Below are 279,546 nucleotides of genomic sequence, written 5' to 3' on the forward strand. Positions count from 1 at the left end.
ACCCTCCGGGCTTGACAGCTGACAATATCACGGTGATACCTCGCGCAGTTTCGCTAAACAGCATTAGAGTGATAGGTACTTGGGGTAATTTCAATGTTTCCTGGGATCCAGTGACTAATATCAACCATGGAACTGTTTTCTATGAAGTTAAGTTCGCGAATTACATAAACGCTAACGCTAATCCCGAAATAACGACGGATACTACGATGTTGTATAACAATTCCGAGCAAATCTTGCCGTATTCGTTGTTAGAGGTTACTATCAAGGCTTTTACTTACTGGGGAGCTGCGATGCACACCCGAAAAGTTCTGAGATCGCCTCAGAGCGAACCCACACAGCCTACAAACGTTCGTGGGTTTGTTGAGTTCAACAGAGCACCAATCAATACTGATGCGAATGAACATCATCATGATAATGTTGATATTACAATAACATTCCGTTGGGATCCACCGGAATATCCAAACGGAATCATAAAAGGTTACAATTTACACTGCTGGTTTTTGAACAATAGCAAAAATGTCGACGTGTTCAATGGCCTGGAAGTACAGCACGATAAATGGGAGTACGTTGTGAATAACCTCAGGGCAAATACAACATACTACTTTGAAGTACAAGCTTTCACGGAAGTCGGAGCAGGCTCGTTTGCTGACATGATTAATATTTCGACAGAGAACGAAGATCCGGTGCCTCAATTGATCGTTGCATCGGTTGACGCTCTTAAATTGGTGGATCTTGATTTGAAGAGTGAAGTTATTTTGACGAGACACGTCGCCATTGAAATGCGTTACGTCACGCTCGATGATAAGCTTTATTGGATCAACGAAATGCAGGAAATAGTGATGGCCAATTTTAACGGTACCAATACGACGAAAATATTGTCGCTCAACAACACTGCTACTTCAATGTGCGTCGACTGGATATCAAGAAACCTGTATTGGTCTGAATATCAACGCAAGTCTGGGGTCAGCAGTATCTTGAAACTGGACTTGACCGCTTGGGAGTCCTCTGGAACGTTGATTTACGAAAAAATAGTAACAAACAGCAGAAATATCATCAATTTGGAAGTATCACCTTTGACTGGTGACTTGTTCTGGATTGAATTAACTGCAGGAAAGCATGGAAGTATTGTGCAATCAGACCTGTACGGTTCTCACATCAGGCCTTTCTTCAACCACGATGACACTGATTGCTCGTGTCCATACCGACCGTTGATAAAGCCTTCAATGACCATAGACAGCACGGATCCTCACAACCCGGTGATGTACTGGACGTCGATGGAGGAGCATTTGAACATTGCGGGTATCAATGGCTGTGTTTGCAGCAACGTGATAAGCTCAGGATTCAATCGTGGACTACCTCCAATTTCTTTAACAGCGGACAAGATCAATGTTTATTGGCTGGACGCTGCTGGGAGTGGAATTCACTACGTTAACAAAAATTACCCCTACGAGCAGGACATCAAGCGAATTTACTTCGACAATATCAGAACCATCAAAGCAATTGGAAAATCACTGCAGTCCTATCCAAATTCCGACTGCTTGATTCCGTACCAAATGTCTTACACCGTCGAAGAATTGGTTAAGAAGTCTAACAGCATCACGGTAAAGTTACCAAACCCAGAAACCCATCTAGGCTGCGAGAAATACAATCTACCGGGAACTCTGTTCACAATTCAGGTTTCAAGATGCCACGATTCAACAACCTGCGATACAAACGACATCTTGGAGTTCAAGACCTACAAAAAAGAGTTTGAGATTGTAAACTTACAGCCGTTTACAATGTACCAGTTTAAATTGGCGCTGAGTAATTACTACAGCGATATTATCAAAGTAAAACGCGAGTTTGGGAATCCTATTGTCTTGAGAACTGCTGCTGGCGCTCCCTCAGCGCCTCAGAACGTCACGGTGAAGTCTTGTACGCCAACTTTAGCCGCAGTTTACTGGCTAGCTCCGCGGATTTTGAACGCAGCCGCAGTAAGATACGAAATTCATTGGCGAACTCTTAGATTGGTTAACGGAGAGCGTCCAAAAGGGGAAAAGTTGATTAAAAATCTCGGCAAAGCTGCTGATGGGAGGTTCATGGAGCTTTTGAAGCCGCTGCTTCCTGGGCAGGATTATTTGGTCTACATCCGAGCTTACCCGGCGGATTCTAACGATACTTATGGGGAAAGCGAGGGTCATATTGTCAGCATGTATCCAGAACCTAATAATCTGACTAATATCGCGAGTAGCGTCAACACCCTGAATGTAACTTGGGTACCGATGGTCAATGTAACCGTTAATCACACCCTAGAGTTCACTACCGTCGGCTTGGAGAAATGGCAAGTTGCTGATAGTTTTGTCGTCGGTAAAGACAACAAAACTGAATACCGCATCCGCGGATTAATGCCAAGAACGCTCTACAAATTCAGGTTGATTCTCCGGTATCCAAACTACCATGACGATTTCTTGTGGCCTTCAGATGCGAGATTCACCTTCCAAACCTCTGGAGATGTCCCTAGTCCTCCTGGAAGACCTAGCGTCACTAAACTCAGGAATTCCGTGTATCAGTTGAACTGGGAACCGGCTCGGGCTCACGGCTCTCAGGTCAAGATGTACCGATTGGAGGGTAAAATCATCGAAAACGATCTCGAAGGCTTAAAAGCTACTCAAGATAATGAAGGATGGAAGCTTTATTACACCGGTACGGACAATTACTGGATAATCGTTGGGGAAATGAATCAAAAGTACAAGTTTCGTGTTCAAGCTACTAATGCTTACGGGTCTGGCGGGTGGAGCGAGACAAGCGGAATTATCGACCTTACTGATACTATCGGGACTACTTTGGCGAGCCAACAGCATTTAGGATTAATTTTGGGATTGAGTGTGCCTTTTGTTATTATTGTATTAATTTGTTTCTGCTACTTCCTTTGCTGTAAGTATTTTATTAAAAATTTTTTGTGGTTTAAAGATTGTAAAAAATGATTTATAATTTATAATTTTTGGTTTTAGTGTACAATAGACGGCGCAAAGAAGTCAAAAAGTCAATTTTACCGCCGGTGATGTCAGATGTCGAATTGGCGACACTCAGGGAAATACCGAGGGGTAATTTTGTCCAGGCAAACGCGCTTTATGTATCATCTTTGCAGAATGACAACGAAGAACTGATGCTTATGAAAATAAGCAAGCATCAGGTGGAAAAAGACAAGTTTCTTGGAAGAGGCGCTTTTGGAGAAGTCTTCCAAGGAAACGCTAAAGATTTGGACGGTCCGGGAGTTATAACGCCCGTAGCAATAAAAACTTTGCGCAAAGGCGCTACAGCCCATGAAAAGACTGAATTTTTACAAGAAGCTCAACTGATGAGTCAATTTAAACACAAAAACGTTCTAAGATTGCTGGGAGTTTGTCTTGAACAGGATTCGCCGTGGCTGATCCTGGAATTGATGGAGGCGGGAGATTTATTGAGTTATTTAAGATCTAGTCGTCCGTTACCTCCGACAGATCATCGCGCGTTGAGATTACAGGACTTGCTGGCAATGTGTGAAGATGTTGCTCGTGGTTGTCATTATTTAGAGAGCTTGCACTTTGTTCATCGAGACTTGGCTTGTCGAAATTGTCTTGTTTCCGCGAAAAATCGCGAAAATCGGGTGGTTAAAATTGGAGACTTTGGTCTTGCAAGGGATATTTATAAAAATGATTACTACCGTAAGGTAAATTTTAATTTACTTCTTCAAGCGTATTCTACACAAAAAAAATTAACTTGAATCAAGTGAAGAATTTTATGTTCTTGTTTAAAATAAATTTTACTTGATTCAAAAATTTTTCGTCTTGATCCAAGACAATAAAACTCTTCAAAATTATTTTCTCAGTTCAAGAATTTTTCTCTTGATTCAAGTTAATTTTTTTTCTGCGTATTCAGCATTTTTCTGAATAAATTTTCAATTTTTTTATTATTCTTCTAATCAGGAAGGCGAAGGACTGCTCCCAGTCCGTTGGATGCCGCCAGAAGCTCTATTAGACGGCGTTTTCTCGACGCGAAGCGACGTCTGGGCTTTCGGAGTCCTGATGTGGGAAATAACCTCCCTCGGACAACAGCCATACCCCGCCAGGACGAACGGTGAAGTATTGCAGTACGTGACCCAAGCCGGGGGAAGACTGCCAAAACCAATAAATTGCCCCCCAGCGCTCTATCAATTAATGTCTCGCTGTTGGAGTCATCTGGACAGCAGACCATGCTTCAAAACTTGCCTCGAGGAAATAACGCTCTTGAAAAACAACACCGATGACGCGACGTTAATCCCCGTGCATGCGGGTCACTATTTAGCGCGGCGAGGTTGGTTATTTTTTTTACTTGACTTTATTTAATTAATCTTTAATTAAATTAATGCATGCCTTTATTATTTTAATTCTGGTTACAACCGCGGAGTACTTTTTAATACATTTATGTTTCAAAGTTCATTTTTTAATCATGCAATCATTTATATTATTATGATTTTATTTTATCGATGTACTTATCTATGTGTACTTTTTAAATCATTTTAATTAACAAACTATATTATTTAATTGTGCTTTGATTCAAATTGGCCATTGCATGGCTCGTGCTTGCTTGCAGGCGTCTCTAACATGGCTTACTTTGCTGACGAGAATCAAATTCATTATTCAGGTAGGTTTTTTTTTATTAATATTTATTATTTTTTTTTTTTTTTGGGTTCTAATAAATCATTGGTTTTATTAATAATAATTATAAATACATTTCTAATTATTTTTCAATTAAAAAAAAAATTTTTTCAATAAATAATGACTTTTGTTAAATTGCACTGTACTTTCTTAAATATTGACGTTTTTAAAGATATAAGCTCATCCCGATGTTACACTCATCAAGAGCTTTCATTTGAGTACCCACAAGCATTTTTGATATATTTTTCATATATACATATATATAATATACATAAATATATGAAATATATGAAAAATTGATGTGGGTACTCAAATGAAAGGTCTCGATGAGTGTAACATCGGGATGAGCTTATATCTTAAAAAATGTCAATAGTTCACAAGATACAAGGTAATTTCTTAAATATTGACATTTTTAAAGATATAAGCTCATCCCGATGTTACACTCATCAAGAGCTTTCATTTGAGTACCCACAAGCATTTTTGATATATTTTTCATATATACATATATATAATATACATAAATATATGAAATATATGAAAAATTGATGTGGGTACTCAAATGAAAGGTCTCGATGAGTGTAACATCGGGATGAGCTTATATCTTAAAAAATGTCAATAGTTCACAAGATACAAGGTAATTTCTTAAATATTGACATTTTTAAAGATATAAACTCATCCCGATGTTACACTCATCAAGAGCTTTCATTTGAGTACCCACAAGCATTTTTGATATATTTTTCATATATACATATATATAATATACATAAATATATGAAATATATAAAAAATTGATGTGGGTACTCAAATGAAAGGTCTCGATGATTGTAACATCGGGATGAGCTTATATCTTTAAAAATGTCAATAGTTCATAAGATACAAGGTAATTTCTAAATTATGTATCTAGAATAATAATAAAATAAATAAACTAATGTTATTTTTATTTCATTGGGCAAAATTCATTTGTAATTAATAAACTAAACCACAAAAAAAATTTCATCTTCAGGCAATTCATGGAAATCAAGTAGTTCAGAAGGAAGCCGTGATATGCAGCCGTTCCTGCAAGACACGAGCAGCACAACAGTAACAACAATCCGTCTTTCGGACGTAGAGTTACCTAAATACCTCGAATTGCTGGCGGAGAGTTCCGGCGTGATAATAAAGCCCCAGACCGACGAGTACGAGGTCCCGCGGTCGATACAAATCGTACCAAGTCTCGCTGATAAGAAAATCGGACAACCGGACTTGGCTACAAAGCCCAGCGAGCTTCCTCGGCGCGAGATAACCCCGGAGGACCGCGAGCACTTGGATAATATACTGTCACAAATTGGGACACTGAACGCCACCGAGAGGAGCAAAACGCTGGACAACTTGAGATTGAAAAATAACGCAAAAGTTATAAATGCATTTAAAAATGGTCTTAGAGCCTCTTTGAACGAGCGATCTTCAAGACAATTGTCTAGTAATATTAATAATAAAAATAATGATGGAAGCTCAAAGATTAGTTTAGATGATAGAAATTGTAGCTCACTCGGTTCATCTATAAGTTCACTGCGCGGATCATTGCCATCAACCCGGCCGAGCTCTTCGGTCCTTGGCTCTCAACACAATCTTCCATTGAAAAATATCAATCATAGTAATAATTATAATTACAGTAATAACAACAATAATAATATTAATAATAATAATAATAATAATAATAATAATAATAATAACTCATTAGATAGCAATCATAGTTCGACATCGTCTTCCACGTCAATAACAACGACGTCGATCGCCCCGAAGGATAATAATAATATTATAATTAATGAAACTAATATTATTGGCAATGGCACTTTAAGGGTGCACAAAAATCACGCGAATTTAGAAGGTAGTAGAGCAAATATACCTCTTGTTATGAACAATGTCTTGTTAAATTTATTGCGACAACCGCCTCAAGTTATTGACGAAAGTACTAATAATATTGTTACGTATACAAATGTAAATACTGATTCAACTAGGGTTAGTTAAGCTTTTTATTTAATAATTAATATATCAGGGATCTGATACCAGTGCCTTTTTATAAATTATTTATATTTAATAATTATGACAAATTTTATATAAATTTATTATATATTGATGCACAGATTAAAATCACTTCCAAGCGTGCCAGTTTATTTTTTTTTTTTAATAAAACTGGAGGCTATTAATTATTTCATATCACTAGATATTTATTTTATTAAATTAAATAATAGTTATCAGCAATTACATTTTCATTAAAGTATTTATTTAATTGTATAAATTTGTTAAGTTTTATATGTAAAAATGAATAAGTTGTATAGTTTTACGATTGTAATTTTAAAAATTCATGACTATAAATTAATTAATAAGTTTAAGCTATTGATTGATTTTATAATATTTTTTTATATCAAGTATTTTATATCATTTAAATTTTATTATTATTAATAATACAATAGTCTTCCTTTTGCAACAATTGTGACAATTACATATCGTTCATAAATCATTTACTAATTGTAATTAATAATTATATTAATAATAATAATGTAAATAGTATTCAATAATTATGTCGACCAAAGAAATAAAATTTTTCACTAATCAATTTTAAATATATTGAAAAAAACAATTATAATTATCAAAGACGTAATAAAGTGATTAAATAAAACAAACAACTCTTTTTACAATTATTATCACTAATTGTAATTATCATTAATTATTTAAGCCATTAAATAAATCTTAAATTTACAATTATTACTTACTAGTATCAATGCAAAAAATTACTACCTAAAAAAAATATAACTTAAACACTCTTAATTGTAGAAATTTGATTTACAATTATCTGATCCCACTAATTAATTTTAACTCTGAAAATTACGAAGTAATATTAATAATTATTAACAACAATAATTGGTAATATTAAATTAGATCGTTACCAGGTACTTTAACATTCGATTTACGTAATCTAAATAAAATCGAAAGCGTATAACGATCACTTGTCCATCAAAATCTGAAAAAAAAAAAATTTATCAATTATTAACTTATAAAAAATAAAATTATCAATTATTCTTCTTTCAATTAATTATTAATTACAAGCTAACAATATATGACTGCCGTGACATGTGAACTATAAGTAAATAAAATTTTGCTTCATTGAACAATGATTTTTGTTAAATTGCACTGTACTTTTTTAACTAATGACGTTTTTAAAGGTATAATAAGCTCATCCCGATGTTACATTTATCAAGAGCTTTCATTTGAGTACCCACATGCATTTTTGATATATTTTTCATATATACATATATATATATATAATATTCATAAATATATGAAATATATGTAAAATTGATGTAGGCACTCAAATGAAAGGTCTTGACGAGAGTAACATCGGGATGAGCTTATATTTTTAAAAATATCAATACTTCACAAGTTATTTGATAAATTGCAATGTACTTTCTTAACTATTTACTATTTACGTTTTTAAATATATAAGCGCATCCTGATGTTACACTCATCAAGAGCTTTCATTTGAGTACCGACATGCATTTTTGACATATTTTTCATATATACATATATATAATATATATAAATATATGAAAAATTGATGTGGGTACTCAAATGAAAGGTCTCGATGAGTGTAATGTCGAAGTGAGCTTATATCTTTAAAAATGTCAATAATTAAGAACTGACATTGCTATCTTGTTAACTATTGACATTTTTAAAGATATAAGCTCACCTCGACATTACACTCATCGAGACCTTTTATTTGAACACCCACATGGCATTTTTTATATATTTTATATATATGGTATTTGTGAAATATATAAATATATAAAATATATGAAAAATTGATGTGGGTACTTAAATGAAAGGGCTCGATGAATGTAACATCAGAATGAGCTTATATCTTTAAAAATGTCAATAGTTCTCAAGATACAAAGTAATTTCTTAATTATGTATCTAGAGATAAAGAATTTTCGAATGCAGTCGAAATACTTATAATAAATTGACTATCGATGAGAATCATAAATTTTTTCTTATCCTCTTAATAATATAGACAATAAAAATCAAATAATACCTAAGTGTCATTAGGAAGATCGACATCATCATCGTCCTCGTCATCCTTGCTGTGCTCGTGCAACAAAACATACTCCCTGGAGCTGAATCCAAACTTGATGACGTCCCTCTCGAGAAGCTCATGAAACCTCTTGGCCTCGAGCTTGACATTATTGACAGTGGTGCCATTAGCAGACTCGAGGTCGATCAGGTAAGGCCTGACCCGCTTGCCAAACTTGCCATCCTCTCTTTCATAGGAAACTAGACGATATTGGAGCGCAGCGTGCTGCTTGGAGCAGGACGGATGGTCTAACGGAATGTCCGCGACTTTTCTGTCCCTTCCAAGCAGGTAAGCTGACTGCCGATGGACAGGGATGAAAGGTAGCGCCTTTTCGCCTTTGAAAGGGTATAACCTCCAGCGCCGTTTAGGCTTCTTGGCGTCATCAGGCTCAGCGTATTTGATGACGACGCCGTTGATGGTGTTTGCGTCCTCAGTCAGCTTCCCGGACAATTCAAAGTTTGGCTTTTCCTTCTCGACTGGCTTGGGCTTCTCCTCGTCTTTAGGTCGAGATCGGCCCCAGTCTGGAGAAGACTCTCTCTTGACTCTCGGATTACCAGCATCTTCCTCGTGGTTGGAGAATCTGTCGTGGTTTCGTTCACGCCTATCATTCCTCCGGTTTTCGAACCTGGAGCCTCTCCTCTCGTCGCGTTGTCGAGAACGACTACGCTCTCTAGGTTGCTGACGTTTTCTAGGAGGTGATCTGTCGTCGTTGCTCCTGTTATTGTCATGTCTATCATTCTTTTCGTGATACCTGTCCTTATTGCTGCGCTCGCGACGATTATTTTGCTCGTAGTCGTTCCGTGAATCTTTTCTGCGAGACCTATCGCGGTGCTGACTGTGTCCTGACATTTTTATTAATAAGTTTGGTTATTTTTTTAATTATTATCACTACTTACTGTGCACTATACACTTTTATTATTTTTTTTGGAGCTATTTATTTATCACTGTATGTATTACTCACTGGTGAGGTTAACTCACTAAATTTATTTACACTTTATATATTTTTAGGTGCGTTTTGTTATGCCGATTGATGATTTAGAAAGAAACCATGTACCATGTGATCGCTCTCGGGTATAGATAGTTTATGACAATTTTGTTCGCAGTATATAACAGGAAACAGCTGGTAAGATCGAGAGGTGGGAAAATACTGACAGCGTCAAAATGGCGGCTGCTATTTTTTATTTTATTTTATTTTATTGAATAATAAACCCAACAGTTTAAACCATTAACAGGGTTACATGAATATAGACTTATAATTAATTTACAATAATGATTAAAGTATGACAATATAACCAAATTTAAATTTAAATTATATTTAAATTATATACTAATATAAAGTAAAAGTAATGGGAAAGTAAAGTAATACAGGTGTAATTATATGATATGATAACTTGGAGAATCAATGTTTCCGGAGCAGCAAAAAATACCAAAAAGGAAAATAAAACAAGTTAAGTAAGGTAAGTTAAGTTAAATTGAGTTGAGTTGCGCGAAGTCATCTCCACTTCGTCGCCAGGTTACCGAGTGAAGCGGTTACATACCCATTGGGGCAGCTCAATTTTAGCGCCAAATAATAATAAAATAGTAATAAAAAAATTATTTTTGCAAAATAAATTAATTTCTGATGATTTTTAGGTGTAAAAAAATATTATAAATAATAAAATTGTAAAATTAGGCACTTTATAACTCACCAAGCTGGAAAAATAATCAACTGGAATGCATAAGATAGTTACCTGCAAGCACTTAGAAAAAAAAAATTTTTCAAGTAGTTTTTTGACACTTTTTATTGAAATTTTTAATTAAAAACACTTAATTTATTTTAAAATTAATTGATTTTTTAATTAATTAATCACTATTTCACATTTTACGCACTAAAAATCGGAGCACTTTGCACTGTAACTTGTTGTAATTTAAAGCGAAGCTTCTAATTCCAACCGCAACTGATTTTAGAATGCGCATGCGCAGAAGTTGGAACTTGCAATTTAAATTTATTGAATTAAGTAAATAAAAAAAAACAAATTACTACTCGTGGGAAAATTCAAATTAAGAACGAATAATTTTTGTTATGATCTATAGTATTTTTCTTACCTAGGGCAGGAAAGTAAGAAATGTCTCAGATTACATGTAATTGTTGACCGAGGCGAAGCCGAGGTCGACAAACATGTGATCTGAGGCTTTCTTATTTTCTGCCCGTGGTAAGAAAACTATTTTTTTGCCCTCCGGGCGGAAAGTGGCAACTTTCGTCCCGCTGCGCTAAACTAAGTTGCCGCTTTCCGCCTTCGTCGGACAAAAAAATAGTATACACTCCACGGGAAGTAAATAAGAAAGCCTCAGATCACATGTTTGTTGACCTCGGCTTCGCCTCGGCCAACAATTACATGTGATCTGAGACATTTCTTACTTTACTTCCCTAGGTGTGTAATATACTATTTCTCCTCGACGGAGGCGGAAAGCGGCATTTTCATTTAGCGCAGCGGGCGGAAAATTGACGCTTTCCGCCCGGAGGGGAGAAAAATAATTTAAGTATGACATGAGCGCTTAAGGCATGCTCATTTGGATTTTCCAAACTTTTTATATATTGTATTACCCATCGCGAGAGGCCACCAGTTGGATCGGTCATTTCGTGTTTATATACACGCATAAACATGCGTTAGCTTATAAACTAAAAATTATTTATGAAAATACAAACTAAATTACAAAAATTAATAATTACAGACAGTATAATAATGAATAGTACAAATTTATCTTCGATCATACTTTTTATGTAATAATACAATTATGTACATCTTTTGTCTTAATATAATGGCATCATTATTTATTTATTTATTACAGTACTGACTATCTATTAAAAAAATCTTTTTATTTTTTAATAATGTATTGATTATTAACTAACATACACTGAAATTAAATTTTATATAACAAAAAAAAATAAGATAATTAAAATATACTTTTATTGAAATTGATATACAGTACTGTATATTTAATAGTTCTTAAAATACTGGCCTAAATTGTTAAATATATATAAAATAAGAATCACAGTATAATATCCGACGTTTTTAGTACAAGGACTATTTATAAGCTCGATATTGATTTATTTGCGTGCAAAAACTATTTTATTCATTGTTTATATTAAAAAGAGTGTATATGACTTAAAAAATTTTATAAAAACACTCGATTTGAATATCAAATTTTAAGTATCAATAATTATTATAATCATTATTTTATAAGTGGGCATATATTTCAAAAGTACAAATGTTTATAATATTTTAAGTTTATTAATCTATTTCAATTTTGCTAATTTTTCGAATAGACTCTGAATTGCAGCGAATCGATCAATATTCATTTTTTTCTAAACACATTTCATGAGGTTGTTCATTTATTTTCTTTCGTCTCTTAATTATATTAAGCATTTTCCAAATATAAATCCTTCAAGTTTCAAGTTTGTACTTTTGATTAATTAACCCATATAAAATTTAACACTACGAATTAGCACCTCATTTATATATCAATTTCTGAATAAACTGACATGTTTATTACTTCAAATTTACGGATTTTGAATCCTGATATTTAAAAATTAAGTCAATTTAATTATACTTATAATTACAATAAAATACTGTTGAAAAATTTTATAAAAGGTGATTTTAAATTCCAGGCCACTGTTTAATTTTTAAAATATTCTTAGGTCCCGAAAATTATGACTATTAATAATTTCAGGTACAAATAGTTTTGAGCCTGAATTATACAATAAAAACTCGACGTATGTTTTTTCCATGTTATATAATAAAATTATAAAATATTTTAATTGAAGTATTAAGGCAAAAAAATAAGTGAAGTTACTTGTCGATTAATCTCCGACATCTGAATCTTTGTCACCGATTTCGTAAAGAATATAGAAAGCAATACCTAACAATGTTGTTCCCAATAAATCACCAGCAGCCGTAAGATACGGAATCGCTGAGCTATCAGGATCCATGCCGCGTGACCACATCCAAACAACCATCAATTGAGCAAGGTATAAAAGTAAAATTACCTTGAAAAAAATATTTTCATGTTAACAAATTTATAATTATTAATTAATCAACCTTATTGACAGTCAATGTAACTTACTTGTAAAAGTGCCGCTAATAGATAGACGACAATAAATGTCGCCGTAAAGGAAGTATGTCCTGCTCGGAGATAACTTATAGTATAACTAAATATTAAGTGACCAGGTATTACCATCATTAGTAAAATTCTGGCAATTCTTGAATGCCCACCTGAAATAATTTTTTTAGTCAATTAATTTGAACTAACAACCTTGCAGTCACTATGTGACTGCCGTGACTTGTAAACTATAAATAAATAAAGTTTTGCTTTATTAAACTATGACTTTTGTTAAACTGCACTGTACTTTTGTTACGTCTTGGTCTTAAATAACATTTTTTTTCTTTGTTGTAAACTAATACGAAAATTATTATCTCAAAGTATTTTTTTTTTCTCTTTGAAAACAAATTTACAACAGACCATAGTAATGAGGAAATGTATTAAGTGTCTCGTCCGGTCTCTCAGAAAAATTTCCCGTCATTAAACAAACCGAAGTTCTTGAAAAGATTACAAAATCCTAAATACACAAGTAAATGGGAGTTTTATTGCCCTCTGCATAGACTAGCATTACCGACAAGGACTTTGGAATTGTTTAATGTTGAATAAGATAAAATTTTTGAGAGACAAATAACGTACAACTTTTAAATAAAATAAATTGACGTTTTTAAATATATAAGCTCATCCCCATGTTAAACTCATCACGAGCTTTCATTTGAGTACCTACATGCATTTTGATATATTTTTCATATATACATATATATATATAAATATATGAAAAATTGATGTGGGTACTTAAATGAAAGGTCTTGATGAGTGTAACATCGGTATGAGCTTATACCTTTAAAAATGTCAATAGTTCACAAGATCACATAAATACAATGGCCGCAAAATTTTGCTTATTCTGTTAATAATATGGATTATAAATTAAGGATAGAATAAAAAATAAAAACTTTAATTACCAGGAGATAAAAATGCATCAATAGGGCTAATACAAATTTTTAAAGGTTTTTCCACTTTTCCGTTATGTTGTTCTAGATGAAGAGATGTCGATATTCTTGATGCTTGCACAGCAACTAAATTTCCTCCAACCCCATTAATTACCAATTGAAAAACAGCTATGCCTTTATAATTAGATATTGTAAAGTCTAATATCAATCCACCGATGCTAAAATTACAAAAAAAAAAAAAATTAATTTTGATAAAATAATTAATAAAACTGAAATATATATGGTAAATGATTACCTGCTGATTAACATAGCTGAAATAACAGGACTCCAACCATAGTTAAGAACTTCTTTGGTAAAAGGATTCTTAGCAGCAATATATCCCCAAACAGGTGTCGCTAATAGACAGCAGACAATCATAGTGGGTGCAATCCATGGTTGATTGTCGATAGATCGATACAAAAGGGAGGCTACCCATGACAGTAACGCGAGTGTTGTCAAATCACCGAGCGATGCAGCAATTGGCGTGGCAACATTGTCAGGGTTAATGCTCATCCGTTTAGAGAGCAATATAACCGCGACCATTACAAGACCAAGCAGGAAACTGGCAACAGAGGCTGTGACAAGTGCACTGGCACACAATAATAGTCCATGGTGAATATTAAAGTGAGCCTCTGGTATCCATCCGAAGATCACTGCTGCCAAGGACGCCAATAAGCCAACCACCATCGACTGGCATTGGATCAACGCTAGATTACCAATTATTAACGTCCACTGCTGCTTCTGTGTGTCCATGTGACCTAGATTCGCGTGGGTAGACAGCCGAGAAGCCAGAGTCATTTCGAGGTTTCCTTTCAACCCCAATAATGCCGGTACCAGAATATATACCTCTGATACTACTTGATATACTGGCCAGTGCTAAAATTAATATTTATTTTAATTCTTAAATCGGTGCTTGAGATAAGTGCTTTGGAGTTCATCAAAACAAACACTGGCATTTTATTGTTTGATAATGATAATATTATCATATATGTAACCAAAAGTTAACAAAAGAGTAAATTAAACATTTTTTAAGTTTCATAGTTAATGTACTTGAGTATCTAAAAATGATTTTTGAGTTGTAATTTTTTTTTTTTTTTTAATCATTTAATAATAAATATTGATATTTTTTTAAATTATTTATTTTAAGATTATTACTGGATATCCGTAATTCTCTTAATTGGATTTGAAATTAATAATAAAAATTTATTTATTACTTATAAAAGCATAATATTTATTTTTAAACTCAAATAATTGATATTAACAAATTTATGACGTGTTGCAAGTCAAAATAATAAATATTTAAAAACTAAGTAAACTTGTAGTTACTAAAAGAAAATAAATTACACTGAACATTTTGAAATTATTAACAAATTAGTTTTGTCTCCTTTGAAGTGTAATAAATAAGCGTTTAATTATACATACTTGGACGACATCAAGTAAAAGACTCGCTGCGACCATCCCGAATCCAGCAAGTAAAAAAGGAATAAACATCTGAACAGAAATAGTCCAAACATTTTCACTTTCTCTTTCAATCTCCGTACGCTTGGATTTTATTCCATTTTTTTTGGATTCCTCAAAGCTAACACGTGGCTGCAAATTCAACGGCGAAGAAGAAATAAGACGACTGGTATCTTGATCATCATCATCCGAATCTTCTGAATAAACGGTGAGCTCTGTCGTCACATCAGCAAGTGCTTTGCTGAGTGACTCTCCATGTCCAAAACCCACCATTTCTGCTCTAGGATTATTCTTGTCTTTAGTTTTTTTTCTGTATCGTAATGGAATTTTCTCTGGATCACAAGTTCCAAGCTTTGCATCGCTCATTCTCTTTGACAAGATACTTGTAAATCACCACAAAACACTGAAATTTAAAAGATTTTTAATTAGTATTATAGTTTGAAGCACTTAACTTAAGCCAATTCACTAATTATACTGATAAGGTGATTTTGATGTCTATAAAATTATGATTATACTTAAAGATTATAAATATTAGTCAAGCAGGGGCTCAAAAACTAACTAAAGTTAAGATAATATTGATGCACATAGTCTACTCTTAGAATGAGTGATGCCACTTGACCCCAAGTGCTAATCTCAGTTGAATTCATTTATAGAACAAGACGTTTGCTCACTTTAACTGTCTAACTATGCCAATTTTATTTTTCTCTTCAATTTTATTACCTATAAAAATTTTTTTATTCACTGAACTAAAGATATACTTCAATAATTGTTATTAGTAAATGATTATAGATCAAAATTAATCTTTAAAAAATAAAAAAACTTTTTTGTTCAGTGCAGATCAGTAAAAAGTGTGATAAAGTAGAAGACAAATTATTTGTATTGAAATAAATAAATATATGATCAAAAAAATAAAATTTTAAAAAATTGTAAATAAATAATGAAAATTAATTTAGCAGATACTCAATAATTTCAAGAATTTTTGTAACAAATAAATTGTGGCAAAAAAAATTAGAAAAAAATTGATAAGTAGAAATTTAAAAAATTTTAAAATACAATTTTTTAAAAATAACTTTTTGGAACAAATTTGTTTGTTAAAAAAAATTAAAAAATGGTCAAGTGACAGCTAACTTTAATGTCAAAAATAAATATATTTTGATAATCTTCATGTTTATACTTTAAAAATCTTTTTTCTGATTACGTATGTTGTTTAGTAAATTTAATTATTGTTTGTAAATTGTAGAAGCACAAAAAATGCAGGATGTCTCGATTTTTCTGTATAATTCAACAATATTACAAACAAATAAATGACGTGCCCAAATGAATCCTAAAAAAAAAAAAAATAGAAAATTGTTTTTTTTTTTTTTTTTTTTTTGTAAAACTGTAGATTAAAAAAAAATTGCTAGGTAATAAATATGATAGGATGAATTTAATAAAACAATTTTTTTAGAACCACTTACCATTTTCATGCTGTTCCCACATTATTTATCTAAACAATTAACAATAACAATAAATATAGTTAGTGTTGATTGTACAAATTACGGGGTTATAATTATTGTACTGTTTTATTTAAAAAAAATAATATTTAAGTAATCTATGCTTTGTAGCATATTGTCAATTATGAAACGTAGTCTAGAGATAAGATAACATAACAGTTGATTATTTTAAAATATATGTGCTGATATAATATAACCTTAAAATGAAATTTACCTTTATTTAAAATTATAGTATTCGGCAGATATTCATTTAAAAATGACCAATTACTTTTTTCAGGTGAGAAGATGACAATGTAATTCAAGTATTGTCGGTGATTGAGTAAATGGTGGATAATATCAGGCTGAAAAATTAAATTGAATGTCAAAGTGATTAACCACTGATATAAATATATTTATAAATATGATGAATGCGCTCGCTGAGCGTTTGCGCTTTTACTGAACGGAAAATAAACAAAATAATATAATACATAAGTTTCTTTCTTGCAGACGCGAGTGATTATTTTATTCTTTAATTGATAAAATTATTAAAAAATAATTAATGAAATGGAAAGCAGGAATATTAGAAAACTTGTCAGAGGCTAAAAAGTTTTAAAAACTTGATAATTAATGACACTAAAATCATCTGACAACTTACAATTTTTTTAATAGTTAAATTATTATAAAAAAAAAAATTAATAACATAATATTGTAAGTGCGAATTGATTTTTATACAAATTTCAAAAAATTGTCAGATTTCTGCTGATTTTAGTTTCATGATATTAATAAAAATTAATTTAGCCGACATCTAAAAATTTTTGTGATTTATTTTATTGATAAATAATTCAAAAATAATTAAAAGAAAACATTTCACAGGTATAAAATTTTAAAAGCTATAAGGTAAAAGCCCCAATATATGATCATGTACCAGTATATGATCACTCCATGTATTTGTATATCTATATTCACAAATATAGGTATACAAATACATGGAGTGATCATATACTGGTACATGATCATATATTGGGGCTTTTACCTTACGTGTAATTTTTTTTTTTAATATATATTTAATTCTAATTTAATTAATAAAAAAAAGTCAAAAATTGTTGAACGTCGGCTAATTTTAGTATCATTGATATTATCACATTGCAAATTCAAAGAAATATTTTTTTCATCATAATTAATTTGTTATAAAAAATTGTCAAATTTCATATCATGGTGAATTTATAAAATAAAAAAAAAATAATGCAAACCAAAGTAGAGATTACTGAAATATGCAATAGTTTTCTAAATATTTACATTTTGATGATACTGAAATCCATTTGAAAAACTTTTTTATTTTTTCTATAAAATAAAAAATAAAAAAGTAAACCTTGTAATTTTTTTTAATCTCTACACGTGGATTTTTTTTAAAATTTTTTCATAGCAATTTAATTGTTATAAAAATAAAAAAAATTGAGAAATGTTTGTTAACTTTAGGATCATCCATTTCGTCCTATAACACAATTCTCATTTAAATAAATAATAAATTTTATAAGATTTCTTAAAAAATTATCAATTGTATACCAAGAGTTAAAATTATTACTCTAAATTCAGTTTAATAAAATAATCTAAGTATTAAATTTTGAATAAAAAAAGAAGTATAATTAATTAAAAAATGATTCATAATTATAAGAAGCTAAAAGAAAATAAAATGAAGAATACATACTTTATAATACAAAATCATTAATGCTGTTGATATATAAATATCTTTTGAAACTCAAAAAGAAAAACATTAAATATAATAAATAAGTCGCTTTTTTAAAGTCATTAATCTATTTTAAGCCTATATTTACTATTAACAGATCTATAAATAATGTAAGTTTGTATTTAACTGAAATTAATGTACACCAATTCAAAGTTTTACCGGCTCTTGTACTTCCTAGCTTTTAAAACCAAAAAAAAAATTTTACCGTCTGAGAAGTATATGATTGACATTTACACATGTATGTATTCTCAAAATATACCAGTCGTCTCCCGTCCGAAATAACCTTTGTTCCCGTTTGGATCTCTTCAGAGGTTGCTACAGACACGAGAATAATCCAATCTTTTCACAAAACTATTAGTACGCTGTGATCACTCGGAGTAGGCTTCCAAGACGAGAGGTAACCGCTCTTCAAGTTATCTGAAACACCAAGTTAGATAAATAAATAATATAGTCTTCACAATATATACCATAATCAAGGTAATAAAAATCTACTTACCAAATTAATAATCAATTAAAATTAAACCCTGTGAAATATTAAAATAATTTTTTGTTACATAACAGAGAAACAGAATGGGCCGCAATAAGAAGAAAAACAAGAAAATAAATTCCACTGAAGAAAATACAATTGCCGACAAAATAAAAAATGAATTAAATTTAAACAATGACAATAATAACAAATTATCATTATCACTATCATCAGCCTCGGGTTCGCCGTCAGGAATTTCTATATTGGACATTTACGAACGATTAAATCTTCCGTTGAAGCCATCGGGAGTTGATTTGTCAGTTGACAGTGATGATGAAGAAACGCTTGAGTTTCACATCAGACCTCGTGTTTTTTACGTGTGCAATTTATGTTTGGTTTGTATGAACATCTGTACGACAGGTGTTAAGTGCAATAACTGTGGAATGGTTTTTTATTGCACGGAAAATCACCGCGAAGAAGATAAATCCAAGCACAGTGAACTTTGTTGCGCGTTATCGCGAGTCTGCAAAGGAATGGAAGGATTTTCATTGGCAAAAAGTCTGCCTCCTGATTTGTACCGGTCTTTTCGTATGAAAACAATCGACGTTGTTGAAAGATTAATCCGCAGACGTCTAGATTTGTGGGAACGTGAAATATTGTTGTATCCAAAAATCTGCAGGTCGTGCAAAAAAATAGAAACTGATTTAACTTGCTGCTGTAACTGTGGGATAGATTTTTACTGCAACAACCACAAAGACACGCATGACAAGTGGTGCAAAGATTTCCAGGTGTTTAGAAAAATTTTGTGGATGCAACATCAGCATGGTTACGTCGATCCTGATGTTCCGGTTGTCTTCTACAAGCAACCTCATATTCTTCCGGATAATTTTGATCTCCTGATGTACCAGATGCATGACAACAGTCCGGTTTATAGGCGCATTGATTGCTACACTTATGCAAGCTTGTCTTACATTTCAACTGCACCTTTGACTGCTTTGTTTGCGATGCAGAAATCCATCGATGGCTGGCAGTCGAAAGAAGAAATGGTTATCCATATAATCGGTGCTGAATTTCAGTTCGAGTGCGCGGCTTTAAGAGTCTGGGAAAAATTATTCCTCCACTTTTTACCCAAGTTGAAGAAATTGCACCTCGAGTTCACGGGACCTGAGCTATATTTACCACCCCAATTGCCTTGTGAATTGTTGGGTAAAATAAAAATGTGCAGACGTTGCAAACTGGCCAAGCGAAAAATTTATATTTCGTTTAATGATCAAAAATTGTATCACAATACAGAAGACAAAAAACCTGCGGATCTAATTTGTCTGTTCAATCCGGGACTTTATCGAGAGACTGGCTACGATGGCACCGACACTTGGCCATTGACTATTAAAAAATTCTGTCAAGCTAAAGTCTCAGTTGTTATCACTTCTTATACAGAGTTTGAAATCCCACATGATATTCAGAGGATTAAATCGATTTGTGGAGTTAAAATTCTACTGGAGCCACAGAGAAATCCCTTTGCTGCAGTCAAACCTGATCGGAATTTTGTTAGTGATGATGTTGTGCCTTTGATGTATAAAAATTATTGTATAAGTATTGTTAAAGGATTATAATTAAGTGTTATTGATTTTATACTTACAAATATATTAAATTAATAATCTGTTTTATATTGTTAGAATTGAGTGAAACTTGTGAATGTAAAAAAAAGTTTTTTTTTCTTGTATTTTTTCTGAAAAAGAAAAAAAAAAAAAAAAAAAATTTAATAAATAATTTTTATAGTTGAAGAGTTAATTATAATGTTAATTATTTTATTGTAAAAATTACAAAAATTTACACAACTGATTATTTAAAATATGTTACTTGTGACCGCAACTATTTTACAGTACAATTAGCACACCCTGTTTAAAACAAAGAATGCAAAAGAGGTCACCAAATGCAATTTTATACCTAAAAATTATAAGTAATATATTTTATAAATCTAATATTATATCTGAATATTTTTTTTTATAACCAGGACAATAATATAAGTTCTGAAAAATAAACTCATAAAAAAAAAAATTGAACTAAATCGTAATTTTACATAAATCATTCCTTAATTAAATTTCAAGCGTATTAAATATCTGCCTAATTATAACAAAAAGCTAAGATTATTTACATTGTTTCCACAATTTTAATCTATTGCTACAACTATTAATTATCTATCGGTATAATTTCTTCTTTAACGAAGAATTCAACAACTTCTTCTTCGACATTCTTAGTATCCGACTCAAGACTGTCAGTATCAACATAACAACGGAGATCCATACGACGTTTCTTCTGGCCCTTCCATTCCTCAATACGCTTCTCACGGTATTCATTGAATGCCTCCATAAGAGCACGGCGTTTATCAATAACTTCCTTAGAAGCTTTAGTCATACGCATCTTATCCTTGCTCTCGAATTGAGACGAATACTTCTTGAGATTTTTCTTAATTTCCTTTATCTGGTCAGCAGTCAACAAAGTAGGCGGGCGAGGTCTCCAGAGTAGTTGATTGAACGCGTTAAGATTCACGCGCTTGAGAATACGGCCTTGGAATGTCCAAATCCAGTAAGCGTTATCAACACTTGTTTTCCAGCTTGATACAGCTGTGACAACATATCTGCCAGTGGGGTCCCACTCGATATCAGAAACCTGATAATGATCAGTTGTGTTCATAATACTGAAGTCCTTAGTATCAACAAATTCCAGAGCACCAGCCATTGAAGTCATTCCAGCTAAAACGATGAATTGTCCCGCTGGTGACCAGAACAAATGGTTGCAAGCTCTCTTTTCTAGCTTCTTGAGTAGAGCCGGCTGGTGTCCGCAACGTACTTCGTAGAAACTAACGCTGACATTCGGAACTTCACCATGGATGATTGCAAACTTGGATCCAATCGGTTCCCAAGCGAATGCGTGAATTGGCTCTTTCATTTCAACACTGTCGACAGGAATTTGTTTTTCACGCATGTGGAAAATTTCAAAATTGTACGACATTCCAGTGTACTTTTGCTCAGTTTTCTCCTTCTTTTTGGAGAATCGATCAACTTTAACGCAAAGATAATCTCCAGATTTTTGCCAGAAAATTTTGCAATCAGCGACGTTGAATAAGTTCTTGTTTCTTAATTCAGAACGGCTAGGTATCTCTAGAAGAGTTACACGCGCAGGAACATCTTTGTCCTCTGGTACCCAGTAAGCGATTACATTGTCAGTCGGTGACCAGCTGAAGTCACGGATTGCGGGAGTCTTGATACTCTTCTTCTCCAAGAGACCAAATGACGGTGTTTCGTAGACACTGAGAATGTCTTCACCCATGCAAGCCAAGTACTTGTCATCGTGAGACCAACGGAAGATTGGCCAAGTAGACATACCGTCGGTGACGAATGAACGCTTCTCTTGTCCAGTGAGGATATCCCAGATGACAAGACGTTTAGCATCAGCTCCACCGTCCATTCGTGGTGAGAAAGTTACGATGTAACGTTCGCATGGTGAGAAATCAATGCATTCCACGCCTATCTGACTAAAACGAGCTAGTCGATCGAATTTAGCGCCTCCCCAGAGAGCGACTCCTTGAGAGTGGAATGTTGCCATGTAAGTTCCCAATGGTGACCACTTGAAGTAAGTTTCGGTCCATTGGGCACGTTCTTGAATAAGAATCGGCTCTGGTGCTGAGTTTAGCCATACTTGGATTAACACTGCCAATCCGTTGCCTGAAAGAACAGCAAACTGATCGTACGCGTCTGGTTCGAGTAAATTGTAATGCAAATCTTGAACAGCGTTGTACGGTTGGGGCGCTGGTGGCTCCCAATCTTCAGGGATTTTCTCGTATTTTTTGAAATCTGTGAAATGGTTCACTTTAAAAGTGTGGAACTTGTCAATTTTGTAGTTGTTTCGAGCTTTAATAGCTGCTGCTGCACTCATTTTGTTGTTGTACTCCAAGAAGATGTACCTAGACAAATAATTAATAACTCAGTTTTAGGTTTCAAGTTTTTTAATAAATAAGATGTTTTTATACTTAAATTATTTGCACAGTTAGAATTTTAAAACATAATCTCTGATTATTAAAATTTTAGTATGTTAGTAACTAAATAACGAGTATGAAATTAGCAGAAAAATTATTTTAGAAAGTTTTCAAATAATTTTAAATTCAATGATTAAAAAAAAAAATAACAAAAATTGCACAGAATTTTATGAAAATTTTCAAGTGCGTATTTTTATATTATTATTTTAGTAATAAGTAAATATGTGAGTTAAAAAAAAAAATTTTCGGGTAGCTGGTACGATCAAAACTATTTATAAACTTTTTGAATTAAAAATAATTACCCTTTAGTAATTCCTTGTTCATTTTTGGGGTAATGTTTGTTGACAATAGTTCCAAATTTAGAGAAAAGTTTGTTGATCAAGTTGTTGAATTTTTCAAAACGTTCTGGCTCAACTTGTGGTGTTCCATCAACAATAATAACTGACTCAATGCCATCGGTCTCCTGGGGTTTTTGCGCTAGTATGTCCGGTAATAAATCTGTTTGAAAATAAGAAACAAATTTTAGAACATAAATTACAGAAATAAAAATCGAGTAATAAAATGAAAATTCATTTAGCAGATATTTAATAATTTTAAGAATTTTTGTTACAAATAAATTATGGCAAAAAAAAAATTAGAAAAAAAAAATTGACATGTAGAAATTGTGAAAAATTAAAAATGCAATTTTTTGGGATAAACTTGTTTGTTGAAAAAAATTAAAAACTAGTGAAATGACTCCTAAATTTGATATCATCTAATAAGTTGTTTTGGAGTAATAATCAAAAATGCAAAAATTTAATAATAATAATAAAAAATTGAACTTTCAAGTTTGTTAAAATATCATTGAAAATAATAATTTACAAAAAGTTAATTAAACAAATAAAATACTATGCAGATGCTGACAAACATGACTTTTTAACATCATATGATAAGTCAGTAAACGGTCAGTAGTTACTTTATCCCCGACAAGCATACAGTGACAATAAATAAAACGTGGCTAAGTATAGGTTATACCGCATGTACATACAATGTACTATGATATTTTCAATTATAGTAATTACTTTCATAACTATCTATTAAAAATATAAAAAAATTAATTAATTTCATTGATAAGTAATAAACTATACCTTCATCATCAATATCATCAACAAAATCCTCAGGATCGCTGAAGTCGGGCTGGGCATCATTGAAGTCCTTGTCGTTTGCTGAATCCTCCGGATTTAGTTTCATTTTTGTTTCAACTGCCATTTTTAATCCACTCGCAATTTATTTTATATAATTTAGTTCATATATTTATCATAATAAAACTGGATGATCTTTTTAAACAAGTAATTAAATAGACACGTAGAGCAAGTAAGCCGAAAGTACTCACACACAACCAAGCACGTCCAGGTTCGAGGTTCGAGAGCTCGACTTGGCGTCGATTCTCCCACTCCTATTTATAATTTTCAAGCATCTGCGCATTCTACTGTTCAAGACGGAACTACTGATTTACTGATTAGTGGCGCCCCCTTTTAAGCTTTGCAATGTGTAATAATTATAAATAATATCAAGAACATCTAGGGTCAGTTTTTCAATCCGAGATAAAATTTTATCCAAGATAAAATTATTATTGCCAGTATATTTATAACCGAACAAAAACAGTTTCACTGTAAAAAATCACGCCAAGTCCACGTTCATAAGACTATTAAGAAAAAAAATTTTTATTTCTTTACAAAAAGATATAAAATAAAAAATTAAAAAATCCAAGTAACCGATATGGTTGTATATGATTTTCGGCAATTAAAAAAAATTTTGTTGTAAATTTAAAAATTAAAGAAACAATTTTGGAACGTATTTAGTGTGCGTGGTTACGAAATATTTCACTTTTTATGAAATTCCTAAAATCTATCTACTAGGACTTTTAAAAAAAATTGAAGTACACAATGACGCACACCAAGTACGTTCCAAAATTGTTTCTTTTAATTTTTAAATTTACAACAAAATTTTTTTTAATTTCCGAAAATTATATACAACCATATCGGTTACTTGGATTTTTTAATTTTTTATTTTATAATTTTTTTGTAAAGAAATAAAAATTTTTTTTCTTAATAGTCTTATGAACGTGGACTTGGCGTGATTTTTTTACAGTGAAACTGTTTTTGTTCGGATTTCAGTATTTTTTGTAATTATAATAAAAATTGACAATTTTAATTTAATACATTTCCGGTGGCAAACTATCCCCTTTAAGCTATAGTTCATGTAAAAGTTATTCTTGCGCCGCCTGGCGTGTGTAATTGCAAGCTGTCAAATATCTTTTTTTCACTGTAGTTTCCCACTTATTATAAGATTAGCATGCACCCTTATATTATTTAGCCTCTGGCCGTCCGCTTTTTACATAAGAAAAAAGTTAAAATCTAAAAATCTGGGTCGCTATAGTTTGTGCTGATTATTTTTAATAATTTTAAATAGAAATTATAAAGATAATTGATAATAATCAAGTAATCCACTCTTATAATTTAGATGAAAAATATGAAAATATATCATGTAAGCAAACTATTCGTAACGTGATTGGTCGAATGTATCATAAGCATGAAAATATATGCAAACTCTATAGTCAGGCGCGCGCTTGCGCGCGCAAATTTAAATTCTAGTCCATTCTTATAATTTAGATGAAAAATATGAAAATATATCATGTAAGCAAACTATTCGTAACGTGATTGGTCAAATATATCATAAGCATGAAAATATAGATAATTCCATACCAACATTCACACGACCGCTTGCGCGCGCAACGTATACTAGTACGCGTAATAAAAAGCATGAACTACTATTATAAAATATCATATAAAAAAAAAATCAAAGTAAATTTGAAAAAAAATTTGTAACCTCAAAAAACCGTTTTGCTTACGGTATATACACACTCGGTAGTCTGGCTTGAGAACGGAACTTGGCGCCAGACTCTATCGAGTCTGTTGATATATATGAAATATATAGATATATTTTATCATTGGATAAAATTTTATCCTGGATTGAAAAACTGGCCCCAAGAGTTTGACAAGAAATTTTAAAAATTATTACATTTTATGACAACGGAATTAGCAGACACTTGAAGATTTTTTTTTTCTTGAAAAATATCAACTAGATTTAGAAAATTATTTTTAAAAAATTATAATTTTTTAGAGCTTCTGATGGAATTTTTTAATAAATTATTTTTGTTATAATTTATTTGTTAAAAAAATTCAAAAATTATCAGATGTCTTTCAATTTCAATAATTACCATTATATTTTGTTTTAAAATACTCATAGGTCATTTTTGAAATTAAAAAAAAAAAAAAAAAACATTTAATTTTATGACTATGAATTTAACAGACATCCACCAATTTTTTAGATTTTTATAACAATTAAATTACAATGAAAAAAATTTAGCAAAAAAAATCCACATGTAGAAATTTCAAAAACTTATTAGTGCGAATTTTTTAAAATATGTTTTTTATACTAATTGATTAGTTATAAAAATTCCAAGAATTGTTAAATGTCTGCTAAATTCAGTATCATTAAATTTTACCTTCATCTATTATTCATAAACGGGTTAAGAAATTTGTTGAAGGAATAATGATTTTTTTTTTCAAATCGCACTCATGGTTAAAATAAGAAATTTTTCGGCAAAATTATTTTTTTATTATTATTTAATTTTTTATGAGTAATTATAATTTACGATAAGACTAAACTATGCCAATAAACGGAAATGTCATTTTACAATTTAATATATTATTTATAAAGATCCGTTAATTGTCAATCTAAAAAATATCGTTAAAAACAGAAATTTTTATGCTTACAAATAGAAAGTAATTTCGAGCACTTCTTAAATTTAAAATTATTAGATAATTTTTAATAAATATCACCGTTACTTTTCTTTTAAAAAATTATAAATTTTTATTTTTCCTCTAAAATTCTCTTCAACTTATTTCAGTTTTCCTATTATAATAATACCATGTTACAATTTTAACATCAATTAGTAAATGACCTACTCCAGGAATTTCCAGTTTTTAATTTTAATCCATATCACCACTGGATAACTTCCGATTATAAAGCGTCTACGATAACTAGCGCATCTAGTAGCTGGAAAAATTTTCACAAACATTTAGAAAGTATTATGAAGTACGAAAATTTTGTCTAAGTATTTTTTTATTTCTCTCAAAAAAATTTTAATTCTTCACATTTTCCCACTTTAAAGTAATTTGAATATGAGTTTAGAGCACCTTGTAAATTTTCATTGAAAAGAAGAAATCAATTTTTCTTGCTTTAGACAGTAAAAAATTTTACAAAATTAAAGAGAATAATTTTTTTCTGTTTCAAAAATTTATCCAAAAGTTCATAAAAAAATTATAACAAAAATTAAGTTTTATTTGTAAATAAAAATAAAATGTTTCTCGAATATAAAATTCATATGTTTCTTGAAAATAGTTGATTCTTAATCATAATAAAAAAAAAAAATATAGATTGTTGTAAGTATAATTATACACACATTTATAAGTGGCTATGACACAAGACCCAAGACTATCTCTTACTTTCTCGGTATCTTTTTCCTCTGTCAGACACTCAGAGAGGGTTTTAAAATCACCCGGCCGACATCGCACCGTAGAGGTTTTACCCTTCGGAAAGACGAGCACATAATCCCTTTGACACATTTCATGCAACAATGACTTACGTCAAGATATTTCTCGTTGTTTAAAAGCTGCTTTATCGTTAAAGCCATCAGATTATTATGTAATACCAAAATACACCTCTATAAAATCGGGTTATATATTCATTCGCGTTTCCATTTAATCATATTCATTCTTATCATGTCTTATGTAAGTTCCTTACACATAAATATGGAATATTACATAGACGAAAAGCATCAGAATTATTGCAAATAAAAATAAAATTTCTTGTTTAAATAAAATCTAAGTATTTATTTTTTATTAATATTTCTTCTCGCTTTAAAATTTTCTTCTTAACCCTGTTTAGGAATAATTAAATTAAAATTGAACGTCTAATAGCAACGATAAACTCGTCAGAGCGTTGCTTATTGATTTTTCGAGTGCAAGCGAATGGCGAGAGGAAAATAATCCGTGAGGGCACAGTAGTACAAAGTAGTAGTACATATCGATATTGAAGGAGCCGAAAACCGATTACAGTAACTTTATGATGTCCTCTACTGCAATAGATCACAGTGCGTTTCATTAAATTGGATTATTGCTGACGAACGTGAATGAACCCCACAAAAAATACATAATATGAATAAATTTATGTTGTAGTATAGCTTTCACATTCGCATTTGGATTCTAAACTTTAAATAGAGATCATTATTTACCCTTTGTGGATGTCTGCGAATAGACTGCAGACCTTTTTTCATCATTTTATGTATTAAACCCGAACGGTCTCTTGCCGGAGTAATCTTCAAGAGTACGTGACGCGAAAATATTATTCTTCTGCTGTCTACAAGCATCTATAATGTGTATAAAATATTTTCCTCTGGGAATTCAAATATTTGTTTTCATAAGCTTGTCAACTTCTTGGGTTATTTTGAAGTAAATTTAAATTTCGATTCAATTTTTATCTTTCCGTTGCTGACAAATTCGAAATTTGGAATTTCTTTAACTTTTATTAAACAAGTTTTTGTTTATATTTAATCGGCAACTCGCATCCTTAAAAATTCAGGTACACAGAAAAAAAATGTTCTTGAATCAAGTATATAATTTTGAAGAACTTAATATTCTTGATTTGAGTAAAAAAATTTTTAATTTAAGAAAATTTTTTTTGATTTAAGGAACTTTTATTTGATTTAAGAATTTTTCGTCTTGATTCAAGACAATTACCCTCTTCAAAATTATATTCTTGGTTCAAGAATTTTTCCCTTGAATCAAGTTAATTTTTTTTCCCCGATTCTCCGAGTAAAAAGAAAATTTTTTATTTTTTCGAATTTTTTTTTCTATCAAAAAATGGACCTTTAAAATTTTTTTTTTTTATTGATATTTCCATACTTGATGAAAAAGTGTAAAAAATTCTTAATATTAAGTTCTCGTTAAATCAGCGAAACTTTGCATAATTCCTATCATTTAACATCTTTATTTATTGTCCAAATTCCCAAGATTCAATCATTTAAATATCTAAATATTATTTTTATGGATTGAAGAATTGTAAACCATAAAATTAAACAAATCTTGAAACTTTATCTCTCCCAAGCAGCTCAAAAATATTTTTGATAATTTTTCATTTAATTTAAATTGATAACTATTCATTTTTGACTTCTTGTTGAATAAAGTCTTCCAAAAAGTCAAAAATTTTTTTTTGTAACGCTTGAGTTGTCGCTGAAAATTTTAAACTCGAGAATTTCTTCGATCTAAACTAATTATAAAAATTGCCAATTTTTATTACGGTTGTTACACCAACAACCGCTAATTTTCCAAGCTCAGTAAAAAAAAAAAAAAAAAAAAAACAGAGTAATTAATTAAAACGAAAAAAAAAGTATACAAATGTAACTAAATGCATTCTCTTTCACGTTAAAAAGAGCAAAATTCGATTCTATTGAACGCGTTGGTATGATAATGTAATAAAATAAATGGAGGCACTGGTTGACAGTGATAATACAGCCCTCGCTTTTCATCTGCGCACATTTACCTCTTCGTATTCTACATCTACTTCGATCAGTGATGTGTGCTAGTATTTGCGTATTTGTGTAGATCCATATAAATGAACCCCTACTGGTAGGTACTATAACTATCCTTATTTATCACGATTTAACGATTCGCATTTGCTCGTTATTCTGTACGCGGATATACCCAGGTATTATCCATGGAGGGCTGGGTGTGTGTTGGTTTGACTGGGAGCTCTGGGTTAAAACGGGAGTCGGGAAACCAGCGGCTAGGAAGGGATTTATGGAGTAAGAGAGCGAGAGAGCTTACTTCGAAAAGCGAAATACAACAAACCCCGACTCGACGCCATTGCTGAATCGTTGCTCCTACAGCTTCTGCCTCTTCCTCTTCCTCTTTCTCCTGCTACTGTATTATAGGGTGGCTGTGGTGACCCTTTCCGCGAAATCCCTTCATCGGGAATTTTGTTCTGTGACCAGAGTGAGAGCGAAAAAAGCACCAGATAAAGTTAACAATAAAAAAGGTAAAAATAAAAGTTGACACAGAAGCATCACTGGGAGATACGCTTTTCAATTTTTATTTTATTTTTTATCTTTTATACTTCTATCGCGGTACCTTTTACTCTTATATATCCGGAATATGTACTTTCAGGGGGTTTAGAAGCTTCGTGGGAGGTCGAAAACTCCGCCTCCGTACCGCAAAATCGAGTCAATACTACTCGACCATCCCACTTGCTTTTATGCTCACTTCCATCGACCACCACCTACACATTTTCCTTCCATGCTCGCATTATCCATTTATCTATCCAAATTCTGTCTTCATTACACCACTTATTGCTTATTATAACAAGAGAAAAGTAATAAAAATAAAATAATAAAATTTTATTTTTTTTATCGAAGTTTTAAAATTTATCAAACGATTTTTGTTCCTTGATTTGAAGTTTTCAAGTACAATTACGCGTTGATAATGTTTAAAATTTAACACTTTGCTGGCGGAAACTAGACTACAGTTTACGGAAAAATTAGTAATTTTGTTAAGCGCGCTCGACGATAAGTTGAGAGTTAAAACACTTTTGTACATTAACTTAGAAGTTGCGACGGTACACAGAAAAAAAATTAATTTGAATCAAGAGAAAAATTCTTGAACCAAGAAAATAATTTTTAAAAGTTTCATTGTCTTGAATCAAGACGAAAAATTCTTGAATCAAGTAAAATTTACTTAAACCAAAAAAAATTTTCTTAGTTTAAGAATTTTTCTACTCAAATCAAGAAGATGAAGTTCTTCAAAATTATTTACTTGATTCAAGTAAATTTTTTTTCTGTGTATTGATGAATGTATTTTATTACAAAATTATTAAAACATTGGAAAAAGTATCATTAGCAAACACAAAAATTAATTTTGTTTTTAATGTAATTTTTTAATATAAAAGCAAAAAAGATCAGACTATAGTTAAAAAATATTTTGTCAAATAACTATTAAAAATTAATTTAATAAAAAATGACCGAAATAAAACTCTTGAAAAAGTTTGACAAATTAAGCAGCCTTCCTAAAATCTCATCGATAAACTGGGTATAATGTATTAGACATTAAATACGCGTGCATCATATCACCGGGGATTGATAGGACAAGATGCCATATGTGACAGCCCCGTAGGGCAAAGTCAAGGATTATGTTTGATAAATACAAATATTTATTCTAAGTAAATTACCATAAGTCAAACAAACATAAAACTATTTTAGTGTAAATATGTGGTATTTAAATAAATAAATAAATTTGGAATTTACTTGTTATATTTTATTACAATTACGTAATTATAACATTGTCGTGTAGTAACGATCCAATTTTATTGAATGTATATATGTGTATATTATATACAACGACAATTATATCACAACATAAATTTCAAAAGACTTAGATTAATTTTCCTTTAAATACTATGATTCTTATATAATAGTATTTAATTATATCATATTCGTTTATAAATGAGAATATTACGATTCAAGATGAATCAATTTTACTCTAATCTCTAATAGCACAATAAATAAATATGTTCTATATTAATATTACACTAAATATAGTATTGCATTTATGTACAGCATCGTGATCTAGTAATTTTATATCATTGTAATTGAATGTATTTATAGTTATATTATATCACTAATTATACTTTATTTATAATTATAATTATAATAATAATTAAAAAAAAGCCTCGTTAACTTAAATTATCTATCGTTAATCATAATTTTTTTTTATTATACATTTATACGAGTATGAGGCCAGATTTTCATAGAAAATGAATTAGGCTATTTAATGATTATGAGATTAGATACTTTACGTAAAAACATTAGCTTCAATTAATTAATCAGTTTTGTGGCAACCATAATCATTAATTTTTATACATGTCACACAAAACTTTTTCCATTCGTGTGTTTCCAATAGTTCGATGGAAGTAAATAAGCTCAACTCGCGATGCTGGTATGCTTCTCAGCAGTGATAGCATCAACAAAAGTCTTCCGAATCTTTCAGGCCTACCGGGTTGCTGAGCACGCGCATGTTGTCCTAACATTACTTGTGCTTGGTCTTGAAGATTTTCTATTTGACTTGAATCTTTCAATCCTCGGGTTTCTATTTTATCAAAATATTCAATTATTAACATTTATTATTTTTTAAAACTAATTATTAAAAATAACAAAAATTTTTAAATAAAATTTCGGTAATTATTTACAAGTGGGGTCCACTATTTTAATTTTCATTTTTTTGAACGAAATTTTTTTTGCAAATTTTTTATATATTTTTTTTTTTTTTTGAAAAATACATAAAAAAATAAACAAAAAAAAATTTCATTATCACAATTTTAAGAAATTTTATAAATTTTTTAGAAAACTGCGATATTCAATTTTTTTTTCAAATTGTTCGTTTTTTTTACGTACTTTTCAAAAAAAAATTTATCAAAAACATCAAAAAAATATAAAATATAAATTTTATCCAAAAACATGAGAGCCAAAATTTTTTCCAACTTTTGAAGGCAAAAAAGCTAGCAAAATCTTTATTTTTTTCTTTCACGATATTTTTTATCATAAATGAGCCGTAAAAACAAGCAAAATAAAAAATTAAAAAATGTTAATTTGTCACCTAGATATGGCCAAAAATAGGGTGGACCCCACTTGTAAATAATTACCAAAATTTTTTAATTTATTAACAATTCAAAATTAAAAATTAATATTAATAATTAAACAGTTACCTGGTCTAAAAAGAACAATAGCTTTCATACAAGCAAACTCGGCAGGATCAACCATTATATTTTTGTATCTCTGCAAAGTATCGTGAAGATGTCGAATATCAGCGGCTACTTGACTAGGCTTGTCTTCGTTGGGCAAGTGCATTCCTGAGTGCGAATGATTGTGTGGCGATAGAGTAAGTGCGGTTAATTCCGCGGCATTGAAGAGTGAAGATGATTCGAGAGGTAGACACCATTGCACGGCATTGAGAAGAAACAACTCAGACCAGGCTTCTTCGAGGAGTATCACTTGGTCGCGGAACGGCAAGCTGGCGAACGAAGGGAGGTTTTTGGCCCATTTTACAGCCATGAATAATAATCTTGCACTAGTTTCGTAAACTGTTTCTGCGCTTGCTGGCGAGTAAAGCGATGTCATTACAGGAGGCAATTGGGAACAAAGATTCCTTTGGGCAGTAAGTGGTTCTTCGTTGGTCACATCTATACTGTCTTCTGATGCGTTTCCTATTTTTATTGGTTAGATTTAATTTTACTGGTAATTTTTTTTACATCGAAAGTGTAATATAAAAAATTGATTCAAGTTAATTGGATATAAAACGGAATATTATGCAATTTTTTTTTATGGCTTCTTGAATTTTTATTTAGTCTTCATTAGGTTCATAAAAAACCATGACAGTATATCAAGAATATTATGTTTAAATCCGAAAAATTACAATGATAAAGAAATTAATTTGGTTTAAGAAAAAAAGTTTTAAACTAAAAATACCTTTGTGAAGAAATTAATTATCTTGAATCAAGAAAAAAAATTCAAGCTAAGAAAATTTATTTGAATTAAGAATAATTTTTTGGGTCAAGAATTTTTTCTTAATTTTTTTAATTAATCAATATACTGTCTCAACTTTGAGTAAAAAAAAAACAAGTTAATCAAATTAATAAATAAGCAAATTCACAATAACAACACGCAAAAAAGGAAATGTAAAAATTACATTATAAATAGTAATAAGCGTTGCTTCGTATAAAAAACTAGAAAAATTGCAGTTTGAAATAAATTTTTTGTAAATTCAAATTTTGAATGTTAATTTTCAGAGCTTTCAATGTAATATTTACATTTTACAATGTAATTCTTAAAAAATCTGTAATAATTACAATCTGAAACTGTAATTTTTCCAGTTTTTTATATGAAGCGCCACGTTACATTACATAATGTAATTTTTCTCTTTTTCTTTTTGTCCGTGAACATATATGACATAATGGCATTAAAAAAAAAATTTGACATACATTATTTTCCTCTTCTTGACTTACAGTCATAGTTTTTATGAACCTGATAAAGGCTAACTAAATAATCGAAGCATCGTCAATTAAAGATCAATATAATAGTCCATTTTATTAATTACTTTGTATCAATTTTTTTATATAATTGATTATACTTGGAAAAAATTGTTATTGATATTGTTTAATTACCATCGGGGTCGTCGCGTTGCGGTAGGGGTGTTGGTACAGGTGGTGGATTCGCAGTCGACGTTGGGGCTATTGCTGATAATGGCATCGGTGCTCCATATCTGGCCATCGCTAATGATACTGGTGGTCTGTAAAATAGAAGAATAAATATTTAGATTAAATCAATGTCAATATAAATTCTTTTCTTTAAAAGTTATTATTTTTTTCTCTGATTTTTTCCCTTATGATCTTTATCGCTAATAGGTTATACCACTTGAATAAAATAATTCGATAGTATTTTGTTTTAATGACTTAATTGCCGCATAAAATCGCGTGACGTATTACACATGTCATTATTTGATTAACAATAATTTTTTTTATAATTATTTTACATATGTATTGTGTTTTTTCTTGGCTGTACAAGTGGTTCCACCAAACAATAATATTTAACAACCGCAAATGACGTCTCCCAGCCACTCACCCAGAAGAATAATAAACAAGGTTATAAATATAACTTCAAAAAAATCAAAATATCATCGGCACTAGCGGATTAAGTTATCAAAAGATGACGGCACCACCAAAAGGACAAAATTTTTCGGCTTGTTATCTCGAGTTATGTAAGCAGCACCGAGTGCGCCCCTTGCCAGTTATCTGTCTTTCGTTGCCTCATAGATTAGACTTCACGACCGACCGCGTAAAAATGGACGACTGGATACCGATTTTAAATTCTCTCTCTCTTGACCGTTCCCTCAAGTCCGTCAGCGTCCGGAACAAGTACCACCTGCGTAAGCCACTAGAAGAACTAAATTCCGAAGGTAAAGTTCGTGCGGCAAATTCAACCGGGATCAGAAAAACCCCAGCAGTTCTCACGCGATATTTGCTCGAGTGTCTCAGCCACAGTGTAGCGCAGTGCATAAGAAATTCCACGGCCTTAACCTGCCTCGAACTCGAAGGAGTTCCCCTGCCCACTGATTGTCTAGCCGCATTGTGTGTGGGACTTGCAAGCACGGTAACTCTTGAATATTTGTCTCTAGAACGCTGCTACATTGGCGACAACAGTTGCGCAATGATTTGCCGAACAATCGCTGATGTCCAAAGTATCCGATCGCTCAATTTGAGCCACTGTGATCTGAGTTCCGGCGCCGGGCCAGCACTGGCTTCTGCTTTGAGTCGTCAAAAATTGGTTCTGTATCACGAAACTTGGAAGAACTCGCTGAGATATCGGCAACCTAACCTCGACGTGATGCCAGGATTAAGACGCTTAACGCTGAATGGAAACCCTTCTCTAGGCGATTTGGCAGTTGCCCAAGTTATCGACGCTATCACAGACAGTTTGTGGCTGAAAGCCCTGGATTTACAGAGCTGCGGATTGACTGACGCTATTGGTAATAAAATGCTTGATTTGCTTGATCATAATAAAACATTGCAAGTTATTGATGTTAGATCTAATTGTCTTTTGAGCCAAGACATTGTAAGGGACATTGAAAATCGGCTGGATCGCAACAACAAGGGCTGCAATCTCGAGTACAGGTTCTTGGCTATCAAGGAGAGCCACCACAAAAAAGTAACTGGGGACAAAAAGGAAAAGAATGATGAGAATAATGTTAAAATAAGGCCGAAGACCCTGATTAGAAACAAACGCGCTGTTAAGGCGAGGTTCAATCGGGTGGTTAGTAAGCCTGTTACAAGGTCGCTGCCGATTATCAAGAAAAATTCTGCGCAGGAGAAGAATATGGAGATCAAGCAGGAGAAAGTAAAGCAAAGGTTACACCTAGATCTGGACTCACACATCAGGTCGACCACGTGCCAGGTTGATGAGGTTGATGACGAGTATCAAAGTGTCTTGATACAGCTTTCAGAGGCGAAGGCTAAAATTAACAAACTGGAGATGCAGCTGGAGAAGGAACGGACTCGCAGGCACGTTATTCAGCGCTTGTGGTCTCTGAGCAAGGTTGTTCAGAAGGAAAAGTCTGAGGAACAAGTCAGGGAGGCTGAAGTTGAGCCCCAAGTAGATCTGCTGATCAGGAAGATAAAATCCGAGAAGATTTATCGGGAACAGAAGTCGCCGAGTAAGATGACCAAGTCGGAAAATGACATCAATATTTATATGCCGATCCAGGAGCCGATTCCGGTGGAGAAGAATATTGGGGATCATATTAAAAACTCGCTGATGATAAGCTTGCCTTGCTCGTCGTCTTCTTCTTCTGGTTCTTCTGGTTCTTCGGCGTCTTCGACGGCTTCTTCCTCGTATGAAAAAAATTATCGGAAGAAAGGGTTGAAAACTCCGTCGTCGGCCTGCGAGCGCGCAAGAGCAATTTTCGCAGAGATTATAAAGAGCGACGTGGCTTTAAACTTGGACACCAACACAAGCTAACACTTTGGCGGCTTATCCACCAATCAATCAATGTGTATTTTTATCAAGAGTAAAACATCGTGCAAAAGAGTATAATAATAGCCAATGATGTGAGTAAGAACGGTCAAAGACAAAGAGTTTTAAATTATAACCCAGTGTGGAAGTTTAAGACTCGGTGCTGGATTTTAGTACTGCTATAAATATATCATGCTTGTAGATTTTATATGTAAGAGAAAAAAATTAATTGGTAAAATGTTAAATGATTTATTATTTTGATACTCAACTCTGTATTACGTGATTCAATATATACCGCTGATGCTTTATATGTCATCATACATCCACAACCATGTCATTATTATGTTATATTTATGTTTATAAATGTAGATATAGATGTGTTGTATATAATTGTCGGCTGGACATTGATTTTGAGTTACTAACGGTTCAAAAGGCATTACCTGAAGTATTTGAACGGTCAAGTAGTCAAAGGTAATTTTTCATGATAGATCACGCTCGACGTGGCAAGCAACTCGTGTTGTTCGCGATGTTGAAGATAACGCTGCCAAGATCAAACGTGCTAACGGCATCCTCTCTGCTGTGTCTATATTATATTACTTGTTGTTTATGCTTTTCCTGTTACTCTACACTCTAGTCTGTATCATCACCGGGTTGCCATTACTATTTTTATGTTAAAAGATTTTTTCAACCACTTTTTGCTACTTACGTCCGATCAAATAAAATGTTGTGGTACTTATTTATGTTGTGATGTATGTAAGTTAATTTTATGCAAATAGTAGTAGTTTTTATACAGAAAAAAAAATTTACTTCAATCAAGTAAATAATGTTGAAGAACTTTATATTCTTGATTTGAGAAGAAAAATTCTTAAACTACAAAATTTTTATTAGTTTAAGTGAATTTTACTTGATTCAAAAATTCTTCGTCTTGATTCAAGACAATGAAAATCTTCAAAATTATTTTCTTGGTTTAATAATTTTTCTTTTAATTCAAATTATTTTTTTTTTCAGTGTAGTTTATAATTAATAATTTAATATGTTTGTCTATTGTGTTTAATTAAAATATCAATATTGTTTGTAATTGATGCTTACCCAAAAACTCCAACAGCAACGGCAGCTTCCCTCAGCGCTCGTTCCTGATCCATCTCGACTAAAGCTTCAGGTCTTATGGTTGCCGTGTTCCTGGGCTGCCTTTCATTTTGCACGGCTGCAACAATCCAACGAGTTTCCTCTTGATTATTCATCATCAGGCAATCCTTCCATGCAGCGCGAGTTAGTTGTATCGCTGCAGGACGACATGTCCAAATAATAATTCATGAGGGAGAATAATGGATTCACGCGATGATTTTAAGGTACAAGGTTTTTAATTGGGGTATGTTTGAAACTTTTTCCCGGGTAAAGTAACCGACGGTAAAATAACCGGGGAATTTTTTATAAGGGAAATATTTTAGCGGTAAAATTTCTCGTGTAAATTAAGTTTAATAAATTCCACGGTTTGCATCAACAAAAGACAAATATATTAGATGGTAGACATTTTGATCCAAAAGTTTGAATTCATAAATGAAACGCTTATGAATAAATGTCAGAAACAAAATGTAAAAAATATAATCTTGCTCTAGGGAGTAATATTTACTTCTGATGAGAACGAAATATTTAAAAACTCTGAAAAATCCTAAAAATTTCAAGAAACATCAGATGTTTTTGTCATGTTGAAAGATATAAAAAATAACTTGATTCAAAAGACAAATTCTTAAATGAAGAATGTTATTTTCAAGAGTTTAATCATCTTGAATCGAGTAAAAAAATTTACTTAAACAAAGAATAATTTCTCAGTTCTAGAATTTTTCTTTTGAATCAAATTATTTTTTATATCAGTGTGAAAACAATAATTATCTTGAGCGAAAATAAATTCTATTGCTTTAAATATTTCACTTGGGTTAAGATTCTTTTGATTTCTATAATTTATTTTCGTGACTTAAATAACCTTTTTTTGTGTAAATATTAAAAAGCTATTGAATCGTTATCACATATTATATGGCTCGTAGTTTTACTTAATTATCACGAAATTCAAAGTATTTTGATGGTAAATTTTACGAGAATATCTAAAAGGTTATTGCAACCAGGATTGCTTCAAGAATAATTCTAAAATTATTTCTTCAAGTATTTGATTTCTATTTTTTTTTTAATCTTATGTACTGAATTCATAATGTATATCAAAATATAAGCAAGTCCCTGTTTCAGATTATTAAACAATGCAAATATTAAAAGAAACTTCAATTTTCTATTGAAAGAAATAGTACAGCGCTAAATCAAAGTTTCATCTTCTAATTGTGTAATAAAATAGATGATCATTTTTATCCGGTAATAAATTAAATAGAGCACTAACAATAACCAATAAGAATTATCCAATTCTTTAGTAAATATACAATATAAATATAAATAAATATATATAAATATATATAACTTTCTGGTAAATCAAATTTTGGCTTGAAAGTGGCATGTCCATGATCGAAGGATTTAATTTATGAAATTTATTACCCATCATACTGCAATCTCTAACTGACTGTGTTTTCTCAGAGTCTGTCTGAGCCTTATTGTCTTTCGCCGTCGGACCCTTGCCATGTCAATTTTACGTAACGCAATTATATCAGACAGTATCTGGATTTGACAGCATCAATATGACGAGCGTACCAGCTTCATAACTGTTAGAGTTATCTAACTTTCATATTAACTTGTTAAATTCAAAACCAGGAATTATTAAAGTTTCCATAAAAAAATAACTAAATAAAACGTTATCTGATGTCATTAAAACACACAAAGTAAAGGAAAATAAAAAAAAAAGGGTAGAGACCAGATTTAAAAATGCTCGCGGTTTAACGTTAAGTAATTCTGCATAATAACGAAAACGTGGCAATTTTTCCTGTGGGTAGTTGTCGTGGCCTGCTGAGCGGCTTAATGGGGTCCTCCTACTATTCCACGGCCCTTTGGAACTTTATTCTCTCAGTTATTTAACTTTTTTTTTTCCATTATTTTTATTATTTTTATCTCTCTTTAGCTCTTAGTTTACTTTTTAAAGCAACCCTCACACCCGATTTCAGTGAATCCGTGCATGTGTGTAGTCTCTCACTCATGGTAGCCGTCCTGGAGGTGGACGGTGCGACCAAAGAGATAAACGTCCCGTCAGTAGGCTCTCATTTGCATGAACCCGGCGGGTGGTAGCACCGAAATGCACGCGGGTTTCTCTTGTCGCACTTGCTACCACACATGAGCATGTATAGAGATACAGAGATGTAGAGAAGATGTGGTGTCCTGCGTCAGCAACCACCAATACAACAACGAACCCTGTTGGCTGTCGTACTCTGCTTTGCTCGTCGTTTGGTTGTCCTGCATACGTTTATTTCCTCCAATTAACCCTTCAGGCATCGGGCCACGTGACCGTTACGTTACTAACGACCGTACCAGTGTTTATGGAGCGAATAGCGCGTCATGGTGAACCAACTAACGCTGCTACTAAGTCACACTACGTACTACATCATATGCATTATAACCATAGTAATAATAATTATAATAATGATACAAGTACTTTACTCTCTGTATACTGTGTCATTATTTTGTCTATGTATTTTAGATGAGATACGAGAGATCCCAGTGCAGTTATGTACATTGATCAGCGCTATGATGTGCATGTTGTATTAAATGCACACTGTATACTGTTATGTTCAGCACATGAGTCATATTACACGGTAAATGATTACTGTAAGCACTCAACTGGATATACTCCTGGTATGTGTAATTTTCATCATGTTATGGTTCAATTAAATTATCTACGAGTATCAGAGGAAATTATTTTTTCGATAAGCCTTTTTTCATTATTATTATTTTGTTAGATTGAAAATTATAAGTAATTACTTTGTGGGAGATAATTATACTTTTGACTAATTTTTTTTATATTTATTGGGGTTGATTTTATTTTATTTTTGGGTATTTAGATGAAATAAATAATAGACTGACTGATTATCTTGCTGTTAAAAGTATACCAGTTTTGTCTCTGATGTGGTTATTAAAATATGGAAAATTGAGTTTTTGACAATTATTTTTTTTTTACAATTTTCTATATTTACATTTTAGTTCGCAGTTTAGTGTTTACGTATTGAAAAATAAAATTTTAAAAAAATGAGTTAATTTTAAGGTTTTTTATGAGAAAATCAGAGAAGCTTCTCTTTTAAACAATTACCGTCTCTGAAAATAAGTAGTAGTCTTCAAACTTTAGACAAATCGTACAATTTATATTTCTATTTTTACCTAAATTTTCATAACTAAAAATAAAAAAATCATGAATGTTTTATTTATGTAATAAATAAATAATCATAGTTAAGAAAAAAATTACTTCATGATAATTTCAATTTTTACAAATAATTTCTTGAATCAAAAATATTTATATAGCTAAAAAATTTATTTTCTAGAAAAAAAAACTTTCTTCTCAATATCATTTCTATACTTATAAAATTATAAAACTAATTGCAATATTCAATTTTTTTTTTACCATAAAAATTTAATATTACAAATATTATTTTGATTACAACTCTACTTAAATTTTAGGACGGTCAAAAATAATTTTTTAAAAGTTATGTTATGAAGAAGAATAAAAAATTTTTTTAGATTGTTGAACTAAAAATAAACTAACAATCATTCTATATTATTTATTATTTTTTATTATTATCGTTATAATATATGCGGATGATATACGTGGGTCGTCTAAATGGGGGTTTAATGGAAGAAATTTGATTCAAAAGTGATAGATTGGTACTGTGAGAGATTGTCGCCGAGAATAAAGGCAATAAAAAAGTTTCCAGATATTTAGGGGCTGGATAAGAAAGGAAATGGGAAATTTAGCGATTGTATGTTATTGGTTTTGGTAGATGAATAAAGGGATATCAGGTGTTACGGAGAACAAAAAGTATTAAGAGTTGGATCGAAAACTTACGCCAAACTTCTACATTCTGTTCTGCCTTTGAGTTAATTTACGTCGTACAGACTTTTAAATTATTTTTTTATCATTCAAGAATAAAATTTTTAAAAGTATTAATGTACATATTTGTTCTTGTTAAATTAAAAAATTTGTTATTATTAATTTAAATGACTTACCATCTTTGTTCATCCCCATGGCCATGCACTTTTTGAGACGGCAAGCTTGACATTGGTTACGATGAGCCTTGTCGACGATGCATCTGCCGGTTCCCGCTTGACACCTGGAATTAAACGGAACAATTTCAAATTATTAAAAAAGAATTGCTTATATTGATTTAAAGGAGAATAAATGGGGATAGAAGAATATTTTCTGGTGGTCATTTGGTTCTCTCGAGACAGTCTGAAGAGCACTTACTCCTAAATCGGGTGTACGAGGAAAATGGCGTTAAATTTGATTTACTTTCATTGTTAGGACTAATTCCGTTATCCCCGATCGCGAGTAGATGGCATCAACAAAGTTGCTACGCCGAGGGGTTCTGCACGTAGTCTTCTTATCCCTTAGTAATCCCAGTGAATTCTGAGGCTCGAAAAGAGCCTCACGACTCTCGAGTAATGACAATAAACCTTTTTTACTTTTTTTAAGTCTCTTGTATAAATACCCTCACGTTAAAGTGAGGATATCAATAAAAATATATGTCGAGTAAAATTTATAATAGAACTCTGAAAATACAGGAAGAGTTGAAAAATAAAATATCAGGTAATAATTATCTTTTGAAAGAATCGGTCAATTTAAAAATTTTAAATTATCGACACAGTAACCCAGCAGCAAAAATCTGTTTATTTTTTGGTTAATTTGATTTAACAACCAGTCAAACGATTAATTATAAATGATTATTAACTTTAATTTATCAAAAAGTTAACAAATCTTTTTTGCGTCACTTGAGGAAATCTTACTTCTGAATGATATGTCAATAACAGTTTGACATTACAAATTAATGTAAATTACTTTTAGGTTTATTTTTTTGGACTTAAAATCAGTCAATCAATTAAAATTAATTTATTTAACTGTGATGAATTTGTAAAAAGAAATTTATTTTATTATAAGAGCTAATTGTGATGGAAAAAAAAGTTAGATTCGTAAATTTTTATGTTAATTGTTATTTGAGGACTTTTCTATGAAGTATAAGTAAAAAATGGTCAGTTTTACTGTAAACAACAACAAAATTAAATATTTAAACAATTATAGAGTAATAAGGCCTATGGATTTAGCATACTTACTCAAGTAATAATAATTTACTGGTTATATTTGCAATTTAATTATCTTAAATTAATGATTATTTTATTCAATCAACAGAATTTTATTTTCTGTTCAAGAATTGATTTTTTTCTGTGTACACTGATAAAAATAATTTTTTATCTTGAATCAAATAAAATTACCTTTATCTCAGAAAACAAAACTTAGTTCAATAATTTTTCTGCCTGATACAAGAAGAATAAATTACTCAATAGTATATTTCTTACCTAGGGCAGGAAAATAAGAAATGTCTCAGATTACATGTAATTGTTGACCGAGGCTTTCTTATTTCCTGCCCGTGGTGAGGATGCTATTTTTCTCCTCGACGGAGGCGGAAAGCGGCATTTTCATTTAGCGCAGCGGCGGAAAATTGACGCTTTCCGCCCGGAGGGGAGAAAAATTATTTTCTGCCCTCCAGGCGGAAAGTGGCAACTTTCGGCCCGCTGCGCTAAACGAAATTGCCGCTTTCCGCCTCTGTCGGACAGAAAAATAGTATACAAACCTATGGCAGGAAAATAATAAATATCTCAGATCACATATATGTCGACCTCGGCTTCGCCTCGGGCAACATATATGTGTTCTGAGACATTTCTCATTTTCTTGCCACAGGTGTGTAATATACTATTTTTTGCCCTCTGGACGGAAAGTGGCAACTTTGGTCTCACTGCGCTAAACAAAGTTGCCGCTTTCCTCCTTCCTCGGACAAAAAAATATTATACAGCCCTTGGGAAGTAAAAAAGAAAACCTCAGATCACATGTTTGTTGACCTCGGCTTCGCCTCGGCCAACAATTACATGTGATCTGAGGCTTTTCTTATTTTCCTTCCCAAGGGGTGTAATATACTATTCTTTGTTCAAGATTTTTCCTCGCCGATAAAATTAGTTTTTCTGATCAGTTTAGTAGAATAAGGCCTAATTGTTACAATTTTTCAAACCATTGCCATTTTTTGTTCATATTTTAAAGAAAATGAACATAAATCATGACTAATAATTAACATTTGAACTTATTAATTAAATTTGATATTTTTCATTTAAACCTAACTATCCCTTAGCTCGGTCTTATTATCCACCTGTACCTTTTCAAATCACATGACCATTTTTAACATCTAATAAAATAAAAAATAAATTTTAAATGAACAACTAAATGAATAATTTTACCCATTAAAATTTAATTAACTAAATATAAGCTTCTTTTTTTTTGTCCTCTATACATCCAGATAACTTGACTATAAATTACAAGCACACAGAAAAAAAAATGTTCTTGAATCAAGTATATAATTTTAAAGAACTTAATATTCTTGGTTTGAGTAGAAACATTCTTGATTTAAGCAAATTTTTCTTGATTCAAGGAAATTTTACTTGATTCAATAATTTTTCGCCTTGATTCAAGACAATTACCCTCTTCAAAATTATATTCTTGGTTCAAAAATTTTTCTTTGAGTTAATTTTTTTTTCAGTGCACATCTATTAATAGTAGATAGTAGAATAATCATAAAAAGCAATGAATAAGAAGAGCTATTAGCGAGATTTGAATACCCGTCAGTCACGTAAAAAGACAGAATATGTGTAAACGACAGGAGGCTTGTTGCATATCAGTCAGTCAGTAGTCACGCAATGAGTTAGTATCTTGTCCTGAGGGCTACGAGCGACCGCTGCAGTGAATACACACACGCGTAACAGGAACGTGTGGCAGCGGCAGGGGTCACACACAAATTGATTTGCGTTCACACCCCACTGGAGAAGACTGCTCGTCCTCGTGCCCTTTTTGGATTCACCCTTCAGAACCACATCATACATTTATTTACGTATTCTTCACTTTCCAATTCAATATACACTTTCCATATCTCTGCGCTCGATTTATCCATGGTTTATTATACAAATTTACATTGTTTGTTGTTTTGTCGCGTCGCACCTCGTAATCGAACGCACAAAGCCTCGATAAAATTACTACCGTTATTATTGTTTTGTATTATCATTATCAATTACTGCTTTTATTAATTTATTAATAGAATTGCAATGGATCATGTCCGATGGATATTTAATTGCATCTGGCTCTGGTAGATGCCGGGATCTTCAGACTTTTATTTACGCGGTAATCCCGCAATTGTGGGCGCACTGTGGGACGCATCTGTCACAAAGTATAAGGCGTTAGTGGTATAATTCCGTATATATAGGTATATAGATGGATGAGAGGATAATTCGAGTATAGAGAGAAAAAGAGATAGAAAGTCGAATGAGTTCTATACTTTAGTTCTAGAACTAAAGCCCTCGCGGAATAATTGGTTATCTGTGCGAAGGCTCTTCAGCTTTGATCGCATTACAATCGTTTCAACTATCTCACGGCCATCTGATGATACACAAAAAACTCAAGTTAAGATATATATAGTTTAAAAAATTTTATCATCACAGATTTTTGTTTGATTTTAATTTATTGAAATTTTTTTTCATTTTAAAAATTAATATTATGCTTAAACATTACGAGTAATTAATTACAATTTTTTGACTTTAGTTAACATAATTTGTATCTAGTTTGAAAAAAAAAAATTGACTTGTTTCAAAAGAAAAATTCTTGAACCAATAATATCATTTTGAGGAATTTCATTGTCTTGAATCAAGATGAAAAATTCTTGAATTAAGTGAAATTCAAATTAAAAATTTCTTAGTTAAAGAATTTTTCTAAAATCAAAACAATAAAATTATTCAAAATTATTTTCTGAATTCAAGAATTTTTTTTTTGAATCAAGATAATTTTTTTTTTTTTTTCAGTGTATTAAAAAATATTTATAAAAATTAAATTTATAATTTTTGTAAATTTCTATCCATTAAATTTTTTTTTATGATTCATTGGTTTGAAAAATACTAAAAATTATCAGATGGCTGGTAATATCAGTATCGCAATAATAATAATTTAATTTACGAATTCAGTTAAATCAGTTTCAGCTCAAACAGTTTCATTAAAAATTCATAATGCAATATATAATATATAATCTAAAGCTTTGAGTCATATTGACACTGATAAGTAATCATTATTTGAATCAAAATAATTATTTATCCATGTAATGATCTCATTAATTTTATTTCTATATTATATACCTTTTTATGCATAAAAAAATTTAAAATATATTCACTACATTACATTACACCAAAAAGGATTATATTCTTTTAAATTCCTATGAAGTCTATTTGAAATTTGCAAATAAGTTAAAATTTACAATACTCTAAAATATTTCTACCACATTGGAAATAAATTATTTTTTCAGTATATCTTTGCAAAAAATGATGAATTTACTATTTTAAAATAGAGTTATGACAAACTCTGAAATAATACATTTCAAAAAAATTTTACATTCTTTTTTAAAAATATTTTTTATGATTTATAAGTTATAAATTTTGTCAAAATTATATTTTGAAACTGTAATTTTTTGCTCAGAGCGCTAAGCAATAAAAATTCAACTGTGCTTTTTCCGTGTTATCAGAACTCCAAAAAATGAACAAATCATGACTCAAAAAATTAAAAAATGAACAGTAAAATTATATAAAAATAAATGATAAATCTTTTGCAAAAAAAAACATTTGAATCCAAGTCACGATCAAGTGACAGCTATTTTTCAATCGGTTTATCTGACAGGTCAATATTGCGTGTGTGTATTTTTCAACAACGGGATGATGGAAAAAAATAGTAGTCAAGAGAAAATAAAATATAAAATGTTAAAAAAAATTTATTCGGTACCGAGCATAGAATAAAAGCAACAACAAGTGATTTTGGCCCTGACAAGAATTGGATGGAGATGGATGGCAGGTCTCTGGGGGCACTGTAATAGTTTCACCCGTACTGGCAGTCTACAGCTAGATATATACAGAGCTTTACTTACACATATATTACAATACACATGTGTAGTATGTAGTTGAGCCTGGAGTAAAGGAACAGAATGTTATGTGGGGATGGCTGGTATTGTCATGCCTACTGATATTATGTGTATAATAGGTTCCTAGATCCAAGATGAGCCTACTCGACCTGGACACATTTAATGCACACATGGCACGCTACGCATATTATTATAATATATCAATTGCTGGTATAACTTTCAACGCGTCGACGAGCCGTGTACACTTGTCCTTTGCTCCTGGGTCTAGGGGAAAGGATCACCTAGCAAATGTTTACTACACTCGGGTTAGGTTAAAAAATACATTTTGTGGGTATTAGCGACGATGGGGATCGCCGACGGGGCCCTGCTCTTGTACATGATACGGTTTACTTGATAGTCTACGACCAAGGGATGGATTTATAATAGAATCATTTATAATATTTCACGGCTGTTGAGTTTTATATTGTAATCTCAGTAATATTAACTATCTTGGGAATAATTAATCTGATATTCGTTCTAATTTATCGAATTTGTTATTTTTTAATACACACATTTTAAATTTTTAATAATTATAAAAAAAATTTTAATGAAAATTTTTATTCTAAATCTTAATCAATTTTTAAGTAAAAAAATATGATAATTCCTTAGATGCAGGGGCTCCATTTTTTTTACTATAAAAAATTTAAAAACAAAATTATACATTGTATAAGTTTTTTTTTTTTTTTTTTTTCAATTTTATTCGTTGCGACAGATTCGTAAGTATAACTTGGAAAAAAAGTTTTTCGATTACATTATTCAATTTGAAAGTCAAAAAAATGAATACTTATATTATTTTTCATTGAAATTTTTTTGACATTAATGTGTACAGTGCAATATTATTTTTTTTCTTAAAGAGTAAGAACGTAAAAAAATGTAAATTTTTTTTAAATTCATAAAAAAAAAATTTTAGTACTAGGACATATTTTTTTCTTAATATTTATTTTTTTTCTTTTTCATGCTTTTTATGAAAGAAAAAAAAATAGTGTGGTAATCTATGAATTGATATTTGAAAAATATAAGTGAAAAACAAGAGATTAAGTATTTCTTTGATTATTAAACTGCAAAAAGAATATAAAGATAGAATTTTTTAGGCTTTTAAAAGAAAATTGAAAAAATAAATGACAATAACTCAATTTTTCTATTTTTTATAGTCGAAAAATGAAGAAAAATATTCGTTCAACTTCAAACTAATCAGACTGTAAATTGCACATTTCTTTAAGGGAACAAAGGCTTGCATGAAAAAAAAATGTTGTTTTGATATAAGAAGAAAATTTTTAGGTCATATCACAATTTAAAATCCTCAGAATAATGTTATTCAGTTTAAAATTTAGCAATATTGACACAGTAAAAATTCATACTTTGCATAATGTATCATCATTTTCAATGAGAAAAATAAAATCTTTCATCATTATTTCTAAATTTATAAAAATTTCACAATCTCCAGATAATAAAAAAGTTTATTATGAATTAATTAACTTTATATTATAATTTGTTTGGTGCCAATTCATTTCGCCACCAAAAATCTAAAGAGCTTCTCAACTTTCCATCTACTTCTAAAAATATATTTTTGTAAATTCTTTTAATAAATATTTTTCGATTCTTAATAAATTTAATCCGACTTATTCTCTCTTTATTTGTATTTGTATTCAGTTTTATTTTTTCAGTTACTCCGATTTCTTATATTTGTATTTTTCAACAAACACACTTTTTTTATACTCGATCCATCATTTTAATATATTATTTACCAATTAATCAAACTACTCCAAAATATTCGATATCAAAACACAAATAAAAAATTATAAAACTTGTGTAATTTGGATTATTTTGCAATATTTTATTTTTACTTAATTCAGTATTTATATCCAGCCTTGAAAGCACACGTGCTTTGATTTTCAAAAATATTTGAACATAAAATTAAGAACCCGCAGGAGAGTAAGAATCAAAAATTTACTCATATTAAATATTACATCAATCCTCAAATAAAAAAAATCACAAGCTCTAAATTTAATCCAAACCAAAGATTAATTAATGACTAAAAATAAATTATTAATGCTTAATGAATAAAACAAAATAAAGATTTACAAACCGGTAGATTAATTTTCTCCGCACACTCCGCTTGAAAAATCCACTGCAGCCATTACACGCAAGAATTCCGTAGTGTTTCCCGGAGCTAGTGTCTCCGCAAACAACACAGATAAGTCCTAAGCTTCTTGAGGGCTTGTTATTATGCTGGGACTGCTGGAGTTGATGCGGTGACTGCTGTAGTTGCTGAGACTGCTGATGCTGGGAATGCTGGTGCTGATGTTGCTGGACCTGGAGCAAGTGCGGATGCCCATTTGACAACGCGGACATGTACGGCGATCGAGCCAGCGGGAATTCCGACGGCAACGGACGGCACAGCGGAACAGGACAATCTTGGACCGAGCGCGAAGCGTAAGGATCATGGCTTGATGTTGATTCAGTAGCTCCCAGCGGGCTATAACGCTCTGGAAGTCCTGGAGAAATTATACTGGACTCTCCAGAATCTGAAATCAAAAAATTAATTAGTATAATTGTTAATTTTTTTATTATTCTTTATACAAAAAATTCTTCTTTGAAAAAAATAAAATATTTCTGGCTCAAGAAAAAATTTTTAAAAATTTTAATTATTTTTTTCTAAAAAAAACAAATTTTTAGCTTCAAAAAAATTTCAAAAAAAATTCATGTCCTCAAAATTTTTTATGATTATAAAAAACTTTTTTTCTACTGAATTGTAAAATGATTAAGTCAAAAAATATTTTACTTAGAAATAACTAATGTCAATTAATCATTGACAATTATTCAATTATTTATAAAACAATAAAAATTTTTATTATGAATTATTATGATTAATAATTGTTATTTTATTTTTTAATATTATTTTTTAAAATTACTTATTTAGTTGTTACAGACAGACGAAATAAATAATAATGGAATTCAATAAATGTTTAGCATACAAGTATCATATGTATATAGGTATATAATTCGAATGAAGTTTATTATGATTATTGATATATCATACGCCAGACTTTACACAAATGTCGTGCTGATACGCGAAAGAGCAGTGACCGAGTAAAGGTATTAGTACATAAAATTAATGTAACGCATCTTAATATGTGTAATGCGTAATGTGTATTGAACACAATACAACAAAGTACCACAATAATAAAATACAATATATAGGTATAATATAATAAAGCATCGTCTACACATTGCCAGAGTATATACGTACACGACTGCTAAAATAATTTAAAATTATTAAAAGTATTTGTACAATTGTCATCCTGACGACAGCTAAATAAATTTTGTTTTTATCTTTAATATTATTGTTTGATGTTTAAATTAATAACATCAAACAAATGTTACTGACCACGGTTCAACTGGAATATTCTATTTATTCGTCATTTTATTGTAATTAATGTGTATTATATATTTTTTTATTCTTGTTTTTTAGAGTGCTTAAATTTACCAGAAAAGTTTTAAAGCCCGGGATTTATATTTTCAGTCGATTGAACAAACAGTATTTTCTTTTACGGAATTTGAATCTCTTTAAAGACAGCATTTTATTTTATTTACTTTTTTTTTTTGGTCCGGGTCTTGTTCTTGCTCTTGTTATTTATTTTTTTCATTCAAGAAGCTTAGAGGGATACTGAGATTCTTTGGTCCTTGGTAAACAGAATTTACATCGAGAAATGAGTTTTGAAAAAGCTCGGAAAGTGTCGAAATTGCAGAAATGTTATTCCGATTCTTTTTCGGCCCGCCGTGATTACATATTTATGAACTACAAGGGGCTAAAAATAATATAATCTTTTTGCTATGCGAGTCAAAATGTTTAACTTAAGTTAAAATCAATTGATTGATTTAGAATGAAAATACATTATAGTTAATTTAAACTTGTATGGGATAAAAATTATCTTAAAATTAATTTATTAATTAAATATTTTAATTTTTTGTAAATTTTAGTGAAAAAAATTGATTTAATTATTTTAAATTTGCGTTAAAAATTAAACATTTTAAATTATTTAATTTTTAATCGAATAAAATTAAATTTTATAACTTATAACTCTTGAATAAAAAATTTTTAAATAACCAAATAATAATATTACTTAGAAATAAGTAATTGCATATAAATTATGTAATTGAAATGATTGTTTTTAAATAGATACAAGAGATGTTGTAGTAATTTTCAAATAAAAGGGACATAAATAACAAGAATGAATAATAAAATAAAATAGGGGTGATGCCGTTATATAAAGCGATACTCGTCGCATTATTTAACTACTCTATATACATATAAAGCATCTGATGGTAGTCAACGAATACGAAAATGTGATTTTGTCGTACTACATTACTGGTTCGCAAGGGTCGTGCAATTTAATTTGAATTACTTTTACTCTTACTCTCTCAGTATTACTACCAGAACAACCCGAAAGCCCACTTAGATTATTAGTCACGCTTTTCATCAGATCGTGATTTTATGGGATTATATTTATCGCTTCAAGTGTTGCGACACCATGCAATCACTCAATCAATATTAACAAATCTCGAGTTAATTTTTCCCAATAATTGATCATCCAGATCTGGAGTTATAAAAATAAATGAAAACTCCAAATCAGTGAACAATAAAACAGGAATAAAAATAAAAGGATATTTGGTCTTGAAAAATAACTGGGGATTTGAGGGCTGTAGACCGTTTAGCAATTTCTCATCAAAATTTACTCTCGCCACACCCCTGGGGAGCACGCTGTATAGTAATACAGAAGCGTTACCCGAGTAGTTGGCGAGGCAACGCGCAATGATCCCATAATACCGGGCGCAGGTGGCGCCCGACGAGTCCGTGCCATCCACCAGCATTGATATGCTAATGAAATTTGACGCCCTCGCTGCAGAGCCAAATACAACTGAACCAAGAGGGTCACAGAATAAGAAGGAACTGTTACAAATCCGTCACCTTCAATCTCTCTCTTGTACCCTTGTATTTTCCATCCCTCTCGCTTCTTCTTGCTCAATTCATTTATTCATTTTGCGATGCTCTTTCGCAACTTTCTTTGTCGCAAAACTAAACCCTGGACTGGCATTGTGGCATTCCTACGTCGTTTCACCCGACGGAACTGAGATTTGATTACTCTAATGGCATACAGCACTCACATACACGGATTTATACTTTATTGCGCCCACTTGTTATGTCAATGGGGTAAAAATTATTATTCCGATTGCGGGGTATTATTTACTGCTGTAATAAATATTTAATATATAGGATTAAAGTTTTTTTTTTTTTTTATTATCTTCCAGTATAATTATGTCTTGTATGTTTGCTTATTAATTTATTAACTTAATACAGAAAAATAAATATTTGCAACGCGATTTAATTTTAATTAAAATGGAAGTTAATTGAGTATTATTAACAGGCTAAGCAAATAATTGTATTTTAAATATTTACTTTACTGTATTAAGCTTAAAAATTATAAATTAATTTTTTTAATTTTAAATATTTGATTATTTTATTATTTACCATGGCGAATACTTAGAGGACTTCCAGGACTACGAGGATGTTCAGAGCTGGTGTCGTTTTGCGAAGACTGTCTTTGAAGTTGATTATCAGGAGTTCCAATTGCTGTTCCATTCATGATTAATAAATTTTTCTTAATTAATTATGAGTATTTTTTCTATAAATTTTTTTTTAAAATAAATCACAGAGTTTTTTCACTTGATAAAATTCACTGCAAACTTAAAAAACAAATTTTTAGTGGAATATAATAAAATAATTATTATATTAATTTTCGAATTGAATAATTAGAATCTATAATGAGTCGAAAGAACCGAAACTGATCTGTTGACAATCGTCGACTGGTATCTGCCGTTTCTCGTGGTTGTGGTGGATCTCTACGTGCTGATATAATGTCGAGTATCCCGATCTCAGACTGACGTCACTTGGTTTTCATACACGACGCGATTGGTCCGCTGGTACTTTTGAAGGCGGGATCAGGAGGCAACGCGAGAAGAACAACAAAAACGTATACGAGGATTTAACCTATAGCCGCTACGTTTGACTCGGCGTCAAGGCGCAAGCGCCGATCATGGAACCCGATACTGCCGTCCACCCTTCTGTAGGAGAATCATCCCTCCTGATATCCTTGCTACCTTGCGTTTGCTATTTTTTCTCCCTCTCCTAGCTATTTTTATTTTTAAATCCACCTTGCTCACTGGATTTTGCTTCACCATATAGATCACGCTCTATATATACATACGTGTTATTGTGTATTTTTATAAGTTTGTGTAATACGTGGATCATGAACCACACGTCGGAAATTGTTCGTCATTGCCGGCATCAATCTTGTCTTATAATATACACAACAAGATATTTATAAACAGATGTGTTCATTATCATGGATAATTTATGAAATTATTTCTACATCATAAGCATAATCTTATAATTTTTTTTTTATAATTCCAAGTACTTTAACTCATGATCCTTTAAAATGAAAAATTATCGTCATTTGTAAATAAATAAATAAATAAATAAATAAAAAGTTATTGATTAATTTTTTAACATGAATAAATTGATTTCTTCAGGGTTGCAAAAATATATTTATTTTATCTATAACTGATAAATTAACTTCAAATAATTATTATTGTTACTCTTTATTGATACTAATAGTTAAAAAAGAAATAAATTAAAATTTTCAATACAGATACAAAATATGTAAAAACTTTGTAAGAGACGAAAGTCGTGCAAATAAAACTATTTATTATTATTAATTAAAATTTTCAAAAAATAAATACTTGGAATAATTTTAATTTTTTATTTCGGAAAGAAGAACTTAAAAGTTGAAAATAAAAAAAATAGTAAATAAAAATTTACTAGTGGGGTCAAAAATTTTCATTTTCATTTTTTTAAACGAAATTTCGTTTTTTTTTTTTTTTTTAAAAATTAAAAAATTATCAATTTAAAAAAAAAAAGTTGATTATTATAATTTTAACAAATTTTCAACAAAATTTATAAATTTTTTAGAAAATTGTGATATTCAACTTTTTTTTTTTAATTGTTCGTTTTTTTATGTAAGGTAAAAGCCCCGATAGATGATCACGTACCAGTATATGATCACTCCATGTATTTGTATATCTATATTCATAAATATAGGTATACAAATACATGGAGTGATCATATACTGGTACATGATCATCTATTGGGGCTTTTACCTTACTTTTAAAAAAAAAAATATATCAAAAAAGATAAAATAGAAATTTTATTCAAAAATATGAGCCAAAATTTTTCCTAACTTTCAAAGATGATTTTTTAATTGAAATATTAATTTTTTGATATTTTTGATATCACCACCACCGATCCGCTGTAAAAACAAAGAAGTTAAAAAAAAATTTGTGATGATTCTCATTAATTCATCTATTTTTTATGGCCAAAAATAGTTTTGACCCCACTTGTAAATAATTATCAAAAAAATAAACGGCATGATGGCCGAGCGGACTAAGTCATTATCCCGTTAATTCGTGTTCGTGCATCATGTCGTGAGGCGAGGGTTCGAGCCCCGACGGTTGTTCGAATAGTTCCAACACCAACCGTCGGGGTTCGCTCCGGTAGCCAAACTGTACTGGCATGGGTTTTCTCTGGTTTCCCCATCGCCACTATTCCAACACCGATAGAAAGGGGTGAGGAATAGGGTGAATACAGTACAGAAAGCACAAGTCGGTCCACAGCCGCATTGAGAATAAAGTTATGTGCGAAATTATATGTTGATTATAAAAAGTGGAGAACATGTTGTTGATTATAGAAAGAGTGGAGAATATGTTGATAATAAAAGAGTTGAAAGATTGTGTTGATAATATAGAGCGGAGCATATATATTGATAATAAAGAGTTGAAAAAGAGACTACATGCGGAGATGCTGAGACAATTAGCCTTGTAAAAACCATAAATCGGTATACAAGTAAAACTCATAATAATAATAATTATCAAAAAAATAAAATTTACGTCTGACTATAATATTTCAATCTACTGATAAGAGTAGATAAACCCGATATAGTAGTAGATGGATAGTAAAATTAAGAGCGGTTGATAGTTGATTTTCAAACGAGTTTTGCTCATGAATAAGATAAAATTTTGAAAAAAAAAAACGCTTCGCTCTTCGATAGATAATTTAATTATCTATCGAAGAGCGAAGCGCTTTTTTAGAAAATTTTCATTTATTTATGCATAAAATGGGTTTTAAGATTCCATAAGTTGTACAAGTATGACAGAGATACTTTCGTTTGTCCAATAGAGGGCGAGAGAGAGAAAAAATGTAAAGCCTTCTTAAGTAGAATATCCATTGCAAGGGCAGACACATTAAACTCTTGACAGTTAGCTTTTTACGACTAATATTAGTAGCGAGGAATTAATTTGTTTGTGTACATAGGTATGTAACGCTGGCTACATATAACCATTTCGAAGGTGATGGAAGAAAGCTGGAGGGTTGAAACTCCTCCACGATCTCCAAGACTTGTTATCATGTTGGAGCAATTAATTACTTGGTTCAACTGGCGACTCTTCAGGTCGAGTAGCGCTGACCGGAAGCCACAAGGATCTAATCCATTTTAGTACGGCAGGATGTCGAGGGCGAAAACTTGAAAGTAAGGGAGCAAGTGGGGACAATAGCAAGTAACTTGGGTATGTCTCCGCCATGCTGAATTTCCGGATGTATAAATGTATAAAACCAGAGAATGACATTGACAACGACAACAACTACATCCGTGGAAAGTAACAGAGTCCTGGTAAAATGTCATACAAGGGATGGAGATGCTCTTTTCCTCTCTACTCCACTCTGGTCCCCACTTTCAAATGCCATACGACCACGCCCCGGCGTTTAAATACAAGCCAATGGCATCCCGACATTGTAACACTGACGTCCACCAATAGGATTACCCTCTGACACGGTCTTTCGCTTTCCTGAGTTATCACCGATTGCACAACGGAAAAGCAACCCCGTCGCCCCGCTGTGACCCATACCCAGTACCTACCATCCAGCAGTGGAGACTCCAAACCCATCCAAATCCGTGGCCTCTTTTGCTTTGTAGCTTTATATTTCTATTCCTCTCACTCTCTGCTACTCAACTCCACTCAGCTCAATCTCCCTCGGCATTAATTCTCTACGCGCGTGTCATCAGTCTCTCTTCCATACTCTTTCAATTCCGCTGATGTTGCACACTTACAATCAGGACCTAAGACATCAAATTGCACTTCTAATTTCTGAACATCTACTCTCTTTTAATTTACATTTATATTTATTTATTAATATATTTTTATTTAATACATTATTATTAAAATTCAGAATTCTGTAAATGAATGTGTAAAAATAATTTAATGCAAGATACTATTAAATTTACCTTATTGTCTTAAGTTGTAGACTAATTTTCTATTTCTTTGTTCATGTTTTAAAAATATTTTTTGTTTTTTTACTTGATAATGTCTTTGTTTATTTTTATTTAATATTATTTAATTATATCTAAATAATTTGCACGCATGTCGCTCATTCATACATTTTAAGCTCATGGTTTTAAAGTTATATTTCGCAGCATACACAGATCACGAGCTGTTGCTTTTCTACCAGGAGTTGTCTGGATGTCGTACAGACGAAGTAGCAAGTCTGTTGTAAATAATTCGGGAAGTGCTTTCAGCAAACAAGGCACCTGTAATAAAACAACAAAAAAAGTTTTACAATAATTCCTTCCAAAATTTCATTTTAAAACTGAAAAATAATTTACAATCATAAATAAAAATAAAACTTACGAGAGTTTGTGGCATTCCTTGAAGAACAACACGCGTCCTATCTTTCCCGCATTGCACCATAATTTTAAGGAACTGCAGAATAAAGTGCGTCTGCTGCGACACTTGGCCGTCGCGAGCCGCGAGGTAGTTTAAAGTTTTAAAAAGTCCATTGAGTGTGCTCAGAAGAGGATCTCGGAGTACCAAAGACTTTTGAGTGCCATTGGTAGGCCCCGAAGCTTGCGGTGAGTTAGATCCAAAAATAGTGTTTGAATCACCGGTCTCATTTAGCCGCAACAATTTATTAGCAGGCCCGCAAATCGCTTCCATGTCTTCCGATTCGAGATCACGCCTCGTTCTCTTTCTGTTGTTGCCCTTCTGTGGATTAGAATTGTTAAACTCCAGCGTAGAGAGTATGCAGTAGACACACAATTTCGCTAGCTCAGACGACTGAGGTTCCACCAACTGTTCACTCTGCTGCGAGTTGTACAGATACTGCGGGAGAACATGGTTCAGAAGATCCAATGTGCAATTTTCAATGTCCAAATGAAATATCGCAAATATCAAATCAATAGCTTGATCCAATTGCTCCTGATAGCGATATTTGAGCGCTTCTTTAATGAGATTTGAAACAAACCACAAAGACCCGCCGGTATTGAGCAAAGATTCGAGAGTGTGCGTAGCATTAATATTAACCCAGCCTTTCTGGTGAATTTCCTGCCATACAGACTCCAGTTGCTCGAGTATCGGCTGCTTAGAGATTACATTGTGATACATCGACACCACCTTGGTCTTGGACTGCGTCGGTGGATGAATATTATACTGCATTTTCCTGATAATTTGGAACATAAGAGCACTGGTGTCGTGCTTGAAATTATTATCCTGGACCTCATCCGGTGGGAGAGGAGTCACAAACTGCTGGACCATGTTCATCGGCTTCAGCAATGCATCTTGGTGCGTGATACTCATGTGAGCGCACAGCCAGGCCGCTGCACAAACGGGAAGACAGTAAGCGGTTGATCTCAACCCATCCAATGCACGTTTTACGTCAGTTGCACCAAGAACACCAGACTCCCAAGCACACAACAATTCTTTTACCGCTCCCATAGCGCTTTGACACTGCACGTGCCATTTAACATTGCTGCTCTTTAAGTCTGGCTCCGGAGAATTTATCTGAGCAAGCAGCGCGTCTACTCTAGCGCTATCAATATTCTGGAGCATTTTGTGAGGAGATTTAGGCTTGTCGCGCTCAGGCATGCACTCACGCACCCACTGCTCAAAGAAAGAGTCTCCACCTTCTTCGAGGACAATATCCGAGCCGTATGTCTGGACAATGAAGCAGAGAATCAAGAATGATATGTCAAAAAGCATTGCTCGTGTAGCTGCTGTCTTACCAGGCACTGGATCGTTCATCTGTTTACTACACTCGTTGAATTTTATCAATTTAGTGACGAAATTTTTCAATTGTCCTTCAACAGTAGCGACTGCTAGCATCAAATCAAGACTCTTGCCGTTTAAGACTTGGCAAAGCATGCTCAGCAGCGCTTCTTGAATTTTTGTGTAATCAGCAGACAAAGTTTTTAGAATACCCGCTAAGGTGGGTTCAGCTCGGACGATAACTTTCATTATTGGTGAAGTTGGCGAGCTAGAAGACTCTAACTTCTGCAACGCAGCGGCTACACCTTCACGTCTACTGCTCAATTGCTTAACTTGTTTTTCCGTCACCAGATTGACCTTCTGGAGCTCGTTTAAAAGACACTCGACACTGTTGCACGAGCACGTCGCGTCCATGATGTCCAGCAACGGAGCGAACTGCAGCAGCAATTCAAAAGCGTCAATTATATCCTGAGAGTACTCGAGCTTTTCTTCAGGACTGCCTGGAGTTACCGTTGTTGCGTGGAGTTCTTTGAGGATAAATGGTACCTTGAGAAAAGTAACTGCGCCCCACTGAGACTCTTTCACAGTTCCTGTGACGTTGTGCAAGCACAAGAGACACGCTCTCATTATTTCGCAATAGAGACGTGGGTTGGAGTAACCTTTCAGGCGCTTTATCATCAATAATTGATTGACGAAGACCGTAGTCTCGGTACTGGGGTTCAGAAGCACCTGGACAGCAAAGAGCGGCTGCAAGCAGTAAGTTATTGATTCTACAGTGGAATTAGTAGAGTTTGGAGTGACTGTTTCTATTTCTAAATAACATAATTTTTTTAACGAGTCGTCGATAGGCGAGGGTGACTTTTGGCCACTTGCTTTGTACAGTGCCTCGATTTCTTGGCACTTTTTAACAACTTCGAGGTAGAGATCTTTATCGTCGTACTTTGCTAAGTACATCATCGCACACAGAAAGTCTGAGCTCAGCATCTGCTTCAAAATACTTGCCGGCTTCTCGATAAGGTCCGCCATTTGTGGATTAGCCAGGGCGTTGTTTTGAGGCATCTTCAGTGTATTTAAATAACACTGAAGCAGCCAGTCGACTATGGATAGCACAGCAGCCGCTAGCAAATCTTCTTCGGGCTTTCCGCGACAAGTGATCCCCACCTGGATCGACTCGAGGAACTCCAGCAGACAGACGATGCAGTGTGGTTTTTGGAAAGCGTCATACTTACTTATTCTTTGGAGCACCGCCGCATATGAGACCAATTGAGAGCTCAGCGAGTGCTTCAAGTATGATAATACTAACTGGTTTGGTCCTGGGCCCACCAGAGCTTGCTGTAGAATACAATCAGCAAGATTGTAGACATCTCCACTTACTCCTCGAGGTAGAATTGTTTTTATATTTATTCCCCACTGCAGATCGCTCCAACGTTCACGCCAAGCGCGCAGGATCAATGCTTTCAAACTACTTGTTTTACTTGTCACTTTGGTCTCCATTGTTGAGTTTAGTACTAATGAACACATTGTTCACATTCAATTACTTTCCTGTAAATTAAAAAAAATGTTTTTAGTTATAAAAAATAAATATTTTTTATGACACTGAAGTTGACAGACAATGAAAATTAAGTTAGCCGGCATCTAAAAATTTTTAGAATTTTTTTTTCATTGAAAAAATTATTATAAAAAAATTTCATTTGTAAAAAACTTAAATAACTCTGTGCAATTTTTTAAAAATATTTTTTTGTTCTAATTTAATTAATGAAAAAAAAAATCAAAAAATTAAAAACGTCGGCTAACTTAATTTTCATTAACAGACATTGAAAATTTTTTTAAATTAAATTATTATAAAAAAAAATTTTATTAAAAAATTCCACAAGTGAAAATTAATAAAAATTATAAGTGAAAATATTTAGAACCTTTTTTTTATTGTAATTGATTTGTTTAAAAAATTTTTAAAATTTACAGCTGACGGCTAACTTCAGTATCATTATCTTTTAAAAATAAAAATAAAAACGACTATAACTATAGATGCAATAATAATAATTATTATCATTAATATATAACCTAATAATTATAAGCTGTATGCTTTTAGAGTTGAATTAAAAAAATTTTCACAATAATGAAAACAATAAACATTCGGCATTTATTAAATATTTAAATTAACAAGTAAATTTTTCATTTAAAAGTGTGTGAAAATTGCATTTCAAAATAATTAAGATATTATTGAAAAAAATTTTAATATAATAAAATAAAATGGAGTTTTTTTTTATTAAACACAAAGAATTATCAGATATTTATAATTTTGATTATCAATAGTTTTATTAAAATTTCCAAATAATTTCTGATAAAATTTTATGTTATTTTTATGACAAAAATTTTCTAACCCATAGAATTATCATCATGAATAGTATAACCTATTTCTCAGTACCTATTTTTAAAAACGTAAAATAAATCTAGTTCTAAAATAAATCATAAAATATGAATTAAACATACCTGATATTGTTGACATTATTAAAATTTTTTTATTTAAGTTACTGATCTTCGTAATAAAGATGCAAAAAACCAAAACATTTCAACGTTCGTTTATTTATACAACTCTTAGCATTTTGCATGCCTTTAAGTGGTTCGATTGTTGTTAGAAACTGTGATGATGAGGCGACGTTACCAACTGTAGAATCAGAAAAAAATTTACGAAATTCGCAAAATGATAATATCAGTAATGAAAAAATTAAACTTATCAATGACAGTTAATCAAAAGTTTTGAAAATGAAAATATAAGTTCATCGCAAACTCGAAAGATGTCAAAAAACTTTATCTATATTTATCTTTTAAAGTGCTCTGTAATGAATTTGTGGGTTAAAAAAATTTATCATGCTTAAAAGTTGTAAGTTAAAATAATTAAACAATCATATGAATTATTTACCAATTAAAAACATCAAATTATTGGATAGTACAATTTCAAATCCATGACAGTTTCAAAAATATTAAAATCTAATTCATTAATATTAAAAAAACAATAATTTAGTTGACTTCAACTAGTATAATAACTTGCTGTAAAATAAAACTCAAAGATCTCAAAATCATGCCTTCGTTGTGTTATATTCTGTTTCCAATAATTGTAATAATGGGATTGCTGAGAAAATGCCGTGAGCGTACTTGGGGAAGATGCAAAGACACAAGTAGCTTACAGGGAAAAGTTTTCCTGGTGACCGGTGCTAATTCTGGCATTGGTAAGGAAACTGTTCGCGAACTCGCCAGAAGGCAAGCTCGTGTTATTTTGGCATGTAGAGACATGGACAATGCACGTAATGCTATTTCGCAAATACGTAAGGATGTATCCACTGGTGAAATGGTAATTTTATTTAAATATGTCTTATACAAAAAAAAAAAATGTTCTTGAATCAAGTATATAATTTTGAAGAGCTTCATTTTCTTGATTTGAGTAAAAAATTCTTAAACTAAGAAATTTTTACTTGGTTTAAGTAAATTTTACTTGATTCAAGAATTTTTTGTCTTGATTCAAGACAATTACCCTCTTAAAAATTATTTTTTTGGTTCAAAAATTTTCCTCTCAAATCAAGTTAATTTTTTTTTTCAGTGTATATGACTAGAAATTGAGAGAAAGTAATAAATATTTTGACAATTTTTTAGATTCCCATGGAATTAGATCTGGCTTCTTTGGTTTCAATACGCAAATTTGCTCAACAAGTACTTGATGACTTTCCAGAAATTCATTGCTTAATAAATAATGCCGGGGTTTATGTACCATTAAAAAACAGCTCGATGACAAGAGATGGTTTTGAAATTCATTTTGGTGTCAATCATTTAGGACACTTTTTATTAACTAATTTACTCTTGGACAGGCTTAAAGTTTCAGCACCCAGCAGGTATTTTGAGCAATTGTCAAAGTTAAAAATTATTTTATTAAACATGAAAAATTGATTTATAATTCTAAAGTTAGCCGACGTTTCTATTTTTTTTCATTTATTAAATAGGAACAAAAAAACATTTTTTTAAACTTGCAATTAAAGTTTTTCAATTTTTTTACAAATGAAAATTTTTTTTCAATAAAAAAAAATTATAAAAATTTTTACATGTCGACTAACTTAATTTTCATAATTTATTTTAGGGTTGTAATTGTTACATCGAAATTATCATCCGGAGTAATTGACTTTTCGAATTTAAATGGTGAAAAAGGGCTACCTGCAAAAGGCCGTATGAATCCTGGGTACGTTAATTCGAAATTAGCCAATGTATACTTTGGTAAAGAACTAGCTAAGCGCTTAAAAGATTCAGGCGTCAATGTTTATATGGTTTGTCCTGGATTTGCTTACACTGGACTATTTCGAAATGTAAAACGCAGTTGGTTTCATTACATATTATTTTCACCAGTCGCTCTCCTATTTTTACGTACTGCTCATCAGGTAATTGCTTATTAATGCCAATAATTTACCAAATTAAAAATAATTACTCTTTATCATTATATTAATTATGAGTATTTAATTTAATTAGGGCGCACAAACAGTTTTACACTGCACAACAGATGCTTCCTTGTCTGAAGAATCAGGACTTATTTACCGTGACTGCAAAATTTATGACTCAAAGGTAGAATTGAAGGATGATGTTGCCGAAAACTTGTGGGCCGTGAGTGCCAGTCTTGTAGGAGTTGATACTATTAAATAAATATAATTTTAATTATTGATACTCAATAAGATAGTTCTTGATACGGTTTGAAGTGAGAAGTTTGAAATAAATTAGAATAAGATTTTTTTTAAAGATATAAATAAGTAGATGTTATTGTTTTAGAATCAACTTTTTACAATCCTAAATCAACTCGATAGAATTTTCGTGATGACATTTTAAGGACGTTCCTAGACAAAAAAAATATATCAATAGGTTTTGGTTATTGGTTTTTTTTTCACCCACTAGTTCTGCCTCTCTTTACAGACTATTGCTCACTTACTTCCACATGTAAAATATCGAAAGTCACTAACTTCAAACATTTTTTATAAAAAAATAAATACCGCTCGTTTATGTTATTTTTGATAAAAAATACTTGTTATAAAGTAAAAAACCTAATTATTGACATTGGCTTAGTTAATTGACACTTGCATTTTTATTCTAATTAAAAAAATTAAATGTTCTCAAAAATCCAACTATCTTAAAATTTATAATTCAAAAATTATATTTATTAATTTATTAGAGTCGATTTGTTTTATTTAAATAAAATAAAACCGCAAGTGTCAATAACTAGTTCAGTGTCAATAACTGGGTCTTTTACCTTATCTTCAATTAATGATTCTCAGTTTTTTAAAACAATCTGAAGAAAAATGAAGAACAATGAAGAAAAGTATGATTGATATTTATTAAAACGTTCTCTTGAACGTCAGTCAGCATAGAGTTTGTACGTAAAATATACAAATTTTAAATGCTAATATTTCAAAATTTAGTGCCGTAAGGATTATTTAAAAAAATTCCTGCATATATAGGATACTTATGAGTACACGTACTCAAAATTTCAAAAAAAATTGATGAAAACATTTTTTTCTCGGAACGTCCTTAATTGTATCTATTGATAAGCTTTTTGAAGAAATGAAATTAATGATAAAGTAAAAATTTATTGTTGGCGATAAAAAAGTATTTAATTGATTAGTAATACACTAATTGAAGAGATTTTAAATGAATATTTTTTACAGCCAATCAATGAACGAGCACAGTTAATTAAGTTATTTTTAGAACACTTTGTAGTTGATAAAAAAAATGACTCAATGAAAAATCGGAGTAAAATGTCAGAAAATAGTTTTAGTAATTATAAACTACAGATTAGGAAAATAACGTTTGATTAAATTAATAATAGCTTACAAATAATAATTATAAATTAATGATCTAATTGTATCAATAATTATTATTTATAAATAATTATACAACAGGATAAATTAAAGACACGTTATTAATTTTTTAACGTGTCTGTACAACACAAAATAATTTATATTTACACAAACTCAAATAATAATTTTCTTACATGTTGCTATTAAAAAAATTTTAAATCGTTGACAATTAAATCACTCATAACTGCGTGCTTTTAATATTTTTTGAAATTAATAAATATATATAGATTTGTAACATAGTGACCTGCATAATACAAAATAATAAATTTTTAATTCAAAATAAGAATAAAAATAAAACAATTAAATATAGGCTTTTATTGTTGTTATTATTATTATCATTATTATTATTGTTTTAGTAACTAAATATCGCTAGAGTGAATGCATTTGAAAATGTATCTATGAACGTGGTTTCCTAACTTTGAAACTTGTTTTTTTACTTGCTAACGCTTCTGTTCTTGCGAAAACATTTTCCGAGCTTCGCCGTATCGAGTCTATAAATTCTGAAGACGTACGATAATCGTTTATCACTTCTTGCACTTTATTTGGCTGAGATTGAGATGTAACTGATATAGTTTCTCTTTTTTTTACCTAAATACCATCAATAATTTTCATCAAGTTTTAATAAAATATGATTGACATATCTATACTGCCATTCTAATACGTTATATCCTACAAAATTTGACATATTGACTTTTTTTGAAAAATAGAATCACAACAATATTAGGGTAAAAGATCCTATTAGTGGCGGGGACCCCATTATTGACACTTTCTTTGATTTTGGTACTTATTCAATTAATGAAATCATTAATTTCAATAATGAATATATTATTTTTAATCTTTAAGACCGTTAGATCAAAAAAATTTTTAATTTTTATTCCAAGTAGAAAATTTTTTCATTGAAAGAAAAAGTGCCACTAATAGGGGTTAAAGGTGCCACTAATGGGGTCTTTTACCTTATACAAGTCATATTAAAAATTTAAAGGTCAAATAATTTAATAACTATTTTTAAATAAATATTTTTATCCGTTGAATCTCATTTAATCAATGTTAAAAATGAACTGTTTTCATCGTCTGCTGTAAAATTTTCTAAATGTGGGATACGACGTATTAGAATGGCAGTATGGATATATAAAAGAAAAATGAGGCGAAAAAAATTTTTCGATCGTAAAGCTCTCTCTGATGCTTCGCATCATGAGTCGTGCAAAATAAAAAAATAAACTTACTTGTTCGTATCCTGTTAATGTTTCTATGCTAGGATTTGACTCAGTTCTCCAATTTTTCTGAGTCACAACATGGCTGAAATTTATAAAAAAATGAATAAATTTATTCATCAAACATTTCGGCTACCCAATTTTAAAACACAGTAACTGGAAAATTTTTATACCTGATTTTTTTTAGTATTACTGCATTTCTTATAACTTTTAGACCTTAATTTCAAGTATTTTTTCTTAAAAATATTTTCTATTCATAAATAAAATTTTTTATCAATTAGGCGCACAAACTTTTTTTTAACAAGAAAAATTAAAAAAATTCTAAAATTGTCAGTTACTGTGTTTTGAAATTGGGCAGCCGATTTATATATAATAATTAATTAAATCAATAGTTTACCTGTCGTCGTAAAAAGATTTAGCACTTTCAGGACAACTAGAAGCAATGTCAGACCTAGTTTGAGCTCGCTGACACGAGTTCCCAGTGTCAACCAGCGACACAACGGAACTAGACAGTGTCTCACTACTATTAATATCACCCACAGAACCATTGACACTCTTTTTATCATTCAAGTACGTCAAAGTCTCTTGACTCCTCTCATTTTCAGTCTTCTCTAACGCCGAGCTTGAACTCTCACTCGACATTGCACTATTTGAATGTTCGTCGTCAGCACGCCGATACTGCTGATAATTATGCTGATGACTCAGACTATTATTAACAGATCGCATTAAAGTAGCCTCGAGCACCTCGACCAGCGAGGGATACTCTCCGCCATTGACTTTATCACCAGGATTATTGCTACGTCTATCAACGTCTGTCGTCGAGCTGCTCAAAGCCATTTCACAACTGCTGATAGAATTCGAGCTTCTCTGCCTTGAATTTGAGTCATCGTACTTTGGATTGCAACAAATAGACGTGGGTATCGTTATCTCGATATCAGTTTCAATAGTCCCAGGCGTTGATAAAGATTCTTTATTAAACCTTCTACCTTTCTCACCCATGTAAACATTCTCCTCACTGCTGTTACTCAGCCTGTCGCGAAACAGCGATATCGTTTTGTCATCAATAGCACTTTCTTCTGATTTACAAATCCGCTTGGTTTCCGTACCCAGCACCAGAGCAGCCGACGGTTTATCTAATCCTTGGTCCAAAGACGAACCCAGAGTTGTTTTAGAATTTTTCAACTGGCTCATGGTCCTCATTGGTCGATGCTGCTTCAATTCTTTATCAATAATTATTTTTTGAAACGGCGGAGTCAGTGATATATTATGTTGCTTACCATTACTATTGTCAGTGTCCAATGATGAGCCTGAGAAAGTTCTCTTGGAATTATCCAACGACTGACTCGGCTTCAAATTCATCAGAGAAGCTAAATTAGACAGTGTAGTGCGTAGATCAGCGGTAGGAAGACCGCAGTACCATCTTAGTTGAGCAATATTTTTGTTCAACAAATAAACTCCATAATTGAATTGAACTTTGTCTTTACTCCTCGCAAACAAAGGCGACCGCCGATCTTTTGATGGATAATTCTCGGTAATATGATCTAGTATTCTGCTGCGCGAGCCGCTGTGGATAATTGGATACCTTGTGGGAACATTGAGTATGTTGGCGATGATCTGAGTAGCATGACAGACGTAACCAAGCGCCACAGCCGTCTGAGTATCGTTTACAGTATCCAATTCTTCACTATCTGGTAAATGTACATTGCTAATCGTAAATTTACGCTCCGACTCTTGTCTTATTGGATAAATGAAATTTAAATCAGACATAAGTTGACGTTTACGGTATGCTAGCTGGGCTGATGTCTGAACAAAACATTCGCGCATCTGTATGTGATTTTGCTTCCATTCACGCAGCCGTTCCATGTCTTTATGGAGCTCACGATAACGCTCCATCAGCAGTGAGCCCAGATCTTGATTCTCTTCCATAATACTCAGATGTCGCTGGTTGAGCGCTCTCAGCTCCCCAGCCTTTCTAATTCTCTCTTGTTCTAATAATTTTGTTCTAAATTTGGCAATCTCTAACTCTTTACGGATCTTAAGAATTTCGGCCTTCTTCTCCTTGCTCATCCGCTTCGGTTGGAGCAGCCGGCTCAACGTCGTCTGCTTGAACTTGGGCTCCAGGCTTTCTCCAGAAGCTATTCTGTCACGCAAAGTTTGAGCACTTTCAGTCCGCTGCTTCAGCGACTGCATCAAACTTCGTAGATTACTCAGCTTGCCTACAGTGTAGCTGTCACAAATCTCCGAGTTATTGACACTCATGTACAAATATCTACGAAATTCCGGTGGGTGAAGAAGGCAGTAAGATGGTACAAAAAATCCACCATACAGTTGGAAGATTAGTGAATTGTGTCTTAACATTGATTCTAAATTGTTAGAGAGCTTAGGTCCCATATAAACTAAACCTGTGAATGATATTCCCCAGGTGAATACTGTAACGTCGGTTGTTGGATCATTGGCTACTGTTCTTCTCCACAGTCGTAAGACTATTTCTATTTTTTAAAAAATAAATTATAATCATTATATTACTATAAATGTATAAAAAATTTTTTGAATAATAGGTATTTAAATAGTACAAACTTTTTTTTATATTGAAGAGTTAAATTTAAATTTAATAATTTATGACATTTATAGATGATTAATTTTTAAATTAAAATAGAAGTTAATTTTATTTATTAAATCATTTTTATAAGATCTAGTATATTCATCTTGCTTTTATAATCCAACTAAATTTCATTTCATAATAAATTTTAATTAACAACCTTGACATATGTTAATATACTAGCATATGGTTTCGTCCGAAATACTTTATACAGTAAATATGATTATGCAGTAAATTATTTAAATAAAATTTTTACGATAAAGAGACGTTAAGTACATGGCAATTTTTTTAAATTTAATTTGAATGACAAGTAAAAATTAACGTCAATCCTGTTCTTAAGGGGGAACACCACTGTGACAATCGAAAAAAAGAGGTGATTTTCGGGAATTTTTTTGACAGGGAAAATAAAGGAATTTAGGGATCGGATTTTTTTTATTTCATTAAGGGTACATTAAAGATTATTACCCTAAACTTTTATTAAAAAAGTTTTAATTATTACAAAGTTATTAACAATCTCGTAGAGCACTAGAAAAAATTTCCTCCTCTATGGTCGGTTCGATAATTAAAAAACGGATCATCTGAAAATAAAAACCCAAATTGCTTTTTAATCAGTAAGGATGTAGTTATCGTCGCACGTACAGAATTTAAAAAATTTTTATTTTAAAGATTTTTTTAGCCGGGTTAAAACAAAAAAAAAACAGTAAGAATAGTGAGAAAATTTTCAATCAGTCGCCATTTTTAAAAAAATTAAAATTTTCAATATTCTGTACGTGCAACGATAACTACATCCTTACTGATTAAAAAGCAATTCGGGTTTTTATTTTCAGATGATCCGTTTTTGAGTTATCGAACCGACCATGAAGGGGGAAATTTTTTCTAGTGCTCTACGAGATTGTTAATAACTTTGTAATAATTAAATGTTCTTTAATAAAAATTTAAGGTAATAATCTTTAATGTACCTTTAATAAAATAAAAAAAATCCGATCCCCAAATTCCTTTATTTTCTCTGTCAAAAAAATTCCCGAAAATCACCTTTTTTTTTTTATCGTCACAGTGGTGTTCCCCCTTAAATCATTTTTATAAAATCTAGTATATTCATCTTTCTTTTATGATCCAACTAAATTTTATTTCATAATAGATTTTAATTAACAACCTTGACATATGTTAATATACTAGCGTATGAATTCGTCCCAAATACTTTATACATTAAATATGATTATGCAGTACATGACAATTTTTTTAAAAAATTTAATTTGAATGACAAGAATGATTCTTGTAAAAATTAACGTCAATCATATTCTTAATTTTCAAGTAAAGCCAAGCTTAAGTTACCGTATGGACTCTCCAAAATATCTATTATTAAAAATAATTAACCTCATACTTAATAAAAAATTATTAATAAATACCATTGGCAGTAGAGAGACCAGTAGCATGTAAAGTAGGCACTTCTAAAGATGACCATTTCGGACTAACATGGTCAATAGGTTCACTAGTATACAAAGGCGAAGACATACTCGAACGATGTAATGTAAAATAGAACCAGCATGTTTCAAAACTTTTATCTGTCTCTAAATTGTAGCCAATTATTTGATAAAGGCTTCTCAGCCGTAGCTGCAATCATACACACATTAGTCACCAACGTTGTTAATGAATAAACAAATAAGAAAAAATGAAATGTGACGCATTAAATTACCTGTTGAGTAGCCAGAGGCAGCCAAACTTTGTAACGTGGTGCCGGGCGAGGTTGAAGAGTTAAATCCAAGTCTCTTACGAGACCTTGTTTCGCTTTCATCTCCATCGTCCTCTTCACTCATGGCATCACGTAATTACTGAGACTATCGTCCGAGGTGACAAATCCTCGTACTCTCTGTCGCAGTCGCTCTTGAATTTGAACTGCACCAACAATGGTTGCTCATACAATTGAAACTATAATTACAACAACAATAACAATAGATACTAGTTTTTAAGTTCAAACAAATGTGACAAATAATGGGTAATTCCTTATTGTAAAGGTTATCCAGATTACAAGTGTTTGTCATTGATCACCAATTGACATTCAATATCACGGTTACAAATTCAATCGTGTGTTTTTGTTCACGCCCCTGTTCTGTTAATTATGATTTATGCTGCATAATATTATTATTATTATTATTATTATTACTATTACTACACAATGAGTACTGTTATCAATATTTATGACTGTCAGCACCAGTACACCAACTGATCCTCTGACAAGTAAATTTAATATCAAGAATTGACAGCTCCTTTTTCCACGGGCTGAATGTATTTATTAAGACATGTACTTTACTTGACATTTACACATATTTTCTGATTCTCTGTTAATTCGCTAATAAAATAGAAAGTCATTTTATTTGTCAGTAAGTTATTTTTCTTGAAGACAGATGGCGCTAGTCTTATCTTCGAATTTTTAAATCTGTCATACCATCGGGTATTGATTTTAAAAAATTAATTATTGGCGCCACGTAACGATGAATTATTTCAACTTTCTCGTCAGCTGACGACTGAAAACAGAATAGTGAATTTATTGTTTCTGTTTTAATTTAACAGTTTACTCATCACCTTCATTTAATAAACTTTTGTATATTTACGTATATACAAACAACATATAAAAGCACACACACATACATTTTACGGAGATAAAATGTCTCATTAAGTGTTTTTTAATAAAAAAAAATGCTTTGTAGTATTGATAAATAATTGACTGACTTAACTTTAAATAATTACTCTTTGTTACTTGTACATTTTTAAAATAAAATATTTATAATGGCTATGAAAATATTGCTGCGGCTGGAAATTAAAAAATTATCTGGAGCTCAAGTAAGTTTAATTCTAATTTAATTATTTTCTTTTTATCTTAATTGTAATTAAAATTTTTATTAATTCTATTTTACAAAAAAGTCATTAATACACGTGGTAATTTTTCTTAAGTAAAAAATTTAACAATTATTTTCTATGAAAAAATTATTAATTAATTTTCAAGACAAAAATTAAATTTTTTTATGTCAGAACTGTTGTTTTATTTATTTATCTTAACTCATGTCAAAAATATTTATTTTTACTGTCTTGGTAGAAAGCGGGTCAAGGTTAATACAAAAATACTTTCGCCTTGTCTAATAGTTGCCACGTGCGATTAGTTAATGATTGATACAAATAAAAAAAGTAAATAAATTTCAAGCCAACATCAATGAAATATAATTAATCAATAATTAATTTTATCAATTTTTATGTTTTGTTTATTCAGCATTTTAGTACAAAGCCGAAGCCGAAGTTCGGTTTGATATTCGACATAGACGGTGTCATAGTCCGTGGTAAAAGTGTGCTGCCACCAGTACCAGAGGCTTTCAAGCGCTTGAAAGATAGCAATGGAAAATTCCGAATCCCTACGATATTTGTTACAAACAGCGGGAACGCATTGCGGTCTGAAAAAGCTGCGGATCTGTCGAAATGGATCGGCTACGAAATAACCGAAGACCAAGTGGTGCTAGCTCACTCACCTCTTACTTTATTTAAGCAGTTTCACGATAAACGAGTTCTCATTTCCGGACAGGGTTCTATAAAAGAAATTGCCAAGGAGTTAGGATTCCATAAAACAGTTACAATTGACGAGTTAGTTAAGAATTTTCCGAGTTTAGATTACGTTAATAAGGACCGTAGAAATCCTACGTGCGGGCCAGTAGATCGTAACTTTAAGCCGATCGAAGGAATTGTTTTGCTGAGCGAGCCCACAACTTGGGAAACTCCCTTGCAATTGATGGTCGATTTATTGATGACTCAAGGAATGCCCTCTGCACTGCCATCGGTAATTCCTCATCCTCATATTCCCGTACTCGCTTGCAATATGGACTTACTTTGGGTCTCAGAGGCTCCGATTCCTCGTTATGGACATGGAGCTTTTTTGGTTTGTCTTGAGTCTTTGTATAAAAAAGTTACTGGCAAAGATTTAATTTACACCGCACTTATTGGCAAACCTAGCGAAATTACTTATTATCACGCTAATCATATGATTATGAATCATGCTAAAAAAATAGGAATCAATCATAATATTGACACTATTTATGCTGTTGGGTAAGTTGTTTAATTTTTATAAGCATAATTTATAATTAGAACTAAAGTTATAAAAAGCTTTTGATTTAAAAATATAAATTCATTTTAAACTGTTGAATGTAATTTTAAAACAAGTTTAAATATTTATCATCTATATTATTAAGAGAATAAGCAAAATTTTCTGGTCAGTGTATTTATATGATAAAATGGGTTTTTATGGTTAAATTTGGTATTGTTGGAGAAGTCTTGACCTGGAGTTGTGCCTTTTCATGGTTTCATATTATTGTCACCAATAGTCAATTTATGATGATAGGTATTTAGGCTGCATTCGAAAATTCTCTATCTCTAGATAAATAATTAAGAAATTACCTTTTATTTTGTGAACTATTGACATTTTTAAAGATATAAGCTCATCCCGATGTTACACTCATCAAGACCTTTCATTTGAGTACCCACATCAATTTTTCATATATTTTATATATTTATATATATTATATATATGTATATATGAAAAATATATCAAAATGCATGTGGGTACTCAAATGAAAACTCTTGGTGAGTGTGATATCAGGATGAGCTTATATCTTTAAAAATATCAATAATTAAGAAATGACCTTGTATCTTGTGAACTATTGACATTTTTAAAGATATAAGCTCATCCTGATGTTACACTTATCAAGACCTTTCATTTAAGTACTCACATCATTTTTTCATATATTTATATATATATATATATAAATGAAAAATATATCAAAATGCATGTGGGTACTCAAATGAAAGCTCTTGATGAGTGTAACATCGGAATGAGCTTATATTTTTAAAAACGTCAATAGTTAAGAAAGTACAGTGCAATTTAACAAAGTTATTATTTGATAAAGCAAAATTTTATTTATTTATAGTTCACAAGTCGCGGCAGTCACATAGTGACTGCAAGGTTGCTAGTATTTTATTATCTTGTTATGCAAAGAAGTATATTAAAAGTTGAGACTAGTTTATCGAGTTATTTATACCATAAAATAATTTATTGTTTCAGTGACAATATAAATACTGACGTATTTGGTGCTAATTTGTATGACAAATACTTGGCAAGATATTCAAAAGGAAAAGCAACAAAGTCGCGTGGCCTAGAATCGTTGCTTGGAACAAATTTAGTGTCACCAAATGTAAAAGCATGCATCAGTATTCTAGTTGAGACTGGAGTCCATAGAAGGGATTCTGAATTCATCGCTGAGCATTGTCCGCGGGACTTTTTGCCACTTGAGAGTGGACTAGCTCGTCCAGCTTTCGTTGTCAAAGACGTCGGCGAGGCCATCGATCTCGTGTTGAAAGAAGAAAAAATGGATCAAGATTAATTTTAAAAACAGCAATTTGTATAATATTTTAACAAAGAATTTTTTAGAATCAAATGTTTACAATGATATTCTATTTTTTTTTTAATAGTCTTTTTTAATCGAATTCGAGTGTTCAAAAAGTACAAACTTTTGTACACTGTTATCAGACATCGAATCGACAGGTGCAAATATACATGTTAACTAGGGATTATTGAAATTTATGAAAATTGTAAATACAATTGTTTGTAAACAATAATTAATGAATGTTTAGTAAAAATAATCGTTGATTATAATTGAGTAGTCATTTATAAGAAAATAATCAACGTCCAATTAGTCACATAAAGTAGAATTGTGTGTAAGCAATTAAAAAAAAAAATATCGAAGTAACTACGCTTTAGTAGTATGTCTTTCAATTAGATTTTTTTTTTTTCGCAATTAAAATGCGAGTTTATTTAAATTACATACGGACAACTATACATTATATACAGAATACATATATTTTTTATAAAAAAAAAAAAAAAAAAAAAGTAATAAATAATAATAATCATTAAAGTTGTAAAATATTTTTAGTAGACTGTACATAATTGACGGGATGTAGAGCATCCCTTGTCTTGCCGTAAACAATTAGGATACCTCATTGTTATATTAACGAAGAAAGTGCTTTAATTAATTCATTAGAGAATCAGCAAAAGCAAATGTAAATGAAAACGAAAAAAAATTAAACAAATTAAAAACAATATCGAACTCGCTAAATATATTTTTTTGTATTTCTTAAGTCCCTTGTCAATGTTATCTAAAAATAGATGAAAAAAAAAAAAATACAATTCAAAGCCGCGTAGTTAATTGTAGCTAGAATAGAGGTAATGTCTGGATCTCATGACCCATAGGTTAGGCTTTAAATTGTCTAATTAAAATAATTTTATAATAATTGGTTCGTGAACAGTCTGCAATTTAAATGGCGCCGAATTGACCACAAGGTTTACGACCCTGAACCTCTGTCTTTAATCAGTACTCAGATGCGTTATTTAAACTTAGTCATTCATTCACTCAATAGCTTTATCTACCATCCAATCCACAGACTATAAAAATAAAATACATCCACAAATAATAAAATAATAAAATTTCACTTTCGCGTTAGTAGAACACAATAGTTTGCAAAATCATAACAAAAAAAAAAAAACTGTCTGAAGTATGATCTTGATCTGTAATTCTGTAATCACAATTAATGATAATCACTTTATTGCAACTATGTAAACTGTAGCATGGATATTTTGTATGAGGTACTTGCTAGTAGCGAAATCCATTGAATGTGATCCGATTGATAGAGTTAATGTTATGAGAGAAGAAATTCAAAGATACTAATATAAATTGCACTTAAAAGTCACAATAAATAAATAATAAATTAGTTAATTAATAAATATGAAAAAAACTACCAACAATTACTTTTGTCACTTAATTTATTACTCTCGTAGCACTTGACAGCTTGACGTACTCTCTCCGCAAGCTCATTTATCTTTTCTTCAGTTAAATAATCCCCGTAATTATTCGAGGATCTACCAAAAGAGCGCTTAGGCACTATCGCTGACAGCATAAGCGTAATTGCGGGTATAGAGAGCCCAAGAAGAAACATTGGATTCATCATATTTTTCATTCCATGTTTCATAAAACTTTGGAATAATTCACCCCAAAAACTTGTTTCTTCCGGTTGGCGACCTAGCTTACCGTAAAGCCAGGGTTTTATTTTTCCCGTTTTAGCAATGTAATTGTAATAATGCGGGTCATAGGACTGCGCATACAGCTGAGAGTAATAAACATTTTCTTTGGGTGGAGGTGGATGACTTAGAGCTGAGAAATGAGCACTTGCATCTTCATAAGGAAGATTATTTACTGGTCCTGGTGGATACCCGAGACTAGCTCCGGGTGGTTTTGTATAAATTATTTCTGGTTTAGAAGCATAAGGCACTGGATCTGGTCCTACCGGTCCAGAGTTTAATCTTACTGGACCAGGACCTAGACCCATAGGACCTGGACCTAATCCAATTGGTCCCGGTGGAGGACCTAGTCCTGGTCCTTTTCCTACATAACCATGGCTAAGACGTGGCTGTATACGCTGCCGATATCTACCCATTCCTCCGCGGTAGTAAGGCCGACGTCTTTGAATATAATCATGCCGATTTTGCAGCGCTGGTTGATGCCACAACGGATATGTTTGGTAGACTTGGTGGTCTGGTTGTACATCGGTAATTGCAGCCATTGTCACTGGCTGGAAATTAGATACAGCATTATCCACTTGTCCGGTGTTTAATTGTTGATCAACGGCGACTAAGGACGATGATGATGCCGCTGAAGCTGATGGCAAAACTTCGTAAAATTTAATGTTGTTGTTGGTGTTGGTGTTGGTGTTCATGTTATCGACATTAACATTAACGGGACGGACTTCTTGTGCATCAACTTGTGACGAAGTTGATTGCAAGTAATTATCCAAAGCAAACTGAGATTCCGCGGGGGTTCGTGAATTCAAAAAAGTATTAAGCGCTTCATTGGAGATGACTGATGAGGATGACCCGATCTGTCTGGCCGTGACTTGGACTTTATTGAAATTTCTACTTTGATCGGGCGGATATTGCCGCGCTTTCATTTGCATACTGGCCGTAAAATCGTGTACTTTGCTTGACGGGTTTACAGGCGACACTTGAAGCTTCAATGTACCTGCGGGGCTTGGATTTAAATTACTAGCCACTTTTAGTAATTGATCGTCATTTTTGTCACTAGATCCCGGTTTAATTAAAATACTTGATGTGTTTTTTGTGTTATTATAAGCATGAATGCCTGTCGTGACATTTATGTCTGCTGTATTGTTATTTAATTGTTTTATTAATTTTCTCCTGTCATAATTTGTATGGTAATGTGTCTCTTCAGCGGTGAACTCCGTGTTTTCAGTTAATGGATTCCCTTCGTAATTTAATTGTCCTTGACAAACGCCGATCCAAAAAATCAAGTAAATTATCCCTTGCATTGTACCTGAAATATAAAATACATACAGTAATTTTATAATTAATTTAATAATATTATTAATAATAATTAATAATCTCTGTTGAGAATTAGATCGAGACCAAAAATATTATTTTAATGAACGAAAAAAACTTTCTTTTAATAAGTAAGAAGAAAAATTAATGTTTATTTTTTGCTTTTCAATTCCACTAAACTTGCAGTATTTTCTACTCAACCCATTTACGCTTAGATTTTAAGATTTGCCTGAAAAAATTTATACAATATTATAACCGAACCGTAACGGCAGTGTTAGCGCTAAACTTATTCGTTATAATCATTACCGCAGTTAGACTTTGAGCATTGAGTTCATTACGGTAAATTATTTATGTTTGTAAACCAAAAATACTTATTTGCAAATTACAAACAAACTTATCTTCAATCTATCTCACGACTTTAAAACATAACAATTTATTTGATTAGCTTTTATTTTCTTTACTGTAACTCTAACAAAAGTTTAGTTATTTTACCGCTAAATCTTTGTGAGTGACAAAACAATAATCATAACATATAATGATATACAAAAAGGACGTAATTAAATAAATAAATAAATAAAAACAAAAGAAACAATGAAATCCCGTTATCGCGTGACTAAAGCGCGCACATTTGGCATTACAAGTATACGTAACATTTAATCTACCTATTATAAGTACCTATATGTCCTCATACTTTTTTAGAGGCCTAGAAATGTTAAACCAATGACCCAGAGCTATAACAAACTTGAGCGATCTGTAAGAAGACGTCGCCCAGTCAATGACTTTCTAAAACCGTTATATTTAATCATCAGGTATGTACACAAAAAACCTAATACAATTATTATTCGGAAAATCTATTCTTTATTAATTTATAACTTATTTTATAGATTCTCATCCATATTTTACGAGATATTAGACAACATTCTATTATAATCTAATTCTAATATAATATTATTCTGCAGAGAAAAAAAAATTAACTTGATTCAAGAGAAAAATTCTTGAACCAAGAATATAATTTTCAAGAGGGTAATTGTCTTGAATCAAGACGAAAAATTCTTGAATTAAGTAAAACTTCCTTAAATCAAGAAAAATTTTCTTAAATCAAGAGTTTTTCTACTCAAACCAAGAATATTGAGCTCTTCAAAAATATATACTTGATTCAAGAACATTTTTTTTTCTGTGTGTATAAATAATTTTTTGTCAAGTATGTCTTATGTAATTGTTTATAATTGTATTCTTACAGTATGCCTGAAGAAGTTGGAAATAAAGCCAAAGAAACGTTGGATTTTTTAAAAATGTAACATCTTATTGTTATTGTCCACGTTCCCAAGATTTGTTGTCTAATATTTTATAACTTATTTTCACAAAATAAAATAAATTTCGCAGGTTGAAGTAAATATTATGCCATTAGGTCATTACTTTACATAGTTGAAGCAGTTTCTCAAATGTCTACCCGTATCAGAGTGTCGAGAAGAGCACGTGAATCATATATTGAGTATCAATCAATAACAGCGACTAAACGTGGATTGTTTAATGTAATCGCGTAATAAATCAGTAATCAAGTGAGCATGAGCGTGTATGAACTAGATGTCCGCTCGTAATTCGTCCTATCAGGGCATCACGGACGAGCGAATGATCACCATCACCATTACCATCACCATCACACTTACCGTACTGTTAAATTATCGCAAACGTCAGCTCTTCAATAAACTAAATCTAATCAATCACGCACGTTTGATGAGACACTTGGATGCTCCGTTTACTTAACTTCCATACAATCAATCCCAGTTGTTTCTACTTCAGTAGAAATACTTTATTATTCCTGATTATTGATATTGATGAGATTTGTCCTGTAAGTATAAGTATGACGTATTAGTTGTTATTTAATGAATCAATCAATCAATCAATTTGTTTGCAGATAATATTACGCGAATTAATCTTTGAGTAAAACGAACGAGTTTGCGAGAACACGTCCATCGGGGAGAGAGATGTCTGAAACACTGATGGGATGGATCATGTTCCGGAATGATGAGAAAGGCGTACACGTTTTATTACGTTATTCTTGATATATACTTATATACACTACCTTATGAACTCCCTACTTTTATTCAACTTGTTATTTTTTGATACAACATTCAACTCTGTATTAGCGCTTTATCTTCTGCTTGACACACGCGGTACAAACCACCGGCAATGCCAGTTCTCCTTGATCACCTCAAACTCTTCTCCTACTATTCCCATCATAACGTCGGTCACCGTGTCTTTCTTATTAGTTCAGCTTACATGATGCTTACCTACATAAAAAAAAAAAAAAAAAAACATACACACATTAATAATACCGGACTTTATTTATACTCTTGGTCACTTTCGAATTACCCGAATAATTTTGTTGAAGAAAGTTTTTTCTTTAGGTCAAGTGTATCAACACCGCGTTTTCTTTTATTTAATTGGGTTTTTAATTCTTCTGAATTTTTTTATTACACAGAGTAATTATAAGAAAACTAGACGGTTTAATTTAAGAATAAGAATAGGAAGTACAGATTACAGATTTAAAGGATTAAAAATGAGATGTACACAGACGCGTGCCGTTCGCAGTTTTTACCGTTAGTCTTCCTCTTTAGCTCAACTTGTTTTTTAAATATTTCTTTTAGAACGCGTGTGTCTACGACACACAAACTGGGTAATTGCAGTATGACCGCAATTATCGAGGCGTTAAAATGCTCATAAAAAAAAGTTAAAAGCTTTTTGAATAATGAAATTCATAATTGTTTACTTAAGTGGATTTCATTAAATCTTTTATGATTTTTTAATAGTAATAATAAAAGATTTATCCAAATTCATTTAGAGGCAATTTAAGCTTTAATCCATAGTATTAAATAATAATTGATGATATTAAAATAAAACGAGTTCCGATCTAAATTTCATAACAAAAAAAAATTTTTTTTATCAAGAGTTTTTTTCTAGTTTAAAGAAATTTTACATTAGAACAATAATTTACAAATAAATTACAAATAAAATTTGGTAATTATTTACAAATGGGGTCCACCCTATTTTTGGGCATATCTAGGTGAAAAATTAACATTTTTTAATGTTTTTTTGATTCTGCTTGTTTTTACAGCGTACTTATGATAAAAAATGTCGTGAAAGAAAAAAATAAAGATTTCGATGGCTTTTTTGCCTTCAAAAGTTAAAAAAAAATTTTGGCTCTCATGTTTTTGGATAAAATTTCTATTTAATCTTTTTTTGATGTTTTGGATATATTTTTTTTTGGAAAAGTACATAAAAAACGAACAATTTAAAAAAAAAAAGTTGAATATCACAATTTTCAAAAAAATTTATAAATTTTTTTCAAAATTTGTCAAAATTGTGATCAACTTTTTTTTTTTAATTGTTCATTTTTTTATTTATTTTTCAAAAAAAAAAATATATCAATAAAATCAAATAGAAATTTCGTTCAAAAAAATGAAAATTAAATTGATGGACTCCACTTGTAAATAATTACCTAAAATTTTATTTTAAATTTAAATTCTATTTATTAAAATCGTTTTTAAAAATAATTTTCAAAAAAAAAATGATGAACGTGTAAATAAATAAATTAATAAATAAAAATTAGAACGAACAAAGCTTATTGATGGTTGAGAAGAAACGCCTACGGTTTTTAGTCGGCTTTAAATCGTAACGTGTGATCACCGTGACAATGAATGTTATATAATTACTTTAGATTACGTTTAATAAATGATCTTGGAACAGGGTCTAAAATGCTCTGATACTCTTGTACATTCAGTCTACATTTGGTTATCGAGCCCTGTGCTATAACGATGGAGAGCGAATCGCCGACTTCCACGTGGAGAACTTGTCGCGATTCGGTAGTTAATTTTAAATTCAACTATGACCAAATATTTTACCGGTAATTTAATCTGAAAATAATATAATAAACAGTTAATTTTTATTACCACGACAGTTAGCTAATTATTGTTTAATTTGATGTTTATGAAAAGACAGTTAAGGAAATAAGTTTTTTTTTTTTTTTTATTTTCAGAATAGGCTTGAGCATAGGAAATAAACCTTGGGTTTGGTTAATAACTTCCTTGTGTATAAGTGGAGTTTGCGGTCCCGGATTGTCGTTCTGGCGTGAAGAAATCGATGAAGTTAAATCCTTCATTCCTGAGGACTCCATAGTACGGAAAGATGCTGCCTGGGTCAAGGAACACTTCAACGAGGACCTTAGATACGAAAGTATTATTATTACTGCTCCAAATGTTTTAGACCCTCAAGTACTTCAAGCGGTAATTTTTTTTTTTTTAATAGCGAAGCTAACTTTTCGCTGAAAAAAAAAAAAAAAAAAAAAAATAAACAACTAATTTATTACTGCAGATCGATGAAATTGAAACGAGTGTAAAGAGTATTGTTGTCCAAAATCAAACGTGGCATGATGTATGTGCAGAGTAAGAATCTAATGTATTTATTTTTATAAATTTTATAGCAGAATAATTAAATTTTAATTAATTAGATATCTTACCTGGTTTGAAAACGGAGATACAAAATCAGAAAATGAGACAGATGAACTTTTAATTGAAGCATTCCAACCTTTTAAAGCTGTTCTGTTAGGCGATAGTTGTATTTACCAATCGATATTAAAAGTTTGGAAAAAAAATGAAAGTGATGTCTTGGGTCAGTTGACAAAAGATAGAATTTTTGAAGATGTTACTGCTGCTTTACGTGAAACGTAATTATAATTATTATAAATTATAAGTAATATAATTATACACTGAGGGAAAAAAATATTTTAACATGAGAATATTTCTCGTTCGAGAACTTGTTTTTAGATGAAAGAAGAAAAATATTAATTATTAATTCTCTCTTTATTTTATTTTTATTTACTTAAGCCCGTAAATTTAATTAAAGAGTTCATTTTAATACAGAAGATATATTTTTTTTCTCAGTGTAATGGATAAAAAAAAATAATTTAATAATATTGATTAAAAAAATGTAATATTTCAGAGATAAAGGTAATATCCTAACGGATATATCACCATTGCTATCAAAAGTAGAGTACGACGAGAACGGGCGAGTAATTGGAGCAAAAGCAACAATTTTAAATTGGATTTTAAAAAAGTCAAACATACATTCTCCGGAATGGGAGCTGGAGTTCATTTCAAGAACTTTATATTCAAATCGCACGTTGCCGGCAGGCATGAAAATTTATGCTGTTGCAAAAAGAAGTTTTATCGATTGTTTAAACGATGTTATGAGAAATAACATAAGTATACTGTGCTGCGGTTTGTTTATTATTGTTGGGTACGTTGTAATAATGATAGGAAAATGTAATCCCATAGAGCAGCGAATTTATCTGTCATTGCTGGGAGTATCGGTAGTGGGTCAAGCCATTTTATCGGGTTTCGGTGTTTGTTTTTACTTAGGATATATGTACGGACCAATACACTCAGTTCTGCCATTTGTGTTGCTGGGTATAGGTGTCGATGACATGTTTGTCATTATTCAAAGTCTCGACAGCTTAACTGAGAGCGAAAAAAATTTAACAATACCCGAACGTATTGCTCGAGCACTCCAGCAATCCGGTATGTCGATAACCACAACGTCATTGACAAATATAATAGCATTTGCCATTGGAATGACCACAGTTATGCCGTTTTTATCATCATTTTGTATGTTTGCCACAATGGGAATTTTATTCCTTTTTATATTTGAGATAATGTTTTTTGTCAGTTGCCTTGTGTTGGATGAAAGACGTTTAGCTATGACCAGAGACGGATGTTTCTGTCAATCTAAAACCGATTGGAAGCCCAATGAATGTAGCCAGAAAAATTTACAGAAAATAATATTTGAAAAATTTATCGGACCCTTCGTTATGAGACCTAAAATAAAAATATTTATTATTTTAATAACTATTGTTATGATTATTATAAATACCTGGGGTATTCACAATCTAGGACAACACTATGATCCATTATTGTACTTAAATCAAGAGTCTTATCCGCTTAAATTTAATAATAAACTTATTGAGTATTTTCCTAAGTACGGCAAGAGGGCTAGTATTTATTTAGCTGGAGTTGATTACTACGAGGACCGTGAAGCGCTTGGTAAATTAATTAACGTACTTGCTAAAAATCGATTTATCAATAATAAAACCCTGGATCCATGGTTCATTGCTTACGGCGAGTGGCTAAATAATAAAACATATGGTTAATTTTTTTAATTAAATTATATTTTAATACTATTTATTTATATAGTTTAATTAAATAATTTATTAATTATTACTTTGATGCAGAAATTGACAGAGATGAATTTTACGGGTCATTATCGGAGTATTTATTAACGAAAGAAGGACAGTCTTATGTTAAAGATATGAAATTTAGCAGATTGCCAACAGTTGATTATAATATTACGGTAAAAATTTCATTTATGAATTATTTATTAAGAAATTTGGTTATTCATAATAATAGTAAATAGGTTAATGATTTTTTAATATTATTGCTTTTTTTAAAGACTTCGAAATTCCAAATTCAACATATTCATATTAATACAACGGTTGAACAGTTACAAGCAATGCGGTCTATACGTGAGACCATTAAATCTGTTGATTTCACGCGAGGCATCGAACACGCTGCAATATTTTCACAGGAATATGTTTCTTGGACTGCAAACAAGGTAAAAAAATCTGACAATTAATTGAACCTACTAGTCTTATAGCCTATTTTCACTTAAATTTATCTTAAAGCCTGAAATTTACGTCCTTAAATCATTAATTTTAATACTTATAAAAATATAAATTTTTTTTTACAGATAATTGGAGATGAGTTGATCAGAAATTTGTGTTTGGAACTTTTAGCAGTGAGTTTAGTAACTCTAGTACTGTTGCGTGACATAAAAGTATCCTTTTGGGTAATTTGTTGTGTTGCATTTACTCTAATTGACCTATTGGGATCATTGTATTATTTAGGATTGACTGTCGAAATTTCATCGAGTATTATAATACTAATGTGCGCTGGATTAGCTGTTGACTATGCGGCTCATGTTGGACTAGAATTTACCCGTGTTACTGGCACTAGAAATGGTAATTAAAATGATAATTTCAATGTTATACATTAAGCAATTATAAAATAAATTATTGCCATTATATACATAGTTTTTTTTTTTTCATTTTATTTTTTTTTTTTTTTAAAGAGAGATCTATAGCTACTCTTGGGGCAATAGGTCCTGCAGTGTTTAATGGCGGTTTAAGTACCTTCTTGGCCTTTGTTTTACTTGGAGCGAGTAGAGCTTATTTATTCAGCACATTTTTCAAAGTAGGTTTTACTTATAAATCCCAAGTATTTAAAATAATCGCATTACTCAAGTTTACACTGAAAACTTTTTTAAAATTAAATTTTTAATATTTTTGTATAAAGGTTAAGTTCAAGTACTAATGTTGAATAATTATTGTTTTAGCTTTTTACATCAGTAGTAGTGTTTGGATTATTTCATGGATTATTATTTTTACCAGTCGTATTGAGCATTTGTGGATCAAACGAAAAACAAAAAGAATCAGATGTTAAAGTAGAGACAGTATGGGAGCCAAATAAATTTTGTACCATTCCTCTTTCATCTATTATTACTAATAATATTAATAATAATAAATAAATTAAAACTATGTATTGAAAAATAAAAAAAAATCGAGTGTTCAATTAGTACATTTAAAACTTTTTATTAAATAAATTTTTTCATAATAAAAAATAGTTATTTACTTTTTCCGCCTCGAAACTGTAGTCCATTCATCGTCACTGCCTGCAGCAACACTAGCTTCATCGGTTTCCATTTTTTGTTCAACTGTGCTACTATTGTGCGATAGGTTTCTTTGAATTAGGACTTCTTCTCGTGACAAAATCCACGGCTTTAAATCTGGCAATTTATCTACAGTTGACTGGGCTAGTTCAATATTTTGGCAGCAACACTGATAAAGCTCCAACAACTTGCTGGCAATTTGTTTTTCACTATCATCTTCCAGTGAGAGGTTAAATTCATCAGACATGTAATCAGCTAGTTCATCAGCCACTTCATCGGTCGATAGGTCCTCTAAATATAAATAATAATTTTCATAAGTATTTTTTAGTCTAATTAATTTGAAGTAATATTACATTGATAGAAGATTTTTTAACCATTGTCGTAAATGAAATTGGTGATGTAAGTTATTAATTCACTGGCATTGTCTTGAGATCCATGTCCATGTTCAACAGCCATCTAAAAAAATAAATAAATACTGCTGATGAATGACAATGTTATTGTTTAGTTTTCAGACTTGCAATCAAATAGTCACATTTATAATAAGTGATATCGACTCAACTTTAATTTTGTTCGGTAATAAATGAAGTTACTTTAATTACTTCACGTCTCTTTAGCTATTTTCTACATAATTAAAACGTAAGGACGCTTTTACACTTGATTCAAACGTGGCTTCAAGATTATCTGCGTGACGAATAAAGTGAGGCATTTTATAGAGACTTTATTGATTAGTTTTAAAGATGAGTAAAATAATTATTGAGCTGAGTTTAAATCCAATAAAGATGTAACTATTTCGAGTAGACTTCCTCATTTTAAATAGATAATTAAATGATTGTTTTAATTAAAAAATTGGCAATGTTAAAATTCTATTTCTGACGTCAAATAAGCAATTCTTATTTTACTATATTTTTACTGAGCTTTTTTGCTCAATAAAATTTTATTATTGTAAGTATAACTAAGAATTGACTGTATTTATTTTTTTAATTTATTATTGAGGAAGTTTTATTTTTTATTGATCTAAAAAATAAGAAACATAGAGTTTTAAAATTGAATATTATTGTACCAATTTTAAATTTTAAATGTTATAAAAATTTTGATAATTTGCAGAAAAAATGACACTTAAATTTTACCAGTATTCCTAAAATATCCCTATCAGGAATCTTTAGAAATAAAAAAAAAACTCAAAAAGCTCCAATAATATATGTCAGTCTTATAAATTATAATAAAAAAAATTTAGCAAAAACGTTCCACATATACAAATTTTAAAAAATTCTAACTGCGAATTTTTAGAACTATTTTCTTTGTAATGATTGATTTGTTATAAAAATTTCAAATGAAAATTAATTTAGCAAATATTTTATAATTTTAAGAATTTTTTCGACCAATAAATTATGTCAAAGAAAATGAGAAAAAAATTGACATTTAGAAAATAAAACAAATAAAAAATACAATTTTTTAGAAATAATTTTTCGGAGCAAATTTAGTTAAAAAAAAAAAAAAATTAAAAAATTATTAAGTGACTGATAACTTTAATGTCATAAATTTCAAGAATCGTTAGATGTCTGCTAATATCAGTATCATTCAGTATCGCTTATAAATTTTCTTAATAATTATTGGAAAATATTAATCATAATTTTTTTTTAATAATAATATGCAGTTTATAAAAGAAAAATAACTCTTTTGTGTATGAAATATATCAAAATTTAACTGAGAAAAATCACTTGTTTATAAATCGGATGTTTTGATAAACCAACTGTTAAAAAATAAAAAAATGAATTAATTAAACATTAAAACCACAAAAAAAATAAACGAAATAAAACTTCTTACCCGCAGTGCTGTCCAGTTACTAAATAATCGTTGCGTAGCATTAGAAAAAAACTGTTTTGTTTCAGCCATGCTTACACTTGTTATTTTTTAAGTTTTAAGGTTAATGCTATTGGAACATTGATAAACAGAAATAATAAGAATAAAATAACAAAACAGTGATTACCTCAGTAGGTGCTGCTCTCTATCAGACGTCACCTAACTGAACTTGTTTGCGCCAATAATTTTAAAGAAACCGCGCATAATAGCCAATGAAATTTAAATTTTGCGCCCAATCAGGAGCTCGCGCTGTCATCTTGAGACAACTACGCATCAGTTTACGCATTGCCGTTAGTCTCACACCGGTCTCTAATGTGCATGCATGCCACTGTTGTTTCAATTGTTTTCAGTACTTAGTTAAGAGTAATAATAGATTTTAATTATTCCGATATCCCGCTCAATTACTGAGTAATAAACGAGGTTTGAGAGTATTATGCAGTCGCTTAATGTCAAGTGGTTGTAAATTTTTTATTTCAGCTCTTCCCGTTTATACTGCTCAGATGCAACCCGGTAAGGTTAATAAAAGAAAATTATACTAATTAAAATTAAATGACTTTTCAATACGGTAGTTTTCAAGTAATTTGCATGCTTAAATAAATTTTAATTAATTATTTTTTAGATGCGGGATTTTAACTTTATCTGGCAGTGAAGAAATAATTTTGATGCAAAATAAAAATTTTGATCAACATGGAAGGTAAATTTTTTCTAAAAGTCACGGGAGGCAATTTTTTTTTATGATGTTAAGATAAATAAATAAAATTTTGATTAATTAAAAAATAGCAAAAAATATTAAGTGATTTTGAAGATCAATTTTTTTTATTTATGATTGTCTCATAAGTTTAGAATCTGAAAATTGTAATTAAAAATTTTTGATCCATTGATGAATATAGTATATTTATCAGAAATATTAAAAAATACATTCGTATGATGAAAATAAGTAACCTCGACATCAATAAAATTAAAGAATGATTTGTGAAGCCATAAAACTTGACGCATTAAAATAAGCTAGATGGATAGAAAATAAATACAACAAATGTTAAACGTTGGACATTCGATTTATTAGATAAGAGTACACTGTTTTTTATTTCTTTTTATGTTCATTTGACTTGAATAGGGAAAATACATATCACTATTATAAATTTATTATTATAATTTTCTATACTTATATTTTTTTGTATATATTCATATTTATACATAATATAGACATCATGGCACTCTTATCGATTCGCGGGATATAAAAAGGCCTAGATTATTTTTTCAACTACTAGAAATTAAACTTATAATTAATTATTTACTATGAGTGAGAAGTATCGAATCAAAAGAGAACATTTACGATTTTTTGTTTGATATTTCTGAATTTTAAATGAAATTGTTGGTATATTAACTTGTAAAACAGATGACTGAAACGTTGAAATTCATTAAAACTTTTTTTTTTACAGGAAAGTGGACAAGGTCACGTGTAATAATTTATTCCATAATTATAATTTCAGCACAATGTTTCGATTTTTTTAGTCACACTTTACTCATATTACAAAATTAACGGAGTTCAAGCTCATTAATTCGTTAATTTAAATAAATTATTTTTCGAGATCAAATAACATATGTTTGCATAAACACCTATTAATTTAGTATGTGCAAATAAATAATAATTGTGGAATAAATTATAAAACATGATCTTGTCCACTTTCCTGCAAAAAAAAAATTTTAATATTATAATAGTATGGAGGCGAATAATAATATTGTTGACATTTATTCTTTGTGAGTTTGAAAGAAAATCAATTGCATACATTGTATATTATATTTATAAATTATATATAAATTTTTTTTATAATAAGAGAAAAAAACAAAGATTAAAATTTTTTTTTAATAAAATGAGAACTGACAAGCTCAATGTATTTTAAATATTTTCTTAAATATACATATATAATATATACATACATATATATTATATATTTATAAATATATAAAAATATATATATGTGATGAATATCTGAAGATAAATCCAGCTTGTCAGAAATCATTTTTAAGCATTTAATTCTTTGTCTCTTATCTCATAATCGTTCTAAAAATCAATAAACTGAATATTGGAAAAAAATAATCCCGAATATTAATGTATCTTTGTATTTACAGGATTCAACAAAACGAGAAGTTGTCTGATAAATGTAATCTCTTGATTATAAGCTTCCCAAATTATACAGACACAAACTCAGTGAGTAAAAAATGGATTCTAGGCATGTAAATTTAAGTTAAAAGTTAAATTAATATCACCTATATTGACATATACGTTAAACTCTGAATGCTTTTGAATGAATTATAAAATCAACAGTCGCAGTCATTAATCATTAATTATTTATAAATCACGATTAACGACATTATTTATTCTCTCTGTAACATCTCTTTATTTATTCAATTGATTTTATTATTTTCTCTTAATTAGTAAAAACCAATAAGATCATTCATCATTCAACATTCATAAATATCCAAATATTTAATACTGAAACACTCGTTAAATTATTGTTATATTTTTTTAATTGTTTATAATAATATTTATCATTATTCTTAATATAAATAATTTCTACAAATAATTTTGTGCCATCAAAGGCAGACTTGCATACAACACACAAAATTTATTATTTATATATTTATTTACGTACAGACTAATATAGAATTTGTTATAATCACGACGTTATTGTTATTTATACACAAAATTAATTATTTTTATATTTATATATATATATTCATATATTTATAATTAATAACTCTTTATTATTATCATGTGTGAACATTGATAATTATTACAATTTTTTAATTTAATTATTAATCTATTACAATTGTATACAACAATATAAAATTAAAAGATTTTCGATGTTGAATACAATCAGAAATCACCATATTATCAGCACACATTATCGTTAATGATTCGATAAAATAGCTCATGTACAACATTCAACTATTAATTATTTTATTAATAAAAATTTAAGAAATCACTGTAATATTAAAAAAGTAATTAATTAATATTAATTTATTATTAGTAATTGTAATTATAATTAATATTACAGGTATAAAATAAAAAAAAAGCTACATTAGGCCGAGAATAAACCGTAAAATTTTAACAATTAAAAATTTTTAAAATACACATGGTCTCAGATAAAAAAATTTGTCAATTAAAAAATTAAAGTCTGCGGTAGAATTTATTTTACATTAATTAAAGTAACCTGTTGGAATGCTTTTATTACATTTATCTATTTTTTTTATACATATAAATATTTTTTTTGTGGATTGTTAAAAAATAATTGGTACAGAATAGGAACGTCCAAAAAAAAAAATAAATTTTTTAAAAGACAAATTTTTTTAATGAGAAATATATTGATTTATATTTTTTTTTTTTTTATATTATTAAGATTGTTTATATTATAATATAGAATATAATTTATTTTTTAATTAATTAATAATATATTTTAATGCAGTGCAATATAAAAAACTTATAGAAGTCTACAAAACGATTAACGGACGAGAACGCCTAGAGCTATTAGCCGTTCCAGTGAAATTACAGTCTTTTTTTTTTTATTATTATTATTTATTAAAATAATAGTTACGTACCCGGGTAATTTGGTTATCCGGGTTCGTGCTCTGGGATGGTAGAAACATCGGAGTGACCCGATGGGGCCGAATGCTAGACCCAGTACTGATTTCTCCTGAGCAAGGGAGCCGTTCTGCGGGTAGTCGTAGGCAAAGGAGGCAACTCTGAGGTATCGAAGCTGCTCCATTCATCAGCATCCGCGACTCCGTAAGGATACCGCGCGGAAATATCAGCATCTGAACCGGCGATGCTGTCCAGCGGATTCAAAGGAATAACTTTGCACTGGGGCAGGGATGAGGTGATGGATGAATGCAAAGAAGGAAGAGGCGTACTCGACGTGATGTCCATGTGATCATGATCATATCGCTTTAAATGCGGAGTAACAGGCATCAGATGATCAGGGGGTCGAGGTAAAGGTATAACCCCGACAGTGGGAGTTGGTTCATTTGTTTTATTCTCTTGATTACCTTTGTACCTTTTATGTCGACAACGTATCAAAATAATGGTCAGTATTCCGAGGACAAATACACCTAATAGCATTCCGAGAATGAGAATATAGTCGTGATTAATATTGGGAGCAAGTGCCATTTCACCTTCGTGTCCCACCGGGTCCATCGGTCCTCCAAGTGTGTTATTAGACACCTCAGGATCCGATTTAATCTTCAACTCCAGCACACCATCTGCTGGCTGATATGTCGAGGCAGTGAGAGTAAAATTGAAGCTATCACGAAATCCTCCAGAGGCATTACCACTTCCAGTGTCTGTAGTGTGTTTTCTGCGGCATACAACATAAATTACACCGAGTATGATATCACGATGAGAAAATCTTGATATTTCACGTTCTCTGGTGGTGCGTTTGTCACCAGAATTTCTTATAATACGCTTTAGTTTGCAATTTTGTGATTTACCAGTTATGCGGTAAATTGGATTTCCATTAGTCGCCTCAGCTAATGGGGTTGCGTCCATTGATTTCAACGTTATCTGATTTTTATCACCGGCAAACGCCAGCATAGGTCGTATTATCATCAACGGTACAACTTTTATGGTTACTTGAATACCCCATACCTCGTAATCACTTAATCGAGCTGAAAGTATAAAACTGTCGTTAGATGCGGTCATATCTGTTTGCACAAATACTACGCTCTTTGATAATAAATCCGGATGTTTAAATTTTATCGCAGCAATATCTCTGACATATAGAGTGCCGTGTCGAGGTGGGCTCGTTATTTCATATGTTACGTGTTCATGACGGGCATTTGTGTCCAGTCTGATATTTTCTTCGGTAACGATCCCCATGTTGAACCCCTGCTGCAGCGTCACGGGATTGGGCGTTGTGATATTTAATTTTATTGGTAGGACATGAACATTGAATAATGTGTAAACGGGCGTAAATCGGCCATCAGATACCCGAAAATAAAATACTACTGGTTGGGAAGAGCCATTGTGCTCGTAAACTAGTCTGTTTGAGTCAACGTCCTGTTGAGTGAATTTGTTAACTTGCCGTACTTCTGATGAATTTTGCTCAAAGGTAAACAGCAAAAGACGTCCCGCAGTTGGCGCTGATATTACATCGTATACCAGTTCTTCCGGCGGTGTATCTGCATCTGTAGTCAGCAGACTTTCACGGTCTATTGTCTGGGTTTGATTCTGCACAACTGTGATAAATGGGTTCTTTGTTACCAGCTTGAATGGTTGGTCATTTACCGGTGAGATAATCACGGGAATAGTTGCGTTGCACAGCATTACGTGTCCTGGTGTAAGATACACCGAGAAGTTTATGTTGTCTTCGGTACTGTCTGAATGATCGTGATAGTAGGCCACTCTTCCATCCTCTATCTGAGGCTGAGTAAATGTTGTAATATTTAAATCTGGTAGCAACATTACGTGTCCATATGTCGGCTGATTTGTTAAGTGCGACAATACCACTGGATTTTCTATCCCGGTTTTCGTCCGTAGGTATTTAATAATCCCGGTTATATTCATCGATACTGATGCTGTACCTCCCTCCTCAACGTGAACCGGATTTATAGTAATATAGCGACCTAAACCTCCACTTGATACGGAAACATCTATTTGAAATATCTGAAATACATATTATAAATTATAGATATAATTATAATAAATAATGAAGAATGAATGATAATAATAATAATAATAATAATTATTATTATTTAATTCAATTAATGACATTTTCATTGGCTAATTGGAATCCAATGTGCAATAATTGAAAAATTTTTAATTAAAAATTAAATGCCCGTGACTTCAAATTCATGTATTTGTTAATTACGCCAAATTAATTAAAAATAAATAACCAGCTCGAAAGTTAATTATTTAGATTGAAGTTTTTTTTTTGTTTATTCTTAATTATTTAACAGCAAAATGAACCTTTGTTTGAAAGTAATTAAAAACAAATTAATTACGTTCGCTCTAAAAAGTTTTTATCAATAAAATAAAAAAAATTAACCGCATTGTAATTTAATATAACAATAAATAATTTACCTGATTCTTGATAATTTCAGCGAAAGGTGTTTCCACATCAAAAATAAATGAATCATTGGTCGATAAATCCATAAATTGTTTAGTGTGCTCATAGGTTACTTTGCTATTATTTAAATCTTGCTGTGTAAATCTGTCAACTTCTTGCCAGGTCCCCTCATTTGTCTCCATTATTATTTTTCCCAGATGCGGACCACGGCGTACAATGTATTTTATTTCACGTTGTTTATCAGTACACATTACCAGCAGTAGTTTATCCGTGATTGGTTTTCTCGTTAGGGGAAAAATATTGAGCCCATCATTTCTATAAATACTCAATTTAACTGGCATTGTCTCTACAGTAATATTGTACTGTTGTGTTGTGTGTAAACCGTCAAACAATGTAAAACTAAAGTATCCATCTGTGCCGTTAGTATGGGTTATTAATACCTCCGATTGATTAATTTGCTTCTGCGTGAAATTGTAAATATCAACGTTCGATAAATTAACCAATGATAAATAAACATTTTTCGTTCTCGTAACATTATAAACGATATCAGATGGCTGGGTATCATTATCAAAGGCTGAAAGATTATTGCTGGTAATAATACTGCTCCCGCCTTGCCATAATTTTATTACAGATTGATTTAATAAAACCGGAATTTGATCATTGACGGGTTGTATATTAACCCAAACATCAACAGGTTGACTTGTTTTGTCACCAGCAGTTATTGTAACTTGAAAATAATCTGTATAACTTTCGTCTCCATTGTGCTTGTAATAAATAATTCCCGCATCCAAATGTTTTTGGGAAAATTTTTTAACCTGATTTTGCTTAACCGAGTCCATTATCAAGCCATGCTTTGGTTTATCAACAATACGGTAGTCCGTGAGCTTACCAGAGTAGTATGTCGTAATAACATGAAAATTAGAGGGTTCAATTATTGAATTTTTACCCTCAACAACACTTAAATTCCCGGCTTTAATGTAAAGTTTGTCAGGAATAATTATAAAATCAATAACGAGACCCCGCATCCAGGTAATTCCATTGGTAACATCCACAACGAAACTATCCTCAGTTTGATTGGCAACCGACTGAACGTAGTAAACACGACCCTCGTTAATTACACTCTGATCAAAGTGCCTCACGAGATTTGCCTCGTAGTCATCTTTAGCCTCTTCACTACTACCACTGCTGCTGGTATGCCCTTCGCTCGGTGTTTGGATTTCTAAATACCCATTTCTCGGCCACTCACGTATCAAATAAGTTATTTCCGCCGAGGGAATTTTCGGGTGGCCTATTTCCAAATTTTTACGGCCAATCAAAACACTGGTGGCCTCTTCCACCAAAATAACACGATTATTATGGACAATAAGCGGCTCCCAGTACCCTTTTGGATAAACTTTTATTATAACTCTAGTTTCAGCTGAGACACTTCCTTCCCCGTTTAGGGTAACATTAACCCGGAATTCGTCTTTGGTCATCGAGCCACCCAAATGACGGTAGGACACCATTTTTTGCGCAAGTTCTTCCCGAGTGAATGAACTTGTTTCGAGATTATTTTTCAGTATAACGCCGTGCTTTGATCGGCTTGATATAGTAAACATTACGTCTTTATCACTGATGTCGACATTAGTGGCAATATCAAAGTCCTTTGTCGTTAACACCAGAGAGCTGTTATACTGAACGATCGATGCATTAGTTTCAACGAACCTTACGTAAGGCGCACTTGCTTGAATTCTTAAGCTTCCTAGCGTACGTAAATTACCATCGCTAACGTAATAATCTAAATATCCTTTATCATCGCCGTGGTGTTTGAATAAAACACGCCGGTAATTTATATCCTGCTGAGTAAACTCTTGCAGACGTTGAGCGGTGTTTGAAGAATGATCACCTGGTGAATAAATTTCTCCGTTGGTGACATTACGAATTATATAAATCAAGTCTTCGGGACGTGTTCCCTCGTCCCGATCGATGTACATCAGATCCTTACTTGTTATCACACGTTCTCCGTTAATGACAACGTCAAAGACTCTAGTTGCTGACAATTCTGGTGGATTGTCATTTATCAGAGTAATATCGATGTTAAATGTACCGACGTACATGAAATCTGTGTCGTCGGTAGACACTGCGAAATATTGAAATGAATCTTTTGTAGTTTCACTATCGTCGTGAACATAAAAAACTGATTGACTTGCCAGTTCTTCTGAAGTAAAGGATATTATGTTTGATCTGGCTGTTTGATTTGAAATACATTGTATCGACAATGATCCGTGCTGTGGTAGTTGGGATATATTGTAAAGCAGTCCATTCACTTTATAATCTTTCAGATTTATTCGAGTGATACTCAAAGCTACTTGTGATCCTTCTTTTACATTTAACCTCTCCTTAGTTGCTGTCGTTGTGAGCGGGTGAAATGGTAACGCTGACGATGAAGAGAAGGACAAGGATGGCTTTGAGCTTGCGCCAATCGAATATTTAATTGAGAGACTTGAACTCAAGGGTTGACATTGTGGTGCACTCACTTGGAATAAAATTTCATCGTCAATAGACGAATATCCTCTCTTGAATAATCGATACGTTAATTTACCCATATCAATGTCTTCTTGAGTAAATTTATCGCCTTTAACCAAATAACGATCATCATTATCGTTATTATTATCATCACTGACAATAATATTACCGAAGTTTGTTGGCTTAAGTATTGTAAACTCTATATTCGACGTTGGAGTCATCAACGGATTTGTTTGATACTTTAAATTCTCATTACTTATTCTTATTTCTTTGGCATTGGCATTGGCTGTGAATTCAACGGGAGTTTGCTTAATTTCTTTCAACTCCATATCAATAAACGTTATTTTAAAGTCGAAAGTTTGGTGTGTTTTAACGTCACGAACACTCGCTTGAAATTTAAATACGTCTTGAGCCGGACTTGCCGCGTTGTGCAGATATCTTATGATATGAGCTTCAATGTCTTTGTTGGTGAAATTTTCAACGTTTGTCCAATAATTGGCTTGTGGTATTAATTTTTGTACCACTCCGTACTGCGGTGATACTATTATGCTGTATAAAATTTCAACGGTCTTGTCGTCTGAGTTAGTAGCGAAAGATAAGTTCCCTGGTGTTAAATATGAAAATGACTGATGGACTACTACCAGTCCGGTGTTGTGTGTTAATTTTATCTGTAGTGGGTACGCAGATATTCTTAGAAAAGACTGTTTACTCATCTTTTGCCCGTCTGTTACTCGTAGACCCAGCATGGCGTTTGATTTGGCTATAAAACAATTTAATTTTAATTATAAATATTAGAGTGCCGCAAAAAAACTTTTGAAAAGCTTATCATGGTTTAAGAGCCTTCTCTAATAATCAGCTAAAAAAATTTTTTTAGGGGTCGCTCAAGATTTTAAAAATTTTTTAGTAAATCTAAAATAAGTGAATATAAATATTAACAAACTTTTAATTTTTTGTGTTTAAAATTGACATACTAAAAAAAAAAAAATTAAGCATAAGATACAAATAAAAGTCAAAAATATAATTGTAACAAATATATGTTCGGAATTAATAAACAAATAAATTAATTTCATAATCTTTTGTGGTTTTAATTTTATATCAAAAATTGGATAAAATTTGAAGAATTATTTTCAATATTTTTTTAATTACAAAAATTAAAAAAATAATACAATGATAAGAAAAAAATAAAAAAGTTTAATTTGTGATGATTTTCAGAATATTTAAAAATCTTGAACGACCTTTAAAAATTTTTTTAAGCTGATCTTTGAAGAGAGCTTTTTAAATATAATAAACTAACATAGTTTCATAGACGACTTGACGTATAAAAAAAAAAGTCGGTTTTTTACGTCACCCTAATAAACATACATATAACTTAATAATTAAATACGTCAATCAAATTCATTGATTAATTTATTATTCAGTAAATATCCAGATATTAATATAAATTAAATTATAAAATCGATTATTGACTAATAAAAGTAAATTTATTTATAAACAAAATTGATAATAATAAATAATGTTTGGCATAAATCAGTTAGAAAAATAACACTGTTAACGTTATAATAAAACTCACTGTTTCCATGATGAACATAGGAGATGAGCCCGTGAGCTAACTCACTCTGAGTGAAAGTCTCGATGGGACCGACCGATGATTGATTGACTTTTTCAACGTGACCAGCATCAATGTCAGTACGTAACACTGTGTAAACCAACATATTTGCCGGCGTATCCGGATCAACTGTCCATACCAACTCTTTGTTCAGCGTTTTTCGCGTTCCCTAGACAGATTAATAACCACATAAACGTTATTACATGAATATTGAATAAATACAAGCATATACCCTTAATCACTGCTAAAAATATCCGTTTTTATTTTACTTTTGCGGTCGTAATTCAATTAACAAATTAATTTCACACTCACAAAGTGTCACCGAGTGCCTTTGTGTTTATTAAATGCGAGTTTCGGTTCGGGTAAGCCAATGGATAGGTCAGCAAAGCCGACTTGACTTGTTCAGACCAAGACTACCTTCTCTATTAGTACGAGCAGCGTTCTATTAAGCTTCAGCCCTGTGGTAAATGTAGATAGTTTGTACTTTGGTTGTGCGATTCTATATGGTTTCGAGTTGTAAATAAATTTTCAACTGATAGAATTACTAAAGAATGTTAATTTTATTTCATTTAAAGTTTACAGATAGAAAAACTTTAAATGGACTTTTTGAATATTGTGTATTTTATGACTTCAAATGAATTATTTTCTAGACATGAAATGTATAATAAATGAAATATTTTTAAATTAACATTAAAGCTTCTATTTGAAAGAAAATTTTGTAACAATTCACTATAAAATTAATTGAAAAAATTATAGTCCACAGAAATTAAAAATTTTTATTAAAAAGTTTGTTTAACGGGAAACACATAGTTTAGGTTTAATAAAAGCTCGGAAGGTGGATTTAGAATGTGGAATCGGATAATAATATTAAATTCTGGAAAGTCGTAGAAGCCGCTTTCAAATATTGTTTATAAATTATAAGTGATTAAATAAATGCAAATTAAAGAATTTTACCGCCAGAAACTATTGATTTGACGTTTTTAGTGAAAACAGATTAAATATAGAGCCTACAAAAAACCACAATTCTGTTTTTTAATCTCCGTCAAAAATTCGTTTAAGGTGTCAAATGTTTTTTATTTTTTTATTTTTTTTTATGTAATAAACAATCAAAACTTCAAATCGATTCGATCATTTTTCAGTTAACAATACCATTTGTTTATAATATTGTTAATAACTTATTGTAAGCTCTACATTTTATCTGCTGACTCTGAAAAAGTTCCACCAATAGTTTCTAAGAAAAAAATTTTTTAATCAGCTTTCATTTACAAAAAACTTAAGCGCAGCTTTTAATATTTTTTATAAAATTTAATATTATCCCATTCCGTATCCGAAAATCACCTTTCAAGCTTTTTATGATTTTTCAGTTGTACGAGTAGAATTAATTCCAATTGGACTTTTTCTGTGGATTATTATCAGATTGTAATTTTTAATAAAAACATTTGGTTCTTTTGTAGTTTTTTTCTTTTTATTAAAATAGTAATAAAAATTAATCTAATTGAGCTTTTTCCATATTTTTTACATTGAATTAATAAATAATTGACGAAAAGATAGTAAATAAATTATTGTGATTGATACAATAATTTACCGATAAAAATTTTTTCTATTTAACATTTCGGGACAATTTTCCCCATAAAATTCAAATTTATCGGTCTGTTAATACTTCTAGTTTTCCCTTGACACTGTAATAATCTCATTACCGTCCGAAATATCTCAACTTAAACAATAAATGTATACAGATATGTTCATCTATAGATTGTCATATTGATTAATTAGAAACATACAATTTACGTGACCGCCGTGTGGTTCAAGTAATTTAGTTAATTTGTCAAACGGGAATGGTTACTACAGAATACGTTTAAACGCTTGGTTAAAGTGGTTTTAACGTTCTTTAGCTCCCGTTATTCCAATTATAAACACGATATGTGCTGGGTTTTAATTCATGGCTAAAGTATAATTCACCATTTTATGGGTTTACTTAGTACTTAACCCTAGTGAATTTACGCTAAATAAACATTTATACACTTATTACACGCCACATTATAAAGAGTTTATTTTAATAATTCTTTTTTTTCCCTTTTTATTAGTCTAATTGAAATTTTTTCTAACACTAACTCCTTTGAGGAGAACTCATGCGGAAAAAATGTGAATGACGGAGAGTTAATCGCAAGCCACGTGGAAAATAACTAAAAGCTTTTTTGTTTTCGTATATATGTAGACATACATATAAATGAATGTACATATATATTCATATTAGTTTTATTTAAACTTCTAAAAGTAATATTTTTGTGAGTCGTTTACTTACTTGAGCAAGTCTGAGGACCTTGGTGGTCGGTATTTCAAGAACCGGCGGGTCGTTCACCGGTGTTACATTGACATTAAGGGGGAACCTCAGACGGCTCTGTAGATATCCAGGAACCGTAAAGCCAATTCCCGCCGTCAGCTTCAACTCCAATATCATGGAATCCTCCGGGCTTTCGTTACCGTCATGTACGTACTGGATCTGTGATTCAATTTGTAATCTCTTTCAGCGTTACTCCAAAAAATAAATCAATAAAGTTAAAAAATAAAATTGATAAAATTAAATAAAAAGTGGTGAATGCTCTGAAACTAATGAAGACATTAAAAAAAATAAAAAATAATAACGTTTTATTTTATAACAATAATTATAATAATAAACATTCAAGTTTTATCAACTTCTCTAATCATGAGCCACTTAAAACAAAGTCGTGGTTCATTAAAAATGCGACAATTAGCATATATACCACCACCTCCGACTTTTCTGCTGCCGGGAGGGTTGTCAGACTCAATTATATTGTAAAAAGTAGTCCACTAGGAAAAATAAAGCTGAGAGAAATTAATTCAAAAGTCGACGGTACCAAGTTGCCAGACAAGATAAGACCTGCGAGTGTGTAAGTAACATACGGTACTCACTTTAATTTATTTTATAAAGAAATGTTTGAATTTATTTTATTTTAGTTTTATTCAATTAGTTGGGAGAAAAATAGATATGATTAGTTTTCTGCTAAAATCATCAAGTATTTGAAATATTACTTTAGTAAAGGACGGAAAATAATTTTCTCGGGAAATTTAAGCTCTTGATATTAATAGTTAGAGGTCCCGAGCCGAAATATCAAACTTATGTGAGCTTAATTGACGTAAATTGAAATTATTACGAATTCAAGAACTCATATTTGGCTTAAATCTAATGTAATTAATAATTTATTTCAAACTAAATTTAATAACACATCAACGGAAATAAAGTATATTTAACTTTAATCTGAAAATAAATTCATTAAATATCAATAATAAATAAAATTACAAATCAAAGTTATCACCGCGAGGATCTCATTTACATTAACTTCCTGAAATTTAAACCGCTAAATATTATGACGGATGTAATACGATACTTGCCTTGTAGAGCTCAAGAATTTTTTTTTTTTAATATTTATTTCGACTTCTTAAATCCTATTTATAGTCTAATGAGTTAACATATTTTCTACTTAATTTAAACACGTACACCGAGATAAAACTTTAACCCGAATTATTTAAAGCTTCATTAAAAAAAAAAAAATATTTTTAACAGCAAGTTAATTGACCAGAGTTATCTCTATTAAAAAAATTAACTTTACAATTAAAGTTATTAGAGTAATAATTTTTAATGATTTTTTCTTGAAAAAATTCCGCCGTAAAATTTTTTATTTTCTCCTCTAAAGCGACGTCGAGAAACTTTTGCTGGCTTCGATTAAACTTTATCTCGGCAACATTTTAGTGTACAAGAATGAACAAGACACATTCTTGTAAGGATTGAAATTTGCTATAAAAAAAGGTCTTCAATTGTCGTTATAATTCCACCAGAAGTTAGACAAGGTCGAGTAGAATTTATCGATAAACAGTGAAAATATTTTTTAAACAAACAATTTCCGTATTTAGATAAATTTTGTTTTCGTAGAAGAGTCTGAAATAATATTTCTATTTCTAAATGTCTTTTTTCTTGAGACAGAAAAAAAAGTTTCTTGCTTCGACTAGTATATATAGTTATTTGATATTGATAATAGCAGTGACAATATAATAAATGGTAAAGAAAGAAGAGATTAAATGTGTTTTTTCATATATATATATATATATATATATATATATATATATATATATATATATATATATATAAGGTTACCCATGTAAAGAATATATGTGAGATATATATAGAAACGCTTAGTCGTCGGGAAAGTCGGTTCGAGTATATAAAACCGTCGACAAACGCGGGTGTGCTCCTCAGCTCCTCAGCTCGGCAGCCACCCATTTTCTCTCTCCCCAATGGTTCTAAAGTTAGTCCTCCTCACGTCCTATCTATAGACTATCCTCAGAGACTATTAGAAGACGAACACGTGATTGCTCAGCCGACGCTTACAAACCCATCGCTTCACTTTCTTCCACTGATCCACAAGATTAGCCGAGAGACTGTCAAACTCCAGTCTGGATATACCACTTTAATTTTTTTTATCTTCCTCTACTTGAGGAACTTATTTTTTTACTAACTTTTATTCCTACTTTTTTATTCGCTTCGCATTGCTGTGCGACACTTTTATTGCTGCATTTTGACTTTGTCGATTTTTTACAAATACGGATGGGATACTAAACAAAAAAGGAGCAAGTATCCACAAAAAATAAGATAAAAAAAAAGTACAAAGGATGTATAGGTACAAATATTAGTTAACTTTGGCCAATGTAAAAGTGTCGAGTCAATCGATGACTCGAGAAAGTTCTTGCGGACAGTCGAACGATATCCGATATCGGCAATGCTATTCAAAGTTTCTCCATGCCGGGTCTGTGACAATACTCGAGGTGATGCTACTATTGCATTCATGTATAAGTATATATGTATATACTTATCTACGGGTGGAAAGTATTGAGAGCAGTGAAGAGGTGGAAATATATACTCTCGCGGAATGCAACTTTAGTTTTCACGTAAAGTTTAAAGAGCCAACCGCGAAACCAGTGACCGGGTAAAATTGGAAACTTTGCATATCTGTATGTGTATATATGTGTATTACACATACATGAATTTATATATCAGTATTAATACCATGATAGATAGATACATATGGGAAATAGAGTAAGTTATATGATTTTTTAAAAAGATTACTTCATAAAACATTCAGAGACATATTTACATTGGTGACATATAAATTATTTACCTACAAATAATATTTGATGTTGGAAAACATATCAGCAAACAGATATCTGAGGGAAAAGTATCAACTCAAATAAACGTTCTTTTTGGAATTGTGGTAATAAGAGGAAAAAATTTTTAATTAAAATTATCTTTGCAATTACTGTAAAGTAAATATGAAGTTATCACAGAAAAGATTTTTTATTTTTTTTGGAAAAAACAGAGGAAATATTAATTAGTATTGCAAAGTAAACATTACAATTGGATCATATTTGTAGAACTGGAAATGTTTATTGAAACCTAGGTCTGATTTGGTTTCAGAGTGGATCTTTGAAATTATTTAGCTCATCAATTTTAAACTTTAATCAAATATATTCCTGAGAAAACTGTAAAGTCATCAGAAATCGATTGATTTATCTGATGTAGGACGAAATTGGAATGATCTTTTTTAGATTTTCACAAAAGAACGAATTTTTATCCTTACGAATTGAAAAATTCTGTTATTCATAAAATTAATGATACTGAATTCTATGTTTAGAACTTTTTTTTTTTTTATTAATTGTTATTTAGAGTCGGTTTTAACTACTGTGGTCATATCACCGACTTTAACTGTTGGGAGTGGTACGTTGGGGTCTTTTTGGGTTGTGAAAATCTTAATCTACGCGACAAAGGTCGAATCTCAACCAAGCTGGTTTCTAAGACCAGCTTGGGATTCGAACCTATGCCTGGTCGGTGAGTCAGTCCGAGTGTTCTATAGGCCATGTGCCTTTGATCACCATGTTTAGAATTTGTTTAACAAATAAACTATATTGAAAATTAAAAAAGAAACTATAAATGCAGTTTTTTTATACACGGAAAGAAGTTCTAGGAAAAATTACAATGGTAAAATTTACGATTTTATATCGTAAAAATGCCTATAAAAGTAGTAAATATTTGAATTTTTACGATGTCGTAAATTTTAAAATGTAAAATTATCGAAATGACCGCATTGAAAGTCTGTTCTTGGATTATGTTACCATTGCAATTTTTTTCCTGTGTACTTTCTTAGAACTAATTTACTTTTTAAATAATACCAAATAATGATCAATGATTTTAATATCCAGAAAATCAACATAGTGCAATTGAATTTTCCGATAATTTTCATTAAAATTTTGCAGTCACTTGTATCAGTAACAATGTTTAATTTTCTCCTGAAATTAAAGTAACTTTTCACTTTTAATACAATAACAAGGAAATGAGGTTTAAGGACAACTTACAAGGATCATTTATTGTCAATTAAACGTGTAGATGCATACCTTGTTTCGGTAAACGTCGTGTAATGTGAAGGAACGTACGGACACTGCGGTTGAATCTTGGGTCAGCCTACCGTGTTCTGGTGGTATGGCTAGACTGAAAATTATCCCGTCCTCATTTACGCCGTACTTGGCAATGTCCAGTACCATTGCAATAGTGTCTCTGGTAACAAATGCATGTTCACCTTCTGCTACCACAATGCTCTTCACCGCTAGGATCTCCAGATCTAGAGCTAAACTCCCATTTTCCTGGAATGAACAACATTGTTATTGTACTAATTACCTAGGATGATAATACAATGAATGCATCCGAGATAGATATTTGTTGTCGTTATTTATTTTATTTTACTTTATCTTCTACTTGTACGCTAATCATGTACTTGTTGTCACGTCTTGTTGTTCTTTTGTGTTGTGGTTTGATGTTGGTTGTTTGTTTGTTGCTGTTGTTCTTGTTGATTCGCCATTGTTGTTGTTATTATATTGCATATTATCCGTAAGCTAGTTGTGGGTATATATGTATATATAGAAGCTTTGAGAGTAGTTGCTGGCAAGTTGAATTATTTTGTACAAGAAAAGATCAAAGTTGTTAAACTAACCCGCTTGAAAGAACCCCGTGCGTTGTTGATACTCCGGGGAATCGTATGAAATAGCTTGATTTCCTGCGAGACGAGCATCGTACATCGCGGGATAGCAGCTTACAAAGAAACGATTTCTGTCTCCGACGGGAGTTATTCCAATCTACCCAATAGACTTTTCAATACTCGATACCTTTATTTATATATCTATATAAGTTTATATATCTAACTTGATGTTGATATTCTTGTACGATGAACAATATAATATACTAGTACACTCAATAAATTTTCCCATTGTCGTAATGTTCTTTACTATTTTATCGATTTATAGATATCTGTATTATATATAATAAACTCAAAAGCTCAAATGATGTTTTTATGATACGTTTTCATCATACAGTTATACGATAAATATCATATAATAATACAAATGTCCGTTCATTCAAGATTTATATGTTTTATTTTTTCTATTTTAAGCTAGTTCACTCATAATACTAAATTCTAAGAACTTTTAGAGATTTAAAATATACTGAAGGACATTCTAGTATAGAAATTAGAAAAAAATCGAAAATGTTTTTTACATATTTTCAAAATTTACACATTAAAGAATATATTTCTTCATAAGAATTTTTTAAACCTTCAATTATTAACGAAATTATAGGAATTTTAGTGACTTGGCAAGTAGACTGGCCCAACCGAAACCTTAATCTTTATGTTTAAGAGAGTTTTTCTTTAAACTATTTTTTTCAACATTTTTTTATTGTATCTTATGTTTTAATTAATTAATTTACTTGAAATTTGGATTTAATTTTCTTAATATATCTTTGAGTAGCTCTTACTAGAATGGAATCCAAATTTTTATTTTTACAATTTAAAAAAAATTCCGAAAAGTTAAAAAAATTGATTTCTTTTTTCAAACATTCGCCATTTGCAAAAAAAAAAATTTTTTTTCTTCTCTTAAGGGGGAAAGCCACTGTGAAATTTCAAAAAAAAATTTTTTTTTTTTTTATTAAATCCAAGTTTATAGATTCAAAAATATGTATCTAAAGTTTGGTATCAAAATTCCGAATATTTTGCGAGTTATAGTCATTTTTGTGACAGCGCGTCAAATGACTTTACACGCGCGGCACTCCGACAAAAACGCGTTTTTCTCGAAACTACTTTTTTTGAACTGATGAGAACTGTAATTTGCATAAATATGAACCGATTTTTAACTTTTTTTTCCCCGTATTCGTCTATTCAGTAGCTATAGTGGCACGTAGGGGATTTTGAAAATTTTAATTTTTAAGATTTTTTAGGGCTGTTTGAATCCAAAAAAATGAGGAAAAAAGACGAAAAAATTTTTAATATGTCGCCATTTTTTTTTAAATCCAAATTTTCAAAATCCCTTACGTGCAACGATAACCACATGCGTGCAGATTACAACGCTCTTTCGTTTTTTTGTTTTAGATAATCCGTTTTTGAGTTAGAGATCGCATCAGGGAGGGGGAAATTTGTATGGTGCTCCACAAAAATGCTAATAACTTTGTAACAACATGATATTTTTTGATAAAAATTTAGAAGAATAATATTTAATGTATACTTTATAAAACAAAACGAAACCCGATCCCCAAATTCCTTTATTATCCCAGTCAAAAAAATTCCCGAAAATCACCTATTTTTTCAATCCTCACAGTGGCTTTCCCCCTTAAGACTACTACGACGTCCCTAATGATTAAGAATTTTTGTTCTTTGTCCACGATAACTATAGAAGGACCCGATTGTGTCAACTGGGGCGTGTTATTTTTTTAACCGTACACTTTACCTATAAGTAATTTTTTAATTTTTATTTTTTGAAAATTTTTTCGTATATTTTTAAAATATGAATAAATAAAAATAAATTGTAAAGTAATGGATGGAAAAAATACTTAATTTTTTTTTATCGAGCCATGGGACTAGAGTATACCCTTTTGAAGAATATATAATAGACAAGCTTTCAAAATTTATAATCAATGGACCGTACCAAACATGAGATAATTCTAATTAAAAATAACATTTTTGTACTTCCAGCATGAGAGAAGAGAGAGAAAAAAAAATTTTTAAAGAGTTTAAAGGTCGTTTGAAAAAACTGATTTCCGTTAGAATAATATGCTTAGAATAATCTTAAAAAATTTATAAACTTCTGACGATATAGTTTGACAAATATTATCAATAAATTAGCTAAATTAACAGAAATAACCATTAATTAAAGAGAATAACAGATAGACCGTGAAAAAGGTAACGCTAACAAGTGAAAAAGAAAACAATAGCACAATATATTATGAGATAACTATCTTAAATTTAAATTAAAATAAAAATTGTTAGCACAAAAAAATTTATTGCAAACAACGCGGTATTATTCATCACGGTGATATGTGACGAATAAATTTTTTTTTAGTTTAGGACCATGATACGTATGGTTATGGCAAACGGGTGACGAGTAGATCGCTATAAGCTATAATTAGCCGTATGAATTGCTGCTAAAACTATTCATCAGATCGCTATTTTGTACCGTGTAAAAAATGGAGACAATTTAATAGTGATTTAAAAGTTAAAATAGATTTGAATGAAAAGAAATTGAGCTGGGGTGCGATGAAAACTTGACAGCTAAGCGTTAATTGCTGTTAAAAGTGAATTGGATAGTTTAAGCATTATAACTCGGGAAAATTGTAATTTATGGTTCACTGTTACTTTGATCGATACTTTTCATTCAGAAACTTTAAAGAGATTGGAATAAACTAAAAAATTGAAATGGAAAAAAAATTTAGAAAAATATTAATTTTCATTTCTGTTTCATTTTGCCCGGATATTCCCTTTTAGCCTGGACTCTATAAAGTCGGTCAGGCGACATGGTTTCTATTTCAATAATGTGTAATATCTTTTAATATACTTCATAGAGTACCACCAAAGGTACAGATATGAAACTAATTTTCCGAAACCCAGCGGACAGTTTTTTTTTTTTTTTTTTTTTTTTTTAATTTAATAAATTATGAATATTTTATAGTGGCCGCTTATTCCGAGTAAAAGAATTTTTTTAATTAAATCATAAGAGGATTACATAGAAGCTTGTGAATCATAGATTAGTGATGTACTAAAAAAATATATATATATATATTTTAGTGAAGATGCTTCAAAGTATTTTTGCTTTGGTTGATCTTTGTAGATATGTTTTCCGAAAATCTCGGAAAATGTTATTGTAACAAATCATTTATCCTCGTTTCCTTTAAATGTAGAATTTAATCGTTTGGAAAAGAAATGAAGAAATTTTTGACATTTAGATTTATGAAAAATGCTGCGCAAATATCGATTCACATTTAATTTACAGTTGTTGAATTTTTGAATAAACGAATAAAATTAATATTCATTCATGTTTGAAGAGTGATTTAATTTTATTTTCAAAGCTCAGATAAGCTTTTATTAATTAAAAATAATTAAATGAAATGAATTAATAATAAAAAAAAGTTTTTAATATTTAAATAATAATATAGAATTTATAAAATATAACAAAGAAGATTATGTGAATTTTTGATTGAGGTTAACAAATATATTCATGTAAAATTTTTAGTATAGAAGCGGGCAAATATGTTTATATATTGACTGAGAGCTAATAAAAATGCATGAACCAGTACAAAATAAATATAAAAAATGGGGTTATTGAATGACGTGAATGATAAAATGATCAGTTAAATAATAATAATAAAAAAAGTTATATTGAAAGGTAAAATATTCAAAAAGTTTTGAAATTCATAAACGGAAGATTAAAAACAATCATAACTCTCTAAAGCAGATGAATTATTGTTATTTGAAATGTTTTACTGAAAAGGTCGGAAAAAGCCGGGGTTTTTTATTCATTCAGTTGAAAAGTAATCAGTTTGAATACGTCAAAAGGTCACGTCATAGGTAGTTGATTATAAAACGGACTGTCAAACTTATCAGACAGTGGCCAAAAAACGTGAACTTTAAATTTTGGAAATGATTGATGAAGTTAGTGGGAGTCAAAAGTCAGTTAATTAATTTTTCTAAACAGGCTATGGGATTACACAAATCGGTCAATAAACAGGAGTTACGAACTCGTTAGCTCTTGCATACCGGGTTCCGCAAATCAGCACTCTCGTTCAATGACAACCGCAAACCGCGTGCCGAGTAAACAGGATGCCTATTGTGAAATACACCCATTTCAAACACTATCCACGAGAAAATTATCCCTAAGCCCGAGTATCATCACTAATTAGTATCACATCCAATTTCGATCATCGTGTATCTCACCATCTACCCGTATACACCAAAGCAATATGTACTTTCCTAATATACCTACACGTCCTCTATACCTGTCTATTAACTAACGTATCTGATAACTAACCATCACCATTCCTCCTTTATTTCAGATTTGCATTATCTCATTAAAATCACCATTATTGCTCGATCTGTTATTATCATCGTCATCATCGTCTATTGTAATAGAAATAATAAGAAAATTTATTCAACCAACATTTAACCTCATTTATACTATGGAATGTAATTTTGAGTTTATATGACCCCATATCCGTGAAAAAATTTTTGACATGACCTTATTTGGTCATAACAGGTTACACGGAAAAAAGAGAACAGGAATAATTACAGTACAAAATGTAAAATCGGTCCCGTCGTAATCAAAACCAGAAAAATTACAGTTTAAGATAACATTTTTCTAAATTAAATTTTTGAATTTAATTTTCAGAGCTTTCAATGTAAATATTACATTCTACAATGTAATTTTTTATTTATAAAATCTGTAATAATTACAATCTGAAACTGTAGTTTTTCCAGTTTTCATCACGAAGCGCCACGTTGCATTATGTACTGTAATTGTTCGAGTTTTTTTTCCATGTATATACATGAATAAAAAAGTTAATTTGACTCGAGAGAAAAAATCTTGAACCAAGAAAATCAAATTAAAGAATTTGATGATCTTAAGTTAAGCTGAAAAATTTTTCAACCAAGACATTCTTCGTGATTTAAATATATTTTACTTAGCTCAATAATTTTTCTACATTCAAAATCATCAATTACTTTAAATTAATTTTCTTAGTTCAATATTTTTTCTCTTGACTCAACTTTATTTTATTATCAGTGTATGAGTATAAAAATATAATTTTTCAATTTTTTATTTTTTTTTTTTTAGAAATGAGCACGTCAATTAACAAGTTTAATTAAACAAAAATTGATTTGACAATTGATTGAACTATAATTCAACGATAGATAAGCTCCTTAGAGGAGTAAATAAAAATTAATTTTATTTTAGGACTTAACTCTTTGAAATTCAACTCTCTTGTAAGGAGAATATTCAGCGATCATGCGCCCACCATCGGAGATTTTCAATATTACCTTTGGTCGAAAAATTATATATGGGCATATCAAATCATATCAGGACATATCAAGTCAGAAATGCCCGTACATGCTCAATTTTCATGTAAGGCCATAAATGGGTACATTAAAAATTATATATGGACATATAAAGTCACATCAAAAAATTTTTTCGTGGATAGTTTTCACAATTAGAACATATTATCCGTTTTTAAGCATCGATTACGTTTTGCTTTATTGCATCAATATAAATAACATCAAAAGAGCTCTTCTAAGATTTTAAATACAATTTCTGTCAGTTGATTGAAAAACTCGCCGTTATAAAATAAAAATAATTTCTCTTTTAATAGATATCAAGAAGAAATATAAAAAATTTATTGACAAAAGAGTCACACAATATTAAAAATCTATAGATAAATGGAAGAAGGATCGAATATTTAATATCAAATACTTTTCTTTATCCAAAAGGAATTGAATTATTAACGTTTAATGTAATCGCGTCGGATCCAATAAACATTTTTTTTTGTGACAACTCAACTTTTTCTACCATCAATTCCGAAATTTATCCTGAAATTAATTTTATAAAGAGCAAAAAATTTGTCACACAAGTATTCAAGTTTATTTAATTAATGCTGTAAATATTTGACATTTAATTAAATTAATTACAAAAAAAGCAGAGGATATATACATATCAGTCTTGTCTAAATGTCAAAACATTTTAATTACCCTACCACAGTATAATTTGCTACACGGAGAGAATTTTATGTCAACGGTAACCATCTCTATTTTGTAGCTTCTACTATCCAGGATGGTTATTAACTTTTACAAAGTTAAGATGATAAATGCAACTATCCAGCGATTGTAATTAGTACAATCAGTATATATTAATTCCCACAATTATGATGATACAGTTTATTATCTAGATGGTAACTTTTATCATCGGAGATAGTTAAAATCATCATGATTGCAATCATAAAAAAAATAAACAGGAAGTATAAAAAACTAAATTTTTTCGATTTTAGAGTCAAAATATAATAACATTCTAATGTTTGACATAAGAGTGAGTATTGAAAAAAGTATATCTATATTATTAAGAGAATAACAAAAATTTTGTCTCCAGGATAGTCATATGATAAAATCGGTTTTTTTTTGTGAAATTCAGCGTCATTGCAAAGGTCTTGACTTGAATTTCCGCCTTTTCAAGGTTTCATATCATTCTCATCGATAGTCAATTTATCATGATAAGTATTTAGGCTGCATTCGAAAATGCTCCATTTCTAGACACATAATTAAGAAATGATCTTTTATCTTGTTAACTATTGACATTTTTAAAGATATAAGCTCATCCCGACATTACACTCATCGAGACCTTTCATTTGAGTACCCAAATGAATTTTTCATATATTTTATATATATATTACCACCATTTTATATATATATTACCATCATGATTGTAGAATTTACAATCAACATGATTTTAGCGGTTAACATATATTATGATTAAGTTTACCATCTTTAAGTTAACAGCCAGATGGTAATAATTATTATCCAGATGGTAAATGTAACTATCTGGATGGTTCAGTTAACAATTTGTATAGTTCTTGCAATCATTCATACTAAGAAGCCTGTTTTTACAATACTCGGATAGTTGTATTTACCATTAACTTAAATTCTCTCCGTGTAATTAAAAAAAAACGTGAATTTTAATTCCCCATTATTTTTTTTTAACAAATAATGATAAAACTTTTATTAAAAAAAAAATTTTACTCTTTAGAGGTAGAATAAATTAAAATAAAAATTACCCGCTCAAGGTTTACTCAGTGAATATGTAACTAGTATTATTAATAATAAAATTAACGATAAGCCCATAGAGATAATCCTCTAAAACATAAATTAAACGTAATTATAACAATTAAAAATTTAGTGTCACGTCTTGTTCCAGGTAGTGTCTGAGGGTCTTAATAGTGTAACAGTTAGCAAAGTTACAGATGCATTAATAATTAAATAAATGACATGTCAACTCACCGTAGTGCTCTCGGCGTAATTAGACGTGACGCAATGAGGTTGATCACAGGTACACTCAAACGAGTTGACTCCGACTTGTGAACAGGTTGCTGATGGTATGCACGGGCGCTTTTCGAAACAGGGATAAGACCATATGCACCCAGCGACAATCCCCTGACTTATTTTGACGTCAGGCAAACCGATCTCCGAGGAATCCAGGAGCATGTTTCTGAGACAGCCCTTGTAACTCCGATCGCCGGATTTAATGCCGCGGGCAATGGCCCGTGCCCGTTTATTGAGCTCAGTCCCACCGATATACAATGTTTCGGCCAAGTCCAGGTATCGATTTCCACCGGATGGTAAATTCAGCCGCTCTGCAGGCTTCTCGTCGATACTGATACCAATAATTGTTGGACTAAAATCTATTATTACTTTATGCCATTTTCCATCTTTCACAGTCAGAGAGTGAATCAGCTCGGTCGCGCCGTTCCCTTTGTTCATTAACAGTCGCACTTTGCCTTCATGCAATTCAATCCCCAAATAATCAGCGTGAGATGCCTGGCCTGCGTTATACAGCAGTAGTCCCATCTCGGAGGTCGTTTTCAACTCGAATTCCCATCTGCAATGCGGTGACACGATGTTCACAATGGAATACTCCAATATCATATCAGTGTTGCTTACTCTATACTCCACACTCTCCATACTCCACTCCGTACCCTACACTACACTCTATATCATTGCTCGTCTAGTCATGTGACAACTAATATGATGTTAAACGTATATATCCTTTCTATCAAATCTCTGTTTATGTTTATGCTCATGAGAAAACATTATTACCAATAATAATAATACCCAAGCTTTACACGTACTTTATTTGCTATTCATTAACTAATTGCCTCGGCTAATTAATTATTTCTTTTCTGCTAATACCGACACCGGTTCTTAATTGAATCATTGCCGACTGAAATAAAAATCCTTTGTTGGATTCCCCATTGGACTTATATTTGAAATAAATTAATACTCAGATTCTAAGTGATGCTAATGATAAATGTTTGAGTAGAAAAGTTTCTTGAATTACGCCATTAAATTCTACAGATCATAGATTTAATGTTCCGTCCTCTAAACTGAAATATGGAATAAAAGTTCGACAAATTCCAATTGCGAAACGGGCTTTGACTAAATTTACAGATAAAATTTCTCGAATATCAAGACCTGAGTTCGATGATTAGTATTTCGAATATTTTAGCGAGGCTTTTAAAAATTTCTATCCTTTGTAAATATTCACTCGTTAATTGGTTTTTTTTTTTTTTTATTTCTTTGTAGCTGATTGTATACATACTTGACTCGATAAATTAAATTCCTTTGATAATTTACATCGTTTGGGATATAATACACCGTAAAAATTTATCATGTAAAAATACGTAAAGCTCATAAACACTCGACAATAGGATTACTCGACTGTGAATGATAAAATTTTTTTTAGAAAAAAGTTCTATACTGTAAAATACGAATATAAAGTGCAGCCGTTTATGTGCATGTATGATACCTTTTTTATAATCCTATATCAATTTATATTTTTCTTTTTTCTTTATCATCGGTATAATTCAACATCGTTATAAGAGATATGATCTGTCGGTCTTACTTTAACGACATAGACAGTCATATCTACTTTTATTTCTTTTCATAAATGTGAGACAAGGGCCTTATAACGAGGTTGTACTGTGCATGACAAAAGTTCTAGACGTCAAGACTATTGTAAAAATAAATTTTAAAAAATAAATAATAATAATGATAATTACAATAATAATAATAATAATAATAATAATAATAAAAATAAAAATATTTCTTGTAGTGATAATAAATAACAAGATTGCAAATACCGATAAAATTTTTTTATGTACATTCTAAAAAATTTTAGTTCTAAATACTGAAGTAAAATATTATCCGAACAAAAACAGTTTCACTGTAAAAAAATCGCGCCAAGTCCACGTTCATAAGACTATTAAGAGAAAAAAAAATTTTTTTTTTCTTCACAAAAAGATATAAAATAAAAAAATTGAAAAATCCAAGTAACCGATATGATTGTATACGATTTTCGAAAATTAAAAAAAATTTTGTTGTAAATTTAAAAATTAAAAAAAAAATTTTTGAACGTACTTGGTGTGCGTCATTGTGTATTTCAATTTTTTTGAAAGTCCTAGTAAATAAATTTTACGAATTTCATTAAAAGTAAAATATTTTGCAACCACGCACACCAAGTACGTTCCAAATTTTTTTTTTTTAATTTTTAAATTTACAACAAAATTTTTTTTAATTTTCGAAAATCGTATACAATCATATCGGTTACTTGGATTTTTCAATTTTTTTATTTTATATCTTTTGTGAAGAAAAAAATTTTTTTTCTCTTAATAGTCTTATGAACGTGGACTTGGCGCGATTTTTTTACAGTGAAACTGTTTTTGTTCGGATTTTAGTATTTTTTGTAATTATAATAAAAATTTACAATTGGTACCAACTTAAGTATCGCGTTGGCTGCATTTTTTATAGCAAACTATCCCTTTGAAGCTACAGTTTATGTAAAAATAATTCAAGCGCACCCTGGCGGATGTAGATGCAAGCCTTGAAATATATTTTTTCAACTGTAGTTTCCCATTTATTGGAGGATTACCATGTATTCTCGAATTATTTAGTCTGTGGCATGTCACTTTTTACATCGAAAAAAAGTCAGGATCTAAATTTTTGCGTTGCTATAGTTTGTGCTGATTAAATTTAATAATTTCAAGCAGATTAATTGTTATGATCGACTATTATTAATTAATGTCAGTAAAATAAAGTATGAATTACTGTTATAATATACAATTTAGAAAAAAAAAGTACCGTAGAATTAAATAAAATTTGCAACCTCAAAATATCGTCCTGCTTACAGTAAACACAGTCGGTAGTCTGGCGCTCCGTTTACAACGGATTTGAACGGAACTTGGCGCCAGATTCTACCGAATCTGTGGATTTATTTTTTTTACAATAAACTTCACATTTTTCTATATTTACACAACGATTCAATACTTTATACGGATTAAAAACATCAATAATAAAATACTTATTTTTTTATTTAATATACCAACAAAAATATTGATGAAAAAGTTTTCCGCCTAGGGAAAATTATTAATTAAAATTGCTAAAGAGATTTTTTAAGCTCTTATAATTGAAAATTTTTCAAAGTTTGCCTTTAAATTTAAATTCTGTCTAATGAATGAGTAATAGGATGAAGTTGACAAAAATTTTTTCGTTGTAGAAAATTAAATTTTTACAAAAAAGTATTAAATGATTTTCGATATTAAATTAAACATTTACTTTTCAGAAAAAAATTTATTCATTTAATCACTCAAATAATCCTTCAGAGTCGAATGTGTTTTTTAAAAAATTAATTAGTTTTTTCTCAATCCCAGTTTTTGAAGTTTTTTACCTCGAGATAAAAAATTCAATTTCAATCGCAACTATTTCTATTAAAATTTGCTCGTCTTCAATAATTAAAATACAAACAATAATAACGCACTTTAACCTCTGGAGTATGAAATCTAAATAGATCTTATGTAATAAAAATATTTACCTAGAGCCTGTGCGGGATATCGGCCGTGAAATCGATAGGAATGCACCTTCTTCGAGGAAGCTTATTTCTGTTTTTTTTGTTGCGTCAAATACCTTTGAGCAGCCCCACGTTACTGCACTAGCTTCAGATTTTCCTTGTCGTGACTTTGTATATTCTATTACGTTTGCTCCATTGTAAATAATATCCGCCATACATCCGCGCATATATTCCGTATGACCTGTATATATTTATGTACATATTTATATTTATTTACAGTTGAAATAAAAATATATATAATAATAAACATCACGTATTATAATACGAGCTTCCGAGGTATAACATAAAAAGGGGTTTATCACTAAAAGTATTACATTATTCTATGCATATAATAAAAATATGAAGATATATTAGAGTGAAAAAAGTTTGTGGCAAGTCGGAAGTAGAAAAAGGTATTCATTTATTTATAAAATCTTTCAAATAACTTTTTTCCGATATGACATTAGTGTAACATTGTGAAATGTTTATTTCACAGTTTATAAGCTTTGAGTTATTCCGGAATAAAAATAGATGAAAATATTATTTAAGCTTAAAAAAAATTGAATGTTATTCATTCCGATGTTTTTTTAACTTTATTTACCAAAAAAAATATTACTTGATTCAAGAAAAATATTTTCTGCAACCCCCATAAAAAGAATTTATATTAAAAATATATCAGATAATATATAAGAAATACATGTGTAAAAATATGTAAAGTGTAAAAAAAAATTTATTTCAAACTAGGTATATACACTAAAAAAAATACTCTTCAAAATTATTTTTTTACTTCAAAAATTTTTCTCTTTAATTAAGTTAATTTTTTTCAGTGTATAATTTTATCAATATATTTTAAATCTTAAATTCTTCATATTTTCATACATGTATTTTTTATGTATTTTAAGATATATTTCAAATCAATTTCGAATGTAGTTAGAACTAATAAAATACATACGAAAATCAGACAAAGAATAGTTGTTGAAAATAATTTTTTCATACATACTCTATATAGCTTTATGAATTATTAATTTGCTTTCAATATATATATTTTTTTTTCCAACACATATTTTTTTCATGGCGAAAAGCTTCAAGATATTAAATTCTCTCAATTCATAAAATTAACTCTCGAATCAATGAATTAAAGCTCTTGGATAGAACGTAAAAAGGTCTTAAAAGAAAACGGAATCGTTACGTTCTTTGTTGAAGAAAATTGTTCTTTGATAAAAAATTTGATTGTATAGATGGAAGATAATATACTCTTGAATCAAGTGACAATAGTTATCAATCGATTGGTCCCTTAAAAGCCAAGATGAAGCGATTCAAGACAAGAAATTCTTGAAGTAAGACAACCAGGTGTCTTAGAAATAACTTTCTTAGATCAACATAATTATTCTATCATCAATGTACTGATAAAATTACTCCAATTGTAATTTTAATTTTTTTTATAGACTTTGAATTTTGAAACAGCGAGAAATTCCAGATTTATCCCGCAGCGTTCAGTTTTTTATCAGATTTCCATTCGAATAAATAAAATGTCTCCATTATCTAATGAATTGAAGCCAGTACAAAAAATAGCGATAAAAAATTAGATAGCGATGCAATGCAAACAATTTATGTTACAACAAAGCGTGAGCAGAGTATGGAAAAATTTAAGCGGTTGATTCACGTAGACGCAGATAGTTGGTTGTATATATAGTATGCATCACGGAAAAGATAGCATGTTTCATCCAAAAGTTTCTTAAATATTTATTTATGCAAATTAGAAAGTACATGCATAGGAGGGTGGGCTTGCGCTTTAAAGTATGCAAGTCGTCTGATAAAACATCCAACAGTGGTTTATCATTACTCGAAACAAGGAAAAATTTTAAATATACAAATCGAGTTATTCATTTTTCTAAAGTTATTTACATTTCATATTTTTTAGTTAAAAATAGATAAAAAAAAAATATTTCAACCAGATTTTAATTAATGTTGTTAAATGTGATAAGGTAAAAGACCCAATACCGGAACGACGAAGGGTACATGACTGGTTTTTATTACTTAGAAAATATTCAAATGGTTCATTAGTAATAATAATTCATCCAATCATACAGAATAAACATGTAGTAACACGAAAATAATTAAATTTATCAATTTTGTCGAATTTAATATTAAAAAAAAACATGTTTTTTGAAAAAGTCTAAAAGACCCAATATCGGAACACCTTAAATGCCTAGTCCCAATACCGGAATATGGTTGACTCAATACCGGAACGATAAATAAAACAAATTTTTTTAATCTAAAGAGTCCGCTTTTCGTAAGCTGGATTAATTAAATAATTAATTAACAAATCATAATACTTTATGTGAATTTTTCTGAATTTATAAAACTAATTTATAAAATGTTATCTTCGAATTTAACTTTCGGCATCCTACTACTACCTATAAAAAATTAAGCAGTTAATTCAGAACTCAAATGACATGTATGCATAGTGAAACTAACAATAATTATTTAATATTAAAAAATCAAATAAACTTTTACTAAAAATCCAAAAAAAAAAAAATAAACGATTCGAGGTTATACTTGACGACACTTATGTAAAAAAGAAAATTTCAAAACAGAAATTTGCTTTTATTCTTCAAGTTAAAATTTACGAATATTTGAAACAATTTTTATAATAAAATTACTTTCTGTATTAAATGTTATTTCACACCCGCATAAAAAAACTATATATGGCTGAACATATATGGAAAGTTATATGGGGAATATGTGATCATATATAGCGGCAAAATTATATATATGAAATAATAAATGTTTTTTTAATATAATGAAGATATATTTAATTCAATATAAGTTCAAATATATTAGTGCCGTATATTACTTAGTATATGTTATAAAATATACTATTATTATATAAAAATTACTTATATAGAAAACTATATAATAGATAAATATATTTTTCGTAAAATATATGTTGAGATAGATTATTACTGTATACTTTCATTTATAAAATTTCAATTATATGGCAGTATATATTATTTTATTATAAAATACCATACATAATGCCAGATATTTATGATATGTCGAAATAGGTCAAAACGGAAAGATTAATAAAAAAAAAAAAAAAAAAAATTAATAGTTTGTCGTATATCTTAAGTTCCAAGAGCAACTTGATCAATCGAGTTTACGGTCGAAGCAAATCTGAATTTCAGTAAATTAGTAACGCATCACGAAATATTTTCTTTTTTTTTATAACTTTTTTTCAGAGAATTATTTGGCCTTAGCATTCTATTGTAATTTTGGTACCAATGCCAATATAAAAATTATATTGAACATATAATTTAAAGTATATTTTAAATTATACTGAAAAATACATTGTTCTTATACTATTTATAATATAGTGTTGATTATAATATGCACGATATATTTAATCATATATAGCTGAAAATATAATTGAAATATATGTTATGAGTATAACATCAATACATAATACTACATATATCATTATTGTATATATGAAACGGCAAAATTTTGCATATGGGTCCTTATATAATCACATATATTTTTATATATATAAAATATAATTTTTTGTATATGATGAAGGATATATAGCTTTTTCATGCGGGCAAAAACTTTTGTTGTTGTGCTTGATGTAAACAATCAACACAGTATATATCGTAAATGTTAATAAATAATATCAATATGGCTGATTGTTCCGATACTGGGTATTAGCTCATTTCGGGTGTACCAATAGACGAACAGTAAATTTTAAATAACGATATGGTCTATTTTGTATTATCAATTAATTGCATCGAATTCTTAGTATTTGTATTAATACATAAAAAAAAATTTTAGTGAAAAGTATTTCCATTAGGTTTCTATGAGCTTAATGAGCTTAAGATCATCGAGTGATTTCTTAGCAAAACCATTAAGAGACCTTGATAAATCAGAAATCTAAGACTATTGACATCATTAACATTTTTTTTCCATATTTCCAATATAATTTAAAGTTTCATTCATATTTTATTATGTAAAAAAAAAAGATTGAGGTTTCTAATAAAGAAAAGTTTGTTTAATTTGATTGAGTACGAGATAAAATATAAAATAATAATTGTCAAATCGTTCCGGTATTGGGTCTCGTTCCGGTATTGGGTTTTTTACCTTACGAGTTTTATACTTAATACTTATCTATCACATGAAATTTAAATGAGTTATTTTTTAAATAAACGTCAATTAATTTAAAATAAAATCCGCAAAAAATGTTCCCGTCATTAAAATTGAAGGTTGAAATACAATAAGAAATAAAATGACGTTTCTCGCATGGAATAAAATAAAGTAATTTATTTCTTACGTACATGAAAATTAATGCGGAGATGAAATATACTTTGAAAAGAGTAAAAAAAAATTTGATTAAAAAAATGTATGGAAAAATGGGTAAAGAAGCGTAGAGTTTTTTAATCTGGTCCTATGTACTATACAGAGCTTGCATTATTGACTCTAGTGTGTTTTTTGTTGTAAGGTAAATTTTTGGAAAAGAAACTCGGATATAATCTTGTATAGTTTCTCGGATGAATTTTATCTATATAACTATAGCTCGAGAGGAACAAATGAATTGTCATGAATATGTAAATTGAATTTCGCTGGTTAGCCCCGGGAATATTGTTCCAGGAAAGTCGCTGTTTGCGCTGATCGTATTCAATTTGGTGACCTGGGTTGTTTGAACGAGAATTAGACGACGAAAGCGAGAAACACCTTATTCTTTATATATCGTTTTATTTTTATCATTACTTTGTCGTTTTTCTCTTTCTTTTTATTATTTTTCCTTTGGTCTTATCTACGAAGATTACTTCTTCCATTGTTGGTTAAAGCTTAAACTATGTGGCCTTCATTCCCATATACATTCATAAATTAAAACGAAAACGAAAACTAACACGAAAAAGTAAAGTATTAAAATAAAAAAAGACCGAAGGACTGTATACATATATATAGTAAATATATACCGGTAGTATAAGCGGGAATTTAAAAAACCCTCGGCATACATATTATAAAATATATATGAATATACTTGAATAGATGTGCTTTAGAGAATACTAAAGTAGTATTTACGCGATTAAAAACCGTGAAAGAAATTTTGTAAGAATAAAATAAAGGATAGACTACAATTCATAAGATTAATCTTGGTGACTCTCAAGTGTTTATTACAAAAAGTATAAAATATAAAGTAAGAGTTATAAAGTTATACGCTTACCGAGAAACAGCTCGTGAAATTCTCCTTGTCCTCCAATAAAAACACCGTAGACTATATTTAAAACAAAAAATTTTCCAGGCAATAATGTTCTCGTGATATGAATACCATCTATTTGTAAGGTCATATTGGCCTCCTGGCGCACTAAATGGATTTCGTGCCAACTGAGGTCGTTCAGTGTTAATCCACGCGGACTGGCAATTTCGCTCTCACCAGCCCCCAAATTAATATGTACCTAAGGACAAAACATAATAAAAGTAAATGTAACTGTGAGTAAAGATAAAGCTTAATAAATTGTTGGCACTTTTAAAGAGCATAAAATCTGCATTTATAATGTCGAGTTTCCTGGGGATAGGTGCTCCCTTCTGGTAGCTCCATGGCTTCGGATACAGAACTATTACGGCTGGTGGTCTCGCGCGTATATCAAAATGTTTCGAGACCTTGAGGGGCGTCTACTTTGGGGCCTGGGAAGCTGAAAAGTGCGGTGTCTTGAGAGACGACCTTATTTTCCGAGCTTAAATCCCGACCTCTACTCGGAAACTCGCTCGAATAGTTATGCAGATTTAACATAAACGGTGGAGAAACTTCAGCAGGAGGCAACCGGGCTCCCGAGCATCCGAGCACTCAGGCTCCTTCTACGCTTTACACAAACGCCAACGTTAACGTTGCCAAATCCTTTTCCCACCAGGAATAAAGGTTAATACAAATGTTACTTTAGCTCGAGGAGAAGCAACAGAATATAAGTATACGGATCCTGGATTTCTGCCCGCGCCTGTGTGAGTATCGGGGTGAGAGGTATACATAACGGAGGTAATTTCCGCTAAATATTTGCTCTCTGTGTCCATGTTGTGGTTAATTCACGTGAACAAATTCACAAATTGCGGTTTAACCATCACAAATTAATTCTCTGTTGACCCATTTAATAATCAATATCATGTATTAATTGTTATTTATTCATGGGTTTTACTTAATAATCATGATACTAAACAATGAGGAATAATGACTGGTACTATGCGACTAAATGCAACCGGAAATATTCATGACATGGAAAGCAGTCACCGACAATATTTTTCGGTTAGATTTAAAATGTTGTTTTAGTTCTTGTAATACTGAAATTGCTTGAATTTTATAAAGCTCTTAGATAGTAATCTTTATTTTTATCGAGCGAGAAAAAAAATATTATCTTAAATTACATTATACGTATTTAGAAAAAATGTCAAGGAAATTGAAAATTTTATTAGCTAACAAGAAATAGTCAAATCAAGTTTTATGTTCAATTTTTTACCAAGTTTTATATTTATGGTAAATATTTTCTAAGAATTTCATTTTAAATATTTATTTTTTATGTCATAAGTTATTTTAAGGTTTTTATATACTTCATTTTACTCATACGCAACGATTGGACCTCCTTAAAGTTGTTATTAAATAAACATAAACTAGTCACACATTTATTTGGTAGTCTATCATGTAAAATGGATTTTTCTCATTTTTTTTTTTTTTTTATGGAAGTGAATGAAAAAATTCATTTATTGAAAAACAATACTATAAATAAGTGCTTTCGATTCCTTTTCCATTCATTTTTTTTTAATAATACAATAAAAAAATTAATTTACTTTAAAATCAAAATCAAAAATATAATTAAATTAATTAATTTTTTTGTAATAGTTCCATTAAAGAAATTAAAAATTTATTTTGGATTTGAATTGAATTTTTAAATAAAATCTCGATGTTTAGCTATAATCTGCTACGTAGATAATGAGTTCTGATAGAGCCCATCAATGATTCAAAATAATTGGCTTAAAATGTTTTCAATTTCACGGTTAAATCAAAAGCAAAAAAATTCATAAATAAACTTGTAGCCATTAAAAATTCATGTAGAGTTAATAAGTCACTCTCTTCTCAGAATAATTTTTTAAACTTAAAATATTCATGACCTGTACGAATAGAAACGAAAGTTCTTTAAAGGCTCATTTGAAAAGTAAAACTCACGGCTATATTTTTTGTTTATAAATATATATGTATTAGAATTTTTAATAACTTTTTAAGAGGATCATTTTAAGAGAACTATAATTTTTGTTTACGACTTTAAAACCGTAATTCGTTGTAAATTTCAGAGTAATTGGCATAAAGGGTCGTTCAATTTTACCCGTCTCTGGTTAAGTACCGGACTAGCAATGAAATCCCGGGTCCCGATGGTGCTAGTAGGAAAGGTACTCAAGGGAGAGTACATCAACATTAGTCTTACTGATAAATCCGTTGGCGTACTCTCGACAAACTAACACATCACATCCGAAAATAAATCGAAAATTTATTCTTTCTCTTAACAACACAATAAATACTCTGTCACGTTATTTGACATACATATAGAGATTAAATTATTAATTAAATTATTCCGTGATTAACTTATGAATTACTTTTACATAATATACGTTTAATTTAGCCCTCGAGTTAGTTATTATTAAACTTCAGGGAGAAAATCGGGAAAAACTCTATTGATTATAGTCCCTTGAGCTCGAACAGCAGTTGACAATCTACGAGGCTACGCGAGGGTTTTCATTCAAAAGTTTCGGTGTATAGAAAGATTTATAAGAGGATTTGACAGGAAAAAAAATAATTTTGTAATAAATTAGCTGATAGAACATCGAACGTTTGAACTCTTTCCGGGCATCGACATCGCCACTTGGAAGTTAAGTTTACCGTAGTCGATAATGATGATCAATTTGCTCTTTGACGATTCAAGTTTAAGAAAAAAATGTAATTTTTGAATCACGGTATCTTTCGGACGAGTTAACCGAATAATTTATCAAGAAGTTTTGGTCTTCTCTAACGGAAATGAAGAGAAAAATTATTTTCAGATCTAATTAGTTTCGAGTCTTGTTAAATCGTGATAATGATAATCTTTGACAAATTTTTCCAACCTGAAAATGGTGAAATCTGCTGCAGAACAAACTTAAAGATTTTAATTAAAGACAGTTATATCTACTTCTTTTAACAGTCTTCATTTCAAAAGATAGTGAAAATATTTTTAATGAAGTTATAATTTTCTTTTTCAAAAGTTAACACCGCTATAAAAACTTTTTTAACCGGTATCTTAAGCGTACACATTTATTTATCATTTAATTACATGAGAAAAATAGATTCGCAAATATGCACAAACATAAAAACTGAAACTAAATTGCGACACAGTTTCTTTATTTATACTAGACTTATTTTTTTATTCCTTCCAAACATTTTATAGTGACAGATCGAGTTGAGCAACTGGGCAAATTTAATCGTAAAATGTAAATTAAAATAAAACAGGGTCCTAGAAGTTTTATTATTAAAAATGTTATTTGTCATTTCATAACGACAAACATGAAAAGAACCCGGGTAAAAATAAAATAGGTATTATATATCAAATTCGTAATAAATGGGATATCTGTTACTGTTACGACTCTAACGCCTCAAGCTTCCAACAAACCGGTATGAATTTCTCTCACAAACGGTAATAACAACTTTATGGTGATTATCATTATCATCATGATCATTGATAAAGTTATATAAAGTACATTTGATAAAACTTCCAGGAGGTATATATTGTCCAGTAATAGATGAACAGACTGGTTCATTGAATGCGTTTTTACGGGATACACCACCAATGTGGCGGCAAAGGAAATCGCTCGGAATCGATTTGATCTGGCATATACCATCGAAATGCGATGACCTGGCCGGCCAACTGGAAATGCCGGTTTTTTAGTACTTAGATCACTAGTTCTCTCTGAAATCGAGTAAATACACTGGAGGATAGTTATATACATAAATATATCTCTCTATCTATACACTCGAGGATCGGATTGAGTGGGTGTGTAGAAAGATATACAAACACAAGTACGCAGACATATCCTCACAGTTTTACACAATCACGAAAATTTATGGCGAAGATGTTAAAGCATACATTGTCGGTTATAAGAAAATCCAAAAGGGTAGCTTTAATGTGTACGTATATAATAGTTATATATAATATGAACGCACACACAGAGGAGGGTGGAGGTTGGAGGATAGAGGGCAAATGTTCCTTAAAGTTGGCAAAGATTCAGCAGCCGTGTCATTACGCGAGATCTCGGGTTCGAGTAGGAGCTAGCTTGATTAATTATCCGAGTAGCGGGGAAGATCTTCGTCGAGGGATTACGTCAATTTGCAACGTGATATTCGTTTTAGAACCGCGCCGGCTTGACCTCGTGCCAAGTCAGATCGTTAAGAGTTAATTATCACGTACCGAGAAATTTGCCGGTTTCATCCCCTAGCTTGCTTCTGAATATCCTTTGATATCGACTTTCCTTGGGCTTAAAGGATCTCTCTAACACCATGGTAACCCGACGTGCCCCGCTTGTGAAAAATATCAAACCACTGAATGGATGCTACAAAATAAGTAAAGAAAGCTCCAAAAAATATACTGAGCTGGTTCTAAAAAGTTACTATTCTTTTATTTATAAGATATTTTTTGGGAAGATGAGAAAAGCTTACTTTGAGGTTTGAAGAACTCAACAGATTTAAAGAAATTATGTATCAATAAAATAAGATTTTTCGGACCAAACTATCGTTATCAGACTATTGAAATAATCTTAAAATTTCAAACAAACTTCAGAAAAGACAATTTTGAGCTAAAATTCGTAATTAGTCTAATAAGTTTAAAAAAAAAAAAAAAAAAAAAAAAAAAACCTTGAAAGTTCTTGTGAATTCAACTTGAAACTTAGATAATTATTGAAGAAGTGAATTTATCGAGAAACCATATGAGACTTTTTTTGTAGAACATTCAACCCCCTACAAAAATATTGATCGACTGACCAGAATGACAATCTATTAATGAGCTAAAAAATTTAGAAAAATAGTTTTTTTATGTTAATAAAATATAAAATTAAAATTCGTGATATTAATATTGAGCTATAATATTTACAATATTTTTTTCATCATCGTGAAAGGAAGAAAAATAGCTGATTTTTTTAAAACAGTTTATATATTTATCTAGAGGCTAGTATAAATAAAGAGGATGAAAAATTCGAAACGAATGTCTATTTAGACAAACATTTTTAGTTATCGTTGATCCAATTGGATTCCATCAATTACCTACGGAGTTAGTTTATGGCCATTTATTTAGCGCCTTTGTATTCGTTCATTCTCGGTGTTTCCTATTCTACTTGTTTTTAATTCTTTTCATTTTATTCTGCCATAGTAAACCCACTGGTATTGGATTTTATGAGTGTGGGTGTACGTGGGTAGGTGTATAGATGTACGATCTGTATGCTATACGGATATACATACATATATGTATATGTAGGATGAATAGAAGAGAGAAGCTAGAGAGCTATGCACCAGTGGCGAGTTTCAACGTCGACCAAATATCGATTACTTTGGACCAACGGCTAATTCCCGACCTCTTGAATTTACGTTTTAGCTAACTTGCTTATCGTGCGATTTTCCCGGGAATCTATATATCTGTAACGATGTTTGTAATTACTAAATATTTGTCTAAAATAATTCGTAAAGTAAATAAGAGGTTACTAAATTAAAAGTAGTATATTCCAGCATGGAACTTTAATAATATATGATGTTATAAGCCCGGAGTCCGGAAATAAAATACAACTGTAATGCTAAGCAGTTGAATCATTATCAAACTCCAGCATTATCTTGACTAGAGAGCAAACCGAAACATTAAAAACTACTATCTGGATGGCACCTCGTTTTAACCGAACTCTTTGCTTTGTTTTATTTTATTTTATTTTATTTTATTTTATTTTATATATTTTTTTTTATTTTCTTTGGGTTTTTTTATCGTAATAAAAAGACCACTGATGTGGGAAGCTTCGTCTAAAATAGAGGCCGAATCCCTGCGGCACTCGAACCAGCTGTAGTAGCGGATATAGTACCTCTACTTTGACTTATACTGGTCTAGTTGAGTAGTATAGTAGACAATGGAACGTCGAAAAGATAGGAAAAAAAAGCACTATGCTACACACACAAACCTTGAGTCTTGCAGCTTCGAGCTTGATCAAACAGTAGTCCGTTTTTCCAGCTGCCAATAATAGGATTGCATCGGATAGATGTGTTCGGAAACGAAAACTTATGTTGGTACTGCCTTTGGCTTCTTGTACCGGAAAGTGGATGTAACTCGAACCATAAAATGATACTGAAATCAAATGAAAAAAACGTAATATTGAAGTAAATGTGGGAAATAGATTTTTCTTTTCTTTTTTTTTTTCAAGGATTAACAGTTAATCTGCCGTGTAGAATTCATGTATCAAAAATGCTATTATCACTCGGTTCTTTTAATCTTTTTTTTTTCTTTTTCCTGTTTTTGTAGTGTACGATTGTAAAATAATGGACTGCACGGATACATTTGTGTGTATAAAATAAAAAAAGCCCTCGTGGATTCAATTACTCGATAAAAAACAAAAATATTTATTTTACGAGTGTGCATTATTGCCGATTAATATTATGCGAGTAATTCAATACCAATTTTGTTCATTCAAGTGAACTTAATGCTGAACATCAACCATGACATATGATAAAAACTTTCCGAGTTGAAAAATAACGGCATAAAAATAAAAATAAAAAGCTCCACTCGGCATAATGAATATAATGGATGAATGTGTAATACGTCATGTTGATTTTCCGTGCGGTTTTGCATTTAAAAGTGTAAAAATAAACATGAGAGAATAATTAATTGAGATTGAAAGCTGTATCATGTATATTCTTATTGTATGTAGTAAAAAAAACCCAAGCCCAAGTGTGTATGTATAATGTGTTAGTACTGTGTGTTAAAGCTGGACTACAAACGGTTCTTGTATATGTATATGTATTCATCGATAAATAAACTACCGCGAAACTCGAATGAGACAATCTAACAGTTGAAACACGAACTCAATAAATACATGTACGTAGATATATATGTATATACATTATAGAATGAGTAAATGAAGAGACTACATGAATGAAACTTTTATGTTTTCATCGAATACAAGGTTTAAAATTGAATTTAACGTTGGTTTAAAAGGTACATTCCACAAATATCCATTTGTTTGCTCACACAGCAAACTCGCATCTGTTTGAAGCTTTAAGCTTTTGAGCTTAGTGATGGTACTTTGCTTGGTTGCATCTGTTATCCTAACAACAAGCTTCAACGCGGTGTACCAATAAGTATCCCCGGGTAGAGCTCACTCTAATATCATTATATTAAATATACACAAATTTTCATAAGGAAAATCCTTTACTGTAAAGTTAAATAAAAACAACAAAGTCTCATTAATTTCTTACATCATGTTTCCAAATAGAAATACCCAAAGTAATGCTTCAAGGCTCTTTGGCCTTCTTCTTCCCGCTTTACTTGTTTTGGCTTCCCACTAAATTTTTTTATCGATGGAATAAATTTAACTTTATATTTTCACTCTAACATTTTCAGCTTAATGATAGTTTTTTACTGTTTTCATTATCATTTTTTTTCTCATACTTTATTTTCAAAGCTAACAAAACTTGAACTACTTACGGCAGAAGCTATAAATCAATCTCCTTTTAATTTAGTTTTTTAATATTATTATTATACATTTTTATGGATTTAATTTTTTCATTCGACACACTTTATTTGAGCAATAAAAATAAAAAAAATCTGCCGCTTGGCTTATAAATATTCAAATATTTATAGCGCTAATTTATACGCTATTATAATTTTATAAATTGACCTGAGCCAACTTTTAATACTGAACACATTTTGTTCATTATACACCCCGACACATCAAATATTTAAAATTTCTTACCCTTTTTATACACCCCGGGATTAAAGTATTCTCACTATTCAAATCACTTATTTTTTTTTTGCAACGAAAAAGATAAATAAATAATTTAAATTACTCCTCATTTTATTTTATTTTTTTTTTTTCTTTCATTTTTAAACAACTTCAAACTACAATAGATTTAAAATAATATTTTATTTCTCTTCCACGCAATTAAAAAACCTGTACAAATTTTATAATTGTTATTATTATTATAAAAAAATATAAATATAGCGCAACCAACATATAAGATTAAAAGTATAAAAACACAGAACTTGAATATCTCATTCAACGATTCATTATTTCATAAGCAAAAAAATTAACAAAAGTTAAACAACGCCGCGCATAATTATAATACTTGATATATTATTATTTTTAAACCAGATCTTATTTTATTGTAAAAACTAATAAATTTTTTTTTATTTAATCTTTACAGTAAATTTTTCTCTGCTGACTCTATAATTGGGTGTTGCCCGGGGGATTTTCATAATAAATAGAATAAACAAGGAAAAAGTGAACGAACCGAAGAAAAATTGAGAAAATATTCAAGAATCGTCAGTATTATTAATGTTTGTTCTTCAATTGCATCATAAATTTATCGCGGAGTAAAAACAAGGTACGTAGATATATGTATTATATGAAATATATTTATTATTTACAATCTCTCGTCACGTTTCGTCGAATAGTGGAAGTGAACCAGTCTAGTATAAAATGTAATGTATGAGAGAGTATATTGAGGACATAAGCAAGCAAAGTCGAAAAGACAGTACAAGGTAGATATCTACAGTGGCGTCCATTCATCCATCCATACGTTACCTTTTTCATCTGTCTGGCAGTAGCCCAAGAAGATGGCTGCTGCAGCCAGCAACATCAACAGTTCCATGTCGACAAAGTTTAGGCTTTTCCCTCCGGTGTCTCGGTTCGTTTCTTTCCCGTATTTTCTTTTTCTTATTTATTCTTCATACAGATCCAGAAAGAGATACTGATATTTCTTATAATTTTTCTCTTATTTTTTTAAAAACTTTCGGTTTTTTTTTGCCATATAACCAGCAAGAAGCTCTTTTATTATCTCTTATTTCCTTTCCTTTTCTTTTCTTGCCGCGTGTATAGAGAAAAGTAGTCTGCTCCGGACTAGTCTGGCTGGTATCTTATAGTCTTGCCTGATTTGAGATGATGCCGGCCGGGCTCGGTTCGCTTTCCCTGTAATATTCTTCAGCTTTTTCGTTCTTTGGCTGTTGTTCGGATAAACGGGGCTCACCAGAGTGAACAAAAATCTAAAGCGGCATCGATCCCTGGTTGGTTATACCAGCTCAGCGGTGTTATTTATGCGAGGCCATAAGTTACGTACTTTCGTGGCGTCATGTTTTTCGCGGCTTTTCCTTCTATTCGCCCCCGTGGCGGCTTTTACTGCGCTCCTTTACTCCTGTAATGGTATATATCTCCTCCTCGGCAATTTCTTTACTCTTTCTTAGCTAGTATAAATCTATATTCGTTTTTACTTTGCTAAATTTTTTTTCTTTTATTATTATTTTTTATTTTATTTTTACTTTTCTTTCTTTGCCTCTTATCCTTCTTATATACTTTTTTGTTATTCCTCCTTACTTAGACTTCTCTGGCTTTCACAGTGTATAGCCTCAAGAATACCAATAGCGCGTTTCAAGTTAAACGGCTGAATCGCGTGAACGGTTGGCCGATTTCCTCGGGAAATCACAACAAAACTCCCTTGTACGTCATTTTATTTTTGTAAATCACATTATCGGTATTTAAATTTGTTTTGATTTTTAAATTATTTTATTATTATACTATTTACATTGTTTATAATGTCATTTTATCAATTAATCGAGTTATTTCATTCCATTTCAATTCGTTAAATAATTACACAAATCTAATAGTCGGCACGTTTGATTAATTTCCCAGTTAGTTAATTCTGTCCCTTATTACTGAATTATTTGACGTCGTCGATCTGTGCCAGTTTCTGTGAAATAAAGGAAAATTAACTGAATTTAACTTTATACAATTCTTTTTATTTTATTCTTTTTTTTTCTATTCTTTATTATTTCAGTTCCTTTTTTTCCGTGTGCTTTGTCATCGAGTTTTTTTTAAACGTAATTACCGAAAGCCAGTTTTTAGTTTGAATTTTAATTTTAGCTTCATTTTTTATAAGTTTGAGAAAAAATGTGACGTGAATTTAAATAAAAAAAAACGTTGAAAGTAAAAGAGAAAATTTTATTATTCGTATTTATAGAACCGCGAAAAAATAAATTGATTTATGAATGATATATTTTTGATAAATATATAATATGTATAAGGTGAATTATATAGGATACTATTTTTCAGTTAAATGTATGAGGGAGAAAAATATCTGATAGATCTGAATAAAATAGCTGAGGCATGATTAATGTAATCTCGTTTTATTTGATCCTATGAGCAATGTGACCTTTGGGTGGTTATATTCACGAGTGGCTGTAGTACCGGTGCTAGTCCATTGTATAGTAGTTTTACTAGTAGTTGTAGTAGTAGTAGTAGTAGTGAAGTAACAACCTCGCAAAAACCATTTTACCAACTATATACCCTCTTTCTCTCCTTTTTAAGCGTCAAAAAGCATTCCAACAGTAGCTCGATCCAATTCACCATTTTACCGAGTGGGAAAATGAAACAATGGTCGGTTTTCTCCCTTTCAATTTACATTTCGAACTATTTGTTCTACTTTTTTTTTTTTTCCATTTTTATTTTTATTTTTACTCTATTCTTTTAACTTTTTTATCCTTTAAAATCTAAAAAAAAATTTTTTTCTCCTTTTCTATCATAAAAATAAAAAGGACAAATAAAAGACCAAAGAAATACATCAAAACAAATCCCCTGGCTCTCTGGCAGTTTAAAGCGTACAATTTGCAAACGAAAAAAAGTGAACAAATTTTCTATTATTACTATATTCTTTTATGTGAATTTAACAGTCTAAAGAAAATAAAAAAAAATAAAAATAATTCGTACAATTCAGTGTCATCCGACCGTGAAGATTGTAATTTTACGGCTGTCATTTTGACTCGTTTATAAATCAGCATCTAAAATTGGTTTAAGAGAAAAAAAAAATAAATAGTCTAACATTGGAGATAAATTAGCATTAGCATTATTATCGATCTTGATGTCAGTTACGTGTTCAAAAAAATCCCAGGTGATGTAGAATATCACAAAGTAGAATATAAATCCATTAAGAGTCTATCGTATCACTAAAATCGTATATTGATAAAACGATAAAATAAAAAACTTGGCTTTATCATTTCAATTATTATTCCGCGTACAAAGCACCTGCACTAGCTTTGTTCTTCGTGACATTTGTCCGTACTTTTTAAAACTCGATCATACAAACACATGGACACTTCACGGTTTCGAAATTTCGTCCCGCAGACAAAGGATCCGTGGTTTGAGAAAAATTATTTAATAATAAAAAATTTTTTTCAATGGACAAAAAATTTTTTTTAATCACACAAAAATCGCTGGCGAGAGAAAATTTTCTAAAAGTTTTTTTAGGGTCTGTAAAAAAACTCGGATAGAAATCCACATCACAACACTAAAAAGCGGGACAGAACGCACGTTATACCGTGGATCGGTGTAAGCGACTAGCGTTCGAAGAAGCGCTTTTGCCCGTCAGTAGTACGATGAGCTTTGCGCCGTCGCTTCAGAGGGTACAGAGCTACCAGCAGCATCCACGGCCTTTACTCATCACATCTCCTCTTCTCTTCTCTGGTCTTTAGTGGTGTCTCCTCTCTCGATACCACACCGATACTGGCATACACTGTACCACTGTACCAATGTATTATATTCTATTCCATAGCGATAGCACATCGCACACACAACAACCTCGGTGTGTGTCTTGGCGAGCGATGATATGAAGCTGATGTGCCATGCGCACAGTGCGCCACGGCCGAACGACCTGGTACACCGAAAAGCACTGAGCAAGAAGGAAAAATAGTATTGAAAGCCCGGAGGCTGACGGAGATGGAAAAAGAGAATGAAAGTTGGAAGAGGAGAGAACAGAAGAGAAAGCATAGCAGAGTTAGGAGTTTAGAGTGTTAGCTAGCTACCCTGTATGTGTCTCGTTCCGTTCGTCTCTATTCGCGCCGTCGCGGCTCCACAGTGGCGGTGAGGAGAGCTTTTTTTGTCATGTTCGTACACACGACCAGTTGTACGTCCCCGAGTTGAGTGGATCTCTGCTCCTCTGTATTAGTATGGCTAAAAATGCATCGGACACTGACTAAATTCTGTTAACAAAAACAGGAAAAAAAATTATAACATTTTTTATAAATATAATAGCATAACAACTGGATAAATGAAGAAAATTTTAATGGTCAGATTTGCGATAAAAAAAAATTTATATATATATTTTTATAGAAAAATAAATGATATTTCTTTACAACAAATGTTTTATTACTTTTTCCCATTTCACTTGGGTACTTTAGTCGTAAAGCTTGAAATTTATTAAAAATTAAAAGGCACGGAAAAAGGTTTTTAATTAAAGCGGACGGTCTTAATTGATCTTTTTTCCACTTGCCGGTTGTCTCTGTATGTGTTACGGGGATGTATATTATAGATAGATACTGTCTGTGTGGATGGAGCAAAAAATTATGCGTAAATTTTTTTATAATTAGTGATGTTTGTAATTGGATTTTTGTAAACATGTTTTATGCGCTTTTAAGGTGATAATCAGTTGGATTTTGGATTTAAACTAAAATTCTGTCTGTGCGAGATGTATAGAGACTTTTTTTTAATTCTACTTTCTACGGAGATGTTTTTTGATTTTTTTTGGCAAGTACGGTAATTTTTTAGATGCACGGTTCACATTATTTCAACTCATAAAAATTATATTTAGAATTTTTTGACTAATCACATATTTTTTTCTTGTCAGTTTTTCGATGTCAAAAATTTTTTTTTGAAAAATGGTTATAGTTATAAAATAAAAACTTTTAATGAAAAAGATTTCTTTTCGTTTCAAATTTGTTTGTTTTTACACGTAAAGCAAAAATATAGAAAAAAAATAATATCAGAAATTTTTATTAACACTAGAAGCTTTAAAATTTATTTTAAAAAATTTTTGAAAAAATTAATTTTTTAATTTTTTAAGCCTACGAGATCCGGTGACCGTGAAATTGAACAATGACCTTAAATGTTAAGATTTTTTTTCTCAGAATTCAGATATGAAATTTTTTCTAATCGGTTACCTCATTAAATTTCGTGATAACTTTTCCAACTACTCCAACGATAAGAGATACAATAAAATTGATAAGAATAATTTTTATGAAAATTAAATTTCACACGAAAAAAAGTTTACCAAAAATTTACGATGGAGAAAAAAATTAAGATTTGAAACTCCAACCGCACATAATTTTATCATTAAAATTCATTCAAAATGTAACACCATTGGTGTCGGAATTTCCCCTAAAATCATAGACTTGAGATCGAAAACCAGTAATTCAGAATGTTGATATACAGCCGCGGATATGGGCTTTGAGACCTCCTGAATAGATCACATCAACTGATTGAGTACGTGAATATATAAATTTAAAGTTAATGTATGTAAACGCAGGACGATAAATGGCGAATGAAAGGCTGCCGGTAGTGGAGAGAATCGATCCCCATTCCGTTTGCCAGTAAAATCCATACCCATACTCTTACCCTTTTACGGATGAATCCGTAAGATTGCCTCCAGCTAAAGCCGTTTTAGCTGCCCCCACATGCCTATTTTATATCCTCAAGAGAACGATTAAACGGCGTGCTGGAAGAAAAACGTTTATAAATATTTTCCGGGACTCCGGCGAGCCCTCGACTGTATACCATTCAAAAAGATTCTCATCCTCTCTTAATATACATACACAGATGTAAAGGGATGATTGTGAGTGTGTACATGTATACTTAAAACCTCAACTTCTCGGCTGGGGCTACTCACCGCGGCACGGGCACTTTCCAACACAGCTGTCGCTCTTATTTTCTATCTGGCTTTCAACTCTATACGTGCTTGACACTTTGCCCCTGCCCGCTGAGTATTCACGTGTGTATATTTTATGTGTGGATGTAGATGAAGGTCTAGATGTATAAAGAGCTACATAAAAGATTCAGATGTGTCCGTGAGAGGAGGCCGTGTGGGGCAAATTTGTTCAGCATCCAGCCTACCACGGCGAAGGGAATTTTTAAATAACCGCGGACATTATACGCGAACACAACTTGTCTTATCCCCTTACTTGCTCAATGGTTATTGTGATACATCATCTTTATTTATGATGATGGGCTCCTACATCGAGAGGTTGTTGCCGTAGGATCGATTTTATACACAAGTAAACGAGCTTTATATTGGATAAATTTAAACTTTCATTCTTTAACATTCAACGCCCGGAGGTGGAATTTTTTTATTTTTTTTTCTAATAAATTCTTAAGGGCCTAGAGAACTGTATAGAAATATTTTATTCTTTCGATTGTTATTGTGGGAATATTATTGCTATTTTCTTCTCTTACGTTGGCTTTTATTGCAAGCTCTGCATATGAATAGTTTCTTATGAGGGATAGATGACATTTTAATAAGCAATGATAACATGATTGTAAAGAAAAAAGTTTATTTTAATTTTTTTTCGCAGATCCTCGAGGGGCTTGTTAAATTCATCTCCAAGGAAATATTTCTTCATCGTTTGTGAAAATATCCGCATGTCTTGCAGCAATTTCTAAAAGCTTTTATAATGATGTCTGTTGTTGGTTTTTTTGCGAATGTATGTTCGCATGTGCAGTGTCATTGTCTGGGTTTTTTTGGGGATTAAAAAATGCTTCTTTAATTTTGCGTTGATTAGAAGACGCTCTTTTAATATGTTGTTGAAAATCGAGAAAGCAACTTCGTGGATCTTTTGAAAAAGAAACATAACTTGTTTGAAAAAGAAAAGTTGCTTCAGAAATATGCGAATTTATTAATTCAAACTGAATAATTCCTCACTACTTTTCAAACTTTCTTAATTTTTTCCTGATCGATCTAAGAGCCACAACTGGATCCATCTTCAAAAATCTCCCAACTGATATTCTCGATAAATTTTTGAATCCAAATTACGGTTTGAATAAATAAATTTTTTGCGTTCTTTGTACTATTTTCCATTTGTCCGTACCGACCCATCTAGGAGCTACCACCAAACTTAATTCGAAAGTTTTTCCAACTTGCTTAGTAAATATGCTTAGTAAATTTCTGAATCACCGATGTGGCTTAAATAAATAAACATTTTCCGTTTCTTGCACTATTTTGCTTGTAATATTACTAAATTTGATCAACTTCCCTGAAAAATTTCAAATTTACATCAATTTTCTCGCACTGATCCATCTACTAGCCTCATCTCGAAAGTTCAATCAAATAATGTGCTCTGTAAATTTGTGAATAATTTTTTAAAAATTTAGTCAAAAATACTCCAGTCAATAATCCGTATTCTTTATTTTCATCAACGTAAAAAAAAATCTACTTTGCTGTATTTTTTGTACAACGGAATTTTTACGTAGCAATCATATAAAATTGATATTCTACAAGCGTAATTGTATTGAATTCGATGTCTCGATGAAAACCTTTAAGTTGGACAAGGAAACGTTCTCGAGGTTTCAATAAAATTCCTCATTTTCTCTTGAGGAAGACGACAACGAATATTGGTTCACGGCGATTGGAAGGAGCGATTGAATTGGAGCACCGCTTTCCACTTCGTTCCCATCCACTTTTACTCTACTCCATTTTATTTCGTATCGCGAATGTCGACTACTGGCTCTCGGTGTATTCACTCAAGACGGAAATCGACATCCCAAGCTTCTTGTACTTCCGTACACTTTTATATATAAAAAAATAAAATACATAAATATATGGCTAACATTTTTAATTGATTTCTCCTCTAAGAGAAAATGAAGATAAAGTTTATTGCATAAAAAAATTATGCAATAAATCAGAAAATAAAATGACAGGTACTTGACAGAAAGTTAAAGTCATTAATAGAATTTCCTTTCCAAGAGTTTAACTTCCTAGTTATATTACTAAGTATAAAAGGTATAAAATTCAAAATTTTAGCATTCCTTTATTCTCAAATTGTATGAGCTCTCTTTTTGCAATAATATTTTAACGTGCTTCCTGACCGAATTGTCCGGGAATCCGGAATATATGCAAATTAAAATCGTTCTACTTTCCACCATTACGCGCCCATCGTGGCGCCCCGACGACCTTTTCTCTCCTTTATAACGACCAACGGACACGTTATATACTAACTAAAAATTTTATCATGAAACGCTGTAAAACTAAAATAAAGACAAAAAAGATCCATTTAATATCCAGATGATTCCTTCCTGCTTCTCTTCGCCGCCTCCATTCGATTATTTCGAATACCAATTTATCCAATGGTTGCATCTCTATTTTTAGATTTAACGCATCACTTCTCATCATTTTAATTAAGTAATTACTTGCGACGCTACGATCATCCTAAAATAAATACAATTTTTTTTCTCTCTCTTTTTTCTCATTTATTTATTCTATCAAAACGTTACTCTCGCATGGTTGAAAATATTTCTATTATATCGTTAAAGTATCACTCCAGGAAATGAACATTCTCTTCCAAGATTCCCTTTGCTTATATAGAAAATTATATTTTAGTTCAATACCTTCACCAATAACTAATTTAATTTAATGATGTCGCGTAAATTTCTGTACCTATTTATAGAAATAAAAAATTCGTTCATTTCGCTTCAGAAATATTTATATTGAAAATGAAGACCAATTTCGAATTTGTAAGTCATAAAAAGTTGTTTGCTAAATAACAATCAATCTTGGTTCTGGTTGTGTTGGGTGTTGAATAATAAAAGCGATGTTTACATAGGCGCTAATTATTTATACCAATGGAGTTATCAGATACACAACTAATACTATTATATCAAATCCTCCCTCGACGGTACACATATAGTAATATCTAAAAAAATACTATCTATACAAATATTCTGTACGAGCGTCTATTGTTATTTTATATAAAAAGATAAATACTTGCCAAACAATATCGAGTTCGTATGATGTCCCAATTGTTCTACGGCAACGATGAAATAAAAATGTTTCCGTAGTAACGAACCGTCAATATTATTTGTAATATTGTAATTACTCGATACATGCATTCATTGTTAATTAGAAAGCAGATATATTCGAAAAAATATTCCTACGCATACCGCTCGTCATCATTAAAAAGAATTTACTTATTGCAAAACAATAAGCCGGTGAATTTCGTATACAATGCACGTGAATTTTTTTTTTATTACGTAAAAATAAATAAAAGTGAAAATTGCGATTTATGTACTAAAAATTTTTTTTTAATAATAAAATATTGAAAATAAATTGAATATGTTTTGGTAGAAAATTATCAACACCACACCGAGAATCGATATTTTTTTTTTAGTTTAATATTTTTTAGCAACACGGAAAAAAACGTGCGGTAAATCCAACCATACTTGGAGTTGGGTTTGATACACGTTAAAATTATCCATAAACAAACTATAGCGTATGTATACTTTAATTAAATTTAATTAAATCCGTAAATACGAAGGAAATTGTAAGTTACTGATTTTTTTCACAAACAATCAGCTAAAAATTCTTTGTTTTTTCAATTATTTAATGATAAATATAAAAGCAAATTGGACTGGGTGGTTTAAAAAAATTATTCAACTGAATAACGATGTTTATTATAGAAGAAAAAAAAATTTTTTTTCTGTATTTTAACATTAGCTCAGAGATTGATTTTTTTCAAAAGAGAAATACATTTTGTTATTTCCAAAAAAGAGAGAAGTCAACCTTTTTCAAATTAGTTCTTGACTATTTAAGATTGGGATAGATCATACCTAGAAATTTTTCATCATCAATATTTCTCGAGTAAGTAGACTTTTTTATCCGGAGACACATCGTCGGGAATATTAACACGGTCCTCCGAAATATCGTAACCATAGTTACTAAGAGCATTTGTGAAAAAAATATAACAATAAATATTTATTATCCTTTTGACATTTATTGTCAATACTGTCGGTACAATGAAAATCGATTATTCAAAAAGAATGTTATGTTGATGTTTTCACAAATTCTGTTCTAGTTGTTACTTGATAATAATTTCATTATTCCATGAAATTAATGAACAGAAATTTTACTGTAACAATATTCAATATGGATTACATCTGTCAGTGATAATATTGTTACACAAATTACTGGAAATTTTACATTTTACGTTCGTATAAATTAATCTCATAGTTTTGGTTTCATAAGCGAGTAACAAAATTTTATTCAATTCGACTTTTTATTTAAATAATGAAATTATTCGCTCGCTGATGGCGATTAAGAATCATAAATGTAAAATTAGTGTACAATAAATTTTGATCAATTCTGGTTATAAATACAAACAGCATTATTCAGTTGACAATCGTAATCTATACAACAATGAGTATCCAAAGTTGCTGCACAGAATCTCGTTAAGTGCTACATAATTATCGATGCATTGAAATTTACCAATAGCTTTTATTGCAATTGAATAGTGTGGTGATCAACAATTTCTATCAAAATTGCATTTGTCACAAACTACTTTGAATTAGTCTGATAGTAATTTGAATTATTTTCTTTATTCGATTTAGTAAGTACACCCAAATAATATAATACATATCGACGTTCTAATTAGCAAATTGTCTAACTCCATTTTAGAGAATCTTCTATTTGTACGAAAAAAAACGATTAGTTCGAAATTCATTATCACTTTAAAAAACCATTCAAAATCATTGATATCTAATAGAGATTCAATATTTAGGTTTGAATCATTCAAATAATTTATAATTGAATTATTGCTACATTAAAATGTTCAAAAATCACCCTCTAAAAAATAAGGAGTTAGACAAATTGCTAATTAGACCATCGATATTGTAATTAGAATTTAATTAAAAAAAATTATAATTGTTAAATTAAAAACTTAAAATAAGCCTTAATAGCAAATTACAATAAAGAGTAAAAAATAATTCTTATTTAAGGAGGAAAATCCCAATACAAATTTCAAAAAATAGATTTTGTTTATTTTTATTCAAAAATATTTTGAGATTATACTGATAAAATTCAAAATGTTAAATATTTACGGAGATTCCGAGTCGAAATTTAGAGGCTACATTCTAGAATTTGGAAGTTATTCCATTTTCTCCAAAATAACTCTAAATATATTGAAGTTACAGAGAATTTAATTGCTCAAAAGCCGTAAAAAGTAAAATTTTCCGCTAATTTCGCCGGAAACGATTGAACGTATATCCGTTTAGTAGTTTAGATAGTATCGTTTAAAACAATTCGTTTTTATTGAAAAATAAATTAAAAAAAAAAGTTCCCGAGTCATCTATTATAGTGGAATAAACTATTTTTGAGTATGAAAATTTCTTTAAATAAATTTTTATATGTTTTGCAACATGTTAGAAAAATTATTAAAAGGCCACCTTTAATTAAAAAAATGACGTTGAACGTTTTTGTTGCATTGACAAATACATACATGCAGGTTAAGCTAATAAAATTGTGCAAATAATTAAATATTCAGTGAATGATTCTTTTATTAATATGTAAACAAAAATGTTTCATAACTGTAATTTAGAATTGTTTACTGCAGCTAAGCTCCGATGAATCCTTATTTATTTAATATTGGAATTATTTGTGTCGCTGTATTTCGGATTTAGATTTGGTAAATTAATAATTGTAATATGTTACTTTCATGCTAATTTATACCAAAGTAGTTTGGTTGTAATATTTATTGATTGAAGCAATATGAGTTTAATTGCATCTATTAAAATATCAATTTTGTATATTAAACACATGTGGTTGTACTTTTTGATGAATATTAATAATTATTGCTTCAGAAATTATTGTTGATTGACGGAAAAACTCCGTTCAGCTTTCAAAAAAATGGTCTGCGATGTAAATTTCGATCGTTGTTTTAATGTTAAAAAATGTTTGTAAAAAAGTTCGGAATTGTTTGCTCACATTTTTCACCCGTCCCACATTCTGAATGAGTTTTTGTCCACATGGATTTTAATAATGCATCTCATACAATTATTAATGCTTACACAAATACGCGGATAATGCATTCATCAATTAAATCAACTTTCCAGGTTACTGATGTATGAAATAAAATACCTGGTAGTGACAATCATGGATTTTAAAATACAATTTGATTTACCAAAATCGAATGAAATTTCATAACTGCCTGAAAGAACAACAATAATACTTGACACTCAATAATAATGCTAAATTTAATAATAATCCCATGTTTTTTTTGTTTATGTCATAATTTTAAATAATTTTTTTTTTCCAATTAATACCTTTTAAATAAGTTGAAAATTGCGTTAGACGCTATAAAGTATAATCTAGTTTACCTTAAATAAAATTTACCGAAAATAAAAATCTTCATCATAAAATAAAATTTATAAAACTTAATATTTTAATGGTTTGCTCCTTTTTTTAGCTAGTGAAAAACTCATTTTTGCTAATAAATTGCATCATGAGTCATTAAAACGTTTTAATATGTTTATGAAACAGGTATCACTTTTTATTGAAATTTTTTACGGTCTTTACCTTAAAAAGTGGAGTAACAATTTGCTTAAAAGTAATTTCTATTTTAAATTCAATACAAATTTTTTATTAAAAATTAGGAATGTTTGACTTTGTTCACAAAAAAAAAATTTTTATGGAAAACTTAGTTTCAAGTTAAATTTCTAAGATTTTTAATATTTATTTAACAAATAGTTATTTTTAGAAATTTAAAATTAAATTTTAAACTGTCAAAATGAAATTTAGGATTTTATACAACAAAAATGATCAATAAATACTGAAATTATTCAATTTTTAAATTTAAAACATTCTACACTACTACAGTAAAAAAATTTTTAATTTCATACCTAAAAAAATTAAATGTGTTTTTACTCTCTCTTGTAAAAATATTCTAATGAAAATTGATGATTATGTTTAAATTGTATTGATTTACTGTAATAATTATTTTGAAATGATTTGACTCATGAAAATTAATAAAGATTATCTAGACATAGATCAATATAGATTCATAACTGCATTGATAAATATCTGTTATAAATAATTAAATCCAAAAATATCTGCAACTACCGATAAGTTGACAATAATTTTATCTCACACCAACTTAATTTTCTATCGATAACTTACCATTAAAATAATTTGTAATAATCTAATTAGAACCAATGAAATATCCTCTTGCAATTTTTATAATCACCATTTGAAATTATCAATTAATTTTATTCCTAATTATTATCAATAAAAAAAAAATTAGACTAAGTAGTTACAGTAGAGTTCAGTCAGCCGCAGATGATTAAAAAGCTCAGCCATTTTATCAAGAATCGCTGAAAGCTCTGTCGGTAAATTACCACTTTGCTTACATAAAATCAATAAATTTCTCGCCCGAAGTTTAAATCTTTCAGCATTCCTCATAAAATAACTTACTAAAAAATTCCTCTGAAAGCATAAATCAGTCTAAAAGCTAATAGCAAATGCCGTAATTACTTCCGGTTTCGAAAGGAGCTCAGTGACTAAAATAAAGGAGCAATCTCGGCGGAATAATGGTTATTGGAAAACTTAAAGAACAAAAAAGCTCGGCCTGTTGACAAATAGCCGACCAAATCAATAATCTTCAGATGAATCTCTCTCTCCCTCACATTTATAAGCACACACATACACCCACATAATTATCAGAGCAATTACAGCAAATCGAGTGTAGAGATATTATTATATCTCACTCGGATTGATCAGTAAGAGACTGCACTAACTGTATAGAGCATATGTGCCGATACATTGTACAGTTATGTCAACAATGACAAATATCGATTACCCATTACAATTTTCTCTCTCCTTTTTCTCAATAGTCTTTCCACATATGTAACCAATAACACAAGATCGTGATATGATTCTTCCGGCAATTGTCATTGTGTCCACCCAGACTGGAAATAACCTAACAAAAAGATCCAATAGGCATAAACTTCCATTCACACGCAATTATATTCAATCTAATATCAATAAAGCCCTTTTTTTATCTCTATCTCTATTATTATTAGTTTCAGATACCGATTCATCAAGCACAATGGTTTGCCACAAAACCACAATAATGAATACAATACTCTAGGTAATATCACGTATCATTTTATCCATCAATAGTTAAAATAATAATAATAATTTTAAATCTATAATAATAAATAAAAAAAAAGCATCATCTGTTTTGTTGAACAAGTGAAAAGTTAAGACAGATAGATTGTCAGTGATGTATGACTAGAGACCAGAGACTTTACCTCCCTGACTCGATTCTAAGCAAGCATTAATTCATAAGACGAGGACAACTCACACGTAGACAAGTAAAGAAACAAATCCAGCAGCTTACACTTCCTCTTCCTCGTTCTTTCTCTGTCTCAGCTGGTTCCTAACGCTTCGTAAAAATACAAGCAGAAAAAAGAGAAAAGACAAACTAAAAAAATATATTAAAGTTAAGTTAAGGTTCGACTGAAAAACGTGTATCGTGGACATGTGGTGGTATAAAATAACGGTGTAGTTAGTTGGAGTCGACTCTCGAATATCGAGCGGGCCCCGGTTTGTACCAGAGGGTTTGTCTTGCGTGCTTTTGGTTTGTAACGCGCTTGCGTTACAATATCGTTCAGAGACTACATCTTTTTTTACTCAACAGACCTGAGCTTTTTCTGTCCCGCTCGGGGCTCGTGGATTTACAACAGCTAGATCATGCGCACAAATCCTCGACAACCGGCTCTCACTCTCACCCCCACTTTAGTTACCCTTTTAGACAAAGACAAAGCAAAGACCAAAAACAAGGACTGAAAATTAGTAAGGACGAAGACGGAGGAGCGAGAGGAAGATGATTATGATGTGGACGAGGACGAGGAGAATGCGGTGAAGAGCGCCGATTTTGGGATCGACAGAGGGCGCTCGAGGAAGACAGGAAGGAGGACTAAAGCTCTACGGGAGTGAGAATGGTAACCGTAACGGCGCGGATAACTGAGAACTGAATATTGAGAATAGTAGAGGGTGGTATGTTCCAGTGTGCAGCGGGCGAGCATCGCGGCGGCGACGCCGTTCTGCTGCTCCTGTAGATGGTGTCAATACACCAGTCAGCGTGTCAAACGTGACATCAAGCCTTTCGTTCATTATCATATCTTAAATACACAGTCTGGCTGATCTGCAGCTTACAGACGTATGGAGTCGCTCTTTTCAATCTTTCTTCTGGAATTATATAAATATCAATAATATTCATCATCCCTTTAAATTTTATTGGAAAAAATTCGTTCTAGTTTGAATAAAATGAAATAACGGAGTCAGCGAATAAATAAATAAAAAATATCTGAAAGGTGCTCTTGAGTGTGTCGCGGTTTAATAGGGTCGCACAGAAGAACCAGTGCCGCGCCTATTACCGCAAAAGAGGAGGATGCGAGCGCGAGTCGACATGAGTCTCGGGCCACCGTGACACAGGGCAACTTAGTTGCTGGATAACTTACTCCTATATATTTATAGATATATATATATCTATATAAGTATAAGTGAGAAGTGTGTGAGTGAGTGCGGTGATAAGATAAGTGAGAGATAGTGGCTGCGTGTCCAAGTGAGGATGCTGCGGCATCAGTGTAAATAATAGTATTAATATTAATATTAATAATAATAGATAAAAAACTAATAAGAAATAAAAAACAGTGGGTGAGAGGTGATGTCGTGACTACTGAGGCAGTTAGACCAAGCAGGAGTGAAAATGAAGGGGTGCATCCTTTCACTTCTGAGGAGGACGATGGTAGCTCTGGTGGTGCTGATCGCAGCGTCGACCTCGTCCACTGGGGCCCACCGTCCTGTGCCCAATAATAGCCCAGCGCTGGTTCCAAGCTCGGCCTCGCCCGCGGCAACGCTTCTGGGGTTCGGTTCGAATATCTCCAGCGTAAACTCCTCTAATGGGCATCCCAGCGAGCTGGACATTGGGTACGATGGGTACAACGCGACTCTCCATCATCGGCACCACTTCGTTACCCCCCACGGGGCCGAGGACAACACGACGGTGGTGGAAAAGACACCCCTGTTCCCCAAGGATCTGTTCACCTTCGAGGAAAGGAGACGCGGAGCGGTGATTTTTCACGTCTTGGGGGTCGTTTATATGTTCGTCGCCCTTGCGATAGTCTGCGACGAGTTTTTCGTCCCCGCGTTGGATGTTATTATCGAGAAATTTGAAATCGCGGACGATGTGGCAGGCGCGACTTTCATGGCAGCCGGAGGGTCAGCTCCAGAACTTTTTACCTCGGTGATAGGGGTGTTTGTTTCTTTTGACGACGTGGGAATTGGCACCATCGTCGGGTCTGCGGTGTTTAACATTTTGTTTGTTATTGGAATGTGTGCGATTTTCTCTAAAACAGTTCTGTCACTTACGTGGTGGCCACTCTTCCGCGATTGCACTTTTTACAGTATCAGCTTGTTAACTTTAATCTACTTCTTTCGCGACAACTTTATACATTGGTATGAGGCACTAGTACTCTTCGGGTTCTACCTGGCCTACGTCGGGTTCATGAAATTCAATCAACCTATGGAGAAACTCGTCAAGAGGATATTGTACAGAAATAAAGTCACAAGGGTCAGGTCGACTGACCAGCTGATGCCATCGGTGAGTCCATCTTTTCGTACTAACCTACTTACTTATTTATTAATGTAGTTATATTAATTTACCAACTTATCTCTAAGTCCATGAAAGAAATTTATAATAAAAATATAAAACTAAAATCAACAGACACTTGATCATTTTTTACTTTATTTAACAAATAAATTATTTTCTAAAAATCTTACAATTTTACAAGTGGAATTTTTTCACAAACTTTCTTTTAAATAATTCATTTGATAAAAAATTATAAAAATTATTAGATGTCTCTTAATTTTGTTATCATTTAAAATAAATGAATAATATATACAACTGTATAAAATATCAATAAAAATACATTTTTAATAACCAATTTTTGTCTATATTTTAACTACAAAGAAAAAAAGGTTAATTTTAATCAAGAATATTTTTTGGAAGACCGAAATTGTTTTTGAGCAAAAAGAAATTTTTTTTCTTCAATAAAACTTTACTCCAGTGAAAGGAATCTTTTTTATATCAAATATTGTCTTGAGTTAAGAAAATTAGTTCTCCGATACAGAGAATTTTTTCTTTCTGTATATAATTAAAAAACTTTAAAAATGAAAACATACACACTTAATTTTAACTATATAATATTTTAAATAAATTATCATATAGTTTAAAATATATTTTTTATACTTCAATTATAATTAAAATATATACGAAAATTGGCCAAAAATTAGCTATTGAAATTTATTTTTTAAAATATATTCTTAATATAAATTATTTTCATGGGAAAAAAAACTAACTTTTAAAAGAAAATTCAGTTCAGTTCCTTTAAAATCAGCATAAAAACCATTAATACAGTAGAAGCAGTTCTTGTAGTTGTTACGCTACATAACCCGCTTGCTTCCATCTTTCATCGATAGCTTGTAGATGTAACTAATATTATAACAAACCATCTTACCCGTTACTTAATTATCATCATCTAAGTAGTTCATCCATCGATCGGTTCATTTATTCGCCGTCAACTTTTCTGAAAAATTGTTCAAAGATGTACCTACGTATATTTATTAATAACAAAAATAAAAATTATAATTTTCAATAAATAAAGTAGAAAAAGAAAAAAAATAAAAATGCAAGAAAAATGACCATAAGGGAGAGAAGGAAGAAAGGGATGAAAAGGAAACGCTGATACACGCGTCTGAATACTCTATTCTGAATGTTGACTGGACCGAAAGGTGGACAGGAGCTGATATCAGCATTTGTTCTTCCCACGTCTTTCCTGCTGACTACATAGCTGACTACATTGTCACAGAGAGTTTGCTTTCGAAAATCGTCAGCGAGCGGTATATTGTCTCAGGAAAATTTCTCCCTCACGGTTTTTATGCTTATTAATTTTTTCTGTATCGCCCTTCACTCAACGTCATTCTTCACTCCTCCATACACCTATACATTTATATATTAATATTTATATTTATATTTATACTTATACTTATCCGTCTCCGTTATTATTTTTTTATCTTTCCTCTCGAATATTGTTTTGAAAAATAGCTTTTGGAGGGCGTAAACCCACGGAAAGTTCGCAAATTCATATCCAGATTAATAGCTCAGTAAAACAAGCATGAGTTAATGCTATTGGGGAGCTACCAAGCGTTAAAATACGTCACAACGGAGGCCTCTGGCTTTAGTGAAGGACAAAAAGAAAATAATAATAATAATCATAATGGGAAAAAAAGTTTTTAAATTCGTACATACGTCTAGTTTCTATCCCACGAAGAATTTCAAACCCAAAAGAGAAGAGACGACACGATTTGCATTTCTATACATTATTATACTCACAAATCATCCTATAAATATATCTCGAATTTTTTTACCAAATATTTTGCCCGGTAGTCAAACATTTGACACCTTTTCGTAAAACATACATTTGCTTTACCATATGTACACATCAAGATGTATCAAAAAAACTAAAAAAAAAAATTCGTCAGAGCATACCTAAATAATAACCATGTCAAAACTCGAGCCTTCTATATTGACATTTCATGGAAAAAAAAAATATCTTCGAGCTTTAGAATTTCATATTTTGTTTTACGAACAACTTAATGACTAGCGTGACATATATTTTTAAAGGAAATTAAACGTGTTATGCAAAAAAGTATCTTAAAATTTTTCGGTACATTAACTTTTTCAAAAGTTGTGCTAGGTTAAAGATAGACACCCTAAATTGTCAAATTTTTTGTAATTTTCCGCGAAATTATTATGATTGAAAAAAATTCTTTACCTACTCTCCCATTTAAGAAAGTACAAGCACCAAGGCAACTTTTGATGAAAGGCTTGATTTTTTTTTAATATGAAGTTTAAATATGTCTAAATAAATTTTTGTATTTTTCTCGTAAAACTGTCGGTGAATATTTTTAAAAAACTTATGGATGGAAAGTAAAAATATTAGTGATAAATTTAATTCAAAAAAATTTACACTTGCCCGACTAATTAAAGTGTATTAATTAAAAGAAAAATATATGCCGCCATTAGCCAATGTTAAATATATATCTATATATTGAGAAAAATCATATGGTTACTGCTCTCCCCTTACCACGCTAGAGTCGGTACCTATCCCCCACCCCGCCTAGCGCTCGTACTTCCTTAATTTTGTAATAACCAAAAATTGAAAATAAATTTTAATATCATTGGAAAAAAAAATTTATCGATTTCTTTCATCTACTATCATATTAAAAACGGGCAGGATGAGAGAAAAAATTAAAAAACCGAAAAGTTGATGCGGATAATTTAAATTCCGCTATTATTAGTTTTACGTTGGGCGCTACTACACGATGCCACTACGACTGAGTACTACTACTACTACTACTACTACTACTACTACTACTACTAATCCATTATACAAAGCTTGTTGTTTAAGTTTATTCGTTAGACATTGAATAGATTAATCTATATTTTGAATATTCAAGTTGTTATTTGTGCTCTACTGTTAGCAGACAATACTTTAGCGCTTTGCTGATCAATACCTAAAACTTTTAGCAAAGCTCACCATCAACGTAGTTATACATACATAAACTTTCAATGCACGTAATAATCAACTGTCAAAGCTTATGCTTGCTTACTATTTTTAATCTCATACATTATTTATATTTATACTTATACTTATATATATATATACTAACCCATCTAATAACCCAATCTTTTATTCATCATTATTATTATTCTCATTTATTTATTTATTTATTTATTTATTTATTCAGTTGTTTATTATGGTCGTATTTAAATTAACAAAGTAATGAATCGACATAAATTATAACAAACTCTGTAAACAATGTCCTTAATTTACTAACAAGTCTCTTGAGTAAATATTGCGACTTTATAGTAACTGGGTATTTCTTGCTTGCAGCACCAGAGCGCTGCCCAGGCATTGGTGAGTCGCATGTGTATCTTCAATTTTCTCTTATCAGTGTATACTTTTTTTTTACTTGGTTTTTTTTTATTTTTTTTATTTATTTATTTATTCTTACAGCTATTTTTTTCACTATCATATGTCATCCGCATATTCCAATATCAATACACTCGATCGCAACAAACAAATATTACCTAGTTTTATATACGATATACGAATACATACTTATCAAATAATTGGAAATTATTTTCATGAGCCAATAAAAAATATATATTTACCATTGATAATCGATTTTGCTATAAATAATAAACTCGATTCAAATATTTATCAGAGAAAGGAAAGAGCATACTCATGAAAAAATTTACGATAAATATTTTTTTTTTATGACTATTAGATAAATATTTGGTCTCGATATAATGTTGATTGAAAAATTAAAATGTTGATAAAATGGAAGCATTGAAATAATAATAATATTAATATCATAAATTTTTTATTTAAGTATAGAAAATATTTTACTTTTAAAAATAAGTAAAAAAAATTTTTTTATTGTTGCAAAACATTTTTATACTGCTAGATACAATACCAGTCTCTAAATTTCAACATTTTTTGTCAACTTTCAAGCAATTGACTGAAAGCAATATAACAGGTTTCAGAGAATTGAAGTTGAAAATTATTTGCAATTCAAATAAAATAACTTACACAATTAAATTGAGAAGAGTTATTGTTTTTCAATGAAAGGTATTTTTGTTTTTATCTATATTTTTATTGTTCAAACTTTTTTATTTTTTTAAATTATGATATGGTTATAAAAAAAAAATTGACATAGTTAATTTAAGAGAACAAATCTTGAATCTAGAAAATCATTTTGAAAAATTAGATCGTTTTGAACAAAGACAAAAAATGTTTGAATTAAGTAAAATCTATTAAACTAAGATCAATTTTTTGTTGGAACACTTTTTCTAATTCACAACGATGAAATTTTTCAAAATGATTTTTTTTGTTTTAAAAATTTTTTTTATTAATTTAACTATGTAGGTAATTGAAATTTTTTTTAACTTTTAGACATGCTAAAGTAAATCTTGGAATAAATTTTCAAGTATTAAAATTTCAATAAAAAATAAATGTAAAAAAAAAATCCTCATAATTTTTAACTTGAGAAAAATTCTCTAAAACTACAATAAAAATTTTTTATTTATTCTAAAATTTGTATGCCATAGAAATCCAGTTGTATTGCGTCCATTTTGTCTCTTGAAATAATAAAATAATAATAATAAAAACTCAAGGCTCCTTTTTCATACAAAGAAAATGAACGTCCGACAGAAATAATGCACGTACTACTTACCAAGAACTCAAACATAAATACTAATACTTAATCTCGATTATCTGTGTATGATTTTTTGATACATTTCTTCCTGAGAAGACGTTTTTAATTAAGCTTAATTGCCATCGTTTGACAAGCTGAAAAAACGCATTTAAGAAATTAATCTCCAGAGACAATAACTGAAATGCAAGTGCAAGATCGCTTTATATTATGCTTTAAAACCAAGAATCGATAGTCAGTGTGAAGCGACAAGGTATACATATATGTGTATATCCACATGTACTTGCACACGTACATGTGTATATATTTTATATAGTGAGTCTTGAAGGCAGCTGACCGACTTCTCGGCACTCACTGCAATTAACCCTCGCAAAGTAACCACCTCGAGAAGTTTTCATTGTGTATGACCATACTCAGGTTTCTATCATCTCCTGCAGCCTGAGTATTATATTCAAAAAACATCTATTCTCTTTTTCATTTAATTCTCCCCTCTGTACACACTATTTTTCCAAAATAAACTTACGTTTTATCTCATTTAATCATTTAACCGCCCTCTTTCGCTTTCTCACTTTCTCTCACATCCTTTCAAACTCTTATCGCACTAACAGTAAACGGTAACTTTAGCCGTGCAAATTAAATTCAAGTGCTTCTCTCTTCATTTACTATTATAATTAAACAACTCGGAAAATAAAGTCGTCTCATCATCATCATCATCATCATCATGTTTATTATTAATTGTTATCACTGCTATTGCGGTCAAATTGTTTTTTTTTTAACCATCAATATAGTTAGGGTTTATAATTAATAGTCAAAGACATACACGCAGAAAAATTTTTTGTTAGAGCAACAAAAAATAAGTTGTGACAACAAATTGTTATGTTGATATAGGGATAACAAATCATATTTTGTGTTAACAAACACATAGGTTATAATAAGTAATTCATATGTTCATTCAACAAAATTATTTTGTTATTGTAACCGAATCTTTCAATTTAAAAAAAAAATAGTTTTGTTGAAGTAACAAATCGATTTGTTAAAGCAACGGAATAGCTTGTTCAAGTAACAAATTTAATTGATAAGAAAACTATTTTGTTATTGCAACAAAAAAATTTATTATAATAACAAAGCGATTTTGTTAAGACAACAAAATAAACTTCAGAGCAGTAAAAACTCATTTGTTATTGCAACTTAGTTGATCTTGTTAAATAAACTAGTTGATTTGTTATTGTAAGTAAATTCATTTTTTATCACAGCATATTTTTTTGTTATCCCTGTTTTTGTTGTCCTAACAAATAATTTTTATGCGTGTAATTAGATCCTGATTATAAATTAAGATATCACTACTATTACCTATTATTATCTATAATCTCGGTGATTAAATATCACCTATTATTTGCTAATTAATTACACCTTCACACGGAGGTTAGTTATTGGTGAATAAATTAATAAATTACAAACACACAAATTTCATTTAAATAATAAATGCATAATATGATAAATTAGTGATATTTAAAGGCGCATTCGAAAGTGTTTGATGTCTAGTTCTAGTTAAATATATGATCATTTTATTAATTAGTTTTTTTTCTGTTCACTTCGAGTTAAAAGTGTTTCTTTTTTTTATATAAAATATGAAATGCATATTTCTCTGAAGTCTATTGAAAATTTTTCAATCGAAAAATTATCCTAAAATTATTCATTTTTTAATTGTAAAATTAAAATTCTGGAATATTGATTTCTATATTGTATTTTGCCAAGATAAATAAAAAATTAATGTTAAATAATTATATGTAAAATTTAATAATTAAATTACATAAAGACCTTTTTTAATAATCAAACCTCAGTGAAATTTTTTTGCAATAAATAAAAATTATTTTTCTTACCATAGACAGCGTAAAGTTTCACAATAGAATTACTGAACAATAAATAAAAAGTTTATGTTTAATTTTAAACCACTACAGTATTCTTTGATAGTTTATAAATAATTCTTTATTTATTTTAAAAAAAAACTTATAACAATTTATTAATAGTATCTACGATAATCTGATGACGATATATTAATTAGTATTTAAAATTAGCTGACTGAGCACAGACATGACACAAGAAAGTTAACTCTGTTCTTATCAGCGACCATTATAAATTATAACTACGATTCAAATTAAATTTATGATCATCACTTTTTTAACTTCCCGCTAAGAAAATTGAAAATTTTCAAAAATCTGTGTGAGTGTGTGTGTGTGTATGTGTGTGTGTGTGTGTGTGTGTGTGTGTGTGTGTGTGTGTGTGTGTGTGTGTGTGTGTGTGTGTGTGTGTGTGTGTGTGTGTGTGTGTGTGTGTGTGTGTGTGTGTGTGTGTGTGTGTGTGTGTGTGTGTGTGTGTGTGTGTAAGTATGTAAACCTCTTATAACATTTGAACGGTTGAACCGATTTCATCGTGGTTGGTGCCATTCGAAAGAGCTTCACCAAACTTAGATTTCCTGATAATTTGAACTGATTCGGACCGATAGATTTTGAGAAATTTGGAGAAATCTCAAAAAAAATAGGAAAAAAAATTTTTTCAGAAGTGGTTTTTTTGGAATAACTTTTAAACGGCTTTACCGATCGATTCCAAAAACTAATCAGCTCTCAACCTTGAGAAACCACGTCGATCATTGCCAATCCGGTCAAAATCGGTTGATTCGTTCGAGAGATATCGTGAACGAAAGAAAACCGAAAAAAGTGTTTTTTTCGGAGTTACTCCGAAATTTCTAGTTTGACCAATTGAAACTTAGAAATTCTTTATGAGGCTTTAAAAACTGCGTGGAATACTGCCAACCGCGTAAAAATCGGTTCATTCATTTAAAAGTTATTGCGGTTTGAAAATTCAAAAAATAGTGTTCTATGAAACGTCTATCAGACTTTTGAGCTCAAAGAGCTCAAAAGCATAGAAATGGTATCTTTTTGAACTCGGAGAACTCAAAACAACACACAGATTGTATTTTTGAGCTCGAAGAGCTCAAAAAAAGCGGCCAGGTATTAACGGAATTAGCGGGAAGTTGCAGGGATGGCCTTTAGGGTGAATCGTTTTCCAAATTTTTTTTCAATAATATATTTTTATAAACAATTTATTATTTTGATCTATCAATATTAAGAAAGTTGAACTTTTTAAATTATTTTTTTAATTTTAGGAAAAACAAATTTTAAATTGACATCTCCATAAATGTTTTTTATTTAATATAATTTTATTTTGACAGCAAAATTTTTCACCGACAAAATTTATAGTAAAAAAACTAAAAAATAATTTGAGTAATTAAATGAATAAATGGTTTCTCCCGTTAAACAAGAGCTATAACACTTTCGAATGCACCGAGCGTAATTTATTCAAGGGGAAAATATATTAGGTGAAATAAATATGAATATATGAGTAAATAATAAATAGTGTTGACAAGCATATACAAAATAAAGGAGCATGAATAATAAATATTTAATAATAAATAATAAACAATAAAAAAGATTGTGAATTATTAACGATGAGTAAATGTAGGTGTATGTTGGGGTGTGTGTGTGTTTGTGTTGTTCCAGCAGCATCCAAACGCAACGAATAGCAGTGAGACGAGTGTGGGAGGAACATCAGGTGCGTGTGGCAGCAGCGGTGCCGCGATAAACGCTGATGCTGGATGCAGCAGCAGTCGTGGAGGCAGCAGCAGTGGCCAAGGCTGCGAGCAGTCATCATCTCATCCAGGTGCTCGACACTCATCAAGGGAGAGTCACGCCAAGTTTAGGCACGGCCTATTACAACTAATGATCCACACAATTGATCCGCTCCACGACGGTCAGTCTCGCGCCGGTATAACTTCAACACTCTCTCACTCTCGCCTGCCTGCTTGCTAGCACGCTGCCCATTATTTTATAAATTGATTAATTAATTAATGAACTGATTAACAACCCAATTAACCACTAACCACTAACCACTGTAATTAATAAATTATTTCCCTTAGATCTGTTTAACCAGAGCGATTCTGAGCCAGAGCCAGACTGAGCAACTTTCTTCTGCTTGAATTTTTTTTTATTTTTTTTTCTATCGAAATATTTTCCATCCACAACCCAGAGGACAGTAGAGTCGTGTACAGATTGTCAAGAGCTAGTTGATAGTCCAGTCGAACTTGAGACAATGTAAAGGCGTAATTGTCCTCTACGCGAGGTACACAATACTCCTAGGCGTGTGTGTCTACTTAAACTGGAAAAACTCGTGAGCTCTCGAGTGAAGGTGAGAATTTCATTGTTGGGGAAAAAAGAGTTACATTGATGAAAAAAGTAAAAATGTATAATAGGAAAAGAGAAAAGGTTAAAAAAAGCTAAACAAAAAGAAATAAGGAAAGCAGTGCCACGGGGTCACTGGTGGAAAGGGCAAAGAGATGTCGTAGGCATTGAAGGTTAATTCTGCTTTCGATAATGTAGGCCGAAAGCTTTTGCTTTTGCAACAGCCACCAAATGCCCTTACCTACGTGTACGATATACGTGTATGGATGTATTCAAATACATGTACTTAACAACTATCGCTGTTATGTGTATGTTTCGAGTGTATCCCCCAAGTACGTACCTAGTCGCGAGTAGCGCGAGTATATCGAGACCCTGACCTACAAACCGCTCTATCGATCCCAACTACCGACTGTACATTTCGCAAGCTCGAGGTTATACCTTCTTATCTTTTTCCTCAAATTTTTCTCCAATCATCTTTTTTATTTTAAATATCCGTTTTAATTTTTATTTTTATAAAAATTTTGATAAAATTTTCAATGAGTACAAACATGTACGATTAAAAAAATGTAATTTTTACTGTGTTCTAATATAAAAATTTTATTATGCACATCAAAATCATTTGTGTCAATTAAATTCTATGCTAGTCAACTATTATTTAATTATCACACTGATAGAAAGATTTGTTTATAGTTAAAAATATTTGTTAATATTTAGCAAATCATTTATTAGAGACCACTTTTTAGTCCTTAACAAATATTTCTTAATATTTAAAAATATTTATTAATATTTAATAAATGAATATCAGATTGATTAAATACAAACAAATCATTTTAAATACTAAGAAATATTTGTTTAATATTCAAAAATGATCTCTAACAAATGATTTGTTAGCTATTAACAAATATTTTTTGATACAAATAAATCCTTCTATCAGTGCATTTTCTCAAGTTGATTTTTATATAATTTGAATATACTCAACTAAAAAACTGTCAAAAAATTTATTTTGTCACAAATTTCTGCACTAATAAAAAAATTAACTTGATTAATTCAAAAGAAAAAAATCTTGAACCAAGAAAAAAATATCAAAGAATTTAATCATCTTGAATCAAGCAGAAAAAATATTTAATCAAATAAAATTTACTCATCAAAATCATTTTCTTGATTCATTATTATTTCTCTTTGATCAAATTAATTTTTTGCACGCCTCATAGCGCGAAGCGCGTGAGGTTGTGCTTTATACTCGACTCGTCAAGGTCAAGCAATTTTGTGATCTTTAAATGTCTCTATCACAACCATATTACACTTATACAATAATATAAGTAGATGTACACGGAGAAAACACTTAAATTAAACCATCTTTTACTTTCTAAAATCATTTCATGTTGCTATTTTGAAAAAAATTTTACGTGGACGTCCGGATGTCACCCCATTTTGGATGTACCAATGATTACTCCCGAACAAATTGATATTTCAAGACCGGACCTTTTTTATTAGTTTACGAATGCGATAAACTGGGTCCGTATTTCATATCAGTAGCCTAGTTTACGTATTTTTTTTTTAAATTGAATTTTTATTAAAATTTATTACGATATAACCGTACAAAGACAAACGAATTTTTCTTATTTGTCACGTGAAAACTATGGCGCCACTTGATAAAGCTAGATTTTTTTAGACTGCGTGCGCATATAACAAGAAAAAAGGGCGCTGATATTGAAAAAAAAAAAAAAAATACTCTGTAAGAAATTACTTAATTATAATTTTCTTTTTTTTATCAGTTACACAATTTATTTTTTCTTAAAAAATGAATGAGCGTTATGAGGCGTGCACTTTTGGATTTTCCAAACTTTTTATCAGTGTGCTTGATGATAATTTACATAAATAATAAATCTAAATTTATTCAAAAATTAATTGTGATTATTTTAAGTACTGACAAAACAATTTATTATTAATTCTATTAGTCAATAATTATGTTGAAATAATAGTTGTAATTTGAATAAATTTCTAAACAGCAGAAATATATCAACTTTAATAGAACCATTTGTTTAGAAACGTAAAAATATATTAGTATACACATAACAAAACACAATGTCAAAAGAACAAACCCATTGGGAGAAATGAATCAGTTGAAAAATGGTGATTGGAGCTCTTCAAAAATGTAAAACAATTGTTATTATTTAGGTTCACGTCTAGCGGTCCGGCCTAGTTAGCTTTATAATATTTACCAAAAATAATTATAGTAATTTACCAATTTTAGATAAATAACATAAGATCCGTTTTACTCCCGGGATTCGACAATGTAAAATATTTCTAAATACATTTTTCTGATCACGTTCTACATCTATAATACCTCAATATATTTCTTCTACTGACATTGAATCATTCAATAGCAAAAATTATTTTTGCTTTTTTGAATATACTCAACTAAAAAACTGCCAAAAAATTTATTTTTGTCACAAATTTCAAATAAACTTCAATCATAAATTTTCAAATAATCCATTTTTCCCAATTAAATTATTTCTTTTCATTGTTATTATTTTATTTCAAACTTTTGAAAAGATTTCTTGTTATTACATTTTATAAATACATCTCTTTAAAAGCGCAAAGAAACATGAAGGTTATCACGAGCAAACTTTAATTCTGTTAAAATTCAGTGACGTGATGTAATTAGAGGTTCTGATAATTCTGTTTAACCACGATTCCCAAACATAACAAAAAATAAAGTTCCAACTTTCTGAAAAACATTTCCACATTCTGAATAGAATCTTATGAATTCAAAATAGTTTATTTACACGGAGTTTATTTTAAATAACTTATGAATAACAATTTAATTCTTTTGACAAGATTGAATTCATTTATTGAATCTGGGTTAAGAATTGATGTTAAAAAATCAATTAAGCTTGAAAAAAATTGTGACCTGACACGAATTAAACTACTCAATTGTACGAAAAATTTTAATTTTTCATTTTTTATCCTTTAAATTTTTTTTTTATTTAAATCATTTCTTTTACTTTTTAAAAATGAACACTTTTTTTAAACTTTTCAGTTAATTAAAAAAAAAAAAAAATTTTTTTTTCTTAATCTTGTAAATTCCAAAAAGAATCTTCCTGTACTTTTATAACTTTAAACTTATTTTTTTCATAAAATTCATTACAGAACTTTTAAGTACACATATGTAAGTTATCCTCGCTTGAAATACTAAGCAAACATCTACCATCTTTTAATTAAAGACAAACAATACATAGTGTTTAATAATCCGCGTTTATTAAAATCCATATTTCAATTACATTAGTAGAATAAAAGAAAAAATATTTTTCATCATGCAATTACCATAATTTGAAATGAAAGTAATTAAATAACTGTGGTGATTGGAGGTTTTAAATCCCGGAGAAAAAATATAATATATTAAAAACTGTCAAAAGAATAAAAAGCATAAAAACCCGAGAGATGAAAAGATAAAAAGTCGAGAGAATTGAAAGTGTCTGACAATAGGTAAGGGATGGATGCTAGAGCAGACACACTTATGATCTGGAAAGCTCTTACGATTTTGAGAAAAATGAGCGCAGGAACACTGAAAGAACGTCGTAACCGGGCGACATTCCAACTAGGCGATGCAGAAGGAATTCACGGAATATCGGGTCACCTCTTTACCCTCCTGGCACCTTTCACCTCACCGAGTAGTAATGTGTCGCCTCTGGGTGGTTCGGTCGCTGGCACCACCACTTCCACCACCGGGTGTTTGTTCTCGTCGTTTTGGCTGACTCAGGAGCCCTCCAGATATCCTGGCATACGGATAAAGACACGCCACTTTACAGCGTTCCATTGATAATTCAAATCAATTGACCTGATAAAAAATAAAAGAATCCATTCGTATAAAAACTTTTGTTCTCCAGTTTTCAGTCCCCGGGCAAATACAGTTGCTGACACTGACATCTCTTTCTCTCCATCTTCCTTTTCCTCTTTCTCGGATTTCCTCAAACACTTTTCAAAACGATAACTTTTTATTATTAAATTTATAAATTCCCAGCAGAGCCCTCGAGAGTCTATTGCTGTCATAGTTCAAGTGTCTATTAAAATTTTACCCATCAAACTCGTCCCGATTGTCCGTCCGTGCAGAACTTTACAAGTAGTTTATTGTATTTTCAAGTACCACTAAACTAATTGCAGACCATTCCATCCCTTGTGCCCATTTCCCCCCCTGACTATTCTCTAGTCTCCAGTTGCTAGTATATTGGGGAATTACTGGTTTAGTTTTACGCCAAAACCTCAAAAACTAAAGTCCAATTACATACAAGTAAATCTGCTGGGCCACCATTTAAATTGTTTGCAGCCAAAAAACAGAAAATAATAGAACTTTTAAAATGTTTTTTTTTTTTTTGTAGCATATAAGTTACTTGGAAGGGCTCCAATCAGCAAAGAGCGCTTTTAAATATTGTATTTTAGACAGATGGCCATTAAATTTCTTATAACTTTAAAATTCGTAACGTCAGAAGAATAAAACATTTTGCTAGAAAAAGAAGAATCTTTCGAAGTATATATTTTGTAATACCGACCGCAAAAGTAAGATTCTCGAGCGATGTTTGGCGGAGATGGAGTATATGATTCATGATAAACTATAGTTTAGTCAATTTTACTCGTTCACGTACCAAAAAGTAACTTTTCTCGCTCTGTTTTTACGTTCCACATGTTTATTGGAAAATACTATGTTAGAAAATATCGAAATTTCTCCCCCCCCCTCCCCACGAAAAAAATGTATATGTTCAACATATACATGTTTACTCACACATAAGTCTACTTCCGCTGAAAACTTATATGAACAATTTTTTATATGCATCATATATCGATACTCACATTCTGAAATGTTGTAACCCACATTTAGAAAATTTTACAGCAAATGGTAAAAACGATTTATTTTTAACATTCGTAAAAATAGTTATTATACAATTTGACCTTTAAATTTTCAATATGCACTTCATAATATTGTAATAAATCCATACTTCAAAAAAAGTCGAGTTACCACACAGAAAAAAAAATTTTGTAACAAGAAGAAATTTTCTTGACTTAAGAAACTTTGACTTCATTCAAGAACTTTTCAATCTTCCTTAATATTTTCTTGAGTCAAGAAAATTTACCCTCCAGTTAAGAATGTTTTTTTTAATGCAAATTTTGTGGGTTGCATTTTAGAACGTGAGTATTGATATGCAAATTACATTAATTTTCGCTAATTTATAATTGCATAAATGGGAGGCTCCCCTCCTATTTTCAGCTATGAATAATCAAAACATTAAGATATTCTAAAATTTTTTTTCGAAATATTCTACTCCTTGCCAAATTTAAAATAAAATATTTAATTTGATTATCAAAAAATCAAATTTCATTTTAAAAAGTTTTTAAATTGAAATTTTGATTTTTTATCAACAATTTTAAGGCGATACATTAATTTCTCAACATAAATATTTTTTTTTCATTGTTTATAAATTTATTTTTTAATTTTTTGAGCCCGAAAAACGGCGAATCTTTACATCTTTAATTACCTTATTTTTATGTATATTGAATATATCTGTTCATAAAAAAAAAAAAAAAAAAAAAACTTGGAAATATATCCGAAAAGCGGTAAAAGATAAATTACTTATTCAAGACGTTGACTCGTCAGTTACAGTTCGTTTGCAATAACAATGATTTATGTTTTTTTATGTATGCTAAAACGAATAAATCCTACATTTAAAAAAACAAATATGATTTCCAACTATGATGCATATTAGAAATTGTTCATACATTTTTCCGGCGGAGATATGTGTTAATATAAATATTTTATGTTTTCATGTATGTCATTAGGAAGAAACAAAAATAAAATCAGTTTTAATTTATTCTTAGCCTAAAAATCTTATAAAATTCCAAGTTTTTACTTGTCAAAATAGCTTTCACTGTCGATAGTGCGAGAATATTATTCGATACATTACGTGCAAGGGTAGTAATCTTTGCAGACAGGGCGAGCGCAGTGGGACCATTTATTACCTGCGAGGTCTCAGTGACAAAGCGCCATAGGTTTAAACTTCCTAAAAGTCAATTCAAGCCTAGTTTTGTCAGAATTTCTATCTTTGCACATATGTATGAAAAATAACTGTTTTAACAGGGCTGAGAGTCGTCTCATGTGACTCATACTTTAACATGAACAAATTGAAGTGGAATTTATTGTGGATAGTTTAGTAATTGAATACATTTTTATGCCGAAAGTTTACTGAATGATTCTCTTATTTAAACTTGTATCTAAAACTATCAAAATTATCTTGAGTAAATAATTGTAATACACTTGTAAATTGGTTCTTGAATTAACGGCTCATATAACAAACTTCACACTTAAGTAGGTGCTAATTATTTGTAGTGGATAAAATAAATACTATTTTTGAGTCTTAAATTAAATACTAATAATGAGAAATTTTTTATAAAATTTGTAAAAAAAAATTAAAATTTTATTATTTATCAAAGTATTATTCTAAAGGATATTTTGAAAGATACCAGTGCATTAATTAAAATTTTCAGAATTATTTTTAATATTTTTATTTTAAAATTTTCAGAATTATTTTAAAAGAAAATCCTCAATATTAATTATTCACAAAAAATATTCTAAAAAATTGAAAATTATAAATTTGTCTGACAAAACTCTACTTAGATACTATTATTTTAATTTAATTTGTCAAATTTTTCATACTTAAATTTATTAAACTCAAGTAAAGCTTATGAACCCTCTTAATTTTTTTAAAATGATATTTTAAAAACTACCAGTGAATTAACTTAAAATTTTCAAAACAATACAAAATTTTCACAACCTGAAATTCCACAAAACCCTTAAATACTCTGACCCGAAGTAATTATCGTAAAAAAGTTTCTTAGCAAGACACGTAGATAAAATATAGCGAGTTAGTTGTTGTAATAAAAGCGTGCTGGAAGTAAAGCGTCGACGGGTCGATACTTTGATCGCGTTGCCAGCGCTCGCCCGCGCTCATTCGCTCCACTCGGGCGACCTTAGCCTCCTTTGCCCATTTCGCCGGTCGGTTATTCGATCCTACGGGACATACTCACACCCGTTCGGTATTTATCTCTCTATCTCTGTCTAACTAGGGGTTATCTCTCCCCTCTTTCTCCCTCTTACTTGCACCCATCGAGCTCGATAATGCCATAGTATATCTAAAAGATAGATCGTTTTTCAATAGTCGCGGTGAACTCGGAAAAAAAGCCCAAACATCAACTGCCTCCGTTGAACCTGATCGTAAAGTGCTCTCTGGAATCACTGAATCAGAAATCCCGAATTTAATGCTAGAGATTGTTAGTATTTGTGAAATAGTTGTAGCAATAGTCAATAGTGACTAAATCTAGCATACTCACTTGTACAGTTGAAAAAAAAATACATAGAGCATCTGATTTTAAAAAAACTTCTATTCATTTAATAAATTTTTTTATTATTATTTGAAATAAAATGAAACGGCATACATTTTTTTTCACATTTAATCTATTTAAAAAAAAAAAAATACTTAGAGCATCTGATTTTTAAAAAAGTTCTATTCATTTAATAAGTTTTATTATTATTATTTAAAATAAAATAAAACGGCATACATTTTTTTTCCATATTTAATCTATTTAATAGCCAAGTTAGTCCTTGGAGTTTTGTTTAATTCTTAATGATGCTTAATGATGTATTTAATAGTTTAAGATTAATGGGTACGTTTAAGAGTCCAGGTCTTGTGAATAATTAAAGACAATTCAAGACGTTTGCTAGAGAATACTCTCACGTGTAATTACATCCAGTAAGGATTTATTTAGAGTTATAGGGGCTGCTTTGAATGCTGCTTAAGAGCAAAACAGATTTATGTACTTATTTTTTTTTCTTTTCGTTTTATTTTTACGTCTCTTTGGTTTATGTTTTTATTCATTTTGCTTCACTGGGTAATCAAATATTTTATATTTATAGGTCATTTCAATCAAATCGCCAAGTTTGTTTTATGCCTTTATGTGTATTGAATAAACTAAATCAAAATATAAATGATAAATTAAATAACTTTTTTAAATTTATCTTTTGTCCATTTGAGAGATACCTTGAATTATCGAGGAATTTTTAGCTGTTAATCTCTATGAATAATGAATTTTTAAAAAATGTTTGAAAAATTTATTTGTTTCATAAAGTTTGATATTCAAACTTTTTTAATTGTTTGGTTCGATAATTAGAGTTAGTTTTTATTAATTTTTAATCATGCTGTAAAGTTTTTTCTTTTTTGTAATTTAGTTTTTTGTTTATAATATTTATTGTGACAAAAACTGAAAAATTGAAGCGCTGCTGTTTTAGTGGCGCTTTGAAGTGATGGCTGACCTTACATGGAGCCTTACTCCTTAACTTCACTATGTTTTGGTTGTTTACAAAATAAAAGAAATATTAATATTAGAATTTATTTATAGGTTGTTAAAAAATCGAATCAATAATTATAAAATATTAAAATTAATATATTTCTTCTTTATTTAATTTAAAATAATGTTAGTTACCTTTTCAAATCATTTAAATTTATTAGCTGTAATCCAAAAACAAAATTCAAAAATTTTCCATTTTTTTTTATTTATTATTTTCAATCTTTTCAATAATATAGATTAAAAAATAAATTTCTAAAAACATAACTGATAAAAAAGTTTTTTAAAATTTCTAAAGTCATTTTTAACTTTGCGCTTTGAAAAATAGAAATATTTAAAGTATTTGAAAAATATTTTTGCTAAAAAATGACTGGAATAAAAAATAAAAAAATTCACACATTTTTAAAAAAAGAAAAAACATAAAATTCTATATTTAAAAATTGATCAAAATGTCAATTTAAAGTAAAAAACATAAAAATTTATTTTTCCAAAAATTGTTTTAAAAAAGAAAAAACATAAAGTTTCATATTTAAAAAGTTATCAAAATGTCAGTTTAAAGTAAAAAAAACATCAAAATTCATTTTTAGAAAATAAATACAAAATTTGAAAAACTAACGAGTAAGATATTTTTAATACACTTGAAGAAATAAAAAAAAATTTAATGACTTGGTATGAAATGACTTGTGTATGTATATTCAGTAATAATACACGGAAAAAAGTAAACTGTAATAAATAACAGTCAATTTATAATAAGTAATGATCAACTGCTAAAAATTACCATTTCAAACAGTAAAATCGTGATTTTACTATTCACTTTATAATATTTACCATTTAAACGTTACAATTTACTCTTTACATTAAAGAAAATACTATTTCAAACAGTAATATTTGCTATGTAAATGTCTAAAATGTTAAAGTATAACTAATAATTAAGAATTCAGACTTAGATATTTATCATTTCGTACCTAAAAAATGATCTTATGATATGTAAAAAGTATAAAATAAAGTTAGTAAATTTCTAATACAAGCAACATCAATATTTACAAAGTAAAATGATAAATTTTAAACGCAACGCTAAAAATCAAACTTTAATTATTGACTAGCTTGGACTGGTAAAATGTATATTTTAAAAGTATAATTTTTACTGTTTCAAATGTTAAATTCTCCCAGAGTGGGACCCCCTTCTCTTTTATCTGAGTTCCCCTTCTCCTCATAATATGGACTATATATTGAAATGGCAATATTTACTGTTTGAAACTGTAATTTTTTCAGATGTAAGAGTCGTTATTTACTATAGTGACAGCTGCTAATCACTTATTTTGGATATTAAATTATAAATTGTGACTTTTATACTTTCTACATTAAGTTCTGTAATATTTATATTTTTGCCACCCCGATGTCCGCTTTACTGTTTGAAACTATAAAAATTAACCGGAATCCGAGTGAATATTACAGTTTACTTTTTTCCGTATAGATAATATATATTAAACAAAGTTAATTGTTTTGATGATTGTTCTAACAAGTGCATGTACACATTTAGGATGGTTTGAGTATGTTTAGCGACACGACACACGTGTCAGTTACACTTGTTACTGCTTGGTGTTAAGTCTGCGGGTGAAAAGTGTCTCAATACTGACAGGGATTTTTGGACATTTAGGTAAAGTGGATGAGAAGGCAACGCAGTTGCACGCAATAGCGTCACTGAAAGTCCTCTTGGACGCAACAAAGCCACAGAATGGAGCTGCGACGTCAACGTCTGCCCAATACTCGGGCTGTGTCTCCAAAGAGACGGCGCTTCAACTTCAGCAGGGGTCACAAGGTACTACGACGACAACAACCACCACAACAACTGCTGGTACCACTGCTGGTATCCAGGAACTTCCTAATGGCGGAATAGCTGCTGGCATTGACGCTGGTCTTGAATCGGTTCGTACTAATCAATAGTTTATCATCATCATTATTGTTATTGTATATGAACAAATAAGAAATGATGTTTATATTTGTAGGGTGAAGAAGATGAACCACCAGAAGCGCTAGACATGACGTGGCCCACTAGCCCAAAAAAGAGACTAACGTATATTCTAGTTGCGCCTATTTTATTTCCTCTCTGGCTAACTTTACCCGACACGCGAACTCCGAGAGGTAAAACATGATCTAATAAATCCTTATATTATTATTGATCAATATATGTAATAATGAAATAATAAAAATAACTAGAACTACTTATTTTCAAGAACGAAAAAACAAAAAATATTTTTTAAGTACAACAATCAAGGTCAAATTATTATTATTACTGTCGGTAATAAATCCAAATTATTACATGCTTTTAAAAATTAATTATATAATAATTAATTAATAATTATGTTTAGTTATTAAAAAAAATATTAATTCTTTTTTAATTGGACTTCCTTGATCTGAAAATTAATTTTAAATTCTTATATTACAATTATAATTTTTATAAATCACTTTTTTAAACAATGTTGAATTTTTTATTTTTATAAAAAATTTACTCACATCATTAATTGTTAATCTTCAATTGAAGATGAATAAAAATTTATAAAAAATACAGAGAAGATAGGAATAAAAAACGTAGCTGGGACGGGTTATATCAAAAGAACTAAAATTAAACTGTATTATTTTTAGGAAAAAAATTCTTCATAGTGACGTTCTTTGGATCGATTGTCTGGATAGCAGCGTACTCGTATCTGATGGTCTGGTGGGCGAACGTAACTGGCGACACAATATTAATACCTCCCGAAGTGATGGGTCTTACATTCCTGGCGGCTGGGACCAGTATTCCTGATCTCATAACCAGTGTAATTGTTGCACGAAAGGGTTTCGGTGACATGGCAGTCTCTAGCTCTGTCGGCAGCAATATATTCGATGTGACAGTTGGGCAAGTGTTAATTTGATTAATTGCTTCACAATTCTCAAGTTCTGTCCACAATTTCAATAGAAACTATTATAATTAAAATTACTAGTTATGTTAATTGGGTCTATATTTATAATTAATTAAAATAAATCAGACCGAAATTTTTCTTGTTGATATTTATTTCACTTTAGTGTGCTGTTTCGTTGGTTAACAGCTACAAGACACATAAGATATTAATATAATTTAAAATACATTGTAACGTAATCCATAGGCAATTAAATTCTCCATCTAAGAAATTTGATGTAGGTTAAAAAAAATTGTGAATTTTTCATTCCATGTATTGTAAATATATTATATATTTAATATAAAATTCATTTAAATTATGAAAATTAAACAGCAAGGTTTAATTTTCATGGTAAGAGTATAATGTATTTAATTATATTTGACTATTGTTGATTAATTTTATTGCATATAGGCTTATTTTATAACTATGGATTACATTATATTGTATTTTATATTATGTTTATGGATTATGTGTCTGAAGAAGTAGGCGCTAACCAACGAAACGACGCACTGAAGTAAAATAAATTATTAACAAGAAAAATATTAATCTAGTTTACCTAAATTATTACAACTTGCAAACTAAAGTCACTATGTGATTGCTAAGAATTATGAATTATGAATAAAAGAACTTTGGCTTCATAATTTTTCAATTTTTTTAATCACAATGTCAATAATGTGGGTACATTTGAAATAATTTAAAAAATAATATTGCTAAAACGAGATCAATTACCGTTAATTTAATGAAAAATGTGACTGATACAAATTTATAGAATCAACAAACTATTCAAGCTCCTCCAAAAAATTAACATGAAAAATTGATAGCAACCAAAAATTACATAAAATTTTAAAAAGGCACAAATTCAGATCAAGACCTTTCTGATGTTATTAAATTTAACTACATAAAAATCCCTTTTATAACAAAAATATGCCTTTCGGAAAATTATTCTTATTCCGTTAATTATATGAAATTCGAATCTATTTATAACTACTCTGGAAACTTATTATAATAAATTAATTATGGTTGAAAAGTATATAAAATTTTGATAAGGTACAATTTGGGTCAAGACCTTTCTAATGAAACTTAATTTAACTAAAAAAAAAAACCATTTTATCATAAAAATATGCAGAAGATAAAATTTTTCTCATTCTCTTAATTATATAGATAACAATTAAAATAAAAATAACAATTAGTATTGTTACTGTCATTGTAATAGTAGCCAATAAGAGTCACCCCTGAGTATCAGTAGCTGTAAGATACGATAATTACATAAATAATGTGAGGTTTTGGTGAGGTAATGTGTTAGTATTTGCGATAATCCAGATAATACTAACTGCGGTATATTAGTGTATAGAATATAGTATAATATTAACGATAATTATAATGAGTTTGATAAAACATTAACATGATACGAATTATGGTAGGATAATAATAATTATTAAATTAATGTCTAACAGGCTTCCGGTCCCATGGCTTCTGTACGGTTTGATTTACGGCAAACCAGTGGAGGTTAATTCTGTCGGGATGGTCTGCAGTATCGCCATACTCTTCTGCATGTTGCTGTTTGTAATTATGAGTATCGCTTGCTTCAAATGGCGAATGAACCGTGGCCTCGGATTCACCATGTTCCTCCTGTACTTTGTTTTTGTAACAGTATCGCTTATGTTTGAATACGAGATTCTCGTGTGTCCTGTTTAGGAACTCTATAAAACGAGCGACGTATACATCAACGACGACAAATACAATAATATTTATATTAATTATGAATAAACAATAAAAACAAAAATAATAGTTACGAGATTAACAAGATAGATAAGAAGATTTAAATAAAAATCAAGAAGAAGAAAGTTAAGAATTTTACGCATTTAAATTATTCGACTCACCGACTAATCAGAAGACAATTACACCTTTAATTCTAACGTAATTGTCCAACGGAACTACCATAATCGATTTGTTATTCAATGAGGTCTGTAAATATGTATAAAACCTTGAAAACTGTCCTTGTCATAGTCTTTTTATCTAGACCAAATCGGCATTTTAATTTATAAGAACGTCAGTATAAACTATATGTATATTTATATAAATAATACTCGACTTTTTATTTGGTTGACTATTCGGGTATTATATTAGGTACTGTAAGAAAAAAAAAAAAAAAAAAAAAAACATAATAAGGTTTGCTTTTTATTTATTTAATCAAGACACTCGTTAGCTATTTTAAGAACTTGATAACAGAGCTTCGCACGCCTACCTCGTTGCCCGCGAGGTTATTATAGTTGATAGGATTAAATTTTTCGCAATTTTGTATTACGTAAAAATATAATATATAGATATATATGTATATGTTACATTATATTTATAAAGAACAAAAATAATTTAATAAATCGATGTAATAATTAAATCGATTAGACTATAATTCGGAGGAGCTTAGTCATAGTCTTCGGCGATGAAGCAAACAAGTTCTCTTAGAGTGTCAGTAATTTTATCAATTATTATTATTATTTTTTTTTTTTTAACTGCATTAGAATCTTTTTAATTTCAATTTGTGGATTTAAAATTGAAATTGTAAAATTATGGCGTGGAAAAAAATATTGAAAAGTATAATTTAAAAAATGTCCAGGTTATTAAGCGCCTAATTGCGGCCTAGATTATCAAATTGCCATCAAATTGAATTCAAGATAACTTTAAAAAGTAATTAAAAAAGATTACTTGGAGTTGAAATTAATCTTAATTTAATTTTATATTAAATTTGTTGTGAAAAAATATTTATTTATTTATTTGAAGATGATAGTGTGTATATATTTATAAAATACTGACGTTTTTATAATTAATGAGCGTGTTAATTTAAGATATTAAGTTTTTTTATATACGTATATATTTATATATGTGTATATAAATGTGAAGAACAATTAAATAAATGTAAAACTGTGTTATTGTTAGTAGTAATATATTGGTGGAGCAATTGGGATGATGATATATAAATATAAGAATAAAATGAGTGGTTGAAGATCGTGATCATATCATAAAATTGGATGTACAGCGAAATTGTAATGTCGGTGAGTCCTCAAAATAAAATTCGTACTGTAATCAAATGCGATCGATTTTGCGGTAGTGAATCTGAGTGTTTTTTTTTTATTTTTATTTTTATTCTTTATTTTATTTTTTTCTTTCATAACACGCTTGAAAATCGATCGCGGCGTATGAAGTACGATGGAGGTAGCGTTACTCGGTACGGTAGTTATCTAGGTGTAAAATAATGAAAATATCATCCATTAAAATAATATAAATAAATCAATGAATAATTATTAAAATAAACAATAAAAATATTATTAAATGAAATTAGTTAATTATGCACAATACGATCTTCCCGAAGTATATTGATCCGCGAATAATAAATGGCGACGCCCCATTGCGAAATTAGAGCTTAGTAAATAGATGAAATTAAAGTAAACATTTTAAATGAATATACCATGACAGATTTATTTATTTTATTGGATTTTTTTATTAATCGTATTTGTTTTGATTTACAAGTACAATTAATAAAAAAAAAAAAAAAGTAAAATAAATATCAAACAAAAAATAAATAAACAGTAATGTAATTACAGCTCACACAACCTGCGTGTTTTGCATCGCGTGACCCTTTTACTTTCACTTCTTCTTACTATATTAATAACAAATCCTCCTATCCGTGATTTTCTAATTTTATCATGGCAATAAATTTTTTAAATTATTAGTTTTTTAATTTTTACTATTCAATGTCAATTAAAATTATTGCTAAATTTTTACCATATAATTCGAAAATGTTTATAGTTTTAATTAATGTGAGTTGTTATTACACTACTTCTTTCAATTAAACAATTTAAATTTTAACGGAGAAAAGATAATGATAATTATTTAAAATTTTTTAGATGTATAATTTAATTAATTTACTACATAAATAATAGTATAATTATAATTATTGAAGTATATTAGAGAAATTGCAATTTTAATTAAATTAATTTTTATCTAATGTAAAAGTTATAATTGTAATAATTGCTATTTTCTTATCTCCGTTAATTGAAGAAAAAGTGATGAATAAATAAACCGGATTGATTTATTGAATTTATTTTAGATTACTTACTAAATAAATAAAATAAATAAAAATTTGGCCTGTCGATTTGGGGGATTTAATAACTTGGTAAGGCAATCTGGCTTATAATAACATAACACATGCTGATCGCTAAATCAAGTTAAAGGTAAGCTGAAAAAATAATGAAATGTTATAATTGAATTATAACTTATATATATTTGACTAAAAAAATATATATATATATATATATATTTGTCGTAATAAAAATGACAAGGCATGAACGCACATATCAGAGAACGAGACGTTTAAATTTAGATATATAAATATATTATTATTGATTATGATTAGTAACGGTATTAGATTAGAAAATTCACTCGTGTAAGATCTAGAACGTTAAAGTTTTTAAGATTACGAAAATATAATATAAATAAATAATTAAGCGATAATGACGCTGATATAAATTATTATTATAATTATAGAGACAAATTATTAATCGATAGGTAGGTCAATATAATTATAAAAATTTTCCATGTATCGTATTAATATTAATATAAAATTATAACAAGATTTAACGATAAAAAAATTATTATTATGATTGTTAATATTATGATTATTATATTATTAATATTATTATCATGATTATATTTATTTATAGCGTTAAAATTGCATACTATAGAATTCACCCCGTCCACCAGCGTTGTTAAAAAATTAAATGCATCACTATCAATATACATATACATATATATGTATAAATTAATATGAATATATATGTATATTTACTGATTGATAATTAATACATATATAGATAATTTAATTAAATTGTCATTATTAAAAAACGATTATTTAAAAGAAAAATAATAATTTAATAATAAATTCGAGACACGAACCAACGAAATAAAATAAAACTAAAAGTAAAGAGATTGTAGCTTGAATATTTTATTGTATTACTTGTAAAATTAATTTATAAAAAAAAAATTTGGACCATTTAACTGTATATGTTTTATCAGACTAAAATTAGAAGAAAGTTTTTTAAAATCTCTTAACTGTTTTTTCCAAAATAGAACGGATAAATAAATTGTTTAAATAATTCCCAATCAACGACCACCGCATCCTGTGGATAATTATTATAAATAAATAACACAGATAAACTAACTAAAGAGAACATATGTTCGCATTTAAAAACACCGATTGCGACAGTAGATAAAAAGTAAACATAAAATAGGAACTATATAAATTATGCAAAAAAAAACGCAATCTTACAATATGTTTAAGGCGATCGCTTTCGGAGTCAGTATCGAATTAATGATGGAAGCAATATTCGCCTTCTGTGCCGATTATTTTGAGATTATTCAAATTATTATTATTATTATCATAAAAAAAAAGATATACATTTACATATATATAAACGTGATTATTGTATAGTGACACGACTAAACTAATCAAGACTGGTCATTGATTATCCGACCTTGTCATCGTCGATGATAAGTAGATAAGAGCAACATGAGCTAGAAAAAAAAAATAAATAAAATTATTTATAATTTTAGAAAGTTGTTATAAATGTTTGTAATTCGCTACCTTGTCGCAGTAATTTTTAAAAGCGGCTGTTTATTTTTTTAAGTATTTGTTTTGTTGTACAGTAATTATTACAATTCTCTTCTTGCTGAAAAATAATTTTTAAAAACGACTGATATCGTTTTCAATAAAGTATTTGTACAAAAAAAAAAAGGAGATTACTTAAACTCAAATTATTATTATTATTATTATTATTATTATTAGTTATGTTATTTTATGTATTAATTATATACAGGAACAATAAAAGTGATGCATTTTAAAAATTAGTAAAATGTAATGTACTTTTTTTATCGCGTTTATTCACAGCCGTAATTAAATCGACATGATAAATTACTTATAGCTGTTGAATATTTTATTATTAAAAAAATTAAAAAATAATAAAAAAAAAAAATATAAAAAAAATAGAAGGAACAAAAAAGGGAACTAAAAAATTGATGTTTAAATTGCATTAAAAAATAGTCTCGCAATTCATGATACTGGCCCCACTGCGAATACTGCGCGATCGCAGTAAAAAATATATATAAATATATAAATAATAAATAAATATAAAAAAAATACTTAACATTTATTATATCCTTATATACAAAATTTTTACGGCATATACGAAATACGATATAGAGCAGAAAATTTTAAATACATGCGTAGGTTAATCGTTGTTGTCTACCATAGTATATTATACAAATAAATCTATAAATAAATAAATATAAATATATATATTAGTTAAAATAATTGATAATTCATTAACTAGAGTATTGTTTAATTTTTAAAATGAATTAGAACGCTAACGATTGTGAGGGAGAGAGAGAATGAGATGAACGTACGCTCATAAATAATAAATAATAATTAATAATAAATATTAAAATATTAGTTTTTAAAATAATTAATACACGTCACATAATTTAACAAACACATGTGAGCCGTGCAAAAAATTTTATCATTAGTTTGTTATTTATATTTATTAATTTATCTATTGAATTTTATTTATGTAAATGTTGACCATATATCCACATATACATATACATTTATGTTGTACTGTACATATCCGTATGTGTATATATGTTTATACATATCTATATATTTGTTGTTGTACTTAAAAGGTAAAGGGATGAAACAAAGTAGAAAAAGTGCTATGTGACTATTATTAATAACAACTTTATGTAAATCAATAAGAGTGCTAATTGTTTATAACTATAATATGAAAAATATCAAAGGGTGTTGCCGAATAAATATGATAAAAATTTTATTTTAAATTAATCTATCGGTATATTGATACAATAATTGCAATTATTTTCTCTAAAGCTGATGGAAAATTTTTTTTTATTTATTAAAACAAAGATAAATTCATAATACTTTTTTTTTTCTCACTTGTAAAAAATTTTTTAGTTTTAATTGCAGGAAAATTTTTTTATTTTTGTCGACAAAAAATTTATTATTTAACAACAGTGCTTCCGCTCATTTTTGGTCCTAAAAAATCGATCGGCCGACCTTTTTAGATTTGTTTTTTTAGTCGTTCTTTTCTGCAGAAAATGTATGATAAAAAAAATTAGAGCAACTTTAAAAATGAAAATTTTTTTATGCTCTGCATTAAAATGTTTATAACGATTCGCTCTATTTTTATGACAAAGTGCTTAAAAAATTTTTTCTTCTTCAAGTTTTTATTAACTTGAAGGTTTTTCCTAGTTTTCGTGGCCTGGAATAATAATAGCTTATAAAATATGTTCCTCAGTTAAAATGTCGCATTAGAATTTAATTTTTTTCTCAATTTTCCCTGGAATTTTTATAAACTTTATGAATTTTCTTATTATAATAAATTTTTAATAATTCTATCCAACAGTTTGAAAATAATTTTTGATTAACAAAAAAATTAAGTTCTATAATTTAAGTGTTTTTGCCATAATTGTTCGGCTCCAGCCTTATTGTGTTTGTAAGTATTGAGAATTGTTAAAAGACATATCCTGTAGCAGGACATATGTGTTACGGAGTTAAATATTATTATATTATATTATAAAAAAATTATGTGACCGTGTTATGTTTAATAAATCTGAGCACGGTTCCTCATGTTACACGTTGAATTATTATTGAATTATTACTAAAAGAAAAAATAATGATGAAAAGGTAATTAATAATCTACCAAGTCTGTTAACTTTTTGGTCTGTTGCTAACTTGTTTGAGATTTATTAAAAATTATAAAGTCTATCATATCATACACATATATGCATTAAAAATTACTATTGAATATGTTACTTAAAGACGTAAATAAAGAAATATACTTGCCAGTTGATAATTAAAATAATTAACATAACTTTCGTAGTCTGAATTCTGCGCCTTGCTTTTAGTATAACTGAGAATTATGAGTGTGCTGTAATTCGAATTTTTTAAATATTGGAAAATTTATAAATTAATAGTTGTTAATTATTATTAATGAATATGGATATCATTATTTATTCTTTATAATGAATATTTATTGTTTTAAAAACGTGTACGGTTAAAATTGTATCGAAATTTTAGGGAATTTATTTGAGGATTTTTCAGAGATGAAAAAAAAAAAAAATTATTTGACGTACACATTTATAAAAAAAAAAAATGAAGAGTAAATAAATTAATAAAACAGCATATCTCTCACGACTCTACAATGTTTGAAACTATTTTCAGAACAGTTATAAATTCATGCTGCTTATTATATATTTCCACTTGAAAAAAAAAATCGATTCCTTCCTATAGTCGCTTTATACTTATTCTAAACAAAAATATTTAATTCGACCGATCTTGTCACTAAGAAAGAAATAAAAATGCTGACGAATGATTGAAGTGCAAATATAGAATTTTATTAAAAAAAAAAAAAAAAAAAAAAAAGCCTACGGAAATATTAAAAACTGACAATTGCACTGAGAAAAAAAATATTGAGTGGATTTGCGATAACGCAGACGTACACGTTCAGGGATTTTAGTGATAAAAAATTTTGTGATTGACTAGAAATTAATTTTTTTTTTTTTTATTATTCAATATCACAATAGATTGATAAAAAAAAATAATTTTAATTTAAAAAAATATTTTTTTCCTCAGTGCAAAGGCATGATAATAACTGGTATGTTGCAGTTCAATAAAATATGATAAAAAAAAGAGTTATTAAATAAAAGTAATAATCAAAATTATCAATTGCTAAATACTTTCGCTGCCATTTTCTCCTTTCATAAAAATTCAAGTATCATAACTCGAAAAAAACTACTAACGCTCTTTATTACTAAAAAAATATTATACAGTCTTCTCGCTTTATCAATTACCTGACATTAGCGTCAATGAGTGAATACGTGCGTTAATAAGTTATTTGTCAAACTCTTAACATAATATGTACGAGGAAAGCTACTGGGGTAGTTCATAATACCCTCGATTTAAACACAAACAGTTATTATTAAAAATAAATATATACTTGTAATTTATTTATTATAAATTATAAACTATATATTTATATGTTTTCGTTTATGTTTAATAAAATTTATATTAAAGTTGATGGTTGATTATTATAAATTATAATTACTATTACAATTATAATTATCAATTTGAAATAATAATTCTAAAATATGAGAGATGGAGATTTATTGTACTGCATTATCTTGTGAACTCTTGAAACTTTCCTCTAATAAAATTAAATTATTAAACAAAAAATATTCGATGCCTCAATTCTGGCTAAAAAATTAATTGATTATTGCCAGATATATCAATTTGTACCAAGTACAGCTAATAATGTCAAGTAATTCGTCGTAGAGGTCGAATCAACTGATGCAATCTAAAACTAACTACTTTATTAAAACTAATGATCAATTAATCATAAATAAATTGAATGGAGTGAAAGCTAGGAGGCCAAATTGGACCATCCAAATGTTTTCCTTCTTCCTAATTCTCCATCTTTACTTTTTCTCCACCAGCCTAAAAAAAAAAAAAAAAAATTAATTGAATGAATAAATAAAATAAAATGAATAAAATATTTCATGAAAAATAAACAAATAAAAACTAAAAAGATAAAACATATTGTAATCTATTGTAGATTGTTGTAGATAAATTATACGGTTTGACCGTACATTGTTACTTTTTGTCGACAATATAAAATACACAGAGATATAAGTAACTATTTAAAACGTATTATTTATTTGTATTTACAAGCATTACCATAAGTTTTTTTTTTCCTAAAATTACATTTTCTCCCAATAATTACACTGTAATGATTAAAAAAATTCTTCATGTTTATAAAAAGCAATTCACTGATAGAAGGATTTTTTAGCCTTTAAAAAGATTTCTTTGTATTTAAGAAATCATTTCTTAGTATTTAAGAAATGATTTTTTAACATTTAATAAATTATTTCTTTCTAGTTAAAAAATAATTTTTAATATTAAACAATCATTTTTTGATAGTTAGTAATTATATATTATAATTATATATATTGTTAGGTTACACCTTACAATACGTTAAGCAGTAAATTCATTAAATATTAATAAATGAATATTAAATATCAATATACAATTAACTATCAAAAAATTATTGTTTAATATTAAAATTGTTTATTGATTAGAAAAAAATTATTTATTAAATGTTAAGAAATCATTTTTTAAATAATAATAAATATTTCTTAAATACTGTTCGTTAAGAAATGAATTTTTAAATACTAAGAAATCCGTCTATCAGTGTAGATAAATCGTAAAACGATTACGATTATTTTAATTTCCAAAGTCATATCAATAATCGTCAATCAATTATAAATACGGACTAATTAAATTATTAATACTTATTGATACAATTTAATAGCATTAATATGTAGAAAAAATTGAATTATCACTTCAACACTTCCAGTAAAATGGTAATTTAAATTAATAATTAATTATATACATCCAACAACATCGATTATTTCCGATTTAACTTCTTCATTTTTAGGCATCAGTGCTGCAGGAATAGTCAAGGTCTGAAATTTAAAAATAAATTAATATTTATACATTTATTGACTTATTGATTAAAATAAAAAACATATAAGGTCAATTATTTACTTTTCCGGGAGCCAGGGCTTCATATTGATGACGCAGTGACTGCAATTCGTAATTGCAAGTAACAAGAGCTCCTTGGAGTTCAAAGTGCAGAATAATGTCACTCCTCAATTCATTGAACTGCTGACAAATTTCTTCAGTTGGCGGAGGATTCAAGTCCATCTTCAGTTCGTTCAACATAGTCTCAATGACTTTAATTTTTTTTTGTCCCAAACTGCTGGGCAATTTCAATCTTTGTCCTCTTAAACTGACTCCACTATTTTTGAAATCGGGGAACTTGATACCCGCGGACTCAACAACTTGGAGTTTCTGCGTGTAAGCAGTATCAGATTTACTGGGCCTGTTCCTCGAGGTGGTGGTCGTCTTCTTAAGAGCCTGCTTGCGCTCATTTTTCCTCGGGTCAGCTTGATGATCAGCCGCAGTGATCAACTTCTGGAGATCCTGAGTCTTGCGATCGCGCTCCTTCTTTCTCTGCTCGATTTTCCTCAACTCGGTCAGCAGAGTTTGCTCCTCTCCGACCAACTCCGGCGTTCTTTCGAACAATTTCTTCAACTGCTCCTTGCGCCGCTTTTCATGATCAGCGTCAAAGACGTAAATCTTGTCAGAGTAAGACTTAGCTTTGGTCAGCGCTCCGCAAACTTGGTAATATCTCTCCTTAAGATCTTCAACACTCCTCGGGGAGTATTTGCTGGTGTCCCACCGGTCCTGGATGACAATAAACCTTAAATCAAACCTACGACACAAATCAAACAGGTGATCAGTCTCCGCGCGAGTCCATCCGTTGACAGTCAAGTGCTGGTTGTACTCCGTGTTGGTGTAAGTCGGCACAGGAATTTTTTTGTTGAACTTAGCGAACGGGTACTCCTTGTTAGTGTCAGCAGCTCGCCTCCAATGATGAAACTCAGCACCGTCAGTCCGTGCAGGATTCGTAAACGGTGTCCACTTCCATTGACGGACTTTTTTCATACCAAGTTTAGCACGCGCTTGTTTGTACCCTTTCCCCGTGTCAGTTGGGAAAATAGGCGGAACATCAGTATTATCTTTGCACAGCAGTGCAAACACTTCTCTGTGCATTCCCTCAGGACGTTTCTTTACCTTGTAATCATATTTTTTTACAGTTTTTTTATTGCCAAAGATTGATTCACGGGTTAGCTCTCCAGCAGCTGGACTTTCAATGTCCAAAATATCTCGTACATCCGCCATTGTACTTATTTATTTATTTATTAGACATTTATTGTTTAAAATTTTATTAAGTAAACTGCACACAAATTTTTAGGTTAGAGTTTTGTCAATATTTCGGAATAAAACTGAAACAGTGCAACAGAAACTCACTAACTGACTGAGCGCTGCTGTTCCCTGGAAAGTGCTGCCCCCTAGAAGTAATTTTTAAATTATTATACTTGTACTCACTAAAGATGTATTATCTCAGAGGGGACTTTGCCCTCAATATTTTTTTTTATTCTACTTAGTATTAATATCTCAAATTAAACATACAAGTTTCTTGTAATATTTCATTGAAATTAAAATATATTTTATATTTAAAAATTACACTAGTGATATTTAATTATTGAAAATTTTTTAGATAATTAAAAAAATGTTTGCAAATTGTTTAAAAAGTGCAAGGCATAATAAAGTAAGTAAATATTTTATATAATAATAAATATTTTATTGAAAGTTTTTAAATTATAAATGTCTATTTTATTTTTTTATTTATTTAATTACTTGTTATTAAGGATGTGTTGATTTTAAAAAGACTAACATATGTTAATCTTACAGTTTGGATCTCTGGCAAGATACGAATCAACACTGGTGATAGCGGAGCACAATAATGAAACCCTGACACCAATTACCCAGGCAGTGCTTAGTGCTGCTAAGAAAATCGGAGGTGATATAACTGTGCTGGTTGCTGGAACAAAGTGCGGACCAGCTGCGGCAGCATTATGTAAAGCTAATGGCATCAGCAAAGTACTGGTCGCTGAGAGCGATGCTTTCAAAGGATTTACTCCAGAGTCTATGACGCCTTTGATTCTGGCGACTCATAAACAATTTAATTTCAGCCATATTATGGCTGGAGGTAGTGCTTTTGGTAAAGCATTAATACCACGGGTTAGTTTTTTTTCTATTATTTTTATATTTACATTTAAAACAATTATTTTATCCTTTTAAAATTATAAAAATCATCAAATGTCTCCTGATCTTGATATTAAAATCATTTCCATTTATAAATGCGCAGAATTGCTTTTTTGCTCTAAATTATATTCTACACAGAAAAAAAAAAATTTATTTGAACCAAGTAAATAATTTTGATGAATTTAAATTTCGCGATTTGAGTAGAAAAATTCTTAAACTAAGAAATTTTTCTTGGTTTAAGTAAATTTTACATGAAAATTAAGTTAAAAATTTTTAGAATTTTTTTTTTATTGAAAAAATCATTACAAAAAAATAAAAACAAATTTTCATTTGTAAAAACTTTGAAAAACTATAAGTGCAATTTTTAAAAAATATTTTTTAGTTCTAATTTAGTAAATGAAAAATAATCAAAAAATTAAAAACGTCGGGTTACTTTAATGACATAAATTTTACTTGATTCAAGAATTTTTCATCTTGATTCAAAACAATGAAACTTTTCCAAATTATTTTATTGGTTCAAGAATTTTTTTCTTCAGTCAAATTATTTTTTTTTTTCTGAGTCCAATTTAAATTAAATCTAGATAAAGGAATTCTCTGTACAAAATTACACCTACAAATGTAGACAAACTTTTATCAAAGCTTCATGTTTATGTAAAACTAATTTACTATTTAAAAAAAATTAGGTCGCCGCAAAACTCGATGTATCCCCAGTGAGTGACGTTATCAATATCAAGTCTTCAGATACTTTTGTCCGACCTATCTACGCTGGCAATGCATTACAAACAGTAAAGGTCAAAGATAGCATCAAAGTTGTTACAGTCAGAGGCACTTCATTTGAAGCATTACCCTTGGAAGGTGGAAACGCACCCACAGAGCCGGCGCCAGCCGGGGAATATAAATCAAATTTAATTGAATTTATTAAACAAGAACTGAGTAAATCAGATCGCCCGGAATTGACATCAGCTAGCGTCGTTGTATCGGGTGGACGAGGTCTTAAATCTGGTGATAATTTCAAGCTGATATACTCACTCGCTGATAAGCTAAACGCCGCTGTTGGTGCCTCACGTGCTGCCGTAGATGCTGGCTATGTACCCAACGATATGCAAGTTGGCCAAACTGGAAAAATTGTTGCTCCCGTAAGAGATATTTAAATTGCTTGCTAATTTTATTTAATTCTCTGATTATTTAATTATTATTATTATTTTAAGGATTTATATATCGCCGTGGGTATCTCAGGTGCAATTCAACATTTAGCTGGTATGAAAGACTCAAAAACAATAGTAGCAATAAACAAAGACCCGGAAGCTCCAATCTTCCAAGTTGCTGATTACGGATTGGTTGCTGATTTATTTAAAGCTGTTCCCGAGTTAACTGATAAATTATAATCAGGTTTCGATAAAAAATGATTAATAAAATTAAATATTTGTATTAATGCAAATTATTATTTTTATATTGGTATATTTTTTTACATGTTAATGTTAGAGATAAAAATATTATCGTCGTTAAAAATTTGTAATTTAAATTTTAAATATATACACATACATATAAATATTTTAGCAAATATATTTAACACATGAAATACTTAACTTAAATATGCTACTTATGTTGTTTGTCCTTGGAATGTTTATTATTATTAGCAAACTAAAAAGGATAAAAAAGAACGCTTAAACTGACGGCCAACTAGTTTCTACACCGATAAAACGCTTGGTATTTGTGATGAAACAAATAAACAGTGTGCAAGTAAAAACATTGCTACAACTATGGAATACAGTTGTTGTTAGTATCACCGGCCAGAAGCTACCAGCCACGAACTCAAGACCCGAGTCACTGTCCAACAACTAAAGAAAGGGAAAGCATACACCAGCTACCGCTCAGTCTACCAGACGCGGTTTGTGATACAGTCATCGTTCAGTTTTATCGTAATCCAGCTCATCCTTCAACAGAGTATGTATTTTTATGATAATTATAAATAATCTAATCTTTTGATAATAATTAAACCTCTTTGCTTACTAAATTACTACTTGTCACATTAAATTACTACTAATCACACATTGCTATTATACTACTAATACTATCATTAATAAATTTATCACTCAAGATCACCGGAAATTATCAAGACCGCTGGAATATATTTTGCAAGAGACAACTATTTTAAAAAAATTAAACAAAGAATAAATATGAAGAAGAAAAAAAATTTTTATCAAAAATTTTGTTATTTTATGATTTACATACATCATAACATAATCTAAACATCATATGTGATGGATTGAATAATCCTATTATGTGTAATACGATTGCGCAAGAAGAAAATTTCTCTTTCTTGCAATTATGACCAGTTCTATTATTACTGGATTTTTTGTTATCACAAGATACAAATGCAAAGACATGTATAACAAACATGTGCATGACAATTTAAATTGTCATTGGAAGCACAGTTGATGTATATAATTATTTATCAGAATATATTTATATAATTGATATCAGTGGTTATACTATTGCCAATGTTGATCGCAAAGAAGCGAAAAATAAAGTATTTATAAAAAACATAAAGCATTCTCTATCGCAGCTATTGCTTCATTACCTCTTTCGTCAGTTTTACTACGGTAAGTACAAGGACGACCGCATCATACATACTTTCAAGCATAGCAACTCCCTGAACAAGAACAGTTTAAACGCTTGAATAAAACCATCAAAAATTTTCACCTATTCTTTAAAAAAAAATTCTTTTCTTCAATTATCTATAAGTCTAATGAAATTTAAGACAATTGTACACCATTTCTTTTTTTTTTTTTTTACAGAGATGCTGAATAAATTAAGCAGCTGACGATGAAACGCTGATGACTCAATAGCCATGATAAATATCTGAAGAAATAATTAAATATTTAATCAACGATAAAATAATTATTTGAATTGACAATGTTAAATCCACTAACCGGAATTTCACCAGTTTGGTGGTTAATTATTTACGCAGGACTTCTATTACTATTGTCGCCAGTTGTACTGTTACTGGTAATATTTTTACCGAATTTTCCATTACTATTATTAAGACGAATGTGTTACATTCCAATTGAGCCGATATAAAATGCCAGAGGCTCAAGGCCACTCATTGCTGATCTGTCATACGCATAAAAGTTTCCTCCTACTTTGCCATTAAAATAATGATAATAAACTATATAAATAATAACAATAATTCCAACGGAGTATTTATTTAAAAATTAATAAATTTAACGAGAGTTATACATCTCGTTACCGAAGAAGAAATGTTATTAAATTAATAATAACGTAAACAAATTGATCGCCGATTCATCAGTCACGTTCAGGCATTTATTTATAAGTCTTCTTACAATACTAGTACTATAATATAATAATGTCATATACCATACCAAGTACTTTCGCCAACTGGGTATGTAAGTGGGAGTTTACGTCTGGAGTGGTCTGGAGACCCTGGTTTCGATCACGTATATACAACGTACCAGGTCGAGAATCTTGCTACTTGTTATCTACTGCTGACAGACTGGTGCTCAATAAAATATGAAGTTACCTTTTCATGTAAGTACTTACACCAATATTTCTTCTTTTTACTATTTCTTCTCTAACTTAAACTTCACCCTCACCCTCGCCTGAATCTTTAACTTCAACCGATTCTTATTCTTCACCTCACACTCTCAAACTTTCATGATCCAATCCATCAAGTCATATGTAAATTTTATTGACCATTAAATTAAATATCGCACGGTAAATTTATTCACCTCTCAATTATTCAAATCTATTCAATATCTAAACGATTTTAGTTAAACACTTGACTTATTCTGTGTAAATATTTTATCAACTCTTACATAAGCTAATTATTGATAATATTTTTAATGGTGTCAAAAGAGCGGATGTAAGAAATAAATCCTTGAGGGCCATCACGCCCCTATAGTTTCATAATACAAGACAATTCTTCTTCTTCTTCATCATCATCATCATCTTTTTATATAATCAATAATAATCTATATTATTAAGAGAATTAGCAAAATTTAGTGGCCAGTGTATTTATAGATAAAATGGGGTTTTATGGTTAAATTTGGTATTGTTGGAAAAGTCTTCAGCTGGAGTTGTGCTTTTTCATGGTTTCATATCATTCTCACCAATAGTCAATTTATGATGATAAGTATTTAGGCTGCATTCGAAAATGCTCTATCTCTAGATACATAATTAAGAAATAACGTTGTATCTTATGAACTATTGAAATTTTTAAAGACATAAGCTCATCCCGATGTTACACTCATAAAGACCTTTCATTTGAGTACCCACATCAATTTTTCATATATTATGTATATATATGTGTATGTATGAAAAATATATCAAAATACATCTGGGTACTCAAATGAAAGCTCTTGATGAGTGTAACATCGGGATGAGCTTATATCTTTAAAAACTTCAATATTTAAGAAAGTACAGTTCAATTTAACAGATATCTTGTGAATTATTTACATTTTTAAAGATATAAGCTCACCTCGACATTACACTCATCGAGACCTTTCATTAGAGTACCCACATCAATTTTTCATATATTTATATATATTATATATATGTATGTATATATGAAAAATATATCAAAAATGCATGTGGGTACTCAAATGAAAGCTCTTGATGCACTCATCAAGTGTAACATCGGGATGAGCTTATATCTTTAAAAACATCAATAATTAAAAAAGTACAGTGCAATTTAACAAAAGTCATTATTTAATAAAGCAATATATTTATTTATTTATTTATTTATTTATTTATTTATAGTTCTCAAGTCACGGCAATCACATAGTGACTGCAAGGTTGCTAGTAACTTAAACAAAATAAGACTAATAATTACACTAAAAATTATAATTTTAATTTAAAAATATTTTACAGATATTGCTGCTGACATGTTTACTGTCGTTAAAAATATCAGCAGAACCATCGCCGAAGCTGCTAAAAAATCCCAAGGTGTACAATGTGGTGGTGACAAGTGATCAGAATCTCCAACCATCGCAAGCTTACCCAGTGGTACAGCCAGTGTCTCAGAGCCAGGTGGTTGGATACTACCCGCCTTATTACTACGGTGGATATTATCCGTATAATTATGGGCCCTATGGATACTACGGACCTTACGGGTCTTATGGACCCTACGGAGGTCCATACGGACCTTGGGGACCGTACGGACCCTGGGACCCAGCACTGGGTCCCGTGCCTTGGGACCCGCGAATGCCGAATCCGAACCAACCAGGAAACCAGCCATCAGACAATCCCAACACAGAATCAGTGAACAAAGACATGAAAGAAGTATCCATTAATTTCGGGAAGCAAACTGACGGCTCAAAAGACTCTGAGGCTGATGACATGGGTAAAGAAGAAAAGATAAAGAGAAAAGATAATGAACAAACGCCATTGACTTATTATCCTAGTACACGGTCATCAGTTTACTTCAATCCTTATTACTACGGTTATAATCTTCTTCCTCGTGCAGCGCCTGGAAATTATTACTTTAATTATCCACCCGCAGGTCCGCTTCCAGTAGCAGGCTCGGGGCTGCCAGAGCATTCAGACACTCAGAATTTAGCTCCTCAAGAAAAAGAACAAGCTAAAAGACCAACTAATCTTCAAAAGGCTGAAGAAATGAAGAAAGAGAGCCAAACTAAAATCCCAGACGTTCCGCCGCCTCCAGTGCCAATCACAAGAAGCTCATGATTTTTTACCAACCACTTAGTCACGTACATACTTTATAATAATTAGCTATTAGTTTGTTAAAACTAGCTTCGTACCCACCGTATTACAATGTCAGCTTTTAGTTTTCTTAATAAGAATTTTCATTAATTGTTATTCATTCTGTTAATTTTTTTTTTCAATCTTTCATGGATTAATATGATAAGAGATACTTATTTTTTAAGGCTTTTAATTTTTAATTAAGCTTACACTGAGAAAAATGAATATTTTATCAAGATTCACTTTCTTAATAAGAATCCCGGAAAAGATAGACCGGAAAAAATTTTAAAGTTATGCAACAATTCATATTATTTTATTAAAATTATTATTAAATAAAAATTATAATATTTTTTTTGTAACAAAAAATGGAGCAATCATTCTGGGGGTGCTTGTTTTTCAGGAAAATTGTGGAGGTGATATTATAATTTTTATTTTATATTAATTTTAATGAAATAATATGAAGTAATTTATTTTTTCTCAGTGTAAAATAATTGAAATTATCGGGAGTGATTATTGAATTTGTGAAGAAATGCTTGAACCATCGAGAACTTGGACAGTGACGTCAAGTGGTTGTGATTGTCCTTTGAATCTAATGCCAAGATGTGATCTTCATTGTTAGGTTCCAAGATACTTATGTCTTCTCGTTCCAGAAAACTGTCTACTTTTGGCTCTTTCTGTTAATTAATTTATTTAAAAGTAGAAAAAGTTTCCTGCAATTTAACGCTTAGATTATAAATAAATAAATTAAATGTCTTGCGGTTATATTCTGAAATTCTGATGTCAAGAGAATTGGCATAAGTTCATTTGGATTATTATGTATAATCATAATTATTTGTGTGACGATCTATTGATCGTCGCGAGGCTGATGACAATGGTGCTGCTAAGTTATCTCTTTGACGTTTGAGTAATAGCAATTCACTATGACTTTGGTATAAGTAATCATACTTTTATTAATTGTTCTTTCATAATCTTCTCGATAATAGAATTTGTTTTTGCTTTTTAATCTTAACAGTGACCAAGGACTATTTTTTATTTTATTCATTATCTTTACTATTATAATAAATTTACTATTATAATCAATAAATTCGAGTCCATTAAATTGCAAATCCAATTTTTTGTTTCAGGTAAGTATTAAAATAATTACGCACAGTATTCTAATAAAATTAAAAAAAAAAAAATATTTACTTGTAATGTTATCAAAATGAAACTTAAAAATAAATCTCACAAACTTCTTCAATATTAAAAATTATCTCTTAATTCCGGAGCAGCGAACTTAATACTGATAAGAGCGATTAATCATTTATTATGTCTAGCTTAAAAATAAATAATTGTTAAAAATAAGTAAACAGTTATTGTAATAAATATAAAAAATTATTTTATTAAAATTACATGATTAAAAAAAAATTAGATAGATTCTATGACGACAGAATCGTCATCTGAATTTTCATTGCTGTTAAAGGAATTCATCTCGAGATTAGGATCAACTTTTTCGTCGAGCTTTTCGATTCCGTCATCATCGAACGGCCGCTGAGTTGTCGTAGAAATCGGCTGCTGAGGGACGTAGCTTGGCTCTTGAGGAACGTAACTAGGTTGTTGAGGAACATAATTAGGTTGTTGAGGAACATAATTAGGTTGTTGAGGAACATAACTCGGCTGTTGAGGAACATAGTGTGGAATAAATGGCTGGACATTTGTGAACACCTGCTATTTTATAAAATATATTATAAAAAAATTGAAACACTTCGCTGAGCTATTAGTAGTTGTATTTATAATACTAATAAGAATGAATTTTTACCGGGCTTAATTGGAATCCATAATTATAAAGAGGAGATCCGTAGTAATTGAATGATGATGCAACGTAGGCATCACCCGGATTACCGTAAGGATAATTTAGGACTGGATATGATTTCTGTGGATCAACCTGTAATTAATAATAATGAGATTATTAAGAATAAATATTTCTTTTAAATTAATAATCGAAATTTTTGAAGTTTATTGAAAAGAAAATATTAAAAATGAAAAATTTTAATTTTATTGTAAAGTTAATCTTTAATATATCACTTTAAATATAAATAATTTTTTTAATTTAAAAAAAAAAAAGAGTTACAAGTATTTCTTAGTTGCAAACAATTGGAATTTTTTTTAATGTCATTGCAAAAAAAAAAAATTTTGTAATCAAAATAGTCTTTAAAATTAATAATTAAAATGTTATTTTACAAAGCTTTTTTATGAAACAATCAAAAATTTATTTTTAAATCGATTTTTGATTATTTACACAGAAGACAATATTAAAAAAAAAAGAAATTTTTTCAAACTTTAAATTATAAATCATCTATAAAAATTCTATTGTAAAGTTATTATTTAATATTTCACTTTAAATATAAATTTTTTTCTTAATTTATGTTGAAAAATGAGTTACAAATATATTTTAATTGCAAAAAATTTTTAATTTGTCTAATATCAACAATAAAAAAAATAGAATTTTCATTGTTTCTTTGATCCTTCATTAAAAAAAAAAAAAAAAAACACTTTTTAATATAAATAATCTCACTTGCAAATAATTGTAAAGAAACAGTCGTGGTTGATGGGAATAAAGAGGTGACTGCATATAGTTAGCCGATTCAATACTAAAATCATTGAGTTTGGTTTGAATTTTCAGCATTGATTCCATGGGGATTACTGCGGCTCCACAAACTCCCACCAACAGTAGCAGAGCAATCATTTTTAAAATTGAAAAACAAACGATTCGTAAATAAAAACTTTTTCTCTTATAATAAAATTAAAAAATAAAGAAATTTGTTTAAAAATCACTACTCTATATCGAGTAACTATCCTCACTAACCAGATTTCAGTCTCGCCCACGAGTTTATATATTCTCTCTTAGGCCCGAATCCGTCCCCACCCGTTGGCATATTTTTTTAGTTTCAACTTTTAAAACCACCGAAGAGTGTTTTATATATTGTACTTAACTGACATATATGAGGCCCAATAACACTCGAGAACAATAAAAATAAATAAAGCAGCGAGACAACGAGAGACCAAACTGAAGAAAATATATAATTAAAAAAATATTACGAAAGCTGTAAGCTGTAAGATTACCTTAACAAACTGGGAATTGCATTAATTCAATACTCGGCTTTGAATATTATCTGTGTGGAATTTAATTTAATATCCCAGTAGATCTCGATATGGATCAAAATTATTTAATAACACCTCATTGGGCACGCTGGGCGGTCGTTAATCAATTTTTTATGACAATCTGGTCATTATCAATCTTATACTTGGTAAATGTAATGTAACTTAAAAAAATAACTAAACTTAAGATAAGTTAAATATAAAACATTATTTACAATTACCCCAATCGGTCAAGGTTGGCTTAACTCGACTTTTAATATAATTACCAAACGAAATAAATTTTCACACAAACTCGAAGGCGAAACTTGCAGCGTCGTTTGATACTAAAAGTTTCATTTCACGTATACTCTGGTAATAAACATACACACCTTCTCTCATTAGAGCCAAAAATACTAAGCTGTTTTGTTGTAATTGTTCGTAGAAAATCTAATTAATTAAAGCTTTAACAATTGTTTATTGCTTATCCTGAGGTTTAATGCCAGAAATATTATTTTCACGTGAGCTTTTTCAATTAAAACTTTTCTTATTTCCATTTAAATCAAATTATTAAAAGCTTCATGTGTATTAATGAACTTTTAAACTTTTGTATGTCAATCTTGATAATTTCCACCTGAATTTCAAGAAAAAATTATGCTATTAATATCTTCCATCAAAAAAAAATTTTTTTCTTCTTTCTTCTTATACTAGATCATTAAATAAGACTTAAACAATTTATTATATATTATATATTATTGCAAGGTTACAAATCGTAGTTGATTAATTAAAGAATTATTTGAAAGGGCATGAAGACTATTTTGTCAGTCTAAAAATGTTCTGTTTTAAAAATATATGCGCGTTTATATATTAATCAATATTTTGACAGAATTTATAGAATTATATTTTTGGATGAAACAAAAATCTCTTTATTTCTTCAATAACTGACAAATTATAAAATTAAACTTAATAAATAATTGTATGACACTAAAATTAATAGATATTTAAAAATTTTTTGGATTTTTTATGACAATTACATTAATAAAAAAATTTTACATGAAGAAATTAAACAAAATTATAAATACAAATTTTTTAAAATATTTTTTTTGTCATAATTGATTTATTATTAAAATTCTCAAACATCTGGCTGATTTTAGTATCATATGATTGTACATAAATATATTTCAATTATAAAAATATTCATATTAATCAAAATAATCTTCTTAATTAAAATCTTCAAGTTCAAAGTTGCAATTTACTTTGATTGCATTGCTACTATACAAAATAATCATATTTTCTTAATAAACAAACCAAAAATAATTTAATCCTTTATCTGTGCCAAATTTCACAACTGGTTAAATAATCCTCGATAGTAATCTTTTATTTAATTTGGAACTTCCTGGCATCAGAACCTGAAAAAAAAATGAAATTTATTAGTGATGTATTAATAAATAAAACTAAAACTAAATTTAATTGTCAAGAAGCTAAGTGGTTGCATTAAACAGTTGTTAAAATTATTTAGTAATCGGTAATGTAACATTGCAGTGTTCAATGCAGTTTGAGGATAAATTAAGGGCAATGTACCCCGAATTTAAATCACGATAAGCCCGTAACGGTACCAAGAACTATCGTGTCTCGAAAAGTTACACTATGCCTGGGGTTTAGTATACTGAAGCTTATGAAGATTATATATATTGTTTGATTGTTGTTATAAAAGGGCGATAAACGTACAATGCCGTGACGAGTTGAGTTTATTCGGTTCTCAGCATTGCACCCGATTCGACACCATATCATTTTTATTATCTTCCCTCTTGTAAAATTCAAATAAATTCATTACTTTTCTTCAGTCTATTGAACTGTAAGCGAAATCACTTAACTTTCAATTTTTTTTTTATTTTTAATAAAAATTCAAAAAATTTTAACTTTAATTAATAACGCGGTAAGTTTAATTAATTTATTATTCAATTCTATAATTGTAATTAGTAATTATTAATTAGTAATTAGAGTCTGTTAGTATCAAAGTGTATTTTTAGTGAATAAAAAGAAGAAATTAATTGCAAATTCAAACCATACCGCCGTAGGCGATGAATCAATACTTGGAATGAGTGCATTGTAGTGACTGGGGTTGATTGATACTTTCTCGCGAATAAAACAATTTATTCTGTAAATAGTGTAATTTAATTTAATTAATAAATAGTTTGTTGATAAATTTATTGGGTATTGTGTAATGGAGTTAAGACTTGTCATGTTTATCAACAAGTAGTGCTGCTTTTGAAGCAAGTCAATGGCTTTGAGTATAACATATACACAAGTTTATGTAAAATATTGTACCTGTATACATTTGGATTCGAGGGTGAATAAAGTCAGTCTGTTTCTGTAATCGCTTGACACGACAGTCACGCGATATTTTGTTCGCTCCTGTGTACAGCTAAACAAATTTATTTTTTTGTTTTTCTCTGACAAATGTCAACGTAATGTCTGACAACTCTAGTGACACTCTTAAATTTACACCAGAGTAAGTAATTTACTTATTTTCATACAATTTTTTATATATTCCCTTTTTTTAATTTTTATGAAAAATTAATGATTAAAATTTTTTTTTAAATAGAGCAGGTATCTAATAATTTAATGACTTTACAAATGTAAAAAAATGTTTTTTTTTCTAATTTTTTAATAATAATTTTTTTTTATTAAGAAAAATTAAAAAATTATCAGATTTATGTAGCATTTAATTATTATCATTATTTTTTTTATTGAATATTAAAAAAAAAATCAAAGTTATTTTTTGCAAAATGAATTGAGAAATTTTCTTCATAAAAAATGTAATCAATGACAAATTATTTTTATAAAAATAAATAATAAATCCAAGTCATGTATATTAATACACTTAAATTTTGGCCGCGATAATAATAATAATAATTTAACAGAATTTTAAATCAAAAGATCCTATCAGAGTAAAATTTGGCATAAATAATATTTAATGATCGTCATTATTTAAAAAAACATTGAAAACAAAAACAAGAAAACATAATATAAGATTAAAATAAATCAAATATATATAGAAAAGCATAACCGGGTTCAATGTCTTTAGATTCTTAGATCTCACTGTACCAAAAATAATTATACATTACCTAGGCTGGAACAAAAAAAGCTAAATAAATGAGATGAAAAACAAATAAAAAAAATAGCCAGAAATTGGAGAATCGTGAGAGGTTTTGGAAAGAACGAGCGTGTTATTAATAGCGATCCCGCGTGTGCACTTGGGATTTAAACATAGTTTTGGCTGAAGAAAACGTCAAACCGACTTGAAAAGTCGTTCGGCGCGTTTCGTTTCTCGTTTTTGCAAATTTTATCTTTTAATAACAGTTGTAAGAGAAAATTTACGCGCTTATCCATTTTTATGAAGATTTTTTGTACTTTTTTAGTGACTTTTGTTACATATATAATTATTATTATTATTATTATTATTATTATTATTATTATTATTATTATTATTATTATTATTATTATATGATGAATGATAAGTTATGAAATTGTGTATTGAGTAATTATAAAACTATTTCCATGCGTTCCTTTAACCCACATTATTTGCAAGGTGGTTCCGTGTGAATATTTTTAGATTCGGCGTTTAAGTATCAACACAAAAATGATAAAAGATATATATTTTTAATGTACATAAACATTTTCGCTAATAGTTTAGATGTTAGTTTGATATAAAGCTAATTTTTGAAGATTTTTCTTGTTTTGTTGTCTTCTTTTTGATTATTTAAATAAATATTATTAAATTGAAGAAACATTTGTTATAAAGTACTCTCTTGTTATAATTTTTACAATACATAAAAATTAATTTTAATCAAATTGTTGATTGTTAATTATTATTGATAGTTAATAAATATTTAAAAAAAAAAAAAACAAAAAATTTTGAAGAGAAAAAAAAGTTAGTAAATTTAAAAAGGCAAAATTATTTTTAGAATTTATAAAATTTTTTTTTGTATCAACTATTTGTTTTACAAAATTTTACATGATAAATGTTTTAAAATCATTAATTTACAAATTATGACTGTCAAAATGAAAAAATTAGATTATAAACTGGTTTTTTTATTATATTAAAAGTACTTTACACCAATACTTAAATTATTAAAAATAATAATAATAATAATAACATTGATAAGAAAGTTATATTTAAAATCGAGCTGGCAGTAAAACCGTTTTACAAAACTGATAATTTCCAATTTAAAAAAGATTAACACGTATATTCATACCGTCATACTCAATTAACGTAAATTTCAACATTTTAATTTCACGAAACATGAAATTTTATTTTTATACTCGACAATAAAGATAAACACGGAATTGTTAATTGGAGCGAAAATCTTATTGACCATGAAAAAATCGAGAGTTGATGACAAGGAGAACCACTGGGTTGAAGATAATAAATTGGATAAGTTATTATCTCACAATGATCAAATGTAATTGCATTTTTTAAATCATTTTAAATTTGTAACTTTAAATTACTCCGATCAATATCAATTATTTTAGCGTATAACAATTCAAAAAAATGTTATTTATTACCCGAATAAAATAAAATAGTCCACTTTATTTATATTTGATCTCAATAAATTGTTAAATAAAAAAGACATTGACATTAGAATTTATTTTATAAACGGAACAACTTGTGTTTCTGTAACTGACAGATTCACCCTTTGGTGGTCTGCCAAGTTCAAACGATTAATTGCCGTGTTTCATAGAGCCCCATTAACCAAATGTCGTCATTTATTTTATAACTTTTATTACTTCTACTAGTATATTTATTAAATTATCACCTTCAAATGTCCATAACCCAACAAAAGTTAAAACTCATATTTTTTAGAGACATGTCAGCGATAAATAAAATAGAAGACACTATGAATGAAGCATTGATTGAAAAGCTGAGACAATGTTTACCAAAGCATCAGGAAAATTCAGAGAATATAAAAAATTTGCTGGCTAAGCTTTACACTCGCATTACATCTTCAGGTAATGAAAATTTATTGTCAACAAGCTTTTTATATATTTGCTATTAATTACAAAAGACAGTTGACTTGTTAGGACGCTAATGTCTGACGACAGTAATTGATAATTCATTTGTGTTATTTATATATAACATTTTATGATACAACAAAACTAAAAAACAGACTAATAAAATACTCAAAATTTACTGAGAAATTACGTAAATTATTTTGAAGGAAGCTAATGGTGAAGAGTTTGGCATTAATCCAATTTTTGTAAATGTTAAAAAAAAAATTTCAAATAAATTTTGAGACATTTTTATTCAATAAAATTTCTTCAGTTTACATTAATTTAAATATCAATATTTTTAATAAAATAATTTTTACTAGCAACCTTGCAGTTACTATGTGACTGCCGTGACTTGTGAACTATAAATAAAGAAAATTTTGCTTTATTAAATAATGGCTTTTGTTAAATTGCACTGTACTTTCTTAACTATTGACTTTTATAAAGATATAAGCTCATCCCGATGTTATAATCATCAAGAGCTTTCATTTGAGTACCCACATGCATTGTGATATATTTTTCATATATACATATATATAATATAAATATATAAAAAATTGATGTGGGTACTCAAATGAAAGGTATCGATGAGTGTAATGTCAGAGTGAGCTTATATCTTTAAAAATGTCAATAATTCACAAGATATCTGTTAAATTGCACTGTACTTTCTTAACTATTGAAGTTTTTAAAGATAAAAGCTTATCCCGATGTTATACTCATCAAGAGCTTTCATTTGAGTACCCACATGCATTTTGATACATTTTTCATATATACATACATATATATAATATATATAAATATATGAAAAATTGATGTGAGTACTCAAATGAAAGGTCTCGATGAGTGTAATGTCGGGATGAGCTTATATCTTTAAAAATGTCAATAGTTCACAAGCTACAAGCTCATTTCTTAATTATTGACATTTTTAAAGATATAAGCTGACCCCGATGTTATACTCATCAAGAGCTTTCATTTGAGTACCCACATGCATTTTTGATATATTTTTCATATATACATATATATCTAATATATATAAATATATGAAAAATTGATATGAGTACTCAAATGAAAGGTCTCGATGAGTGTAATGTCGGGATGAGCTTATATCTTTAAAAATGTCAATAGTTCACAAGATACAAGGTCATTTCTTAATTATGTGTCTAGAGATAGAGTATTTTCGAATTCAGCCTAAATACTTATCATATAAATTGAATATCGATAAGAATGATATGAAACTTTGAAAATGCACAAATTCAAGTCAAGACCTTTTCACTAAAAAAACCGATTTTATCATATGACTATCCAGGGAACAAATTTTTTTTTATTCTCTTAATAATATAGATTAATTATTGTTACGATTCCAGATCGAAAAATTCGAGAACGTACATTGGAAACATTATGGAGCAAAGAGTACAACATTATAGAAATATTTATGGTATTACTGGAGGTAATTTTTAAAAAGAGATTTATTATCTCAATTAGTAACTCCTTTTCAGTAAAAATTAATCACTAATAAATTAACATGATTTTTGTTCGATAGGCTTGTAGAGATAATACGGTGTGTTGTAACATTACTGGAATATTGCATGAATGTATAGCACCTCAGCAATCCAAGGTGAAATTAAAAGGAGCCAAAAATAAGCACTCAAGTAAGATTTATTATTTAGCTTATTATCTATTGAATTGACTCTTTATATTTATGAATATTATTTTTCATTAGAAAGCGCCAGCCGTACAACCATTGCTCAATTGATCCAGTTTGGTGGAACCCAAGTCTTCTTAAAACTCTTGATAAATTCACAGAGAAGCGATAACACCATGTCGGAAGTATTAGTTCATGAAGTTCTCTGGATACTAAGTCAGGTTAATTATTAATTACTATTATTAATAACTTTAATAATAATAATACTTTAAAATAATTTATAGATCGCTCAAAAAGATGTCAAATTTCCATTAAAAGTAAGACTTTTAAACGTCACCAAAGTGTTTCACTTTTTACTAAAACATCATTACAACGATGCCCGACTTCTTCTTCCACTTCTTCTTATTCTGAAAAGTATCGCTAAAAATAGTAAGTTTCATAAAACTTATCTTCAATAAAAATCTACGCCATTAAAGTTAGCAGTCACTTGACAATTTTTTTATTTTCTTTTAACAAACAAATTTGTTCCAAAAAATTATTTTTTAAAAATTGTATTAAAAATTTTGTAAAATTTCTACATGTGAATTTTTATTTTTTAATTTTTTGTGCTATAATTTATTTGTTAAAAAACTTCTTAAAATGATCAAATATCTGCTAAATCAATTTTCATTAAAAATCTTAACAAAATTTTAAATTTCAGCGTTTGCAGTTCAAATTCTTATGAAAGACGGAATAGCTTCAACCTTCGAAAAAACTTTTGTCGGCATCGGATACACACCTAACTTAAAACTAAAAGTTTTATTAGAATGTCTGAAACATTTCACAAGCAATCGTAATTATAAACTTTTATCATAAAAATTTATAAATCGCTCTAAGTAATGTATACCTTAAATAATTTATTGTTCTTCAAGGAGTTTGCTGTGCGAAATTTGTGAAAGGAAATTTAGTGCACATGCTGATGCGCGTTTTCGATCGCTGGGACAGGTGGGACGGGCAACTGAGACAAAAAGTCGCCAACTACGGACTTTGCACTCTCCATCACTTGTGTCTGATAAGTAAGCATTGTATTAACAATATAATTTGATTTTAAAAAATGATATTCCATCACCGTTTTTGTGAGGGTGTGGCCAAAAAAAAATTATTTTTATTTTTTATATTTATTATCATTTATATTTCATCTCCGGTATTAGATGCATCAACCCGGGTATGTTTGGAGCTAGTTGATGCTATGAATTATTCATAATACCTTTGTTCGTCATATCAAAAACCCCTATACCTTTATACACTTACATTTACAATACATAATACAAAACATCTAAATTCAACATTAACCACCGAGCTTAAAGAGTATCTTCATTTTATTTCTAACAATAAAATGTTTTGATCTTTGTCAGTATGTTATTTTATTTTTGCCCTTGACTAAAAAAAATTTCATGCTGACTCAGCTATGTAGAACCAGTTATTGTCACTACTATTTAATCTACCATAAATTTATTTGTAAGTCAAATTAACAATACTATAAATTTATATATATATATATATATATATATATATATATATTTCTGAATATTACATATGATTTATGATCTAGAATCCGGGAGAAAAGCACTGAAAGCCAACAATGGTCTACAACAACTTTACCGCTTCTGCAGCAATTGTCCTGAAACAAAAGCTTACGACTTTTTGCTTTCACGTATCTGTGGAATTATAAGCCAGTGTTTAGAGAAGAAAGAGCTGCCAGTACCTGAAATGTCACCTGCTAAGTACGATATTAATCAAACAAATGTAGCAATAGCAACAAATTATCATGATGCGTGTAACATCCAATTAAATTTATTATTCAAATATTTGACATCTAATCTAGGTTCAATCTACCAAATGCTAATGGGAAAAGAGCCAACAGTGTCGACAGTTACAGTGACGTTGAAAGTCAGGTTCGCATCATTTTTTGTAATTAATCCAATAATAATAATACATATCGAAATCAAAAATTTAGATTCATTTGATTAATAATTTTATCACTGTAGGTTAATTCTGTTGGGCGAGTTTGCAGTGACGCAGACTCAGTTGATGACGACGATGATGATAATGATGATGATGAGGATGATGATAGCGGAGATCACAGTGCCTTGAAAATAGATAAAAATAAATTGGAACAATTTAATGATATCAATGTTGACGAGGGGCAATATTTTGCTAGTGTTATTACATCTCAACGGACTATTGAAGATCTTCTCGGGTAAATATGTTTATTTTTATTTTTATTTTTTAATAGTCAATAAATTGCACGTCTCATAACGCGAAGCGTTTGAGTAGTGCTTTACTTTTACTCTCTCAAGGTCAAGCAATTATCTCGGCTTAAATTGCTTTTATTCGATTTTTTTTCACTTTGAGTTTTAAATAAGTTTGACAAATATTAACAAGAACACTTTTTTATGACAGTATATACTTTAAAAAATACTAGTTTTTTTAGATATTATAAAAAAAAAAAAAAACCGTTTTGAAAAAATATTTCGGTGGACGTCGGGTTGTCTGTATGTGCGGATGATGTATGTGATCACGATAACGCCCAAAAAACTTCACTTTTTGAGTTCATTTTTTTTTTCATTCGCTTCAATATCATTCTGAGTAATAGCCTATTGAAAATTACCGTCTAATTCAATGCAATTTAATTAAAAAATGAATAAATTCACTAATAGTAAATAGTCTTTTTTGTATATCTATATATTAGGGTGTGCCAAAATGTAACTTCCGTGAAGAACCTTTTAAAATTGGAATTTTGAGTTCTACTTTTAACAGCAGCTGTGTTTAGGCATTTCCTGAGATATTTCGGAGTGAGAGGATTTATTTGATTTTCATAGAATTTTTAACAGGAGATTCAATTGGGCATTTGTGACCAAATTTTAAATTTTCACACTGATAGAAGGATTTATTTATATTAACAAATATTTGTTAATAGTTAACAAATCATTTATTAGAGACGACTTTTCTGTATTAAACAAATATTTCTTAATATTTAAAATGATTTGTTTGTATTTAATAAATCTGATATTCATTTATTAAATATTAATAAATCTTTTTAAATACTAAGCAATATTTGTTAAGGACTAAAAAGTGGTCTCTAATAAATGATTTGTTAAATATTTAAAAATATTTTTAACTATAAACAAATCCTTCTATCAGTGCAGCGGAAATGCCCAAACTAAGCTCCTGTTAAAAAATTCTATGAAAATCAAATTTATCGTCTCACCCCAAAATATCTTAGAAAACGCCCAAATACAGCCTCTGTTAAAAGTGGAATTCAAAATTCCAATTTTAAAAGGTTTTTCACGGAAGTTACATTTTGGCACACCCTACTATATTATATATAAAAAAAAGTAGTTTAATCTTTGGCCACACATGGCCGCTTCCGATCATCTCAGTTTTATCGTATTTTTTTTTTTTTGTGATGAATGAGCATTATGAGACGTGCACTTTTGGATTTTCCAAACTTTTTTTATAAATATTTTATATTTTTTAGGTATAATATTATTTTTCGAGAACTAGGTAATTTAAAAACCCAATTACAGATGGAAAGTTTATCAAATTCAGAAGAAAACATTGAGTCTGTAATGAGTAAAGAAACAAAACGTACTAGCTTGTTAAATCATGTTACCAAATTCTGGGATTTAAGTAATTTGACAGGTGTTTATACGCACATGACAGATGAAGAAGTTTTACCGTACAGTGGATATTCGAGAAAATTGCGTATTTTGGACGGCATCCCGTTCAACACACAAGACAAATCAGTTTATTGTACCTGTGCCAGTCGTGTAAGAAGTGTAATATCTTTTGTGAAGGTTGCGTATCCCGATCTGATAGGTGGCTGTTGTCGTGGAAATCCCGAGCCACTTAACGACAAAGATAGAAAAGTTTGCCGAGCTAAGTTGTTAAGCAGCGTAGACCGTGGCCTTCGACCAAACTTGCTCACTCAGGAAGTGATTTTTGACCTGGATGCCCTGGCGATGACTTGCCAAACCTCTGGAGCATCTGAAAGACTGACGGATAGATTGGTTTTAAGTAATTCTGATGAATCACGAATCGGTAATCGTTGCGTCGATACTAAGAGTTTATTATTCGAGTCTAGGTTCGAGAGCGGCAACTTACGAAAAGCTATTCAGGTAATATTACTTTTTTTTTTATTTTCTTTAAAAGTAAAGCTAACCAATACTGATATTAAGAATCACAGATAGGTCCAAGAGAATACGATTTAATTCTGACGCCGGACGTGAACAGTGGATCGAGACACCAGTGGTTTTACTTCGAAGTTTCCAACATGGAAGCAAACATTCCTTATACTTTTAATATTGTCAACTGCGAGAAAGCCAATTCGCAGTTCAACTTCGGCATGAAGCCAATACTATTTAGTGTTACAGAAGCACAATTAGGTAGACCAGGCTGGGTGAGAACTGGCACTGATATCTGCTACTACAAAAATTGCTACAGGAGACCTTGTCGTGGGAAAAATTATCTGACCACTTCTTTTAATGTTGTCTTCCCTCATTCATACGATATTTGTTACCTGGCTTACCATTTCCCATACACCTACAGCCAGTTAATGACCCACATATGGAGGTGGTCGCGACGACTCGAAAAAGAACCGATTTATTTTTCCGCAGAGATGCTCTGCAATACTTTGAATAATAATGATTGTCCGCTCTTGACAATAACTTCTCCGGAATCAAAGGCAAATCCAATTAGTGTGAGTATTTTTATCCTTAAATTGAATAAATAAATAAATTAATTCATTATCATAAAAAAATATTATTTGTATTGTAGAAAAGAAAAGTTATTTTTTTAACATCACGGGTCCATCCTGGCGAAAGTAATTCATCCTGGATTATTCACGGTACTTTGGAAACTCTTCTTGGAGATAGTACTTACGCTAAGAGTCTTCGGGATGATTATATTTTCAAAATAATACCTATGTTGAACATAGAAGGTGTTATCAACGGTTGGTGAGTAAATATTTAATACATTATTTTAATAAGATAAATGATAATAAGCAAAAAACTAATTATTAAATCACTCAACTGGATAAATAATTTTTTTCTATAAAATATTAACAAGAATCCATGATGTATATGTCCTTGTCTTATTAATACTTTAATTCTTAGTGGGAAATAAGGACTCAATTTCTTGTGGACTTTTTTTTATTTCATCGCCGGCGTTTCGTCAGCAATTCCTGTCTTCTTTAGAGCTCAAAATTCAAAATTACTCTGACAATTGTAGAATAATTTTTAATTTTGTGCCCTGAAGAAGTCAGGAATTACTGACGAAACCTTGGCGACGAAATAAAAAATAGTCCACAAGAAATTGAGTCCTTATTTCCCACTAAGAATTAAAGTATTAACAAGAATATAATTAAAGTTAATTTAAACAATTAAAATTAAATAAAGCTTTTTAGGTCGGTCACCAAATAAAAAACACCAATCAATCATACGAAATAGTTCTTCATTCTCGCTCAATTATTACAATATCAATGGCATATATATAAAAAAAATTACTAATATAAATTGTTACAACTCAATTTAATTCAATTCTAATTATGAATACGAGTGGATGACGTAAACATTGCCGTAGACAACAGCGTGATCAATTATTTTCGATATTTAAATCCGTACAACGTTTCGTCTTGCACTCGTATTCGAGTGATGACATCAGCGGACATCCCTTGGCCCATCACCTACGAAGCTATATGCTTTCTCAAGTCCTCTGATGTCATTTTACTGGAATATTATCATTAAATTTCAATAATAATAATAATAATATTAATATTAAATTTTTATTACATCTATATCTATTAACTAATTACGAATTTATTCGAGTCGATAAGTTGATCTTATTAATGCCGCGCTATTATCCCTCACGACTCTGTTGTGTATAATTATTAATTACTCAATTAATAACTCAACAAATTTAGTTTGAATAATAAAAAACGGAAGATGTTTATCATAAAACGCTAAATACTTAAAAAATAATTACTTAATTGGTGGATTACTTGGACGGAGGGTCTAATACTTTTCCGTTGGAGCGGACTTTAATGTTGTACCTATAAGCCGGTTCGGCATCGGGTAAAATAGTGCTTAAGTCTTCCTCTTGATCCTTCAACACATCACCACTGCCGCTGTTGGTGTTATCAGGGGCGTCGTTTGCGTAGTCCTGGTCGCTGTCGTACGGACCGATGGTTTTTGACTCGAGCGCGTTGTCAGGTTGACTCGCGGTTTTGTCGTAGGTCGGGGACTGCTGACTAGCACGCTGGATTGATCTGATTTCGTGAGTCTCCAACCCGGCGAATACAGTATCGGTGCGGGATTTAATCGCCGGATTTCCAGTGAATAAACTCGTTATGTCAGGAATGTCCTCGGTTCTGCTGCGCTCCTTGATAACGTCTTCACGAGATTGAGTTTTGGTCAAAAGATCTGAGGAAGCGGTACTCATTAGTCGACCTACTACTGGATCCTCGGGTAGAGTTAACGTGTCAGGTGAATTTGAACTTTCTTCTATTTCTTCTTTATGGCTGTCGTTATCATTATTGTCGTTATTGCTATTATTAGTGCTATTGCTGTCGTAAATTTCAGTCTGATGCTCCTGGTTTGGGTTATTATCCTCGTGCTCCTCTTCTACATTCCTATCCGCGTCTGTTGTCTCGGTCTCCAATTTGTCCGCATTATCGTCGTTACTGTCGGTGTCCGGCAATGCCGTGGTCGTCGTCGATGAATATGGTCTACGATTTCTGTAACAAATGCACCAGCAATAAATGCCGTCGCAAATATTCAGACAGTGGTATTACTTATTATCGTTAGCAAGACTAACAATAAAAAATTTTTATCTTAAATAATAAGCATCAAGTTTTTTATATTTTTAATTTTTATTTATAATTTAAAAGAAAAATTAAATATTCTTTTAAATTTAATAAAAATACAAAGTAACTTTTTGTTTAAATAAAATATCTTTTAGTTTGTTGTTTTAATTCGTCAAAAAAAAAAAATTATTTTAAATCTTAAAATTTAAATTTAAAAAAAAAATTATAATTTATTTAATTTGCTGATTTATTTTTTAAATATTTTCTTGAAATGAAATTATAATTTAAAATCCAATTACTAAAAAAAAGAATTTTTTTACTTTACAAATAACTATTGAAATATAAATTTGTTTGTATTGTTAACTAATTTTAAGTTAGTTTGTTAATAAAACTACAACTAAATTAAAAAAAAAAAAAAAAGCGAATTGTTAATATTTTGTTAATAGTTAAACGTTGATGAAAAGTGCGCACCGCTGTGATTATTCAGAAGCCTCCAACTACTTTATTTAAAATACCTATGTTAAAACTAAATAATAATTAAACAGTTAATACTTAATAAATACCAAAAAACGAATGATTAATTAGAATTATAAATATCTAAATAAATACCAAAAAAATGAATGATTAATTAGAATTATAAATGTAATTATAAATAATAAAAGTTATAATACTACTCAAGAACTTAAGTGATACTTGTGCCCCATAAATTTTTATTACGATTATCTATAGATAAAAAATAAAGATAAAGAGGCGCGCGACTTTTCATGTAACGTGATTAAATGTCTCACCTCTTACCCCTGAGTTGCCGAAACCGGTATGCTTCCGTAGTTATAATAATAACATCGTGTCTGCTCGCAAATGAAATCCTTAACACGAGTACAATCTTGAGCATCCCAAGCTAATGACGGTGCTACCATTGCTACACAACCATCCGAACTTCCACTATCTCCACTAAAATAATATTTTAATTAATATCATCATCATTAAAACAATTTTATAACTTATCAATCTTATCAGAGAATAATTAAGTTATTTAATTTAATTAAACAATTACCTTTCACGTGCTACCCTTTGTGGTTCAGTGCCAGGTGGAACATCGACAGCGCGATTTCCAGTACGTCTCAACATGTAATCAAAAGTCGCGTTGAATGGCAGTCCTGAGCTCATCCATAAGAACATATCCGTTCCCAATTTATTACCCGACGTCCAAAAGTCGTATTTAGTGTAACCGGCATTTTTCAAGTATTGTGTCATGGTATCGGCTTTTTCTTTAGTTTCAAAAGACGCCAATTGAAGACCCAGTGAACGGCAATATTGATAGGCCAAAAAATAATTTAATTCTGGGCTGTACGGGTTCATCCTCGAGACAAAGTATTGCACTCCATCGAGTTGTATTGTCGTTATCCTCTGACCTGAAAGAATTAATATACTTTTTAAGATAAAAAATTCGATCGAAATATTACAAAAAAAATTTTTCTAAAAAATTTGATAATTATTTACAACTGGGGTCCACCATTTTAATTTTCATTTTTTTGAACGAAATTTATATTTGATTTTATTGATGTAATTTTTTTTTTTTGAAAAATATATAAAAAAATGAACAATTTCAAAATAAAAAAAAAAAAAGTTAATTATCACAATTTTAACAAATTTTCAAAAAAATTTATAAATTTTTTAGAAAATTGTGATATTCAACTTTTTTTTTTAATTATTCGTTTTTTCATGTACTTTTAAAAAAATATATATATCAAAAACAACAAAAAAAGATAAAATAGAAATTTTATCCAAAAACATGAGAGTCAAAATTTTTTCCAACTTTTGAAGGCAAAGAAGCTATCGAAATCTTTTTTTTCCTTTCAAGACATTTTTTACATTAAATGCACCGTAAAAACAAGCCGAATAAAAAAAATTAAAAAATGTTAATTTTTTACCTATAGATATGGCCAAAAATAGAGTGGACCTCAGTTATAAATAATTACCAAACATTTTTTCAGGTGTCCCATTTTACACCGGATACCCTGTTACAATTCAAAATTCTAGAAAAGAATTTTCAATAAAAAAGAAATTTTCCGAGGGGGCCGTCGAAATATTACAATTATAATATATAAATGAATGAATGAATGAAAAAAATTTGTCAGGCTTTTGGTGATCGTTCCCACCCGTTAAAAAAATTCATTGAACCTTAATAACTTATGCATAATGCATTATATTTCTTTATGTACATATTTAAAACGCACGTGGAATGTTTGGGTAGGTGAGGGTGAAGGTATGCACATGTCGTCTTTAGATATTAATATATTATGTACACATACATATAGAGGTTCCATTTCGTCTCGGCACGTTTCTTTCAGCCGCTTCCGAGCTAACGCGTATCCGTTAAATAAAATATATCGGCAAATACTCGTACGTGACAAATTATTTCATGAATAAATAATTATGGACAAATGTCAGCAACTAAATTACCGTTATGCTTAAATTTTGACCGGTGTATGAAAAAAAATTTAGATATGAATATATTTGAATCATTTAATGTACGGTTCAGTGAACCCGTTGATTAAATTAACTCATAAATTATCGTAGATTAAAATTAAATAGAAAAAAAATTTTTATAGTCAAATGGACCGTAATAATAAAAAAAATTTTTTTGAAAATAAAATTGAAAATTAAAAAATAAATGCGGGTATTTCTATGCCGGCTAAAGATAAACTTGCAGGTGGGAAATGACCTGCAGACCTTGAGACATGCTGAGTACGTAATATATACAAGATGCAACCGATTGTCTACTTTACGCTGGTTCGTCTGATGATATCTGATCAACTTAAAGATAAATCACCGGTATCTGCTATTTATTTGATCATTTATCAATTAAATGCAAGTGTCTAATGATTAATGAATTATCTTCTTGGTTGAAATTACGTAGCCGTGAGAAAATGAAAAATAAAATAAATTGGATCTAAAAAATTGGAGTAAAGTTTGGTGATGATGATAATTCTTAATTAATTGTAGAATAATTAAATTGAATGAAATAAAAATTACCTGAGGCAATGAATGTTGTGATGAGTAGCAACAGTACGATTTTCATGTTGCTCGCGTACAATATTATTGCTTCCGTTACACGTTTAGTTACGTTTAAAAAAAACCGGATGTCAGTGTTAGGGTCGCGTTCTCGGACTGGCCTCGCGCAGCCTCGTGAGCTCCCTTAAGAGTCTTCTGACGATGGGTATGCTGGCATGGAGGGGGATCGTTGTTGAAGATGATTCACTGAAAGGAGACCGACAGACCGTCGACTGTATATATTCCGACACCTATATATCCATCTCAACTGCGAGAGATACACCATACAATACAGCCAGAGATAGAGAGTTACTCCAAACATACTGCTGGCACACACTAGAAATCACCAGAACTGAAAACAGAAAATAAGATAAAATACAACAGCTAAACACAATTAAATTAAATTGGGAACCGGTGAGTAAATAAAATAATGATTTTAAATAAAAAATGGTTTTTGAGAGCTTTGCAGACACTAAAATCTTCCGCCAGCTAATACTAAGCGAGACTTAGTATTAGGATGGATTCCAACCAGACTCTTGAGTCCTAGTCTGGACAAACAACAGCAGAAAGCCAGCCGGGTAAAAATAAAATAATAAAGTTATTTAAATAAATAAAAAAATCTCAAAGCGAAACTAATCATTCTCTGAGTTCCAACTCGACACTCAGCACGTCCGAGTGGAGATTTTATGGCTCTGGACTCAAAATAAAAAAGAAAAGATGTGATATATTTACCTGGATACAACGAAATCCGTCTCGTTACCGAGAATTCCTGGGGACTTTACTCTTAAACAGGAATCGTTAGTTTATTTTTAGTTGGTCTAGTTTATTTTATTTTATTCTATTTTATTTAATTATATTTTATTTTTAGATCCTGGATAAAGAACGCCAGCTATAATCCATTAAATAAAAACGGAATTCTATTTACAAGGCCACTGTAAGACCAATAATCTACTAGTTGTGCTATGTATAGCACATAGAAGTTGAGAGTTTATAAGTTGAGCCAGTGGAGTATATAGTACCGATCCCGTGGGAATGTAAGCGCATGAAGATTGTTACGATAAGCCATCAGAGAGATCAAATGGAAGTATAACTTGGATACAAGTCATGTAGCAGAGGTATAAACGTTGGTTGCGCTCCAGGCTCTCTTCTTCTTCTTCTCCTGTACCATACCCTCAACTGGGTATAATAAGTAAAGAGAACTAAACAGGCGATCCTCCTTCGCATCAATCGTCTCATCCTTTATTTCTCTCTCAATCTTATATTACCTGGGGCCTACTACTGATGGTGATGCTGCTGTTGCATTATTCGCCTTCAGCTCATTTTTCAGTCTCTCCTTACATTAACAACATCAGAGTTCTTCTCTTATACTTATACTATAAACTGTAGTATAGTATTCAGCTCGAGGCAGTTGGATCACTGACTAGAAGCCACTTTTCAGCGTCCAAGTCTAACCAACAGCAACAGCAACATTTTTTCCTTAAAATATTTTTTTATTTTATTTTTATTTTGTTTTATTTAAGTTTATGTATATTTAGTCTTTACTTTTTTGCGATCCAACGTATCTTTTTTGCTGGCAGCCTCTTCAACCCAGAAAAAACAAAAGCTACTAAAGGATTCGTGATGCTGGACTATGCTACGGCTGCATGTTTTGTGGTGGTTTGATGGGAAGAAACAAGAGTAAGAAGAAACTGAGGCTCTGGGGAGAATGAGGATGAGAAAACGAAAGGGCTTATAGTGGTAGTAAGTTAAGGTAAGGAAGAGAAGAAGAAGAAAATGAAGATGAGAAGAAGAAGAAGAAGAAGAAAAAGGTTGAGGGAGGCTGACTTGAGAAGAAACACCGGCAGGTCTATTTCAAGATACACGGGGGGAACTCCATGTACGAACCTCCACCACTCAGGAGGTCTCGATTCTAGTCCGCGAACCGTCACGGACGAGACCACAAGGGTCTACCCTCACACCGGGACCTTCGACATTCTTCAACCATTTTTTGTTTTATTTTTTACACCTACGATGCATCGCTGAGAATAGTATCCTATTTATATAATTATTTATTCAATTATAATACTTTCTATTATTATATAACTTAGTAGCTATTATTTAGTTGTTTTTTATACATATTTGTTTGTTTTTACCAACAAGATATTTTACTATTATTTATGTGTTTAATCATTGACTCAAAGGGATTTATAAGGAATATGTTTATATTCGAAGGTCATCTTCTTGAGTTGCTATTTATTTTATTTTATTTTATTTCAAGATTTAAAAAAAAACATCCATAGAGTCTATGGGTCATTAAAATGATCATTCACGAGATCGTATTTCAACGCGCAGATCCAGATTTTTTTGGTCGTTTATCATCGGAAAGTATAGAGAGTCGGCGTGATTGTATATAGAATTTTAATACAGCGAACCTGTAAATTATCCGTTAATTTATTCGATCATTTATATATATATATATTTTAAAACGTTTAATTTTGAAAAATGTTTTTTACTAGACAGTTTAATATTAAGGGCTTATATTAATTTTATACATACTCATATTTATTATTATTTATACGGGATATTATTTTTTTATAATTCCAAGAAACTAGCGATGATAATTTCTGCTAACAAACCCGTCGGGTTATATCTCCGTACCGTCAATACAAGCATAACTAACTCAACTTGACATAACTAAAATTTAAATATTTTTAAAAACGTCAAAACAAATTTAAAAACATTTTAAATAATTATTATTTAAATTCCAAAGACTCTTAAATCTTTGTTTCTATTATGAAAATGAATAATAAAAGAATCTTGTATTAAAATGTCCTCGATCCTCGCGTAAATCTTAACGCATAATTTAAAATACTTTAACACACGCAAACTTTATGTTACCCCTTCATTATATCACCTAGAGGGGCTTTAGTGACGTTATTTTTATTTTTAAAATTTATAATTTAAAATTTTCCGTAGCTTATGTCAGGCAAAGTGAGAAGAAGCTTTATCAGTGGTAGAAGATTTAAAAATAAATAGTTTTATAAAAAAATTCTCATTACTCTCCACGCGATATCCTAAGGCTAGTTTAAACTCTAATAAAGCCACAAAGCATACTTGTGTCTATATATCTGCACACATTTTATTCAAAAGCTTATTTTTAGCCAGTTATCTCTCGTAGATTTTTATTCCAAACATAAATAAATCAAATCTCTCGGTGGTTCTCTTCCTCAATAAGACAAAGCTAATTTCATAACTAAAAAAAAAAAAACAGAGTTATAATATGTAATATATAATACGAGAATAAAAATAATAAATCTATTACATTACATTCTTACTTTTTAGGAGTTTAAAAAAAAAAAAAAAAAAAAAAAAAAAAAAAAAAACATGAAAGGTATCTTTAGTCTTAAATCGCAACTCATTTCTTCTTTCGAACAAAGCAATCCAATCCAGCGAATAGCCAACGTGCTTTGTACTGCACGATTCCAACAGTACAAACAACCAACAACCAGAGAAAGAAGTTGGCGGTCAAGGTTTCTTACATTAAAGTCATTGACATCGTACAGCATTTACGCCAGGATCTCTTTAGTCTTTAATCTTTTGAACTATTACACCACACCAGTCTACGTTTTTTGTTTTAGCTACGAACGCTTTTACCTCTTTGATGATGGAAAAAAAATAGCAAAAAAATTAACAACATCTCGCTAATACCAGTTAAATTTTAACTCTAAAGTTATAGTACCGGTATCGAAGCATCCTGCGCTATTATTGTTGAAATGAGTTTTCCTGTGAACAGATTCTTCCTGTAATATTATCTATGTACCTTACACCATACACCAAGCCGAAAGTACAAGTAAATTATAAATAAATAAATAAATATATAAAGAATAAAAAGATAAAAATATAAAACAGCAAAAAGCCTTGGTTGGATTGGACCGAGCCAAGTACCAAGTACCAAGAGCATTGACTCTGCTTCAACTCGCCAGCAGCTAAATCAATTTTCCACTCGACTCCTATCCTCAACGTTTTATTCCCTTATTCTTTAGCCCATTAGTTTGTTCATTCCAGATAGCACTTGAACATTAACTATAAGACTATTACTATTACTGTAGTTACATCTATCTATCTATCTATCAATCAATCCCTATAAAAATCTATGTACAAATACCTGTACCCCATCATCTTGATTCGTGTGAATATTATTATTTATGATTGGCATCTATCATAAAATGTTGCATCAAAGTTAATTTTATTAATCTCAGCAGCGTATATTTAACGAGCCAATAGATCTTGACAATCATCAGGATGCCTTGCCAAGATGAGAACATAATTTACTCTAGACTCTAGACTTTATTGACTGTTGTACTGATAGGTAATTGCTGAAGTAACTCCTATAAAATATAAACCCATGGTTTAGATGATAGTTACCTTGAAATTATTATACTTTATATACTACATTACATATTATATTTTAAAAATCTTACCGATATAACTATATTGCTATGCGACGCAGGAAGATCATTTCCTTTGAGTACGACTTCCGGCCGCCGGAAACGTCTTTCTAACTGCGACTGAATCCTTAAATGATGTCTCACTGATCCGTTGAATGATTCAATAATTAAAACTATTATTGAAATTTTTTTTTATTATTTTTTTTTCTAACTTTTACTATCATCATCTTCATACATCTATTCATTTATTCATTCAAATATATTTAATTTATCTGAAAAAGATAAAACCACAAGTTAAAATAGCTTTGAAGCAACCAAAGATAAAATTAAACTTACAATTATTTTATTTTCTCAGCAACCGGTATGGACTTACTAACGAGGATCTTAACCGACGTTGGAGTAACCCGAACCGTGTATTACACCCCGTAATTTACCATGCAAAAGGTCTTATGGAGTATTGTAGCAGGGTGTTACACCGGCCAATCCATGTCTTCGTTGATTACCACGGACACTCCCGGAGGAAAAATGTTTTTCTTTTTGGTTGCTCAAGGTCGGGTTCATGGAGCGCCGCTGACCGCGACAAACCTGATCAGCCTGCACAGTATTTGGTAATTATTTATTTTATCTATTCTTCACTACACAAGTTTATTACTTACCTATATAATACTAAAGTTTATATCTATCCCTGTTTTTGTTGATCACAACCTAAACTGGGTATAACAAACTCACTGACTTTGCTGTTTATATCCAGTGGATAAGAAGTAATGTATGTATGAAATAAAAAAGTAATATATTTAATGGTTTTGTTATTTTAGATGCTTCCAAGACTCATGCAGAAAACATCGCCTGCTTTTGCACTGCCTCTGTGTTCATTCAAGGTCGAAAGGAACAAGGAATCCACGGCCAGGGTCGCCATATGGCGCCAGCTCGGCGTAGCCAGGTGAAGTATTTTTCTTCTTTTTTTTTTTTATTTTTCATTTAATTGTATCAATATTCTTCATTAGTTTATTTATTTCTTCTTTAAAATTTATCTCTGTTATATAATCAATATTCTTCATTAGCTTATTTATTTCTTCTTTAAAATTTATCTCTGTTATATAATCAATGAACTTTTTAATAATTTCACTTTAATTAATTCCAAGCTTGATGTATAATACAGCTAATTTAAATTTATATCGATAGATTGTTGGTTGGCTAATTGATTGATTGAATTTAATTGATTAATTAGAAGTTACACAATGGAGAGTAGCTTTTGTGGATGCGATCAAGGGCCTCTAGCTGGATTACACTTGGACACTGTCCACTTGAGAAACGTAGGTCGGGATTTTTGCCAAGCACTGGCTTTCCTCAAGGACATCAATGATAATTGGATTCTTGACAAGTATGTAATTTTGCTTTATTTATTACTTATCATGCCTGGTGATTTAATGATCAATATTACTGAGGATTAAGATTAATATAATAAATTATTTATTAAAATTGTCGTTTAAATTATTATTACTATAAGAATTCATTAATTTACAACATTGTAAATATATTTAATTATGTAATTGATATGAAAACGAGTTTTTCGATTTAAATTTTAAAATAAATCCAATAGATCGACGAATAATCAAGAAGATTGCTGTCCGCTTGAGTGTGTAAGAAAAAAATGTATAAGACCTAAGTGTATTCAAGATAAACACGCGAGCCAACATATCAATGCGATTAGAAGAAATTCTATGATTGCCGGCAATTAAGGCGAGAATTATCATGCGTGATTTTTAATTAAAAGATTATTAATACACTAAAATAAATAATAAATAAACAATGCATGTTATTTTTGTGGTAATTTATAATATAAATTTAATTCATTTCACGCTTATAACGAACGTCTAATTGGCGCATTATTTTTATAAAATTAACATATTTTAATTAATTACTTAATAAGAAATTATAAAAAATAAAATTTGTTTTTTTAATTTACAGATTTATTGCCGATGAAAGCAACGAAGAAAACACTGATGACTTATCATCGACATGTGACTCTGAAGATTCAAGTTCCGTAGATTGAATAATATTTATTGTTATAATAAATATATTCATTTAATTTATTAAAAATTATTTAGTAAATTAAATATTAAAATGAAAAATTGATCTCTTTGAAGCTTTAAAAATAATAATAATAAATATTAATGTTAATTATAATATATATTTATCAGGTCTACAAGTAAATTACATTACAATTGACTTAAAAAAATTACTCTGATGGCTTACAAACTTTATCTTCCAGACAAATATCGTAGCAACATTTTGAATAAGTGTCACAATTATTATCGTGCTCGCACAACTCCGGAGGATCGCTCCAAAAAAAACTTCTCGGACAATAATGTCTCAAAGGTGGACATTTTTTATTTATAATTTTTTTATTCAAGTGGAATGGAACATTCCACCCAAAAGATTTTAAAATTGCGACAAAAAACACAGGTGAGTTAGGCCAAGATTCAAATTCATTGTCTTCAACTTGATCGTCGATTGGTTGCCCTTCAGGACAGCAGTAAAATGAATTTTTTTGAGTTTTGCACCAATAACGACATGGTTTACCATCAATCAATACAATCACATTAATAATGAGTATAAAACTAATTATTGTAGTTAATAATGAACAATTACAAGAAGACATATTGTAATAGACGTAAACGTGTTAACGTGCTTGGTGTCAATACTACAAAACTCAACAATCATCTTCCTTTTAAACTACCCAAGTACATTAAAACAAAAATAAAAAAACTATTTTCTTATGAATATATTATCACTTAACTAAATCATTCTCTAAATATTTTTTTCTACCCTTTTTTTAAAAATTAAAACCCCTTATTGTTTCAACAAATTTTCATTTTAATGAATCATTTATTATTTAGTCTCATAAATATACCTATTTTATTACTTAAAATTATTTAATTATTATTCATAAGCTCATTTGACTGTCCACTGTTCAATTTCGTATTTATAATTTACGATTGTAAGAAAAAAATGCAAACCTTGGACGGTCGTAAATCTTATTTAACTTTTTATAATTAGGACACTTAATAAAATAATATTAGTGCCATTAATTGAAAATTGTATCACAATTAAATTTGTAACACGCTAATAATTAATTAAATTCATTATTTTCTAAAAACTTGTACATATTCTTCAATAATATTTTTTGACAATCTAGGCCACGCTAAACTAATGTGAATAATTATATATTTAAAATATATATTTGTATACATGATTAATTAATATATTTTATATAAGTATATTATAAAATAGCTGCACAGTGGGCGGTGTTTTTTACGATATTGTCAATACATTAGCAATAAGCTATCGTAATTAAAACATCAACAATTCTAATTGTCGTATACAGACATTTTACAATCATTATATGATTGATTCGATCAATTAAATAGTTAATAGACTCTTATGAGGCGGGTGTAGGAGACAAGGGTGTTCCCATAGCGGCGGCCTGTTTCGCTCGTCGACGTTTAATCAACAATGGATTATTTGAATTGTCTAATTGTTTTAAATTGGCGGCATCATAATCGACACGCATCGTCGCGAGAGATCGTGTCATTTCTTCTTGTACTTCAGGCCAAAGTTCCTCTCCTTCGCGCAAAACTCGCCCGGTATGCAGCGGCGTTGGCGGTACTTCAGTATGTTTCTATAATTTATCAAATAAATAAATAAAAAATTAGAAAGTAAAAAGTGAAACTGAAATTTAAAATACATACACAAATCCAATTATTTCTCATAACATCTTCGATGGTAAATCGTTCGGCTGGATCTGTACGCAACATTCCTTTAATGAGATCTCGCGCTTCAGTGCTTACGTGCTCCCATTCTGGAGCTGGAAAATCATACTGTCCTAGACGTATTCTCTTCTTCATTCCTGGTGAAATCGCTAACCCGTGGTTGCTGTAGAACGGCGGAAAACCGCACAATAAAATGTACATTATCACTCCCAACGACCAAATATCACAGCTTTTGTCGTACTTTTCTGCTCCCAGCACTTCAGGAGCTAAAAATTTTTGTAAATAAATAAAATTACTTGATACACGGAAAAAACAAGATAACACTTGATATAATCCCAGATTATACTCAGTAATATCTGTAGTGGAAAAAAATTTCAGATAGTAGCTAGAAAAATCCAGATTATACTGCGTGATATCTGAATTATACTCATTGTAATCTGGATTATACTAGCTACTATCTGAAATTTTTTTTCACTGAGTATAATCTGGGATGATATCTAGTGTCATATTGTTCTTTGTAATTATTTTTTCCACTGACCGACATAATAAGGTGTATAGCATGGCGTTTGTAATGTGTTTTTAATATTAGTCTCTTTGGCAAAACCAAAGTCTGTTAATTTCAGTACTCCTGAGCTATCTAAAAAAAAAAAAATAAATAAATAAAATAAAATTTTATATACAGAGTAAACAAAAAATTTCTAAGTAAAAAATTCCATTATTTTTTTAGTATTATTATCATTGTATTTACCTAACTTTGAGTACAAAAGATTTTCAGGTTTAAGATCTCTATGAGCAATGTTAATGTCGTGGAGATGCTTTACCGCAAGACAAATTCCGTACATTATTTGTGCAGCTTCTATAATACATAATAAGAAAAGTAAATAAAATAACTTACTGATATTATGCAAAGATAATATTTTTTTACCTCTTTCAGTAAAGGCACCGTCTTGCCGATCTTGTATCCGTTGAAAAAGTTCACCACCCTCCATGCTGATAAATATTTATTTGATAATAATTTTATTGAACATAAAATAAAAAAGTATTTATAAAATATTAATATTACCATTCCATTACTACAAGCAGACATTTATTTCCACCGTAAGTATTTTCATAAACATCTTTAACTTGTACAATATGTTTACAATTAGAAGCTCTCCAGTGTAATTCAACTTCTCTCCTTGCTTTCATACAGTCATAAAGTACCTAGAATAAAAAAATCATGAATAAATAATGTATCAGAAGCATGATATTGAAATTATCAACATAGAAAATGAAATTTTCCTTTGAAGCTGTTTCATAGTATCAATATTAAAAGTTGTTAAATGAAAAAAAATTTTTTTTTTATTTATCATCTTATCGCTCTTGTCGATTCGTTTCATTGAACCATGATCTTTATTTTCCGGTTATAACACCGAACCATTCAAAGGAAAATCATTTATATTAGTGTATAAAAATAGACGATGACGGGAGACCAGCAGTCTCAATTCAACCAAACCCAACTTGATCAACTTTACGAATGTCGATGATGCGTAATTATACAAACATTTTAATTTCGTTTTATATTTACTAATGATCAATAAATCTGTCTGTCAGACAATTTGTCTCTCGATAAATATAAGCACTCAACTTTGACCTACTGATAATAAAATTAATAAACAATTACAAATTACCTTTAGGGCATATTTTTCTCTAGTATTTTTATCATAGCACTCAACAACTTGTCCATTGATACCAAGCCCAAGTACGTGATTACTTATTTCATAATCATCTGTAATAGGTGTCTCTTTAGGTACTCGATCTTCTAATCTTGATGTTGGAAAATCCATATTTTTTTTCGACACCTCTTGGGGTTTTTTTTCTTTACTGTTATTTACTTCTTCAGTTATTTTATTATTATTATTATTATTATTATTATTATTATTTTTACAGGTGTTATTATTATTAGTACTGGTGTGGCCTTCTTCTTTCTCAATGATGCTACCTGGGTGATCCACTTTCTTAGAGCGTTTTTTTTTTCCTTTTGGCTTTGTCGTAACGTCTAATCGTCCAACACGCCTTGGCTTTCTGTTAGAGACAAAAATATAAATTTAAATTAGTCATTTCTACTTTCATTTCAATGAGTCATCAATCAAATATTTGTAATACATAATAAATAATTAATTGTTATTTATTTATTAGTTAGCTCAGCATTTTTTGAATTAGTAAGCGTTTATTGATTATTAGTCTCGCTAAAAATATTATTCTTTTTAAGAAAAAAATAAATTTTATTTTTGACGAGATAATCTAAAGCAGTTGTGACAATGTATAAAATACGGTCGATAAAATAAACAATGATGCGTTGTGAGATAGTTATTTTTATACCGATTTCTAATTGATAAGATAAATATGGCATTACATTTAAGAGTACGAATGTCATACATATAATAAGGTACACAAAGCGACACTGCGACACGGACATTAAAATATATATCTATCAACATGTATATTATTTTTAAATAAATTTTTAAAAATTAATAATTGACCTCCAAAAGGTCCAGCTAGACATTGACTTGGACATTGATGCTTGAATCCTTTTATTTATTTAAAAAAAATTGACTTTTTTTTTTTTTATTGTGTGATTGTGTGAAAGATTAATAAACTTGAAGCTCCAAAAAATAATTCTTGCTTTTATTTTCTCCAAAATTAAACAAAATTCTAAACAACGTGGCGCTGAAAATAAAATGGATTAAAAAAAATTAATGATTATAAAAAGTTTAATAAAACAAAATTATAGTAATATTTTTAAAATAAAATTAAAAACACTTGAGTGATTTGATGAATCAGCAGTATTAGAATTTTTTTTAAATGATTAAATAAATAACGCTGATTTATAAGTATTACCGTATCAAATATTTTACAACACGATATCGTTGTAAGAATCTTAATATTTTCTATCAAAAATCAAAGAAAAGAATTTGTGTACATATGTACAAAGTTATGTTGACGTAATCCGACTACCGCACAACCAAATATAGAATTTATATTAAAATGTGACAGGAACAAACAATTATTTGTAATGATAAGTTATTATTATAACAAATACTACTTGTTTGTTTTATAAACTTTTTTTTTATTGACAGTAAAGTGAGTTTTTAATTCAATGAACAGTTTATAACCTCAGCAACCGAAGAAATTAATAAATATGATTGGAGTTTTATTATTAATTGTTCATTATTGTTATTTTCTCTAGATAGCATAATTGTTATGTTACTTGATAAGTAAATAAATAATTATTTTATTAAATTTACCAAGCGTAATGAGAGGTTTATACGGTGTCGTCAAATTCTAAGAACTCGTTCATGGTCATACATCACTTAACTCGTTAAATTGCGGAGGTGTATAGCACCTGTCGATTATCATGGAAAATAATCCACAAAAGGCTTAATTATTGTCACAAAATCACACAATTATAAGTATACTTATTAAATAATGATATTTATTACTCTAATAATTAGTGCACTGTAGTCAGTTATAAAAAATATAATAATTTAAATTATTTAAATGTTTTAAGATTTAAATATTGGCGTGAACCAACAAACTGAGCTCCGTGCATTTTAAAATCTCAGCTGACACTGAAACTGAAACTGAATTGTAAAATAATTATTGAAAAGCGTAGACTTATTGTGTATGTTAGATATGTGTTAATATATATAAATAGGGATATAAGTTGTGTGGGTACAATACCGCGTTTGCGCTGTTGGCTTGATGATCGTGATTCTTCGTTCTTGCTCTTCGTGTTCTTTGTTGGGGAATGCTTCAATTTCAAACTGACTGGAGTGTACTCACTGGTACTTATTGATGATTTATAAAAATATTATTTTGAAATATGTCACTTGCAATATTTACGATTTTTTATTTAAGTTATAAAGCTGTTGAGTTTAACACCTGTTCTGCTGCACTTTGTTACTTCTTGATGACTTGGAACTAAAAAGAGTGTTAAATGTGAATTAGAGATGATGTTGATGAAGAGGTGATGTACAATCTCTGACCAAGTATGCTGGAAAATCTAAAGATGACTCATCTTCAGGGCCGTCACTATACCTCTTTTATTTAAAAAATTACTTTCACTTTTTTTTATTTTTTTGACTTAAAATTTTCATCACAAATTTAAAATTATATATTACTTTAAATAAATTTTAATTTCAAAGTGAACTATTAAAAAAAATTTTTTATTCCTAAAAATTGAGGGGTAAAATGTGAAAAGAATAAAAAAATTTAATTTTTCAATTCAGGTTTTATTCAATAACTTGTAATTGGATAATTACAAAATTTAATCACATTTAATAATTATTATTATAAATAATTGATTAAACTTTTAGTAGGCACAATTTTTTTTTTTTAATAATTTTCTGTACATAGTTATCAATATTTAATCATTTTTTTAATACCTTGACCGTAATTAGTTATTTCAACCTTCAGTTAGATTTACTTACAATATTATCATCCACATAACAACAATAACAATTTGTAACTAAAGTCTTACACTTGATAGTTAAATATATCTGGAGCAAAGGAAGAGAAACGTATCACCTTCATCATTATACATTTAAATTATGTCGACCAATAATTATATCTTAGTAATTAAAGTAAATTCTAAATTATTAAATGATAATATACATTAATTGATGAAAAAAAAAAATGTACATATAAATACCATGTACAATCTTTACATATTAGTTCATTACATCAAGTTATTCACAGTTATAATTATTTTGTTAATTTATATTTATGTAAAGAAACAAATTAATATTTATATTTATTATAATTGGACATGATTTTAATTAAAGTAAAAAGATTTTCAGTGTTAATGAAATGATTATTAATTATAATTTTGTCTAAAATTTGGCATTCTCGAAATTCAATAGAATTTAAATTATCACTTGACTATAATTAAATGAGTTATAAACATGTCTAGATGCTTGCCTAATTATTATGTACGTATTGCTTGTCCAATTATTTTATCTTATAATAATAACTTACAAGGAAGTATTAAAAAAAAGAACGTTCAATTCCTTTCTCGCGGAAAATTCTCTCGGGTATAACATGAGAAATATTAGGTAATGTAATAATAATAATAATATTAAATGACGTATAAGTATTATAATAATGAAACAAAATTAAATTCAACAGGTACAACACTAAATAAATTTAACTTTACTCTCTAACATATATACTTATTTTCTTTTCATTTTCCACCAAAAAAATATATATCACTATATATATTTTTTACACTCTAAAATACTTACATCGAAGTTTAAATTCTTATCATTATAGTTATTGTTAGGATTATCATTAAACACAATCCAAATGCATTTTTAAAATTAGACATTATCAAAAAAATTTTCTTCAACTATTTATCAAAATATTTTTTAATGCTCATATATACACATATAAAAGATTGAACAACTTTTAATGAATACACATTGAGCAACAACACTGTGTATATCAATTATAATTTTAAAAAATATGAAATATATTTATTAAATTACTAATAATAAAGTCAACAATTCGTCAACAATTTTATTACAATGATGATAATAATTTAAAATCTAATTAAGTCTCTCAGTGAATTTGGAAAAATCGTTATTATTTAAGTCTACTTATTAACTCATCAACAAAGCCTTCAGATAATTTAAAAAAAAAAATAAAAATACTCATAAAGTAAATTTAGTGTATAAAATAAATCCTCGATTATTAAATGTAATAACAATTAATCCTTACTCTTAGGTAACGATTGGCGATGCACAAATAATAATTGTCATACCATTTGGGCATTTGATTCTGTTTTACAATCCTGCATACCAAGTATATAAGGCACCACACTAGCTACGCTAACTCTGCCAATAAGACCCGCGAAAAATAAATCTTCTAAAACACGTGGGTTTATAGCACGAAGCGGAGCTAGTTTCATCAATAGTCGAGGTAGTCGATCTGATCCTATACGTTGCTGTAACTCAGTCCATGCTGCCTCCTGCAGCACTTCAACCTTTTTACGCCAAGCGTCAGCCAGGATATTATCTATTTCATAACATAATAATAAAAAAAAATAATCAGTAATTATTGTTACATTATGAATGATATTCCTAATAAGGTAATGGTAAACTAATCAATGCTATTACCCACTGACGTATATAATAACATCACAGCGGATGACTTACCTGAACTGAAAAGCGTTAAAGCCTTGAGGTAGGCGTACTCCGTTGAGTCAACCTGCATTTTATGTAGTGAACTAACACAATCTTGTAGTCTACATATGTGTTCTGTTATCAATTTTACTTTGCTGGCTGTTATTTTTTCCTGCGCGATACTCGCCTGCAGATGATTGATAATTGACGTCAAAATACTGGGTAGTGACAAAGTGTATGCACATTGTGCAAGTCCTAAAGTAAACAACTGACCCCATGAACTCCGTACCAGGGAAGTCTGAACATCCGATCTATATAAAATACATGTATCCAATTACCAACACGATAAGCGGCTTACAAGCGATTAAAGGTATTATTTACAAAAAAAAAAAAAAAAAAAAAAAATAGAATAGAATAAAAATTCAACTAAAATCAATACTTACGGGAGGGCTTGAAAAGCGGGGATTCCTCGTGCCCAGTGTACGGACAAAAATAATAATCTCGCGGCGCTTTCACAAATATAGTGTATTGATAAGTATGCTGGAGCTGGGCTAGGTGCCCGTAATTCAAAGACTGTGTGCCGCTCGAATAAGAGCTGGCCAGTCCACTCCTCTTCTGGCTCATCGGATCCATTTACACTCTGTTTTAATAAATTAACCTTGGGTTAATACTACGAACTAATAAATAATTCATAATAACAAACAAACAAATGTAATTTTAATATACTATCTCTCTTACATCACCAATGAGTTTAGCCATTCCCTCGAGCGCATGTGAAATAAGCATACGGTCACGTGCCAGTGTCAATGCATCACTCAAATCACTGTCACTACTTTGGTCTTCGGCACTTGGACTTTCTGGTGGTTCCCAAATAGGAGCGGTCTCGGGTGCAGCTTGTTGAGGCTCTGGTTTAACTCTTGCACTCCGATTACTCAATTTTGTGGCTGCTGCTTCGCCTAGGACTGGTTTTCGCTCATGCTGTACCGCTGTAACACCCCAAGCTTGCTTATGTTTATTATATTCCGCAATTAAATTCCCAATTATTTCTATTTATTCTCTTATTGCACGGAAACAAGATGACACTGGATATCATCCCAGATTATACTGAGTGAAAAAAAATTTCAAATAGTAGCTAGTATAATCCAGAGTACAATGAGTATAATCAAGATATCATGCAGTATAATCTGGATTTTTCTAGCCACTATCTGAAATTTTTTTAATCTGGGATGATATCCAGTATCATCTTGTTCTTTCCGTGTGCTCTTCAATGTATTTAAAAAAAAAAAAAAAAAAAAAATATTAAGTATTTATAAAATGAAAAAAGTAACTCACAGTCACTTCTCATTCCCATTGCCAAGCATTTTTGAAGTCGACAGTATTGACAACGATTTCTGTGATGTTTAGTGACCTCGCAGGATTTACTTCCTCGACACTGATAACCCAGTTGTTTACGAATACTCCGTTTAAAAAATCCTTTGCATCCTTCACAACTTATCGCACCGTAATGTCGACCACTTGCACGGTCGCCGCAAACAACACATATTTCTAACGATAACCCAAGGCCTAAAGAACCTCTAACATCTCTTGCTAGTTTTACCTGTCAATAAATAAATATAAAAATTATTACATTTTATTTATAGACAGATTGATGTCAAGAGTAAAAATAAGTACCTCAACATCAGTATTATTCAAGTGCTCAATACCACTGTGTAAATGAACTATATTGCGATGGTGTCCTAAACTCCGGAAGTCTCTTACCATTTTGTAATCAACCTTCTCATCTAACATATCAGAATGATTGTTTTGATCGCGTTCAATATCTCTCTGTAAAATGAAACATAAAAAAATTTTAATAATAAATAAATACATCGATTTATTCTATGATAAAAAAAATAACTTGTATCAATTTAAAATAGTTTAAATAAACAAGTAAATATTATTACCTCGCTATCGGGATCAACAGAATAATCCATATTACGGCGATAGCTCAGGTCATGGAACTCAACTTCTCCTTTACGTTCGACCTCACCGTCATTCAAATTGTCACTGTCACATTTATCCAACTCCCTGTCCATATTGTTCTTCAGTCAAAAGTTGAGACAACAACACGTATGCACACACCTTTAATGATAAAAAATAAATACATTTATTATTATAGTATCAAAGTGTGTTAAGTGATAATGACAAGCGATTGACAAATCGATAAAAATTTGTTTTTATTCTACATTAATTTATTTAATCGCTCTGGTAATGTAATTTAAATTAAATATTATAATTATTCTGTAATTTATAAGAAATACTTGTATTAATACAAATATTCCCCTTCTTCTGGAAATATTAATAAAACCGTTCCCTTCGCTCTCATTTTCTCGCTTGGTTGGCGGCATTTTTTTCTTATTTCATTATTTTCTTTTCTTACTTTTTACGGTAAGGAAAAGATGCCTCGACTTAACATTAACACAACCCAACTCCTACGTTTATATTAACGTGCTGTGAACTTTAATAATAAATGATAAAATCGTGCGTTTTTTTTACAAATATTTTTTTTTGTTAGCTCTTTTTTACGGATTATTTCAACACGAAATATCATACAGCATAAAAATGTCACGGCTAGTAATGATTCAGAAAAAAAAGGAGGGAGTTAAATAAACATATACATACAAATGTATATTAAACAAAGAGAAGAACATATATATATATTGCATTAAGACATAATAAAAATGATAAGTGTGGGCGGGTCATACAACTTGACACGTATTATACCTGTGACGAGGTAACGTATCATACACACCGCACCTAGGTAACACGAAAAGGTCACGGAGTTTAAAAAAACGTAAGTCTGAGTAGCCATTTCGTGTCTTTCCTTTCGGTGGCGTGCCAGATCAGCGTCTTTACTTACATTCTGCACAATATTATTCAACATATAATAGTTCACAGCAGTATGAATATAAATATATACCAATTATATATAAATTGAATAAAAACAACCAACCCACCTAATTATTAAATAAAAATAAATTCACTTTTACGGAAACCTATAACAATAATAATATTTGTTATTATTATATATTATATTTAATAAAATAAGTAATTTTTAAGTATAAAAATATAAATAATACACTACCTGTTTGTAAAGATATTAGTGTCAGCGCATTTGAGTACTGTTTAGGTTTGTACGCGCGAATCAACAGCATCAAAATATAATAATTTTTTATCCTGGAGATTACAAGTCTAAAATTTGACTTGAGAGGTTGATTAAATAGAAGACTAGTGGGTGTAATGCACATCTGCCACAATATCACGTTTAAGTTTATTGTCCGTGTAGTTGAACGTCGGTCAACTCTATATTGATGATGATACTAATGTTGTAGAGCAGAGTATGTATAATTATATTAAATATATATAACACTGAAAGGAGACGAGACACTAATGTGAGTAAAGTAGACGACATCAGTTCAGGGAGTAGAAAGACACTTACATGAACGAACACATACACAGTCAGAATCAGCTCTGAATAGAATGCGGGGAGAGAGTTTAAAGGTAACAAAACAGGCAACCTTGCACACACAGGTGAACGCAACTCAACTCTATCTATCTACAGGTAACCTGTAGCACTCACCGTGGTGTGCCTCCACTGCTGCTGTTGCCGCTGCCAGTCCCCAGGTCAACTTCAGTCACTCGTACGCCCTTTGCTCTTCTCCTCTCTCGTCAGCCCAACACACCAGCCACACTCATTCCACTCTAGAGTAGAGACTCTACTTAACTCTTTTCTACTCCTGTCTATTGTCGTGTTATCTCTCTCCTTGTTCCGTTTGCTGGAGGTATGGTGACTGGCTGGTGGAGCTGAAACCACACGGCCCAGGTGCATTAGTCGTGACTTCTCGTTCTATTCTGTTTCCAGGCTTGTCCTCTTGTCCGCCTTTACTTCTTCTAATTTCTATTACACTACAGATAAAACTCGTTCTCGCTCTCCTTCCTATGAAAACATGTGGATTCGAGAAAAGTTTTACACAGGCAAGGAAACTTTACATATACTTTCTTAAATAATACTGCTCATGTATAGTAGTGTAGTATACATACAGTATAGTAGAGCTCAAGACTCAAGACGTCGTTTGATTGGCGCTCTATTAATTTAAAAACCCGCGAGATTTTGAATTATTTTTAATACTAAATGAAAATTAAGTATGGAAATTAATTATGACATTAAAGTTAGCAGTCGCTTGACCATTTTTTTATTTTTTTTAACAAACAAATTTGTTCCAAAAAATTATTTTTGAAAAAATGCATTTTTTATTTTTTTTTAATTTCTACATGTCAACTTTTTTTTCTAATTTTTTTTGCAATAATTTATTTCTTAAAAAAATTATTAAAATTATCAAAAATCTGCTAAATTAATTTTCATAAATTAATTTAGCATATGATTAATAATTTTAAGAATTTTATAACAAATAAATTATGGCAAAAAAAATTGACGTGAAAATTTTTAAAAATAAAAAATGCAATTTTTTAGAACAAGTTTGTTTGTTAAAAAAAATTAAAAAATTATAGTGACTGCTAACTTTAGTCTCATAAATTAAGTTAGCCCACATCTAAAAATTTTTAGAACTTTTTTTTATTGAAAAAATTAAAAAAATAAAAAAAAAAATTTCATTTGTAAAAAAAACTTTAAAAACTATAAGTGCAATATTTAAAAAATATTTTTTTGTTCTAATTTAATTATTAAAAAAAATTAAAAACATCAGCTAACTTTAGTATTATTAATACTAAAAGTTTTTCCTTGACAGTTTTTGACTATTTAATTATTTTAGATAATATGTGTGTATAGGGTTATTTTTTTGAAGTAATAAAAATAAAAGACTTCCATAGGTACATTTTATCTATTTAGAATTTTTCATTGACATTTATGTAGACCATTTATACATATTTCATTCAATATATTTATTATTTACATATTCACGCAGATATAATTATAATGTATGCCCTATTATATAAATCCTGTTTTTTTTAATACACTTTGAAAAGTGATAAGTTATAAGTAAAAAATGTACATAATATAATAAAAATAATTCTATGAAATTGTCAGGTATCGAAAAGTTTGGCAAAAAAAAAATAATCAGAGCCTCTTTGTGTATTTAATTTGCTTTTTGTTAACAGTATAATTTTTAATTATTGGTAAATAGATTTTTATATGAAAAATTATAAAAAAATGAAATCGATTTAATTGCTGGACGATTTCGTATTTACTCTATGAGTTACAATTCATTTATTATTTATTTATAATTAATTGTAAATATTCATTATACTCTTTTGATCAATTAAAACCATCAATATATTTATTTGTTGTATTTATATATTAAATTTGTATATTATATGTAATTAATTATTCTGTAGAGAAAGCATTAAATTGTTTCTGTTGTGAATCACACTAAATCTTAATTATTTAATTGAGATTAATTTTTCTTTATTATTCTAGTATCAGACTACCTTGCTAACTCTTATGAAGGTATTTTCAAGATCAATATTTGAATTTAATATTGTTATTAATAGTATTATTATATTAATATAATATATAATTATATATTACTAATGATAATAATGATGATGATGATGATGATGATTGCAACGATATAAGTGTACTCGTGTTGATTAATGATGCACTCATTTTGAAATCCATTCACGCGCCATTATTATTATTCTTCTTATCATTATCATTATTTTTCAAAGAAAGCACCACAACAATTTTGTACCATAAAGAATTGAAAAAGTGAATTTTTTTCGCTTAAACATCTTCATTTATTATTTTTTATTTCTTTTTTATCTAACGATTAATTTATATTGGTTTTTAACAATAATATCACGTAAAATTGTCATAATCATCTGAAAATAATAATTATTAAATTTTTTTTCTAAAATACATTCAAGAGTTAGTACACGGAAAGAATCAAGATGACACTGGATATCATCCAAGATTATACTGAGTGAAAAAAAACTTTAGATAATAGCTAGTATAATCCAGATATCACGCAGTATAATTTGGGATGATATCCAGTGTCATCTTGTTCTTTTCGTGTACAGATAAAAACAAAAATTAGTTAAATAAAATACCTTGATCAGTTAGAGTAATATTATAAAACTAACATCCAAAAACTTCTTGACTTGCATAAACCATGTATAAAAATCCATCTTCATCCTTTTCTCGCTGATAAAGCTGGGCCATTGTCAAGCTACCACTTGCCATACTTCTTTGATTAACAAGCACAAAGAATGCTTGGGTTGGATGTAATTGTAATCTTCGCCTGTTAATAATCAATAATCAATACATGGACAAATTACTATTCTAATTTTAATTTTTTATTGATTTAAATTAGGCTAACTTAGCCAGTGAATGAACGTTAGTGCTCCATTTAAAAAAATTAGATATGATCCTTGAATTATAGCAGACATAAATAATGAAGATTTATCTCTTGAAAGCACCATAAAAATTCAATTTATTAAATAAAAAAATGTATATACCAGTACCAAGGTTATATAAAAATTTTGAAACAAAATTTCAATTATTTTCATTCACTGAACCTATAATTATATTTCAATAATAATAACAAATCAATACCTTATAATTTTAATCAACTCCGCAACTGTCAAATGATCTGGTACCAAAAATTTAGATTTATCCGGTGGTGGTAATTGTTTTTCACCGTAGTAACGTTCAACAATAATAGGTATTTTATTTGGATGACGTTCACGAATTAATTCCACATCAGATACTCGTTGTGCTAAAATAAAATCGTTAGAAAATAATATTTTAATAACTATTAAAAATAAATATATCGATATTACTCCAATAAATCATTACAAATAGACGTTTTATTATAATTTATCAAACAAAGAAAAAAGGTAAAACCAATACAATAAATAATAGAAAAAAAAGTATGATGAAATAGAATGAATATGTATATAATATGTAAAGACTACGTTTTGTTATAAAATCAGTAATAAGAAAAAATCACTACTGTCATAACACTACTTATTATTGATGTTACTAAATAAAAATTGATAAATTATTGGATATATTTCGATATTTAAATAAAGATATATTTACCAAATGATCGCTTTTCTTTAAACGATTTGGGTGTCAAGCTCATTTCGTTATTTCGTATTCTATTTATCAACTACTACGACGCACTTTGACACAAAGTCAGCTGTGAATTCACCAACACAGCTTTAACACAACAAACAAGTTCCTGAAGCTTGTCTCGTTTTGTTACGAACAGAAACTTACTAAAACGATAAAGAAAGACAGTGTTATCGCTTTTAAATGTATCAAACAAAGACACTTTTAGTATAATGGTGAATAAAAGATTTGTGCGCAGACGCTGAAATATACCCTATGTTATTATTGTTAGAAAAAAATATATAAGCTTATATTTTATTTTATTAGAACTTACAAAACTCACTTATGCGCTTGTTAATTTAATTGATTAATTTAATTATACAAAAGTTTTAACTTTACCTTAATCTAGATTATCTCTAATTACTTTTAATTTATCTTTAATATAAAATGTCAAAATTTATTAATTATTTCAACGTTTCAGGTCTCGAGTAATCCATACGTAAAGTATATTTCCTACAGATAAAATTTTAAATAAAAGAAAAATTTGGAGTAAAAATACTTTTTATTATTTTGAAATTAAATTAAGTGAAGTTTTTATTTTTAGGATTATTATATTGGAATTTTACTGCCTAATATATTACAAACCTTAAATAAAATGACAAAGCTTCGAGAGAGTTCTATTTTTATTTTTTATTAAAAATTTCATTCTTAATTATTTTGGTATTTTTCTCTTTATTAAAAAAATTTTTATGTGTAAATATTTTTTTATAGAATATTAAAACTTCATCATGTAAAATTTTTTTTAGCTGTCAATTTTGCTGTTGGTTAATTTCCAAAAAAAAATGGATGTAAGTGTTTGGAATTAGTGCGCCATTTAAGAATTAACTAGCGCCGTCTATTTACAAGTAGACGAACTGCCCCTGTAGTGATGGCGGAGATAACATCTGATGACGTGCGCATCTGTGTATTCAAAAGCCCAGGCCATCAAGCTGACTCCCTCTCTCTGTCTTTCTTTCGGCTCTCTCTCTCGCTTGCTCTCAACTTGAACTGCTATGTAGATATATATTATATCCGAGGTGTATACATATATATACATATATGATGTATAGAAGAGTGGATAATACTCTAGTGGTATATTTCTGTATGCCTTTGTATATGGACACAGTTGAACGCGTGATGGCGCGTGGGTGTGGAGTAGTTGATGCGTTATTATAATTTTCCACCTAAAAATTAGTGAATTTATCTATGAAAACTTGTATTAAACTCGAAGAGTGAAGTAGCTTAACTAAGTATACTATTAATATAACAATATATTAAACAATATAAATACTACTACATTGTCGGGATTGAAGTTTTTTTTGTCACCCAAGGGATGATAGCATAAGGATACTGTTGAGCGTCACCTGTGTCACTCAGATGTATACAGTTAGACGAGACATTCGAGAGAAGGATTATTGTTGTAAAGTTTAAGAGACAATACATAACAACTAACTTAAATATCCGGCCTCGGAGACAACAGCTACTATGGAAAAAAAAGGTATAAGCCACATCAGCTGTTTCGATTTATCATCAATTCATTAACAACAACATAAATAAGCTAAATATATTAGTGTCAGTTCCTGTTTAAAGAGAAAGAGAGTAATTATTAAAAATTACGTGTAACAAGTTGACTCATAAACCCTCATAAAAAAAAGGGGCGCACGATTACTGCGCGTCCGATCATTGTACTTGTCGACGTAGCAGTATAAACTGGATTATTATTCTTTTTATTTATTTTTTACTTACTCTGTTTTTCAACATTTATTTATTTGCATTTTATCAACTTAATACTTCAACAAGTGAATTACTTATGGGTTTATTGTTGTGTCAATTTATAAGTAATTGTCAGTGGATTTTTCGAGCAGAAAAAATAAAAATTTTTTTTTGTTGAGAACAATTATTTTATTAGTAATTAAATGCACGTGTGAGTTGATACTCGAAGTAACAGCAACAGCAAGTGGAGGTCACTGATAAAGAAAGTTTACTGTGGGTGTTAATTTTGTTTTATTATCCTTTTACTTATTAATATTTTATATTAATTGGTACATGCCAAGTGATTTCTTTTTACCTTACCACGCCATTTAATTATTGGGGAAATTTCTACAACTAATTATTGAGTTGGTCAATTTCAATAAATTGTCTACGATTAATTGCTTTGAGTGGTATAAAATCAGGTAAAATGATTGATATAAATAAAATAAATAAAAATAATTATCAATTAATTAATACTTATAAATATTTTTTTTTTTATTTTCAGGTGTACGTGACTAAATTTGTTCGGGTAAATAATGAGCTGAGAATAAATTACATAAGAAGAAGAGATAGTAGGAACTATTGATGATATAAATGATGAGTATGATGTCCCTGATGGTGATAGAAATGGAGAATGAAACAAATTGTTGATTACAGTATGGCTACTGTCGACGTGAGGTATCAGTATCACGTGGTGGACAGTAGTAATAGGAGAATATCAATTACAATTACGGAGCAAGGATTAAAAGTTTGACAAGAATAACACTTTTAGGAAGTGTGGATATCATTTGAAGGTGTTGTTGGTAAGGTTTGAAAGCAGTAGAGTAGACCAGTACAGTAGGAAGTGAGCTGAATGAAATACGAATAAGTCATCAAACTTAGCCGGCTAAGTGCCAACAACCTACGACGAGCTAGACAGCTCATAATGTGTTTGCCCTCGTGCACGATAGATTATAAAATTAGACGTGCTAAACCACGCTCAACAAGAGTTAGAAGAATACAGCGGACAAAAGAAAAGATTGATAGTGAAGACGAAGCTAATCTATTCTCAATCATACGAGAATTATACCGGTGAGGATTATTCTAAACATTTATTATTATATATAAATAGTAAATAATATCAATAGTCGATGTTAAGTGATGTTTAAATAATTTGAGTAATTTTTACTCTCTAGTCTTTCGCATTTACACATTAAACAAAAAAAGATAATGTCTCACATTTAGCTCAAGAAAAAAATAATAAAATAAAATAGTAAACATCACTCTTTTGTGATCTCATGGCATGACATTAAAGGTTTATACAATCATGACGCAATAAAGTTAAATTGATTAAATGAAAAAGTAAATCTTGATGGAAAAAAGATCAACGGAATTATTGAGTGATAAAAATGAATAAAAATTAAACCAGAACAAAAATATGAATCTAAATATTAAGAAGGTGCATTTAAATGACTGAGCCTTCTTACTGAAGAAGACTAAACATTAAATAATAATTGTGCAAGTACAAATGTCTAGCTTAACATTATCAGCTAGAACAATCGAGATGCCCTTGTCACTACCGACTCCGTTCGTGCCTATGAACGCAATCTCATCACAAACATACATAGGAACTAATGAAAATAATCATCTGCCGCCGTTAAAACCGGGTAATTATGCACCCAAACAAGGTGAATCACCACCAAGTCATCTCACTCACTCGAGCCACAGTGGTAGCACTCATTTACCTAGTTTAGGATCCAGTGCTAATAACAGCTTACAGAATTTAACTAGTAATTCGGACAGCCTCAATTTGAGCCTTAGTTCTCATGTCAGTCACAACACCCACAACACAAGTCACAATAGCCATTCACAGCAATCAAATAGCAGTCAGTCAAACAGTCCGATGATAAAAAACGGGCGTTCTGAAAGTAATTCCAACAAGACTATACCGAAAATGGCAGTCTCACCAGAGATTGTGGTGAAGCTTTATTTGAATAAATTAACGTCGTATGAACAGAATGAAATATTTGCCTATCCGCAGATTTATTTTATCGGGGCTAATGCTAAAAAACGTCCAGCAATATTGGGTTTACCCAACAATCATAATTATGACAATGAACAAGGTTCATATATTCATACGCCGCATGATCATGTGGCTTACAGGTATGAAGTCCTTAAAGTTATTGGTAAAGGATCATTTGGTCAAGTTGTAAAGGCTTATGATCACAAAAATCATGAGCACGTGGCTCTTAAAATGGTGAGAAATGAAAGGCGATTTCATCGACAGGCACAGGAGGAAATACGTATTCTTGCTAATTTGAGAAAACAAGATAAGGACAATACTATGAACATTATTCATATGTTCGATTCATTTACATTTAGAAATCATATGTGTATAACATTTGAGCTCCTTAGTATAAATCTTTACGAACTTATTAAAAAAAATAAATTTCAAGGATTTAGCTTGCAACTAGTTAGAAAATTTTCGCACTCACTGCTTCAATGTTTGGATGCCCTATACAAAAATAAAATAATTCACTGTGACATGAAGCCAGAGAATGTATTGTTGAAACAACAGGGTCGAAGTGGTATTAAGGTAATGATATTAATCAAATTTTTATTTATCTCAGATTTAATTTATCAATACATACAATTTTATTTTATTAACGTCTCTTTGTTTTTGTCGTTTTATTTTTTTTTTTAGGTGATCGATTTTGGTTCAAGTTGCTATGAGGACCAACGAGTGTATACATACATTCAAAGTAGATTTTATCGAGCGCCAGAGGTAATTCTTGGCGCTAAATATGGAATGCCAATAGATATGTGGAGTTTAGGATGTATTCTTGCGGAATTATTAACGGGTTTTCCTTTGCTGCCTGGTGAGGATGAAGCTGACCAATTGGCGTGTATCATTGAGCTTCTGGGAATGCCACCAAGAAGATTGTTAGACAATGCCAAGCGTTCTCGCCAATTTTTTAGCTCTAAAGGCTATCCGAGATATTGCAAAGCAACGACCACTACTCACGGTACGACATTGTTACACGGAGGAGTTTCGCGACGTGGTAAAATTCGTGGCCCACCAGGATCGAAGGATCTAAAAGAGGCGCTCAAAAACTGTGAGGACCCACTGTTTTTGGATTTTATACGGAAGTGTTTGCAGTGGGATCCGGAACAGCGAATGACACCCAGCAAGGCACTTCGACACGCATGGCTAAGAAGAAGATTGCCGCGACCACCCGATGAGAAGGTTGATGTTGTTACTGGGCACTCGGTACAGCCAACGACAGCCGCAGTAACGACATCCGGTAGCCGTAGTTCTAGTAAAACAGCCCATGGCTCAGCTGGACTATCCAGCAAGTTACGTGAGCTGAATGACCAGAGATCCTCGACAATTCAATCACGACACCCTCAGCAGCCTTCATTGAGCCATCCAGTAGTGTCCTCAGTCAGTGGTGGTCACTCAATATCAGTATCCAATCATCCTTCATTAACGCAATCAAACCATCAGTCTCTAAACGCAGTTTCAGCGCACAAGCATCAACAATTGCACTCACACAACGGCTCTTCGCACGACAGCCACAGTTCACATGGATCTTCTGGGTCAAGTAGATACGTGGTTAGTAAAGAGATAACATTGGTAGATCCTTGGCGGTAAATTAAGACTGCGAGTGTGTGTATGCGTGTTTATGTAAATGTACATGTGGATATTATGAGAAAAAATTAGCTATAGAGTTATATATATATTATATATATATATTGTTGTTATATCCAGCATAAAATTATAATTACAATGGTAATGGTAATAATACGTTTCGATTATTGGGAATAGATCTCAAGTGCCGTTAGATCATAAATCTATGCACAAGCTTTCGGTATTGATATCGAAGTCATACGGTTATGGTCAGGAAATTCTGCAAAGCCCATTGTTTGGAGATATAAATTATTATTATTATTATTCTTGGTTGTCTTCTAGGCACTAGACGTTAATCAAGTGCCATTCACTAATGAATGGAGCAAGCTTTATAAGTAAATTCATTTTTAATAATTGACTCTGAACAAACAAACAATTAAAAATATAATTACGTCAGTATTAATTTTTATTACTGCAAAATCATGGCTAATTTAAATTATTATTACTGGTGACAAAGGATTGAACAACATTGGGCAAACGAAAATAATAGTTCATTATTATGAAAATAAATTTCAAGACTTAGAAAAATTTAGCTTAGACATTATTATAAAATACAGAATGTCTTGTGATATAAAATTTAGGCGTTTATGGTTTATATATATGTAATAATTATAAGTAAGTTAGTAACTTAGTCGTATTTATCGTGTAATCTATACTGAAACTGATTTGACTACAATGATGACCCAGTGTATTTAAATATCACGCATTTTTGTGTTATTTTTTATTTTTTCTCTATTTTCTCTCTTTAATTTACACCAATGTATTTTTACTTTTTCTGATTGCTCAGGTGCAATCTATAAAATCTAATATTATTATTATTATTCTTATTATTATTATTATGATTGTTATTATTATTATCTACGCATACATCTATTTATATTGTATTGGTATTTTTTTCGCTTAACCAATAATTCATTTATATTTAAATTTCTTCTCATTGTGATTATTTTTTAAGTATGTTAAATTACAAATCACTTCACTGCCAGTCTCAAAAATTTTATTAAAATAGAGACTACCGTGTTTTTCTTTTTATGTTATTACGCTGTTTGTACCCGATTGTTAAAATTATTTTGAGACAATGTATTTGTTTCTCAGTAATTTTTTTTTGTAAATCAATTAATTTTCAATGTATTATTATAGTTAATATTATTTATATAATGTGTGCATGCTCGTATAATAATCAATTAATTAATATGTCATTAGATATGCAGATAACGTACGGCATATCTTTTAATTTTAATTGAACGGTTTCAATACCAAATCATAGAGAGAATTTTTTTTCTGTTATTGACCATGTGATTTTGTTGGTAAAATATAATTCATACGGGCTAGTCAATTATATCAATTGTCATTGTAAAATTTACTTCATCCTAAAATAAAAAAGCAGGCAGTCATTGATGTGATGAGCATTCGGTTAAAATAAATAGTAAAACCGATGCGATTAAATTATGAACTTGATTAGAATATTAATTGTTCAACATTACATTAATTATTATCGAAGACTTATGTATAATTGACTTAATTATGTTCAGTATGAAAATTAACATACATAAAAAAAAAGCTTAAAGTATAGTTAATTAATAAATATATAAATATTATTAACATCATAATTGAACTGAATTAAAGAGACATTATCGTGTCTCAATGTACTATATGAGTGAATGTTTGTATTATAATATAATTATTGATGCATTTAGGACTTTATTCAGCATGAGTTATGAATAATAGAAAACATTACGTAATTATTTAAATCATTTCATCAAACTTTCTTTTAATTTTTTTTGTTTTGTATTTAATATCAATGATAGTATCTCATCTACTTGCATCATGCGAATTTTTTGAAACATTGTATTGTGTAATTGATAATAATAGAAAAAAAAGATTAAATAATTGTTTTATTAATTATTTAATAATCATTGATGAAAAAATCATTTGATATAACAATTTGGCAACAAGTTTCTATTTAAAAAACATAAACCTCAATAAAAAAAAATTTTATACAAAACTATACATAATACAACAATTGAAAATAATAAACAAAAAAGCTAATGCGATATTAGATGAAATAAATATTATTATATTATTATTACTATTATGATTATTGTTATTATTAATTATTATGATTAATTATATAGTGAAAAAAATATGTGCACAAAGGTGGAAATTAGATTGATATAAATATTAAATAGACTGCCACTTATACCGTATTAAATCTAAATTGAAAACAATTTATGCAGCCGACCAATTTTTACTTTGACGTAATGTCCATTTGGGCAACTGGCAACCAATAATGGGCATGATATTGTGACAATTGTATAAAGAAGACATTATATCAACTGTTGTGATTTTTAAACATTATTTGTCCTGAATAAATAAATATTTGCTTTCTATGTGCAAGTTAAATTAACATTGTGTAATTATATAAATGAAAATATGTAATTGTAAAAGCTTATTTTAATTGATAAATGCATCTTTTAAAGATTGCGTCTTTAATTGATAATTATCGGTTTAATTAAGTCCTTATCTTTAAGTGACAGTGAAAAAGTTTGATCTCTTATAGTTATTATTACTATTATTGATTATTAATTTTAATACTTATGATTGTAAACAAAAAATAAAATAAAATAAATAATTGCGAGCTGTCAAGTTTACACCAGATTAATTAATTACGGATTAATTATTATCGTATGCGTTGATAAGTAGATTAATAATTAAATTGTATAATTAATTGATTGATTATATAAATATGAAAAAATGGCAATACAACTATGGAATTTTTTTTAAATAAATAAAACCTCATTGCCACCAGTCAAAAAAAAAAAATAAAATAATTGATTACTCCACTTTTTTTTTTTTTATATTAAAAAACCTTATCCTTAAATTTCTAGTAATTTACTTAAAAAATAATTTCTGTATTAAAGTATTAATTTTTGTTTTTATTTATTAAAATCTTTTTTATACAAATTTTTTAAAATGAATATTATAAAGATCATTTGGATAATAGCGTTGAAATTAAATGCTGATGAAAATAATTATTTGTTTAATGTAATTGTAAACTGCTTTAATGTGATTGAAAATACTCAAATATTTAAAAAATTAATTATTCAACTAAATTAAAGTAACTATTAAAAATTGCAAGATAAATAATTAGAAAAATCAATTATTAATTAATGCAACATTAATGAAAAAATAAAAATATGATCTCGATGATCAAAATGCCATTATTTGATGTGTTTAAATCAGTCAGTAGTTAATTAAAACAACCGTTAATACAATTGCGAATGTATAAACGTAAAGTTAAGATAAAAATAGTGAATATAATCAGTCAGCTTTACGTGTTTTACGTTTACGCGCATTAGGACTATTTGCAGCAGAGCTCTTTTTACTGCTTTGCTTCTCTGAATCACTGGCCTCCTCATCAACTAAATCATCTTTTATGTTTTCATCCAGTTCGTCTTCATCAGATGCTTTATCCTGGGACGATTCACTCGAATCTTTGCGCTTCTTGTTAACAACTGCCTTGGCGTGCTTAGGGGGAGAGAAGAAGTCGATAACGCATACGATCACCTGTTAATGTTATTTTATAAATCAATAGGGTATAAAAAAATATAACTAGCTAGAAGCACGACTTTATGCAAAGCTCTATTACTAAGTTTGGGTAAATATTTACAAGTGGGGTCAACCATTTTAATTTTCATTTTTTTGAACGAAATTTCTATTTGATTTTATTAATAGATTTTTTTTTAAATACATAAAAAAATAAACAATTAAAAAAAAAGTTGATTATCACAATTTTAACAATTTTGCAAATTTTCAAAAAAATTTATAAATTTTTTAGAAAATTGTGATATTCAACTTTTTTTTTTTTAATTTTTAGTTTTTTTATGTACTTTTCAAAAAAAAAAAATAAAATCGAAATTTTATCCAAAAACATAAGAGCCAAAATTTTTTCGAACTTTTAAAGGCAAAAAAGCTATCGAAATCTATATTTTTTTTTTTTTTTGACATTTTTTATCATGAATGCGCCGTAAAAACAAGCAGATTAAAAAGAAAAAAATTTGAAAATGTTAATTCTTCACCTAGTTACGGCCCAAAATAAGGTTGAGCTCACTTGTAAATAATTACCCTAAGTTTGTTTTAATAGTTTGATAAAAAAAAATTTTAATTACCAATCCTAAAAGAGCTCCCATGATGATAGTGGCGACAGCAAAAATAAAGTAACTTCCCCATGTTGGTAATCCGTAATCGTCCATCAATTGATTATGGATAGCCTTGAAAATAATTATTATAATATAATTATTTTGTCAATAAATTATAGATTAATTAAACAAGTTATGATAATTAAGTAAATTTACCCGCAAAACTTGAGATAATTTGAAGAATTTACTCATAAGAGTCATTTGAATAGACGTTGGGCTCTTCCAGCTTGATACGGGTTCAACTTTCATCCATGTTTTTGACCTTATGAAATCAACAAGCGATTCACGGTCTCTTGGACTCTTGTACTGACGGAATTCACCGTCTTTTACACTAAAAATATCAATTAAAAATTTTATTAACGACTGTATAAAACTTACACGTTGATAAAAAATTTCTTTTATATCTTACTGATAAATTGTAGGAAGCGCAGTAACCATAAATCTACCGCTTAACCCAGGAGAGTCAGTGACATCGACTTTGCCCACGTTTATACCCAGACTCTTTTTCATGTCACCCAAGTACGACCATGTGGGCTCCATTTCTTTGCACGCTGGACACCAAGGAGCGTAGCTAAATGAATTAATTGGTTATTATTATTTGAAAGCCATTAATTATTTGTTTTAAAGCTTAGTAAAATTTTCTACTCACAATTCTACCATCCATTCTCCAGTTAGCATGAGACTCCAGTTGTCTTCGGTAAATTGATCAACAGAGGAAGTTTTTTTCGCAATAGCCGCATTAGAAAAGGCAATTATACCAAAACAGAACAATAATAATACTCCAATGGAACGAGACATCTTAATAATTATTGTAAAATCGCCGGTACTTTATTATTATTGTCCTTGGATACCTTGATCTTGATTAATGGAACTAATACTAATCACGCACTCTCTGCTACCGCCTTTCATCAACGTGGTAATGGCACTTGGCAACGACTTAAGCATCACCTATGGCCAGAAATTGTACTACAAAGTGTGTGATTGACAGTTGATAAATTAATTTTGTTACTTAGATTTCAAAATTTTATTTTGAAGAAAAATTGTAATTGAAATTAATAATTGCCAAACTAAGATCGCTTTTTGTAAATTTTTATTAATATCTATAGATAAAAATAAAAAAAATGTGTTTTTCAATTTTTATTAATCGCTACTACACTGTTTTTTTTTTTTTTTTTTTTATACATAAATCAATTTATAATACTAAAGTTAGCCGACATTTTTAGTTTTTTGATTTTTTTTCAATAATTAAATTAGAACAAAAAAATATTTTTAAAAAATTGCACTTAAAGTTTTTCAAATTTTTTACAAATGAAATTTTTTTTGTAATAATTTTTTCAATGAAAAAAAATTCTTAAAATTTTTAAATATCGGCTAACTTAATTTTCATAATCAATTTTGTTGACATTTTAAAAATTAGCAATCACTTGATAATTTTTTCGTTTTTCTTGAAATATAAACTAGGTCTAAAAAAATATTTAAAAAAAATTGCATTTATAATATTTTAGAGCTTCCAAATATGGAACTTTTTAAATAAATTTTTCTCGCTATAGTTCATTTGTCCAAAAAATTTTGAAAATTAAAGTAACAGATATTTAATAATTTTTAGAATTTTTTTTTTTAAATAAGTTAGTTGCAAAAAAAATTGACATGTAAAAATTGTAAAAAATTGAAAATGCAATTTTTTAAAAATAATTTTTTGGAAGAAATTTTTTTGTTAAATAAAATTAAAGAATTGTGAAGTGACTGCTAACTTAACTTAAATGTCATAAATTATCAGATATGTCTTTTAATTTTCGTATCATGTTTTGTTTTATACAAATTGAAGTAATAACTATCCGAAATTTCTATAATCGTTCTTTAAAAATAAAAGAGATTTGTAATATGTTTATAAAAAGTAATAAAAAATAGTGAAATTTCAATAAGATAATAAATTATTAGATAAAAATTTTCTATGAGCGATTGATTTGTTTTTTTCTACAAGAGAAAGTCAATATAAACTTATTGATTACAAAGTTATATGTACAAATATATAATAATTGTTATTTCTAATAAAGCACCCTATGTATTAAATTAAACAACACTATTAGAACTGGTCTATATATTTATAAGCCTATCAACTAGCACGCAAGCGCTCAATCCATTTAGTATATATGAGGGTAAAATATTTTTGTACATTGTGATTTTGACATATCAATAGTTTCAGTCTTTTTCTAATTCTAAAGTTTTTATTTTTATCATCAATATCAACCAATTTATTTTTTATTCTTTACACTTTAACTATCTTCCAAAAAATTTTTGATAGCAGAAATTATAAAACACAATATCTAAAACTATTTATTTGCCATATTTTTTATACGTAAGTAACAAGCATCTAAAAAAGTAAATATTATAAAAATTATTTCTTCAAGCTATCCATTTAATGCTGATGTTTATTTCAGATTAATCATGTCGACAATTTACCCAACTTTACCTCGTTTGTCAGTGAAAGAAAGCTTCGACGATGATGAGCTGACAGATATTGACGACGAAGTGTTTATAAGAGATGGAAAAACAGGTGGTGGATTCAAATCACAAGATGAAGGTGTCAAAAGGCCGCTAATGGCACCAAGGAAGAAGCCTAAAACTAGTTTTGAGAGTCAAAAATTACCATTGAGAGCTCTATTACTGCCAATATGTTACGGCATTATGGCTTTGGTCCTTTTACTAGGACTGATAATGCTCTGCGTTGTTACAGTTAACATTTTTCCGGTACCATTTACGATGATAAAAAATTTATTTCCACCCAAAGAAAACACTGGACTCAATTCAACTGATGAAGTTCTTCCCTGCACATCATTGTCGTCGAGCATCGTCTGGGTGAGGACGTTGCCGAAATTGACATCAGAGGCACCCTTAAGAAGTGTTGATGTCGATGGTGACGGTGTCGAGGACATAATCGTTGGCTTCAGCACAGGTTTATAAAAATAATATCTAAAAATTTATAATAGTAAAGTATGAAAATAAAGTTAGCCGACATTTAAAAATTTTTATGACTTTTTTTTATTAAAGAATTATTACAAAAAAATGAAAAAAAATTTTTTTCATTTGTTAAAAACTTTAAAAACTATAAGGGCAATTTTTTAAAAATATTTTTTAGTTATAATTTAATAAATTAAGCAAATTAAAAAAATCAAAAATGTCGGCTAACTTTATTATTATTATTAGTAAAGTTAGACGACATTGTTATAATTTTTAGAGTTATTTTTTAATTATTAAATTAGAATTAAATATTATTTTTTAAAAATTGCACTTATAGTTTTTAAAGTTTTTTAAAATTGATTTTTTTTTTAATTTTTTTGTAACAATTTTGTTAATAAAAAAAATTCTAAAAAATTTTAGATGTCGGCTAACTTAATTTTCATAAAAATTTTTTATTATTATTTTATTTGTTTTTGTTTCTTATTTTATTTTTATTTCAGATTTAAAAACAAGTTAAATTTTTTCATATTTATTTAGAGGTATTTTATTTTATATTTTTGTTTTATTTTGCAAATTCAACTAGACTAATTTTACTAAAAATTTAAATACCATTTTTTTAGGCTTGGATACTCTTGATGCACCAGAATTCCTTTGCAATCTTTATTTCAAGGGCCAGACTCCATGTCTGGGAGGCGTAAAAGCTCTGGATGGCAGAACAGGCGAAACAATGTGGACTCATTGGACCGAACACGCGATATTTTCAATAGATTGTGCGTTTGATATAACTGACGACAAAACTAATGACTGCATAATAACAGGACGTGGTGGAATTCTGCACGCCGTTGACGGGCAAGACGGGGCTGCTATTTGGGAAGTCTCGAACAAAGAATTCCCAGCCAGTGTCATGGAACCGGAAATAATACTAAATGTTTATGATGCACGTTATATGACGGATATCGATGGTGATGGTATTGTTGATGTAATTGTCGCACACACTACTCAAACAGGTACCTTACGCTCCAGTGAAATTATCATGCTTTCTGGAAAAACTGGTACTGTCATAAAAACAATGGACTTTTCAAAAAATGAACAATTGTTTATTGCGCCCCAGACTTTAGTACATCCGGATGGTGAAGTTATGTACTTGTTAGCTGCTTCTACAACAGAGCAGTCAGGTGGACTTTACATTGTCTCACATTCTAATTTATTGTATGGAAAGATGGTAAGTCATCATTTTTGTTTATTTATTTTTAAATTTAAATATTCATGAAAATAATATCCAATATATAAAAAAAAAAAAATTAACTTGAATCAAGTAAATAATTTGAAAGAACTTTATCTTCTTGTTTTGAGTAGAAAAATTCTTAAACTAAGAAATTTTTTTTAGTTTAAGTAAATTTTACTTGATTCAAGACAATGAAATTTTTTTAATAAAATAAAATATTTATTAATAAAATAAAATTTTTACAGAATTTGAAAACATTGCAGTATGGAAAAGGCAAAGGAGTATTATTAGCACCAATATTAGTTGACATAACATTAGACGGTACTGCTGACATTATTGTATCGTCTCTGGACTCAAAAGTACGAGCATACAATGGTCATACTTTTGAATTAATTTGGAACTACACAGTACCTGATTCTGAAATTATAAGTATACCAATTCCCGGTTACTACAACGATGATGAAGTTCCTGATATAATGATTAAACATCAAGTTGGGCCTGGTTTCCCAGTTTATTATTATTCAGTCTCGACAATTTTGGATGGAAAAACTGGCAAACCGCTCCTGGAACAACCTATTAAAGATAGCGGCAATGGACAAATGTCTGGCTTATCGTTATCCGTCGATGGCCCTGGTAATGACTGGTTTTTATACTGGTCAGCAAACTGCGTAGACCACAATAATGTCGATGAGAAATATCGGTTCCTCAAGGGACAAACACTGTTATCACAAAGCCGGGCTAATTTATGCAAATTGCGATTTAACACAACATTAAATACACGGCTGTTGGCGATGAGCCAACACATAGGTCCTCCTGGTCAGTCGTTGTATTTTTCTGAGGACTGGAAATCTGTTGAACTAAATAATTCTATCGATGCAAGACATGAAACAGAGGAGTATCTCAATAATTTACCTTCACAAATGGAGATGAATAACGCCATGGAAAATGGGCCTATGGTTTCACAGCGTTCTGCTAAACTTAGAGTAAATACTCAAGAAAGAATTGAAGATGAGAGAATAATTAATAATTATCCGAATATGGAAAGTAATCTCGAAGGTAAAGGACCCAATGAAATAAATTATCTAGTAAATAACAACAATGATGATAATAGTAATAATAATAACAATAATAATAATAATGAGAAAGAAATAATTGAAAGTTATCCAGCGTACAATGATTTATCAGAATACAAGACAAAAGTATCTAATGACTTCCCGGGGGAAATGGAGTGGAGTAATTCTAACAATAACGACTGGAATAATTTACCAATGGAGATGCGATATGAACGCAATGACCCGAATTCTCAACAATCAAAGCGACGACGTAAACGTAATAATAAAATTGCTGATTCTGCGAGAAGAAAACGTAACATTAATATTAATATCAATAATAATAATAATAATAATAATAATAACAATAATGATAATAAAAACTATGAAGGTATTGATCAAAGCATACAAAGACAGCCACCAACAGGATTACTTTTGCCGTCTTTGATTAAAAATCCAAAGACTACATCGATAGATCTTGTGTTCTCAACATATTGGTTACCACCGTCAGAAGTCTCTCTTGTTTTGCTTCAGCAGGATCTCGAGTGTATCCATCTAAAAGAAGAGTCAGCTAGGCGTAAATTAGAACCATATGAACGTGAAAATATTATCGCTGATTGTTTATCCAACAGGGGAGTTAACTATAAACTATACCGCGAAGGCTTAGATCGCGAAAATGTTAAGTTTGCTCTCGGGCAAATGACAATTTATAGAATGAAGCTTGAATGCGTTTGCCCGGAAGATTTATTACCTGGACAGAGATGTAATAATATTTCTAAGACACAAAGTTGGCCTGCACATTTAGGTCGCAATGGCGATGGATATTTTCGGCCGTTTGTTAAACCTAACACGTAAATTTGAAGATACAGCGTTTGTATTTTAATTACATGCACAATTTTAAATTATATTCTTCATTTAAGTTGTTTGTTGTATAATAAATTTTAATTATAAAATAATTAAAACAATCGATTATCAAATAATTAATCAAATATATCGTCATCAAAATATCTTGAAAAATTTTAAGACAGTATATTTATTTATTAAATATTTAACGTCTTAATTGTTTTAATTAATAAATATTAAAATCTGTGGAGAATTCTAATTAAAAAATAAAGCAATCTCATTTGTGTTGTAATTGATTATTGATTTTTTTTTCTTCATATAAATAGTTCCAACAATAATTTAAAAATATTTTTCCATTGGAATTCATTCCATCTGCGGTTGTCCTTGAACTGTTTGATCAATATTCAATTATATTTCATCTGGTATTATCCTGGTATTTAAATCGTGAGGTTATTTAAATAAAAATAATAAAAATATGTATCTGTGTAATTTAACGCGTAAAAATGCGGACGATTTAGTAATGCCGAATGTGCGAGTATTTGATTATGATTCTCGGGTCATGACTGCAAGAAATTTATTGTCCAAAGGAACTCAAACCGATTATAGAGATAGCGAAACTCAAACGATACCATGGGAGCCACCTTATAAACTTGCTTTAGGTATATAAAAAATTGTAATTAGAATTGTAAATTATTACTATTGAAAGTGCATAATATGATATTACATTGAATTAAAATAATTATTTTTTATTCAGGTAGTAAAGAACCTGAAGTTCTTGGTCTTGAAAATTTATCATGGGGTAGTGGATTACCAGTAGGTACAGATGAGTTAAAAATAATAAAGAGGATGAGAGTAAAAAAATCATGGGAGTCTTTATTACCTCCTCTTGATTGTAAGGTCAATGTACAAACACACAAAGCTATAATTACTATGATTGATAGAGACGAATGGTCGTTCCGTGACAAAGTAAGGCGATTGCCTTTTTTTACTCAACCTTTTTTCTTAAATCTATTTAAATAATTATCGTTAAAAATATTTTTATCGCCATTCAGGAGCTGGAAATGATGATGGATGAACGTCTGGAGTGGATTAACAAAGTGATAAAGACTAATAATTACCAGCGAAAAAAAAAAATAATACAACGGTTTGAAAAACTCGGTAAATATTTAAATCAATTACGAAATAAACGGATTAATGAAATAAAACGTGAATTAAATAGAGAAATTCGTAAAATAAGCGCCAAGCATCGTAATAAAAATTCGAAATTTATTAAAAATCCTGGGGCAAAAACTACAGATCTTAAAGACGAATGTCTATTTAGGTTTAAGCTCGACGATGAATCTTTTTATGATTCATTGTTGAACAGAAAAACGCTGCAGGGTGAGTTATATATGTTTATATATTAAGTGTAAGCTAGTCTAAGAAATAAATCATGTTTATGATCAACTTCGCCTTGAATTTTGTTTAGATAAAAAAGATCCAATGAGCTATCTCACTCGGGTTAATCACATTAATCAACTAAATGATAAAAAGACCGATGAACTTTGTTTACGCGAAACGAGATGGACTGATGATATGCTTAAAAATTTACATATCGATTTAAAAAACATACGATTGAATACAGCATCTAAGGTGAGCGTTCATATATATTCGATATGTACTTAAATTTTTTTTTTTTTAGCTAATTTTATAAATAACATTTTTCATAACTCAGTGGTTACTTTTTACAACATTCACATGCATGTAAAGTTTTTTCAAATGAGCAAACGTGAAAAAGTTTTCTTATTTCAACGTGCAATTAAGTACTAAATTTTTTTTTTATATAATTTAAGTAAAAAAAAAATTCTTATTGCTTTTAAATATTAATCGATATAAAGCATGAAATTATAATATTTTGTATGATTAAAAAATAATTGATATCAATGAAAAATTTAATACTTAATTTGAATGATTTTTTTATAAATGATAATAAATTTATTACTATTCAAGCGTTTTTAATTAAAGCCTTAAATTTATATCTACTACTCTTTTCGAGATTCACTCAGTAAGTCGGACATAAATTTTTTAAATTTAATATCCGAAGCATCACATGAAGGCTTACGCTCAACGATAAGTTTACGTTTTTTTGAATTAGGTTTAGAGTTATCGCACGAATCTTTTTGAACAGTCGATATACGACGTTTAATATTATCTGCCGTTAAAGACTCATCACGCGCGCGACTCAGCTCAGCGGTCAAATCACCCATTTTTTGTTCCCACTCCTCAAAATGCCTGCGTAAATCAGCAATTTGCAGCTCTTGTTCATTCAACTTTTTAGCTTGTTCATGTAATTTATTGCTTTGTAAGCGCATTTGCGCGCCCTGGCGCTTCATGCGGAGACGCATTTTACTCAATTTACTTCTTATCGCCATGAATGACAATTTATTTTTACGTGTTTTGCAAACAAGTTTCTTAAACTGCTGTTCCAATTTGTCAGCAGTGTGAGGATGGTAGCGGCCCAAAATAATCGAAGGACTACGACTGGTACCGTGAGATGATGTAGGGCTGTACGGAATCATCAAGCTTCCACCTGGCAAGTCATAACTGCTGACACTACTTATGCTTGATGAACTCATGCGTGACTTGAATGCTGGCATTATTTTTTCATCAAAGTGCTCCATTGCCATACTGCTAATGTCTCTCAATTCTTGGAGGATCTCGTGAGCTCGAGGCAAACTGTTTGAGTCTTTTACCAAGTGAAGAATTCGAAATATTTCATCAATCACCTAATTAAATATTTCTTATTGATTTATATAGATCTCAAAGTTTTATTATTTTCAATTATTTAATTATTGTAAATTTTCTGATAATTAAGGGGGATAGCCAATGTGAAATTAAAAAAAAATTTTTTTTTTTTTTTTTTTATTAAATCAAAGTTTATACATTAAAAAATATGCAGGGTAGAAGTACCATTTATGGCTATTTATTGTTCAAATAAACGATAGAAATGAATTTATATTAATAAACCATTACAAAGTCAATTTGTTTTAATATAAATTTTTTAAAACTTAACAAAAATATGGTAATATTATAATTTTTTATAAATTAATTCAAATGTTAACTGGTCAAAAACGGTGCTAAGGTGCCCAAAAACGGTACTTCTACCCTATCTAGAGTTTCATATGAAAATTGCGAATATTTTTCGAGTAATAGTCATTTTTGTGGCAGCGTGTCAAATGACCATTGCACCCGCGGCGCTCCGACAAAAACGCGTTTTTTTCGAAACTATTTTTTCTGAACTGCTGGGAACTGTAATTTGCATAAATATGAACCGATTTGCAACTTTTTCTTCCCCCGTATTCGTCTATTCAGTAGCTATCGTTGCACGTAGGGGATTTTGAAAATTTTGATTTTAAAAATTTTTTAGGGCTGTTTAAATCCAAAAAAAAAACGAAAAAATTTTTAATACCAACATTTTTTTTAAAATCCAAATTTTCATGAAAATAAAGTTAGTCAACATCTAAAAAATTTTATGATTTTTTATATTAAAGAATTATTACAAAAAAATTAAAAAAAATTTTTTTCATTTGTTAAAAAGTTCAAAAACTATAAGTGCAATTTTTTAAAAATATTTTTTAGTTATAATTTAACAAATTAAACAAAAGAAAAAAATCAAAAATGTCGACTAACTTTATTATTATCTACGTGCAACTATAACCACACGCATGCAGATTACAACGCTGTTTTTTTGTTTTAGATAATCCGTTTTTGAGTTAAAGATCACACCGTGGTGGGAAAATTTTTTTGGTGCTCCACAAAAATGCTTATAACTTTGTTTCTTATAACAACATGATATTTTTTAATCAAAATTTAGGAGAATGATCTCCAATGTATACTTTGTGAAACAAAAAAAACCCGATCCCCAAATTTCTTTATTATCCCAGTCAAAAAAATTCCCGAAAATCACCTATTTTTTCGATCCTCACAGTGGCCATCCTCCTTAATTAATTAAATAAATATAAAAATAAATAAAATACCTTGCCAGGAATAAAACAGCAAAGGTTTTGATTAATATATTTCATAAATGTCATTGACAACATTGAAATACGGGTCTCAATGGCTGTTAAAACATCACAATGACGAGCTAATGAATGATTGCGTCTTTCAGATTCACGTCTTGGCAACTGGCTTTTTACTTCTCGGAGACATTGAGTGTGATAACGTTCCATTGACTGAAACCCGCGGTTCAATAATTTTTGGCATGTTAGGTCAAAATGTTTACAAACCTATAAATAAAATTCAAAACGAATTATTCTGTGACAATAGAATTTTTTTTTCAATTAAAGAATGCGAAAAAACTCAATCTTTTGTCAACCTAAATCTAAAATTATATGAAAAAAAGTAATAATTACTAAGAATATTAAAAGCAATATAAAAATAAAAAATTACCAATCGATTCCGAGCAATTTCATCATACGACAATTTGGATAAAATTGTTTCAAAGACAACATCGGGTAATTCAATCAGCAACATTTTGGTTTATTTTTTCTGTAATACAATCTTTGAAATTAATTGTCATTAATTTGTGATTATATAAATAAATTTAAAAATAATTAGCAGTGAATAAACTTACATATTTGTTTGTTATTTTGAATTGTTATTTTTGTATGAACAATAACAAAACAAAACAAAACAATGCTGTTACTGATGTAATTACTAATTAAAAATGGCAACACTTTTCTACGTTCTTGCTTTGACTTTCTGTCTCTCTTTAGTTGATGGCGCAGCACTCGGGACTCAGGTCACAGAACTTATGAATTTCAGCGAGAGATGGCGGGATAAATTTAAAAAATTATTTTTAATAGCCGATAAATAATAAATAAAGACATGACCATTAAAAAATGACAAAAAAAATTATTCATACATTATTTTGATCAGATAATTGAATAATTACGAACGAGTATTAAATAAAAATTTGTTTTTTTATTGGTAAAAAAAAAATTCTATAGCAATAGACAAAAGAGATAGTAAAAACTCCGGCAATAAAGTTACGTAGAAAAGTAACTGAAATTTAATATTATTTACGAATTTTATTACGCAATTTAAATGATAATATTTATGTTCCATCTCAAGTACAAGAAGTTTAATAAATAAATATAACCATAGATAAAAAGCCCACGAACTGGTTTAGAAAAAAAAATTTTCTATTTGCCTAAGGGAAAAAATCAAGATGACAGCCGTCAAGTTATTTTACATGCAAATAATCACTTGGATGTTTGTATATATTCATTTGAACTTGATAAGTTAAATAGATGATTTTAAACAAAATAATTATCGAATAATAAGACAATATAATTATATGAACATTCGACCCGGATGTCCGTTCTTAATTGCTGAGCTTTAATTGGAGAGATATACACTTACAGCAAATCAATTATCCTCTGACTCTTCACTTGCATATTACTCAGTTTTAAAAGAATGCAAGAATTGTTCAATGCAGCGCTGATAGATTGATTTTTTTTGTTTCATTTTTGTCGCAAGGTCATATTTATTATATTTATTACATCACGTCCTAAAAAAATAATAATGAATAATATAACATTAAAAAAGAAAATCAATATAAACATAGTTTTCTTCTTTTTTTTTGTTTTTATAAGCTTAAAGAATTATTTTTCAAATTTCTACTTTAAATTGAAGTTTTATCTTAAAATCAGGAATTTTATAAAATCAATGACGATATATGTTTATATAGAAAATCTAATTTATTGCAAAGAAAATCTTACCTAATTTTTTAACTTTTTTAATCTTTTACTCAAAATTCAAATTTAAATATAATTTATATATAGTCATATTTTCATAATAGTTGTTGTAAAATTTTACATTTATTTATTTATTAAATTAAGTAGCCCTAGAACAAGTATTGGTAATTATTTACAAGTGGGGTCCACCATTTTAATTTTCATTTTCTTAAACGAAATTTTTTTTTTTGAAAATTTTAAGAACAATTTTAAGAAGTTTTACAAATTTTCAAAAAAATTTAGAAATTTTTTAGAAAATTATGATACTCAACATTTTTTTTTTTAATTGTTCGTTTTTTTATGTACTTTACAAAAAAAAATATATCAAAAACATCAAAACTTTTTTATCTTTATAAAATAGAAATTTTATACAAAAACATGAGAGCCAAAATTCTTTCCAACTTTTGAAGGCAAAAAAGCTATCGAAATCTTTATTTTTTTTCTTTTACAATATTTTTTATCATACATGCGCCGTAAAAATAAGCAGAAAAAAAAACAGTTAAAAAATGTTAATTTTTGACCTGGATATGGCCAAAAATAGGGTGGACCCCACTTGTAAATAATTACCCAAGTATTTCCTAAGGGCCGTAAGTATAATTTACATAGTGAATATATTTAATATAAATAAATTAGAAATTATACATTTTTTTAATCCATGACCATAATATAGTAACAAAAATGATGAAAATTAAAGAAAAGCTACAAAATAAGGAAAAACTATAAAATTAACATAATAATATTGATATTGACATTGACTCTGTATAATTTAAACATCCTTGCTATAAAACCAATTGTAACATATTAAGCCTTAAACAATAAAAAAGTTAAAGGTGTAACTTTTCGTACCGTTAGTGTTCGACGTTTTCACACCTCACTGAGGAGCATTAATTTTTTATAACATGGATAAAATTTATCCTTGCCGTTATTTTTTTAATATCATTTTTTATAATTATTACGCTAGTAAAAAAAATGTTGTTAGTTTTGAGCTTTGTCAGAAATTAATCAAAATTTATATTTTTCCAGACTAGATCAGAACCAGTTATACCGTCGAGCGGTTAAAATATTAAATCATTTGCAATTAAATGAAATAAATCGAGGCAATATAAATTTATGAATAGGTAATACATTAGAAAATAACAGATATTAATTATAAAGAATTTAATTTACTGTAAAAAAGGATTACGAGCTTGTTAACATAAGATTGTAGCAATAATACGCAGGGGGTCTATTCACAAGCTAAACTTTATCTTCTTACTTTGAATTACAATTTCCGCGATAGTTAAATTTCCGTATATAAATTTTTTTCTTACCCAATTTAAGTTACAACTAAGTTATTTTTAATTATATTTGTAGTAGCTCGACGAAAATTGTTATTTCTTCCCAACTTTTTAAGTATAAAATAATTCTTAAAATTTACTTAAGCGAGGACATTGCTGTAAAAAAAAAATTATAAGAAAATTTAATTAAAACACGCAAGGTATCGCTGGAGATGATGTTTACTTTTATCGAAGGTAAATCTAGGGAGCGCGGAACAATGGTACAAGTTTTGCAGAGCTTCCTCGAGAGTACTTGGTAGTTGTTTGTCTATTATAAACAGCGAAGAATAAAAATGTTCACGACACCCTCGCAAGTGCCACAACAACTTCCACGCACTCACCCTTACTCTCAGCCCGTGTTTTATAAATTATTTTTATATTCAAATGAAGATTGTAAAATGTAATTGCGCTTTGAAACTCAAATGTAACCAATTCAAATGTCAATTATAAAAGATTTATTTACGATATATAATACTCAATATTCGGAGAATAATATTTGTATTCGTAGAAAAAGGATTTAACATTGGGACATTGACTCTCTCTTACTATATGTACTATAAGTTTGCACTTCTCCCTCTTGGAATTTTATTAACGCGTTCAATTGCTTATCGTATAAGATCAAAGCCGCTGCATTCCACGTGTATAAATGCTTTACGCCAACATTACCGTCATTTTTATGGATTTTTAAAAAAATTAACACGTCATACATTGATTTTATCTACAAGTATGACTAGTTAATTCCATTAATTTTCCATTTTCTGATTTGCTGATTGAGCGATGGAAAACATAAGACCTACAAGCCAGGTGCAACCGAAGAATCTACGGTAAAAAATGATAATTATATTTAATGTTAAGTGAGGGAGGTTGAAGAAGTGTGATTCTTAGTGGGACTTATTCCTACTACTCTAGGAGCAGAGTAGTATCAATATAATGATCACGACACGCTCCATGTCCCCTTCCACCGTGGCGCCTTGGTGATTCTTTCTCGCGAATGCAAGAATAACACACACGTCCAGGAGAAGCAAGTCTTTATAAGTAGAAGCCATCCAAGTCCCTGGGACTTACTCCCTGTCAGAACGTGCCACGATCAGAGACTGATTTCCAGAATATACCCCAAGAACGCCGATTTAATCTTCCCTAAGTCTGCTGCGTCAGCTCTTGCTTGTCTTTACCTAAAATTTTCATTTTAATCAGTCCCAATTCTGCCAGTCATTTTTAAAATAAAATTTTAGTTTTTGTTATAATTAATAATAAAAAATACAAAAATTAGTTAATTAAATAAGTTTTAAATAATCTTTCCTTACAAACGGAAAGATCGGTGATTGAAGTATTTACTCGATGGTGTCAAGTACAAGGACAACGCTCGGTTTATCATGATCACGCAAGGGTGAGTCTTGAAGCTATTATTACTATTTTATCCGACATACAAATTACTACGTTTTGATTCACTTTATAAATTTATCGATCAAACTAAAACTACTTATCACAAACTCAAACACTTTTAATAACAATGATTATCAATTAATTATTTCATTACCCGTCAATTGTCAGTATCTATTTATTTACTAATCTATAATTACTGTAACAAATTAAATATCTTATTAACACCTTTTAAAAATTATTTAAAATAAATTAATGCAAAAAATACATTCCCTTTAAAATAGTCCAGAGATGACGTAAATTTGCGTCCTTCAATAATCGAGGTCATAAATTCATTAATACAAACAATAGATTAGTGTAATCACCCAAACGTTATTTAGCAACTAAATCGTTTAATTATTTAATAAATATAATACTAATCAAAATAAATAATAACAATAATTATTATTTTGTAATAGCACCGTATAATATATCAGGTATCTTAATTGGTTTATCCATGATATCATTTGTAATGAAATATCCTGTACGCGCGCATGCTTTGAATATTATCATTGATAATTTCAAAGTAATGCTAATGATAACAATAAAAATAATTATAGTAATTAGATTCTTTAGACTATTTTTGCAGACGATTAAGTATTTGCTAATTGGTGATAATGAGTTTTGCTGGTATTTAATGTAACTTAACATTGAACCTTACTACTGGGTAGTATGTACCGAAGATAAATATATATCTACTTCCACATATATAATACGGTGTGCTTTTATTGTTATTTTTATTTTTATTTTTATTATCATCGGTATTATTATTATTTAGCAGTACCTTGGGCGTGTGTATAAGAAAAGCCATAAATGGTGAAGGATTCAAGTACCGGAATGTACCGCACTTGCAAACAACCCCCCGTTTATTTATTCTCTCCATTCTCACACTATTAAAATACCATTGAAGAATATTTATTTGCCGATAATGGTTTATTATTATTAATATTTTTTTCGTCCTTTAAATATTCTTCGGGAATATATATTTATCTGAAATAGGAAAAAAAAATAATAATAAGAGTAAATGAATAAATAAAAACTGACTATTATAATTATTTTTATAGTATTATTATAATAGTGTAAAGGTCGTTAAATTGTTTAATCCAACATTACCATGATAGATAATAGCGGTAGTTGAGAGTAAAAAAGGTGAGATATCGGAGGACACGTACGAGTAATTTCAGCTTGTCCCTTTAATTGCGAATACCTACATAGTGTGGATGAAATTAAAATAAAAAAAAAATGAAAAAACAATGTGGATAATCGTCGAGTATCTTGATACGACCTTCCGCGCTTGGATCGTCGCCGTCGTAGTCGTGGTCATTATCGTTATCTCGGGGTCTCGTCAACTAAAAAATAAATAACAAAATAAAAATAGAGACCAAATGCCGTACGTATAAAATACGTACATAGGTACTTACTTACTTACATAGACGCACGAGGACGACCTTGCAAGTAACCGCGTCAAGGTTGTAGCTCTCTCATCCATTCGTATGTATTGAACCTCTTTACTCAGTACTCAGTACTTACTCTCAGTACTGGTGTATATATATATATATATATTCCAGATATTGCAATAATAGCCAGCCAGGTTCAGTACCACCTCAGCCTCCTCATCACTTCTCAAGTTCGAGCTATTGGTAACAACTTTGTGAAGACTTGCTTTTCTTAATTTTATTTGTTTGTTTTATTATTAAACCGCAATTGCCAGCAGCCCCTATTCTTGTACTCCTGTGTCTCTTGACTTGTAGAGCAGCGTTGAAAAAAAAAGCCAACGGGGATAAAAAAAGCGTTTCACAGAAATTATGTGGCTGAAAAAGCTCGTACATCATGTTCGCGATAGCAATCGTTTACTCTTACAGGAAATATTTTTTTATCTTCATCTTAGGTGGTACTTTTTTTTGTTGTTTAGCGAAAAAATTTCAGCTAGTCAATCAGTTGTCACTGGGGTAATTTAATAATGACTTGTCTTGGAGAAAAAATCTGGTTTAGTTTTGTTTTATCTGAAAGAAAAAATTGTAAATGAGCTTTAAAAAAATTAAAGAAAAAAATATAACGCAAGGTTAATAACCTCATTAATTATTAATATAATAATTTATTCATGACCTAAAGTCAAAAATATGTATTCCGTTTGTCGACATAAGTGACTCACTATGTATTTATTGTCAAGTGGCCAGAGACCAGAAGTATTTAACTTATTCTATAGTATTTTGAATATAAGACACAAGACCGTTAGTTGTTGGCGGAAGTTAAAACAAAATAAATAAATAAATAAAAATAAGGATCTTGAGATTCATTTATTAGCTACCTTGAGATTGATATGATAAAAATTACAAAGGGAAAAAACGGTGAAGCTAATGAATCATTTGACAATTAAAATAAAAGTTAATTGATAGTCTATAAAGATATAAGAATATCAAGTAATGTTTATCGCTAGGGGTGACATTGAAAGTCAGTTGAAAGTAGAGTCAGTGACTTTACAGACCTTGCATTATATAATTTGCAGCGGCATTATGTCATCGTGACCGTGGTAAGCGGAATTCACCCTGATATTGCACAGCAGGAGCAATAGCCGTAAAGGAGAAAGGAGCTAGTTAACTAGTATGACGACTTCCTTAATGCAACTCCTCTGTACGACTCTGTAATCTTTATATTTCTTCTTTCTATAGTCGGGCTGTAGGCTACGGACTATCGCCGAGTCACTGCCCATCCAATCATCCCCGATAACACGTTCCAAGGATTCGCATGTTTGCGCTATTCACACGTACACTTTACTTCACGTCGGTTTATTTACCCAATTAAATTCCATAAACGTTATTTCAAATGTCGGAATTAAACAGCTGCTTCACGAGGTGTCTTATAGTAAGGAATTTTACTATTGGATAAAAGCCAACTGGGCGATCGAGTAACTGTCGTATTGCGATTTGATCTCATCTGATTGATGTTTAATTCAGGAATTTCCATTACCACAACTGGATTGTTTATATTTTTTCGAACCGTGATCTGAAAGAAGATGATTGACAGTTAATAAATGCGTCATGCATTGACATTGATATTTAAGTCAAATCTTCATTTTTTTAATATTTAAATCTTAGACTAAAAAAAATTTTTTTGGTTTGAAGAAATTTTATTTAATTCTAAAATTTTTTATACACTGAGAAAAAAAATTTATTTTGAAAAAAATGAGCAATGTTAAAATAAGAAATTAATTTGTTGAAAATTTTCAACAATTTTATTTTTTTAGCTGAAGAAATAAAAATTTTTCTCACAATAACTTCTTTTTTGGAAAAAAAAATATTAGATAAAAATTCGTAAATTTTTTATCTAAAATTCTTTTTTTCCAAATCAAATAAATTTTCAATAAATTAATTTCTTCAATAGAAATTTTTTCTCTTAGTGTAGATTAAAACCAGTGAAACTCCTCAAAATTATTTTCTTGGTTCAAGAAATTTTCTCTTAAATCAAGTTAGTTTTTTTTAAACAAAATTTTTTACAATAAACCAAATTACATTTTTTTAAAATAATTATTTGAAATTTTCTGTAACCCTGATAGAGTTTTTTTTTTTAATAATTCATGTTTCATCTAATTAACTAAATGAATAAAGATTTGTATAACCTTGCGATCTTTTATAAGGTATTATAACAAGTAAAACATATCTTATAAATTATTCATTTCAATATTTAACATTTATCACTAAAATCTTTTAATTACCTTTTCTTTTATGTGCTCTTTTTCTTCATACTTACCTGTCATTTTCTTTGATAATTCTTCCACCTCTAAGCATAACAAATCTTTTTTCTTTAAAAACATTCCTATGAGCTTTTTTTTTTATTTAATTTTCACACAATTTTTCCATCTCCACGTGAGAAGTATATCTATATTTATATTAATGTCTTCTATTATCGTATCATAAATTTTTCTCGAGACATATACTTACATCTATATAATTACAATTTATGTTTACATTGAAAAGTATAGCCGATAAAACACAACTCCAGTGATGTAATTATTATTTTCCTTTGATGATAGACGAGACAAAAAGACAATAGTCTTGAGGCCAGGAGAGTCTATTTGGCGCTGGAAGACGACGTTAATCTTAGCTTCGCTGATATATGGAGGTATGTAAATATATATAAGTGGGTATTGTGAAAAAATGTATTGGTTGCATGGTAAAATCTAAAAGACGATGCGAAAACGTGTAATGCAGATTGAAAAATAATGATCAATAGCACAAGCACGAGATGCACGCGAATTATATGTAGTATATATAAGTCTATTAAGATTACCTACCCGGGTACTATTTTTACCTTGCCCGATGGGTAGATCTCGAATAAAAATATTTTCTGCGGATGCTGTTGCCGTCAAACTGGTTTCACGAGGACATCTTAACAGCCTTCAATATCTGATGCTCCTGTTGCTCTTCTCGTGTGTAGTCTGCCGGTGCCGATGATGATGCCAAAGCCCTTTTGCCGTTTATATGTGCGCCCTGTACATTTTCATTCTCATCATTTATTATCTTTAGTTGTAGCTTTAGCTTTGGCTTTGGTTTATTGCCGTCTCTATGCACATATCTCCATATATATATATACCAGTATATTAATATATACACATGTACTTTTATTTTCTTCCTCATATCATATCAATTACCCACAGCCTGCCGTAGGATAATACAAACTCGTTTCATTAAAATACATACAGATATAATTAACTATGCAGTACACGTTTTCATCAAATCTAAATTAAGATAATTAGATTTGTCAAGACTTATTTACTATTTTTTTCCTTTCCTGTCTAGGAGATTATGCTACCGGACAGGGGAATAACTTCAAATGCCGAGAAGAGGGCTACCAAGCTGATCCAAGAGAGTGTCAAGTCTATTACAGATGCGTAAGTTGGGGCAGTTCCGGTCCTTTGACGACTTTCAAGTTCGAGTGTGGTCCCGGAACGGTATTCTCTCACTCCAAGGGAAACATTTGTGTTCACCCAAGAGACAGTGAGAGATCAGAGTGCAGCGAAATGGGAAATGACGTGAATTCTGTCTATCAACCACAGCATCGTCCGCAGTATTCATCATCAAGACCTACCCAGCATTATCCTAGTTCTTCAACAGCATCGGGGCCTCAACATCGTCCGCAATATCCTACCAGTAGTTCACCGTCTCGTCCTCAGTATCCTAGTTCTTCGAGACCAACACGACCTCATCATCCTCAATATCCTTCAACACCATCGCGTCCTCGTCCGCAACATCCTAGTACTCCAACGTCACGGCCGCAGTATATTCCACCTCCAACAGAATCACCGCATGCAAATGAGATTAATCCTGAAGGTGGACCAAGACCAGGCTCGAATCGCCCGGCTACTGGCGGACAGTCTCAGTGTCAATCCGAAGGATTTATGGCTCACCCGCAAGACTGCAAGAAATTCATTAGATGTGTTAATGACGGATTTGGATCTTATTCGACGTATGAATTCACCTGCGGTGAAGGAACTATCTGGGACTCGACGATTGAAGGTTGTAATCATGCCTGGGCGGTGAAAAGCAGTTGCGGTAGCTCAGGTGCTAGTCCAGGATCAAGTCACAGCGACGGAAACTTACCAGAACCTGGTCATCCTAGTCAAGGTTCTAATTCTAATCAACCAGGGTCTGATTCTTCAGACCCAGAGTCTGATTATCCTAGTCAAGGTAAAGAACCTGATCAAAATCAAGACCCAGGTACTGAGCAAGATTCAAATGGCTCTGAAGAACCTAGCACTCCGGATGAGGCGAACCCAAATGTTCCGAGCCAAGGTGCTGGGTACCCAGATCAAGATTCAAACTATCCCGACAACGACAATCCGAATGAAGGATCTCCTGATCAAGAATCAAATCCAAGTGTCCCAAGTGGAGATTCCGGATACCCTGGTCAGAATTCTCCTGGTCAAGATCCCGATAACCCAAACGAACCTGATGAAGACTCTGGCTATCCCGACTCCCGGCCATCTTCACCTTACCCTCTGTACCCTCCGGGGCCCGAACCACCCTTAGCAACAACTGAATCACTTGACGCGTCGACAGTCAGACAACCACTGGCAACAAGACCTCCCAGCTCTGCTGCTAGTCCTGCGGAACCAAACCTCCCGGAGTCTGAAGGCCCACAAGCAGAAACGACTAACAAACCGGGAGCTGGATCTGGATCTGGAGATTGTAATGAAGAAGGATTTTTCCCAGACCCAAAAGATTGCCATAAATTTTTCCGATGTGTCAAAGCTGACTCGACATTTACTAAATACGAGTTTGAATGTGGAGAAAGCACAGCTTGGGATCCGAGTGTCCAGACATGTAATTACGAGTACGCAGTATCAAACTGTAAAAATCCGGGTTCGAGTGGGCAGACGACACCCTCCAGCGCTCCAACTGAAACGAGTTCTAAAGATGAAGAGCCAGATTCTGATAAAGATCAGAGTTCGTCTCCTCCATCTGTTGAATCTTCTACCGAGGAAGATAAACAATTTTCCCCGAGTTCAACAGACTCCAGTGATACCAGTTCTGATGAAACTCCTACCACTAGTACCACTAGTGCTAGCGCAAGTTCTAATCCCGAAGACCCAAGTACTCCCAGTTCCAGTACAGAAGAGTCTAGTCCTCCAGATTCTAATGAAACTTCACCAGAGTCTTCTCCAGAAGAAAAGCCGACTTCTTCAACTACCAAAGAGCCTACCGAATCTGAAGCTCCAAAACCTACGACAGAAGATACACCCTCTACAGCAGCTTCTGCGGGCGCTGATAAAAAACCAAGTGGTCCCGGAATGTCAGGATCCAGTTGCAAAGACGAAGGATTTTTCCCTAACCCTTCAGATTGCCGTAAATTCTTCCGCTGCGTCAAAGGTGATAACGGTCTTATAAAATATGACTTTGATTGCGCTCCAGGTACTGCGTGGGAGCAATCTCTGCTCACGTGTAATTACATTCACCTGGTTGCGTCCTGTGGATCAGAGACAAATCAAGTATCAAGTCCAGAAGCGGATAGCAATAAAGATAAAGACAAGGACGGAGATAAAGAAAAGGATGAAGGTAAGCCGACCAGTGAGCCAACAGAAAAACCTAAAGATGAAGGTGAAGGTAGTTCTAGTCCCGATTCGACTACAGAAGGCAGCAATAAACCCACTGATTCCAGTAATGGCAGCAATAAACCTTCTCAAGTATCTCCGTCAGGTGACTCAGATCCTAATAAGGGAATCGTTTGTAACAGTGCTGGATTTTATGGCCATCCAACAAAATGCGACAAATTTTATCGGTGCGTGGACAACGGCAATGGCTTCAATGTTTATCACTTTGATTGTGCGCCGGGAACTATTTTTGATCCGAGTCTCAGTCTCTGCAATTATCCCGAGTCTGTTTATCCAGCGCGCGACTGTTCTGGCTCTTCAGCAAGCCCTCCAAGTTCGAGTACTGAAAGTTCTCAAGAGCCTTCGACGACGCCAAGTGGAGAGGCAACCACCGAATCTTCAGAGTCAACAGACGCTCCAGGGACCGGAGAAATGACTACCAGTAGAGTGGAGTCTACTACCGCAGCTTCTGGGACAGAATCCCCAGAAGATGAAGGGACAACTACTGGTGCGCCGGCGGAAAGTACGGAAGAAGGAGTAACGGGGTCGGAAATGACAACAGAGGGATCTCAAGATCAGACTACCGTGGCAAGCACTGAATCACCTGAGCAAACAACGGAGATGGAGATGACCACCGAGAGTGGAGCAGAAACTACGACCGCTGCCGGGGAAACAAGTGAGCCCGAAAGTACTACGCCTGCTAAAGCAGAAGGTGAAACAGGATTTGTTGCCCCTTGTCCCATTGTTGGAAATTTAACTGATGAGCAAATTGTTCTTGTGTGTCCTACTGGCTTCCGTAGACATCCTAAGTACTGTAATATGTTCTACCAGTGTATGTCTGAGGGCAATATGGAGATAAAGATCTTGGTTCTCGCTTGTCCTGACAAGACTATCTTTGATGAAAAGAAAATACAGTGTGTCGAGGAGAGTGAAAGTTCTCAAGTTTGTGATACTGAAATGGCTTCTGCTAGACTTTATCGACAACTTGAACATACTTCTAAAGCACCGGTAATTATTATTTAATTAGTTAATTTGGTAATTATTTACAAGTGGGGTCAACCCTATTTTGGGCCATAACTAGGTGAAGAATTAACATTTTCAATTTTTTTTTAATTCTTCTTGCATTGATAGAAGGATTTGTTCATAGTTAAAAATATTTGTTAATATTTAACAATTAATTTATTAAAGACTACTTTTTAGTATTAAACAAATATTTCTTAGTATTTAAAATGATTTTTTTTTGTATTTAATAAATCTGATATTCATTTATTAAATATTAATACATTTTTTTAAATACTAAGAAATATTTGTTAAAGACTAAAAAGTAGTCTCTAATAAATGATTTGTTAAATATAAACAAATCCTTTCATCAATGTGTTTTTACGACGCATTTATGATAAAAAATATCGTGAAAGGAAAAAATAAAGATCTCGATAGCTTTTTTACCTTTAAAAGTTGGAAAAAATTTTGCCTTTCATGTTTTTGGATAAAATTTCTATTTTATATTGTTTTGATGTTTTTGATATATTTTCTTTGAGAAGTATATAAAAAAACGAAAAATTAAAAAAAAAATTGATCAATTTGATCAAAAAAAAAAATTTAACATAGGCTAGATGGGTTGACCCCACTTGTAAATAATTATCAGTGGTTTTAGGAGTGATAATTGATTGGTAATAATTACACATATTTTTTTTTGTTTTGCAGATGAAAGTTAAACGAGAAAGTTTATGCCCTGACGAAGGTCACTATCCATTCCAGCAAGGATGCAGCAATGCGTTCTATAAATGCAAAAGAGATTCAAGGAAAGCATTACAGGGTTATTTGTACAAATGTCCTAAAGAATATGTGTACTGGTCAGTATCTCGACGCTGTGAACGGCAAAGTCGGCTGCCTACTTGCTCGCATATAAAATACGAAGACAATGAACGAATACATTCTGTGGAAAATCGATGGGAGTTACCTATCGAGGACCGCAATCTTTCTGCGCGAATGCTCGCTTTTTAGATTCACAAATTTAATATAAAATACCTTTCATTTCCTTTTTCATGAATTTTTTTTTTTTCATCGCCAATTCATCAAAACAAAATTTTATTAAAGAAAATTTATTTATGAATATTACTTCTTATTATTAAATAATTGAATCTCCGTACGATTTTATTTCCGAGTTATTTAATTATTGATATAATTTGTGATAAAATCGTACGAGACATTCGGGAATTATTTGGTTCGGGTATTTTTTTACGGAGCAATTATTTATTGCTACGTTATTTTTATTTTGAGCGCTTTAATGAAAAGATAATTATTAATCAAACTTGTATATAATTATGCGTCATTTGGAAATAGTAATAAAAAATATTTTTTAATTAAAAAAATAATTAACGGATATTAAATTTTGAATTGAAAGATATCCTAACAAGAGAGTTATTAAAGTCCTTGAGGAGGACAGTGATATTGCTCTATAGATGTCAAATTATAAGTATGAATATGATATGACAACCGCAATATATCATTGAACTGATCTCGATGACTACTCTCTATCTTATTCATACATCACTTATTCATTTATGGTAAATTCAAAGATAATAATGTGAAATACCATCAATTGAAAATTGCCTGTCCTTGTCATTGAGACAGCTAATTATGATTATAACACTTTGAAGGAAGTAATTTATACTTTGTAATAATGTTAATCAAAAAATAGGATAATTATAAAATAATTTTAATCCTTTAACGTATGTATATTTTTATATAATCTCAAATAAATTACATAGTATTGACAATATATACTGTTTTATTTTCAATAATGTCTTTTTTTAATTAATTATAACATTAACAATAATAATTAATACTTTACCCATTTTAATAATATTTTGATAAAATATTAGTTAATAATAACTTAAATAGATATGTACAAATATATTATGCAAAAAACGCCTTTTTTATAATAATAGTATGAAAAATTGCAATAGACAAATATTGATTACTTTCTAAAGTTTAAATTTTATTTGTGAAAAATATTAAGAAACAAATTTTTTTTCAAGGCAGTGCTACCATTAACTTCGTTGATTTAAAAATAATAATTAAGAAACTTCTAAAGAATTAATTGATAACAAAGTAGTGGAATTATTTTTTTTTTTTTTAACAAACTGTGAAAATTTAAAATTAAATAATAATAAAAACGCTCGAAAAAACTGGAATGTAGCAGCTATTAACAAATTTTGCAAATAAAGAAATTTGGTTGAGTCTCACGTAGAAACAGATTGGAGACATAAAATAAGTATTTACGAATTAATGGTATACAATCACGATTAATTGAAACAGTAGTAATAACATGAGGATTTAAAATCCACCATTTAATATTTTAATTTAATACTCACATGATATAATTTACACTTAATCGATTATAATATATATATATAGTTGCTGCATGTATATATTTATTATCCAGTCTCGTTTCGAGTCGTTTATTTTTAATTCTATAGCGTTGATTCAGTTTACTTGCCACTGTAATAAAAATGAATGAGTCAATTAGACTTTTATCGATTAGATATCAATGAATAGATGGTAATAACCGATATTTAATATAATTTTATACCTTCAACGGCGCATCTCGCTCAGCATTAGCGAGTTCGTTTTCACGTTTTTCTCGTTCTTGAGCTTGTTGTTGTTGACGTTTTACCACATTAATATTACCGATACCCCGTTGTTCCTGCTCTTTCATTCTTCTTTCAGCGGCTTCCATTTGTTGTTGTCTTCTTGTTTGCTTTAATGAAGAGAAAAAATAAATAAGTATTAATAAATCTTACCGCATATAATAATAATTATATATTATTAAAATGATAAAAAATTGATTAAGAAAATATATAAAAAACTGATTGAAACTTTTTTATATTAAATTTTGAAATTTACTATTTATGGCATTAAATTTATTTAAATAAATGACATTGAAGTTAGCTGTCACAATCAATTTTTAATTTTATTTACCAATTTCTACATGTCAATTTTTTTTTTCATAATTTATTTGTTAGAAAAATTCTAAAAATTGTTAAAAGTCTGCTAAATTAATTTTCATTTAAATAAATAAAAAAAGAAAAAAAAAAACAAAACAATTGTCGTACTCTAGTGTCAAACACTATTGATTACATGCTTGGTAACAGGTAGTTGAATAGAAAACAATTATTTATTTAGAGCAAATATGTCAATATGTAAAAATACTTGTAATTTCACGTTTTTCCAACAGTATTTAATGATTTTATAATTCCATAAATTTTTGTGTTCATAATATAATAATTGTCATACATATTGGTGAACACTTTTTAAATAAATATGTAACCACAATGACTCACCTCGTCAGGTGTCAAATCTTCGTATGAACCAGATTCTTTGCAACAAGATGTGCATAAATTACCCATTTTAAATAAATAAATTTATCTTCTTCAACTAATAATAATTAATGAAACGTGACACGTTGATTGTTAATCGACAAATACTTTTAAAATAAAAGTCAAAAACACTTGAGCTTTTGATGTGTTTTTACGTCTTTATTTTTCTATTTTTCGTTGTTATCACTCCGCAAGGTTGACAACTGTAGATAACGAAGAAATTTTTGTTTTTATCATGTTGGTACTCAGCAAAGGACAGTAAAGTGTAAGAAGTGTAAAATCAACTTCATGTTAGCTCACTGGTAACCTGCTAATCAGTGAAAAAAAAAACGGGTCACTTGCCCGAAAATTATTTACAAAATTCATACTTAAATATATAATTTATAATTTATATATTTATCAATAATGTCTTCAAGCAGGCTCAATATGATCGTAAGTTGTTTAATAAATTTTTTAAATATTATTTCTACAAGTAAAATTATGTTAGACTCCAATCTATTTAACAAAATATACTCGCAGTATTGAAAAATATCAATTATAATAATTTTTAATTAACAAATATTAATATTATTTTCAGGTAAGATCATTTTCTTCATCTCCAGTCACACAACAATTGGTAAAGGTACGTAAATTGAAATAAAAAAAAAAAATTATTTTGTGTTATGTAATTTTTTTACAACACAGTTTCATTGATATTAAATAATAATTATGAAATAATTTCCAACAGCCTCCACTTCAAGTTTTTGGTGTTGAAGGACGTTATGCTACTGCTTTGTTTTCAGCAGCCAGCAAACAATCATCATTGGATGCTGTTGAAAAAGATCTCTTGAAATTCCAGGTTAAAAATTTTTATTTATTATGACACTGAAAATATCAAATTTATTAATATAAACTTAGCATGATACTGAAATTGAGAGACATCTGATAATTTTTAGAATTTTTTTAACAAAAAAATTATAGCAAGAAACTTTTATTTAAAAACTTCATCTTTAAAAGCTCTGAAAAATTATAAATGAGATTATAAATAATTTTCTATGCCTAGTTTATTTTTAAAGAAGAACCGAAAAATTGTCAAGTGTCTGCTCTCATAACTTAGCAATAATAATTAATATTTTAATAATTAATTTCTACAGGGAATGTTGAAAACAGATACCAAGCTGGTTGATTTTGTAAAAGATCCATCAGTAAAACGTAAATTGAAGGCCGATGCATTCAAAGCCATCAGCACAAAAATAAACTTGAACCCAGCAACAGCAAATCTGTTGGCCCTGTTGGCCGAGAATGGTCGATTGGGATTATTGAATCAAGTAATAAACGCATTCAAGCTAATTATGGCGGCTAATCGAGGTGAAGTGGTGTGCGAGGTAATAACATCCAAGCCTCTTGACGCTGAGAGCAAAACTAAGCTTGAGTCTGCCTTGAAATTATTCTTAACAAAGGGACAAACCCTTCTTCTAACAACAAAAGTTGATCCATCAATCATTGGTGGTATGGTTGTCTCAATTGGTGACAAATACGTCGACATGAGTATCGCAAGTAAAGTTAAAAAATATTCAGACATTATTTCCACTGCAGCTTAAATACATCAATTTAAATGAAATTATACAGAGAAAATACTAGATTTATTATACGCGGTGTTTCACTGTAGTAATCCATGCATCATGCATTGAGTTTCAATAAAAAATGTATGTAAATAATTCTCTTTTATCTTTTTTTTTTTTTTTTTTAGATGTACATAGATATTTTTTTCGTTTTTTGTTAACTTACCCTTGCTCTATACTTAAAATAGTCTTAAATATTTATTGTGAAAATTCAAACGAAAAACAGTTAATTGATTTTCCATTCAATTGGTCGTAATTTATATTGGAGAAAATAAACCCAATATATCATATAAATTATAGTATGGTCCACGATCAAAGCAATTTATTGATTATAACCTGAGTTAGTGGTCCTTGGGCTAATAGTAAAATGTCTATTAAACGGCATTAGCTTTTAAATATTAGGATATACTGTGAGGAGCCGCACATTCTATTGAGTTGGCTTAACTTGACCACAGGATTATTGATCAGGCAATGATTGATGACTGGAGAGAATTATATTATGAGAAAGATTGATTATAACCGTGTCACGTAATAAATAATAAATAACCATATCCCATCAATAAAATTTAGGGTAGTAAAAATATTTTTCGAGAGGATACGAAGTCAACAGGCAAGAAGTAAAGACATAAGAGATTGATTGTTGAGGAAATAACATATATAAAATAATATATAAAAAAAAAAGTAAATATAGTGACAAGCTATCTCTTGGAGGCAGATGCAGATCGAATCGCACATAAACCTGAGGACCTGCGCGTGTTGGTACATCGGCTTGCGCGTTGATCATCTACCCAAGTTGATAAAGCTTGAGAGCAACTCACTTGCCGTCCTGACGGCAGTGCAGTGGGCCAGTTGGACACTTCTTGACGTGTAGTTCCGTAACGGGTGTCTGACATCGTCATCACCACATATACTTGTCGTTGTTGTATATTATTATAAAGTTCGCGCCTGTGTAAGCCAGTTGATCAAACATTAGCCAAGTACCAACACCCTCGGGCTAATTTAACCCGTTGACGACTGCTAATAACGTTGTTAATAAATCAGTGGGGTGTAATAATTGACATTATGAGTCAAGAAACCGGAGAAATTCCTTCAGTAGTTGAATTAAATGTGGGTGGAGTCTTTTATACAACATCACTGTCAACTCTTACCAAAGAAAGTGACTCTCAGCTATCAGCAATATTTACGGGTAAGACACCAGTTGAAAAAGACGCAAAAGGAAAGTATTTTCTTGATCGTGACGGTGTTCTATTTCGTTATGTATTGGATTTCCTGCGTAATGAAGCATTGACATTACCTGAAGGCTTCCGTGAACGTGAACGGCTAAGAAGGGAAGCTGTTTATTATGGACTTCCTGGATTGGAGAAAGCCATACAGGAAGCCAATGCTGAAGGATGTGCTACCACAAGGTCACTCTGTGGTAGACGCGGAGTTGGATACATTACTGTAGGCTACCGCGGGAGCTTTGCTTTTGGTCGTGATGGACTTGCTGACGTTAAATTCCGCAAGCTCTCCAGAATTCTTATCTGTGGGCGCGTCGCAATCTGCAGGGATGTATTTGGTGAAACGCTCAATGAAAGCCGAGATCCAGATCACGGATTATCCGATAGATACACCTCGAGATTCTTCCTCAAACACAGCTTCATCGAGCAGGCTTTTGACATGCTCCAGGAACAGGGATTTAAGCTTGTGGCGAGCTGCGGTTCTGGAACCGCTGGAGCTTCTACGGAACAGCTTAAACCTGGTGTTGACTCGGAAGAAAATCGCTGGAATCATTACAATGAGTTTGTATTTGTGCGCGAGTAGATGTCACATTTACATTTCAAAGACACTCATACAAACTGACAAATTTAACACACACACGTACTTATACATACATGTAATACATATACATATTACATCAATACAGGTCACGTTGGTTTTAATATAACATGATGATGATTTAGAAATAAAAAATGCCTAGTACACACTAAAAATGAAAATATACACCAAGTAGATCATCTTCATCAGAATAAATCTTCCAATTTTTAATTAAAATTATTCGTGATAATTGAACTGATATAGGCGGGATCATTATTATATTGCGGTAAATTCAAACTTATTTATGGTTTGAATTCACCTCTGTAATTTTTGTTGTTGTTTATGTATTATATTATATTATATTATATATAAAAAAAAATATATTATATATAGATTAGACTGGAATATTTTTTCCTAGTCTAATTATTATTATATTATATTATATTATATTATATTATATTTAAAATATTATTAATAATTAATATTATTTAAAAACTATTCTCTTGACACAAAATAATGTATTTAATACTTGATAAATACGGATAACCGACAGCAATCAAATATGTTCTAAAAAAAAAAAAAAAAAATTAATTAAATAACGAATTGATGGTAGAAATCAATCATTGTAACATTCTTTTCTGGTTCACTGATAATGGGAACATGGCGAAAAAAAATTTTTACTGTATGATGTGTAGAGAAATTTGTTGAATTTTTTACGGCTCTAAGCCGTGTCTAATGACAAAATCATAGTATGGCTTAATCATCACATATCTTAATTAAAAACGAAAAAAAAAAAAATAATAATTAAAAGTATGATAAAAATAAAACATAATAATTATAATAATAATAAAGGCCAGTGTGTTGGAAATAATAAAGTCACTGGACAATCACATTGATAATAATTAAAAAGGCGTATGTAATTCATACTCTAAATAGGAAGATGAGCAGGGTAGTAGTTCTGAAAAGGTCATAAAAGAGAGGAGGAATAAAACCTTTTGTCTCTTAAAACTACGGTAAGCTAACGTTGAATGCCATATTACAGAGAGTTTAATCGATTGTAAGAGGCAAGGAATAGTTAAATTTCGTATAACTTTTAAAGTTACGCGAATTAAAAACAAATTAAAAAAAAAAAAATAATTTAACAAAACTAAAACTTACAAAAAATTCAACGTAGAATACGGGTTCTTTAAAGCCAAAATGATAATATATGTATAATTAGATTTAATGACTTTAAAAATCTTCAGAATATATTTAATCGAAAAAAAAAAAAAAAAAAAAAATGAATACTTATTTCATTTTACTTTATTTGGTATATTTATTATATTTTTTATTGTGCTTTTAAATCCTCATTTCTATCTTCGTGAGATCATACCTTTTAATAATTATTTTTTATTTTAGTATATAATACGATTATATTTAATTAAATAGTTCTATAACTACGTTCAATATGCAGTGCATACGCCTTCCACGAGAGAACCCCAAATCCTACTAAGCAGAATGTAAAGAGAGATCCACCTTCAACAGAAATGAAATATATAAGTAAAACAAAAAACGAATTAATTAAATTTAAAAATAAAGTTAGCCAACATCTAAAAATTTTTTTTATTAAAAAATTATTACAAAAAAATGAAAAAAAAATTTTTTTCATTTGTTAAAAACTTCAAAAACTATAAGTGCAATTTTTTAGTAATAATTTAATAAATTAAGCAAAATAAAAAAATCAAAAATGTCGGCTAACTTTATTATTATAATAAAATTATCAACCTATGAAGCTCAGGACATCAAATTGACGTGGTACAAATGAAGATACTGAAGATGAAATATCTAGTGAAATTGGCATTGCAGTTGTTGTACTCGTTGTATGACGATTCTGATTCATTGTTGTATAACGTTCATATTGTAACTTATCAATGCTTTGAGTTGTCGTTTTACTGCTGGTGGTTTCACGGTACGGAGATGTTGTCGTTGTCTCTCTGTCTTTTTGCAGAGCAGTCTTTATTTTCATTGTTGTACTTACACTGTCATTACTACTCATCAAAGCAGTATTGTTTAAACCAATCTTTGGTTCTGCCGTCGTTGTACCGTCAACTTGTCTTATAAAACGCCTTTTATTCCCTGTTATTTAAATTATTGTTAATTAAAATATGCAAAAAAATTTTTCAAGGCCACTTGTAGGTTAGTTTAATGTTTATGTTTATCAAAAGATAATAAATACCTTTATAATGCGGATTACTAAAACATAATACTCCTAAGGATATGAGCACGAGAATAGTATTAACATTTATTACCTTCATTATTCAAAGTTTAATCTCTAATAAGTTATTTATATAACTATCTCGATCTAGGTAACGTCAGACAGCATCAATGGCCCATCGTGCGTGTAAATAATGCGTATAAATAAGGGCGAGTATTAAAAAAGGGATGCTCAATATCATAGAGGAGCTTCACAGCGACCCTGTTGACCATAATAAAAAGCGTTAGTCTCTTTTTTTTAGGCGGGAATATAGAGCAACAGAAACTAATCAGAGTAGATAAAAAAAAAAAAAAAAATAATTAAAGTAAGTAAACAAAAAGAATTTTTAATTTAAAAATTCGTATCAACAACTTTTTAATAATTTCATGCTTCTATTTTTAAACTATTTATTATTTGTTATTAAAAATTGTCAGTTGTTTGTGAGAAAATTGAAATAATACTAAAATTAGCATGATACTAAAGTTAGCCGACGTTTTTTAATTTTTTTTTAATAATAAAATTAGAACAAAAAAATATTTTTTAAAAATTGCACTTACAGTTTTTAAAGTTTTTTATAATTGAAAATTTTTTTTTTGTAGTCATTTTTTCAATAAAAAAAATTATTAAAATTTTCAGATGTCGGCTCATTTAATTTTGATAAAATTAGCCGACGTTTTTAATTTTTTAATTTTTTTTTTCAATTATTAAATTAAAACTAAATCATATTTTTTAAAAATTGCATTCATAGTTTTTCAAGTTTTTTACAAATGAAAATTTTTTTTTATTTTTTTGTAATAACTTTTTCAATTAAAAAAATTCTAAAAATTTTTAGATGTCAGCTAACTTAATTTTCATCAAATTAAATGGTAAAAAACAATACAGTAATTTTATTTATTAATAAATTTAATTACTTTATCATGAAAAATATATTTTTTAATAATATATACAATATTCGAACACATGATTATAATTTAATGTAAATTATCTTACAAATATTTCATAGAAATTAACCCTCAATAATTTTATACAATTTTATTGAATAATTTCTATTTATAGATCTCAATCCTTGGATTCATCAGACATTAGCTTCTAAGTTGGCTTTAACAAAAATAAGAAAAAAAAATAATTACAAAGTTTCAGGGTTAATTACTTATTTCAAAAAGTTATCTAATTTAATAAAGTGTTGATAGTTAATTATGAAACGTCAAGGTTCTTTTTAGTCGTTGAAGCATTAAGACCGGCGACATCTCCAGACTCAAGTTGTTTAAGTAACCGGAATAAAGCCGCTGCTTCTTTAATCCTACTAAACTCAATACAGAAAGCTTGCACTTCAATAAATAATTCTTGTACATTTATTATTTTATTTCTAATTAAAGACTGAAGAAATACGCAAACAAGTCTTACGAGACGATTTTGCATATAACGATCTTTAATTGTTTCACAAGTCGATATACAATTGCTTATATAAAGATGAACAAATTCCGTTGGTAAGTCAACAGTTGTCGTAAGACGATTAACAACTTCCATTGAGTGTAATGACATTTCCATATTAACTAGAACACTAAAATATTCTGTTATTTGACTTGATTGCATTAATTTCAAAAGAACTTCGATCGCTATCAGTGGATTATTTTCCACTAACTCTGGCAACTTGCTTGGCGTTAAACCAATGTGATATACTAATTTTGGATCTTTCTTCAATTCTGTGCTGAGATGTTGTTGTTGCTGCGGAGTCAGGACTTTGGTGAACGCCTTTCGCATCAACCTACGAGCCTCAGCACCGGCACTGTTCGATACGCACATGTTGACATCGTACTCTGGCGAAAATTGAGACAGTTCTGTAACGGGCATCCACTTTAATCCACCAGCGGGATGATCATAAAGCGGCGGAGCGAGTCGCAGAAATTCGGGTCGGTAATTTTGACTGCACAACGGTGGATCACCATCGATTAAATTTTCTATGATTTCTTTTTGGAGTGTCTTCTTTGAATCTATTTTTTTATTAGCATCCGAGTCGGGTAGAATTATAGGAATACCACACTTACTGATACTAGGAAACTCTGCATGACTTTCAGCTAGTTTTAGTTGGAACTTGGTCAGCTGATCAGCGCCGACGGATATTGGAGTAAAGTACAATTCTTCTAAAATTTGACGTGGAGTTTGCTTCAACATTTCTACACCGTGGAAAGCAATCAGACTAGCGACAAATTTAGATTCACTCTGTGACAAAACAGGAATATGTCCAGAGGATAATGATTTAGAGTCTTGAGTACTCAAAGTGTCGCCGGGTTTCAGCATTTGGTTGAAAACACTCGCAAATGGAGTTGACGAAAATTGTTCACCTGGATATAAATGATACAGCATTGACATTGCTATCAAGCGTGAAACCTGATGTGGTAACAAATCTAATTGTTGCAATAAAAGTACTAACGTTAAACCAACTTTGAATTTATCTTGTGATGAGAATTCTTTATGTAATTGTTTTATTAGGTTATCCAACGGTGTGTCAATATTTTCCTCATCCAGAATCCCCATTAATTTTGTCAAATCTTTTGGTGACAGACTCATTTTTATTTGTTATTGTTGCAGGTATTTTTTAAATTAACTAACCTCTTTACTATTAAATATTGTCAATTTTTATCAAATGTAAACAAAAATATCATTCAACACTATTGTTACGAAAAAACTGACTAGACTATAGATAGGCATGTAAAAAAAAAAATACTATTACAAATTAATCAAGTAAATTTCTACTTAATCAGCAACTGATCTTTTTACACAAAAAAAATAAATTTTTTTTTTTATAATATAAAATATTTATTGGAAAATTAAAAAATTACGCATTAATTGTTTATTTAAAATAATTTTAAAAAGTTAAAGTAAATTGAACTTTTGTAAAAAAAATATATTCGTAAGTTTGTGGTGGTTTTCATGAACGATAAAATAAAAAAACAGTGAAATACAAACAAGCTTTTATGATAACCAATTTAAAAGTACGAAAGCGTCATTTGTTGTAGTGAAAAGTAACGAAAATTAGTGAAATAAATGTACAGTTTTTATTATAATTTATTAATTAATAATCTAAAATTTAATTAAAAAATAATAAAGAAGATTGATAATGAATTTTATGAACAGTTTAGCTGGTAATACATTACAATCAGGTGATGCGGCGATGCAATTAAATAATGTTGAAGTATTGTATACAAAAGTACAGAAAGTTTATTTAAAACCGCAATATAAAGAGGAACGTCAACGAGAGTTGAGAGTTAATGTTGAAATTCATTCAGGAATAAGTCCCGTTTGTCGTAAGGTAATCATTTATTTTATTACTTATTATAACCTGTAATTAATTCTATTAAACTGATAGTGACATTATAAATAAAGTTATTTTATTCTTACAGACTCTATGTGTTCTTTTATCTGATGATGATGACCCGTGTTTTTTATACTCATTACTTATCACTGAGGATGACTTCAAAGTACTTAAAGCTCAGCAGGGATTACTGGTGGACTTTGATAACTTTGCTACTCAGTTGATTCATCTGCTGGAACAGTCACATGGATCAATGAGTGGTGCTTCAAAATCGCCACCAAAGTTTTTACTACTGTTGTCTGAAGAAGGCAATGGTGAATGGATATTCAAACTTGTTGAAACTAATAATTTTAAGCATCTGTGCCATTTGAGTTTAAATATATCACCAGCCAGTGACTCCGATATTAAGACTCACATGGCTATGAAGATGAAACAGTTGAAAGAAAGTTTAAATAATAAAAATCGGGAAGTCCATGCACTTGAGACGAGACTGAATAATATTAATGAAGAGTTGGAATGCAGGACCAAGGATTTTGAGCAATTAGAGCAAAAATTTCGAGCTGAAAAAAATCAGCTACAAATGACAACAACTCATCAATTGAGTATTGAAAAAGATCGGTGTGTATAATTTATTTTTTTACTTTTAATTTTTTATTAATAAAAATTTATTTTTTTAGACTAGCCCAGGCTAAGTTAGAATGGCAAAGATTGACAGAAATAGAAAAAATGGAGATTGAAAGACAACACAGTGATACGCTCCAACAACTCCATACTGAAAACGCAGAATTAAGATCTCAAAATATTACTTATAAAGACAAACAATCATTTTTGGAAGCTACAAATAAAGAACAAGCTAAACAATTACAAAACTTGGAACGGGAATTAAATTTAGCGCAACGGGATTTAAGTCAACTTAAGAAACAAAATTCCAAGTTGGATGTTGACTATCATGAAAAAGATAGGTACGTTAATGAATTAAAGACTCGGGTAGCAGTGATGGAGCAGGAGTTAAAGGACAAAGCTATTTTAATCAGTAAACACTTGGAGATGTTGAAGACAAGCAAAGAGCAAAAGCAGCAACTTGAAGAAATGTTAGCGCAGAAAGAGAACCAGGTGCAGCGTAAACAAAATGCACTTAAAAATGTCAGTGATGAAGTTATCAAAGCTAATGATATTATTAAAAAACTACAAAATGATTTGGAGTCGACAAAAACAAAATTGAAATTACGTACAGGTATTGCGTTGGAGCAAGAAAGACTTTTAGATGCAAAGCAAAAAGAACTTGGTGAAATGCAGAGTAAGCTAGATGAACTAACGAAGGAATTGAAAGCTACTAAGACTGAACTTGATTCTTCGAAAGATCAATTAAAGATAATCCAATCTCAATTGGAAGATAAAGAAAAAACTATTAAAAATAATGACAATGGTATGGAAATTTTTATTTTTATTTTGGTACTTGATAAGTAATTATTTGTTTTATGTATATGCTATTTTTTATATTTTAGTAATCAGTTGGTTAAATCGACGATTAGCCGAATCACAATCGCCACTTCAGAGTGCAACGACTTCGGCAGTACCTATTAGCATCCCATCAACATTCCAATTAACTTTACCGCGTCAGAATAAATTTTCAACAAGTAAATTTGAAACACGAACACCTATCACTGGTACCACAACTACTACTACAGCAAATCATAGTGTACCTATGACTGGTTTACCACTACGTAATCCTTCGGTGTTATTAAACCCAAGTGCCAATCAAACAGGACGACTGACAACTACTGGTGGTCGTTCAACTGGTGTAGGTATTACCGATAGTACTGTTGGTATAACAACATTCAATAGACCTGGACAAATTACAAGTACAAGTACACCAATGGATCGTTTAAATATTTTAAATAAATTACCAGGTAATCCAATAACACCTACCACAACAACAGTGACAACCAATGGCATTACGTCAACTCCGGATAATAATAATATGGCGATAGGGACTGTTGGTAAATCAAAAAGTGCTCCTGGCTCAACGACTTTTCAAGGCGGTCTGCGACGAGCCAACAGTTATAAACCGTTATTGCCTTCCGCGTATTTTCCTAAATCTTTACATTAATAGGCGTAGTATTTTTTATCATATACATATATATATATATATATAAATATATTTTTTCATCCACTTGCCAATTTATTATAAATACATAAAATTATTTTTTTAATAATTCTCAAATAACGTTGAATTATATCAAGTACAAAGTTATTGTTATATATACACGTTATAATATATAATTGATTAGAAATAATATTTTTTTAAATAATTAATATGACAATAAGGACCAGTATTACGCACAATTATTAACTAATATTAATTATATAATCCTTTAGAAAATTATAATTTTTGTATTTTTGTATATAAATATATATTAAATTAATAAAAAATTTTTCGTCAATATTTTATTTATTTTTAAAGCTCTTTAGAAATCATTGCGATCAAGCGATGAAATTTAATTATTTATTCAATAATTATACTGCTTAATTATTTAATTTTTCTTTTATCACGTTGATGGTTCTTGAGCATCAATTGGTGGTCGATCCATCCTCTTACGTTTGCGCTCACACTTGGGGCACGGATTTTTCGAATTCAGACAATCAGCATGAAATACAGCATTGCATTCTCCACACTAAAATTTATTAAGTGAAAATAATAATAAATATGTATTTATAAATAAAATCTTAAGTGTAAATACATACTCTGTACGTCGACGCCATATCAAAAGGATAAATAACTTTTGGATTATTGCAAACTTCACATATGAAACCCTTTTGGCTACAAAGCCAACAATTTAAAACATGATTCCTCGCAAACTCGACAATTTTCTGGAGTTGCTGGGCTAAAGCTCCTGAAGGTACATCCAGAAGATCTGATACCGAGTATTGATGTACATGCTCGTACAAGTAATCTCGTGGCGCAACTTTTTTTTGCAGTGACTCAATGATTGGTTCACGACAAGTAAACAAATACGCCCGCAGAAGATTCAATTGTATTCTCAAAGTACGCAACTGTGCCATGCTATCCACCGCTGCGTAAATTTTAGGATTAAGAAGTTTAAGATTCAGTAGAGTAGCACAATCTGTAAGATACGTAGCCGCTTTTACACTAACTCGATAGTGTTTTAAATCCCAATTGTGAATTATCCGTGAAGGAATTAAAAATTCTTCTGTTGCCATGCAATTTGTACAAAAATAATTTCCAGAAAATCCACAAACATAAGCTTTCAAAAAAGTCAATCCTATAGCATGCCCACAATCGAAACAACTGTAGTTTTGAACATCTAGACCTTTTTCATTAGGTAACCGGCCTATTTGTTCTTCCAAGTCATCTCCAACCTATAAGTGATAATAAAAATATTAATCACAATAATTAACTTTTTTTTATTAGAGGAAAGAAAAAAAAAATACTTACTTTAACTTTTTCAGGTTGGGGGTCTTCTTTAGTTTGAGTAGCTCCTGGCGTGTATTTATCAAGAAATTCACAAAGGTCTGGAGAAGTAGCATACCCAGCGGTATGATAACTTTTAATTAAAGCGTCATAAGTCGCACCATCTCCAGGAGTACGTGGTTCTGCCAGAGAATTTCGTGATATCATTGAAGAAGTCATAGAAGATTCGCCTTCTTCTAATGAAGTAGACCAACCGAGTTTTCCAATTAAAGAATTACCAACAACTTCATTTTTTGTTACTTCTTTGTCTTCTTCTACACCTGCCGCCTCATTTTCAATACTTTTAACTTCAGCTGTCGCTACATCAGTTGACGTAAGTTCAGTTTCTTGTTTTATTGAATCAGTTTCTTTATCGATTTTCGGAGCATCTTTAATTGGCTGTGATCTGCTAGACTCTCCGATGTCTCTATAACCAGTAGTTTTATCGTCAATTTTGATGGATCTTCCACCATTAGCTAAGATTATTCTCAAAGCATCGTCTTCATTGACAGAGTTGATATTATTCAAAATAGATTGGGATGAAAAAGAGCCCATACTGCCAATCGAGCTAGCTGTTTCAACATCACTATTGTAAGACGAGTCTATCGGATCACTGTTGATAGTCTTGGCAATGTCTACTGCGCTGAAGACTGGACATGATTTCATGGGCGGCAACCAGATGGCTGCCATAAGAAGTGGTGTGCTTGACCAGAAATTTAATAAACTAGTATTACAGGCCAGTTCGAAAGTAATACTCTCCAGACTCTCAATCAATCTTCTAGTAACCTCTACGTGATCCGCATCGCGAATGAACGCAGACTTATCGTAATAAGGTTTCAATGCTGAATCTTCTTGCTGTATCGATGAAAGATAGCTTGAGAGAAGCCCCTCATTAAGGGCAAGTCGTATCCACGCACGACAATAACCAACTTCGGTGGTTATTTGTTGGAAATTTTGTATCTGATCGATCATTTCACGATGCGAAAAGACAAGCAGTGGACCCCAGAAACTCGGCTGTGGCATCGCGTCAAAGTCTGGACCACTGAGTACCTCTGTAACTCGATTTAAAAGGCTGTCCTTCAGGCCGTGAAGGAATATTGCTTCTAGTACTGAACAAAGTGCCATTGTTTCCTCGCAGTTCCCGACAGTACCTTCTGATATTCCCTCGACACCTTGAATCTCCATTACCGTTGCGTTCAATTGTTTCCTCAGTGACTCTTTCACAAGGAAATGCTTTTTGTTGGCGATAGATTTCACAGATTTCAACAGTGAATTCATTTTTATATTTTGATGAATTACTAATCACATTCATTAATTTATTGTTTGGCGTTATAATCATTGTCATTACTCCAAATATATCAATAATTACTATTATCGACGTTGTTGTTTAATCAATACACATAAAATAATCATTTTACTGGAGTTAAAAAAAATAAAAAAAAAAAAAGAATTATTCAACAAAAAGCACAATCATAAATGTCATAATTAATCACAATTAAAAATAATTAATTTTTTAAAGATAATTAAGTAAAGAAGACACTTGTACCCATATAAATCATAATATGTATTATCTGACTAGATAATTCATGATCTTTGAGGTTATACTCGTACGATTAGACGAGTAACATATAAATACGTCATCATTGCTGACATACTGATATATAGAGCTTACATGCATACTACAATTTAGTCACAATAATAATTATTTTATCAAATATATTTCCAACTTTTTTCATAATAATAATAATAATAATAATAATAGTAACTCAAGGTCAGTAAATAGATAGTTTTTATTGTGGATTAATTGCGAGTCTGGTCCAGCTGTTACTGCTACTGGTGTTTATTCAAAAATTAAAAATAAAATAATAAAAAAATGTTTACACGGTGAATGACCTGGCTCTATCAAAGTCATTAAATTATTTGTTAAGTAAAAAATAAATAAAAGGTTGGATAACAAAAAAAAAGCCGTAAAAGATTGATGTAAGAGTCAAAAGAAACCCGTTCGTTCGAATCTAGGGGCTAGTATAGGGGAAACTTGTAGAACTGGCCAGGCAGGAAGATGTCATGCTATTTTACTGTGATTCTGGCTATTGGATTGTTCACCAGCAGTATTACCACCACCTATCAACCAGCACGAGCACCAGCACCCAGCACCAGACCAGAGCAGTACAAGTACAGTATATCAGACCAGGACAAGGACAAGAGACAAGAGTGGACAAGAGGATCGGGGAATGGTAGGGAAAGGTATCAAGAAAATATAAAAGTGGGGATATAGAACCGCTTGGCGCTCGGTATTCGCGCAGCCTCGTTGCTGACTTGAAACTTTTATTTAGTATTCATCAGTCTTCAGTATCCTACCATTATCCTATGCCTATGCAGTATTTATACTACTTTACATCAGTAAGTAGTATGTTAGATCTTTTGTGGCTTGCTGTATTTATTAGTAGGTGCTCCTGTTTTATAAACAATCATTCATAATCATAATATAAACTTCAGTAATAATCTATCAATGTAAATAATACACTATTTGCTTGTGCTTTGTAATTTATAGAATTCAACAATTCAGTGGTTATTTCCTGCAAGATGTTTTAAAATCCGCTACCGCAACCTGAGTATCTCTTTGCTATCCAGTTGAGTTGAGCTCATCGTTGCACCTGTTTATGGAATTCCGTGACTAATATTAATCAAACGCGGCAATGCAACTTGGATTACTATTTACGTTAATCGTAATCGAGATGTAATAAATATCAATTGTAATATGGAGTTATTTTATGAAGCAACAAATTGGAAATATAATTTGGCTGACATTAGTAGCAGGTATGTATTTTAATAATTATAAAAAAAAAAAAAAAAAAAAAAAAAAAAAAAAAAAATGTGGGTAGATACCACAAACGGGTCTGCGATATGTCGTCATATTGGCGGCGCTCTAATTTTAAGATCAATTAATCGTTATTATATGTGCTCCATATTTTTTATTTTTACGATTATTAATATTTTCATAATGAATGCTATTTTTGTTTATTGTAGAGATATAATAAGATTGTGACGTTGATGATGTCAAAGCTGCTGCATTTATGTCGTCTGGAGCTTAACGATCGATCGTCGAAGGAAATTCAACTCTCTGGGAGACATTCGTACTTGTCACGGGTGGAGCCTTGGCCTGTTACTTCATTATTACCTTCGACATTATTACAATCCTCGAAAAAAATCTATTTTTGCTGCCAACTATTTTATATACCATAATTATTTCATGTTACGGTAATACAGATATATTTTGATATCTTGGAGTAATCAATTAGTATCAGTACCTCTTTATAAGACCACGACACGTGAATTATTTATTTTTGTGCTGGAATTTTCTTAGCTGAAGATAATATAGTTTAAATAATCAACCGGACATTGTATAAGGTGAGAATTATTAAATAAAAAATTCCAACTGTGATATTCCAAAGTTAAATAGTATGGTGATGAACAATTGTTAAAAAAAAATATTCTCTTTGTTTGTAGTTTAAATAGACAAGCCTTTAGATAAGAAAAAAAAAATAAGGATACAAATACCAATGTGCCTCAAACGATGATAACAACGAGTGAGTGTACAATAAAAAATTTTGAGTGACTAAAAAAGAAGATAAATATTAACCCTGGGTCATCGTTCGTAATTACCGTTGAATAATAATATCAAATAAGATAACGTCGATTTAAAGAGTAGTTCTTTAACAAAAATGAATATACCGTACGAAATGAGCAAAGAAAGTTTAATGGTTATTAAAGATAATAATAACTTAAACTCAAAAGTTTGGATTACCAGTGATGGTAAAACCTGTTCAACATGTGCGCCGTGTACATCAACGATTCGACCGTGTACCAGTCGAACCGCATCATCACTTCCTGCATCGCTGAGAGACTTGCCCATTAATCGGGATGCAAGACGTTCTCGCTCCGAACCAGGGAGCCTGTCTTACTCTAAGACAGTTACTAATCCAATGGGCATTTCAACAGGGATAGTAACGACCGTGTCCTCATCAACGACACAAGGAAGATCATCAACAGCACCAGCCGCTGCGACAGTACGAATTTCAAGTCTTGACGGACTTGATTCCTTGGGCGTTCGCTCAGATACGACAAGTCGATCAACTAACAATGGACCGAGGACCAATGACAATGCTACTGGCTCTTCTTCAGCATTTGCATCTCCAGCAAATCAACTAGTACCGGTGAATAATAAATCGTGGGACAATAATTCTGCTGAGAATGAGTCTGATTACGTTGTGGACCCAGTACAGGGCAATGCATATCACAAGGGACAATTTCTTGGAAAGGTTCGTATACGGTTGTTACACGCCTTTCACGTTTACATCATTATCTCATACATTGAAATAACTCGTTTATCATTTATGTACATACATACATACATATATATATATATATATATATATATATATATATGTTATAGATAGGATATTTATATACTTATATAGATATGGTAGTATACTTTATACGCCTAATATAAGTTATAATAGTCGTTGAACCTTTTACTACTTGGTATCTTTGTGACGATGTCTTAGTCGTTCAGCTCCTGCTGACGTTATGCACCCGTACGCGGCGGCCTTGTTCACCGTCGTGAGAACAAGGGGACGAACCCCCCCCCCCCTGAGGGTTTTATTCTACCTGAGTCCCATGTTACTTATTCGCTCTATCTATATGTATAAACCTATATATAATCAAGTCCCACAAGTATAAATGTGTATACGTTGACTCTACTTTACTCTCGCTCTCATATACCATACCAACTCAAGCAAGTTCAGTTCGATGCACTTTTTTTCTCCTTGACTCTCAACGGAAGTTACACCCCTCTCACTTCTCAGCCTTTTTTCTTCTTCTTCTTCTTCTTCTTCGTCTTCGTATTTTTACTCTTTTTTTTATCATCTCAAATCGTGTATCTCCTGCGTACACTTTCTATGTAATAATATACCTAAAGGCAGTCGCTACTGCTGCTTTTTATTTTCCCTTTATTCATCACATTACGTTATTTTATCCTTATTGTTGTTATTATTATCATCATTTAATATTATTTATATTAAACTTTTGCACGAAGAAATTTATTGCTCAATCAAACAGTCAATCCGTACAAAAGTGTTAGTTAGTTCTTTAAGTTCAAATTTTTGACGACAATGTGACCGAATTTCTGGCATGTCTCAAGTCTTACAAACCAGACTACTCATTTATTTTTGGTTTGTTGCGTGACGCTCACGGATCATATTCTTTCCTACTTACAGTAGTATGTGCGTGTCTATTCGATTACTTAAGTCTCAAGGGAACAAAATATTTTTATTTATGTCAGTCTCTGTAATAGAAAAAAAAAATATTAATTTAATTGAAACCAATGCTTATCTTCAACAAATACAATAAATAAAGCATAATATGATTACTTTTTTTTTTCCTTTTTAGGGCGGTTTCGCACGAGTTTACTTGATGACTGATATAGCCAATGGGAAAAAATATGCCTGTAAAATAATTCCGAAGAACCGTATGCAGAAAATTCATATCCAAAAAGTATGAACAATAATTTATGTAACAATTACATTAGTGTAATTAAGTATGAGTATCCTGGTTTATTATTTAATGAAAAATATTTATTACCGTAAACAGATTGCACGTGAAATAATGATACACAAAGACTTGAATCACATAAATGTTGTACAAATGCATCATTACTTCGAGGATAGTTTAAATGTCTACATGCTTTTAGAAGCGTGTCCAAGAAAGGTATGAAAAATTTCTCTTTGTTTCTTCACGCACAATCATTCATCCTTACAAGCGATGACACTAATGTCAATAGTTTAATAATTATAATTTAATTTTATGCTTTCATAAATTCATAGAGTTTAATGCACGTGCTTAAATACCGAGGTAAAGTTACTGAACCAGAAGCACGTTATTATATGAAACAAATGGTTACTGGTGTAGCCTACATCCACTCTCAGAAAGTTGTTCATCGTGATCTCAAACCAGGAAATATGTTTTTATCCGATGGGATGATTGTTAAGATCGGAGACTTTGGTATGGCAACGCGACCTGATGGTCAAAGAAGGCGTGTGTAAGTTAAACATTTTATGTCTATATCTCAATCTTAATCTCAATCTCAATCTCTAAGAAATAGTCATAATAATTATATTAATGGCCATTAAATACATAACTGTGTACATTCTGTAGAACGGTATGCGGAACACCGAATTATATTGCTCCGGAAGTTCTGTACAAGCAAGCTCACAGTTACGAAGCAGATGTGTGGGCTCTAGGATGTATTTTGTACGCATTATTGGCGGGTCAACCGCCATTCGATACCGCCACCCTAAAGGAAACCTACTCGAGAATATGTAACAATAGCTACAAGAAACTTGATGACTCCATCGTGAGCTCAAGCGGCCAGGATTTAATTCGCTGGCTTCTTCAACCACTACCGGAACTTCGACCGTCATTGGAACGAGTCAAAGAGCATCCGTATCTCACAATGGAATATGTACCCGCAAAATTAGCTCATTCATGCTGCTACAGAATGCCGACAATTCACAGCTCGTTAATCGATACCAATGGAAAGTCATCATTACTCGCACCCTGTTCAACTTTACCCTCCGGGTCTTCACTGTCTTCCGCCTCATCTAGATCATCAACCTTTCAACGCAATCCCATGGGCGCCGTACCACTACCAGTCCTCGCAAATGTTCCACACATTGAAAATAAATCCAAGAGTATTGCTGCTATCGCCACTGTCAAGCCAATTGCCCTTCAGACCCACAAAGAAACCCAAAAAAAATCAAAAGTCAGCCACTGGCTCGTTCGGAAATTCCCAAAACTTACCAAGTTACGTCATAGAATCGGTAGCTTTCTGTATCCAGACCGTAAAAAGTCTTCAGAGAGTGCAATGATGCATCGCGCATTGGAACATTGTCTTGCTGAGATACGGTACAATAGAACAACGTGCAATCCACTACCGGTTGATGGAGCTATTCCCCTATTTATTACAAAGTGGATTGATTACTCTAATAAATATGGATTATGCTTTCAATTGTCTGACCGCTCAGTAGGTGTTTTATTCAATGATAGTACCAAGATGAGTTACACTCGTGACAGAAGGTATTTAAATTACTTGAATATTTTCTTACTCTTTATTTATTTATTTATTTGTAAAGAAACGCTCTCGGCAATTTACAACAATATGTTACATTTTTATGTATAGAATGTTTAGAATTAATAATTTTATACAATACATAGAACCTGCAAAGAGAAGATAAATTAAGAAAATTTTTTAAAATTTAAGAAATTAAATAATTAAATTTGGAAGAAAAAATTATAAAAAATTTCCGAGAATAAGAAAACCCTAATATGTCTGATAATTATAATCACTATTTGATAGTTTATAATCCCTACTTGTACACCTGGAATGTTATTATTTTAGAATCATCCTTTTTGCTTCACTTTTTATTGTATCTACTGGTCTTCCAAAAATGTCAATATCAATAGCATATTTGTTAATGATTTTGCCTATTCTGTATATCGGTGCACGTGTAGAGAATCGCGACCTTATTGATGGTAAATTTAACAGTCCTAGTACACGTAGACAAGTGCTGGGTATATTAAAACTGAGACGTATTTTTTATAATTTATTTTTTTTCTGATTTTATTTATTTATTTATTTGCATTGAATGTACAACTGTATATTTATTTTTACTATTATTTCAATGTTTCAGACGAGTTGAATACACGACACCGGATGATGAAGTAACACGTTACGCTCGTGAACGCGATATACCTACATTCATGCACGAGAA

General features: G+C 30.2%; 38 protein-coding genes and 4 long non-coding RNA genes across 95 annotated transcripts in view; 20 read left to right on the top strand and 22 right to left on the bottom strand.

Moving 5' to 3' along the window:
* Positions 1-6,822, top strand: part of LOC123269797 (proto-oncogene tyrosine-protein kinase ROS) — a 23,331-nt gene extending 16,509 nt beyond the window's left edge. For 4 of the 6 annotated variants that reach the window (XM_044735643.1, XM_044735647.1, XM_044735644.1 and 1 more), the window contains 5 exons: positions 1-2,913; positions 2,991-3,688; positions 3,945-4,311; positions 4,591-4,641; positions 5,659-6,822. The exon at positions 1-2,913 is cut by the window's left edge and continues 1,959 nt beyond it. In XM_044735643.1, the coding sequence (XP_044591578.1) occupies positions 1-2,913; positions 2,991-3,688; positions 3,945-4,311; positions 4,591-4,641; positions 5,659-6,662 (5,033 nt within the window). In that variant the 3' untranslated portion in view covers positions 6,663-6,822. The remainder of the gene's footprint in view (positions 2,914-2,990; positions 3,689-3,944; positions 4,312-4,590; positions 4,642-5,658) is intronic. The other 2 variants (XM_044735645.1, XM_044735646.1) reach the window with 2 other exon arrangements.
* A 541-nt stretch (positions 6,823-7,363) lies between these two features.
* Positions 7,364-9,876, bottom strand: LOC123269800 (smad nuclear-interacting protein 1). Of its 2 annotated transcripts, XR_006510464.1 has the most exons (3): positions 8,725-9,876; positions 7,583-7,656; positions 7,364-7,513 (listed from the first exon to the last, which is right to left on the bottom strand). XR_006510464.1 is itself a non-coding variant. In XM_044735651.1 (2 exons), the coding sequence occupies exon 1, from the start codon at positions 9,610-9,612 to the stop codon at positions 8,725-8,727; it is 888 nt and encodes a 295-aa protein (XP_044591586.1). In that variant the 5' UTR covers positions 9,613-9,876; the 3' UTR covers positions 7,520-7,656. The 2 variants fall into 2 exon arrangements, 1 of the variants encoding a protein (XP_044591586.1); XM_044735651.1 differs by lacking the exon at positions 7,364-7,513 and having other exon boundaries at positions 7,520-7,656.
* A 2,273-nt stretch (positions 9,877-12,149) lies between these two features.
* LOC123269017 (solute carrier family 41 member 1-like) lies at positions 12,150-17,227 on the bottom strand. 3 transcript variants are annotated; one of them, XM_044734506.1, is made up of 7 exons: positions 16,995-17,227; positions 16,745-16,773; positions 15,252-15,690; positions 14,086-14,705; positions 13,803-14,008; positions 12,868-13,016; positions 12,150-12,790 (listed from the first exon to the last, which is right to left on the bottom strand). In XM_044734506.1, the coding sequence occupies exons 3-7, from the start codon at positions 15,651-15,653 to the stop codon at positions 12,605-12,607; spliced, it is 1,563 nt and encodes a 520-aa protein (XP_044590441.1). In that variant the 5' UTR covers positions 15,654-15,690; positions 16,745-16,773; positions 16,995-17,227; the 3' UTR covers positions 12,150-12,604. The 3 variants fall into 3 exon arrangements, with proteins under 3 accessions (XP_044590441.1, XP_044590442.1, XP_044590443.1); XM_044734507.1 differs by having other exon boundaries at positions 16,745-16,916; XM_044734508.1 differs by lacking the exon at positions 16,745-16,773.
* A 1,366-nt stretch (positions 17,228-18,593) lies between these two features.
* Positions 18,594-20,940, top strand: LOC123268743. Of its 3 annotated transcripts, XM_044734093.1 has the most exons (3): positions 18,594-18,741; positions 18,813-18,980; positions 19,065-20,940. In XM_044734093.1, exon 3 carries the CDS (start codon positions 19,074-19,076, stop codon positions 20,580-20,582), a length of 1,509 nt encoding a protein of 502 aa, XP_044590028.1. In that variant the 5' UTR covers positions 18,594-18,741; positions 18,813-18,980; positions 19,065-19,073; the 3' UTR covers positions 20,583-20,940. The 3 variants fall into 3 exon arrangements, with proteins under 3 accessions (XP_044590028.1, XP_044590027.1, XP_044590026.1); XM_044734092.1 differs by having other exon boundaries at positions 18,594-18,980; positions 19,062-20,940; XM_044734091.1 differs by having other exon boundaries at positions 18,594-18,980.
* On the bottom strand, positions 20,761-24,426 carry LOC123268742 (eukaryotic translation initiation factor 3 subunit B-like). Its single transcript, XM_044734090.1, has 3 exons — positions 24,133-24,426; positions 23,308-23,503; positions 20,761-22,933 (listed from the first exon to the last, which is right to left on the bottom strand). The coding sequence occupies exons 1-3, from the start codon at positions 24,251-24,253 to the stop codon at positions 21,160-21,162; spliced, it is 2,091 nt and encodes a 696-aa protein (XP_044590025.1). The 5' UTR covers positions 24,254-24,426; the 3' UTR covers positions 20,761-21,159.
* A 7,409-nt stretch (positions 24,427-31,835) lies between these two features.
* On the bottom strand, positions 31,836-53,317 carry LOC123269259 (photoreceptor-specific nuclear receptor-like). 2 transcript variants are annotated; one of them, XM_044734854.1, is made up of 7 exons: positions 52,356-53,317; positions 48,912-49,350; positions 41,805-41,908; positions 37,752-37,944; positions 34,319-34,443; positions 32,864-33,361; positions 31,836-32,247 (listed from the first exon to the last, which is right to left on the bottom strand). In XM_044734854.1, exons 1-7 carry the CDS (start codon positions 52,468-52,470, stop codon positions 32,009-32,011), a joined length of 1,713 nt encoding a protein of 570 aa, XP_044590789.1. In that variant the 5' UTR covers positions 52,471-53,317; the 3' UTR covers positions 31,836-32,008. The 2 variants fall into 2 exon arrangements, with proteins under 2 accessions (XP_044590789.1, XP_044590790.1); XM_044734855.1 differs by having other exon boundaries at positions 31,837-32,247; positions 37,752-37,866; positions 52,356-53,314.
* On the top strand, positions 34,357-45,603 carry LOC123269260. Its single transcript, XR_006510366.1, has 3 exons — positions 34,357-34,481; positions 37,297-37,299; positions 45,584-45,603. It is a non-coding gene; the product is annotated as an uncharacterized LOC123269260 (long non-coding RNA).
* Positions 53,318-56,284: 2,967 nt separating the features above from the next.
* LOC123269072 (mediator of RNA polymerase II transcription subunit 24) lies at positions 56,285-60,705 on the bottom strand. The gene is made up of 3 exons (XM_044734577.1): positions 60,467-60,705; positions 56,624-59,518; positions 56,285-56,523 (listed from the first exon to the last, which is right to left on the bottom strand). The coding sequence occupies exons 2-3, from the start codon at positions 59,495-59,497 to the stop codon at positions 56,383-56,385; spliced, it is 3,015 nt and encodes a 1,004-aa protein (XP_044590512.1). The 5' UTR covers positions 59,498-59,518; positions 60,467-60,705; the 3' UTR covers positions 56,285-56,382.
* A 151-nt stretch (positions 60,706-60,856) lies between these two features.
* LOC123269079 (retinol dehydrogenase 12-like) lies at positions 60,857-63,105 on the top strand. Its single transcript, XM_044734597.1, has 4 exons — positions 60,857-61,325; positions 61,625-61,860; positions 62,103-62,397; positions 62,486-63,105. Exons 1-4 carry the CDS (start codon positions 61,056-61,058, stop codon positions 62,654-62,656), a joined length of 972 nt encoding a protein of 323 aa, XP_044590532.1. The 5' UTR covers positions 60,857-61,055; the 3' UTR covers positions 62,657-63,105.
* Positions 63,106-64,161: 1,056 nt separating this feature from the next.
* LOC123269074 (UV radiation resistance-associated gene protein) lies at positions 64,162-70,016 on the bottom strand. Its single transcript, XM_044734582.1, has 5 exons — positions 69,365-70,016; positions 69,078-69,282; positions 65,470-67,561; positions 65,085-65,157; positions 64,162-64,449 (listed from the first exon to the last, which is right to left on the bottom strand). Exons 1-5 carry the CDS (start codon positions 69,467-69,469, stop codon positions 64,258-64,260), a joined length of 2,667 nt encoding a protein of 888 aa, XP_044590517.1. The 5' UTR covers positions 69,470-70,016; the 3' UTR covers positions 64,162-64,257.
* Positions 70,017-70,177: 161 nt separating this feature from the next.
* Positions 70,178-73,527, top strand: LOC123269078 (haloacid dehalogenase-like hydrolase domain-containing 5). Its single transcript, XM_044734596.1, has 3 exons — positions 70,178-70,509; positions 70,934-71,757; positions 72,770-73,527. Exons 1-3 carry the CDS (start codon positions 70,456-70,458, stop codon positions 73,086-73,088), a joined length of 1,197 nt encoding a protein of 398 aa, XP_044590531.1. The 5' UTR covers positions 70,178-70,455; the 3' UTR covers positions 73,089-73,527.
* Positions 73,162-77,890, bottom strand: LOC123269077. Of its 5 annotated transcripts, XM_044734595.1 has the most exons (3): positions 77,761-77,890; positions 75,072-76,088; positions 73,162-75,035 (listed from the first exon to the last, which is right to left on the bottom strand). In XM_044734595.1, exons 2-3 carry the CDS (start codon positions 76,081-76,083, stop codon positions 74,497-74,499), a joined length of 1,551 nt encoding a protein of 516 aa, XP_044590530.1. In that variant the 5' UTR covers positions 76,084-76,088; positions 77,761-77,890; the 3' UTR covers positions 73,162-74,496. The 5 variants fall into 5 exon arrangements, with proteins under 5 accessions (XP_044590530.1, XP_044590525.1, XP_044590527.1 ...); XM_044734590.1 differs by having other exon boundaries at positions 73,162-76,088; XM_044734592.1 differs by lacking the exon at positions 77,761-77,890 and adding an exon at positions 77,510-77,594 and having other exon boundaries at positions 73,162-76,088.
* Positions 77,891-78,040: 150 nt separating this feature from the next.
* Positions 78,041-83,737, top strand: LOC123269073 (patched domain-containing protein 3-like). Of its 4 annotated transcripts, none has more exons than XM_044734579.1 (10): positions 78,041-78,129; positions 80,130-80,376; positions 80,465-80,535; positions 80,601-80,816; positions 81,092-82,293; positions 82,380-82,498; positions 82,598-82,759; positions 82,895-83,165; positions 83,276-83,397; positions 83,540-83,737. In XM_044734579.1, the coding sequence occupies exons 1-10, from the start codon at positions 78,116-78,118 to the stop codon at positions 83,729-83,731; spliced, it is 2,616 nt and encodes an 871-aa protein (XP_044590514.1). In that variant the 5' UTR covers positions 78,041-78,115; the 3' UTR covers positions 83,732-83,737. The 4 variants fall into 4 exon arrangements, with proteins under 4 accessions (XP_044590514.1, XP_044590515.1, XP_044590513.1 ...); XM_044734578.1 differs by lacking the exon at positions 78,041-78,129 and adding an exon at positions 79,725-79,997; XM_044734580.1 differs by lacking the exons at positions 78,041-78,129; positions 83,276-83,397 and adding an exon at positions 79,722-79,997.
* Positions 81,883-85,837, bottom strand: LOC123269080. Of its 6 annotated transcripts, none has more exons than XM_044734598.1 (4): positions 85,697-85,837; positions 84,247-84,328; positions 83,836-84,163; positions 81,883-81,966 (listed from the first exon to the last, which is right to left on the bottom strand). In XM_044734598.1, the coding sequence occupies exons 1-4, from the start codon at positions 85,763-85,765 to the stop codon at positions 81,918-81,920; spliced, it is 528 nt and encodes a 175-aa protein (XP_044590533.1). In that variant the 5' UTR covers positions 85,766-85,837; the 3' UTR covers positions 81,883-81,917. The 6 variants fall into 6 exon arrangements, with proteins under 6 accessions (XP_044590533.1, XP_044590538.1, XP_044590536.1 ...); XM_044734603.1 differs by lacking the exon at positions 81,883-81,966 and adding an exon at positions 82,186-82,274; XM_044734601.1 differs by lacking the exon at positions 81,883-81,966 and adding an exon at positions 82,662-82,748.
* A 26-nt stretch (positions 85,838-85,863) lies between these two features.
* On the top strand, positions 85,864-130,538 carry LOC123269082. Its single transcript, XR_006510350.1, has 5 exons — positions 85,864-86,242; positions 86,352-86,426; positions 87,863-87,941; positions 127,389-127,568; positions 130,481-130,538. It is a non-coding gene; the product is annotated as an uncharacterized LOC123269082 (long non-coding RNA).
* LOC123269071 (chondroitin sulfate proteoglycan 4) lies at positions 89,300-130,626 on the bottom strand. Of its 4 annotated transcripts, XM_044734573.1 has the most exons (12): positions 130,106-130,481; positions 129,944-130,014; positions 127,769-128,927; positions 125,150-125,313; positions 119,154-119,385; positions 113,915-114,131; positions 110,329-110,926; positions 102,371-102,616; positions 98,211-98,408; positions 95,873-96,077; positions 91,812-95,062; positions 89,300-91,394 (listed from the first exon to the last, which is right to left on the bottom strand). In XM_044734573.1, the coding sequence occupies exons 3-12, from the start codon at positions 127,833-127,835 to the stop codon at positions 89,406-89,408; spliced, it is 7,167 nt and encodes a 2,388-aa protein (XP_044590508.1). In that variant the 5' UTR covers positions 127,836-128,927; positions 129,944-130,014; positions 130,106-130,481; the 3' UTR covers positions 89,300-89,405. The 4 variants fall into 4 exon arrangements, with proteins under 4 accessions (XP_044590508.1, XP_044590509.1, XP_044590507.1 ...); XM_044734574.1 differs by lacking the exons at positions 129,944-130,014; positions 130,106-130,481 and adding an exon at positions 130,544-130,626; XM_044734572.1 differs by having other exon boundaries at positions 129,944-130,481.
* A 10,558-nt stretch (positions 130,627-141,184) lies between these two features.
* LOC123269075 (sodium/potassium/calcium exchanger Nckx30C) lies at positions 141,185-166,405 on the top strand. 6 transcript variants are annotated; one of them, XM_044734583.1, is made up of 7 exons: positions 141,186-143,649; positions 147,005-147,028; positions 151,886-152,150; positions 162,612-162,880; positions 162,961-163,096; positions 163,598-163,850; positions 165,345-166,405. In XM_044734583.1, the coding sequence occupies exons 1-7, from the start codon at positions 142,756-142,758 to the stop codon at positions 165,583-165,585; spliced, it is 2,082 nt and encodes a 693-aa protein (XP_044590518.1). In that variant the 5' UTR covers positions 141,186-142,755; the 3' UTR covers positions 165,586-166,405. The 6 variants fall into 6 exon arrangements, with proteins under 6 accessions (XP_044590522.1, XP_044590518.1, XP_044590521.1 ...); XM_044734586.1 differs by having other exon boundaries at positions 151,886-152,135; XM_044734584.1 differs by having other exon boundaries at positions 141,189-143,649; positions 151,889-152,150.
* A 6,348-nt stretch (positions 166,406-172,753) lies between these two features.
* Positions 172,754-175,880, bottom strand: LOC123269550 (DNA methyltransferase 1-associated protein 1). Of its 2 annotated transcripts, XM_044735340.1 has the most exons (3): positions 174,560-175,880; positions 174,436-174,477; positions 172,754-173,449 (listed from the first exon to the last, which is right to left on the bottom strand). In XM_044735340.1, the coding sequence occupies exons 1-3, from the start codon at positions 175,757-175,759 to the stop codon at positions 173,417-173,419; spliced, it is 1,275 nt and encodes a 424-aa protein (XP_044591275.1). In that variant the 5' UTR covers positions 175,760-175,880; the 3' UTR covers positions 172,754-173,416. The 2 variants fall into 2 exon arrangements, with proteins under 2 accessions (XP_044591275.1, XP_044591274.1); XM_044735339.1 differs by lacking the exon at positions 172,754-173,449 and having other exon boundaries at positions 174,252-174,477.
* A 114-nt stretch (positions 175,881-175,994) lies between these two features.
* On the top strand, positions 175,995-178,114 carry LOC123269551 (electron transfer flavoprotein subunit alpha, mitochondrial). The gene is made up of 4 exons (XM_044735341.1): positions 175,995-176,189; positions 176,333-176,662; positions 177,370-177,822; positions 177,895-178,114. Exons 1-4 carry the CDS (start codon positions 176,151-176,153, stop codon positions 178,069-178,071), a joined length of 999 nt encoding a protein of 332 aa, XP_044591276.1. The 5' UTR covers positions 175,995-176,150; the 3' UTR covers positions 178,072-178,114.
* Positions 178,115-178,243: 129 nt separating this feature from the next.
* On the top strand, positions 178,244-182,524 carry LOC123269552. The gene is made up of 3 exons (XM_044735343.1): positions 178,244-178,630; positions 179,485-180,235; positions 181,577-182,524. Exons 2-3 carry the CDS (start codon positions 180,218-180,220, stop codon positions 182,390-182,392), a joined length of 834 nt encoding a protein of 277 aa, XP_044591278.1. The 5' UTR covers positions 178,244-178,630; positions 179,485-180,217; the 3' UTR covers positions 182,393-182,524.
* A 1,238-nt stretch (positions 182,525-183,762) lies between these two features.
* Positions 183,763-185,257, bottom strand: LOC123269556 (DNA-directed RNA polymerase II subunit RPB1-like). 2 transcript variants are annotated; one of them, XM_044735360.1, is made up of 3 exons: positions 184,959-185,257; positions 184,203-184,328; positions 183,763-184,108 (listed from the first exon to the last, which is right to left on the bottom strand). In XM_044735360.1, exons 1-3 carry the CDS (start codon positions 185,127-185,129, stop codon positions 183,812-183,814), a joined length of 594 nt encoding a protein of 197 aa, XP_044591295.1. In that variant the 5' UTR covers positions 185,130-185,257; the 3' UTR covers positions 183,763-183,811. The 2 variants fall into 2 exon arrangements, with proteins under 2 accessions (XP_044591295.1, XP_044591294.1); XM_044735359.1 differs by having other exon boundaries at positions 183,763-184,111; positions 184,959-185,256.
* Positions 185,258-186,739: 1,482 nt separating this feature from the next.
* On the bottom strand, positions 186,740-187,936 carry LOC123269557. Its single transcript, XR_006510449.1, has 3 exons — positions 187,847-187,936; positions 187,589-187,676; positions 186,740-186,927 (listed from the first exon to the last, which is right to left on the bottom strand). It is a non-coding gene; the product is annotated as an uncharacterized LOC123269557 (long non-coding RNA).
* Positions 187,894-208,776, top strand: LOC123269553 (cytosolic carboxypeptidase 1-like). Of its 7 annotated transcripts, none has more exons than XM_044735345.1 (20): positions 188,810-188,883; positions 189,857-189,984; positions 190,386-190,531; positions 191,935-192,017; positions 192,111-192,219; positions 192,291-192,433; positions 192,497-192,641; positions 192,913-193,044; positions 193,124-193,267; positions 193,804-193,975; positions 194,077-194,146; positions 194,240-194,451; positions 195,733-196,372; positions 196,441-196,953; positions 197,031-197,209; positions 206,893-207,145; positions 207,353-207,477; positions 207,766-207,918; positions 208,138-208,277; positions 208,506-208,663. In XM_044735345.1, exons 2-19 carry the CDS (start codon positions 189,899-189,901, stop codon positions 208,274-208,276), a joined length of 3,444 nt encoding a protein of 1,147 aa, XP_044591280.1. In that variant the 5' UTR covers positions 188,810-188,883; positions 189,857-189,898; the 3' UTR covers position 208,277; positions 208,506-208,663. The 7 variants fall into 7 exon arrangements, with proteins under 7 accessions (XP_044591284.1, XP_044591280.1, XP_044591281.1 ...); XM_044735346.1 differs by having other exon boundaries at positions 188,838-188,883; positions 189,758-189,984; XM_044735347.1 differs by lacking the exon at positions 188,810-188,883 and adding an exon at positions 188,911-188,928.
* Positions 195,597-202,244, bottom strand: LOC123269555 (conserved oligomeric Golgi complex subunit 8). 4 transcript variants are annotated; one of them, XM_044735358.1, is made up of 4 exons: positions 202,093-202,244; positions 200,111-200,468; positions 199,852-200,007; positions 195,597-195,629 (listed from the first exon to the last, which is right to left on the bottom strand). In XM_044735358.1, exons 1-4 carry the CDS (start codon positions 202,136-202,138, stop codon positions 195,626-195,628), a joined length of 564 nt encoding a protein of 187 aa, XP_044591293.1. In that variant the 5' UTR covers positions 202,139-202,244; the 3' UTR covers positions 195,597-195,625. The 4 variants fall into 4 exon arrangements, with proteins under 4 accessions (XP_044591293.1, XP_044591290.1, XP_044591291.1 ...); XM_044735355.1 differs by lacking the exon at positions 195,597-195,629 and adding an exon at positions 197,685-198,987 and having other exon boundaries at positions 202,093-202,241; XM_044735357.1 differs by lacking the exon at positions 195,597-195,629 and adding an exon at positions 198,859-198,987 and having other exon boundaries at positions 199,845-200,007; positions 202,093-202,242.
* Positions 202,595-205,756, top strand: LOC123269558. Its single transcript, XR_006510450.1, has 2 exons — positions 202,595-202,907; positions 202,979-205,756. It is a non-coding gene; the product is annotated as an uncharacterized LOC123269558 (long non-coding RNA).
* Positions 208,777-209,778: 1,002 nt separating the features above from the next.
* Positions 209,779-214,325, bottom strand: LOC123269554 (MAP kinase-activated protein kinase 2). 3 transcript variants are annotated; one of them, XM_044735351.1, is made up of 9 exons: positions 213,598-213,946; positions 212,833-213,019; positions 211,981-212,374; positions 211,374-211,513; positions 211,236-211,300; positions 211,059-211,166; positions 210,849-210,947; positions 210,290-210,576; positions 209,779-210,219 (listed from the first exon to the last, which is right to left on the bottom strand). In XM_044735351.1, the coding sequence occupies exons 2-9, from the start codon at positions 212,865-212,867 to the stop codon at positions 209,980-209,982; spliced, it is 1,368 nt and encodes a 455-aa protein (XP_044591286.1). In that variant the 5' UTR covers positions 212,868-213,019; positions 213,598-213,946; the 3' UTR covers positions 209,779-209,979. The 3 variants fall into 3 exon arrangements, with proteins under 3 accessions (XP_044591286.1, XP_044591289.1, XP_044591288.1); XM_044735354.1 differs by lacking the exons at positions 212,833-213,019; positions 213,598-213,946 and adding an exon at positions 214,034-214,325; XM_044735353.1 differs by lacking the exon at positions 212,833-213,019 and having other exon boundaries at positions 213,598-213,944.
* A 238-nt stretch (positions 214,326-214,563) lies between these two features.
* On the bottom strand, positions 214,564-220,506 carry LOC123268627 (nuclear receptor subfamily 2 group C member 1). 7 transcript variants are annotated; one of them, XM_044733871.1, is made up of 10 exons: positions 220,094-220,506; positions 219,599-219,882; positions 219,471-219,509; positions 218,418-218,595; positions 218,146-218,298; positions 217,807-218,071; positions 217,213-217,475; positions 216,918-217,114; positions 216,508-216,785; positions 214,564-216,367 (listed from the first exon to the last, which is right to left on the bottom strand). In XM_044733871.1, exons 4-10 carry the CDS (start codon positions 218,547-218,549, stop codon positions 216,108-216,110), a joined length of 1,548 nt encoding a protein of 515 aa, XP_044589806.1. In that variant the 5' UTR covers positions 218,550-218,595; positions 219,471-219,509; positions 219,599-219,882; positions 220,094-220,506; the 3' UTR covers positions 214,564-216,107. The 7 variants fall into 7 exon arrangements, with proteins under 7 accessions (XP_044589806.1, XP_044589804.1, XP_044589803.1 ...); XM_044733869.1 differs by having other exon boundaries at positions 219,953-220,506; XM_044733868.1 differs by having other exon boundaries at positions 219,599-220,506.
* An 826-nt stretch (positions 220,507-221,332) lies between these two features.
* Positions 221,333-223,733, bottom strand: LOC123268629 (microtubule-associated proteins 1A/1B light chain 3A-like). Its single transcript, XM_044733875.1, has 4 exons — positions 223,574-223,733; positions 223,085-223,247; positions 222,580-222,770; positions 221,333-222,351 (listed from the first exon to the last, which is right to left on the bottom strand). The coding sequence occupies exons 1-3, from the start codon at positions 223,614-223,616 to the stop codon at positions 222,608-222,610; spliced, it is 369 nt and encodes a 122-aa protein (XP_044589810.1). The 5' UTR covers positions 223,617-223,733; the 3' UTR covers positions 221,333-222,351; positions 222,580-222,607.
* Positions 223,734-224,660: 927 nt separating this feature from the next.
* Positions 224,661-229,381, top strand: LOC123268624 (dual specificity tyrosine-phosphorylation-regulated kinase 2-like). The gene is made up of 3 exons (XM_044733863.1): positions 224,661-225,798; positions 225,882-227,951; positions 228,060-229,381. Exons 2-3 carry the CDS (start codon positions 226,884-226,886, stop codon positions 229,008-229,010), a joined length of 2,019 nt encoding a protein of 672 aa, XP_044589798.1. The 5' UTR covers positions 224,661-225,798; positions 225,882-226,883; the 3' UTR covers positions 229,011-229,381.
* Positions 229,382-231,969: 2,588 nt separating this feature from the next.
* On the bottom strand, positions 231,970-234,176 carry LOC123268467 (thioredoxin-related transmembrane protein 1-like). Its single transcript, XM_044733534.1, has 5 exons — positions 233,895-234,176; positions 233,655-233,816; positions 233,402-233,576; positions 233,216-233,317; positions 231,970-232,613 (listed from the first exon to the last, which is right to left on the bottom strand). The coding sequence occupies exons 1-5, from the start codon at positions 234,041-234,043 to the stop codon at positions 232,368-232,370; spliced, it is 834 nt and encodes a 277-aa protein (XP_044589469.1). The 5' UTR covers positions 234,044-234,176; the 3' UTR covers positions 231,970-232,367.
* A 1,355-nt stretch (positions 234,177-235,531) lies between these two features.
* LOC123268466 lies at positions 235,532-239,413 on the top strand. Its single transcript, XM_044733533.1, has 4 exons — positions 235,532-235,601; positions 235,684-236,198; positions 236,824-237,425; positions 237,674-239,413. Exons 2-4 carry the CDS (start codon positions 235,691-235,693, stop codon positions 239,330-239,332), a joined length of 2,769 nt encoding a protein of 922 aa, XP_044589468.1. The 5' UTR covers positions 235,532-235,601; positions 235,684-235,690; the 3' UTR covers positions 239,333-239,413.
* A 138-nt stretch (positions 239,414-239,551) lies between these two features.
* LOC123268470 (cilia- and flagella-associated protein 91-like) lies at positions 239,552-240,766 on the top strand. The gene is made up of 3 exons (XM_044733539.1): positions 239,552-239,979; positions 240,075-240,286; positions 240,373-240,766. The coding sequence occupies exons 1-3, from the start codon at positions 239,796-239,798 to the stop codon at positions 240,724-240,726; spliced, it is 750 nt and encodes a 249-aa protein (XP_044589474.1). The 5' UTR covers positions 239,552-239,795; the 3' UTR covers positions 240,727-240,766.
* A 182-nt stretch (positions 240,767-240,948) lies between these two features.
* LOC123268469 (F-box only protein 28) lies at positions 240,949-244,068 on the bottom strand. Of its 2 annotated transcripts, none has more exons than XM_044733538.1 (4): positions 243,933-244,068; positions 243,749-243,859; positions 243,337-243,585; positions 240,949-242,085 (listed from the first exon to the last, which is right to left on the bottom strand). In XM_044733538.1, exons 2-4 carry the CDS (start codon positions 243,830-243,832, stop codon positions 241,342-241,344), a joined length of 1,077 nt encoding a protein of 358 aa, XP_044589473.1. In that variant the 5' UTR covers positions 243,833-243,859; positions 243,933-244,068; the 3' UTR covers positions 240,949-241,341. The 2 variants fall into 2 exon arrangements, with proteins under 2 accessions (XP_044589473.1, XP_044589472.1); XM_044733537.1 differs by having other exon boundaries at positions 243,749-243,847; positions 243,933-244,051.
* A 3,355-nt stretch (positions 244,069-247,423) lies between these two features.
* On the top strand, positions 247,424-257,720 carry LOC123268468 (cell surface glycoprotein 1-like). Its single transcript, XM_044733536.1, has 4 exons — positions 247,424-247,800; positions 251,863-251,951; positions 252,629-255,927; positions 256,624-257,720. The coding sequence occupies exons 1-4, from the start codon at positions 247,787-247,789 to the stop codon at positions 256,921-256,923; spliced, it is 3,702 nt and encodes a 1,233-aa protein (XP_044589471.1). The 5' UTR covers positions 247,424-247,786; the 3' UTR covers positions 256,924-257,720.
* Positions 257,721-258,392: 672 nt separating this feature from the next.
* LOC123268474 lies at positions 258,393-259,469 on the bottom strand. Its single transcript, XM_044733544.1, has 3 exons — positions 259,266-259,469; positions 258,515-258,682; positions 258,393-258,423 (listed from the first exon to the last, which is right to left on the bottom strand). Exons 1-3 carry the CDS (start codon positions 259,329-259,331, stop codon positions 258,409-258,411), a joined length of 249 nt encoding a protein of 82 aa, XP_044589479.1. The 5' UTR covers positions 259,332-259,469; the 3' UTR covers positions 258,393-258,408.
* Positions 259,470-259,577: 108 nt separating this feature from the next.
* On the top strand, positions 259,578-260,998 carry LOC123268472 (ATP synthase subunit O, mitochondrial). The gene is made up of 4 exons (XM_044733541.1): positions 259,578-259,733; positions 259,879-259,923; positions 260,029-260,139; positions 260,435-260,998. Exons 1-4 carry the CDS (start codon positions 259,707-259,709, stop codon positions 260,879-260,881), a joined length of 630 nt encoding a protein of 209 aa, XP_044589476.1. The 5' UTR covers positions 259,578-259,706; the 3' UTR covers positions 260,882-260,998.
* A 92-nt stretch (positions 260,999-261,090) lies between these two features.
* Positions 261,091-263,091, top strand: LOC123268471 (BTB/POZ domain-containing protein KCTD16). The gene has a single exon (XM_044733540.1). It carries the CDS (start codon positions 261,965-261,967, stop codon positions 262,703-262,705), a length of 741 nt encoding a protein of 246 aa, XP_044589475.1. The 5' UTR covers positions 261,091-261,964; the 3' UTR covers positions 262,706-263,091.
* An 890-nt stretch (positions 263,092-263,981) lies between these two features.
* Positions 263,982-265,187, bottom strand: LOC123268473. Its single transcript, XM_044733542.1, has 3 exons — positions 264,915-265,187; positions 264,464-264,814; positions 263,982-264,214 (listed from the first exon to the last, which is right to left on the bottom strand). The coding sequence occupies exons 1-3, from the start codon at positions 264,991-264,993 to the stop codon at positions 264,120-264,122; spliced, it is 525 nt and encodes a 174-aa protein (XP_044589477.1). The 5' UTR covers positions 264,994-265,187; the 3' UTR covers positions 263,982-264,119.
* Positions 265,188-265,913: 726 nt separating this feature from the next.
* On the bottom strand, positions 265,914-267,618 carry LOC123268475 (CCR4-NOT transcription complex subunit 11). The gene has a single exon (XM_044733545.1). The coding sequence runs from the start codon at positions 267,498-267,500 to the stop codon at positions 266,127-266,129; it is 1,374 nt and encodes a 457-aa protein (XP_044589480.1). The 5' UTR covers positions 267,501-267,618; the 3' UTR covers positions 265,914-266,126.
* A 295-nt stretch (positions 267,619-267,913) lies between these two features.
* LOC123268495 (spindle assembly abnormal protein 6 homolog) lies at positions 267,914-270,386 on the top strand. Of its 2 annotated transcripts, XM_044733632.1 has the most exons (5): positions 267,915-268,242; positions 268,334-268,863; positions 268,923-269,671; positions 269,751-270,046; positions 270,156-270,386. In XM_044733632.1, the coding sequence occupies exons 1-5, from the start codon at positions 268,051-268,053 to the stop codon at positions 270,165-270,167; spliced, it is 1,779 nt and encodes a 592-aa protein (XP_044589567.1). In that variant the 5' UTR covers positions 267,915-268,050; the 3' UTR covers positions 270,168-270,386. The 2 variants fall into 2 exon arrangements, with proteins under 2 accessions (XP_044589566.1, XP_044589567.1); XM_044733631.1 differs by having other exon boundaries at positions 267,914-268,242; positions 269,751-270,386.
* Positions 270,387-270,657: 271 nt separating this feature from the next.
* On the bottom strand, positions 270,658-273,906 carry LOC123268497. Its single transcript, XM_044733635.1, has 4 exons — positions 273,264-273,906; positions 271,703-273,134; positions 270,991-271,626; positions 270,658-270,920 (listed from the first exon to the last, which is right to left on the bottom strand). The coding sequence occupies exons 2-4, from the start codon at positions 272,993-272,995 to the stop codon at positions 270,795-270,797; spliced, it is 2,055 nt and encodes a 684-aa protein (XP_044589570.1). The 5' UTR covers positions 272,996-273,134; positions 273,264-273,906; the 3' UTR covers positions 270,658-270,794.
* A 62-nt stretch (positions 273,907-273,968) lies between these two features.
* LOC123268492 (serine/threonine-protein kinase PLK1-like) overlaps positions 273,969-279,546 on the top strand; it is a 6,232-nt gene continuing 654 nt past the window's right edge. The window contains exons 1-9 of one of the 2 annotated variants that reach the window (XM_044733616.1): positions 273,969-274,117; positions 274,269-274,534; positions 274,745-275,125; positions 275,225-276,036; positions 277,166-277,270; positions 277,367-277,483; positions 277,600-277,814; positions 277,931-278,851; positions 279,466-279,546. The exon at positions 279,466-279,546 is cut by the window's right edge and continues 53 nt beyond it. In XM_044733616.1, coding sequence (XP_044589551.1) covers positions 275,440-276,036; positions 277,166-277,270; positions 277,367-277,483; positions 277,600-277,814; positions 277,931-278,851; positions 279,466-279,546 — 2,036 coding nt within the window. In that variant the 5' untranslated portion in view covers positions 273,969-274,117; positions 274,269-274,534; positions 274,745-275,125; positions 275,225-275,439. Of the gene's footprint in view, positions 274,161-274,268; positions 274,535-274,744; positions 275,126-275,224; positions 276,037-277,165; positions 277,271-277,366; positions 277,484-277,599; positions 277,815-277,930; positions 278,852-279,465 lie in introns of both variants that reach the window. The other variant, XM_044733615.1, reaches the window with a different exon arrangement.

This window comes from Cotesia glomerata, linkage group LG7 (assembly GCF_020080835.1).
Source record: "Cotesia glomerata isolate CgM1 linkage group LG7, MPM_Cglom_v2.3, whole genome shotgun sequence".
Classification (NCBI taxonomy): domain Eukaryota; kingdom Metazoa; phylum Arthropoda; class Insecta; order Hymenoptera; family Braconidae; genus Cotesia; species Cotesia glomerata.

What these genes read in the sequence shown, in the direction of transcription:
- LOC123269800 (XM_044735651.1), bottom strand. Translation starts at nt 9,612, where the DNA reads ATGTCAGGACACAGTCAGCACCGCGATAGGTCTCGCAGAAAAGATTCA.
- LOC123269017 (XM_044734508.1), bottom strand. Translation starts at nt 15,653, where the DNA reads ATGAGCGATGCAAAGCTTGGAACTTGTGATCCAGAGAAAATTCCATTA. An exon ending in TTTTACTTGATGTCGTCCAA is followed by an intron (nt 14,706 to 15,251) that starts GTATGTATAATT and finishes TATTAATTTTAG; the next exon opens with CACTGGCCAGTATATCAAGT. An exon ending in TGATGCATTTTTATCTCCTG is followed by an intron (nt 13,017 to 13,802) that starts GTAATTAAAGTT and finishes AAATTATTTCAG; the next exon opens with GTGGGCATTCAAGAATTGCC.
- LOC123268743 (XM_044734092.1), top strand. Translation starts at nt 19,074, where the DNA reads ATGGGCCGCAATAAGAAGAAAAACAAGAAAATAAATTCCACTGAAGAA.
- LOC123268742 (XM_044734090.1), bottom strand. Translation starts at nt 24,253, where the DNA reads ATGGCAGTTGAAACAAAAATGAAACTAAATCCGGAGGATTCAGCAAAC. An exon ending in TGATGATATTGATGATGAAG is followed by an intron (nt 23,504 to 24,132) that starts GTATAGTTTATT and finishes ATTTTCAAACAG; the next exon opens with ATTTATTACCGGACATACTA. An exon ending in GAACAAGGAATTACTAAAGG is followed by an intron (nt 22,934 to 23,307) that starts GTAATTATTTTT and finishes TTATTTGTCTAG; the next exon opens with GTACATCTTCTTGGAGTACA.
- LOC123269259 (XM_044734854.1), bottom strand. Translation starts at nt 52,470, where the DNA reads ATGAATGGAACAGCAATTGGAACTCCTGATAATCAACTTCAAAGACAG. An exon ending in CGGAGAAAATTAATCTACCG is followed by an intron (nt 41,909 to 48,911) that starts GTTTGTAAATCT and finishes GTTTAATTCCAG; the next exon opens with GTGTCAAGCGGGAACCGGCA. An exon ending in TATTGTTCTTTTTAGACCAG is followed by an intron (nt 32,248 to 32,863) that starts GTAACTGTTTAA and finishes TTGATAAAATAG; the next exon opens with AAACCCGAGGATTGAAAGAT.
- LOC123269072 (XM_044734577.1), bottom strand. Translation starts at nt 59,497, where the DNA reads ATGTGTTCATTAGTACTAAACTCAACAATGGAGACCAAAGTGACAAGT. An exon ending in AAGGAATGCCACAAACTCTC is followed by an intron (nt 56,524 to 56,623) that starts GTAAGTTTTATT and finishes GTTTTATTACAG; the next exon opens with GTGCCTTGTTTGCTGAAAGC.
- LOC123269079 (XM_044734597.1), top strand. Translation starts at nt 61,056, where the DNA reads ATGCCTTCGTTGTGTTATATTCTGTTTCCAATAATTGTAATAATGGGA. An exon ending in ATGTATCCACTGGTGAAATG is followed by an intron (nt 61,326 to 61,624) that starts GTAATTTTATTT and finishes ACAATTTTTTAG; the next exon opens with ATTCCCATGGAATTAGATCT. An exon ending in AAAGTTTCAGCACCCAGCAG is followed by an intron (nt 61,861 to 62,102) that starts GTATTTTGAGCA and finishes AATTTATTTTAG; the next exon opens with GGTTGTAATTGTTACATCGA.
- LOC123269074 (XM_044734582.1), bottom strand. Translation starts at nt 69,469, where the DNA reads ATGGAGATGAAAGCGAAACAAGGTCTCGTAAGAGACTTGGATTTAACT. An exon ending in TGCCTCTGGCTACTCAACAG is followed by an intron (nt 69,283 to 69,364) that starts GTAATTTAATGC and finishes GTATGATTGCAG; the next exon opens with CTACGGCTGAGAAGCCTTTA. An exon ending in CATTAACAGGATACGAACAA is followed by an intron (nt 64,450 to 65,084) that starts GTAAGTTTATTT and finishes GATGGTATTTAG; the next exon opens with GTAAAAAAAAGAGAAACTAT.
- LOC123269078 (XM_044734596.1), top strand. Translation starts at nt 70,456, where the DNA reads ATGGCTATGAAAATATTGCTGCGGCTGGAAATTAAAAAATTATCTGGA. An exon ending in AAAAATTATCTGGAGCTCAA is followed by an intron (nt 70,510 to 70,933) that starts GTAAGTTTAATT and finishes TTGTTTATTCAG; the next exon opens with CATTTTAGTACAAAGCCGAA. An exon ending in GACACTATTTATGCTGTTGG is followed by an intron (nt 71,758 to 72,769) that starts GTAAGTTGTTTA and finishes TTATTGTTTCAG; the next exon opens with TGACAATATAAATACTGACG.
- LOC123269077 (XM_044734590.1), bottom strand. Translation starts at nt 76,083, where the DNA reads ATGCAAGGGATAATTTACTTGATTTTTTGGATCGGCGTTTGTCAAGGA.
- LOC123269073 (XM_044734578.1), top strand. Translation starts at nt 79,909, where the DNA reads ATGGAGAGCGAATCGCCGACTTCCACGTGGAGAACTTGTCGCGATTCG. An exon ending in TATGACCAAATATTTTACCG is followed by an intron (nt 79,998 to 80,129) that starts GTAATTTAATCT and finishes TTTTATTTTCAG; the next exon opens with AATAGGCTTGAGCATAGGAA. An exon ending in GCTAAATAATAAAACATATG is followed by an intron (nt 82,294 to 82,379) that starts GTTAATTTTTTT and finishes ACTTTGATGCAG; the next exon opens with AAATTGACAGAGATGAATTT.
- LOC123269080 (XM_044734598.1), bottom strand. Translation starts at nt 85,765, where the DNA reads ATGGCTGAAACAAAACAGTTTTTTTCTAATGCTACGCAACGATTATTT. An exon ending in GTAACTGGACAGCACTGCGG is followed by an intron (nt 84,329 to 85,696) that starts GTAAGAAGTTTT and finishes TTATTTTTTTAG; the next exon opens with ATGGCTGTTGAACATGGACA. An exon ending in CAATTTCATTTACGACAATG is followed by an intron (nt 84,164 to 84,246) that starts GTTAAAAAATCT and finishes ATTTATATTTAG; the next exon opens with AGGACCTATCGACCGATGAA.
- LOC123269071 (XM_044734574.1), bottom strand. Translation starts at nt 127,835, where the DNA reads ATGGAACTGTTGATGTTGCTGGCTGCAGCAGCCATCTTCTTGGGCTAC. An exon ending in TCGAAGCTGCAAGACTCAAG is followed by an intron (nt 119,386 to 125,149) that starts GTTTGTGTGTGT and finishes TTTTGTCCTTAG; the next exon opens with GTACATATTAATTTGGGGGC. An exon ending in AGGTCCTCAGACTTGCTCAA is followed by an intron (nt 96,078 to 98,210) that starts GTAAGTAAACGA and finishes TAATCTGTCTAG; the next exon opens with GGAACGCGAAAAACGCTGAA.
- LOC123269075 (XM_044734583.1), top strand. Translation starts at nt 142,756, where the DNA reads ATGAAGGGGTGCATCCTTTCACTTCTGAGGAGGACGATGGTAGCTCTG. An exon ending in CTGACCAGCTGATGCCATCG is followed by an intron (nt 143,650 to 147,004) that starts GTGAGTCCATCT and finishes TCTTGCTTGCAG; the next exon opens with CACCAGAGCGCTGCCCAGGC. An exon ending in AGAGCGCTGCCCAGGCATTG is followed by an intron (nt 147,029 to 151,885) that starts GTGAGTCGCATG and finishes GTGTTGTTCCAG; the next exon opens with CAGCATCCAAACGCAACGAA.
- LOC123269550 (XM_044735339.1), bottom strand. Translation starts at nt 175,759, where the DNA reads ATGGCGGATGTACGAGATATTTTGGACATTGAAAGTCCAGCTGCTGGA. An exon ending in AAGCCCTGGCTCCCGGAAAA is followed by an intron (nt 174,478 to 174,559) that starts GTAAATAATTGA and finishes TTTAAATTTCAG; the next exon opens with ACCTTGACTATTCCTGCAGC.
- LOC123269551 (XM_044735341.1), top strand. Translation starts at nt 176,151, where the DNA reads ATGTTTGCAAATTGTTTAAAAAGTGCAAGGCATAATAAA. An exon ending in AAAGTGCAAGGCATAATAAA is followed by an intron (nt 176,190 to 176,332) that starts GTAAGTAAATAT and finishes TTAATCTTACAG; the next exon opens with TTTGGATCTCTGGCAAGATA. An exon ending in GTAAAGCATTAATACCACGG is followed by an intron (nt 176,663 to 177,369) that starts GTTAGTTTTTTT and finishes AAAAAAAATTAG; the next exon opens with GTCGCCGCAAAACTCGATGT.
- LOC123269556 (XM_044735359.1), bottom strand. Translation starts at nt 185,129, where the DNA reads ATGATTGCTCTGCTACTGTTGGTGGGAGTTTGTGGAGCCGCAGTAATC. An exon ending in TTCTTTACAATTATTTGCAA is followed by an intron (nt 184,329 to 184,958) that starts GTGAGATTATTT and finishes TATTAATTACAG; the next exon opens with GTTGATCCACAGAAATCATA. An exon ending in ATGGATTCCAATTAAGCCCG is followed by an intron (nt 184,112 to 184,202) that starts GTAAAAATTCAT and finishes TTTATAAAATAG; the next exon opens with CAGGTGTTCACAAATGTCCA.
- LOC123269553 (XM_044735345.1), top strand. Translation starts at nt 189,899, where the DNA reads ATGAAAAAATCGAGAGTTGATGACAAGGAGAACCACTGGGTTGAAGAT. An exon ending in TATTTATGGTATTACTGGAG is followed by an intron (nt 192,018 to 192,110) that starts GTAATTTTTAAA and finishes TTTGTTCGATAG; the next exon opens with GCTTGTAGAGATAATACGGT. An exon ending in AGCCAAAAATAAGCACTCAA is followed by an intron (nt 192,220 to 192,290) that starts GTAAGATTTATT and finishes ATTTTTCATTAG; the next exon opens with AAAGCGCCAGCCGTACAACC.
- LOC123269555 (XM_044735355.1), bottom strand. Translation starts at nt 202,138, where the DNA reads ATGAAAATCGTACTGTTGCTACTCATCACAACATTCATTGCCTCAG. An exon ending in CAAAGGGTAGCACGTGAAAG is followed by an intron (nt 200,008 to 200,110) that starts GTAATTGTTTAA and finishes ATATTATTTTAG; the next exon opens with TGGAGATAGTGGAAGTTCGG. An exon ending in CCGGTTTCGGCAACTCAGGG is followed by an intron (nt 198,988 to 199,851) that starts GTAAGAGGTGAG and finishes CATTTGTTACAG; the next exon opens with AAATCGTAGACCATATTCAT.
- LOC123269554 (XM_044735351.1), bottom strand. Translation starts at nt 212,867, where the DNA reads ATGTCCAAGTCAATGTCTAGCTGGACCTTTTGGAG. An exon ending in TCTAGCTGGACCTTTTGGAG is followed by an intron (nt 212,375 to 212,832) that starts GTCAATTATTAA and finishes TGTCTCTAACAG; the next exon opens with AAAGCCAAGGCGTGTTGGAC. An exon ending in CTGCTTGTAGTAATGGAATG is followed by an intron (nt 211,301 to 211,373) that starts GTAATATTAATA and finishes AATATTTATCAG; the next exon opens with CATGGAGGGTGGTGAACTTT.
- LOC123268627 (XM_044733872.1), bottom strand. Translation starts at nt 218,549, where the DNA reads ATGGACAGGGAGTTGGATAAATGTGACAGTGACAATTTGAATGACGGT. An exon ending in CCCGCTTTTCAAGCCCTCCC is followed by an intron (nt 216,786 to 216,917) that starts GTAAGTATTGAT and finishes TATTTTATATAG; the next exon opens with ATCGGATGTTCAGACTTCCC. An exon ending in TTTAACGCTTTTCAGTTCAG is followed by an intron (nt 216,368 to 216,507) that starts GTAAGTCATCCG and finishes GTTATGAAATAG; the next exon opens with ATAATATCCTGGCTGACGCT.
- LOC123268629 (XM_044733875.1), bottom strand. Translation starts at nt 223,616, where the DNA reads ATGAGCTTGACACCCAAATCGTTTAAAGAAAAGCGATCATTTG. An exon ending in TAAAGAAAAGCGATCATTTG is followed by an intron (nt 223,248 to 223,573) that starts GTAAATATATCT and finishes ATTTTATTTTAG; the next exon opens with CACAACGAGTATCTGATGTG. An exon ending in GAGTTGATTAAAATTATAAG is followed by an intron (nt 222,771 to 223,084) that starts GTATTGATTTGT and finishes GATTATTAACAG; the next exon opens with GCGAAGATTACAATTACATC.
- LOC123268624 (XM_044733863.1), top strand. Translation starts at nt 226,884, where the DNA reads ATGTCTAGCTTAACATTATCAGCTAGAACAATCGAGATGCCCTTGTCA. An exon ending in AGGGTCGAAGTGGTATTAAG is followed by an intron (nt 227,952 to 228,059) that starts GTAATGATATTA and finishes TTTTTTTTTTAG; the next exon opens with GTGATCGATTTTGGTTCAAG.
- LOC123268467 (XM_044733534.1), bottom strand. Translation starts at nt 234,043, where the DNA reads ATGTCTCGTTCCATTGGAGTATTATTATTGTTCTGTTTTGGTATAATT. An exon ending in GGAGAATGGATGGTAGAATT is followed by an intron (nt 233,817 to 233,894) that starts GTGAGTAGAAAA and finishes TAATTCATTTAG; the next exon opens with CTACGCTCCTTGGTGTCCAG. An exon ending in GCGCTTCCTACAATTTATCA is followed by an intron (nt 233,577 to 233,654) that starts GTAAGATATAAA and finishes TGATATTTTTAG; the next exon opens with TGTAAAAGACGGTGAATTCC.
- LOC123268466 (XM_044733533.1), top strand. Translation starts at nt 235,691, where the DNA reads ATGTCGACAATTTACCCAACTTTACCTCGTTTGTCAGTGAAAGAAAGC. An exon ending in AATCGTTGGCTTCAGCACAG is followed by an intron (nt 236,199 to 236,823) that starts GTTTATAAAAAT and finishes CCATTTTTTTAG; the next exon opens with GCTTGGATACTCTTGATGCA. An exon ending in ATTTATTGTATGGAAAGATG is followed by an intron (nt 237,426 to 237,673) that starts GTAAGTCATCAT and finishes AAATTTTTACAG; the next exon opens with AATTTGAAAACATTGCAGTA.
- LOC123268470 (XM_044733539.1), top strand. Translation starts at nt 239,796, where the DNA reads ATGTATCTGTGTAATTTAACGCGTAAAAATGCGGACGATTTAGTAATG. An exon ending in ACCTTATAAACTTGCTTTAG is followed by an intron (nt 239,980 to 240,074) that starts GTATATAAAAAA and finishes TTTTTTATTCAG; the next exon opens with GTAGTAAAGAACCTGAAGTT. An exon ending in AATGGTCGTTCCGTGACAAA is followed by an intron (nt 240,287 to 240,372) that starts GTAAGGCGATTG and finishes ATCGCCATTCAG; the next exon opens with GAGCTGGAAATGATGATGGA.
- LOC123268469 (XM_044733538.1), bottom strand. Translation starts at nt 243,832, where the DNA reads ATGTTGCTGATTGAATTACCCGATGTTGTCTTTGAAACAATTTTATCC. An exon ending in AAATTGCTCGGAATCGATTG is followed by an intron (nt 243,586 to 243,748) that starts GTAATTTTTTAT and finishes TTTTATTTATAG; the next exon opens with GTTTGTAAACATTTTGACCT. An exon ending in GCTGTTTTATTCCTGGCAAG is followed by an intron (nt 242,086 to 243,336) that starts GTATTTTATTTA and finishes ATATTTAATTAG; the next exon opens with GTGATTGATGAAATATTTCG.
- LOC123268468 (XM_044733536.1), top strand. An exon ending in AGCTTCGCTGATATATGGAG is followed by an intron (nt 251,952 to 252,628) that starts GTATGTAAATAT and finishes TTTCCTGTCTAG; the next exon opens with GAGATTATGCTACCGGACAG. An exon ending in AACATACTTCTAAAGCACCG is followed by an intron (nt 255,928 to 256,623) that starts GTAATTATTATT and finishes TTTGTTTTGCAG; the next exon opens with ATGAAAGTTAAACGAGAAAG.
- LOC123268474 (XM_044733544.1), bottom strand. Translation starts at nt 259,331, where the DNA reads ATGGGTAATTTATGCACATCTTGTTGCAAAGAATCTGGTTCATACGAA. An exon ending in AAGATTTGACACCTGACGAG is followed by an intron (nt 258,683 to 259,265) that starts GTGAGTCATTGT and finishes TCTTCATTAAAG; the next exon opens with CAAACAAGAAGACAACAACA.
- LOC123268472 (XM_044733541.1), top strand. Translation starts at nt 259,707, where the DNA reads ATGTCTTCAAGCAGGCTCAATATGATC. An exon ending in TCACACAACAATTGGTAAAG is followed by an intron (nt 259,924 to 260,028) that starts GTACGTAAATTG and finishes AATTTCCAACAG; the next exon opens with CCTCCACTTCAAGTTTTTGG. An exon ending in AAGATCTCTTGAAATTCCAG is followed by an intron (nt 260,140 to 260,434) that starts GTTAAAAATTTT and finishes TAATTTCTACAG; the next exon opens with GGAATGTTGAAAACAGATAC.
- LOC123268471 (XM_044733540.1), top strand. Translation starts at nt 261,965, where the DNA reads ATGAGTCAAGAAACCGGAGAAATTCCTTCAGTAGTTGAATTAAATGTG.
- LOC123268473 (XM_044733542.1), bottom strand. Translation starts at nt 264,993, where the DNA reads ATGAAGGTAATAAATGTTAATACTATTCTCGTGCTCATATCCTTAGGA. An exon ending in TAGTAATCCGCATTATAAAG is followed by an intron (nt 264,815 to 264,914) that starts GTATTTATTATC and finishes TTTAAATAACAG; the next exon opens with GGAATAAAAGGCGTTTTATA. An exon ending in TGATGTCCTGAGCTTCATAG is followed by an intron (nt 264,215 to 264,463) that starts GTTGATAATTTT and finishes TTTCTGTTGAAG; the next exon opens with GTGGATCTCTCTTTACATTC.
- LOC123268475 (XM_044733545.1), bottom strand. Translation starts at nt 267,500, where the DNA reads ATGAGTCTGTCACCAAAAGATTTGACAAAATTAATGGGGATTCTGGAT.
- LOC123268495 (XM_044733631.1), top strand. Translation starts at nt 268,051, where the DNA reads ATGAATTTTATGAACAGTTTAGCTGGTAATACATTACAATCAGGTGAT. An exon ending in TAAGTCCCGTTTGTCGTAAG is followed by an intron (nt 268,243 to 268,333) that starts GTAATCATTTAT and finishes TTATTCTTACAG; the next exon opens with ACTCTATGTGTTCTTTTATC. An exon ending in TTGAGTATTGAAAAAGATCG is followed by an intron (nt 268,864 to 268,922) that starts GTGTGTATAATT and finishes TTATTTTTTTAG; the next exon opens with ACTAGCCCAGGCTAAGTTAG.
- LOC123268497 (XM_044733635.1), bottom strand. Translation starts at nt 272,995, where the DNA reads ATGAATTCACTGTTGAAATCTGTGAAATCTATCGCCAACAAAAAGCAT. An exon ending in CCCAACCTGAAAAAGTTAAA is followed by an intron (nt 271,627 to 271,702) that starts GTAAGTATTTTT and finishes TATCACTTATAG; the next exon opens with GTTGGAGATGACTTGGAAGA. An exon ending in ATATGGCGTCGACGTACAGA is followed by an intron (nt 270,921 to 270,990) that starts GTATGTATTTAC and finishes AATAAATTTTAG; the next exon opens with TGTGGAGAATGCAATGCTGT.